General features: G+C 40.6%; 1 protein-coding gene and 1 pseudogene across 2 annotated transcripts; one reads left to right on the forward strand and one right to left on the reverse strand.

Moving 5' to 3' along the window:
• Nucleotides 1-29,135: 29,135 nt before the first annotated feature.
• Nucleotides 29,136-158,226, reverse strand: spon1a (spondin 1a). Its single transcript, XM_079465927.1, has 16 exons — nucleotides 157,789-158,226; nucleotides 156,833-156,939; nucleotides 129,980-130,113; nucleotides 123,153-123,226; nucleotides 122,714-122,836; nucleotides 120,762-120,910; nucleotides 54,733-54,797; nucleotides 43,940-44,141; nucleotides 37,844-37,984; nucleotides 37,337-37,412; nucleotides 36,786-36,968; nucleotides 34,629-34,799; nucleotides 34,061-34,228; nucleotides 33,609-33,773; nucleotides 33,174-33,448; nucleotides 29,136-32,726 (listed from the first exon to the last, which is right to left on the reverse strand). Exons 1-16 carry the CDS (start codon nucleotides 158,024-158,026, stop codon nucleotides 32,559-32,561), a joined length of 2,439 nt encoding a protein of 812 aa, XP_079322053.1. The 5' UTR covers nucleotides 158,027-158,226; the 3' UTR covers nucleotides 29,136-32,558.
• Nucleotides 158,227-160,337: 2,111 nt separating this feature from the next.
• On the forward strand, nucleotides 160,338-182,975 carry LOC306899231 (putative nuclease HARBI1; annotated as a pseudogene). The gene is made up of 2 exons: nucleotides 160,338-161,309; nucleotides 182,719-182,975. The product of its transcript is annotated as a putative nuclease HARBI1 (transcript).
• The last annotated feature ends 105,383 nt before the right edge of the window (nucleotides 182,976-288,358 follow it).

Raw genomic sequence — 288,358 nt, forward strand, 5'->3', positions numbered from 1 at the left:
GACCATGCGCCTGGGACAACGACCGTTTTGTCTGTCGTTAAACTAGCAAAAGTGGATTCAGACACCCTGAGTGGCCCTTCCCCAAGCACTTCAGACCATGCTCTTTTAGTTAGTTAATATATATATAATATGGCCCCTAGTGTTTTGCTGCTTGTAAATACCTTCCACTTAGTGTGAGTGCGTTGTACACACGTGTGTGATTTCAGAATCTTCACTTTTCAGCTAGCCTACCTGCTGCTGGTAAGCCTCTGCCAGTTTTTTTTCCTGTTACGTACCTCTGTACACGTTTTGCAGTGCCACAAAATATGAACCATCAAGTACATATTGCTACAGTTTGAAAACACAACTGAAGTCCATTGGAAGCGCTTAAGATAAGAACTGTATTGGCCCTGAAAAAATGGTTACAAAGTATATACTTGCAATTTGTTATTAAACACATGCTATTTTGTCAGAAGGTCTGAACAAATTTAAATTGAATAAAATCTATTATGTAAACATTTAGCAATCTCGCTTGTCCTTTCTTTTCATCTTTTCAGCCGGGCATGCCACCACCTTACCCAAAGCCTGTCATCAGCAGACTACCAGTTGGGCGCTGAGGCATGTGTAGCTTTCACTCCCATCAGTGGGGTGGTGCCTCTCGAGTGTTGTAGGTTACTGCACCTGTTAACATCACTGCTCTTTCTTTGGGGCGGTTGTTCACACATCTGCCTGTGTGTGAGTGAGGTGGCAGTGCTGCTGGCTATGACAACTTGTTACAACAACAACCATTGCAACTCTAATGAATGTCTTTACATCAAACTGATACCATTAGCTTCGAAATATTGCCCAGTACCCAAAATCTGTTCATGCAGCCCTGCTTCATACGAGTGGGATTACTCTTTGGACCAATAAAATACAACATAATGTCTTAATAGCAGTTTGTCTCTCTTCTCACAAAGACAGTTTTACACGATTTCTTTGAACACAAAAATGTAACTCTGTTTATTGGAACAATATTTAAATAAGTTTTGGTGTCATAACCTAATTTATTAAGGTTACACAGCAACATTACAACATTAGGTCCATATGTCTATTTTATTATTTACTTTATGCCAGTAAAAATTTTAAAATAATATAACACAGTTATAATATGGCATTGCATCACATCATACACATCACATTTTTGCTTGCCACTCGAACAATCAAATACAACTGCAACCTACGGCACACCTTAGCGAGAAAAGACAAAGCCAGTCATAAAGTGAAGTCTGTTACAGAGGACTGGAGTCAAGAAAGCCTAAGCTAGTCCTTTTAGAGACACGAGTTACTGAGACGGGACTCATTGCAGAGAACGGGGCTATTTCTCAAAATGCTTTCTTCAGCGGTCTTACGCCCAGATGTATTGTTGATATCAAGGATGCTTCAAATATACAGACTTGCGTGTACCGAACCTGCTCGACGTCCCAGAAGTCATTGAAGCACATCCATCCGTTTTAAAATACTGTGTAAGATAAACAAGAGAAAACCTGTTAAACCAAATCTCTCTCACACACAATTATGCATAATGTTATATTTATTTAATTATTTGTTTGCTTGTATATTTAAGCAGTTATTGTAGAAGCATTACTACGTGAGACAAAATCTCTGACAATGTTTTATTGAAATATTCATTCATCACATTGAGTGTCATATATATAACAATGCTGCAAAAAGTGAAATAATAGAAAACTAAAATTATGTAACACAAAATTCATTGATTCATTCATTTTCTTCCGCTTATCCGGGGCCGGGTCGCGGGAGCAGCAGTCTAAGCAGAGATGCCCAGACATCCCACACCCTAGACACTTCCTCTAGCTCTTCCGGGGGGAAACCGAGGCCTTCCCAGGCCAGCCGGGAGACATAGTCCCTCCAGCGTGTCCTAGGTCTTCCCCGGGGTCTCCTCCCGGTTGGACGGGCCCGGAACACCTCCTGGGGAAGGCGTCCAGTAGGCATCCGGAACAGATGCCCAAGCCACTTCAGCTGACCCCTCTCGATGTGGAGCAGCAGCGGCTCTACTACGAGCTCCTCCCGGGTGACCGAGCTTCTCAACCTATCTCTAAGGGATCGCCCAGCCACCCTGCGGAGGAAGCTCATTTCGGCCGCCTGTATCCGGGATCTTGTTCTTTCGGTCATGACCCAAAGCTCATGACCATAGGTGAGAGTAGGAACGTTGATTGACCGGTAAATCGAGAGCTTTGCCTTGCGGCTGAGCTCTTTCTTCACCACGACAGACCGGTACATCGACCGCATTACAGAAGCTGCACCGATCCGTCTGTCAAACTCCCGTTCCATCCTTCCCTCACTCGTGAACAAGACCCCAAGATACTTAAACTCCTCCACTTGAGGCAGGAACTCTCCACCAACCTGAAGTGGGCAAACCACCCTTTTCCGACTGAGGACCATGGCCTCGGATTTGGAGGTACTGATTTTCATTCCAGCCGCTTCGCACTCAGCTGTAAACCGTCCCAGTGCATGCTGAAGGTCCTGGTTTGAAGGGGCCAACACGACAACATCATCCGCAAAGAGCAGAGACGAGATCTTGTGGTCCCCAAACCTGACACCCTCCGGCCCCTGGCTGCGCCAAGAAATTCTGTCCATAAAAATTACAAACAGAACCGGTGACAAAGGGCAGCCCTGCTGGAGTCCTACATGCACTGGGAACAAGTCCGACTTACTGCTGGCAATGCGAACAAGCTCCTGCTTCGGTCGTACAGGGACCTGACAGCCCTTAGCAAAGAACCCCGGACCCCATACTCCCGAAGCACCCTCCACAGGACGCCGCGAGGGACACAGTCAAATGCCTTCTCCAAATCCACAAAACACACGTGGATTGGTTGAGCAAACTCCCATGAACCCTCCAGCACCCTGTAGAGGGTGTAGAGCTGGTCCAGCGTTCCACGGCCCGGACGAAAACCACACTGTTCCTCCTGAATCCGAGGTTCTACTATCGGCCGTATTCTCCTTTACAGTACTCTGGCATAGACTTTCCCAGGGAGGCTGAGAAGTGTGATCCCCCTGTAGTTGGAACACACCCTCCGGTCCACCTTCTTAAAAAGAGGGACCACCACCCCGGTTTGCCATCCCAGAGGCACTGTCCCCGACCGCCACGCGATGCTGCAGAGGCGTGTCAGCCAAGACAGCCCCACAACATCCAGATACTTGAGGTACTCAGGGCGAATCTCATCCACCCCCGGTGCCTTGCCACCGAGGAGTTTGTTGACTACCTGTAAACAGCGTTGGTAGGGCACGGTTTCCCTCTCCTGAGGCACCGGACGGTTTGCCAGAATCTCTTCGAGGCCAGTCGATAGTCCTTCTCCATGGCCTCACCAAACTCCTCCCAGGCCCGAGGTTTTGCCTCCACAACCACCCGGGCAGCAGTCCGCTTGGCCTGCCGGTACAAGTCAGCTGCCTCAGGAGTACCACAAAGTCGATCATCGACCTGCGGCCTAGGGTGTCCTGGTGCCACGTGCACTGATGGACACCCTTATGCTTCTAACTGAACATGTTCCCACCCTTGGGATTGAAATAGCACTTAAAGTGCATATTGCAGATTACTTTTTTGCTAAAAATGAATACATACTGTAACCTTGTATAACAATACCATATGAAAAGTTAATGCCGGATTTACATTTTTTTCTAATTGCCTAGACATTAGAATTGAACCTTGAGGCCCACTTAGTGAAACCATTCACTCACATACCTAATCTTTAGACCAAGTCAGAAGTCAAAACTACAAGCACATAGCGTTCTCTTGACTCCGTTTTCTAATGTAAACCACAATTTTTCTAAACTCTAAACACAGTTTCTTATTTTTTATAATTAGATTTTACAAAGAGGAAGAGAAGCAAAACACGGACGAGGGATAAGACAGGGAAGAGAACGTCTCGGGTTCCTTGGCTGTAACCCTGTTCCCTGAAAAAACGGGAATGAGATCCTGCTTTTCAAACACTAAGGAAGAACATTCTATGTTTGACCGGTTGTGAAGCATGTGTGTCAAACACGCCAAGAATTGGCTTTAAATAACCTCGGCAGGTGACTTGGTGAATTATCCCTGCACCTGCAGGATATAAATATACGTGACGGTGATGTGTCTTCAGGTTCTAACTTTGTCTGAAAGGACGTCCAGCATGCCTACAGTGCGGCATTGAGGCGCAGCATCTCGTTCACGCTTTTTTAGGGAACAGGGTTACAGCCAAGTAACCCGAGACTTTCCCTATTAAAAGCTCATTTGACGCTGCATTTCAAACGCTGATGTTTCAAAGAATATCAAACGCCCCCCAAGGTTGTGTGGTGTGTGTGCAAGCCGAGAGAAGGCCTCAGACGAGACTGTGGGATGTAGACTCCAGGACATGTGAGTCTGGAGTAGCATGGACATCCAGACTATGAAATCTGACAAATGTGTGCAGAGGTGTAAACCCGGATTTAATAACAAAGAAAAAAATAAAAGAACAACAATGGGGGTAAATGTAACAAAAACACGAACTAGAAACAAAACACTTCCCACAAGGGGGGCCAAAATAAACTAATTACAGACACGACACAACGTCATACAAACTAGACTGGCAGGTGTGTGAAATGAGAAACAGGCGGGAAGCTAACGAGGAAATGAGAGGGGCACGACCAGAGATGAGACCAGAGAGGACGCATATTATGTCCTGATCGACAATAATATGTTTCTCTCCACACAAAACATGTGGCCCTGTCATGATTTTGCCACTAGGCTAGGAAAACAACGCATGACAGGTACCGGCTGGGAGGCCGGCTGAGATACCGGCTGGAAGGCCAGCTGAGTCACCGGTTGGAAGGCTGCCTGGGCAGGACTGGACGCCTGCTGGATCGCCAACTGGAACGCTGGCTGGGGAACCGGCTGGGCTGGGTTCTGCACCTCCCTTCGTTGCCTCTTTTTCTTCACCAGAGCCACCCACCTGGAGGAAGGAAGTGAAGGGCGTGGCTGGCTCTGAGTTGGAGGCCTCCAAAGAGGACCCCCAGGACTATCTCCTCCCTCGCTTGCCCTGAAGGCTGGCTGGTGGTGGAGAGGTAGCATGGACCGAGGCTGACGGTACGGCGGTGGTCACGACCCCGAGCTCCAGGGTGTGACCCTCAGGGATGGCGGCCAACAAAGATGGGTTATCCGGATGGACTGAGAGGTTTGGTCTTGGCTGGTTCGTTCTGTCACGGAAACGAGCCCAGATGCAGGCAGCAGTGGATGTAAACACGGATTTAATAACAAATACAAAACAAAAGACTGTGGGTCTAAATGGTAACAAAAACACAAACTAGAAACAAAATACTTCCCACAAGGGGGGCAAAAATTTTCTAATTACAGACACGACACAACGTCATACAAACTGGACTGGCTTGGCAACAGCCAGGGCAAGACAAGGGAGGTACATCAACAAAAGGAACACAGGATCTTGAAACATCCAAACAAGGTATCTAGAATCTAGGAACAATCTTACGACAACGAACCAGCACAGGACAATAGACATGAGGGCTTTAAATAGTGAGACTAACAAAGGAGATAGCAATGTGCAGGTGTGTGAAATGAGAAACAGGCGGGAAGATAATGAGTAAACGAGAGGGGTGAGGCCAGAGACTAGACCGGAGAGAATGCATATTATGTGCTGATCAACAAAAATATGTTTCTCTCCACACAAAACACTTTGTGTCAAGAGTTGAATCATGGCCCTGTCATGATTCTGCCATTAGGCTAGGAAAACAAGGCATGAGCAGGCAGAACCATGACAGCTGCAATTGTTGAATGAGCTCTGACTCCTAGAGATGAAGCCTGACCACGCGCCTCATAGACCAGTGCCAAAGCCTCCCTCACTCAATGAGACATCATTTGCTTGGTGGCAGCCACCCCCGGTTGCGGTTCCCATAGCATATGAAAAGCTGCTCAGATATACGTCACTGGCTGCATGGTGGAGAACATAACTTTAGGCAGATAACTCGGGTAAGGATGGAGAATAGCTTTGACCATCCCAGGGGCAAAGATTTATCAGGATGGCAAGGTTAAGAGTGCCTGCAAATCTCTGATTCTCTTAAGAGAAGTGATTGCCATTAGAAAAAACATCGAAAGGGTCAGAAGCCTGACAGGCGCTGAGTCCATAGGTGCGAAAGGATCCGAAAACCTTTTTTATAGTTGGCCAATGGGGAGCTATCAATAAGAGGCGAGACTCCCGGGAGCAGAGCTATCGGTTTATCCAGTTCGGAGAGGAACCTCTCACAAGGAGGCAGACACCTGCGCTCTGAATTAGACATGACTTATTTGTTTTTTATCTCATCTAAATATATTTATATTAGGCTAAGTTACTGCTTAGATACATTATATATCTATGTAGTCTTCTTTGGTTAAATTCTTTGGTTATACTCTTTAGTTAAACTCATTGATTAAACTATTAAGTTAAACGCTTCGGTTACACTCTTTAATTTAACTAAATGCAAGACACACATGCACACACAAAGCGGTCCTCGTAGACAAAGAAACCAGAAGACAAGTCACATAGAATTTGAAACGCAGCATCGAGAGTAACTTTTGATAAGGAACAGAGAAGAACGATTACAAATGAGATCGGGGCCACTTTGCTTGATCGTGTTGTCAGCCGCGATTTGAGTTTCAGGGATGCTGGGCAGAGGGTCCAGCCTAACTTATGTCACTACATTGTAGCCACTATCATCCAGACATTTTCAATAAACCTACAATTTATACAGTAACATGCTACTCTGCGTACAGCACTACATACACTTTTCATTCCATACTGAAATAAACCTTGCACACTAACCTGTCATGATTCTGCTGCATCATGTCATGTTTCTCTTGGTGTGGTGGCGGGATCATGACAGAGCCTCATGTTTGATGTGGAGAGAGGCAATTATTATGGTCTTACAGACACTCTCTCTGGTCTCGTCTTTGTTCCCATCCTCTCGTTACCCTCGTTATTGATTAATGCCCTACACCTGTTTCCCTCTTGATTTGCTCCCTTATTTAATGCCCTTGTGTCTTCTGTCTTGTGCTGGTTCATTGTGGTTTGTGTGGTGAGTTCCTGTGTTATGTTAGTTTAGTCATGTGTAGTTTATGTTAAAGAGTTAATTAAAGTTTTGTTTCAGTGTAGTTAGTCTTAGTCCTGTCATGTTATGTATCCATGTTTTGTTATGTTATCCCCACGTGGGTCTTTGTTTTATTATTTATTATTTTATCTGTTAACCCCTTACCCGCTGTCTGCACCTGGGTCCTCCGTCCGTGTCTCACCACCCGAGAACCATGACAGAATGAACCAGCCATAATCGGACCCAGCAGAAAGAGGGATCAATGCGGCAGCGGTCGAGGCCGCCGGGTTCCCTTCCAGGGTTAGAGGCTGCCGGACTCCCTTCCAGGGTCGAGAACGCCGGACTCCCTCCTGAGTCGGGACCGCCGGACTCCCTACCAGGGTTGAGACTGCCGGATTCCCGCTCGGGACCGAGACCGCCGGACTGCCTTCCAGGGTTGAGACCGCCAGTCTTCCCTCCAGGGTCGAAGCCGCCGGAATCCTGTGGCCGCCAAAGATCCCCAGCTGGGCGTTCCAGGTCGGTGCAGCTGGGCATTCCCGGTCGGTGCAGGTGCATGCCGCCATTCCAGCCCGGTGCACGCGGCCATTCCCGCCCCGGCTATCCCAGTCCGTGTGTCTGCCGGCTATCCCAGTCCGTGTGTCTGCCGGCTATCCCAGTCCGGGTCTGCCGGCTGTTCAGCTGGCAATCCAGTCCGTGTAATGCCGGTTATCGTGTCTGCCTGTCTTTGGACTTTTGTTTGGACTTGTGTGCCCCTTCCCTTGGACTCTTGTGCTTCCCTGTTTTGTTTTACTTTATTATCATGTTGCTCTGTTTTGTTAGTGTCACAGTCTGTCTTGTCTTGTTTGTGCCTTGAGGAGCATCAGGTTGCTGCTCCTTGAGGAGAGGCTTCTGTCATGATTCTGCTGCATCATGTCATGTTTCTCTTGGTGTGGTGGCGGGATCATGACAGAGCCTCATGTTTGATGTGGAGAGAGGCAATTATTATGGTCTTACAGACACTCTCTCCGTTCCCATCCTCTCGTTACCCTCGTTATTGATTGCCCTACACCTGTTTCCCTCTTGATTTGCTCCCTTATTTAATGCCCTTGTGTCTTCTGTCTTGTGCTGGTTCATTGTGGTTTGTGTGGTGAGTTCCTGTGTTATGTTAGTTTAGTCATGTGTAGTTTATGTCAAAGAGTTAATTTAAGTTTTGTTTTTTTTATTGTAGTTAGTCTTAGTCCTGTCATGTTATGTATCCATGTTATGTTATCCCCACGTGGGTCTTTGTTTTATTATTTATTAAATTATCTGTTAACCCCTTACCCACTGTGTGCACCTGGGTCCTCTGTCCGTGTGTCACCACCCGAGAACCATGACACTAACCAGTCCCTTTGTGATATTGCAGGATTGATAAATGACCCCTCACTGGAGGAAGAAGGCACATCTTCACAGCAGAGCAGGAAAAACACATAGTGAATATGCTAATAGCAAACGACAGCATACGTTAACGACAACTGCAAGAACACATCATCACTGACAACACAACATTTTGTAACATAAATAGGGTGGGTTTATCCACACTCAGCAATCTCCTGAAACGCAGTCAGATTCACATGAAGTAGCTCTTCAGCATGGCATTTTAACTAAATTCTGACAGAGTGAAACAGCTTTGCTATGAATACATACAAGTAAGCTCTATGTACTTATTGACTTCTCAATGTGTGTTCATACTTTCTTACAAGGTTTTGTCTTGTCTGCCTCAGAGCCAGCGTCAACGTCCCTGAACAGTGTGGTGGAAACATCACAATGTCTGCAGCCATTAATAACAATGGTGTCCTTCATCATCATGCCATTCTTGGTCCTCACAATACTGCCCACATTCTGACTTTTCTTGATACTCTGCATCTATATGACCAAAGGAATGGAGGAGAACAGTCAAGGGTTGTTTTCATCTGGAAGAATGTAGAAAGTTTCTACCAGACTCTTCTAGTCTGCAACTGGTTCAATGACCATCCACGGTTGTTGATGCTTAACCTGCCACCATATTCCCCATTTTCAGACCCGATAGATGAGTTATTTTCAGTGTGGCGTTGGAAGGTATACGATCGCAAACTCTACCAACGCATTACCCTTCTCCAAGCGATAGAGGAGGCCTGTGGTGAACTAGATGAGGGGGCATTTTCTGTGTGTGTTTGGTAGTATTTTGTGTAGAGTTTTGAGATATGGAGCCATAGTTTCACAAATTGTGTTTAAAAATATATATTACTAATGTAAAAAATGAAGTGAATAATGTCATAAAGGCACTGTAAAAATGAAGAATTAGAAGTGATGCAACTAATCTGCATTCACATTATACATTTATTTGGCAGACATTTATATCCAAAGCAACTTAAGCTCTACGTTTTATTAGTAGGCACGTGTGCTCCCTGCATGGGATCTCAGAAAAGCATTGTTAGCATCATGTTACATCTGTCATGCTACAGGAACTATATAACTACACTTAATTACAGTAACTCCTTAAAAATTACATCAGATTCTGCTGTATACTGTTGAATGAGCCAGAGAGATGTTTTGTTGCTCGACGTGTGTGCATGTTTTGCCAGTGAGTACTAGTAAACCCATTAGGTGGCCTTGAACAGTAAAAGCAGCGATTAACTTGGGTAAATGGATCATTTCCACACTGAGTGTTCCTCTGTTTGAATGCCTCATCTCTTAACCGGCTCATGTTCATCCCGAGGGAGCTTAAGTACACTGCCTGCACAGAAAAACTGAATGGAATTACAGATAAAAGACAATAGAAAGGCACCTTCATTTCATCTCATGAATCTTTAATCTGTGAATGGCTGGTAAGAACCAGCAAATGTGTTGCGATTGGGCCCCTTTTATCCCCACATACAGGGTAAAATGAGTTACAGTCACACAATATTGATTCAAATACTTTAGATAAATTAATATGATTGTAATAATGTTAAAGTAAATGCTTGTTTATTACTTTAGCAGAGTTTGTTGATAAATAAAATAATTCATTTTTTATTTCATTATACTGTCATTAAAATAAGTAATATCACAATATATAAGAAATGAAACAAAATTATTTTAAAAAAGTCAAGATTTTGAATCCATTGGAGGACTCATAATAACTAAATATTGATTTTAAAGTACACTTGTGTAAAGTACACAAATAGTGCTATATAGCATTAAAAGTAACCATATCTTGGTGCTTCAGTGGTTCTTCAGATGGCATTAACAAGAACATCATCTCAAAATAAATTTGATATATGTTTCGCGATTATCTTGTGCTGCTTAATCTACAACATTTTGAAAAACATAAAATATTAAATCAAATTGCGCCAAATTAGTTTTGCGCTTCTGCCCGCAATCGTGTCCATGATCAAGATCCACATACATACAGGGAAAAGTGCATGTTTTTTTGTAAAATGCTACATCACTTTCTTGTGCCACGTAGTGGTTTACAGGTACATAATATCAAAGGAGCCTTTTTCCCCATGGAGCTTTTAGCTACATTGTACCCTATTTATCTTTGCATCTGGTTGTTGTCTTTAGAGTATTATCCAGATCTCTGCTAAACAGAATTATTCTTAGGCATGTCATGTGTCCCACGTCTGTGGCAAAAAGTGTTCAGATGTTCCTTCACAGGAAAGATGCAACACAGTTGATGTTTTTAAACTTACAGAAAATCAGACGATGCCTGATAGTCCTGATAACAGCAAAGTAGGTGTCTCAGAATCATGTCCTGAGTATTTTATCACAGTGCTCCATTTACAATGGTGGCTGAATTTCAGAACCATTAACAACAAAATGTCCTAAAATGTGTTTTTGGTCCATTACTTCCTAAATAAAACCAGTTCTAACTATTCAAACTCCTCTTTGGTGATCGCTGTTTTTCTCCAGCTAAAAATTATTTGAACTAAGGTGAGAGAAGGCATGTTTCTGGATCAACATTCTTGAAAAACAAGACTCTGAACCTTTAAGGCTAGCCTAGTGATGTTGCTGGATATGAAACAACAGTCTTACCATCTTATCAACCTTTAAAGTGTATGGCTAAGATGACACTTTTACTCTTTCAAAAGGAGAGTAATAGAGACTTATTGGAGATGTCATTTGTGTTTCATTTAAGGATAATCGTTGTTTAATACATAAGATTGCGGTGTTCAATAACACAACAATTGTAAATGGTGTTTTCAAATCATGTTCTACTAGTTTGCAATATCCGAATAGTTTGCCATACAGCAGGGGCTGAACATGTTGTTCCAAATGTTGGAAACCATCCATAATTGGATTTTACGATCATTTCAGTGCTTAGAATCACACATTCATTGAACGAATATACGCAAAGTTTGTATGCTTCTTTTTCAGATGTAACATAAATCCCAAATGATCTTGGAATTCTTTACAGCTGAAGAGTTTTAGATCTCTCCACTTTACAGACACTTTATACAGTATGATCGTTCTTGTGGATTTTTCCACGTTTTATAATAAACACTGAATATGAAGAGAAATAAACCAATTTGTTAAAGAATAATTTCTGTAATCATGTCACGATATAATGTCATTCATAACAAAATGTGTGGACAATGCACTCTGACATCTGTTCTTCATTATAGCCAGACTAATATGTTCTGGTCTCTCGACAAGCAGTAGACTAGGAAAGCATGTTAGATAGCTGAGATGCTGGCAAATTCAGATAAGCATGAGGGAGTTAACTGATTGGATGTTAGCTATGCTGAGAGCCCCCCCCACCACTCCATTACTACTCCGTACAGCTCTGCAGGAATAGACTGAGGGTCACCTCCTCTTCTGTGTGGGATTTCAACTTCCCGCTCAGAGAACACATGCACACACACCAAGAAACAGATCAGTGAACACATAAACCCTTGTCACAGTTTGAGGGAAGCTGTTGCCAAAGAAACACACAAGGATGTGAGCCCCAGGCAAGTACGGTCACTCATGCAGTGCAACAATGCAGCCAAAGCCTAAAAACTGTGCGGATGCTTGCACTCCTGCAGTTTACTGAGCCAGAAATAGACTTCACAGACTCCTGATATGTGTGGGGAATTGTGCTTTCGTTTCCTGAGAGCAATTTCACCTTACAGCTAATTTTGGAATTGGTCTGATCTTCTGCATGAAATTAGTTCATTAATATTCCCTGAACACAATGACACCAGTAGCGCTGTCAAACTGTCAAAGGTATCGCATTTCTTATTTTACTCTAATAAACAGATTGGATATATTTTCCCCGCCTCTGTGTTACACACATGAGCTGCCAGGGCTGGATAGTGTTGTCATGGTGACGTGGGGCTTGATGAATGGCAGCGAAGCCATGAGCTCTTCTTTTTTAATTGGGTTATTGTGAGTCTGTCTCTCTTCGGCTTCATTCCACATCAGCACAGATTCATTATCGAATGATGAAGCATGTTCTTCTCTCAGCCAACAATTTTATGAAGGAATAAAAGCATCGAGAACAGCTGTGTCCTAAAAGCTTTTAGATGCGTATGTGTGAGAGGTCACACATTTATAACTAGCTCAATGGCTGTCCTACTATTTTAACCGTGGTTTCATTCCTATGGTCATTTTAGATTCATTTCACATCAGGATTCATTTTTTCCAAAACAGGGATTAAATTGGTGAAATAATGTTTTTTTTCATTGATTCGGTTCGCTTTCATGTGCATGTCAACATTTAAAAAAGAACAACATTTGGAAATTTAAACCAAGTGAGAGAAAAATGTCTTGTCATTGGTCAGAACGCACCTGCTTCAGGGTTTTTGGCAGGGTCAGGATGCATTGAAACAGCTGTGCAAGCTTAATGTAATATAATTTTATGATTTTGAGCACTGTGCTAGTCCACTGAACGATTTAAGTCTGTCTCGAGACGCATGCGGTAATCACTTTCCAAACCTCTGTATTTTTTGGAAAGTTGCTATGAAATATCTTTGTCCAACTTACTTCCAAAACACATTCTTCTGCTTTTCACCGAACGAACATCAGTACCCATCATATACAAACTGCTGCGTGAAAAAAACGCTCCAAACAAGCCAGGTGTGAAAATGTTTAACATTATTTACCCATCTTCAAGCCATCCTAGGTGTATGTGACTTTCTTCAGATGAACACGACTATGAAGACTTGTCAAGAGACCAATAAGAGTCAATGTGCCATTCATAATACATTTCAGCATTTATGTTATGCATTTACATTAATATATATGTATTTCCGCATTTTTACAAATTCATGCTGTTTCAGACCTTAGGCTTTTAAAGATGTCTAATCATTTAATTTATATATTAAAGAGCACCTGTCAATGTCCAAATCCTTTATGAAGGGCAAGACAAGCTTATAAAAAAAAAACTCAGAACTTGGACAAGCAAATGTGCCTATGCTCAGACCCCAACGTCAAAGACCATTTTTATAAATATGAACGTTGCCATTTTTGCATAGACGCACAGACTATGATCAGATCCATGCATGCTTTTTAAATGAAGCCCAAGAAGTGTGCCAGCTTGTAAATAGTAAAGATAATCCGCAATAATATAATACATGTAGTTAATTCAGAGCAATTCTTTGCTTTTAATAATTAAGGACTACACAGATAAATTGATGACCAATTAATTAATATCATCACTGTACAGACCATGTTAGTGATTCACAAAAACACAATACAAATGCTAAACCAACCGGTAACTGAGCTGGGGAACTGAAAGTAATAACACTACTACTTAACTATATTTTCGTGCCATTTTAATGAATACATGCCCTGACAACCAAAGGAGCTGAGACAAAATAATGCAATAATAGAGATGTGAAAATTCCACTCTGAAATATTGTTGAGTAGCATGATTAATTGTTGTGAGCCTGTTCACTTTGACAGTTTCTATTTAATTTTCATGTAAATATTAAGACATCCCGGAGTGGGTCAGAGTAAATTCAGTTGAAGTGGTCTGGGCATTTGGTTAGGATGTCACCTGAACACATCCCAAATGTGAATAATCTCTGAGCTCGAGAAATTCTAAAGGGGTTATATTTCTCATCTGGCTTGGAAACACCCCAGAAAGAGCTGCAGAATCTCCAGCCAGCATTAGCAGAACATGATGGATGGATGCTGTGAATACTGTGTACATGGTGGGTCACTTCTCGCCACCGTTTGCATACTGTTTTGCACTGTTTTGCCTAGCCGGGGGGGCTGCTAGAATTTGGTAGTCTTATTTAATTAACACTGCATATAGGAATTTATTGTGTGTCTGATATTTGACCTGTGTTTTGAATTCCATAACCTTTTATGTTTTACTTAGTCATTTTTTCTTGTACAGCTGCTTTGTAACAATGAAAATTGTAAAAAGCGCTATATAAATAAAGCTGACTTGACTTGACTTGACTTCAACCCATTGCTGGGTTCAAATAACCCAGAGAATGTTTATATTTGACTCAACGGTGGGTTTAAACAGCCCAGCAATGAAATTGGTGACGTTTGGTTTTCTCCAATTTTGTTCAAACCAATTATTCAAATTTGTGTATTATGTAGAGCACCATGTGGCAGAGCCTTTTATCTGCATAAACAGTTTTATCATAATTTAGCAGGCTGGGATTTTAATTTGCAAACACACTCTTTTTTGTTAATTGTGTAATGAGTGCACTTTTTTCATAGACCATTTATTCCTTAATGAAGATAAGTAACTTCCTGCTATTGGCAAATTTTTAAACTTGCAGCTTTTAACCTTGTAAGTCTGACCACAATGACTTTAGGCATTTGTTTACTATACAAGATCATTGATCATGTAATCAATAGCAATTCTATCTCTTATTAGTATATAAATGTTTTATGCTAAATTGAGACATAGTATCTGTCAGGACTGGTAGTGAGCATGGACAGAGGATCCAGGTGCAGACAGCGGGTAAGGGGTTAACTTCTTAACTGTTAAAAACGTGTTTTTAACCCACAGTCTGACAGTGTATCATTGTTTAATCAGTAAAAGAGCATGACCACAAAAGGAATCTGTGTCACGTAACAAACTGTAGTCCTTATATAAGTTCTTTTTAAAAATATATCTAGTTTTACCCTAAACATTTAGGGATTTTTTGAGACATTTTGAGATGGATTTTTTGGGGTTCAATGGAGATGGCCTTCTCAACAGGCAAACTATATTGTTTTTCTACCGCGCAAGTTTCACACATTTTATTTTACAGTTTGTGCACTTATCTTTATGTGTACTCACCCAACAAATAAAGGTAACTTAGGGCTTGATTTAGTGGTAGGTTCAGTTGGTTGGTAGTTTTACTACCTAGTAATTACATGGTAATGTAGTAGGTACAGTGGCCTACATTGTACATAAAACAGGACGGTAAAATACAGTGATACTGTCATGTTTCTGCTCCACCATGTCTTGCTTTTCTTGACCTAGTGGCAGAATCATAACAGAACCTCATGTTTTGTGTAAAGAGAGACATGTCATGCACTCTCTCTGGTCTCGTCTTTGTCCCCGCCCCCTTGTTTCCTCATTATAGCTTGTTAATGAGCCATGCCCTGCTCCTGTTCCCCTCCTAATTTGATCCATTTATAATGCCCCTGTGTTTTCTGTCCTGTGCTGGTTCATGGTGTTTAGTGTGTTCTTGTGCCATGTCAGTCTAGGCTTGTGTAGTTATTTGTGTAGTTAGTTAACTTAAACTAAGTTAATTTTAGTTTAAGTGTAGTTAGTCTTAGTCCTGTCCTGTTACGTTACCCCCACGTGGGTTTTTGTTTTGTATTTATAATTAAAAGTTTTGTGTAAAGAAAAAACTAATATTATCCAAGATTTGGGACAAAAAAAAGCTTGGGTGAAATTTTGAGGGCTAAAGACATTTGTATGTACTTTGTAAAATGTTTGTACATACGGAAAATACAGTGTAGATGATAAACCACTGACTATATAGACTAGATACTGATTTTGCAGAAAAACAAAATCATTATGGAGCATTTATCAGCATTATGTGGGCATCGTGGTTAATGTGTTGTGCTGCTAGGTTTATTGTGTTTAGAAATTAGATGTGGGTGATCTATGCAAATAAAATGTTAAAGGAGGTTGACTGAAACAGAAGTGGTGGATGAAGCCTCGCAGTGGCATAGTGTGAGATTATATAGTGAATGAAAAACTGGAATGAAAAGAATGTAGACTCTAATGTTCCCTAAAGTGAAATTAAATGTGATTTTCTGTTGAGTGCTGAAATTAAAAGAACAAGTAGATGAGAGACTGAGTGGAGAAAAGTTGTAATGGAAAGCGGTGGCAATCATCTCTCCATCTAAAGTGGAGCAAGATGGAATGCTGTCTCGACAATGTCCAGAGAAAATTTAATGTTCAGAAATTGTGTACAACAAAAACAAAAGTACAAACAAAATACAACAAAAACAATAATAAGGTGATGCCCAATATGTTTAGATGCATAGATAAACAAGCACTACATGCCTCTAGGTGGGAGTTTCGTTTGTATATCAGTTAGAGGTGGGATGGTTCTCTGTTTCTAAACATTGTGAGCTGGCTGTGTAGGCAGCATTTTAAAGCATCTAATTGACCGTTTTAATGTAAATTTGAACAGTACATTTGAACATACTTTCTTATGACTATACTTTTCAGAAATGATAACCCGAAATCACTGCAATCTGTGAGATTGGGTGCAATGCAGTGGACGAAGTAGAGAAAATGTCAATACAAAACTATAAAAGGCAATACATTCATAGTAAATTGACTACATTTGTATGTATTATTTAAAAACATTGTTTGGGTCTTTTTTTGGGTCGCAAACTCATAAAAATTATAAGGTGTAGATATGTATATTTGTTTCATGTCTGTGACTAAAAAACTATGGATATCAATTAGGATGTTGTTTATATAACCAACAATATGCAGTCTTTATTGTTTCAAATAAATTGTTTCAAAATTCACAAGTGAATACAGTATATATCACTATTAAACACGCAACATATTTTTCAGCACCAAAGTGCAAAAGAACAGCGTTGAAATAGATGTCAACATAGCTGTTTGTACATACTGGGGAACAGTAAGCTTGCAGCCAGAAGAAGGATTTATGAAGGCAATAAGGGGAACTGACCCTGGAGTCTATCTGTGTATTCTGTGTCTTCATGTACTAGTTTAGTAATAGGGACACTGTAAGGTGTCCTTCGTTTGAAATGTTAAAGGAAACCTAGTGTATACAGGGACGTGCACAGGAATATTGAGGGGCAGTTGCTCTGACCTGAAAAAAGGGCACCACCACATCCCCCCCCAAAAAAACCTCACAGGCTATATGAAGGACTGAGAATAACAGGGTCTTTATAAAAAAATTATAAAAAAAGTAAAACACTGAAATACAGCACTCAACCACCTTAACTTCTACTAATAATAACACAGAAAAACACGACTTGAGTCATAAAAATCCCTACATCAATATCCCCATCAAAATGCCTCCTTGAATTGTCTCTCCCTCTCCTGAATCCACCTCTTTTCAGTGGGCATCTTGGCTTCAAACAATACCCAAAATAGTGATAGGATTTTGGCATTTAACCATTTTGAATAAAATAATGAATGTGATGCATTACTTCCATCATTCATTCTTCTTGCTAAAACGAAACCTGAGAAACTAACTATCAGCAGACATGAAGCTTAGTTTGCCTAATGCCTACCTAACAAAATAAATAGCCTAGGCTGCTTGTCTGCAGCTATCTGTCTTATTATTTAGGCTAAAAGTGGCAAACTCAGCCTGGATTTATTCATTTCATAAACCTTGCGATGATCGTTGTTTTTTATATATCACAAACTCACCTTTTCTGACAACGTTAGCTCTACTGCTTTTTTATATAAAGTTGTGCACTTTTGTCCATTCCGGATTAAATGAGGTCTGACGTTTCAGCAAGTTACCGTTATAATGTGACGAAGCCAGCACGTGTACTCCACTTCCACGTCGTGGAGGCTTGTTTACGTTTTTAACCAATGATATACCAGGTATTTATTTGACACCTCTTTCAGCCAATCATTTGTTTGACCAGAGATCTTACGGCGTTAGACGCTATGCTGCTGCATCCCAATAATTTTTCTAAAGCGGGTTTTGTTTAGGCCGCTTCAGCACAACTCCAAAAAGGAGGTCAAATGAGTGTCCGGTTTGAGGCTGCCCCGGACGCCGGACAGGGGGCTTAAAATCCGGACGTATGGCCACCCTAGACAACGTTGAGTCGTATCACCTGACAACTGCGACAATCTCCTTCTAGGGCCGCTCATGCTGGCTCAGCTCTGGCGCTGCACCCATGTAAACAGAGTTTGCCCTTCCCATTCTGACTTTCACTTTCGTTGCCCGAATATGGAAGTGAATTTTCACATTTTTTTTATCTAGACCTTTGTGAAATTCTGCATCCATTTTATGATTTATTTATTTTCCACCTCGGAAGGGCAACGTGAGTCGAGAAGGGCATATGGGCAGTTGCCCAGGCAACCTGAGCAACCCCCTGTGCACGTCCCTGAGTGTATAGAGAGATGGCTTAATGCGTAATTTGTCATTAGAAACACATCAATATCAATATCACATCATATTTTCAATTCAATAAAAAAAAACTAAATGTAATACTCATTTTAACCTAAGGAGGCCACCATGTTATTTTTCGATGACGTAAAATGGTTGCACGCACAAGCTAGGCAGCCAAACGAAACACAGACACACTAATCAGTTCTTCAGTAAATATAAGGTTCTGTAGGATAATATATATATATATATATATATATATATATATATATATATGCTGAAATACGAAAGAAAGAAAATAAAGATGCTATTTGGTGTATTTACAAACATTTTAATATGGTTTGTCAGTAACAATACAAACATGCATATTAATAACCAAAATAATTTGTCATTTATTATATACACAATGTTTTTGCCATTATACAATGCATTTTATCCAGATTTTGACTTTGATCAGTAGCCTAACGTTATTGTCTTCTCTCCCTAGGTCATTAGCTGACGGGGCTAATATTCACGTGTGCTCTAATATACAATTTTTCATTTGGGTTGTGAGAGATGTGGTTAACTGGACCGCAGTAGGAAGAATTTTCCACCAGGAAGGAGTTATGAAGCAGAATGAGCGGGAAAGTGATTTAATGCCCATATGAGAAGGCAATACAAGGCGCCGCTCGTTTGTTGAATTCAGGGTTCTTGATGGGGTGTAGGAGTGTAGTACGGTGTGAAGGTATGCCGGTGCAGATCCAGTGTAGGCAAGCATCAGTGACGTGAATCTGATACAGGCTTCAACTGGTAGCCAGCGGAGAGAGATGAAAAGGGGTGTCACATGTGCCCTTTTGGGCTGAAGTGTTTTGATAGCCTTCGCAGGAAGACCTGAAAAGAGAGCATTGCAGTAGTCCAACCTTGAGATTACCAGGGCCTGGACAAGAAGTTGTGGCGCATGCTCCGTGAGATAGGGTCTAACCTTTCGAATGTTGAACAAGGCATTTTGACAGGATCGCGTTGTCTTTGCAATGTGATAATTGAAGGACAGCTGCTCATCAAATATGACTCCCAGGTTCTTGGCTGATTCGGAGGGAGTGATTGTGGAATTGTCAAGTTGGATGGTGAGATCGTGCTGCACCATGGGGTGTGCCGGAAACACGAGTAGTTTTGTCTTGGCCGGGTTCAGCTGAAGGTGATTCTCTTTCATCCAAGCTGAGATGTCATCTATGCAGGCTGTTATGCGAGCTGCTTCAGCGATATTGTCTGGGTGAAACGGGATGTAGATCTGGTGGTCGTTAGCATAATACTAGATATTAGTATCACGTTAGTGATACTAGAAGCTGTGTGCCCGTATGATGAGTCCTAAGGATGTCAGGTAGATGGAAAAAGGCAGCGGTCCAAGCACCGATCCCTGAGGGACCCCTGTGATCATGAGGTGAGAAGTGGACAGCAAGCCCCTCCATGACACCCTGAAGGATCTGAGGTAGGATTGGAACCAGACTGCTTGTCAGTATAAATATTTTTCCAAAGTTCATGAATACTGTGACAGTTACACTGTTTTTTATTTCACAATTATAAAGTCAATGCCATTGTTAATATATTCAGATATACACTGACCTAAAGGATTATTAGGAACACCATACTAATACTGTGTTTGACCCCCTTTCGCCTTCAGAACTGCATTAATTCTACGTGGCATTGATTCAACAAGGTGCTGAAAGCATTCTTTAGAAACAATGCTCAGGTAGGCTGTGGCATTTAAACGATGCCCAACTGGCACTAACAGGCCTAAAGTGTGCCAAGAAAACATCCCCCAAACCATGACACCACCAGCCTGCACAGTGTTAATTCAAACACGGCTTCTGGGCGACGGGCATTTCAAAAATGTCTTCCGGTAGACAGAGTTTCACCTCACTGTGGCGGAATCGGTTTGTTGTATCACTGCACTTGCACTTTCTTTCATATTAGTGTATTTTATTCATAGCATACATTATTACTTATCACTGTCGTTGCTAACTTATCCTGATATTGCAATAACCATCTCCTGGTTATTTACTTGAAGATCTTAAACCAAAACACTCAGCGCCGTTAGCATAGCACAAGCATGCTAGCAGGCTTTCTGTTTACACTGCTAAATATCATCTCGCCTTCTAGTTGTCTTGTGTGCTAACGGTTTCTCTCTTAAGCGTATATACTAAGAATCATCGAGCAGCCTTGGTAAATTGGAATTACTCTTCAAACCCGGTGAGTTATGGCTTCTTCTCTTATTATTGTCACTTGCACCTCATGTCAAATGTTTAGCTTAGCCTTGAGATACATAGCAGATTATCATCTCTAAATAGCTGGTTGTCTAAGTGGTGCCTGCAGAATGATATAGTTTTTATAAATAACTGGAAGAGTTTTGAGGGCAGACCTGACCTGTTGAAAAGTGATGGTCTCCACCCCTCCTGGGCTGGAGCTTTTCCACTGTCTAGAAATATGGCACATAGTCTTAATGCTAAAACTTGACTCACTGGGGCCCAGGTCAGGGAGCAGACAGAATGGCTTAACCAACGGTCTGCTTGCCGTCTCACGTTGCAGAACACACTAAATACACAACATGCGATAATACTTTCTCCCAAACATCATAAAATAGAGACTGTGTCTGTCCCCCGGATTAGCAAACATAAAATAATACGTAAACCTCTCAAAGGTAATTTAATTAACGTTAAACTAACTAAACATGAACATAATACAGATAATCAACTGTTTCGACTCAGATTTCTAAATATTAGATCTCTCTCTAATAAAGCACTTTTTGTTAACGATATGATAACAGATCATAAAATAGACATGCTCTTTCTAACAGAAACATGGCTAAAGCCAGATGATTATATTGCTTTAAATGAGTCTGTCCCCCAAGATTATTATTATAAACACGAGCCTCGCCTAAAAGGCAGAGGGGGAGGTGTTGCTGCACTTTACCGTAACTCTTTTAGCATTTCTCAGAAGTCTAATCCTAAATACAATTCTTTTGAAGTCATGGTACTTGATGCATCAATACCTAATACTAAGGACAAAACATCTTTAAAATTTATTCTGGCTATTGTATATAGGCCTCCAGGGCACCACACAGATTTTATTAAAGAATTTGGTGGGTTCTTATCAGAACTAGTACTGGCTGCAGACAGAGTCCTTGTTGTTGGTGACTTTAACATTCATGTAGATAATGATACAGATGCTTTAGGAATGGCTTTTAAAGACACTCTTAACTCCATGAGCGTTAGTCAACATGTGTCGGGACCTACTCACCTTCGTAATCATACTTTAGATTTGATATTGTATTACGGTATAAACGTGGGCGATGTAAAAATCCTTCAGCAGAGCGAAGACATTTCGGATCATTATCTGGTATCATGCTTGCTTCACTACCCAATGGTGGCAAATCAAACTCCAAGTTACAAATATTGTAGAACATTAACTTCGACTACAAAAGATGCGTTTCTTGATAATTTGCCTGAATTGTCTCAAATCTCTAGCATGAGTAATAACGTTGAAGATCTTGACTTTACCATTGAAAATATTAATGCCACCTTCTCGGAAACGCTAGACATAGTTGCTCCTCTGCGCTTAAAGAAGATTAAAAATGACAGACCGACACCGTGGAAAAATGAACTCACTCAGGTTCTAAAGAAAGCGGCACGAAAAATGGAGCGCAACTTTAGGAAAACTAAATTAGAGGTATTTCGTATTGCCTGGAAGGATAGTATTAAAAAATACAGGAAAGCCCTAAAAACGTCGAGATCTGCCTACCTTTCATCACTAATAGAAGAAAACCAGCATAACCCTAGGTTTTTATTTGATACAGTGGCTAAATTAACCAAAAATAAATTGTCAGCGACTTCTGATTCTGTATACCAGCATAGCAGTGATGATTTTATGAACTATTTCACAAATAAAATCCAAGATATTAGAGAAAAAATTATAACTATGCAACCAGAAGTGAATCCCGCTGAACAAACGACTAACTACAGCGACTCTAAGGAGAAATTACGTTTATTTTCTACTATAGATCACGATGAACTCTCTAAAATCATTAGATCATCTAAATCAACTTCATGCATGTTAGACCCTATACCTACAAATCTACTGAAAGAGATGCTCCCAGAAATTATAGATCCTCTACTTAGCATTATTACATTTACATCTATTCATTTGGCAGACGCTTTTATCCAAAGCGACTTACAAGTAGTTTTTTACAGTGACACATTACTGCAGAGCAATCAGGGGTAAGGTGCCTTGCTCAAGGGCACTTCAATCATGACCTGCTGGTACTGAGATTTGAACCTGCAACCTTCTGATCACAAGCCCAACGTTCTAACCATCAGGCCACAACTGACCCTTATTATTAACTCATCTCTGACATTAGGACATATGCCTAAAGCATATAAGGTGGCTGTTATAAGGCCCCTTGTCAAAAAACCCTTATCTAAAGTTCTGGAAAAAGTAGTCTCAATTCAAATATGCTCCTTCCTCCAAAGGAATGAGATTAATGAAGATTTCCAGTCTGGATTTAGAGCACATCACAGTACAGAGACTGCTCTGATTAGAGTTACAAATGATCTGCTTATGGCGTCTGACCGAGGTTGTATCTCCTTATTGGTGCTGCTAGATCTTAGTGCTGCATTCGACACCATTGACCACAGCATGCTCCTACATAGACTCGAAAATGATGTCGGTATTAAGGAAATATCTTTGAAATGGCTTAGATCTTATTTATGCGACCGTTTTCAATATGTAGCAATAAACAATGAGGTATCAAGTAAATCGCAAGTCCAGTACGGTGTACCACAGGGCTCAGTCTTAGGGCCTATGCTCTTCGCATTATACATGCTACCTCTAGGAGATATAATAAAGCGACACGGAGTAAGCTTTCACTGTTTTGCTGATGATACGCAACTTTATATTTCCTCGAAGCCTCATGAAACACAGCAATTCCATCGAATAGTGGAATGCATAGTCGATATAACAAAGTGGATGAGTAGCTATTTTTTATTACTGAACTCGGACAAAACTGAAGTGTTACTTATCGGACCGAAAACCGCCTAACGTAACAACCAAGAATACTGCTTAACTATTGATGGATGTTCCATAAAACCCTCATCTTCAGCAAAGAATCTTGGCTTTATATTCGATAGTACTCTGTCGTTTGAGAACCAGGTCGCCAACACCTGTAAAATTGCATGAGAGAACTCCTCACATATTACAGTCCATCACGTGCACTACGCTCTCAGGTGTCAGGTCAGTTGGTAATACCTAGAATTTCAAAATCAAGTGCAGGCGGCAGATCCTTTTCCTATCTAGCGCCTACACTTTGGAACAGTCTTCCCTGCCCTGTCCGGGAGGCAGACACACTCTGTCAGTTTAAATCTAGACAAAAGATGCATATTTTTAATCTTGCATACACTACACCATCATAATATATATATATATTTCAAAGATCTAGGCTGCACTAGTTAGATCAACCGGAACCAGGAACACTTCCAATAACAACTGATGCATTTGTTGCATCAAAGAGTGCAGAACAGTACTCTACTCTCAGCCAGTCTTGTCTCATTTTTCCAAGGTTACCGGAGAGGGCAGGGCGCAATCCATTCCCAGACCTGACAAATGCTGGACTAAGGACTCTACAAAACTTCAGCCGCTACTAGATTATTAATGATAATTTTAAATCTAACTTTTTTTATTTTTTGCCTTGTTGTGCAAGCACTGTCAAGCTTGTGCAGAGGCAGCAGTTTTTGCCAGAGGGGAACTGGAATCCCCTGGTAAGGCCCGGTTTCCCTCTGAGGTTTTTTTCTCCTCCAATGGAGTTTTGGGTTCCTCGCCACCTTTGCATACTGTTTTGTTCTGTTTGCCTGGTCGGGGGGCTGCTAGAATTTGATAGTCTTATTTAATTAACACTGCATATAGGAATTTATTGTGTGTCTGATATTTGACCTGTGTTTTGACTTCCTTAACCTTTAGTGTTTTACTTATAGTCAATTTTTTCTTGTACAGCTGCTTTGTAACAATGAAAATTGTAAAAAGCACTGTATAAATAAAGCTGACTTGACTTAACAAGGCATGATGGATCCATGTTCTCATTCTGTTTATGCCAAATTCTGACTCTACCCTCTGAATGTCTCAACAGAGATCGAGACTCATTTTTCCAGTCTTCAACTGTCCAATTTTGGTGAGCTCGTGCAAATTGGCCTATATGTAGTCGAGATAAGTGGTACCCGGTGGGGTCTTCTGCTGTTGTAGCCCATCTGCCTCAAAGTTGTGTGTGTTGTGGCTTCACAAATGCTTTGCTGCATACCTCGGTTGTAACAAGTGGATATTTCAGACAAAGTTGCTGTTGATCAGTTTGAATCAGTCGGCCCATTCTCCTCTGACCTCTAGCATCAACAAGGCATTTTCGCCCACAGGACTGCCGCATACTGGATGTTTTTCCCTTTTCACACCATTCTTTGTAAACCCTAGTGAAAATTTGAAAATCCCAGTAACTGAGCAGATTGTGAAATACTCAGACCGGCCCGTCAGGCACCAACAACCATGCCACGCTCAAAATTGCTTAAATCACCTTTCTATCCCTTTCTATCTGAGTTCAGGAGATTGTCTTGACCGGGACCACACCTCTAAATGCATTGATAATACATTCCAAATAATCCTTTAGGTGAGTGTACATTGCAGTACACTAAAGTCAGTGGGGAGTTACCCTGGTGTCCTGGCCAAATTCCTCTGCTTGGTCATATCAAGCCTTCTAATGACTGTGTCACTGTACTTTCTTCTGTCTACCAGTAGATAGTCTCACACCCACAGACCAAATTGGCTGCATGTCTGATGCATGCAGCACACTTAACAGGAAACACTTCAGCAGATTGCACGTTCCTCTAATTTGTTAAATTCTGCAGGATTTCTGGGAGATGTGCGTTATGCGTACTTTAAGACTAATATGGATCATTCGGGTGAGTCTGACACACTAGTGTTGGTATAGGAGAGCCACATGCTATCTGTAAAATCTAGGAGTTTAAAATATTACTAATAGGAAAAATTGCTAGGTATTAACTCTTAAATATTTGGATAAGCTTTGTTTCTTGAAAACATGGACATTCTGATCAACGATATCAGACTGTCAGTGTCACGAATGTTGAGGGGAAGAACCCAGATTCAGGCAGCATTTGCAGACAAAATACTTTTATTAAAACTAACAACAAAAACCCCACAACGGGATAAACTTAACTCAGGCAGTATAAACAGCATAAACAAAGACTTCCCTAGTTGGGGAAAAACAAAGAAGCAGGATAAACAAAATAATAAAACACAACTAACCGGTAACATTAACAGAAACAAGATAATCAAAATGACTCCAAGACAGGGTAACACACCAACGGGGATACCCTGGTATACAGTATGTCATGACTGACAATAATATGTTTCTCTCCACATAAAACACGTGGCTCTGTCATGATTCTGCCACTAGGCTAGAAAATCAAGACAAAAGGAGGCAGAACCATGACAGTCAGTTTACTGCAGTTCGGTGGTTTAAAATGATCTTGTGTGATGAGGCATGCATGCATTAGCGACCACCTACCAGTGCTCATTTCAATGTTTACTGGAGGTTGACAGTGTTTATTCTCCCAGTGTCTACAAGGATGTGTGTGTTTTGTGTAGTATGTGTATTGGATAAATGCAATCAGAGGAAGATTATTCACACTCCCAGAAGGGCTGAATACTGTATAATTCAGCTGCTGAAAGATATGAGAGGCATCCGTTTCATCAGCATGCACTGCTTTATAAAAACATGATTTTGTTTGTTAAAGAGAAAGAGACGACCGAGTGATAAGCAAGAATCAATTGCTGAGGACTTTAGACCTATATACAATGCCTGCATCTGAAAGCTATAAAATGCTATAAAAGACAGGAAGGCATCATGGCACGTCCAGAACCAATATTTCCAATATGTAAATTCTGTCATCATTTACTTACCCTCGGGTTGTTTCAAACCGGAATAATTGTCTTTGTTCTGATGAACAATTGAATGTTAGCAATTTTCAGTTCTGGGACATCATCCACTAGCATAGTAGAAAACAACCATTGTATAATTTTGTTCTGTTGAACACAAAATTTGATAATTTGAAGAATAAAGTAAAACAAACAGTTCTGGGGCACCCTTGAATACTTTAATTTGTCCTACTATGGTGGTCAATGATGTTCCAAATCTGAAACTTGCTAACGTTCTTCAAAATATCTTTCTCTGTGTATATCAAAACAAATTAATTGTTTGAAACAACTTGGGGTGAGTAAATTATGACAAAGTTATTTTTGGGTGATCTATCCCTTTAATACCTTCACGCGATTTGGAGAAGAGATTGGGCAGCACCAGGGCATAGCTTATTTACATTGTGAAATGTCAGCAGATTATGAAATCTGTGATTATGAGTGGATCCATGCTGTCAACATGACACGCGGCGGAGAGAGAATCAAACCTTTATGAGCAAGTGAGTGCAGTAGACAACTCAAAATCGGGCTCATTTCCCAAACTTGCCAATGTTGGTTTAAGTGTTTCTTTAAAGCTATTTCTATGGATGTTTGACGCTGACTGTATGTCAACAGCCATCGCTATGACACTATCTAATGAAGCCCCCACTAAGGCATAAATAGGTTACCATAGCAACAGCAATGTGTAATGTTTCAACCGGAACACTGAATTATTCACCCAAATGTTCCTTAAACATTCAGTATTTAAACCGTAGGGAACTATTGTGTATATTACTCAGTATATGTCTTTTATGTGAAGCATACAGAACATGTTTTATTGGTTTTCACTTTGCTGGAGCAGGGCGCAGTATGAGGTCAGGCAACAGAATTTGTTGAAGACTGCAGCTTATGAGGGCTAAGACCATCACTATCGTTCCTATGGCAACCGCATTCAAAAGACAATTTGCAGACTCTCACAGGTTTCTGATAATCAGGTGAGTAATAAAGATTGAAAATGTGAGCTGCATTCATGGTTTTGAATTTTGGTTATTACCAATTTTTCTGGTCAAGTAGTATTTTGTTATATTCTGGTAATAGTAGTATTTGTCTACCATGTCTTTTTTTAAGATTTGGATACACGAGTTTCCTATTCCCATCTGGATTAATGTTTTAAAAAAAATTTCCTGTTACCTGCCAGAAAATAAAGTGACCAGGCTGTCAAGCTCCAAGGACGAGCAAGACAGAAACAAGAGCTCCATTCTACCTTGTTTTAATTGCCTTTTTAAGTATATTCATTTGTACCCGAACCAGGAAATGTCACAGCTTCCCTCCCCTACGTTTTTAAGTGGGTGTGCAAGATAATGAGCATCTGGGGTAGAACGAATTTCCTGTGAACATATATACAGTACATTCAAATTCATTAGTTGCTGGAAAAAAAGTTTAGATGAATTTCAGATGCTTTAACTGGATGCTGGCAGTGCTGCCATACAAGATTTTAGATCATCTACTAATCTGCCAGCCCTATATCAAATATGTATCCTCGACACATCTCTTAAGATGAAAGACTACTGCATACACCTGAATAAAAGACGAGACTATTTGTGACGTAGATCCATGAGAAAATATGAACACTAAATCTAAATGTCACGAGGACTGAGCTAAATGCAAAACTGTTAAATCATTATGTTCAACGTATATTGGATGGTAAAAACAATAATGCAGATGAATACATATGATAACTTTAGCACTTAAGTTCTTTCTCATCCCACTTCTATTCCTGACTTGTTAATGTGGATGTGCGACGTCAGCCAGCTCTAAATTGTCTTTCACACATTTCGCAAGTTTGAGGCCTTTCCTCACTTGTTCTGTGAAACTGTGATACACATTCACTGCAGTATTTTAAACAAGGCTGTGAAAAGAAGTGTTTAAATGAATAGAACGGCTTAAATGTAACCATGCAAATATTGCACCCGACATCTGAGTAGCAGTGCGTACAGGACATAAAGCTATAATAAAAATTTTATATGCGTATGTAGTATGCTGGATCTGAAAGCTATAACTGGAAAGTTGATCATACTGGAGGTAGTTATGATCATAAAACATACAGAGCATCCTTAGGCAAAGAAACCGATTCCTACCTTTCAAATACTTACAAACAGCAAACTTGTTCTAATACCGCCACCTGGTGGTTGAACACAAGGAGCACAGTTGCTTGATCGCATATACAGTAGGAATTAGTTTGATATGTTTTTTATGTTCATAACACTGTAAAATTATGGTTTGTTTTTGTTGGTTCAACTAAACAAAACAAGTTACCTGGTTGCCTTAAAAATGACATCAGAACTAATATTATATAAGGTTTTACAATATGGTAACACTTAATTTCACGGTGCTTGTTACACATTACATGAATTAATGAATTATTATACGTAACTAACCCTAAACCAAACCAAACCCTAAACCTATAGTAAGTACATAGTTGTCACAAGATTGCATGTGCACACATAATGCCACGATTTTATCAAACAAATACCACGAAACCCACAAAGCACATGTAGTAGCTTCATGTTAAAAAATTGAAGACAAATAACCAGGCCATTAGTTAGGCACTTTGTCACATTTCATTTTATTGTAAAGGTGAAATTTTCAAAAAATATGAATAATGTCAGTTGAAAACAGGGACGAGAGATCACTACAAAACACCTACGCAAGACTTTGGCAAGAAGAATAAAAACAAAATCTCAGGAAAAACTTAGGAAAGCCTCTCACATTAAAAAAGAAAATCCACCTAACTAAAAATATTCCCATTTAAATGTGTTACGGTAGGGTATAAAGTCATTACAGATATGTGAGTCCTAGTCAGCATTTGTTTCATTCATGAGACATATAAAAGTCTGGAATGGATGGTTATATGTGCTTTTAGTCTTAGTAATATTACACAGAAAACGTTACTTATGTGAACTGGCTTACAGCATTTTCATTAGTCAAGAATACATTTTCTCACAACTAGTCAACAGAAATCTTGCAAATATAAATTCAAAGTACAGTTGGTCTGCATACATGACAATACTACTGGGCAAAGAACATGTTCAAATCAAACACATGACCTGCTTTTTGGGGCTCGATTTACAAAAACAGTAAATGGTATGGCACAGGCGAAATCCTGTAATCTGTTTATTTGTTTGTTTCTTCTTAAAAAAAAACTTAAAATAGTTAATGCTACAGTTGACCCCTAATGAGTGTCTTGGCACTTAAAAATGTATCAATGTATTACATAACTAAATATCAAACCCAGTGGCATTTACTTTATTAAGCATTAAACATTTAAACAGTGATGAAGTTGTTAAAACAATGCGACAAAAGCATTCCAACATTATTTGGTTAGGGTTAGTGGACAACATGTCTTAAGCAGGGGTGTCACAATTTAAGGGTATTGACAATGAACATGAAATGAATTGACATTATTACACACACAGATTATTAGTATGTGATATTAATGATATTGTAAATGTCAGCCCCTGTATCTGACACCCATTACTATGGGTGTCTATTTCGTATGAACTCATATGAACTATTTCATATGTAAACGTGATATGTGATAGAATTGATGTGAATTATTTAGGCTACGGTTGTCGTATAGTAAAAATCTGATATTGTGTGACAGCCTATGCTAAAGGGTAAAGTATAGTCCGCGCCCTGCCCGCATCCGCGTCCCACCCGCTTGGTGTAATTTTTGTCATCAGGAGGGTCCGCAGTTGTCCACACACCCCTTCCGTGTGCAGCCGATTTTTTGATGAGTATGCTCAAGATGCTGTGCTAATGCGTTTGTGCGTGAGATGGACGCTGTAAGTCAAGTATACCCGGCTCTTAATGCAGTGGTCGGGAACCTGTAGCTATTTTTAAAAATCATGTGGCTCGCCAGGTGTACCCTTCACCAACATTCGATCGTTAAAAACATGAAAATACAGTATGTATGAATATTTCAGGTTGTCCAGGTCAATACACGAATGCAGTGCAATGAGCAAGCGTCACGACACTTATCAATGGCAAACAACATTTCTATCGTAACCTCTCGCACCCGCAGCCCAGATGAAGCTACCCAGAGCGCGAGGACTTTAGAAGAGCGAGCGTCATGCTTTTACTGATAGTTACGGATCTCTATGGCGTATGATACAGAACTTGTTGCCTCGCTATAATCACATGTAAAAAGTTTTAAAGCAGATGGAAACAAACTGCGACGCATCAGTACTGAATGTATGCGCTGTGTTTTAACTCCTCATATCCTTGTGAGCAGTCTTTCTCGCATATGAAGTCCATACATACAGCTGTCAAGGTTGACAGAATGTAAGAGACTTTACCACGAACGAATGGAACAACAAAGCAATTAGCAAGACGCTAGTTATGTCTCTGTTACGCTATGAAGTTTTGCGCGGGTTTGCGCAGACCGGTCGGCTTATGACAAGTGCCGCGAGAGCAGAGCTCCATGTGCTTTTGAAACTCATCTGATGTCAGACATTCAGCAGTCTGCAGCATTTAAAAAAGTCCAATGTACCTATTGCAAAGTCAGTAGACACATGTGCAGTATTTTATGAGTATCAGTACTATAGGAATGTGTACTTTTTTAATTGTTATGTGTTGGATATAATGAAGTTTAATTGGATGGAGGCCTAACGTGAACCTGTAAGTTGTTTATAAGAAATGGAAATCATTTTTTGGAGCCTCAGATGTATGCACTGTTTCCTTTGTTGCAATGGCTCTTCTGCAAAAAAGGATTAACCAAAACTGTAAAAATGCCTCTTTGGTTAAAAAAGGTGGTCTAATGTGATGAACTGCACCTGTCACAACTACAGTCATTACAAAAACGGTAGAAAAGGTTATATTGTGGGCTTATTATTTGCTTAAAAATGCCACTTGCTTTGATATTTATCATTTATTGCAGCGGTGTCCAATCCTGCTTCGGAAGGGCCACTGACCTGCAAAGTTTAGCCTCAACCAAAATTATACACACCTGAACGACTATATCAAGATTTACAGACTAGAAACATACAGGCAGGTGTGTTGAGGCAAGTTGTAGCTAAACTCTTCGTGACAGCGGCCATCCAGGACAGCGTTTGGACACCCCAATGAAGTTGGATATTTCACATTATGTCCTAAATGATAATTTGGGTTTAACAGAAGGAGGAAAGTCATGTACACTTAGGTTGCCATGAGTTTAAACGATTTCCCAAAATTATTTTGGGTGACTTTTTCATTGGGGTGTCCAAATGTCTGGTATTGTAAAGGAACTGAGTGACACTAAGCATAAAAAATGAATGTTCCTTATTAAAATGATAAGGACATTTCAAAATTAGATTAGATTTCAGTTTAGATGTAATTTTGAAAGCAATTGTGTAATATAGTCTACTGAAAATACCCCAGTTGTGGTAATTGTAACATTGAAATGCACTTGAATAAATTATTTGAATGGATGTAAAACATCTCTTCTGATCAATTTGATTCCAGATCACAATGGTACTGATCACCGGGTACTTGTCAGAGGTTCCTCTAGCCTGTGTATGTATCAATAGGGAAAAACATCTTTCTGAGCGCTAACATTTATTTCAGAGTGACTTGACAATTTTACTTCAAAAGTCATTACTGTGTGGTATGTTGTGCGTATGAGTGTTTTCGTGAGAACGAAGACGGTGTTTGGATCACAGAGTATAAAAGGAGAAATGTGTCTGTCAGAAGACGCCGTGGTCATCCTCGTGAAAAATCCATCTTCAAAAGAACTTCTCTCTTCAAAGCTCCTCAAAGGGCTGTTACTCTCAAGTATTAATGCATATTAATCTCAATTTGTACAGTGCGTTGCTCTCAGCACCCTTTCTGCTTTCTCATTTTGTTTACAGGCGAGGCAGGGCCTGGGTCACTATAAATGCTAGAAAATAAAAACGAACCGACTAGCTGCTGCAGCTGGACAACCCCATACAGAGTGTACCACAGTTTGTCCACAATCTGGATGGCGTCCCGTCCCACATGGCTGTGCTGCACAGCTCTAGCAGGGATGAACATTGCAGGCCCGTATCTCTTTTCGGTCCATGCAGCTGGTAAGTTGTATATTCTTGAATCTCTTCTTGGCTGTCATCAGACGCTCCTGGATCCCACCACCACACAGCTTGGTGCAGTCAGTCCAGCTAGACCATGACTTCATTTTACATCCTTCAAAAGCATATATACACAGAATACAACTGTCGTCAGTGCGAGACAGATCAGTAAATATGTAATAATATTGCAGTGCATTTACAAGTTCAATGCAATTCGTTGTCAAAAAGATAAAATCGTTGCCTCCATTTGTAACGTTATGATGCATATGAAGTTTGGGTTCAAAATGACATAACTCAAAAAAGAATTTGAGTTATTATGGCTTAAACCAAAACAAACCAACTGCAGTTTGATTGGATTTTTGATAGTTATCTCATTGTGGAACCAAATGTTTCATAAAGTATATACCTGCATATGTAGCTGTGATGTAAAGATGCACATATCACAAAAATCGAACAGTGATTTTTCATTGTTGATTTCCTAATAAACAGCGTCAATCTTATCGTCTAATTGGCTTTGATTTATACAAAAATATCGGTCTCTGCATTGATCAGAAATGTGACATCACATGTTCACCTGCAAGCTCATCCGTGCTCTCCTCCCTCCCCTGTTTGTTCCTCTTCTTCTTGCGCTCTTCTTTGCGTCTCCTTCTCTCTTCGCTGTTGGCGCCACCTTGGCTACACTTCTTGATCTTGCACCTATTTCTCTGTACAGTCTCGGGGCATGACTCGCCTCCAAACTGAGGCTCCAGCAAGATCTGACGGCTGCGAATCATGTGACCCTTTCCACAGGCCTTATTGCACTCTGACCACTCAGACCACTCTGACATCATACAGTCCATTGCTAGAGAATAGAGAATATTTAAGCTGAGGAATGTGACAGGAAGTGTTGAAATACTATAAAACATGAACGATGCTATGCAGTCAAATCTATAATGTGGGTTCATGTGCTTAAATGAACAGAGACCAGGCTGGATGAAGGTAATGGAGACCGGTTAACTCACGACACTCTGGCAGCATGCATTTCTCCATCTGTTCCAGGTCCTCGTTGCATTCTCCTAGCTCTGCAGATGATTTCAGAATGCGCTGACGTGCCCGTGTGCCTTTACCACACGTCACACTGCAGTCGCTCCAGTCCGTCCACGGTGAGAGTAAACATGGGATTGTATCTTCACAAACAACATAACATCAATATTCTAGTAAAGAATACAGTTTTCAAAACTTAATGATCCATAAAACATGGTTTATTTTTTATATCTTTAATTAAATGATATATTTTGCCATTTAGCAGATACTTTTAACCAAACAAAGTAAGTAGAGCAAAACAGTGATATATTCTAATAAGGCAAAAACTCTTTTATAGAAAATTGAGAATTGTTAGAGAAATATGTGCTGGAAGAGGAAACAGGAATGTATAAATATGTTAAAGGAGGTTAACGTGTGAGTTTGCACTTACGGCATTCTGGCATCATACACTTCTCAACCTCCACCATTTCGGCCCCACAGATGGAGCCGTCAGATGGGGGCATTTTTACCATGCGTTCCCGTTGTTTCATGCCAAGCCCACAGGTGGCACTACAGGCATCCCATTCGCCCCATTCAGTTACCAAGCAACTGCTTGGAGCTGCAAACATAAACAATTGAATACTATTAATAGTGTGATTGACGGACATTCAAAAGTAACCATGTATTCTGATTCAATGCTTATTCTACGAATAAATTAGAACTATGATAGAACAGATTCTAACAGGGTGGCACCATCCTAGCATGCAACAGGGCATAACATGCAGTAGCTTTACATTCTCCATAAGTCGCTAATTGATCATTGCTAGTGGATTTTGCGAAATGACATTAACAGATATGCTGTGGACTTGGAAACCTGGCAAAAAAGTAGAACATTTTCCATTTAACAGCAATTCCTTAAATCTGAGAGCAATGCTGATAAATCACTGAATTTGTAAGAGTAAAAATGTGTTAAACAAAAACATAATAATACAATCTGCTGTGTCCAACAAAATACCCACAGCAGTCGTCATTGACAGTGCAGGGCTCCGACTCTTCAGTGGAATGTGTACAAGCAAAGCCGTCATCAGGAAACTGTTTGACATAGCGCTCCCTAGATCGCACCCCTGCGCCACACGACACGCTGCAGGCCGACCACATTATCCATTCAGACATCATGCATGTGGACGCATCTGTGGAAATCAAAGTTGACCTAATTATTCATATTCTTGTTCACAAATCTCAGGCAATCACTGACCATGCAGGAAAATGTTTGGTCACATTCTAAGGACGATTTAACTACGTAAAGACCGGTTATGCAGAGAGGATTGGGGAAATTATGTCATGCAAGCTCAAAGTCTTCTGGATGGTCCAACATGATCTAAATGACCTACACGAGGTCCTATAAGCTTCTGTAATTGACCATCAGTTTGGAACAGGGGAAGGACCAGCTAAATACAATCTTAAGGCAATTTGTACCTGCGGTGTCCAATTCGTACAATTTAATTTGCACATTTTGGTACATTCTGCTTCTACCCCAGTAATGTTACATTACAGATAGGGCTTTATTCTTGCTTTTCTTAAAATCATGTTTTCTACGGTTCACACTGCTTAAGATTGACGTCCAAAACACAGATGCCGATCAAAGTAGGTTTTATTTTAGAGTCCATTTTGCACAGGTTAATGTGACACTATTATTTACTTATTAAAATAAGTGAATATATAAAAAATGTCAACAATCTTTGCTCTACCATTGTGAAAGATATATTCAGGATGTGTCCAAGCCGTCCGGAAGCTTTTTCACTAACCGCAAGGGACAATATACTGCGTTATCATAAATTACTAATATTACCTCATCGGTTATATGGCCAAGATGAATCTTTTACAGAGCACTTAAATCCTAGACTTTCTCCCCTCTCAAATTACAGACATATGTTCTGCTTGATAAACCGTAGCTTATCAAATCATTAATAAAAACCACGAGCAAACACGTCATCCACGAGGCCAACTCTATATCATCCCAGTCACATGATAATCAATCGATAATGGCTGTTCACGGTTCATTAAACACTAAGGGAAGCCCACCCACTACTATGTGCTTTGTCTTAGACATTAGAACGGTTTTATTCACAATATTCAAGGATGACATATTACTAAGCCAGGAGCTGGATTCACAAAACATTCTTAAGAAGAACTGCCATATGTTTTTCTTAAATTTGAATAAAATAAAAGAAACATTCATACAAACTTCCTATAATTTATCTTGAGAACAATCTTACATTTTGTCTTAAGAACAGTTTCCCCACCAGTTTCAATAGCGGTCAGTCTGGGTCTTAATTCTAGACTGTTTGGTCACTTAGATCGGATATATATCTGATTTGTTAAAACAAATCTACATTCGACCACATGCATCTCAGCTAAACGGATATAAATCAAATCTTCTATTCGTACATCTGTTTTGGATGAGTGAAGCGCTGAGGTATGTGTCTTCAACAGCCAGATGCATTTTACACTTGTTTCGTCTGTGTTGCTTCTCAGACCTCCTCCTGAAGTGGTTTCCATCTCGAAAACATTTGGTAGAGCATTTACACCAGGGGCCTTATTTATTATATGTTCTGTAGAAACTGTCCTAAGTGTGATTTTACGATCATTTCTTAAAGTGTGTACGTGTGATTCATAGAACTAAAGTAGACACAGAAAACGTGTGTATGCCTCTCCTTCAGATGTGAAATCTATACATCACAAATTATCTTGAAATTGCGAGCAGCTGAACAGTTTATAATCTCCGTCTTTCAATGGTGTCTAATGAATGTCATTGGCATATAAGGAGCACCTTTCACCGCTCAAACCCTTTACAAGCAGCAAGAATGGCTTATGATTCCAAAAAGCTGCAGCACTCGTAGCAGACATATGCACTTTTGCTTGTCCAAGCGCTTTTCTGTTTTCATAAATATGAATGTTGCCGTGGATCTTTGCATACGCACACTCAAATTTGAGCGTACCACCCTTTATAAATGAGGCCCCTGGTCTTTCTTTGTGATCAGAGAAAACGCATGAAGTGAACAGGAGTAAATAAGCCCATAGATTCCATGCTATGAAAAAAATCAAGTCCCTGTGAGCTTCAAAGCCCCACATGATTTGTGTTTATTGAAGGGCTGATTTGGGAGTGTGATTCTGACCTTCATCACTGCAGCCGGGCCCCATGCATGGCTCAAAGTCCTGTGTGTGTGGACACGGTACGCTGAGATCCAGCTGGGCCTTCAGCATCCTCTGCCTCATCCTCTTGCCCTTCTCGCATGTTGAGGAGCTGCATGCCGACCACGGAGACCAGTTTGAGTAGATGCAAGTCTCTGGAGTATCATCTGAGAGCAAAGACATGCATCAATGCTGTTTTCAGCTAATAACAACATTTTAGTCTGTGAACATTATGGTAGCTCATAACAGTGTATAGAAAGTGCCCTGAAGTATAAGATTAACCCATGGGGACACATTAACTGTAGAATAATTGCAACATTTAAATAGAGCAACACTTAATTTTGGTTAAAATACAGCACGTGTTTGGCAGGAACATGTGTCCCAGCATGACTTAATTTGACCAAATGTGCAGTTGTGAAAACATTATTAAAGACATCATACACACTTAAGACTTCTGCAAGAAACAACTGGGTGGATTGGAGGATTTGGGATACCGTAAAATCTTCCTCTGATGACAAGATAAATAGATGCAAACCTTCTTCTTTCTCCTCCTGGGCAATGTCAGCAACAATGTCATCCACATTATCAGGCACAATATTGCACTGCTCACCCTATAGACAAAGAAAAACAACTTACAGTACAGTAACAACTCAATATTTCAATTCGAGTTTAAATGACGTCCCTCTTTCATTCCTATTATACTGCACATGGATGGGATTCCATCCGCTAATGCTATCTGACTGAAAAAAGAAAATGGTAAAAATGAAGATACTTTTCCTCATATCCCATCTAATTTCCGTACAGTCTCATTCAAACTAACGTCCCTGCAATAGAGGACGCATGACTTTCAGTTCTAGGGCACTGTTGTGACATGCTGGCTTCATTAATATGCACACTCTGTTGATGCAGAGTTATTTTAGCTCTCACTTGTTGTTTTTTATGACATAAATAATCCAAAGTTGTTTGGCACAGTAATAAAAGCTCAAGTGTAAGAGCATCTTCTTTGAAATTGAATTATTTTAGAAGAAAAAGAGGAACAGACCTTGCGAGCAATTCTTTCCACGACAATCCTCGCCACGGGAATAATGGCACCGCCCTCTGGGTCGTAGAAGGGGCTCTGAGGGTTGTCTAAACTTGTAAGGGGCCGGATCTTTTCCTGGGGATCTGCAGGCTTGTTGGGGGCCTGTGGCGAATAAAATAAGTAATGGTGTTAATGAACATCAACCTTTTCTTCAAGTCTGAAATCTTTTAAGATGTTCACTAAGTTATTTCACCTTTAACAAGTATTTAACAAAAATGTCATTGTAAAAAATAAGTGCTGCATGTATAATAATGCTGTTTGAAAAGCAATACATACAAGCTGTAACAAATAATAACACTACAAATCAAATGAAAAGTTTATCAAAAAATGTTTTTCACCATCCGGTAATTCAGCACTGTATACTTTCAAGCTCCATAATGTCCATGGTATCATGACTTTCAGTTAGTTTTTTATCAAGTTTCCTTTATATTTAAAACAATTAGGGCTGCCAAAATCAGGAAAAATCCTCCCCTTGACCTCTGAAGTAAAGACCCGATTGTCTTGATGGTTAGACCGTCTTGATTTTCTTTTGTGTGGGGTGTGCTACAAGTGTGACGGAATCCATTCGGGAGAACGGCGGGCCTCACTGATCTCAAAATGTAAATAGGCCTGTCATTTATATAGAATAATATAAAATGAAATGTTTTATATTTGGCTGAACTACTCTACAAAGATGGTAAATCCCTAAAGGGGAAAAATATACTGACATTTTAATTGAGGTTGAATAATTAATACGCTAGTAGACAATTTTGTTTATTTTAGCACATTCTATGTAGCTTTTCCTCATTCTTACTGTTTAAATTACATTCTACAACAACAAGACTATAAAACCCTCCACAGCGTCTTAAAATTGAAAACCATTAAAATTACGTACACAGTCTCAAACCCCAATAGAGGGCCAAATAATCAGAAATGTGAGGTTATAATTGGACCAGTCAAAGTAATGTTCTGGGTTCAGGACAACATTACAATAAAGTTGACAGAGCAGAACAGAGAAACTTGTGCTGGACGCTCCTTTAAGGCAGTGGTTCTCAACCAGGGGGCGCAGAGGTGCTGCATGTGTGGTGCAACGGTTTCCCGAAACCCCAACCTTTGGATCTCGATCGCGAATGCACAGAGGAACGCAACTTCAAACTGAGCAATGTTCCGTCTGAAGTTGCATTTGTGAGCGGCCACGCAGACTCATTGTAGGTCCTGCGCAGTGCAATTTTAGGCTACACACAAAAGCTTAATATCTACAAAGTAGGCAAACGTCCACTCAGGAAGCAGCAGCAATTACCTCTACATCATCTAAAGAACAGGTAGATCGTATACAGTGCTTTGTGTAAATGAGTACAAAAGTTACATTTTAAACAATATCTCAATGAACACAAAGAAAATCCAAAATGTTGACAAGACAAGTTTTATATGAAATCTGTTTAATTTATACTGTAACATGAAAGTAATGTTAATTATATAACTTAAATACAATTTATTCAGTTTTACTCAAATTGGGGTGATTCAAAAGAGAGGAAACCCCACAACAAAAACTACTACATCTAGTATTTTCTATGGCCACCAGGATATTTAATGACAGCACCAAGTCTTCTAGGCATGGAATGAACAAGTTGGCAACATTCTGTAACATCTATCTTTTTCCACTCTTCAAGAATGACCTCTTTTGGAGACTGGATGCTGGATGGAGATTGATGCTCAATTTGTCAAGTCAATTCAAGTCAGCGTTATTTATATAGCACTTTTGACAATTTTCATTGTTACAAAGCACATGTACAAGACAATATTGACTTTAAGCAAAACATATAAGGCTATGCAAGTCAAAACACAGGTCAAATATCAGACAGACTATAAATTCCTATATGCAGTGGTAATTAAATAAAACTGTAAAATTCTAGCAGCCCCCCCGGCCAGACAAACAGTGTAAAACAGTATGCAAACGGTGGCGAGGAACCCAAAACTCCATTGGAGGAGAAAAAAACCTCAGAGGGAAACCAGGCCTAACCAGGGGATTCCAGTTCCCCTCCGCAAAGCTCTTCTCTGTTACACTATCCTTCCATGCTGTACGAAATACCTCAAATTTAGTTTTCTTAAAGTTGCGCTACATTTTCCGTGCCGCTTTCTTTAGAGCCTGAGTTTGTACATTATACCACAGTGTGGGGCTGTCATTTTTAATCTTCTTTAAGCGCAAAGGAGCAACTATGTCTAGCGTTTCCGAGAGGGTGGCGTTAAATTTTTTTTATGTTAAAATCAAGATCTTCGACGTTATTACTCATGCTAGATATTTGAGAGAATTCAGGCAATTAATCAAGAAACACACCTTTTTGTAGTCAAAGTTATTGTTCTACCATATTTGTAACTAGGAGCTTGATTTGCAGCCACAGTGAAGCAAGCATGATACCAGATAATGATCCGAAATGTCTTCGCTCGGCTGAAGGATTATTAAATCTAAAGTCTGTTTACGAAAGTGTGTTGTTTCTTACACATGTTGTCTAACGACCATGGAGTCAAAAGTGTCTTTAAAAGCCATTCCTAAAGCATCTGTATCGTCATCTACATGGATGTTAAACTCACCAACAACAAGGACTCTGTCTTTGGCCAGTACTGGTTCTGATAAGAACCCACCAAATTCTTTAATAAATCTGTGTGGTGCCCTGGAGGCCTATATACAATAGCCAGAATACATTTGAAAGTTGTTTTATCCTTAGTATTAGGTGTTGATACATGAAGTACCATGACTTCAAAAGAATTGTATTTAGGATTAGACTTCTGAGAAATGCTAAAAGAGTTACGGTAAAGTGCAGCAACACCTCCCCCTCTGCCTTTTAGGCGAGGCTCGTGTGTATAATAGTAATCTTGGGGGACACACTCATTTAAAGCAATATAATCATCTGGCTTTAGCCATGTTTCTGTCAGACAGAGCATGTCTATTTTATGATCTGTTATCATATCGTTAACAAAAAGTGCTTTATTAGAGAGAGATCTAATATTTAGCAATCCGAGTCGATTTTCTGTATTTTGTTCATGTTTAATTAGTTTAACGTTAATTAAATTACCTTTGAGAGGTTTACGCATTATTTTATGTTTGCTAATCCGGGGGACAGACACAGTCTCTATTTTATGATGTTTGGGAGAAGGGATTATCGCGGCGTGAGAGGGCAAGCAGACCGTTGGTTATGCCATTCTGTCTGCCTCCTGACCTGGGCCCCAGTGAGTCAAGTTGTAGCATTTAGACTATGTGCCATATTTCTAAACAGAAGAAAAGCTTCAGCCCAGGAGGGGTGGAGACCATCACTTTTCAACAGGTCATGTCTGCCCTCTAAACTCTTCCAGTTATTTATAAAAACTATATCATTCTGCAGGCACCACTCAGACAACCAGCCATTTAGATATGATAATCTGCTATGTATCTCATCACCACGGTAAGCAGGGAGGGGGCCAGAGAATATTACAGTGTCTGACATCGTGCTTGCGAGCTCACACACCTCTTTAATATTATCTTTTGTGATCTCCAAATGACGGAGTCGAACATCATTTGTGCCGATGTGAATAACAATCTTACCGAATTTACGATTAGCCTTAGCCAGAGCATTTAAATTTGACTTGATGTCAGGCGCTCTGGCTCCCGGTAAACGTTTGACTATGGTGGCTGGTGTCTCTATGTTAACGTTCCGAACAATAGAATCACCGATAACTAGGGCACTTTCAGCAGGTTTCTCAGTCGGTGTGTCACTGAGTGGGGCAAACCTGTTCGAGACTGTTGTCGGAACGGTTGAGTGGTGTTTTGATCTGCGACTACGCCGCCTCACAGTCACAAAGTTTCCCATCTGCGGGGGATCTTCAACCGGAACCGAGCTGTGCGAGGCTTACGTTGCTCGCATCCAAAGTGTTTTCTATGGTCCTTACACTCTTACTATCCTCAGATAAATATTGGATGCGAGACTCTTCTCTGTCAGCCTAGCTATTTCCCTGCATTTATCACATGTAAAGCCCTCGCAACTTGTCTCTTCAGAATTCCCCATAGGTGTTCGATTGGGTTCAGATCAGGAGACATATACAGCCACTGAATCACTTTAACCCTGTTCTTCTTACACTCACATCCAACAGTGGCCTTAGATGTGAGTTTAGGATCATTGTCATGTTGGAAAAGTGCACGACGACCACGGGCACAGTGTGATGGTAGCATCTTCTCTTTTCAGTACACCCTTTCATAGTCAACTGTCTGCTGGACACCTGTGTAATGAATAATTAGACTCACCTGTGGTTGAATTATTGTTAAATTCACGTCTTCCAGTTCACTACTCACTAGATGGGTTAAATAAAGAGGTAACATTTCGGTTATGGGTCACCATTACAGACAAAAAGGTCACTTTCATTATTATTTTTTTTCATTTTGAGATATTGTTTAAAATGTTACTTTTTAAAGGGGGTGTACTCATTTACGCTGATCACTGTAGGTATGTTTGTCTTTCAGACTGTAATTTCAGAATAAGTGCAGGTCTTTCTCCCCCGACAAATTCAGAGTGCGTGTTTAGGAAGTGGCATGTATTTCTGAACTTGGACGGCGGTTTAAAGCGTTTTTTTTTCGACAGGCAAATTACACCACACCGAATCTGTATTATAAACTGCAAATTTTCTATCGCTCATATTAAAATCACCATTCTTGTGATCTGGCAGATTAAACCTTCTGGAATAATGTCCAAAACATTTAAAACAAATTGTTTTAATGAAAAAAGCTAATGGTCCACACTGGTATTTTAATTATAAAATTAAACCACTCATTTCTGTGATGGTTTCTTTTGTTTTTATCAGCAGGGTTGTTACTTTTATAATCGGATCTATTGAGATCAATCTGTCATATACAGGTATTGTTTGCTTCTTTATTTATAGTTTGCATATAAATATATATTATAAAACACATTTTACACATTGTTTTATCTATCCTCAAATGTACAGTATGGGCGGGCGCCAGTTCTGTAAATGGGTTTACAGGGGGGCGCGACCATGAAAAGGTTGAGAACCAGTGCTTTAAGGTAGGCTATTACTAGATTTCCTCTGTAACTTTACAAAACCAAACTATGTTCCATTGTTTCATCCACAGGGTGGCATCAGCTCACCGGAGGAGATTACATTAACAGTAAAAAGTTAAACAGTAGTTCAATAATTCCACTGACATGAAAATGAGTAAATTATGTCAGAAATGTATTTTGTTTAGCGACTTAATTCTTTAAACTTATTCTGAGGCATAAAGCATAAACCTTCTTGCCTTTTTATAGGGTGATGACTCTTTAACATTCTTGCAAGAAGCATGTGTTATATCATGTGAAATTAATTGAATAAGCCATTAAAACCTGATAAAAAAAAGAGATTGGTTAGTTATTTCTTCACAACTGTTACATGCCAACTCATGCTCTTATGTGTTGTGATGCACTCATAACTGTGTGACTTTTTAAACACTATTTTTTAAGATATACATCTACCCTTTAGACCTCCATTGCAGGTAGTGTACACACAAAAAACTACAATTATTTCAATAACGGATAAGGTTTTCTATGAAAATCAACCACCTCACCTTCAGGGATCACCTTGATATTATTTTCAGTATTACTTTCTACTGAAATGATGGCACCTCATGCAGACTAAACATACACCGGCAGATGGCAGACTCAAGCTGCAGCGTGAATGTGTTGTCTCTGTGGACCACTGCCAAATTGCTCTTTATTTATTTATTTTCAAATAAATTTGTAAGTTTACTCATTTTAAATAGAGACTTGAGGGAGGAATGCCTGCCAAGTCACACACACACACAAGTCCAGCTCACTAAAGTCACACCTTTGAATCCATCCATCAACGTTTCACTTTCCTATCCAGTCAATTTTGGTTTATTAAACCTGTCACTGATATTGACAGGGAATGTTTAGTGGAGTCCAAACAACATTGAGTGTCTAGGATTTTTAATGGTAAGGAATGCAGAAGATTTAAAACATTTTGGTTGAAGTTATATAAAATGGCAATATTCAAAAGTTTTGGTTACTCAAAATCAAATTTCTTACGAGTGCTAACCTCATAAGTGACCCCGCTGTCTGTCCCCGCGTCCCAGGGGATGAGGTCCTGGATCACCTTCTGTACCCAACCACATTCTCTGGTGCAGAGATCCTCTGAGGACAGACCTACATTCCAGTCAGGACTAGGACCCAGCATGGTCAGAAAAGACATCAGGTGACGTGTGCGGTCCACTGAGAACTCGGCCGAGGGAGCCGCTCTTCTGCAGGACGGAGACAAAACACAAAATCAGATTTACATACATAATGCCACATTAGGAGACATGGCTCAGATACAGTATGAGTGAGAAAAACAGGACAGATGGGTAACTTTCCAAAAAGATGTCAAACACACCCTGTTATTAAAAGAAATGGAAAATTGTGCTTAAAGAACAATAACTAATAGTAACAATAACTATTATTTGTTTTCATTATGATATTATTTTCATTTTATTAACGCACATAGTAATTTAATTGCAAAAGTATTGTGATACATTTTTTATATGGTAGAGCAGTGGTGCTCAAAGGGTTCAGAAACCACTTGACCTGAAAATAGATAAATTACATTACTACAAACCAGAGCGAATTACACGGCGAGTGATTTAAAAATCTGAACAAGGTGTTTTTGATGTTTGGATAATAATTGCTCTTGACCCAATGACACTGCATTGCGCTGCTCGTGTGTGCAGTGTAGAAAGTGTGTTTGAAAACTTCAAAACTGACCTGCTGAACTGTATGAGGACAATTGCCCTGTGACAAATGTAAATGTATTAATAATGACAGATGCGATAAGAATTGGTATTTGTAACCTTTCAGTTGTGGATGGTTTTATTTAAAATATTTAACATTAACACAGAAATCATTTGCATATGTTTCCATTGGTGGCATTGGGGAGCATAAAGCATGCAGAGAAGCAGAGCCAGAAGAGAGAGACAGTGCATGGGTGTCCAGCAGGAGACTAAGGACAATACATCTTTTTGATGTTTTGTGATCGATGGGGCAGACTCAGCCGCCTCTTTTATGTTTGTGAGATTGTATCCGTGTTGTGAACTCAATAAAGCCTGTCACAGTCCAGCCTACCCCGACCTCTTACTTCCTTGCTATTGAACGTGTTACAGTGGTGCCGTAGTCCGGGATGGAAGTAGGAGGGCCACCGCTACTATGCAATCTCCCTCCCCGACGCCATTTGCAGACATTATTTCATCAATTGCAGCCCTTCACCAGGCGCAACATCAGACCTTGCTGCAGCTGAGGAACGACCATAAGGGACGGTTCCAGACAATCCTCCAAGCCCAGCAAGAGGATGGACTGGGAAAGCAGCGCGCCGCAGTCCCCACCTCACCACCCACCCACCTGTTGCTGAGCAAGATGGGCCAAGAGGACGATCCCGAAGCCTTCCTGGACCTGTTTGAACGAGCGACTGGCCACAGGACCAGTGTTCCATGCGCCTGGTTCCTCTACTGGTGGTGGAGTCACAGGTGGCTGCCCAGCAACTGCCCACCCAGAGCCGATCTGAGGAAGGCAATCCTTCAGAGGGTCTATCGGAGCCATGAAGAGCATCGCTAGCACTTCTGGTCGCTGGGCTTGGGTGAAATCGTGACTTCTGCCGCAAATGGGTGAGAGAAGCGACGTCGACGAAATCATCAACCGATATTTCTTGTCTATGCCACAAACTGCTGTGAGACTGGTCTTAACAGTTATCCTTATTTTTTATTCACACAACACTCTTACTGGTAATTTGCGGGTCATTTTGCAACTTCTATTAAATTGGGAGTACTGATTTACCGGAAAGGTCCTGTTCATACATGAAGATTAACAGATTGTTATGAAATATCCAAAAATCACTTGCACAGTCAGTAAGATATATTTTATGCTTGTTGTTTACTTACAAATATTCCCAAGAATGTGCAAATCTAAATAATGGCCTGTCCCTTGTATTTGTCGAATATACCAAGCTAATTTCTTACAATGACATACAATAAAATTCATTCATTACCTCGTCCGTGAACATGATGGGCAATCTCCATACGACTCTGGATGGTGAAAACAACTTCGCCTTTTGTTGATGTTTGGAAAGTGCACCATATATCGGTCCAAATTTACATATTGTGGCTTTAACTGTAATTTTCTGCCAATTTACCAGTAAAGACTGTATGTATGAAAGGGGCTACTACGTTTATAATTTTTCAATAACCCTATAATTTTATTAAAATATACTTTAAATTGTATTGATTTTGTGAAATTAATATATTTTGGTGAGATTGAACCAGACAGTGAGGTGATCAATCACCAATATAAGACAGCATGAGCAGGTTGAGGTGAGAAAAAGACAGCAGGCTTGCAGAACTAGGTGTAACATTTACCAAAGAGAGTGTAACTTTGCAAAAAGAAAAGATGGTGGATTGGTATTAACGAACCCAATAGGTGGCTTGTGCTCCTTATTCTGAAAGTGGAATCCTTTCATTCTCACTGCTCTCATATTCTATAATTATAATACCTCTTATCTGTAATTACACCACTAAACCGCTCTCTCCATTACTAATGCAAAAGACAGCAATCAGAGAAACAGTCACTGTTTGTCTGAGGGAAACTAGTTATTTCAAACACAAACCATTAGAGATTGTCTCTACATAAATACATGTTACTACAATAGTTTTTAATATATTTACACATAGAAATAGTCACGGTTAGTTTGAAACTAGTTATGTCCACCAGACATGTATGAAGCTCAATCAGTTTTGAAACGTTACCTCCGTGCCAAGCAATGGCACCTGGATAAATTGCTTTGGTGTCAGAGCTGGATCAAAGCTTGTATTCAGCGATGTAAATGTTAAATTATATTTCATTTTAGTCATCCCCATAATTTTAATTTCATTTTAGTTTTAGTCGACGAAATATGAAAAACAATTTAGTTGACTAAATCTACATTACATTAGTTTACTAAAATCTGAATGGTTTAAGTCATTAACTTGGTTTAAAGAAATGTAAACAAAAAGGTTTTGACATAATTTACTTTACTTTAGAATGAAATTAAACCGTTCAGTAACTGCTGGATATTAATTGTTGCAACACAGAGAATATTAGACCATGAACGCATGTAACAGTTCATTCAATCAAATTTTGACTTAAATTATTTGTTCATCTGTTTTTGTTGCGTCCAAGTTGCGGATTCGAGTTTCCATCTCTGATGTACACAAGAGGATTTCCCTTCTTAATATATACAAAAAAGCGAGCGGGGCGTGCAAAATATAGTCGGAGAGGGTTTTTATCCAAAGGCCGGAGAGATTGCTCTCTCTCTCCCACTCACACCACGAGTCTAGGGCATGCACAAATCCACCCAGAATTCACCTGTGCCTTCAACAATTAAAAATAATGTCAGCCTACACTTAAAAAATGGAGCTGCGTGTTGTCTTTGTTAACATTAGGCACAGAAAGGAGACTAGAGCAGCCAACCACACTGCCTGTGGAATTTGGCATATCAGGTGCTGTCCAACCACACAGCAATGTCGGCCCTGCGACAGAATAGAAGTGAAGCATTTTTTACACATCAGTCACACAACAAACCCCCAACACCACCACGCAGGCAGTGTCCCAGGCGTAAGGCTTCGGTTGAAAACGGCCGGTTTAAAGCATGCAGAGGAATTTAAAATTTGCGACTTTGAGCGGTGAAGCAGGGGGAGCGAACACCCACGTCAGCGGGGAGCAGAAATTGTCACCGCTCAGCTCCGCTCACATGCTCTGATAAGAGTATATCATCTCTTATTTTGTTGCTTTATATTTTGTTGGTCTTCCAGAAACTGAATAGACATTTTTTTATCCCCACAATTTTTAATCTTTTCACTACCAGCCAGGCGTATTATTTCCGTTGAAGCTACAGTTAACCCTTTAGAACCTGAAGCAAAAATAGCCTGTTAAAACACTTTTTTGTCAAATTCTAACACAATGTGCAAGGAATATATTTTTCAGAAAACAAATCTTTAAATAAATTAAGTTCATTGAACATGACTGTGTGTTGTGAGTTTGTAAACAGAATTTAAATTAACAAAAATAAAAAGTTCCCCTGTGGTGGTATTAACTGCCAGGCTCCACCCGAACTCCAGCATCCTTCAGAACTTTCAAAACACAGCTCAAAAAATACCTGTTCCGCATTTATTTAGACTAACCAATAACTGTCTATATCTTGTGTCTAAAACAATTCTTGTTGTTCATTCTCTCCCTTGCTTTCTCCAGCTTTAACCCTACTTATATCATGGCCTTGTTTATATACAAGGAGAAGGCAGTGCCAGAGAGTCCGAAGGCGACGTACACAGTAACAGGTGGCACTATATAGACGAATGATAAAGGTGTTTACCAAGCTCACGGTGACATCAGAAGAGTTTGGGCTTGAGAGACGATCTATAAAAGATTGAGGTGAGATGATTTCATCAGATGCTGAATCCTTGGAACGGTCTCACCGGTGTTAGATGCCTACTGGGTTGCCTAGAGCATCATATTGATATTTGCAGGCTTTATTTCATACAAGTATATTAATTGTAACCTTGCTAATTCTTGTTAATAAAACCTGTAGTTATAAAACTACAAGTAAGTCTGTTGACTGACATCTTTGAAGTACATTTACATTTAGGCATTTGGCAGATGCTTTTATACAAAGCGACTTACAATGCATTATCCTATACATTTGTATCTAAGTATGTGCAATCCCCTGGAATCTAACCCACGACCTTGGCGATGTTAACACCATGCTCTTACCACTGAGCTACAGTGTCTACACTGAGAATAAATAAGAAATCATCTGTAGTACATGTATAAAAGTATTTTCAAGTGTCAATCATGTACATAGTTTCATTCATGAGCCTTTTTTACCCCAGTTCTCCAGGTGTATTGTTTGGCACTATTCACTCAAATGTTGTGGTGTCTGAAGCAGTTCCTGTCTAATTGCAAGCACAGGCCCACATCACACACGTTTCATTGTCAAAAATCATCCCAGTCGTCTCTTCTGTTGTGCATCTTCTCTTTGCCATGTTTTGTTTGCTAATTTTATTTGCTTGATTAAAAACTCTCTAACCTCCCTCTCCACGAAAACAGCAGCTCCGTAACTACCTGTTCATATTCGCCCCTGCCGCTCTCCACAAAAACAGCAGCGATTAGCACACAGAACCCAAGACATTGTCATAATACATTTACATTTAGTCATTTAGCAGACGCTTTTATCCAAAGCGACTTACAACGAATTCAGGGAGCAATAAGCGATATGTCATAAAAGAACATTAGTACATTAGGTCCTAATACAAAGTTACTAGTTTCAACAAAAGCTAGACCACTACCTGTTGAGAGAAGAGAGAGGGTTAGTCGTAGAAGTAGTTTTTTGAAGGTTATAAGATATGTGGTTGACCCGACCGAATTAGGAAGAATGTTCCACCAGGAAGGAGTTGTGAAGAAGAATGAGCAGGAAAGTGATTTAATGCCCTTATAAGAAGGCGCCGCTCGTTTTACGAATGCAGGGTTCTTGATGGGGTGTAGGAGGGTGTGAAAGTATGCCGGTGCAGATCCAGTGATAGTCCAGTAGGTAAGCATCAGTGACTTGAATCTGATACGGGCTTCATCCGGTAGCCAGTGGAGAGAGATGAAAAGGGGCACATACGCCCTTTTGGGCTGTTGGAAGATGAGGAGTGCTGCTGGGTTTTGAACCAGCTGAAGTGGTTTGATAGCCTTTGCAGGAAGACCAGTAAGGAAAGAATCGCAGTAGTCCAACCTTGAGGCATATCGGCAGGGTCGTGTTGTCTTTGCAATGTGATCATTGAAGGACAGCTGCTCATCAAATATGACTTTGAGGGTCCTGGCTGATTCGGAGGGAGTGATTGTGGAATTGCCAAGTTGGATGGTGAGATCGTGCTGCACCGTGGGGTGTGCCGGAAACACAGGTAGTTCTGTCTTGCCCGGGTTCAGCTGGAGGTGATGCTCTTTCATCCAAGTTAAGATGTCATCTAGGCAGGTGCTACAGTGGTATCGTCTGGGTGAAACAATATGTAGATCTGGGTGTCGTCAGCATAACAGGGATAAGAGAAGCCGTGTGCCCGTATGATGGGTCCAAAGGATGTCATGTAGATGGATGGACAATATAGGTTAAAACACATATTGACTTCATTTAGGGGCAATTTGAATAGTTTTGATAGCAGGTAAAATGAATACCGCTTGGTAGAATGTGTCAGCGACGACACATTCAGTTTAGTAGGGTTAACAGTAATCATTCTCTCTGTAGGGATTTTGTCTCCACCCTTATACACATACATACATCTAAAGTGGAGTTTTGGAGCTTTCCACCGTTGCCACTGGCCTACTCACTGGGAGACCACAAACATAACCTCACACATAATTATAAAAATTCCCACATAAAATACAAATAAAAAATGAGTTGGCACAAAATGACGTTTCTTAACCTAAAGGAACCAGAAACACTTACATAAAATCTCACTTTATATTTACACAAAAACAAAACACGCAAACATAAAGTAAACTGACAATGTCACATTAACATTGACAGAATTCCACACTATTATTTTTGTCCGCAGGTATCTGTAACCCGCCTCCAATCCCCCAACGCAACCCACCCCCCACCGATCCATTGCCTGACAGTTATATCTCTCTTTTGTGTTGGTCCAATGTGGCTGTCAGAGATAAAGTTAACCCCCCGAGAATCCGTGCCAGGCTCCGGCAGTGGCCTGAACCACCGGGCATGAATTACAGTGTCAAATATTCAAACATGTTCCTAGAGTGAGTGTTGGTTGCTCTTCGTCATTGAACTACGATTTGAAACTGACAAAATTATAATTGAACAATCCACACATTTTAACATACATACTCATTTAGATGCAGTACATTCTAATGTAACTACTTACTCCATGCTATGCCTTTGAAATAATTAATACCGATGTTAAAATAGCACTGCCTGCATGACATGTAACTTAAGCTGACAAAAACAGATGCACACATATGCTTTATGACAACGCTGCTGCATGCATTACATGTCAATATTAGTTAACAACAGGAAAGGAAAGTCTGAAAGGAAAGTCATATCTCTATTGTTCTCCTATAGGGTAACTGAAAGCCTAACACATTAAAACACACACACACATCAAAATATAAAAAACACAGCTAATTAGAGAGATTGCTTGCATTGGCAACCCATTATTTTACTGTCTGCCTGGCAGTGCACTGCTGATCAACTCAAGTCAAGCCTTTCAAGGCTTCTGGAAACTGCCAACAGCAGAGTATAACATCAGCTATTGAGGAGCAGACCAGCAGAGAAGATGAGAGGAAAAATAAATGTAGAACATCTATCCTCTCTCAGACAGAAACCACAGTTACAGAGTAAAATGATAGCATCTGTTTTATTCTTCAGTGGCTGGAAAGACATTAATAGCTCTGGTATCAAGCACTTCTGGCTTCATTCGGAGAACTTCATGACACTCTGAGATCATTTAGAAGCAATTTCCCATCTACTCTCAAGTCCTAATGCGACCAAATATACTCGCTGAGCTGAACACAACATAATAAAGTTAAAAGTCTCTGTGGTTACAGAATTCTGTGCACATTGACCAATTTAGATCACATAAATGTTAAATGAGGGTAAAGTAGAGAACTTTAGGCACAAAGTCGTATTGTATTGCAGGCTGTTATCTGGTATTCATGGAGAAATACATGATATACTTAACTTTGCTAAAGAAAGGATATATTGAATATTTTTTGACAGCATTGAGTTTAAATGTAGAGGACATGTTTGCTGAAGTCTCCCACTTCTCAGAAAACGAAAATATTCAGTAAATGTCTAAGTAGTTTCAGAAGAGAGCTCAATGGCCCCGACCAAAATCAATCATTTTAGAGCTCTATACTTGATCTGTATGTCACCAACTGTCTCATTTTATTTGATATTTTGATATTAAGGTCCTACTGTGGTTTATGGAGTGTCCGACAAAAAGGTGTTAAAACACTTTCATTTTCGAATAATAGTCAGTTACTATTACCTAACTTCTTGACCGAATCTCAAATGATTCGTTTTACGATTCATCTGTCTAATCCCCTCCTTTCTGTCATCCCAATCTGATCTGATTGGTCAGATGGTCTAGTCTGCTATGATTGGTCTACCGCATACAGTGTCGCAAATGGAACGTAGGCGGGCATTATACGAGTGACGCAAATCTGACGTGGAATAGAAATAAGAATGACAGAGGACTCTTTCCTGTGATTCAGAGTCTACTCTTTTTCCCCCAAGTATAACTTTGTTATTCGTTCACTTTCCGTTTTACAACTTGAAAGACACACAGCAACATTACACACGGAATGAAAGATAATTTTAAGGACATTGCAATAGTTACTCTTTCATATTAGTTCATTTTTGTGATAAGATGAGAGAAAAGGCCCATGATTTTACTGACAGGCAGATTTAATAGTTCAACATGAAGTTTTAAAATGTAGGTGCCGCAAGGTTGCTATTAACCTTGATGGAATAAACACCTCTGGCAAACACATCACTCGGCGGCACTCTTCATTTTCATCAAACTGTAGTTTGATATTTGTGAGTGTATTTAATCACAAATGTACAAACAATGTTTCAAACAACCTTTTTTTACTAACATTGTGTTAAAAAATCCTGAAAGCAAATTCATAAAGTCTCATTAATCTGCTAGCAGATACTGTATGTAAGGAAAGCTTATTATGAATGCTGCACAGTGATGCAGTGAAAAGTCAACAACGTAGTGAGTCTAATCTCAATATTTTGTCAGTTTGCTCGTTTCCAACATCTGGAAATTCACTCCTCTGTCTCAGGATACCATGCAACCCCCATCACTTATCAATCAAAAATACATTGTGTTGTCATCTAACGCCCTCCAGGTTAACTGGGAAACTTCTTAGCAAAGCTTTACACGCTGCTGTGATCTATCGCTGAAGATGGCACTCCACTTGTAATGCTAGGCGACTTCAACATCCACCTACACAAACTGCAAGCAGCCGATTGCTTAGCTCTCATCTCCTCGTTTGACCTTCCCAGGGCCAACACCCCTCCCACCCACAGATGAGGACAATAGCTAGATCTTGTTCTGACTCGTAACTGGACCCCTAATAATCTAGTTACTCCCCTGCATGTCTCTGACCATTTCATTATAAAGTTCACTGTAACAATCTCTGTAATATCACCTCCCACCCCAACCCTGTTTCTTTCCGTTCAAATGGCAGGCAAGGACTAAATCGTTATCATCTGTCCTTATGCTGCTTGATCTCTCTGCTGCATTTGACACTGTGAACCACCAGATCCTGCTGTCCACTCTCTCCAAACTGGGCATCTCTGGAACTGCACTCAACTGGTTTGACTCTTATTTCACATCCAGATCATTTAAGTTATCCTGGAGAGGCGAGACATCCGGATCTTGCCAGCTGAGAACTGGAGTTCCTCAGGGATCAGTTCTTGCCCCCCAACTCTTTTCTATACACACCACCTCCCTGGGTCCAATTATTAAGTCACATGGGTTCTCATACCATTTTTATGCAGATTATACGCAGCTTTATTTATCTTTTCAGCAAGATGAGCCCATCATCTCTGCCATGTCTCTCCCTGCCTTCTGTTCATCTTTTCTTGGATGAAAGAGCATAACCTATACCTTAACCTCGCCAAGACAGAACTCAGGGTTATACCGGCCCAGCCATCAAATGAACACAACTTTACGGTTCAGCACAGATCCACAACTATTACACCCACCAAGTCTGCGATGAACCTGGGGTTGATGTTCAATGACCGGCTAAAATTCACTTCTCACATTCCAGTAACCACTCGAACTTGCAGGTATGTGCTCTTCAACATCAGGAAAATCAGGTAATTCCTGTTGGAGCATGCCTCTCAGCTGCTGGTCCAAGCTCTGGTCATATCAAGATTGGATGACTGCAATTCTCTATTGGCCGGCCTTCCAACCAAATGATCCAGAATACAGCTGCACGTATAGTTTTCAATCTGCCTTAAAGAACCCATGTAACATCCCTCCTGATTTCACTTCATTGCCAGCTGCCATACGCATTATGTTTAAATAGCTGGCCTTCAGAACAATAACGACAAATTCACCCCTTTACCTTAACTCACTGCTCCAGGTCTACATCCCCTCATGTCATCGACGGTCTGAAAATGAGCAATGTCTGGTTTTCCATTACAGCGAGGAACCAAATAGCTTGCAAAAACCTTTACTCATTCAGTTCCCCTGTGCTGGAATGAACTGCCAGCCTCCACCCGAACAACAGCAACGTTCAAAAAACAGCTCCGCATTTGTTTGACTGACCAATAATTGTCTTTGTCTTGTTGTTCATTCTTCCCCTTGCTTACTCCAGCTTTAATCCTCCTAGTAGCATGGCCTTGTAAACTAACGGTACTGTTTAGCGTGTTGACAAAATGTTTATTTGCTGTCCTACTTGTAAATTGCTTTGGATAAAAGCGTCTGCCAAATGAATGAATGTGTTGTAAATGTACTTTAATAGTTACTGGTGCAACCAAACTATTTGGTTACAAACATTCTCCAAAATCTCTTCGTGTTCAGCAGAACAACAAACCATATACAAATTTGGACCAACTTGAGGGTATGACATAATTAAAACTTTTGGGTGAACTATCCCTTTAAGTCAGAGTCAGAGAACACAGACCCACAGTTTTTATACTTTATACTCTTCATAAAACTTTAGCAATGGATTGTCTGTTTACGTATTGAGATGACATATGCTGAAGCAACAAAAATAAGTTTACACCAAGACGCACGCACGCAAGCTATAACAGTTACTTACACATTGAGAGGTTGCCAGGCCGGCCACTGGGCTTTCATTTTTATCACGGTCAACACCTCATCACCCTGTGTGACAAAACACAGAAAATACGTTTTAACAAAATACATTTACAAACATTTTACATTTATGAAACTGATAGTTTAGATTTTGAAATTCATATTGAATGAATCATAAGCTATAGCTAAATTTACACACATATGTTACCATACAATCTATTTAAAATTGCTCTACAGATTTGCAACTGTAAATTGTCATTCCGTTAAGTTTGTTTAGGGGTCAAATCAGTTTATTGCTTTAACAGGCTTTCAAAAGGGGGGGAAACCGCCCCCATCAGATAGTGGGCAGAACTTCATACAACAACGTTTGTATTCTTTTCTTAATCTTTATCTCATGTCATCACTTTTTTCTCTTGACAGAAAGTGATGAATGAAACTTATTTTGCCTTGCTGCTGATGGAGTGATCGCATCAGAGTCTCATAAAAGCTGTATAAATATTTCATGTATTTCAATATTTCATATTTTCAATGGCTCACGGCACACAGACCAGACAGATCTTTTCCATTCAAATCACATCAGGAGTTCATAGGAAGGGTATCGGTGTCACAAAACTCAGAGTGTTTTACTTCTCTGGGTTAAAGGGCACCATTCTGTATAATACAGTATGACAATATCTTTTTTTAGTTTGACATGTGGCAAAGCCAAGCTCTGTCACACAACAGGGCTCAGAGTAAAACAAATGTATTTATTTGTTTGTTCAGAAATGAAAATGCAAACTAGATTAAATTTCTTTCTCACGAAAATACCAGTGTTCAAGACACCAACATAATAGTGTAGTTTTGTGTTAATACAATCCTGCAAATTGAGTTTGAAGACCAGAATCCAAACTCACAACTCAAATCTTCTGATTAATTTGTTATTGTGTGGAATCACGCAGCCTTTTTGCTTTAACTATGGACAGACAAATTACTTCTTACTGGAAACCTGTTGCATGGTGACTGGTTAGGACATATTGTCAGGTTTAATGACAACACAAAGCACAATACAATCAAGGGCTTGAGAGACACTTATTTCTCTCTGCACAGATTCATTATGGAAGCAATTTATGATATCTCTGTGAGCTGGTGGCTGCTGGCGTGGATGTAAACTCTGATGGTTTGAACGTGATGCCGACACTGTTGTCCAGAATACCCAGATATGATACACAAGATAATTCGCCAGCTTCTGGCTTTCCCTCAAATACATAAAATAAATGCAGGACTCAAGCATTGGGTAAATCCTTGGTGTGAAATAAGCCACATATTACATTCAGTGCATTGTCTACATACTGTAGTGGGAGGTAATCCCACAATGGAATGCATTTTTATTAGATTCCACAACCCTTACTTGCTGTTAAGACATTGAGAAAAACAGGACAAGCTAGTGGAAAATCGCACCAACTCAACTTTTATTTATATAGCCCTTTGAACAATTTTCATTGTTACTATAAGCAATACATTCAAGTTCTAAAAGGTATCAGGAGAAAAAAGTGAGTAGATCCACTCTAGTACAAGACAAACAAAAGATACAGTGCAAACAACTCACAAGAGGCAGAAGGACACAAGCACACACACAACGAGCATACACACTCAGCCAACACACACAGCCACACACAGACACACACACACACACACACAAAGATCCAGGTGAGATTTTAAACTTTATTGCTCGAGCCAACAAAGTAGTGAGATTCCCAGAGGGTCCACTTACGAATGAACATCTGACTCCAACATTTATTCAAAACTTACAAGGGGTTTTATTCATGATGTCACCTAATTTTATTAACCAATCTGTCTCTTTTCTACCACCTTCATGTCAAGGTCGTCATGAGCTGTTTTCCCTTCTTCACCTCCTTCTCTCGTGTTTAACTGTGACAAAACTGTGGCCTTGCTCAATGTAGATCATAGTTATAGTAACAGGCGGAACATGTCCAGATTTGGTAATACTGTAGGGTTGGGGCCGAAAAAAGTGCCCAGATTTCATAAACACACCAGACATCAAAAACACAGCAGTGCAGGGTGCTTTTCTGAATCTCATAAAAAAGTGTTTAAAACGAAGAGCAATACATAGTGAATAATGATCAAAAACAGACATATCATGAAATTACTCCATAACACACAAACGGATAGGATGAATGGATAGATGGATGGTTGGTTGGCTGGATAGTTGGTGGGTTTATTGGTGGATGAAATGGTTGGTTGGTGTTTTAAGGCATCTTTCCAGCGGGGTTTGGCAAACGAACTGAAAGCAGAATTGCCTCTTCCACAGTTGCGAGCACTCAGATGCTCGGCTGTCTCTCTGCCTGTCGCATGAGACAACAGGTTCTGAGTGCCAGAGAAAAAAGCATCAAACTCTTGAGTTATTATAAAATGCCATCTGTCAGTAGGCAAGCAATATACAAAAGACACTGAGCATATCCACACTAATCACTTGTTCCAAAGCAACAAGAAAAGAGAAAACAAGGGCCTGGTTTCTTATGGTCCACTATGAAATCTTGTAAATTGTATTATTCTATTGAGGGCTACAAAGTGTTCTTGGCAGCTTCAAGTTCTTAACAGATTCAAAATGTCCTTGGCAGCTTTAATTGCACCTGCCTTTTGCATAAATCCACCATATTGACATTATGCTTTGACCTGCGTTTGTGTCTTATTAAATTGTCTACAAGTATACTATTCTTTTTTTCTATTTAAAGTTGATGGGTTTCGGTTTCTAATTCAATTGTAAAAAGAAGATGAGAAAGAATATGAGATGCTTCACTCCTGCATTTCAGATGTTTCTCATGAGAAAAAGACCTGGAAACAACACATCTGTCTTCATTTTATGTTAGGATCTTAGCATATTTGTATATATATATATATTTGCATTTAAGTCTGCATTCAAATTTAAATGTGAAGTTCCTGTATGACACTTTTTCTTTCAATTTGAAAACAATATATTTCTAGCTATACTGTAAACCACTATTAATTAAATAATTCTATACTCCTTATTTATTGCAATCATTTGTATCCATTTTTTACATATATTAGGCCTAGATATTCCGTAAATTCCAGTGAACCAGAAGTTTGGTATTGTGGTATTTCTGAAATATCAATTGAGGAAAAATAGTGGTTGTGGCTTGTGTTTACCACTGTAAATTGATTGGATGTATAAAAACAGGCATTTCATTATGAAATGACATACTGACAGTGGAAGAGGAGTTACTGGATGTTCTGCCATCATTAAAACCACTAGCCCCTTGTGGACAGAAGTGCATTTTCAGATTTTGATTTAAGATTGAGGGCAAATTAATAAAAAATACCCACAAAGATTAATTATTTATATTGAACACTGCAATATTGGATAAACAATAATAAAAAAATGCATGTGGACATCAGGCTATTTAAAGTAAAAAAAACTGAGAACTCCTTCAAATCTCCTGAACTGTGAAAGAGCAACTTTTATTAACCGTTGGTTAATTCACCATTTAAATTGTATTACATCTTAAGATTTGTGTATAACATCATTACTTCAACTTATTAACTTACCCTACAGTGTTTCTTATAGTACAAACATCTTTCAAATGCACTGATAATTACATTTTTGTTCTGATAATTCGCTAGCATTACTAGCGTTTACCAGTTTTACTTAAATACAGAGCCCAGGCTCCGAGAACGCAAACAGCCCAGGTAATGAACTTCACTCCAGCACCAGCACACCAACGTCGAAAGGCACGAGCCAGGACTGGAGCGATGACTTCTCCACTAGTGCCGCCTCAGTTCTTCGAGATCGCCACCAAGAACCGATACGCTCATCTGAGCCTCAATTATGGTTATACTCATGGTGTAATGAACAGATACTGCTCTTTTTAAATAATTGGGAGCGTCCTCGGCAGTGTGAGAGCAGATACTTCAGCTTTCCTGTAGCTCAGTGGTAAGAGCATTGCGTTAACAACGATGATTGCAGATACCCATGTAAAATGTATAGGATAATGCTATGTAAGTAGCTTTGGATAAAAGCATCTGCCAAATGCCTAAATGTAAATGTGGCTGGCATGGTTTGTTAAAATATGGCCAACACTGGAAGTGAGGGCGTGGCATGAAAGTCCAGCCTTGAATTCCGGAGAAGGCTCCCTCTGGTGGGTGGCTGGTTGACTAGCAGCCTTAGTCAATACAGATAGTATGTCCGGCTAAAATCGGCTAGGCCAGATCACCTACAGAATTCTTTTACATTTAGAACAGTGGCTACCCTAATAAATAACCAGACATCACCTGGTCAGCATATTCCAGCTCACCTTAGAAGTAATGACTTTATGTTACTTTTCACAGAGAATGTTAAAAACATTAGAGAAAAAATAGAAAATGCTACACCTTTAAGTCTGTCCTATGAACCAACATCAGCTATCCTCCCCTCTAGAACAGCTGAAGATTTTCTCACCCATATAGGCCAAGAAGAGTTCAACACCCTTATCTAAACCGACAACATGTTTATTAGACCCCATACCCACTAAACTATTAAAATAGTCATTACCGGTTGCAGTAGATCCCATTCTTAATATTATTAACTCCTCACTATCTCTAGGTCGCGTTCCTAATCCATTTAAGATAGCCGTTATTAAGTCTATTATAAAGAAACCGCACTTGGACCTACGCAGATGATACTATCATCTAGACCGGACAAAAAATAAGTTCAGGACATTAAACATTGGATGACTAGCAATTTTCTTCTGCTCAATTCTGATAAGTGTCATGGGATACGTGGAAAGAACCCAATTGCAGGCAGCGTAACATACACAAAAACTTTTATTTAAACAAAAACACCCAAGATGGGAAACCTTAACTAAGGCAGTATAACAAACAAAAAACTTCCCGCGAGGGGACAAGAACAAAAGAGACGGGATAACTTTAAACTACTTACGAAAACCAAAACAAGACATGATAAATAATAAACATCCAGACACGGGTAAGGTAATGCACAAGACAGGTAGCACAAATAACAAGGCTTGACGTACAATGCATGTTCAATACAAACAATATCATGGCTTTCTCACTCTAGACACGTGGGTCTGTCATGATCCAGCCACCAGACTGAGAAAAGCATGACTAGAAGAGGCAGAATCATGACGGATGAGATAGATATATTACTTATCAGACCAAATACCTTCAAGCTAAATATTACAGACTACAACTTGCAAATAGAAGTTTGTTACCTCAGAAAGTATAGTTAAAGACCTTGGCCTTACATTGGACAGCCACATTAGAAAACCACATCTCAAATGCCACAAAATTAGCCTTCTTCCACCTTAGAAACATTGCCAATCATCACAATATTCTGTGTATTTCTGAAGCAGAAAAAGTAGTTTGTGCATGTATGACTTCAAGACTTGATTATTGTAATGCACTACTTAGTGGTTTTCCTGCATCATCATTAAATAAATTACAGCTAGTTCAAAATGCAGCTGCTAGACTTCTTACGAGGTCTAGAACATTTGGCCACAAATTTGGATGACATTTTATCATCCTTAAACTGGCTACCCATTAAGTACCGTTTCGACTGTAAAGTAAAGCATTACGGTTTATCTTATCTAACAGAGCTTCTATCAAGCTACAACATATCACGCTCTTTATGAACACAAAACTCTGGACTTCTGATAGTACCTAGAATTGTCATGATTCTCGTGGTGAGACACGGAGAGAGGACCCAGGTGCAGACAGCGGGTAAGGGGTTAACATATTTTAATAATAAATAATAAAACATAGACCCACGTGGGGGTAACAGAACAAAACAAGGATACAATAACATGACAGGACAGGACTAAAACTAACTACACTTAAACAAGACTTAAATTAACTTTTGACATGAACTACAAATAACTAAACTGACAAGACATGAACTCACCAACCAAATCACAATGAACCAGCACAAGACAGAAGACACAAGGGCATTAAGTAAGGGAGCAAATCAAGAGGGAAACAGGTGTAGGGCATTAATCAATAACGAGGGTAACGAGAGGATGGGAACAAAGACGAGACCAGAGAGAGTGTCTCTAAGACCATAATAATTGCCTCTCTCCACATTAAACATGAGGTTCTGTCATGATCCTGCCACTACACTAAGAGAAACATGACATGATGCAGCAGAATCATGACAGAAGCCTCTCCTCAAGGAGCAGCAACCTGATGCTCCTCAAGGCACAAACAAGACAAGACAGACTGTGACACTAACAAAACAGAGCAACATGATAATAAAATAAAACAGGGAAGCACAAGAGTCCAAGGGAAGGGGCACACAAGTCCAAACAAGGGGGAAGTCCAAACAAAAGTCCAAAGACAGGCAGACACGATAACCGGCATTACACGGACTGGATTGCCAGCTGAACAGCCAGCAGACCCGGACTGGGGTAGCCGGCAGACACATGGACTGGGATAGCCGGCAGACACACGGACTGGGATAGCCGGCAGACACACGGACTGGGATAGCCGGCAGACACACGGACTGGGATAGCCGGCAGACACACGGACTGGGATAGCCGGGGCGGGAATGGCCGCGTGCACCGGGCTGGAATGGCCGCATGCACCTGCACCGACCGGGAATGCCCGGCTGCACCGACCTGGAACGCCCGGCTGCACCGACCTGGAACGCTCAGCTGCACCGACCTGGAACGCCCGGCTGGGGATCTTTGGCGGCCACAGGATTCCGGCGGCTTCGACCCTGGAGGGAAGACTGGCGGTCTCAACCCTGGAAGGCAGTCCGGCGGTCTCGGCTCCGAGCGGGAATCCGGCAGTCTCAACCCTGGTAGGGAGTCCAGCGGCCCCGACTCAGGAGGGAGTCCGGCGTTTTCGACCCTGGAAGGGAGTCCGGCAGCCTCTAACCCTGGAAGGGAACCCGGCGGCTTCGACCGCTGCCGCATTGATCCCTCTGTCTGCTGGGTCCGATTATGGCTGGTTCATTCTGTCATGATTCTCGTGGTGAGACACGGAGAGAGGACCCAGGTGCAGACAGCGGGTAAGGGGTTAACATATTTTAATAATAAATAATAAAACATAGACCCACGTGGGGGTAACAGAACAAAACAGGGATACAATAACATGACAGGACAGGACTAAAACTAACTACACTTAAACAAGACTTAAATTAACTTTTGACATGAACTACAAATAACTAAACTGACAAGACATAAACTCACCAACCAAATCACAATGAACCAGCACAAGACAGAAGACACAAGGGCATTAAGTAAGGGAGCAAATCAAGAGGGAAACAGGTGTAGGGCATTAATCAATAACGAGGGTAACGAGAGGATGGGAACAAAGACGAGACCAGAGAGTGTGTCTGTAAGACCATAATAATTGCCTCTCTCCACGTTAAACATGAGGTTCTGTCATGATCCTGCCACTACACTAAGAGAAACATGACATGATGCAGCAGAATCATGACAGAATATCTAAATCCGTCAAAGGGGTAGAGCTTCCTAATATGTAGCACCTTAACTTTTTTTAATAGCCTTCCTGATACTATTCGAGGGTCAGACACACTCTCCCAATTTAAATCTAGATTAAAGACACATATTTTCAGTAAAACATATCTATGATGCATACCTGTATTATCTCTTGTTTATAAGTAAATGAACAGCAGATTCCTCCCCTACCTTGAGATACACATCCATGGGTAACCACAGATTGCTGGCTCAAAAGGACCATATCGTGTCATCCACCTGTGAGAGCCTGCGGACTGATTGGGACACCCATCCCGAGGAAACTACTGATTACACCAGCTCCAGGTGATTGTCATGTGCCATACTCATACTCATGCGTGAATCTTTGGACTTCATGTGCCATCCTCCAGTAAAATCCTGTGAATTAACTGATCATTCCAGCTCCGGTATTGAATGTATTGAAGGATAAATTGATTTAGGAAATGATCATTATTATTATTTTAATTACAATTAAATTATTGTATTATTGCTTAGTAATAACCAAACCTAAATAATTACATGTTAATAGAGCTGTCCACCACTGTCATCAATATCAAACAATAAACTTTTCTTATTTTTAATTTTGTTGTATTTAAAATTGTATTCGAAAGAACTGTGGTATCTGTAATATTCTGGTAGATCTACATGGAATATTTTACCACTATAGATAGGTAAATCTGGTACCGATTATGCAATCCGAGGCTTTGGAAAGTGAGAGAATACTATACTATATGGAGTTTTTATGGATATTCTTCCAAATATTTGTGCTACACTACAACACAAAGTGAAAATGAGTCAAGGCATATAAGTGCTATGTACAGACACTATAGCACTATGTCACTATGTATTTTGGGGTAAAAAAGGATCCTTAAGGATATACGCAAACAATGAGCTATGCCAAGAAGCGTGGAAGTGTGGAACGAATATTTCTCTCATAGTGATGCTGCGGGTGTAGGTTTCACCTTTTGCCCTGTCAGGGCACCATGAAGAAACGGAGAGAAGTCTTGCCTTTACTATACCAAGCACTACAATGCACATTTTAACCTCATTTGAGAGCATCTGCAGGCCAGGCCTGGGTAATTTTCAAATCCATTTGATTTAATTTAGGGAACACATGATTCATCTCTTCACAGAAGAGAGGGAAAGAGAGTCTCATCATCATGTTCACTCATGCTGGATGAAGAAATGGATTAGAAATCCTCTTTTAGAGACACGGCCACAAAGGGATTCCAGCTAGATTGCAGATAATGTGGAGGTACTCTGAATGGAAATTGTATTACATTTCTAGATGAAATTGGTTATACTTCTAAGTATCCTGAGACGTGAACCAGCTGGTCTAGCAAAATTACATTGAAAGTACAAGCATTTAATATTTTTTAATTTGAATCAAAGTTAACAATGATGTCAAAGCGTAATATTATCTGTAGAAATATAAATCATATTTGTTAAAAATAAAAGTTGTAAACAATATTGAGTCCCTTAAATAAGCAACATGCGAAAAATTAAAAGGGCCAAAGAATATAAAATAGTCATTGTTTGTGATGACCATGAGCTCACCTGTCTCGTCTCTTGTCACGTGTCGAGTGAAATTCTTGAGAGCGCTCCAGAAAGTGCAGAAACAATTTATACATAGACAGTGCTATTTACATACAGTGCATCCAGAAAGTTCTCACAGCGCTTCACTTTATCCACTTTATTTTGTCATGTTACAGACTTATTCCAAAATGGATTCAATTAATTATTTTCCTCAAAATCTACAAACAATACCCCATAATTACAATGTGAAAGAAGTTTGTTTGAAATAAATATTAAACACCATATGTACACATTATGCACTATGTACACACCATAATATAATAAAATGTAAAGAAATGTGAAGCCAAGAAACCTGACTGAACTGGCGGCGTTTTGTATGGAGGAATGGGCCAAAATACCTCCTGCCAGACTTCAGGGACTTGTCTGTGGCTATAGGAGGTGTCTACAGGCTGTTATTGCAGCAAAAGGAGGGTCTACTAAATATTAATGGAATTATTTCTTTGGGGTAACCACATTTATGCACATGCCAATTTTTGTTTAAATGCACATAAACAATTTCTGTTGGACCAATAAAAATGATTTCACTACTGAGATGTTTCTGTTTCCATCAGATATAACATATGTTAAAATGAAGTTGCGGCTTCAAAAGCTCAGCAAGTGACAAACTGATGCAGGGATTTTCCTAAGGGGTGCTAAAACTTTTACATACCATTGTACGTCAAAAGTTTGTTCCAGTCTTGCCATTTGTATACCTGTCAAGTTGAGTATCCTAGTCCAGTTATCCTAGTTATTGTTCTGTCAAGTGTGGTTTTAGTAAGTCTTGTCCGTGTGGTGTTCTTTGCCTTGTGTCTGCCATTTGTCTTGTTATTTTGCCCCCTCGTGGTTTTTGTTTTGTCTTTTATTAATTAAAGTATATTGTTATCAAAGTTATCTGACTCTGCTCCTCCGGACAACCCAACTTTTATCTCAGTCTTTTCAGGCAACACTCGCATTTTCCCCTTTCATGAACAACTTTTGCTACACAATAAAAACACCTGTTGGTTACCTGGTTTAATTGATTTGAACAATCAAAAAAGATGCAAAACATAGGTATTTCGAGTTTGTGATATTGAATCCCTATGGAGAAAATGACTTGCTGCCTATCATCTGCACTTCCCTTAGTGCTGTGACGTCACATGCAAACAACCTCTTGCCATGAGATTGTGTTGAAATGTGAGTGTCTGTCGCAGTGTTTCTCTTAAAAATAAATGAGGAAACAAGTATTAATTTATTTATTTTAAAGAGATACGGCAATGAGTAATAGTACATTAACATTCCTGCATTGTGTAAGCTACAACTCTGTGGCTCAGCAGTGGGTGAATATGTGCTGTATTCTTTTAATTGTATGAGGGATGAACATGTATCTCTTAGGAAACAGCTTTATACTCCGTTCATTTTAATCCTTAATAAAACCTTTGATGAAGAGTTCAAACCAAACCCTGCCTCTAATTGGAAGCTCCTTGCGAGAAGTTTTAGAAAGACTGCATAATATGCATATATTCATATTATGAATATATATTCATAATATGACAGTGTCATAACAGTGTCATAAATTAAGTGTCATAAATTAAGACATAAAAATTCCATAAGAGGAAGGTTGTTGTGTTTTAATAATTCATTAGAAAAATGTTATCATGCATTAGCACTTTTTGGCAAGAATGGCACTGTAGCGCATGCTGGAGAACTGGTAACAAATATATTTTCTGTGATAGTAAAGGGTGAACCCTTCCTGATGTCAGCCATTTAAACCTCTCAGGTTTATTGTGTGTTTTACACAGAAGGCATCTTAAATAATTTACAAGCTGTAGGAGAAGACATTAAGTTAACCCATTCCTTGGCATGAGCACTTTAGGACTCAGACGAAGCAGTTTGAAGGTACGCATAACCAACAACACAGCATCATCCAAACACCTCCTTGTCTCTGGGGAGGATGAAGCATTTAGCTCACAGAGGATCTAAATGCACTCTGGGAGCCAACAAAAAGTATAATGACAGGCATGTATGGGAGAAAAGAAGATCTTAGACAGCTGTCAGTCTCAGGGGAGGTGGAATTGTGAAAAAGACGACAGAATGGCTGTCGAGTAATCCTTCACATCTATAATAAACAGTATCCTGGCTGGTAATGTTTGTGTTGCAGGACATCAGAATTAAATTCTGAAACATTTAAGACTGTCAAATTTCCACAGTTTTGCAGAATGTCAACTGTTCCCCAGAGATCCCTGACAAGGGTATAAAGTTGCCAAGTATCTGGCATTTTGCCTAAACAAAAGAAACCACACTGTATTTACAGTACTTCATTCATGTGTGATGTGTAAACCTTCTCTTGTCTTCCATTGTTACAATATTAAATTTACAAAACAGGCTTTTACATTTATGTATTTGGTGGATGCTTAGGATAGGCTGGTTTTTGATAAGCACCCACATTAAACACCACAACACATTTAGGTGAAAGTTTCAGGCATATAGTTTGAAAGTGATGTTCAGCATTGTTTATACGGTTGGAGGTAAATACTTCTGGCATTCCTCACATGTATTTTAAAGATTTATTACAATAGGAAACGGAAGCTGATTCACATTCGTCCACCATCAAAACCATACAAGCAGCCTATAAAACATTTTTAAGTAATATATTTGAGTCCATCAAAAGAAATAGGATGTTCCAATAACATAATGCAGCATCTTGAAAAAAATACATATCATCCTGCTTATATCAGTTAGGACTAGAAGCATAAAGGTTTTGAAATCTATCACAGGGATGGCAGCAGCTCTGTTTTTTGCATGCTGATCTCAGGACATGACATGGATAATATGCTAATTCAGTTCATGTTAGCTTAACGTGACTCCATTGTTACTCAGAAAGCGGGATACATCTGACAGTTGCCGGGGCTGATTTGTGAAGGTGGTTTGTGTTTTGACTGTTTAAGCATCCGCCTGTACGGTGTGCTGGCAGAGAAAGAAAAACAAATGGATGGATGGTGGATGAGTCCTTCAGTTTTCTGTGCCACTGTTGCTTATTCATTAAATGTTTCCAAACTTGTTTGTGTTTTCAATATTCCGTTTTTGTATGTATGCCAAGTCCAAAATGAACACCACCACCATATGTGAGTAAAAAATAGCTTTGGAGACTATAAACAAAACAGATCTCGCCAGCTGGCCTGTAGCGTTTTTTAGAATTGCAACATAATGCATTATTTAAATCAAATAGTAAATAAGATGTCATGCAAAGTTTACCAACTTGCATGTGTTCTTCTATATATTTATTAATTATTTGTTTATTATTAATATGTCTCTCACGCAAATAAAAACACTACACATCAGGGAGTGTCTTCGCGCATCCGGATGTGTCAAACCGTAAGTGTCATCAATCTTGAATATCCTGTTTGAGTTCATTTTTTTAGAAAGAACTGATTCGCTTATAAGTTAAAGAGACACTTCATCTCCAAATTTAAATTCTGCCATCATATATGTATTTGCTAATCTTCATATCATTCTGAGGAACACAAAAGAGGTTTGGACCTGAGGGAAAGTATGTGAAGAAATGAGTCTATAGACGGTTTGTGGCCCAAACTAAACTTCAGGTAGACATTCGCAAATAATTCATAACGTTTGAGTAATTTCATTTAATTAAATTATAATATACAATAAAATATGAACATAGATATAAAATAAATTGTTATATTATAAGACCGGGACAACAAAGATAAAACAAAGACTGGGAGTTAACTGCGGGCCAGACGTGTGCATCCAAGTCCAAAGTATGAAGAATTCATTCTTGGCTGTTTTTGTTTGTGAAGAAAAGAGATGTTGTTTGTAGTTTCTTTCAAAGTAATTATCATTATCTTACAAATCATTGGTTCATTATTAACCTTTTACATCACCAGATGGCTGTCTTTACATTGCTAAGTTTTGGTTTGTTACAGAGGGTCAACTAAGGACTAAAATTGCATCCTGCCTCTAACCCCATTATAAACATGAGAGCTGATTGAAAGGCCGTCTCCCATCTTTGTGTTCCGCACTGAGATGGTTACGGGCTTTTATTTATCTTATTTTTATTAATACAGTATATTTTGACACAGTGGTGAACATTTACTAATTCCAAAATGTTGACTTCAAATATTTCTCTTTTAATATTCAATAATCTACTAAATTAGCTTGGAAACGTTATTATCAGTACTATACAGTATACTAATGTAAGAAATTAAATTAATGTATCAAAAAAATTAGACTAGCAACATTGCTCTAACCCCACTAAGGTGCAAAACACAGTGGAACATTTTCTCATTATCAGCATTTGTTTTAATAAAGAGACGTGAATTAACTCATTTCTTAGCAACTTTGTTATTATGGCTAATGAACAGCAACCGCAGGATTTATTGGCCTAATAGCACAATATACCTCACATCATTGATCAGTTTGTCATGCTATAAACAGCAATAGTTGACATTGTGCATTTAAGGCTTTGATTCTTTCATAACATAATGAACACATTGCTGCAAAGCTGCTTCAGAGAACTGATATTGATTTCCACACCGACTTTGAGTACAAGTGCAATAAAATGTATTTCAGGTTTCCTGGGCAGCTTGCCAATAGCAAAGAACAAACACAAATAAGATCTCTTTAAAGTCTGTTGTTTTCCTAGACTATGATAAGATTAGATGGACAGAAAGTTAATTTACAATTATTCCTTTAGCAGATGTTTTCATCCAAAATGTATATTTACATTTACATTTAGTCATTTAGCAGACGCTTTTATCCAAAGCGACTTACAGATGAGGAAACATTGAAAGCAATTATAACAACATAGGCAACAAAATACATAAGTCCATCAAACTAGTCCATTAAATCCTAGCACAGTATAAAAAGCTAAGAATAGTGAGGTTAGTAATTTTTATTTTTATTTTTTAAAGAAGGAAAGGGAAGAGAATTAGGAAAAATCAATCAGCGACGTGTTGACGGAAGAGATGCGTTTTTAGGCGTTTTTTAAAGATGGCAACCGAGTCTGCTGATCTTGTAGCAGCTGGTAGATCATTCCACCAATGTGGAACAGATCCAGAGAAGGTACGGGAGAGTGACTTTTTTCCTTTTTGGGATGGTACCACTAGTCGTTGTTCCTTTGCAGACCGCAGTGATCTGGCAGGAACATAGATCTGCATTAGCAAGTGGAGATACGATGGTTCAGATCCGGTGTTGGTCTTGTAGGCCAGGAGCAAAGCTTTGAACTTTATGCGGGCGGCAACAGGGAGCCAGTGTAACCTGATGAAGAGCGGAGTTACATGCGCTCTCTTCGGTTCATTGAAGACCACTCTTGCTGCCGCATTCTGGATCATCTGAAGAGGTTTGATTGTGCAAGCAGGAAGTCCAGCCAGAAGCGCATTGCAATAATCCAGTTTGGACAGGACAAGAGCCTGGACTAGGACTTGCGTAGAGTGCTCCGATAGGAAAGGTCTAATTTTCCTAATGTTGTAGAGGGTGAATCTACAGGACCGGGTGGTGCTGGCAACATGACTTGTGAGGTTAAGCCGATCATCGATTACCACTCCCAGGTTTCTGGCTGTGCTGGACGGTGTGATCGTTGATGAGCCTAGTTGAATGGCAAGGTTGTGGTGAATCTTTGGTTTGGCCGGGATCACAAGCAGTTCCGTTTTTGCAAGGTTTAGCTGCAGGTGATGATCCTTCATCCAAAGCGAGATGTCACTCAGGCATGCCGCGATGCGAGCAGCGACCGTCGGATCGTCCGGTTGAAATGACAAGTAGAGTTGTGTGTCGTCGGCATAGCAGTGATAGGAGAAGCCATGCTTCTGAATGACCGAGCCGAGGGATGTCATGTAAATGGAGAAGAGTAGCGGTCCAAGCACTGAGCCCTGTGGCACCCCCGTGTTGAGCTTGTGGGACGCGGAGACCTCATCTCTCCAGGATACTCTGAATGACCTACCCGAGAGGTAGGACTCAAACCATTGCAACGCCATTCCAGAGACACCCATAGCACTGAGAGAAGCCAGGAGGATGTGATGATTGTATATAACTTTACGAATTAATAAAGCCTCAGAGTTTAAATAAAATAGAAGTAAAATTAAAGTTTGAATAAATACAAGTTTCTAATATCTAAAAATTTCAAATTTCTAAAAGCGTCTGCCAAATGAATAAATGTAAATGTAAATGTGATACAGGCTCCAGCTATGCGCTGTGTTGTGTATGTTGAGAACCAAATAATTTGTCCAAACACATGACAATGTTCTGACAAATTTGATATGCTTGCAAAGTAGAAGTAAAATTTAATTGTTTCTTCTCTTTAAAATAAACTATTCCCTATTATAGGTCAAAAAATTGTCGATATATAGGCTTAGATCCATTTTCAAGTCAGTGTCGTTACCTTTGCCATCTCTCCGAGTGTGCCCAGTTTCACAATTTTTCTACGAACGGTTCATAAGGATACTACCATAGTCTACCATTAGTTAAGAAGTAGAATAAGTAGGGGCTTCTTGCATTCCAATTAATATCAATCAAGCTCTTAACACATAAGTTTTGTTTTCGTAAATAAACTCTTGAATGTGTCTACATGTGATGTGCAACATTTAAAAAAGTACAGAATCGAATTGTATCTTGTCCTATTTCGCTGCCACGGCTGGTGTAGATAAAAACTCTAAATAACAATGTAAATCTACAGTACCTATGTGTTGTGACAGTGCAAATTGAATATGTAGACACAGTGTTACATTTCAGAACCATTCACTTGCATCCCATAAACAGTTCATTCGTAATCCTACATTTAGACTCTTTCTAGCAAAGGGCCACTCGCTGTCATGAATAATTAAGTGAAATGTTGTATTATTGCATAAGAATACACTGTGTCATGAATAATCAAAACATTGATGTGTCACCACAGCACTATTATACAAGTTTATATTACACAAGTCAGAAATAAAGTGTACATGTCTCAGAACAGGCACGGCTGATGGCAGTATTTGGCAGTATTTCTCAAAGTGCAAATAATTATCCCCATTCAGGCTATCCAATCACTAGATTCAAACACACTTTAAGAGTCTCTCTTTTTCCTCAATAAACATCACATAATAATAATGACCCGTAGACGCAAAGAGGCATGTGTGTGGTTATCTGGGAGGTGTAATGATTAAGTAATCAGTTTGTGTGCACTGTGCGTGTGTGTTTAGCAGAATCTGCCTTGGGTCATGCAACTCTTGAAAGATATTGCCCATAATTGCATAATGCTTTTCTCTGTTCATGCTAGGGGTTTCTAATGTTTTAGAGTAAAGCTGGCTAGGCCACACGCTGTTACACAATGTTTTACTTCTTTCTGGTGACCAATTAAGTGCCATCTGGCCTGAACTTGTGCCGGCAATTGGTCCCCAATCTGTCCTGTTTACATTTCAGTCAGAGGGTGGATGGTAGTTGGCCAGCAGAGGGGCAGTTTGCAGCCAACTTGAGTTTTTTTTCTGGCTTTGTGCTGAGAAAGAAACCAACACTGTTGGCAATATAGAGAACCAAATATGACAACCCTGATGATGCTGTATGACAGTGAAGTAGAAATGTTTTAAATCGTGTCATCCAAGCTGCAGTATTTTATGAGATCTCACCACACTCTCAATTACTAAATTATGTGAGGAATTATTGTACTATTACATCATTTGTAAGTTATTAAACGCCTGTCACGTGTGTCAAAAGTAACATCATGTTTATGAATGAAGCTGCATGCCACCACTGAAACATCTGTATTGTCATACTGTATAGTGTGTTGTGTGTTTTCTTTTTTGTGATTCTTCAGTTTTTAAAAGGTTGGGGCCAACATGGACACATTGCCAACTACTGCCCTGGCATTCATAGTACAGTGCAGTAGCGAACCGTGACGTTTGAGCCTTGGCCCTCTGCGCATCATCACACCCCCCCAATTCACACTTACGACAGTACAGTAAGGTATTTTACCTTACTGTGCTTTCCTATGGAAGTGAGAATACATCATTATACCATCACACTTACTACACGATACATTTACATTGCTACTCCAGACTTAAAATGCAACAAGCTGAACACAGCAGGACAGTTATCACCAAAATAACACGCAATACAAATACAAACCATTATTACACATGTGCATCATGATCGGCGTGTCGCGTGTATGTGCTATTCGACAGAATAATGCACCACATGACAAAACACTGCATCCCAGATCTTAAAACCAAAACAGACAAACGTACACAATGCCAGTTGAAAAAGCAACTCATGAGATTGAGAATTGAGGCACAGCGGCCTTATAAATCATAACTTACAATTTGATGATAACATTACTTGACGACAAAGTCTTCCTCCTGTTGTTTTGAACAACGTTTATACGCTTTTCTCTTTTTTCGAGACTTGATAACAAAGTTCATCCACATGCTATTTTGAATGACGTTTTCTGCATTTCTTTTTCTTTTGCAGTCTGGCTTCTTTTGCTTTTATGAGACTGTTGGTGAACAACCCCCCAGATGGCGGAAAGGTAGCAAAAACAAATCGCGCCCATTTAGAAAAATGGTATGATTGGTCAGTTTTACTGTCACTCAAAATTTATTTCTCTCCCATTGATTTACGGTATGCTACTAGAAAACGCCCCAACCCTGTGTAAGCAAACGTTCGACTTCTTGCAGCATGCGCAGGCTGCACAGACAGTGTATGACATTGCAGAACTGCGACTGTTCCGTGATCTTGAATTACTCTTGTGAAACTTGGAAATCTCTCATGGATAGAGTCCGCATCGATCCAGGAAGTCAAATATACATATCTGATACTTTTTTTGAAAAAGTATTGAAATAGGTTTTTAAATATAATTTTTTACGATAGTTTAGGTCATCAAAGAGGGCCTGAGGGTTTGCTACTGGTACAGTGTGTTTAGATGTTTTTGCGGATTTGTGTAAATGCAAATCGTTTTGACAACATGGTCGTGTGCACATGAAGCTTTTTAAAAACTCAAAGATAAAGGTTTCATGGTGTAAACATAGCCTTAGACACACTGTAAAAAATAACTCATACTTTTCTGCCAGTACTTTGTCCGTTCATTTGACTGACATTCCCATTAATGCTAAAATATAATTCAATGCATTGCAAAATTTTAAATACAATAGGTAGCAATTCCATCATATTAATATGGTACATTGTGCCCTATTTAGTTTACAGTGGAATCAACCTAATGGTATTTGGTTAAAATCAGGTCTGTCAAATGATTTATCACGGAAACACAATTTGTGTTTACATGATGTATGTCTGTGTACTGTGCATATAATTGTTTTATTTATAAGCACATACAGTACATGCATCTATTTAATAAATATACAAAATAAAATGAATAAAAATCTATATAATTTCAATTATTGTCAAATATAAATACATAACATCTAAATATAGAGTATATATTTTTATTTAGTTTTTACCAGCATATTTCTTTATTTCTTAGCTGAAAAAAAATGCTAAGAGTTATGGCTATTTTTCTATTGAAAATAAATAAACTAACGGTCAAAAGTTCAAGAACACTTGAATGAATTCTCTAAAAAGGTTTTAATCTGAAGGTGTATGCTCAAATTAGTTTCGTAGACAAATATATAATTGTATAAAAATAAGCTTTTAAAAAAATATATGAATTAAAATGTCTTTCAAATGGATGCCTTTGAAATGAAAGATGAGAAGTTTTTTTACTGAGATTTCATTGTCAAAACATATTTCTCATAGTTCGCATTGTGATATTACACAGTTTTGAGGAGTTTACTTTTTTTCTAAAATGTGGAAAAATGTGAATAAGTGAGTGGGTTTTCTTAACCTTTTGACCACTAGTGTAGCCTATACAGTGGGGCAAAAAGTATTTAGTCAGCCACCAATTGTGCAAGTTCTCCCACTTAAAAAGATGAGAGAGGCCTGTAGTTTTCATCATAGGTACACTTCAACTATGAGAGACAGAATGAGGAACAAAATCACATTGTCTGATTTATAAAGAATTTATTTGCAAAGTATGGTGGAAAATAAGTATTTGGTCTCCTACAAAAAAGCAAGATTTCTGGCTCTCACAGACCTGTAACTTCTTCTTTAAGAGGCTCCTCTGTCCTCCACTCGTTACCTGTATTAATGGCACCTGTTTGAACGTGTTATCACCTGTCCACAACCTCAAACAGTCAGACTCCAAACTCCACTATGGCCAAGACCAAAGAGCTGTCAAAGGACACCAGAAACAAAATTGTAGACCTGCACCAGGCTGGGAAGACTGAATCTGAATAGGTAAGCAGCTTGGTGTGAAGAAATCAACTGTGGGAGCAATTATTAGCAAATTGAAGACATACAACACCACTGATAATCTCCCTCGATCTGGGGATCCACACAAAATCTCATCCCGTGGGTTCAAAATGATCACAAGAACGGTGAGCAAAAATTCCAGAACCACACAGGGGACCTAGTGAATGACCTGCAGAGAGCTGGCACCAAAGTAACAAAGGCTACCATCAGTAACACACTACGCCGACAGGGACTCAAATCCTGCACTGCCAGATGAAGTTTGCTAGAGAGCATTTGGATGATCCAAAAGAGGATTGGGAGAATGTCATATGGTCAGATGAAACCAAAATAGAACTTTTAGGTAAAAACTCAACTTGTCGTGTTTGGAGGAGAAAGAATGCTGAGTTGTATCCAAAGAACACCATACCTACTGTGAAGCATGGAGGTGGAAACATCATGCTTTGGGGATGTTTTTCTGCAAAGGGACCAGGACGACTGATTCGTGTAAAGGAAAGAATGAATGGGGCCATGAATCGTGAGATTTTGAGTAAAAACCTCCTTCCATCTACAAGGGCATTGAAGATGAAACGTAGCTGGGGCTTTCAGCAAGACAATGATCCCAAACACACCGCCTGGGCAACGAAGTAGTGGTTTTTCAATTAGCATTTCAAGGTCCTGGAATGGCCTAGCCAGTATCCAGATCTCAACCCCATGGAAACCCTTTGGAGGGAGTTGAACAGCCGTGTTGCCCAGCGACAGCCCCAAAACATCACTCCTCTAGAGGAGATCTGCATGGAGGAATGGGCCAAACTACCAGCAACAGTGTGTAAAAACCTTGTGGAGACTTACAGAAAACGTTTGACCTCTGTCATTGCAAACAAAGGGTATATAACAAAGTATTGAGATTAACTTTTGTTATTGACCAAATACTTATTTTCCACCATAATTTGCAAATCAATTCTTTAAAAAACAGACAATGTGAATTTCTGGATTTTGTTCCTCATTCTGTCTCTAATAGTTGAAGTGTACCTATTATGAAAATTACAGGCCTCGCTCATCTTCTTAAGTGGGAGAACTTGCACAATTGGTGGCTGACTAAATACTTTTTTTGCCCCACTGTAAATGTCTGAGGCTGTAAAAAAATTAAATCACACTATTTAATAGTGCCGATGGTGTAGTGGGTAAAACACGTGACTAGACATTTTTGACACAACACTATAGCGTTGCAGGTATGAATCCACCTTTAGCTTGTACATTTTCACATCACATATGAGATCATACAGGCATTTATTTTCAACAGAATGAAGAAACTATAAAAGAAATGCCTAACAGGTGTATTTTATTTAATCTGTGTCGTCAGCAAGTCGTTTCCCGTCGTGGTTTTCATCAACGTAGTTGGGGGGGAAGGAACTGCGCTCGCCTGCAGATTTCGGCCAGAGTTTTAAGGTAACTTGCTAAAATGCATATGATGAAAACCACGATGGGAAAACTACTATTACAAAGTAATAAACGTACACAAAATACCATGTACAGGTCATGAATTATAAAAACATTAAACATCACCCCGTTCTGCTAACATTACTCCACCTTCTTACATGTGTGTCTTGTTCAGGAGGAAAGGAGGCAAAATGTGACCCTGACACACATTTTCGAGTGGACCGGTGTTCTGTTACACGCTTTGGCATGATACTGGGTTGAATTATATGTCCATAACTGTTACAATGACACATTTAGCATGAATTAATTACCTGCACATCTATCCACATGAAATGAAATTATGTTCTCACCAGAATTTATTAAATGAAGATAATATCATAGTTAATGAAGCCCAATCCAGCTATAGATGGAATAGAAAGTAATGAGATATGTGACATACATGTAGATTTCAAATGAAAAAAAAAAAAAAAGAGTATAAAAAGTACTTGTCCTTTACACAATATACCTCTTTGGAAAGGGTTTCAATAACATTAAATTAACAAGAATATGGTCAGCTCCAGACATATTTATTAACTAAACATATTTGTTTACAACACTGATTTTTAGTACACGTAAAATTGTAGTTTGCCAAAAATATGCATTTCATCAGTCTTGGCCAAAGTCCCTTTGGAAACACTGAAGAAAGCATTTCTAAATTGACTTAATTTATGAGAATAGAGTAGGAATGTTTTCAACTGACCTATCGTTGTCTCTGTGGGCTCAAGCACAAGAGAGCAGTCACTCGGAGTCAGGATTTAATGCTTCCCTCATCTCCTCACTATATCCGTCTGTGAGTCAGTGTCTGTTAGTAAGGTCATTGAAGTAAAGAAGTTTTAAAGCCTGCACTTACCTAAATAATTACTTCCAAGGACGCCTATGAATATTAAAAGTTTATTACGTTTAATAAGTGGATGTGGGAGGGCTAATGCACATTTTAATTTGCTCTTGACACATTAAATGGAGACAATACGGGCTGAAACCTCGAGCCTCTCTCTGGAGACTCTCAGAGCAGGGCTCCCTTGTCTGGAAAGAATTGGCCTGTCGTGTCGGAAAGCTGAGCAGATCAAGCATGAAATTGGTTTGAACCAGAGTGAAACTAAAAATGAACTGTGGTTTAAATATTGTCACTGTGGTCATACTTTCTGGTCTGAGAACAATGGATTATGTTTTTTGTATGTTTTTTTTCTTTTACGTTAGGGTTAGGTCCCTGTTAGTATGGTTACATTCCATTTGTGTGTGTATTATGTGTTGTGTATTGTTTGGCTCCTTTGTCTCTGCGGTTTTGTTTAACCTATCCAGTTCATAGGTTTCGTCTTCGGTGTAGTGTATGGATCATTGAGAGGAATACCATAACCCCCCCCCACTCCCTTTTGTTCTGGTTCCTTGATTGCCATCATCAAAGGGCGAACCCTTTTGCTTCTCCGTGGGGTATTTACTACTCCTAAGCTTCAAAGCAAGCAAAAGGAGATATGAGAAGACTCTGTTTGCATCAGTAGTTTGTCCAGAGTCCCTTATCAATATTTTCAGCTAAGTTTTATGAGAAGACCCCCATCACCTTCCACAGACAAAGACAAGTTACTTTCCCTCCAAAGGTGCCACCGTTTGATTGGGTCAGTCACGGCTATAGGGCGTGACCTCCTCACAACTTAAATAATAGATCACTTCTTTCTTAGCTCTCCCTTCCTTGTTTTTCACCTTTGGACCTGCCTCGACCTGAAACCAGTTCTTGGAGTCTCTTCGGAGATTGCCTTCATCCCCATCGGGGGGGTGGGAGCAGGAACAATGGACTGCGGCCTACCACTGAGCCACGAGGCCAGAACTTTTCCATCGAGATCGCATCCTGTAACCAGTTGCAACCTTGCCATCCCTCCAAACGCTACGTATACAAATACAGCACAGAGCTCGCAAGTATTCCGTCCTATTCATAGAATAGCTGCGTTAAGTTTGTGCCTCTGTTAAAGATGTTTTATTGGTGTTCAGATGCTACTCTCCATGCTACTCTCACAATCTATTCTTCTCACATTTCTATCTCTCCTCTCTCCATATGTGTATTCATGTTGTGCGTTTGTTTGTATTTTCGATCGTTAAGTGTACCATTTAGATATAGTTTAGATATAGATATAAACAACCATATATTCATCTGCGATGGGTTTCTGTGATCAATGCTCACAACGCAAAGTCAATTCAACCGTGTTAGATCCAGGCTACCTCTGCTCCAGCCTCTGTTTAGTGAAGTAACGTAACTTATGGCCATGAGATAACGTAAAGTGTATTAATAATAATTGATGCATTCGCTGGACGAATGAATACCAATATTGTTATACTGTACATTACTAATCAGAGACTGTAAAATATGTATATTTAATAACGATTATTATACATATTGTACATTGAGCTAAACTAATTCCTTGACTGTACTGATGTTTAAATAACTCAGTTCATTAATTTGATCTAGACAGATCTGGTGGAGAATTTATTTGGTGAGCTAAGCTCGTCATTATTTTAACATGCAGCTAAAACCGCTACATCGGTTCCACCTGCATAAAAGCGGCCAGTTTCCGCTGAATGGCGTCAGTCTGCCTTCTTAGCCAGCAGGTGGCTGTCCATGTGGCAATCTGTGTCAGTTTAGGACTTTAGTTTATGTTGACTTTGTAATACGTTTACTCGTTTCTTCTCTCATTGTTCGGATGAGTTTGAGTACCATGAGTACTCTCGAATGTGGTCCTTTGATATTAAACCCTTTTGTGATGCGTCTGAGAAAAGGAATTGGTAAGAGTTTATTTTGTACTAATTTAGTTTTCATTTTTAATACTTGTTGTTAAATAATGTTAAATTATGTCTTCATTCCCCTTGTTTTTTCACTCCACTTGGTTTTAATACAGGGATATGTGATACAATATGTGATAAAGGAAACCTTTAAGTAGCTATTTTTAAACATTTTAAACTTACTTTCTTATAAACTTAAATATTTTTTTTACTATATTCTAACTATGTTTCATCATATTTTTCACTGACGAAAAATAGTCTACAAATACAAACTAAATTGTTGTACTTACATTTGTAGGTAATGTCAAAATCCCGCAACATATTAGCTTCAAAATGAGTCCAGATGAGTCCAGATTCAAAATGAGCCCAGATCACGTGATCACAAACGGAAATCACTCCCTTGAAGTGACCATGGCATGTACCCTTTGCGAAGGGATTCAGGTGTACACTTTCATTTGGACACCCCTACAAATAGCGTCCTCTTCGCGAAGGGCCCTTCAAGTGGGCCTAAATGCGGTTTGGAAAATGCCCAAGGTGTGTCTATCTTAAAAGTGATGCATTGCATTATTTCTTTATAGATCTTCAGTTTGGGGCAACCACGTGAAGTCTCTCTTGAAATCTTAAAATATTTTTTTAAGACAGATTTTCCATAGCCAGGTAACTGTTACTGCTGATAGACTAAAATGTTCAAAAGTCTGGTGTCTCTATCAACAAGATTCTAGGAAAAACTGAAATAGCTATAAAAATTCCCAGAGAGTTTATATTTCAAGTTTGGACTGCACATGTCACATTTATAACTCTAGATTTGCCCTGTTTCAACTGAAAATAACTTGCCCCTAAAACTACATAAAATATGTCAGTGCTATTGTTTTGTCTAAATATTTACATAGGTAATGTTTTTCCTAAAGCATTTTTATAAAAGCTATACAAATACCCTTATAAAATTTAGGCATAGTCCTGGCATAAGACTTGTTAAACCGGGCCATAGTGAATCAATGTGATGATGTATTGTGTGCTCGTGCTGCATTATATTTGAGGGTAAACTAAAATTAATTTTAACACTTTATATACAAGTATATTTAAGATTAGTTATAGTATATTACGCAAACAAAATGTTAAGCAGACTGTATTACAATTTTACTGGGTATAACAGAATTGCATTTCTGTATTCTGCTTGAAGGAAGTGTCACGATCGTGGTAGTGGAAGAACCCAATTGCAAGGCAGCGGAGATGAAGGGGTTAACGGATAGACTTTAATAATAAAACAGGAACAAAACAAACACCCTCGATGGGGAAAACACTATTAAACAAGATACCAACTGAAAACTAAACAAGACTAGCAAACACTCAATAGAATTATCAGGAAACATGAACACTCCAACAGGGCAGGATACATGAATACGTACAACCAACGAGCACAAGACAATAGACAAGAGGGTATTATATAGGGAGACTAACAAAGGGGATAACGATGGGCAGGTGTGGGTAATGCGACACAGGAGGAGAGCTATACTAGAACCGAGAGGGGCAGGGCCAAATGACGAGACAGGAGAGAACACATACTATGTCCTGATTGACCATAATATGTTCCTCTCCACATAAAACACGTGGGTCTGTCATGATTCTGCCCCTAGACCAGAAAATCAAGACAAAAGCAGGCAGAATCATGACAGGAAGGGTCTGTGTTAGCACCATAGCTTGACCCACACCTCTCATGATGCAGCTCTAGCCAGGACAAGATCATGATTTGAAATTAACTTTGGGCAAATTTTGGTGGGAGCTTTATTATTTTTAAATTTAAGACAATACATGCTTGGGTTGTTACATGTGTTGAACTGGTGCGTGTGTGAATGTATTAAGACAGCTATAGAGTGGTGTCATGACAGAAGTGAATGTGTGAATGTGTTGATACAAGCTCATCTGACACACTGATGCCGTAGATCGAGCTCTGGTTAATTATGTGGACACATCAGAGCCGAAAGTGATAACACATTGCGTTACTGCACGCCACCCTACAGCTTCCTGTCACTGCTGCAGCCTAAAACTCACGGCACCATGGAGCTACAAATATACTTCTGTTAACATCACTGTACATACGGTGACTTGTGAAATCGAAATGACAGTAAACTTCTTCAGATTTAACCAGCATCATCCATGTCAAACCTCAAAATTTTATTTTTAGATTGTGACGGCTTCAAGGTACAGAACGAAATGTATTATTTTGCTTAATAACCTACAGATACACTGAAGGCACTGTTACAAAATCTACAGTAGCACTGTATGACTATTTCCATAAGCTGTCTCATGAGACATCTTTGACGATGTCAGCATATCTCCTTTTGCAACATCTCATATTATGAGCAAGTAAAAGCTGAATGTTTAATCCTCAGTAGATGGAGGATATAAATCAATGGACCAATACGATTACCCTGGGGCTGACATAAGCATAACACCACTGTCTGGTGGTAACCTTAATTGTAGAAGATGTAAACAAAACCATACTATAATTAAACACTGTGTTTTCACAGGTAATATTGTGGCATTACCCTGTTGAAAAAAACAGCATATGTTGGTTAAGTAGGTTTCGAAGCATGGCAGATGGTTTGTGCTGGTTTAAGCTGGTCGTGTGCTGGTTTAAGATGGTCATGAGCTGGTTTAGGAACAGCTTAAACCAGCGCATAACCATCTTAAACCCGCACAAACCCGCTACCGTGCTTCAAAACCTACCCAACCAGCATACAGTATGCTCTTTTTTTCTACAGGGATTATATGGTTAGAAACATGTTTGTGCATGTTATTAACATTTTACCAAAATTGAGCTCCATTCAAGATTTGAGCAGTAAATGTGAAACCTGTATGGTGTTTTGTCTGTCATTAGAGGAGTCACGTCACAGGCAGTAAGTGCCTTAGAACAATAAAAAAAGTAATGTAGCCTAATGTAGTAAGACGAGTAAGATGACCAGTGATATATAGAAGACCAAATTCTGTCAAGATTATAGACTATTTTTTGTCCACATATTGATTCATTTTCAGTTTTCCACCCTTTTAATCAGTCATTATTTTTTTTCTGTTCCTCGTTTTTCTAGTGTTTATGTTGAAGAACCTACCGTAACTCTGGTGTTTCTTGTGAGTTCTTGTCTGAGTATGTGGATTTCTGATTTACTTTACAAAAAAATCTGAAGAACAATCTGAAGGTGCTTTTAGATTTGTTGTGAGGAACATTCTTTTGATTTGGACTTTTCTGAACCTTTAGCATTTCCTAACTGGCCTGGGTTTCCACCTTCTCCTGTGTTTAGCTCTCTCTCAGTCTGACCTGAGCTTCACTTCTGACAATCGTCCTCCTTAAACCATTATAAAGAAAAAAAAAATAGCTTAGATGCCAGGCTAAAGTCTCTATCTCAATATCATTTTGAGATGATGAGCATCAAATAAAGATTTAATAATTTCATCATCATTCAACTCGTTGACGTGGCCTTACTTGATATTAAACATACACAGAATGTTCTTTGAATTATGTAAGGTGATTTTATGTAGAATCCCTTACTTTAGCTGGGTCTGAAACCAAAACCAATACGTTATGTGTGCTGTGTTTATAAAAAAAACGTCTAAACAATTCTGTTTTCAGATATTTGTGTATGATGATATGTAAGGACATATTGAAGGAAATAATAAATTAAGGAATTGTAAATTGCATCACAACAGCCATACATTGGCAATGCAATCAAATTAGTTTTAAAGGTATAGTTCACCTAAAAATAAATATCCGGTCATCATTTATTTACAGTGTCATTCAAAATCTGTAATTACTTTTTTTTCTGTGGACAACAGGATATATTTTGAAAAATTGGTTTTGTATTCATGAAACGAAGGCCAACTTTTTTGTCTTGCAGAAGACAGAAAATCATACATTAATAGGCAACAAATTTTTGCTTCAGAAACACTATATAGCAACACGTTAGTGAATCTTGTCAGATTCTGAAAGGGAGCTCACTCCCGAAACAAACTAATTTCCCCTCAGTTTTAGAAGTCTTTTTGAGTAGTAGCCCAATTAACGTTCAATACCACCTCGCAAAATCTTTTAATCCTTTTGTTTTCCCTCAAAAAATGCCAATCCTAGCAGAAGCATCCAGTCTTGCGTCATTGTTAATTCATGCCTTTATCTTATTATTCATGAAATCCAACAGGGATCCTGTATAATTTGTCCTAGGTCCAGCTTTCTCTCATGTCACCACATGCCAAACAAAACAACAGGTGTGACATTTTCTTCCAGATGCCTTTGCTGTGTCCTTCTTCTTTTGCTTGATGCTTTTGAGGAAGAACGCTCGACTCATGTTAGCATTGATCACTTAGCTGTCTGCCTTTTAAATATTCATTAAATTACAAGTTCACCTAAAATGTTAAATTTGGTCATAATTGATTTGCCCTTATGTTGTTCACAACATGTATGACATATTTTTGTTATTCGGACAAAATGGGAAAACATGATTTTAATCTTTACTCTTTCAATTTCGACAGAGAGAATGAGAATAGATGTTATTGATCTCTGAAGGTGACATAAGCACTTCATTAAAAAAAGTACCACAAAATGAGTCGAAATGACTCTAAAGCCACGTTTAATTGTGTGAGAGTAATAGACCAAATTTGCTGAAGCTTACCCTCTGCCACAGGCCTTCAATCTCATTCCCATTGCAGAATGATTTCAGTCAGGCTGTTACTTGGCCATTTTGAGACGATCTGCCTCAGCCAGACTATGTTTGCTTGGCCAATTAAATAAAGTGTTAACTCTATTTGCTTCATTTTGTATTTGCAGTCATTTATTTGTCAGTTGGCCACCTTGGTGTGTTTTATGTCATAGAATAAAGCGTGGAAATTCATATTTGAGTTGATGACAAAACCCATTGACTTTGGGAGGATGAAACCGGAAGCGCTAAAATGATTAATAATTTCCGGGATTTGAATCCAAAAATAAAAAGGCAAGTTTGCCCCAATTAGTTAATTCTGAAAGATTTGACAATGCTTGCAAATTTCAGATTTAACATATTTCACACATAAAAGCTTCAGATGATCATAGTTCACTCCAGTTTAAGGACATCAAAATATGTGAAAGGCAGAGGCAAAAACATTGACATAGGTAATTCTAAAAAACTTTATGCTTTATGAACCAAACCCAAACAATCCAAACCTTACGCCCCATGTGAAACATGGTAACACTGTGATGCATCCTTAAAGCACACCGCACCTCTCTAGACTTTTTAAAGTTTGTTTAGCGAACCTTACATTCAGCACAGAATATCACTTTGACTTAAACAGCAGACACTGAACACCCAAGATTTGATATTTCAAATACCATTTTTTTTTGTAAATTGACCCTTCGCAAGCAGTTTGATTGACAAGGGATCTGACCAATCATAACGCCGATATTATGTGCCCCCCCCCGTGACTGAACGCCAGGTTGTACGACAATCCAGTCCAACAAACCTTGCGTAGTAGAGTTTTGGTGATTAATATGAAAGAAATATACGCTTTTTAATGATTGTAATAGTCAGAGAGATATAAAGCCAGCTAATGGATGTTCACGCTATAACTTTTAAAAACATTGTAAATGAAGGAGAATAGCGGAGTTCACATCACAACTATACCAATACAGATACAGATGTATGAGCAAGCTGGCAAGAAATGCTTTGTGTCCCTGTGATGTGATGAGCGCGCCTTCAGAGAGCAGCATTTGCAGTGATATTTTAAAGGAAAGAGTTTTAAGCAACGAAGTGGTAAAGCAACAGCTGTTCTGTGTTTGTTGTATTTAATGCAAATAAAGATTAAGACACTGACCGACTGTTATTCATTTCTGTACTGAACTAATAGGCGAAAGTAAAATAGGCAAAGGCCCTTCCTTGAACCGCCACCTTAACGTGGTGGAGGGGTTTGAGTACCCGAGTGACCCTAGGAGCTAAGGCAAACAGGTCCTAGGCGACGGGTCAGACTAAGAGTGGTTCAAAAACCCTTTATGATGTTCAAAATAACAAGGACCGTGACGTCGCCCGGTATGGCGCAACCGGGGCACCACCCTTTCCCCACGGGGTCCGGCCGGGCTCAGCCCGAAGGAGCGACGTGGGGCCGCCTTCCCGTGGGCTCACCACGTGCGAGAGGGACCATAGGGGGTCGGTGCTCCGGTGCCTGTCGAGGCGGGAATCCCCGAACCCGGTGGTGGAACCCGGAAGTAAGGGAAACCGTCAAGCTGAAGAAGGAGTCTTATCGGGCCTGGTTGGCTTGTGGGACTCCTGAGGCAGCTGACAGGTACCGGCAGGCCAAGCGGACTGCTGCCCGGATGGTAGTGGAGGCAAAAACTCGGGCCTGGGAGGAGTTTGGTGAGGCCATGGAGAAGGACTATCGACTGGCCTCGAAGAGATTCTGGCAAACCGTCCGGCGCCTCAGGAGAGGGAAACAGTGCCCTACCAACGCTGTTTACAGTGGAGGTGGGAGGCTGTTGACCTCAACTGGGGATGTCGTCGGACGGTGGAAGGAGTACTTCGAGGATCTCCTCAATCCCACCGTCACGTCCTCCATTGAGGAAGCAGAGGTTGAGGGCTCAGAGGTGGACTCGTCCATCACCCAAGCCGAAGTCACTGAGGTAGTCAAGAAACTCCTCAGTGGCAAGGCACCGGGGGTGGATGAGATTCGCCCTGAGTACCTCAAGTCTCTGGATGTTGTGGGGCTGTCTTGGCTGACACGCCTCTGCAGCATCGCGTGGCGGTCGAGGACAGTGCCTCTGGGATGGCAGACCGGGGTGGTGGTCCCTCTTTTTAAGAAGGGGGACAGGAGGGTGTGTTCCAACTACAGGGGGATCACACTTCTCAGCCTTCCCGGGAAAGTCTATGCCAGGGTACTGGAGAGGAGAATACGGCCGATAGTAAAACCTTGGATTCAGGAGGAACAGTGTGGTTTTCGTCCAGGCCGTGGAACGCTGGACCAGCTCTACACCCTCTACAGGGTGCTGGAGGGTTCATGGGAGTTTGCTCAACCAATCCACATGTGTTTTGTGGATTTGGAGAAGGCATTTGACTGTGTCCCTCGTGGCATCGTGTGGAGGGTGCTTCGGGAGTATGGGGTCTGTGGTCCTTTACTAAGGGCTGTCAGGTCCCTGTACGGCCGAAGCAGGAGCTTGGTTCGCATTGCCAGCAGTAAGTCGGACTTGTTCCCAGTGCGTGTCGGACTCCGGCAGGGCTGCCCTTTGTCACCGGTTCTGTTCGTAATTTTTATGGACAGAATTTCTAGGCGCAGCCAGGGGCCGGAGGGTGTCAGGTTTGGGGACCACACGATCTCGTCTCTGCTATTTGCGGATGATGTTGTCATGTTGGCCCCTTCAAACCAGGACCTCCAGCATGCACTGGGACGGTTTACAGCAGAGTGTGAAGCGGCTGGAATAAAAATCAGTACCTCCAAATCCGAGGCCATGGTCCTCAGTCGGAAAAGGGTGGCTTGCCCACTTCAGGTTGGTGGAGAGTTCCTTCCTCAAGTGGAGGAGTTTAAGTATCTCGGGGTCTTGTTCACGAGTGAGGGAAGGATGGAACGGGAGATTGACAGACGGATCGGCGCAGCTTCTGCAGTAATGCGGTCGATGTACCGGTCCGTCGTGGTGAAGAAAGAGCTGAGCCGCAAGGCGAAGCTATCAATTTACCGGTCAATCTACGTTCCTACTCTCACCTATGGTCATGAGTTTTGGGTCATGACCGAAAGGACAAGATCCCGGATACAGGCGGCTGAAATGAGCTTCCTCCGCAGGGTGGCTGGGCCATCCCTTAGAGATAGGGTGAGAAGCTCGGTCACCCGGGAGGAATTCGGAGTAGAGCCGCTGCTCCTCCACATCGAGAGGGGTCAGCTGAGGTGGCTTGGGCATCTGTTACGGATGCCTACTGGACACCTTCCCCGGAAGGTTCTCCGGGCCCGTCCGACCGGGAGGAGACCCCGGGGAAGACCTAGGACACGCTGGTGGGACTATGTCTCCCGGCTGGCCTGGGAAGGCCTCGGTGTCCCCCCGGAAGAGCTGGAGGAAGTGTCTAGGGTGAGGGATGTCTGGGCATCTCTGCTTAGACTTGCTGCCCCCGCGACCCGGCCCCGGATAAGCGGAAGAAAATGAATGAATGAATAATAGGCGAAAGTTTAATTCATGGCCGCCTTCCGACCAAAACTCTCCCCGAAATTACTCTCTCTCTAAAATGGTCATAACTATTCAATTCGGAGTAAATATAAACACTTAATACACCATTTGTGTGACAGTAGTAGCCAACTGCATTGTGCGAATGTAGAATTAACACAACGTTATCGTCTGCTGGTGTGGACACAAATATAGGTATAATCATTGTTAAAGTTATCACAAATCCTGAATGTATCCCTCAAATGTATATTGCAGTCCTTTCTTCATTTACATTTAGTCATTTAGCAGAAGCTTTGATCCAAAGCGACTTACAGAGAGTCCAGGGAAAAATAAAGCGATATCTCATACAGGAGCAATAGGTGCTAATACCAAGTTATTAGTTTCAGCAAAAGCTAGAACAATACCTGTTGAGAGAATTATTGTATTCTCATTTGTCTGAAACTTTGTTCTTCAGCGTCTGAAATCAGCGAAATTCTTCACTATTTCCCCAGGGAGTCCACACATTTATAATGGGAGCGCGTGGCTGAAATCGAAAGCTTGTCGGACATAGCAATAGGAACGAATGGGGGGGCGGGGTTTAGTGAAAGGTCAATTGTGTCCCATGCACACACAAATAATTCAGGGTATTCACTTGAGTTTTTAAACGCAGTTATCACTCCTGAAATGTTACAGTGTGTATGTGGCCAGTGATTCTATATACTGTTTGTTGTTTTGGAATGATGGGAAATCCTGGTTGTGTGTGATCCTCAGTCGTTTAGTGTATGAATCTAAGTTTTTATTTATATGGCATGTACAGTCTTGGCCAACAGTTTTGGCAATGACATCAATTTTGTGTTTTGCAAAGTTTGCTGCTTCTGTATTTGTAGATTCTTTTTCCACATGTTTCTATGGTATACTGAAAAACAACGATCGGCATATTTTACGTTTTAAAGGTGTTGATGGCAAAAACAAAATTAATGCAAAGAGTCAGTATTTACAGTGTTCTCTATATGGGAATGAATGTTCATAGTGTTCATGTTCTTTCATAATACATTAACAATACTGTATTATGATAATTTTAACAATGTGAAAGGTCATGTATTGTTCATTTAGAAATGAACATTATACACTACTTCAAATACATTTATTTATCTTGGTTATTAATATTTAAATCTCTTAATGTTAGCAGACCGAACCTCAAAGTAAATGTTACTAGGCTACATGCAAATCTCACACAAATCTAGATGCTTTTACAAAGGATTTGATTAAATTTGGTTATATGAATATGTATATAATTCTATGAATACATTTTGAAAGAGCAACATAAACATTTAAGTCTGTAATGTTCTACTAAAGACACAAAAAGGTGTAAAGCAAGAAGATTATTGTGCTTCCAGACATCATTGTTCTAACATATTTGATAATAGCAAGACAACTCATGCTGAATTTTAAACCCGTCTTAAATCTCCATTGGCTGGGTTTGAACCCTATAGCCCAAGTGTGTCGTGTCCATGAATATTATTTAGAGTAACAGAGGGTTTTGGGAATAGACAAAATGTCCATTCCCCTGGCATTCACCAGGATCTGGCACATAACATAAAATAACATCTGTTTCGACTTCTAGAACAGTGTTAGAACAAGCGATGTTTGTCAATACTGACTAGAGAGAAGATGTCTTTTTTAATAGATCATAAAATTATCAAACCTTTGAAAAGACTTCCAGTGTTCCCAAGAACCGACAAATAAAAAAATATACAGTTTATACAGTGTATATGCAAAAAGTATATGCCCACTCATTCACCGAAGGATAAAAAAGTATTGATGCAACATCAATCCAGTTTGTAACACACCGGCAGAAAGACGATGCCAAACACAGAGTAAACTGAACTGGTGATCTAAAAGAGGTGAACTGGCGAACACACAACATGTCACAATCCACAGGTAGGGTAACACATGAAAGTCCACAGGTAAGTGAATACAGGTAACATTCACAGGTGAGTAAAAACAAATAACATCCAGAGGTAAGCGCCATCCACAAGTTAATATCAGAAAGGGTCGGCACTAGCAAACACAAAACACAACTTTACAACCCACATCTAAACCTGACAGTAAACAAGACAAAACACAGGGTTTAAATGGGGCATTTTCAAAACGGAAGTGAGCATCCCTATGCCCTACTCCCGTCGAAGGGCTGAACCCTTGAAGTTAACTCTTTGAAGGGTGTATGGCATTACTGTCTCTCGTGTATGCGTTTGGAACTCCCTTCACAAAGGGAATGAGTGGCCAAATGTGAGCTTGACAATGCCGCATGTGCACTCTGAATCCAGCGCTAGTTTGTTGAAAATAAACAACATTTTTAATACTTGTTGTTAAATACCTTGTTTTTTCACTCCACTTGGTATTAATACAGGGAATATGTGATCAAGGAAACCTAAAAGTGGCTATTTGTCAACATATTAATACTAATATATTAAACACAAACTCTCCTATAAACTAAGTTTTTTGCATAAATGCCGTTTGGAAAATGTCCATGGTGTCGGGGGAATGAGGATCAGATGCGTGTGAAATCATGGTGTGAACGGGTGCAGAGGATCATGGGGAGTGTGTCCGGGAAATGAAAGGTCCGGGAGCAGGTGAAACTGGAAGAAAGCGCAGATGCTGGGCTTGGCTTTCAGATGAGAGGGGATGGTACACAGTGATTTTAAGCAAGTATTACTACTCGTTTCAGTATGTAGTATATAGTATTCAGTATAGAGTCATCATTAGCATCATTACACAGCATATACAGGCTGCTTTATTGGTCTGAGTGGTTGATCTTCTAAATCTTTTAAATCTCTCCAGCAACAAAGAGTCAAAGTCAGGGTAAACGCAATTCCAAGAATGGTTTACAAATGTAAGACATGTATTGCTTAAACACTTTACAAAGACTGTGATCTAGGTAGTACTGATTTGTGGAGTCACAGTGGACCATTAAACAGTTTTTGGACAGTCCTGAAATCATGTCTTGATGAGGCACTAGAGCCACTGAGCATGAATGGCCTCTCCCCTAACACTAGAACGCATTAGCATCAGTGGTTTGCCGGCTCGATCACAAAGTTCTTAGTTTTAGGTTTTATCAGCTGGCAATTTTCTATGCACATCCATGTGGAAACCCAGCTATAAAGTCATTTATTTGTGGAATACTATTTCTACTTAAACCCTACTAAAGGAAGAATTACATACATTCTAGTAGTGTCCATTAAAATGCAATTATGAACCACAATATTTATATTACAAAACAAAAAAATGTCTTTGGCATTAATGGGTGTTCTATTGGTTCTCATCTGCATATATTCTATTTTTTTTCAACAGGGCAACCAACATAATGTAAAAAATATCCTGTGAAACAATAACCTTTAGATCCTAGTTTGACTAAGGCCATGTCAATGACTTGCAATAAATCATATAGAAATAAATGGTTAAAATCTAATGCTTGTCACTCAAAATAACTAGATTTTAGCCTAGTTTTCACACACTGGCTAAACTTCGGAGTGCAAGTTACACTGATTATTGACCAATAGTTAAATATAACAGTTAACAATGAACATTAGTGCAATTTTATCAAGCACCTGTTGCACTTATAGATTGCTGGCAGTGTCTCTAGTCTGACTTTCACAAGGCTGGCCAGGAGTTCTCATCTCTTATCATCTAAAACAAATATGAACATTGTAATACAAGTTATCTCTCCCTTTCTCCCTCATGTATTGATTCACCACACAAACTAACGTTTGTGAAGTTGGCTAGTTAGATACAATTTTGTATGCCAATGATCTCCTTACAGTTATGTTAATGATAACAAATACGGTCGTTTTATTAAAGACCACGCAGTGATTGTAAAAGTGTGGAGGGTATTATCAGCAGAAAGTATAATACACCGGATAACAGAGTGCACAATTGTGTCCCCAGGACCCAGAGTATAGTGTAGCATGAGCCTCGTCGGGATCAGTTTCTGTAACACCCGCTGCAGCTGCAGTGTCACCCGAAACAGCAGTAGCTTCAGGGGCAGACTTATGAAAACAATGAACTAGTGCTCTTCGTTTGTTTTATATCACCCGGTTGCACCAATGGTCCAAATGTCAGTGCTTCTCACTTGCCTGACACAAAACGATCCGCAATTTTTAAGTGGGTATACAATCTTTTCTAGTGGGTATACCGCATATCACATTTCGCATATCACATAGACTACACCGCTGCATTTAATAACACATTTTATGTTTATGATGTGACAAACTCAAGTTCAACACATTTTTTAATGTACTTTACCTAGACTATTTTTTATAAAAAACAATGAATTCATGTAGCATAAACAGAAAACAGCTGTCAGTTTTCGAGCTGCTCAGTTGAACTAATTTCTTGTCAAGAAAGAAGTTTAATCCAAACAAGACCGATGATGTACATTCTCATAATCAGACACACTGGCCAATGCCTCATTTGCTTTGCCATCTCTAACACCATTTCAATTCCAAAACAATTACTCCATCCTCTAATAACTGTCATAACATGGCAAGCCTGAGTAGGCTAACAAGCTTTTTCTGGCGGATTGCATGACCGTCTCTGGGCTACTGAGGCACAAATAAAAGCCCATGTTGCGTTTGACAAGTCAGTCGACAAGTCAGGCCAAAGATTAAATGATAGTGGACGAAAACATACCCGAAAAACACAACCGCATTTATTAGATATATTTTGTAGTGAAATGCTCCATAATTGCAATTCATTCCACCGTCACTGGCAGGTGCATGTGTACAAGAGCACATAACAAACTATGTGAATAAAAATCAGGCATGTCAAATTACTGAAATGGCTCCATACTACAGCCAAAGGCATGGCCATTAGGAGTGCATGAATGGTTAAGTGGGCCCAATTATTGTGGCCTGCCTTAAGGAACTGCAGCAGGCACCCATCGGCTCCTGCTGAAAGCCTGCAGCATAACCCAAGAGAACAGCCACAGTGAAGCCCCTCAGGCCATGATGTGATGCTTTATACAGCTGTGTAAAAGAAGAAGTGTTGTCCTCATGAGATTTGCCAGGGATGTTTTGCTAGTGCTAACACGGTACATTTGCATTTGACAAATAAATGTATCAATAAAAACTGCATGGTATTATTTACTGTAAGCTCATCCTTGCAAGTTTGTTTAAAGAAAATAAAATCATAACATTATGAGAAATAAACTTTTAGTATTTGAGAATAATGTCATCATAGGCCATTTATGCAAATAATATACAGCTGCCTTTTCAGTCTTTCTGATTTTAAAATGTAATATTTCTAGTTAAAACACACAAGCGGATGAAGGTCTTCCGGATTCTTAAAAAATATCAAGGAGGTGTAATTGATTAGGGTTTGAGCTGAACTCTCCACCAGATCCTCTTCCCAGCTTGGGCATCAGTGGAACAACGCTCTGCTGGTTCAACTGATATATCACAAGCAGACCATTCAAAGTATTCTGGAATGCCAGCAAGTCCCTGAGCGAATGCACCAACACTCTGAGACCAAAAACCGCCATGCTATGTCCAGAACACACACCGTGTTAAGAGCTCCGTAATGGTACACAGCCAAGCCGCTCTGTCATGGGCCACGGCCAAGTTTGACCCGCTACGGACAACACTCACATCTGCCCTGCCATGATATACGTTCATACATGCTCCACCCATGCCATTTGGTTATCCAGGACCATGGTCATCCACCTTTGTAATGTCCCTTTGTCCTGTTCCCCTGCCCCACAGTCTAGGCCCACTGTTATATTTTATTTATTGCTGTGTTTTGAAATGAGCATTATGTTGACTTGAATGCATTGAATGTTTGAACTGAGACATCCAGTTTGTTGTTCATATAAGGAATTTGGCACGGAAGAGGGATTTGTCCAGTAACTGCTTTTAGTAATGTTTATGCGCTTTATGTAAAACGCAGCATCAGAATGAGAAAGCTCTGTGCTGGCATTGGCATCTGCCACTATTCTCTCCCCGTAGCTCACAATCCCAGCTGAACACTCTGAAGTCAATCATTGTGCTAAAAAGATCATTAGTGCTAATTAGCATGCAAATACCTTCCTTTATTTACCCCATTAATATGTGGATGCATGCTTCTTCTCAGTGGAGTACTGCATGTACATGGATTATATATTACATTGGGTAATTTGCTGAAATGATACAGATTTCCTACAAGAAAACTTTAGCAAGTGTCTTAGCTTTTTCCATCTCCAGAGTTGCCGTACTGGCATATAATAGGCACTGCAAAAGTTGAGTCTTGGATTCCACAATTCGGTCCGATTATGGTTTCTTCTCTGAGCCCAGGGCACTAGAGATGTCCCATCACACAATGCTGTTACAGTATCAACAGTTCACTGGGGAGACCCTGCATTCCCAAAGTTATAATCAACTCGGTTTCTTCTCTGTGGTAAAAAAGCTAGGTAAGGGATACTCCATGGCTAGCTGTGCATTCAAAGATTTTAAGCCTCCGAAAAGTGAATGAAAATCTGATAATGCACAGCTAGCCATGGATTATTCCGATTATACAGTGGTCATTTGCCAAGTCAAAGCTGTTATTGATGTTTATAGTGTAAGTTTTGATCAGAGAGGTGAAAGTGGCAGTTATTTTCGTAAATTGTAGTTCATTTCAAACATTAATGAAACTGATTGGAACTACTTGTGCATTAAAAGGTTTTAATGCACGACTTCCAGCTAATCAGAATCGAGTATTCAAACAGACTATGGTTTAATGCTACAGTATACAACTGTTTTGCTAATCTGTTTTTATCTACAATAAAGAATTAATAGAATAAAATTTGCGCACACCTAAACTGGCAGTGTAACGGTACACATATTAGTACAGTACAGTGTGTCATGAATCACAGAGGGAGAGAACCCAAGTGCAGGCAGACACGGGATGACGGGGTTAACAGAGATTTATTCTACAATAAACACAAAACAAAAACCCACAAGGGGGTAAAACAAGACAAGATAAGAAATACTCAGGACACGGACTAACTAAACTGAGAAAACAAACACTAAGGACAAGACTAGACTAACTCACCAAGACAAGAACTACAGACAGGATGCATGGATAATCAATATACGGGTTTCAGACGAGGACCGCATACAAGGTACAATAAACAATGAACGAGCACAGGACAATAAACACGAGGATGTTTTATAGGGGAACAAACACAGGAGATAACAATGGGCAGGTGCGGGTACTGAAACACTCAGGGAAGGTTAACGAGACAAAAGGGCGGGAAACACTGACGAGACACGAGAAAGCACATGGCAAGTTAGAATCAAAACAAAGCCATGTCTTTCTCACACAAAACCTAAGGCTATGCCATGACTCCGCTGCAAGACCAAGAATAAACATGACATGATGGCGGAATCATGACAACAGTGTCTTTAACAAAAATTAACAGTAGGCTTGGTTTACGAGCAGAACTTCAAATTTGAGTTCCCACAAAAAAACTGATGGATCACAAGTTTGTTTCGTTTCCGAGTCACACTTTGAGCGCTTTACACACAGAGCACACTTATAGAGCCCTATGAAATCACAGAAATCAAGTGTATCTGATCCTTTGTCAAACACGGAGTGAAACTCAAAGGTGTTTGCTATGACCTGTCAATATTAAAGTCTGGTTTACTTGAAAAAAATAAAACATACCCTATGAAAGAAAAGCATCATTGTTATTTACTTTGGTAAACTGTAGTCAACCTAGAAGAAAAAACATATAGTACAAAACGCAAAAAATAATGAAGTAAGGAAACTCCTCTCAATTGCATTGAGCTCTGTCAAAGCGCAGATGTGCTAACCTGGCCAAATAAAACGATATACTCAAGACTTTTCGAAGTATTAGTTATAAAGCACACTTCTGTCTTTGACTTTTTGCATTGTACACATCTTTTTCCTGCAGCTCATGCTTTTTTATTCCAAAATTAAGACACTGACAAAGGTTCACCATCCACAGCAAACATACCTACTGTACATATTAATTCATGAAATTTATAAATGACTGCTCATAATCAATAAGCTGCTTCTCTCCCATTCCATAACATACTAACATACTCTGTAGGGACAAAATAACATGCAATGACATTGCCTGGCAATGTCAGGAGTAAATTAAGTCTACACTGACAGTTTTTAATGCACATCCTCCTAAATTAACACTAGAACCACCAGAGTTTGCTCTAGACCTAAAAACATTACCCATGCACATTAATATTGCTTTGATATTGTTTAAAACGTATTATGTCACTGTTTTATGTGACTATCATCACAAAGCAATGTCTAGAGACATGAAATTAAAAAAAATTGTCATCGACTATGTTTTTCAAAGAAAATCATATACGTATAAATGTCCCGCTTTTTAATCTGGTTTTATCTAAACAATGTTTAACAAGAGGGGAGTTGTAAATAACAAAATTTTTGTAAAAGTCAATGACTTGGATGTTTTATTGAAAATCTTTTATGCACATTTGAAAACATCCACTGGCAAATTTTACACCCTGGCGGTTCTAGTGTTAATTGAGAAGCACATCTGGTACAGTAATAATAAATCCTTGGTGAAGATCTTAAATCGGACGGTTAGGTGATGGTCAAATCAAATGGTTTCCCACTTTACGGTGCTAAGTTACAGAAGAATGCCTTCATTCTCTCTAGAAGGATTTCAAATTGATTGGGTAACTGTGGTCATCGACTGTGCCTGGAACAACTCTGTGGACAGCATGTGTGCTTGTAAGGTCTGATGCACTCATTTATCTGCGCCACAACAAAAAGAGTGGATATTAGCTCTCAATAGAGGTTGACCTCTTTTGAGAAATGTCTCTCCATTTCTCACCTCCTTTCATGATTAGTCCATTGTTCGTTAAGAGGCCATCCATTGTTTTGCTTCATAGTATTGTTTTCATATTTGGTGCTGTGCCACCATTTATCAAATGAACCCCATTAAAGCACCAAGCTTTAATGGATATCATAGAGGACCACCTCTTTTTAAACCATGTGGTCAACACTGGTATGGTGTCCCTGCTCCTTATTTTTATAGTAGGAATGGCACAGAATAATAGAGCTAAAGAGAAAGTCCTAAAGAATTTTAGAAGGAAAACAACGTATGAAAATACTACTTAAATACCAATAAATAAGCTCAAATGGATTCCCATCACACAGCCTGAAGTCTATTAATGGAATGTGAAAAAGTTTAGTATTCTGGCAGTAATGGTGAACCACACATGGTGGTATTTCCGGAGAATGTCCCTTTTACAGTCGCTAGTCCATGATATAATTCACACAGTTCTTGTTCACTCATCTAATCGCAGTCTAGGCCATATGGTAGAGAATGGCTCTAGGGATCGCAGTTCACTGGCTTTTAGAAATTACTTCTGCAGTGCCAGTGAAGCAGTGTAATTCATGATGGATGTCTCCTGCTGCTAAATAAAGTAGCTGGGCCTTGATTTACACATCAAACAAAATCATTATCAGCTAATAGTAATATAAAAAATACTGTGGAAAAAAACCGACCATTATGTTGCTCAACATGTCGTTTTTTTAAAGCCTCTCTGAACAAACAGAACATGCAATGCTATGAGGTAGTTTGGGCTCTTCCCGTATCTGTAATTTTTTATTACACATTTACACAAAGATAATTAATGCAAAATACACATTGTTAAATGGAAAACATTCATATCTTCTGATTCTTAGAAATTGTATTGTTCATCCCATATTTTTCTTTAATTAACAAAAATTCAACCCAATTTGATATAATGTTGTAGAGCAAAGTTGACCCATTGCTCTATAACATAATATCATATTGGGATGATTTTTTGTAATTTATGTAATAACTTGTGTAATAACTAGTAAGGGATAATCTACGGCTAGACTGACGTTAAAGGATTTAAGTGCACTATGTGGAGGCCGTGAGAGTGCATTCAAATGCTTGAATGCAAGGCTAGCTGTGGTTTTCCTTCTTATACTATGATCATTTGCCAACTTAAAACTGTAATTGATGTTTACAGTGACATTTTTGACCAGACAGATGAAAATGATTTGTGTAAGTCAATTTCAAATGTTGATCAAACTGACTGAAACTCAGAATAAATCAGAATAAAGTATTCAAACAGACCGAGGTATCATTTTAAATATGAAACGAAATAAGTAAATTATCAGAGGAGAAGAATAAATGAATATTTTTTGAGTCAGTAAATTATATATTCTTTTTCTTTTAATGATCAACTTTAACCTCTTACAGTGGTTAAACCCCCTCTCATCTCCAATAGTATGTTACAGACCATCTAAAAAAAGCTACAAAAGTTCACAGATAAAAATACGCTTTTTTGTACAAAATAAGGACATTTCAAGAGATCAGGCTGATATCTGTTGGTTTAGAAATTCTTGAATCAAAGGCTTTGCTTTATTTGAACCTAACCAGCCATGACAGGCGACACTATGTATTTTTAAATTCACTTGTTTTTTTGTAGCGTTACTGCTGAAAACACACTTCCTGGAAACAACTTGTCTTACTGGTTTCACTGATTGGGCTGGACGTGCGAGTAAACGTGCTTCACCTCTCCCCTCTACTACAACACGGAATCAGGTTGTTGTATCACTTAACTTGCACTTCTTTCATATTAGTGTATTTTATTCATAGCATACATTGTTAATTATCACTGTCGTTGCTAACTTATCCTGATATCTCAATAACCTCTCCTGGTTATTTACTTGAAAATCTTAAACCAAAACACTCAGCGCCGTTAGCATAGCACAAGCGTGCTAGCGGGCTTTCTGTTTACACCAGTGGCGGCCGGCCAATAGAGGGCGCCGCCCCCCTTAAGCCACAAAAAAAAAAAATTAAAACAATTAAAACAAAAATAGTAATAATAATGAGAAAAACATCAGTATGTCAATATTTGTGTGTTTTAAATATGGAATGCACCCAGTAATACATGTAAAATATGATACAAAATCATATTTGCAACCTTTCCTCTGCCTGTCTGACCGCTTCATCAGCTCTGGGGCGATAGAGAAAGCGCCCCAAGGAGGCGGGTCTATGTAGCAGTTAAGCCAATTGCTAATTTAAGATATGAATGTATGACATAAAATTTAGCCAATCAGCGTTCTTAAATAGAATCCAAGAAGGGCGATCATTTTATCGCCCCAAGCCCTGATAAAATAAGGACTGGGCTCTAGGGGCGCCATTTTTACTAAACGGCAATGGCGAGCGCGGACGTTACTCCTCCAAGACCCAACCCTAACTCGGTGAAATCTCTCCTCCAAGATCCGTTTGAGAGGAGAACTTTGTCGGAGAAAGTTCGGGTGAAAGAGCTGGGCCCAGATCAACCTGACCTCTCAATCAAACAGCAGGCTAGCGAAAAAGGGAAGCAGTATATGCGCGGCTTCTCCCGTAGCTTCAAACACACACACACACACGTTTCTTTGTATATAGTTGACCTTAGCATAAAAATCATTCAGTTATATATGGTACTCTAAAAAATGTTAATAGTGTGTTTGCTAATATTACTGTATATATGTTTTGTATCAATTAATTGTTGCAGTTCTGGAGCACATTAACAATTAGTTACATTTAGTTTGATCATAAAATACTTTATGCTATTCTTCCAGTCAAAGGTTTGAGTTCAGCCACTTGATATCCATTTCTATATTATACATCCTTTATACAGTGTAAGAATTCCTATAAACTTTATAATAATTTAATGTTATTGTCCACTTTCCACTCTGTTCTGACAGCATGCATATTGTGTTGCCTATTTACTACCAATGGCACCAACAGCCTTTCCAAAAGATGTTACTTATATGTAGAAATAGTCAATTGTTTACAAGTTCAGTTTAAATGCAAATAAAAGGCTTGTGTTTGTGCATCATGATGTTTATGTTTTTGTGTACGAATGCCTCAACTTTTTAATATTGGCATTAAATAATTACTGACTATTTCACTGAGCACTGCTGTCCTGCAGTTTGTGTTAAATTTTATTGCGATGGTTACGGAAACAAAAAAGTATGGCACAGCCCCACCGAGAATATTTTTCACCAGCCGCCACTGGTTTACACTGCTAAATATCATCTCGCCTTCTAGCTGTCTTGTGTGCTAACGGTTTCTCTTTAAAGCGTATATGCTAAGAATCACCGAGCAGCCTTGGTAAGTTGGAATTACTCTTCAAACCCGGTGAGTTATGGCTTCTTCTCTTATTATTGTCACTTGCACCTCATGTCATATGTTTAGCTTAGCCTTCTCTGTCAGCGGCGAGGGTTTTACATGCGATAAATGCAGGGAAATAGCTAGGCTGACAGAGAAGATCTCAGAATTAGAGTCTCGCATCCAATCTTTATCTGAGGATAGTAAGAATGTAAGGAGCTTAGAAAACACTTTGGATGCGAGCAATAATAGCGCGCACAGTTCGGTTCCGGTTGAACAACCCCCGCAGCTGGGAAGCTTTGTGACTGTGAGACGGTGTAGTCGCAGGTCAAAACATCACTCAACCGTTCCGACTACAGTCTCGAACAGGTTTGCCCCGCTTAGTGACGCACCGACTGAGAAACCTGCTGAAAGTGCCCTAGTTATCGGTGATTCTATTGTTCGGAACGTTAACATAGAGGCACCAGCCACCATAGTCAAATGTTTACCGGGAGCCAGAGTGCCTGACATCAAGTCAAATTTAAATGTGCTGGCTAAGGCTAATCGTAAATTCAGTAAGATTGTTATTCACTTCGGCACAAATGATGTTCGACTCCGTCAATCGGAGATCACTAGAGATAATATTAAAGAGGTGTGTGAGCTCGCAAGCACGATGGCAGAAACTGTAATATTCTCTGGCCCCCTCCCCACTTATCGTGGTGATGAGATACATAGCAGAGTATCATCACTAAATGGCTGGTTGTCTGAGTGGTGCCTGCAGAATGATATTGTTTTTATAAATAACTGGAAGAGTTTTGAGGGCAGACCTGACCTGTTGAAAAGAGATGGTCTCCACCCCTCCTGGGCTGGAGCTTCTCTACTCTCTAGAAATATGGCACATAGTCTTAATGCTAAAACTTGACTCACTGGGGCCCAGGTCAGGGAGCAGACTGAATGGCTTAACCAACGGTCTGCTTGCCGTCTCACGTTGCAGAACACACATAATACACTACATGCGATAATACTTTCTCCCAAACATCATAAAATAGAGACTGTGTCTGTCCCCCGGATTAGTAAACATAAAATAAAGCGTAAACCTCTCAAAGGTAATTTAATTAACGTTAAACTAACTAAACATGAACATAATACAGATAATCAACTGTTACGACTCGGATTGCTAAATATTAGATCTCTCTCTAATAAAGCACTTTTTGTTAACGATATGATAACAGATCATAAAATAGACATGCTCTGTCTAACAGAAACATGGCTAAAGCCAGATGACTATATTGCGTTAAATGAGTCTGTCCCCCAAGATTATTATTATTATAAACACGAGCCTCGCCTAAAAGGCAGAGGGGGAGGTGTTGCTGCACTTTACCGTAACTCTTTTAGCATTTCTCAGAAGTCTAATCCTAAATATAATTCTTTTGAAGTCATGGTACTTGATGCATCAATACCTAATATTAAGGACAAAACATCTTTAAAATTTATTCTGGCTATTGTATATAGGCCTCCAGGGCACCACACAGATTTTATTAAAGATTTTGGTGGGTTCTTATCAGAACTAGTACTGTCTGCAGACAGAGTCCTTGTTGCTGGTGACTTTAACATTCATGTAGATAATGATAACGATGCTTTAGGAATGGCTTTTAAAGACACTCTTAACTCCATGGGCGTTAGTCAACATGTGTCAGGACCTACTCACCTTCGTAATCATACTTTAGATTTAATTTTGTCTTACGGTATAAACGTGGTTGATGTTAAAATCCTTCAGCAGAGCGAAGACATTTCAGATCATTATCTGGTATCATGCTTGCTTCAATACCCAATGGTGGCAAATCAAACTCCAAGTTACAAATATTGTAGAACAATAACTTCGACTACAAAAGGTGCGTTTCTTGATAATTTGTCTGAATTGTCTCAAATCTCTAGCATGAGTAATAACGTTGAAGATCTTGACTTTACTATTGAAAATATTAATGCCACCTTCTCGGAAACGCTAGACATAGTTGCTCCCTTGCGCTTAAAGAAGATTAAAAATGACAGACCGACACCGTGGAAAAATGAACACACTCAGGCTCTAAAGAAAGCGGCACGAAAAATGGAGCGCAACTTTAAAAAGACTAAATTAGAGGTATTTCGTACTGCCTGGAAGGATAGTACAAAAAAATACAGGAAAGCCCTAAAAACGTCTCGATCCGCCTACATTTCATCACTAATAGAAGAAAACCAGCATAACCCTAGGTTTTTATTTGATACAGTGGCTAAATTAACCAAAAATAAATCGTCAGCGACTTCTGATGCTGTATACCAGCATAGCAGTGATGATTTTATGAACTATTTCACAAATAAAATCCAAGATATTCGAGAGAAAATTATAACTATGCAACCAGATGCGAAACCCGCTGAACAAACAACTTACTACAGCACCCCTAAGGAGAAATTACGTTTATTTTCTACTATAGATCACGATGAACTATCGAAAATCATTAGATCATCTAAATCGACTACATGCATGCTAGACCCTATACCTACAAATCTTCTGAAAGAGATGCTCCCAGAAATTATAGATCCTCTACTTAGCATTATTAACTCATCTCTGACATTAGGACATGTGCCTAAAGCATATAAGGTGGCTGTTATAAGGCCCCTTGTCAAAAAACCCCATCTGGACCCTGGAGAACTAGTTAACTATAGACCTATTTCGAATCTACCTTTCTTATCTAAAGTTCTGGAAAAAGTAGTCTCAACTCAAATATGTTCCTTCCTCCAAAGGAATGAGATTAATGAAGATTTCCAGTCTGGATTTAGAGCACATTACAGTACAGAGACTGCTCTGATTAGAGTTACAAATGATCTGTTTATGGCGTCCGACCGAGGTTGTATCTCCTTATTGGTGCTGCTAGATCTTAGTGCTGCATTCGACACCATTGACCACAGCATGCTCCTACATAGACTTGAAAATGATGTCGGTATTAAGGAAATAGCTTTGAAATGGCTTAGATCTTATTTATGCGACCGTTTCCAATATGTAAAAATAAACAATGAGGTATCACGCAAATCGCAAGTCCAGTACGGTGTACCACAGGGCTCAGTACTAGGGCCTATGCTCTTCGCATTATACATGTTACCCCTAGGAGATATAATAAAGCGACACGGAATAAGCTTTCACTGCTATGCTGATGATACGCAACTTTATATTTCCTCGAAGCCTCACGAAACACAGCAATTCCATCGAATAGTGGAATGCATTGTCGATATAAAAAAGTGGATGAGTAGCAATTTTTTATTACTGAACTCGGACAAAACTGAAGTGTTACTTATCGGACCGAAAACCGCCCTACGTAACAACCAAGAATACTGCTTAACTATTGATGGATGTTCCATAAAACCCTCATCTTCAGCTAAGAATCTTGGCTTTATATTCGATAGTACTCTGTCATTTGAGAACCAGGTCGCCAAAACCTGTAAGATTGCGTTTTTCCATCTTAAAAATATATCTAAATTACGTCATATGCTGTCATCATCAGATGCGGAGAAGCTTATACATGCCTTTATGACATCAAGACTAGATTACTGTAATGCACTATTAGGTGGTTGCCCTGCAGGCCTATTACAAAAACTCCAACTGGTCCAAAATGCGGCAGCTCGAGTTCTTACACGTACAAAAAAGTATGAGCATATTAGCCCGGTTCTGTCAACCTTGCACTGGTTACCTATAAAGCATCGCATAAATTTTAAAATCTTGCTTATTACCTATAAAGCCTTGCATGGTTTAGCTCCTCACTACTTGAGAGAACTTCTTACGTATTATAGTCCATCACGTGCACTACGCTCTCAGGCGTCAGGTCAGTTGGTAATACCTAGAATTTCAAAATCAAGTGCAGGCGGCAGATCCTTTTCCTATCTAGCGCCTAAACTTTGGAACAGTCTTCCCTGCAATGTCCGGGAGGCGGACACACTCTGTCAGTTTAAATCTAGACTAAAGACGCATCTTTTTAATCTTGCATACACTAGATTATCATAATATATGTATTTCAAAGATCTAGGCTGCACTAGTTAGATCAGCCGGAACCAGGGACACTTCCAATAACAACTGATGCATTTGTTGCATCAAAGAGTGCAGAACAGTACTCTACTCTCAGCCAGTCTTGTCTCATTGTTCCAAGGTTACAAGAGCGGAGCGGGCAGGGCGCAATCCATTCCTAGACCTGACAAATGCTGGACGAAGGAAGTGACGTCCCTACAAAACTTCAGCCACTATTAGATTATTAATGATAATTTTAAATCTAATTTTTTTTTTATTTTCGCCTTGTTGTGCAAGCACTGTTGAGCTTGTGCAGAGGCTGCAGTTTTTGCCAGAGGGGAACTGGAATCCCCTGGTTAGGCCTGGTTTCCCTCCGAGGTTTTTTTTCTCCTCCAATGGAGTTTTGGGTTCCTCGCCACCGTTTGCATACTGTTTTGCACTGTTTTGCCTGGCCGGGGGGGCTGCTAGAATTTGATAGTCTTATTTAATTAACTCTGCATATAGTAATTTATTGTGTGTCTGATATTTGACCTGTGTTTTGAATTCCATAACCTTTTATGTTTTACTTATAGTCATTTTTTCTTGTACAGCTGCTTTGTAACAATGAAAATTGTAAAAAGCGCTATATAAATAAAGCTGACTTGACTTGACTTGCTGCCTAGCCATATCACATACCAAACTCCAAACAAAACAAAACAAATAAAAGCCATAAAAGGATGCTGCATTACAGTATTTTCTGTTAAAATGACCCCCACTGGCGCAAATGTTCTTCGACTCCTTGCAGTCACTGCCTTCATAATCTCCCCAGGCAAATGGAATGCCAGTGGGTCACGGAAAGCTACAGCTTTCCTTTCTTCAGCCTAAGCAGCATTTTTCCTCTGATAAGCCCCCCATCCCCAGCTACAGCGAGCAGTCATGTCAAGCAATCAGGTTTCTTCAGCTGACCAGACTTAGCACAGCTAAAATGTTCAAAATTATTTTTCTGCACATACAATAACTGCTTTTGGTTAAATTTGTCTTTGGCTTGTTTGAAGTTATAAAGCCGAAAGCAGACTTTATTAACAGAACTAGTAGCATGTGTTTGAAAGGTGTTTTATGTGTTTCACAAATAAATAAATAAATCACTTTTATTTTTGGTTGCATTTAATTGACTTTCATGGCCATCTTCTTCTGATAGTTCCTTCGTGTTGAATTAAGCTTTTATCCAATTCACTAGAGTTTACTAGTATTGTCACTTTTTCTTACAAATACCTGAGATTGAATAAACTATAAAATGCTTTCATAGCCAACATGATAAAAAGCACGGAAGGCTGGCATGATATTGGGCAAAGAAATGCCTGCTAGAAAATAGAATCACATGCTTTAGGTGACTGATTTCAGATGCTCACATTATTGGATATTGTTCTTGGATTCTGTCTAATCTGTGATGCCTTCTGTATAGTTTTATTGTCGGAGTGGTGGCATGCGTTAAAAATCACAGTCTCACTACAAACAAATATTAAGAAGATTAAAACAACTAATATGTTTGCACTCATAGTTAAGTGGCCTGTAAGTAGGACAGTAGCATTTCTGTTGGCCAGAGTCCTGGCTTGTGGTCCTTTCCTTATTTCTTTTCTTTATTCCTCTCCTCTATTCTATTTTTTAATCTTTTATAAACAAAGTTTGGGAGGAGTATGTGCACACAACTAATCAGGCTGGCTTTCCATGACCAATCTCACAATCAGATAACTAACCCAGCTGGCTTCCTATAACCATCTTTTAGCCCGGGAGAAAACCTCTACAAATAGACAAGACACATCACCCGCATTCTCTCCTTATTTTTTTGCAGCATCCCTCATCCACCTCAACCCTTCACCATCAGTTTTTCTTAGTGCAGTATAACAGGGGGTACGACCTTTCAAGAGAAAAGGCAAACTCAGCGACCCTGTAAATCAAATGCATATTATACTTTATAAAATCTGACAGAGTGGAGGGCTCATTTACATACATAAAACCGGCCAGGTATGGACCATCGCAGTAAATAGATTTATGAAGAGAATCACATGAATAAAGATGAGCCAGAACACATGATTCAAGTTTATAGTGAACGTAAAGATGGGAAACAGAGCAACACACATAAAGAGCGTCAGAAGAAGTGAAGATTTGTGAGTGTGTGTTTGAGTTGGCTGTGTTGCTCCAGAAATAGCTGGACATCTTTTTCTCAGCATGAACGTGAAGCCCATGATCAAAAGTCATTAAACACATGCAAATTCAGTTTCTGGTAACACTTCAGTAAAGGGGCAATTCTCACTTTTAACGAGCTGTTATTAGCATGTCTATTGTTTGCATATTGGCTTTTTATTAGTACTTATAAAGCACTTATTATGCATGACCATACTTTACATCCCTAATCCTACCCAATACCTAAACCTAACAACTACCGTACTAACTATTAATAAGCAACAAATTAAAAGTTAATTGGGGTAAAAGTCATAGTTAATGGTTTATTAATAGCGAGAATTGCCCCTATACTGAAGTGTGACCCAGTCATTTATTAAGCATATCAGAATTGCATCCTTGGCGGTTTTTAAGTTCCCTACTCGCTTCTCTAAAAGTGTGCGTGTGTGTTGGCGGGTGGGTGTATCTTTGCCTTTGGCTGCATGTCACTGTGAGCTATTAGCCAGCTGTGATCATAAACACAGCATCAATGCCTTTTCCTCTTGTTCAGAAAAGTGCTGGAGAACTCTTTTCTTATAGCAGGTGTGTAGAAACGTCGCTCAAGTATCTCAAAATTGTGGTGAACAGAACGTGAGATGTGTGAATATGGAATACAGTAAATAAAGATATACAAATAAATATTATTTTTATAATTTTGTATTTCATAACTCATTAAGCGTAAAATGCAAGAATACCTTACTTTAGATAAAACAAATACAATCATGTTATTAATCATGGTATATAACACTTATATTGTATACAGTATAGTGTATATTCAATGTGTATATTCCATATATATACAGTATATATTCCATGTAGTAACACATGTGAGTGTCATTTCTTTTCACTACACCATTGTCCAAACAACGCATGTTTAATATAATTTAACATGTATAGAAAATTTGTTCGAAAAACTTACAACTTAAATATATTATTAAACATGTATAGAAAATGTGTCAATGTGTGTAGTGCTCAACTACTGAGAATGACTACAAAATATTACTACAAGACAGAATCAACAAAATGCTAATAACTGGTAAAATTGTAGTCGATGTGGGCTTTAATATAATTTTGAACAGAATAGCTATGAAGCTAACCTTGCAGGCCAGCCTGGAAGTTCAGGAGAAGGTTCCACACAGCGCCATTCTTTTAGAGTGATGTGCCATTTCTTATAAAGTAATAAATGTTTTCAGTCATACAGCCCATCCATTGCTATTGTATGGCTTTAACAATGAAGAGATCAGATGGTTCAAACACCAAAAACAAGGAATCGCAATCTTGCCTTCGCAGTACAGCATGCTATATCACTTTCTCCTTTTCCGTTTTATTTTCAATGACAGACTTTATTGTGATTTACTTTATAGTGTCTAAAAGTGTTGTATAGGGAAAGACAAACAGTTCAGCTCCAAGCTACAGTACAACAGTCTGGACTAAAATATTCAACAGTGCCCTTCAAAAATAATAAGCACATGACCTCAGCATTTTCAGCTCACATTAACCTTCATATTAGTTAAGCCTGCTGGTCAAAAGGAAACACTAATTCAGCAAAATATATTCTTAATATTTAACTTAAAAATAACGTTTTTTATTTACATGGAGCTGCTAAACATGGTCAATGATATGTTTTGTTTTATAAGAGCCTTCTCTAAAAATAGCTTTCAGATCCACCCTGATGAAGTCACTTACCATTTGCAGCCTTCACAGCGTCTCATACTTTCATAAATACCTACTCACACAATCCTAATTTCACACTGTATTTTTAAAACCTACTTGCCTACGCTTATTATTGCAGGATGTCAAATCATAATAACAGTTATGCCTGCCAAGAACACGTAGCTGCTCTTTTTGAAAACCCACTTTTTCCTAAAAGGGAAACAGCTCTGCCCAGCGTCTATTGCTGCCTTGACAAGCTTCCAGAAATATGCCAGTGGACAGAAATTAAACAATCATCTCCACATTTTGCAGGATGGTGTTTCTCGAACAATGCAGCAGCCTGAGGCAGCATAAAGCTCGAAGGGCCAACCAGCACAGGGATGTGCTGAATTCATAGAAAGTGAATACGTTGGGTAGAAAATAGGAAGTAAAAAAAAGGAATTTAGATTATTCGAAATCCTAATAGCTTAAAACTGTTTGTGAACAGGCATTAGAGAATGAATTCCCTGCAACTCCTTCAGCTGCCTTTTAGGCTTTGGCACAAATGCCAGGAAAGAAGTCACGAATATGCGCACGGATAACAACCTCCCAGTAGTACAGCAGAGAATTGTCATCAACAAAGATACAGTAAATGTATCAATTTACTGTATCTGACTGTTAATCTGAGGTCTGATCTCTTCTATGCATTTTATGTCGGTATGAAGGCACAACCCATTATCCTCTGAAGATTCTAAGGTAATAACCAGAACAAGGGCAGAAACTACATTGAATCTACACTTATTTACCAAATGCTTACTTAGCTAGTGAAGTTTAGTACTTTTTTCTAAACATTCTTTGGTATGCTGCTTCTTCTGCCCTAAATGGTTTCTTAAGTCTGTTACACTCCTAGATCATTTAGATGCTTTGTGCCTTTGTGGCTTCTTTGTGTTAGGAAATGTATTTTCTGAATTTGTATCTTGCAAGCAGGGACACGGAGCAGAGCAAGTGCACATTATACAGATCGAATTTATCAGCGGATACTCGAAAAATGCCATCTCTCCAGTCTGTTGCGTTCAGGGTTGAAGTATGACATTGTAGAGAGGCCACTCAAACACAGACACAATTGATAGATGAGACATGGAGAGTACATGCCCATCTGGATATCCATCTTCTTTCTAAGACTCTTTTGGCCTTGAGAGACTCTTTCGGAATATTGAAGTCTCTATTGGCAAAGGATTTTTTTCCTGACAAAGCCATCATGCTAGGCACAATACACAGCCTTTAGAATATCTGTGGAAGATGCAGCTGGAAGAAATCCCGGGTGATACAAACCTGTGAAAGTTTACTCAAAACTGAGGTGTTGAGTAGACTTGTACTACGTAAAATATGTATCAGACAGTGGACTGTGCCATCTGTTTCAGACTATACAAGTGTTTTGTCATTATCAACAAAGGAAGCGTATTTTTTTAATTATAAAGTCTGGTTTGCCTCAAGTAATAATGAGGGGAAAGAAGCATGTCTTTGAGAACAAGATGTAATTTATTAAGATCTCTTTGATGACATGATTTGAAGCGTAGAGGGAAGGAACAGCATTTCATCCATTATACAAGATCTGGACAGTCGATTATCTGACAGACTCTTCACAGGGGTTCTCTCACAAGAACGACAAAGAGATTACAAGATGAAAAACTCGCAGCTTGTCTGGCCACCCAGGCATGGAAGCTACTTAATGGGCTGTATTTGTACTCCGAATCGCTTTCTGTTATATATTATACACAGACACGCAACCACATGCAACTCAATGAAGAATCATTCTGGTAAAATCTGCGTCCAGCAATATTACACATAAAACAGTAACAACAATAAAGCTGTAGCTGTGCCCCAAATGACATACTAAACACCATGTAGTGTATACATTTGAGAAGAGTAGTATCGTCCCAAATGGAATACTTAACGGTTTTATACTAACCGGAAGTATATCGGTTTCCCATTAAACTGTAATGATGTGGATAGGGCCTAAGTGCACCAGTGCCCCTGGGAGATGTTATGTCAAAGGAATTAGACATCCAGACAAAAGACAATCCCTTTTCCTCACCGGTAGCTAACTATGGGGACTCAGTCGGAGCGCACTACTTGTATGGAGAAAAAACAAATGATACGATAAAGGGTCAGAAGGCAGAGCATGCGTCAACACGTCTCTGATTGATTTATCCTAATTCTTTCTCCCTTTCCTTCTTAAAAAAATAATAATAATTACTAACCTCACTATTCTTAGCTTTGTATACTGTGCTAGGCTTTAATGGACTAGTTTGATGCACTTATGTATTTTGTTGCCTATGTTGTTATAATTGCTTCCAATGTTTCCTCATCTGTAAGTCGCTTTGGATAAAAGCGTCTGCCAAATGACTAAATGTACATGTAAATGAACCAGACAATGTTTATAGAAATTGGCTTTTGTTGCATATAATTTGACCTTTCTGATGATAACGGAGCCAGACTCCTATGAGTTTCACTTGGAGTGGCACCTTCTCTGGAGTTAACGCTATAATGAGCCAAGCTGGAGTTGTGATAATGTTCACCATATTGTGAACATTGGGTTAATCTAGGGTGACCACCTTTTAATGCAATGGGTAAGAAGAGAGCAGTAAATTCGGTCCTAAAGAGCCTATTTATCACTTAGCTGTAGATCGGGTGGCAATACGGTCCGCTTGCGGAAAAAAACACAAATTTGTAAAAGGTGTTACTTTGAAACTGTGTTTAAAGGTTGTGGTTAGCATATTAAAATAAAAAAATGTTTACAAAAAATGAAGTGCTTTATTTAACAAAACATTTTGATAGTTGTCCATAAATAGTCTGTGAAACGCCCACAAGTTAATATTCATCGATTGCGAAATCATGGCAAACACAAAGAGGAAATAAAAAAAAACGTAACTTCACTCAATGTGAAGTAGAAGTTATCGTTGGCGAGGTGGAAAAGAGGAGAAAAATGTTGTTTGGAGGGCACAGTGTGGGGGTTACTAATATCAAAAAGGCACTTGAGTGGCAAAAGGTTGCAGACGCCGTAAATGCTGTAGCCTCACAACCTCGGACGAAATAAAAAAGAAATGGTCGGACATCAAAGTCAAGGCAAAAAAGCGTCTAGCGCTCCATCGCCAGAGTGTGTCTGCCACGGGTGGGGGAAATGGGAAACAGTTCAGTGCAAATGTAATTTCTATCAGCTTTCTGAATGGTTGAGACATACGTACATACGTACATAATACCATGATTCCGTAGCTGATGAAGACATTTTTACAATGAAAACAACTTTCCCCAGTGGACAATTAATACATCTATCTGTGGGCTGTCTATCTATTTATCTATCTGCTCCGCCAGACGGACACATTGACGAGAATATCAGTTTTGTACATGATTTCGTTCTGTTTACCATTTTATTTATGATGATGAATTGCATAACATGCCAAGATTATTGCAGAACATATTTCACTTTTCTTTTCGCAAATATGTGTTAATTTGCATTTCTGTTGTAATTTTCGTTTGATTTTGTTTTTTTTACACTGCAGATCGATCAAAAGGGTGTTCGTGTAGGCTGTTAATTGTAAGACTTGCTTTGTGAAGTCTTCATGTTATTTATGAGAGGCAGTATTGCCATTTCTTTTACACAACGGTCTACAGTTTCACACACTTTCATGTTTCTTCCATCTGCCGACGGTGTCGCCATTTTTCGTACCACCCGTTTTTGTGCGTACGCCTGGGTCAGAGCTTGCGTGAAGGAATGCACATTTTCACGTCGAGTTTGCTTTTTATAAATACCAATTACTGCGTAGAGAGCGGCGTATGCCTTCTTTTGTGCATACGCAAAGTTTATAAATGAGGCCCCTGGTTATTTACTTGAAGATCTTAAATCAAAATTGATAGTTATCTCAAAGTCATTAGTCAAGATATCTTTATTTAGCATAGCATTAGTGTGCTAGCTTGCTTTCTGTTTACACTGTTGAATATCATCTTGTCTTCTAGTTGTCTGGTGTGCTAACTGTTTCTCTTTAAATTGTATATACTACGATTCATGGAGCAACCTTGGTCAATTGGAATTACTCCTCCACCCCGTGAGTTATGGCTTCTCCTCTTATCATTGTTACTTGCAACTCATGTCAAATGTTTAGCTTCTCTGTCAGCGGCGAGGGCTTTTTTGACAGAGAAGATCTCAGAATTAGAGTCTTGCATCCAATCTTTATCTGAGGATAGTAAGAGTGTAAGGACCATAAAAACACGAGCAATGTTAGCGTGCACAGCTCGGATCCGGTTGAAGATCCCAGCAGATGGGAAATTTTGTGACTGTGAGACGGCGTAGTCGCAGGTCAAAACACCACTCAACCGTTCTGAACAGGTTTGCCCCACTCAGTGATGAACCAATTGTGTCCCCCCGGATTAGCAAACATAAAATAATGCGTAAACCTCTAAAAGGTAATTTAATTAACGTTAAACTCATTAAACATGAACAAAATGCAGATAGTCAACTGTTACGACTTGGATTGCTAAATATTAGATCTCTCTCTAATAAAGCACTTTTTGTCAATGATATGATAACAGATCAAAAAACAGACATGCCCTGTCTGAAAGAAACATGGCTAAAGCCAGATGATTATATTACTTTAAATGAGTGTGTCCCCCAAGATTATTACAATAAACATGAGCCTCGCCTAAAATACCAGAGGGGGAGGTGTTGCTGCACTTTACCTCTTTAAGCATTTCCCAGAAGTCTAACCCTAAATACAATTCCTTTGAAGTCATGGTACTTCATTTATCAACACCTAATACTAAGGATAAAACAACTTTAAAATTTATTCTGGCTATTGTATATAGGCCTCCAGGGCACCACACAGATTTTATTAAAGAATTTGGTGGGTTCTTATCAGAACTAGTACTGGCCGCAAACAGAGTCCTTGTTGTTGGTGACTTGAACATCCATGTAGATGATGATACAGATGCTTTAGGAATGGCTTTTAAAGACACTCTTAACTCCATGGGCGTTAGACAACATGTGTCAGGACCCACTCACCTTCGTAATCATACTTTAGATTTAATACTGTTTAACGGTATAAATGTGGATGACGTAAAAATCCTTCAGCAGAGCGAAGACATTTCGGATCATTATCTGGTATCATGCTTGCTTCACTGGCCTATGGCTGCAAATCAAACTCCTTGTTACACAAATGGTAGAACAATCAATTCAACTACCAAAGGTGTGTTTCTTGATAATCTGGCTGAATTGTCTCACGTCTCTAGCATGAGTAATAACGTTGAAGATCTTGACTTTACCATTAAAAATGTTAACGCCACCTTCTGGGAAAAGCTAGACACAGTTGCTCCTCTGCCCGACACCGTGGAATAATGAACACACTCAGGCTCTAAAGAAAGCGGCACGAAAAATGGAGCGCAACTTTAAGAAAACTAAATTAGAGGTATTTCGAACAGCATGGAAATACATAAAACTTAGAAAGGTTGATTATTTTCTATCATAGATCACATAGATCAGATAGATTTAGATGATCATTAGATCATCTAAATCAACTACATGCATGCTAGGCCCTTTACATACAAATCTACTGAAAGAGATGCTCCCAGATATTATAGATCCTCTTCTAAGCATTATTAAATAATCTCTGACACTAGGACATGTGCAAAAAAAAAACATCTCGACCCTGGAGAACTAGTTTACTACAGACCTGTTTCGAATCTACCTTTCACATCTAAAGTTCTGGAAAAAGTAGCCTCAACTCAATTATGTTCCTTCCTCCAAAGGAATGACGTCAATGAAGATTTCCAGTCTGGATTTAGAGCACATCACAGTACAGAGAATGCTTTGATCAGTGTAACAAATGATCTGCTTTTGGCGTCTGACCGAGGTTGAATTTCCTTATTGGTGCTGCTAGGTCTTAGTGCTACATTCGACACCATTGACCACAGCACACTCCTACATAGACTCGAACATTATGTCGGCATTAAAGGACTACTGTATATTATTTATGCGACTGTTTTCAACTCAGAAAAAACAGAAGTGTTGTTGGACGGAAAACCGCCATACGTAACAACCAAGAATTTGTCATATAGACAACAATAGACGTATTTGTTGCATCAAAGAGTGCAGAACAGTACTCTACTCTAAGCCACTCTTGTCTCGTTGTTCCAAGGTTACCAGAGCAGGCAGGACGCAGTCCATGCCCAGACCTGACAAAAGCTGTAATGATAGAGCTGGATGAAGGACGCAGCAACTGTTAATGTCAAAACATTGATGACAATCTTAAATCTACATTTCTGTTTATTTTGCCTTGTTATGCAAACTGTTGAGCTTGTGCAGAGGCTGCAGCTTTTGCCAGAGGGTAATTGCCACCGTTTGCATACTGTTTTGCACTGTTTGCCTGGCCAGAATTTTTTTGTTTTATTTAATTAACACTGCATATAGAGATTTAAAGTTTGACCTGTGTTTGGACTTGCATAACTTTATATGTTTTGCTTATGGTCAAAATAGTTTTATAACAATGAAAATTGTAAAAAGGGCTATACAAATAAAGTTGACTTGACTTGAATCGTGTAGACTTTATATTGATCCTCTATTTTGTTCCTTAACAAAATTACTTTTATTTGGTTTTGTGAAAACTGACTTTGCAATGTATCAGCTTAACTTTGAACAGTTGCTGATGTAGTCATATTAATGGATAATCCTTTAATGGAAAATACTGCTACAGTTGCGAGTTGACATAATCTTTAAAAAAAACTTGTTTAACACTTCAGTACACATCAACCATGATACTTCGTTTGCATTAGAGGATGAAGGTCTGCTGTGACAGAGCTAGAGAATGAAATGCTATTGTAAGGTGTTACAATTATAATATTAAAAATAATATTGTTCTTATTAATATTAATATCCTTATGGAGAAGCTTCAGAAGCTGAGTGTCGGCAACCGAACAAACTGCTGTGGAGGTTGAAGAACCCCATTATAAACCAGCTACAAAATATATCAGGAATAATGTTATCAATCTTTTATTCTCCTGCATTTTATGTAAATAAAGCCCAATGAATAAATTACACTTACACGTTCACGTACATGTTGTACATTTTGAGGTGTGGGGTACACTAAAAGAACACCACAGTAACAGAAAAAAGGTATTGTGCTAAAGTTGTGCCTGTGTGGGCTTTTCATTCAAAACTTACTATATAGCGAGAAGACACAAACTATCCATCCTCTTGTACTGTTTTACTTTTTAGGGTTAAACATCAAGGGTCGTTTAATATTGTCATCTTAATGAACGCCCTGTCGGACAAGCCCTTGGGGAGTGTCCAAGTCTACTGATTAGGGTATATTGTGTCAAAGCTTAAAAAAAATAACTGTTATTCCTATGCAGAGTTCTAAAAACAACAGGGAGGAAAACAGCTGAGAGAGAATCGTACTCTTCCTCATCAAACGTGAGAAAAGAAACCTCCAGCTGAGCGCTGACTGAATGCTGTTTCATGTCAAATCTGTCACTGTGTCACACATCAAGACGTTCTTTCCGTCTATTACTCAAGGCGTTTTTTTGTCATAAAGCAAAAACATTTCTCTCAAACAACTCGGGTTGTTATGATTTATTTCTCTGATGTCTAGTCCTAAAGCTGCAGTTTCTCTACTGGCAGTCTAAGGCCACGTTCACACGATGAAAAACGGAAAAGTATTTATTTTGCGTTTTTGAAAAGTGTCACTTACACACGACAACGTTATCAAAACAAAGCGTATGTATTACGCATGCCACACCAGTAGTTGGCGAATTCACTTTGTAAAGAAAAAATACCAGAGTCCCTGACGATTGATTGACGGTCTATTTGAAAGGGGAACTTCCGTCACTAAAGTGACCATACAATACAAAGTGCTGCATTTCTCCTCATTCATAGTGAAGAGAAGCATGCACACATATACAAACAAACAAGATGGCGAAAAGTTTAGACATTCAAAAGTTATCCTTCTATTTAAGCTTGTTAACAACCCCTTGTCGCTGTGAATGAGTGTTAAGTTTTTGCTGTAGATAAATAATTTTTCTCCGCTGGTGGTTATAGCACTGGTGTAGTAAATCTACCCTTTGCTGGAGAAGCGTTAACAAACTATTGTGCAGCACAATAAAACCCCCATGTAATCTGCCATTGTTGTATTTGTTTCTTCTTCTTCGTTGTGTTTGGGTGCACACGCGCATACCACACCCCTACATCCCTTATACGCATGCGCACAATGTCGTTTTCTCATTCTTGCATACTTCAGGGTTTACACAGAAATGAGAATGCCGTGGTTCTCAAAAACTTGCACTTTGAAACCCTTTTTCAAAAGTATCAGTCCCCTAAAATCGCATAAATTGTTTTGTGTAAACGGCTCCTAATGCTAGTGTTCTCTATAAATCAACTAAATTAATCCACAACATCCGAGCATGGAAACAATGAAGTGAACACAAATAAAAAAGACAATCTAACGAAAGGAAAAGGACACTTTGTCTCTAAGAAAATGAATCACATCTGTATTTCTCAAACCAACTCCAGAACAACATCTTAGATCATGCATGTTTTGTTTAAGTGGGGGTCTGGGACATGCAGTTGAGTTAATGTGTGTGTCAGAACGATGGCTGTTAAATTCATAGTTGTTAAATTAATTGTGTTCATTCTTTGTAGAGTTTGCATTTAAGGGAGTCCATTTATGAAACATCTATTTTTGAGATAATCTTGCTAATATTGTATAGTTCCTTTTTTAGCTATTTGTTGGAATCCTTTTTTTAAGTATCTGTCAAGACATTGGCCAAAGAATGAATGCGGGAAACTGAATGTCCAGTGTCCATCCACACTGGCACAGCAGAGCTGACTGGCATTGCTGTCATCTTTATCACAGGTGGCACCTCATTTCTGCAGATGTGATGAGAGAACAACAGTTGTTCAGTGAGGAAATGGACAATTTCACAATCTATGAAGGCTGAGGCCGTGGTGTTACTCGAGCCTGTAGTTTGGAGGGTAGACAGCATCAGTTCTCCCTCCCGTTTCAGGCAGCATCTCCATGGACTGTACACGGACAGTCTCATGAATACCACACATGAAAATATCAATATCTTGTCAAAATCACATGAGCCAAATAGGGCTTGCATGACTACTCAATTGAGTTCAGATTTAGTCAACTAATCATGCAGAAAAATAGTCGTTGGGAAAACTTTTGTAAAAAAACCTCATTGTGGTATCTGTACTTACTAAAGTGTAGAACTTAAGTCGACTAATAAATTATTACTTAGAAATGGATCCAATGCTTTTCATGCATTCTGACTTCTTTACAGTTTTAAACGAGCTGGCTTCTCATGCTTGATATGGTCAACTTGGCCAAAAACGAGTTTGACGTATGATGTTGTATTTCTGTCGATACACTCTCCAAAGGTTCATATTTTTATGGAATCCACTTCGATTCTTAGTTCTGGAATTAAACAAATTGATTCCAAGAAACCATACCTTGCTGGTTTGTCTAAAATTTCAGAAGACAACTAAATATGTCAGAAAATATGTCAGATCTTTTCCTGCAAAAATATGTATTAATAGTGTACACCGTGTGTATTTTTTTGTGATCTTTTTAAGGTTTCAATAGATATGATAATGTGTAAATTTTAGCTTTATTTTTCTTCACATTTTTATACTGGCACTTTGCTTTGCTGCTGCTCATTCTTGTCTTCTCATAGTTTCAAATGCAAATATATTACTTATAGCCCAGACACCCTTGTCAAAATAGACTTGTTTACACACCGAAATGATCAGCCACTGAAGTGGAAAAGCAAATCAACCAGGCAGTTACGACGCTTAATTTAAATCTGATGCTGTCTCTCATAACCAGTCAGCAATAGGGGCTAAAAACAAATGATGGGGGAGGAGAGAGAGTGAGCAAGCGTTCACAATTTTGAGGGCACAGCAACGAACGCAGGCATTTGTTTCTTTTGGGTGGGAATGTTTGATTTGTTGGGGAACCAATTTGGAATATCAACATTTGTTTTACAGCACCAGTTAGTAGAGATTAAACAGGATATCCATGAGCATCTGTCTGTTCCACCTTACTTAAAGTTATGCCCTATTTCAGATTTACTTTACAGATAGTCTTGACAAACAGACAGCTTTGTGCTGTCTATTCAATTCAACATTAGTGTTTATTAGACTAACTATGATAAATATATTATTGACAATTTTATTGTCATGAAAAATACTTAATGATATATATATAGTATTTATGATGTAATCTCAAACGGTCCATTATGTCCTGTATGTCCAGCCATCTGCATGAGCACAAGCACAATATGCACCCAATGTTATAAAAGAGCACTTCCCAAAGAAAGAGGCCACAGCAGATATGCAAACACGCATCACTAACATATGGCCATGTGGCACTCTAGTAGGGAATTACATGGGTGAGAACACAAGCAATCTCACTCTCATTGCCGCCCAGAAGCCGGGACTCTTCAGAAATAATAGAAGCATAAAGGTTTTGAAGAAAAAATTAGTGTTATCTGAGCTCAGTTAGATGGAGCCATCGAAACGGGTAGGTTTTATTTTCCATTTACTTCCTCACTGATGCCGACGACGAACTGAAAAACATTTCAGCACCCAGTGACAACTGGCATAACATAACATATTTCAATGAGCGGCTGCGCAGGAAATAGACAAGAAGGAATGCTTATTTATCGCCATTGTTCTTTGTCAACAACAATATGAAGAGGACAGCAAGCCAGACAGAAGGATGGACGGATGTGAACACAGATATAACACTGTTTCCCGACACATTCTGAGACACAAAATATTTATTTAGTTTTGCACTGTGGTGAGGAAGGCGGGACGAGAGCCGTGACGCGGGGCCGGTGGCGTGAGTGATAAGTGCAAGCAGCTGTGCGCGCACCGGTCCCGCATCTTATCACGGAGGAGATTGGGAGCTTAAATGGATGTTCGGCAGGACTGTTGACGAGAGAGGACCGGGCCCGAAACTGTGTTTAGTTTGTGTGTGTTTTATGGCCGGCAGTCTACCGTGAGGTGGCTGTCGGTCAGTTACTTCAGTGTTTGTTTATTTAATTAAAGTTTTCGTGTTCAAATGTTCGCCGGTTCCAGCCTCCTTCCTTCCCATCTAACGAACTTTGCTACATGCACCCCTTACACAAAAACACAGACACAATTGACACTGCTTAATCAAAGACTTCCATGCATTTGCAAAAGAACATTTCTTGCTTCAAGGCTTAAATTCCTCTGTCAGGATCAAGTGAAGGATCAGTTATAAACAACCAAAATATGTCAAACCTAAAGTTGCCAACCTATAATCCTGTTATGATGTTTTTTTTAAGTTTTATTTAATTGGCACTGCGTATAGGAATTTATAATCTGTTTAATATTTGTGCGTGTTTGTGTTTGAGAGAGTGTCTGCGAGTGCAGTAGCGTGTTGTGTGGAGTGTTTTGTGTGTGTCTATGTCAGTCTTCTGTTTTCACCTGATTTGATGATTTGCTTATAGTCAACATGTTTTCTTGTACAGCTGCTTTGTTACAATGAAAAAGTGTAAAAAGCGCCATATAAATAAAGTTGACTTGACTTTTTACAGAGCAATAACTCAACTTCTTAGTGAATAGACAATGCTTCGGTTCAATGAGAGGTAATCCATAAAGAACAATGCTATTAAAATCCACTTGAAAGATTCATAAAAAACGACAGTGATTGAATGGAAGTAAACAGCAGAATTAGACATCTCAGACAGATGGTGCTTCCATTCTGCTGGAGAGAAAGAAAGATGTCACATTGTGAGAGATCCCACCCGCCATCTCTCCACATTTATATCACTAACTCTGGGCTCCAACCAACTGCTTTGTTTGATGGAGGTGTTAACAGCACATATTGATTCCTCGATGTATGTACTGCTATTATCAGAGCAATAGCTTTGCACTTCATCACAGAATGCCATGTTTGCTTACTCTGAACACTTACACCTCACTTACTGATCTCAGTTGACAGAGCTTAGTGCAGTCAAAGTATTCTTGAAGGCTTCAATTCAAAGTCAACTTGAAATTGTATATACTGCAGAGCACTCAAGGTTTGCAATATCATATGAACATTTTCTGTGTTGTTTTTTAACAGTGAAAGGTTTTTTTTAGATTGAAAAAATAATTCACTCTTCGCCTTGTGCGAGTTCGGTTCTATTCATGTCTTTGCATTGACTTCGTATGTAAATTACTTGCGCATATCGCTTAATTCACGTTTGGTGTGAACACAGCACCAGTGTGTATTTACTGTGTATGTCCAAAGGCATCTTTAGGTTTTTCATGTCAGAAACAGGTCAATATTCTAAAATGTCTTTATTTTAAGCAGTTTGCATGGGTTTGGAGCAGTGTTGCCAAATTGGGCTTCTTTTGAACGGGTTAGACCGGAGAATAACGTTAACGTTTCAAAACGTAATAAACACATTATTCCTTAACACAGCCCTTATTGGTTCAGTTTAACCAATCAGGTCTAGGATAGGGAGACCTCACATGTCAATCAATCTACAGTTGAGATCATGTGATGGCTCGTGAGAGACTGGGTTTTGGTGCGATAAAGGACCAGATTTTCTATATTGACGCGATCGCAATGACAAAGTGGCCTAAATATACAGTAAGTTGCACGGAAGGGAGAGTTACGGAAGCCGTAAAGTGCCAAACAAAACAACAAATCGCAAAACAAACAACAAATCTAAAAAGCCAAAAAACTAATCCTGAATCACAATAACAAATCTGAAAATGCAACACCAAATCTGAAAACACATCAACAAACCATAAAGCACAACAACAATTCCGGAAACAAAATAACAAGTTAGAAAACACAACGACAAATCGGTCAAACCGGAAAAGGAAGGTCTTTTGTATGACCGGGTAAGTTACGGCTGATTGGACGGAACCCCTGCCAATCAAGATAAACAGGAAGTACAGTTCTGTAGCTAGCGTTACAGAATAATAAGAAAGAAGTAGCTGGCGGCAGTGTACACAAATAAAGAATGTACTGTCCTTATTGTGGGTTCAAATTTTGTGTTTTGCGTCTGCTCTGATAGCATTTCTGACATCGCATAATAGGGAATCGTTTTTTCGTCTGAATAAACCTGCTTTCTTCACGTGTCTTTAAAGAGAGCGCAAGCTGAACTTAATATCATGATATGTTAAAAGCATATCTAGAATAACGCCATATGAATGTCCTTCTTGAAAGTAGTGCTGAACAAACTCCATTTCTTTCTTTGAAAACACACACCTGACTGTTTATCCTGATTGACAGGGGTTCCGTCCAATCAGCCGTAACTACCCCAAATGACAACTAACTGGCAACGTTGTTTGTACTGAGTGTGCTAGGAAGTCTTATGGCAAGTCTGTATTACTATTTGTTCATGCTTTTTTTAGCAGATGACTTTGTCACTATTATATTCCTATATTGCACTATATTGATTGAAAAAGGCATTGTTATTCAGACAGAACTGTTCAATCATCACCCTCATCCTCTTATCTTTTATCCTTTCTTTGTCAATTCTCAGCTGATCTTCCACTATGAAAATGCATTATGCTTATCGAGAACCAAACTTCTAAGCTTTTCACAGATCTCCAACAGCATGTGAATGCTTCGTCGCACAAAGAGAATAGACCCAACCTCATCAAATGCAAAGGGCTTCGGTCTATTTTCGATGTCCCTCACAATACATCGCGAGCAGCATGTAATTAAAATGCTCCGGTGGAGGACTAATGTAATGATCAACCTGATCCATTTCAACTCTATATGAGCATTGTGGTGCCACAGACACAGCTTCTAATTTCTATGATTATACTTATCAAAGTTCTCCAAGGACAAAGGAGGATAATACCCACCAAGCATTCAAGTGAATTATGATTAAACCATTATGTGTTTGCAGCTGCAGGTTTGCAAGTTGAGTTTATGGTGTATGAGGTTGCATAAGATATTATTTCTAGATCCAGAAAGCAACACAGACGGTTTTACTTGCCAGTAATACTTGGCAAACCCATGAGCAAAATCTACTGGGAATACGCCTAACAAGACCGGAGGGATAGATTTAAATATCACTTTAAAACGACTGATGATTTTTAACGAACAGCTCTTTACTCTAAAACTTTCCTAAACTCTAAACTTGACTTACCCTGGATGAGCCAATTTGATTGTTAATAAGCATGATTAGCTATATGCTTAGTCAACTCTGGATTAGATTGATTAACTGAGGATAAATTTAATTAAGTCTGCAAGAGCTCGCATATGAAATAATCTCCTTGATCATTTGGTGACTGAACAAACTAGTAGCACAACCCCCTTACCTTCTGACGGATCTCCTCCTCCGTCTTGAGCGGTGATCCCAGTTCAGCGACTTGTTTAACCCCGTCACTGGCATAACCTCCATACTCCCACAATACATAGCTCTTCGAATGAGATGCTCCAATAAGGGCTGACCAGTGGTTAGCTCTCCCTGTAAAGATATAACATTATTTAATTGTTAGTTGCCATGTAAAAAACTAGTTTATGAAAACAATTACATGTGTCTTGAGTAGGACTGGGTATCGCTTGAATTTGATTCCAATTCTGCTTATCGACTCTGATTCGGAGCGATTTCCAGTTTTTCAAAGTTGTAAAACATTTAGATATCAACCTGAATTATTGACAATATAATTGTACAGTAAGTTATATTCTGCAGATTTCAGAATATCGCAAAGTGTTTATTATTAACAACCCGACACAAAGAAAAGGGCTCTGTTTTTACTATGAACTTTTCATATTTTGATTCCAGAATTGGAATTGATTTTGGATTCCAACCCTTGTAATGAGCAAGATGAGTAAGGGATAATTGTACAGTAAATGATTATGGCAGATTTCAGAATACTGCATGGAGCTCTGTTTTTACGCTGAACGTTCATTTCACTTCGTGCAATAAAAGGTAAACTTGCCATTGTCAATCATTGTCATTTCGTAGGTGTGATAAGAAGCACAAAACAGAGACAATGTTACAGAAACCTTCCCGTACCTTGTGCAACTCCAACAGATGTGATATTAAATGGTTTCCACCTCCCACAAAATTGGGCTGTCCCACAAGAGCAGGCTAAAAAAAACACTGGAATACAGTAGCTTTACTCTGGGCTTTTTTGAGTGTGTGTCCTCAATTTGTCCCTTACTACAGTCCTTCAATGGCACGTTTCAACTTCAACACAAACTGCATTGAAGAGAGAACATGTTGTATTGTATTAGGGTGATATATTATACCCAATCTATGACAGATAGTCTCTCTCAGAAACTAGTGAAAAGGTGAGCTCAAATGACACTTCCTACTGTTATGAAATAATTTCATATTCCCCTTTCAATTTCAAAATGTCCTACTTTAACATTAAAATCACCTTGCGGACTATCTATACCCTAAGGTATTAGATTCCTGATCTGCTGGTCACTCTGGGCCTTTAAAGCCCCTCAATCTAAATTCTCCTCACCAATTTAAGCTATTCCAAAGCCATGACAGAGTGTTCACACTATCTCCGGATGGAGAACCGCTTACCGCATCCTCTTTCTACGGTTAATCCTTTCAATGCGTCAGACCTGTATCAAATCTCACTGATGCGCTCTGATGTTTATTTTCGTATTCCCTGCCAATAACAGCATCTCTCACTTTTTCCCCTCTCTGTGCATCAACAATTTGCAAACACCTTAGATATTTGTTGTACGAGAGTAAATAAAAAAAATATATAATAATAATAATAATGCAGTGACAGTGTAAATATTTTTAAAAGGAAGTACAGTACATATTCCAAATATGCACAGGAATGTGATTGTGATATTACACACGTTCATCATACATCCCTTGTGTTTATCTGTACAAGCATGTCTGTTTTCCAGCGTGCCTTTCACTTAAGCCCATAAATTAGGGCACCACTCTTTCTTTATCAGGTTCGTCTAGATCCCAGAGTAAATTCTAATCAGAGTATTGATCTGAGCTGCAGACGCTCAAGTGCAGAGTGCCTCTAATCCCCAGGCTTAATTTACTCCCAATGAGACACTCTCAAGGTTATCCTCACCAACCACAAAAGACAAGAGCAAAGGAGAGACACTGGGAGAAGAGATGAGGACATTGTTGCATACTTACGGAGAACATATTGTGAGTTGAGTGAAACAATAGACTATTGTAATGAGATTTAATGCAAATTTGAAATGGCTTTTAGCAGTCAAGGCACATTTAACTGTCACACGAGTAAGCATTTCAACACATTCTTAATGGGGACTGTCTTACTTGGGTAGTCTTTTGGGTGCAACTTCTCTGACCAGTTCCCGTAGAAAGTAACTCTGTATTTGGCAGTTCCACAGGCACAGCAGTCAAGCAGAGGCTTTTCTGTAGATTCTCCATACAGTGGTTCTGGAGGACAAGAGAGCATGGCTAGAATATTTACAGCAAAATGCACTATACGCATGCACATATGGCTTTTGATCAGTTTCAAGGCACCATCCAGTGTGAAGCAACTTGGGAGGTAAATTTAAGAATGTGTCATTAACCAATGAGGACCATCATTTGTGCTGTTGTACACTGGTATTTTTAGAAAGGCTAACAGTCATGGCTACGTATAATGCAACCAAGGCACAGAACAGAAATATGAGGAAAAAGACAGATAGAGATAGCTTCTTGAAGAAGAGCAAGTACCAGTAGATCTAGCTGGAAGTAATGAAAGACTCACCTTTCTCACACATCCGCTTTGTGAGGAAACCTTCATCCTGAAATGAGATGATCTTTCTCTGAACAATGCTAGACCTGCAGAAATAGAGAGATGAAGTAAGTAAGGAGAAGAGAAGGATGCAGTGAAATAGGCTATTGTCAGAAATCAGGTCTTTGAACAGGCAGCAATCATGAACCCGTGGAGTGATTCTACGTGCCAGTTGAATAGCTGCATGCTATTAAAGAGAACTGCACCACAGGATTTCAAAGACAGCAGATGTGAAGCGTATATTTATGTCTTTGCTTGAACCAAGGATATGCATCACAAAATACAAGAATCAAAGTCATAAGTTTCTAACTACTTGTAAGATGGAATATTGGCCATCTTAACATTGATATACGTTATTGTTTTTATGGTAGGCCAATGTTGTGTTTCAGATGCTGGATCAACTTCACCAGAACAATTATGGCTGGTCAACCAGCAAAACAAAGTAAATTCTACTGGTAAATGTAAGTACTTTGTTGATCCACCAAATGATCACCAGACCATTATAAACCAGCCTAAATTCTTTCTGGGCAGATCCGGGGCTTCACATATAACACTTTATGTAGATTTAATCAAGTAAGTATACACAGAGTCAAACGCAGCCGTAGGGTATGCTCATCTTAACACTATGTTTATTTTTTATAAATCTCAATATGTGCATGGAAAATAGTGGCAACATCAGGACATGTACCGTATATCAGGGGCCGGTTGCATACACTACTTTGACTGAAGTTAAAGTTAGTCTTGAAGAAAAAAATTCGATGACTAACTTTTAAGACTAGTCAAAGTAATTTACATTAAAGGGTAGATTGGTCAAATTGAAATCTGAAAGAATTGCTAGTCAGTGAGAAAGCGGCTAAATTTATTCCCCAGGTCCTGGTCACTTCAGCATTATTGCTCTGGTTGGTTTAAAAATGGTTTAAATACACGAGAATAGACAGAATACATGAAATGTAAGGCAAGAGAGAGACTTCGGTCAGACAGTTGTAATTAAAAATGGATAAGTGACTGAAAACCATTCTCTTCGCTCTCTCAATGGAGGCAGTCGCATTTTCTCTTGCTCCCGTCCTCCCCTTTACTTTCCTGCTGACCTTGTGTCTCGTCTCGTATCATCTTTTGAGAGATTTTCTCTGCACTGCTCTACAACTGAAATTATGGATCTGATCAAATGGTCTCTAAACGCTATTGACACGATCTTCTCGACGAGAAGCTTGGGTTCGGGGGAACCTGCCTGCCCTGACGGAACGTTTGCAGCTGGCTACACGATGGACGCCTGGGAGAGATGGCGGATCGTGTGTCTGGCTCCTCTTTCCGTGGAGGACATTGAAGATGTCTACCTATTCGGAACCATGATAACAGGTATTATGCTGATTGGATTAGGCTGTGCCGTTTGTTATCGAGAAATTAAGAAAACTGTAACAGCTCTCAAAAGTCTCACAAGGCTGCCCGTTATGATGGAAGTCGTGGGAAGAGCGGTCGGCTCTGGAAATGAGACTATTAACCGCAATATGGATTCTATCACGGAGAAGCTCACGACTTTGCAAAGGAAAATTGATACTCTTGGAGACCATTTTGGACAAAGAGAGTAGCCGTCTAAATGGAATGCGGTTGCTCGCCCAAAGACCAAACATTCAATCTCTTTCGACTCCCCCGTATCAGCCTTGGCCAAGGCTGCTGCTGAAATTCAACCCTGAGTAGAGCAGTACGGAGAGACGCTCTTGTCCCTCCCTAATTTCTACTGAAACACCTGCATAGACTCTTACACACAGACTTTTCCACACAGACACAAACATAGGCCGCACTCGAGGGCGGCCACTCACACCCAGATCCAATGCCTTCGTCGCTTTGACCCGCCAGCCTGACAAGTGGGTCTGCATGCGGCGCCATCATGGCAGCAGAATCAGATGCTGCTTGTCGTAACTGGATTACCTATCCCTGTTGCAAGTCTTGTCTTTGGTGTATTGTGTACATGTTTTTCTCCCCACCTTCCCCATGTTATGCTTTATCTTCTTCTTAAAATACATCTCGTTGCACTGTACTTGTATGTGTGTAATGACAATAAATTGAATCAAAAATCAAAATCAAAACAATCAAAACAAACAAAATAAAGCTTAAGGAAAGAGTGTAAACAGGCTGCACCAGCTAGCCTGTTCACATGGTGCCATCCGAGATACAGTGCTTGTGGCAATCAAGGAGGTCTTTAAACAGCCTGGAAGAATCTTATGGTAAAAAAGCCTATCCTCCTTGCACAATGAGGAAGAGAGAGCTCTCATCTAAAGAAAAGGATTGTCAATAGAATACTGAGAGCTGGAGCCAGTCCAGGTGGTCCACATCCAAATGACAAGGAATATTTATGAGCCAGCCAGTTTGAATCAACCACACTGGAATGGTCATTAAACTGTGAGAAATAAAAAGCGCTGACTGTTGAATAAAGTGAATGAAAGTCATGAAATGACTATATGATTAAAATGCTTTTTGTTTAACTAACAAAGCAAACGCTAACCACAACAGCTGGGCCACACATCACATTATAATCCTCAAGTGTTGGGAGCAATTTGATCATAAATCTTTTTGGGAGCAGTGGTGGTTTGGTTGTGAACTATATATTTTTGCACCAATATTTTCGATTCAAATTTCTCTTCATGAAGAACAAGAACATTGCAAATTAGTTTATGTCTCTGATGCGAAGAGGTTAGTCAATCATTACAGAGTTTGTTCTAAGTCTTTGAGGAACAAACAGCCTGTTTCATTCTAAAGATAAGAAAGAGGGTTGAAGATGGTGAAATATTGTTACTTGAAGAAAAAGTGCCTTATTTATGAAATGAGCCTCAAAAAACTTTGTACGGTCATTTCAACACAAAACTTGACATTTATCAATCCTGACGCAAGAATAGTACAATCAAATCTCACGTCAGGTTTCAGCTTGTGTACGCAAGTTTGGCAATTTGCGTGAAGGTTTGTGTTTTATCAGTTAGATTTCCGATCTGGAAGGAATAATAAGAAATGAAAAGACACCTCCGTGTTTCATTCTTGTTAAATAACGATTGTTTTCCACATTTAATCAACATCATAAACAAATATTGTATGAATCACACGTGAACCCTTGCGAAAAAGGATGTCTGTTCTCGAATAAAAGGAGATCGGAAGGAGTGGAATAACTCAGAGTCATACTTTGTTATTTTACTTTAATTGAACAGGGTCGTGGTCTTAGTCGATCCTCCATCAACCACATTACCGTTCATGATGTGTGGACTTAACTGACAGCCTTTCAATATTTCCTGTGCTCTTATCTATTTAATTTTATAACATTTGTTGTGGTATACACAAATCTCTATTGGCTGGCCTCTGACACCTATATGACCTAATCTGCATGGTAAAATAGGGTTTTTGTTTGTCCTCGAAACACACACATTTATTTCAAGGCAACCGTGGCTTGAACCTAAACAGGTTCAAACCACACATAAATAAACAAATATGCAAATATGTCTGAAATGCTTATATTTTCATGAAAATGAAACCAGAAGTTAAATTGACCTCAATCACTTCAGTTTTATTCTATCCACCAGCTGCTGAACCCCAGATATTGTAGGATATCGAGGGAGGTGCCTGGTTATGTTCCTACCCCTGCAGCATTCTTCATCTTTAGGACACTTTTCGAGGACATGTCCCCCACCAATATTTAGTTGAAACCAACATGTTTCCCAACCAACACAATTCACCATCGGGAACGTTCAGGAACGTTCAGTCAGAAGGGAACTGAGTGATCCTAATGGGTCACAGCCAATGCACAGAAGGCACACAAAGACCCAGATACCCACCCACACCCTATTTTATGTAAAGGTACTGACGATACCACTCCAATTGTCCGTACTCTAATTCAATCTCACCCCAATTTCACATATCTGAAGGAGAGCGTCTTTGACAGAAAGCCTCCTCACTATCCAGGGCTGGCCAGGCAATCAGCTGCGGTAATGGTTATTTAACATCCAATTTAAATTCTATCAATGAGATGTTATTAAGGGCAGACTCACTTTCCTGCTTTTACGCAGCAGATGCTAATCGCCTCTCTCTGTGTGTGTGTATGTGTGTGTGTGATCTTCTCATGCCAGTGCTCAAGGGCTAAAATGCAAATTCAAGAGCCCACATCAACGTAGAGTACCACCCCCAATAAGAGCTGTGCCAGGATGAGACCCTATGCAGGTTACACATACGCCGTGAACCTGGAAACGAGAAAACGTGCGGCATAATATTATTGTAATTATTTAACCTTGTGGCTGTTGAACTGGATTATTCGTCTTGGCTTTTATCAAAACTGCTTGTAGCTTGAGGTCAGTAATGAGCCCTGGAAAACATCTACGTCCATTTCATTCAGTGCTTCACAAAGGCCAAGTCTTTGAAGTGCAGCTTCGACAGAAATTGCTTTTATTTATGTTGGTTGTGTACCCGTGTAACCCTAGTCACATCCATATAAATTAAATCTCACTCATTCTTTGCTAGGTAGGAAAATTCCCAATTTGCATGTCTTCGCTGTGATTTTTCATTCGTTTCACAGCAAGTCTATTAAATTGAAAGGACATCACTGGATGTTTCTCCTCGCATTTGATATGTTTCTTCTGGGGTTTCAGAAGCTGAGAAAGTAAATTCTGCCTTCAAAAGTTTTCAATTACAATTCGGTCACAAAATACACTTAATAACAAGATAATGACACAACAATCTGGTTCAAAGTGTGTAATAATTCGGAGTAATACCATTGTTGGAAACCATAAAGGAAATGAAAAACATGCAAAGATATGTACAATGAGGACGTCATGTTAAAAGTTTCCATTATTATGATTTCTTATGAAACTATATATAAAGTTACAAAGCCAATTTTTTGAACTCTACCATATCATTTTTCAATGTAATATTATATCAGACAAACATCAAATAAATCAGAATCAAGTGTTACAGAGAGCTTTGTGAACTTTTGATATATATTGCGTTCACCTGCAAGGCGGTTTATAGCAAGTAGGAAAAACTTTTTGATTTCACGGAATGTTTCTGCTCCCAACATCCCTTCAAGTTTCACTCACAGCGAAGAGTTTGTTAACTGCCCGGCAGATCACCACTCATTACCCACGCACCCCCTCTTCAGCCCTGTTTCCCATCCATGCCTCAAGCATATCACCGACAACGCTCATCCTGGTTTGATGCTTCCAAGTCGAAGAGTTGTTGCATTGCACCGCGGTTCATGTCTTTTGTATCTCTGTAGCACGCACATATTTAATTTCCAGAGGTCCAATTTGAGCTGGAGTTCTATAGAGAATGCGACGTTGATGTCACGCCGTGTTATATGCTGGGTGTCGCGGCCATAATTCTAGGTGGTAGTGGCTCTTTTCTGCTAGTGAGTTCAGTTCAATGTTATTCTGTTTGACTAAGAAGACATAAACATGGTGGTTCTGTTGTGCTGTGTTATAAACTGCAACAGCAAGTCGCGCAGTCATTTAGGATATGAACTAGGGAACAGAATAAGATTTTTTTGTTTTTCGACTTGTAAACAACACAAAGGAAATTACATCAAGGATCATGTATCAATCGCTAGTAAACAACCTGCGAAGATGGCAGTGCCGCCCCAGCATGCAACGTTGTGACGTCGATTTACAAGCTCTTTTACAAGCTGCAAGTCCTATGAATTTATAAGACTTACAAAAGTGTTCCAATGTAAAAAAACAAGTTCATGGCAGGGTTCAGTTGTAATATATTTCTGTTCTGTCTTGTTCCTAACTACATACCTGTACCCTGTCATTAGCATCCCCCAGAGATGATCTAATGCTGTATGGATTGACTAAGAGTGCCCACGCACTTCAACGGATTACAATATCTATTTGATTGACTAAGTATTAATAAAGGCAAAGTAAGAATCTGTCTGAAAAGGATGTAAAGAGGAAAGAAATTTTAACATGGGACAATTTAGAACATGTTTAAAGAATGTATAAAAAGGTTTGGGGAGGTGTGGAATAAAGGGAACACTCATACAGTCTGCGTTCATGAGTTCAGAAACAGCTAAAGGCAACACCGTTGAATGGAAAATAATTCAAGAGTCTTTAGATGGTGGGGTCAATGTTAGGATCATAAAGGGACTAACCATACGATTTGGTTAATAATCAATCTATGATTTTTCTGGGTTAATTTTCACAAATAGATTGGGTGCGTCCCTTTTTACGCCTTACAGAAAAGACATATGAAATTCACAAGTGCAAAATCACGTGCAACTTGTGTTTTGGAACATTTTGGTGCTAACCCCATGTAAATCCTATGGGATAATATGCAAAAGCCCATGGGATGACATGTACGATGTGTTGTGATATGTCTACACATTTGATCGAATGTTCTTCACGTCACCACATGTTGCACTTCATCTCATCCTACTGTATGTGTTTCACGTGGGATATACACTTTTTTTTTCCAAAAACACATAGTTCACGTGGATTTTGTGCACATTTTAAACACACGTTGTACAAATGTGATCGCATGTAAAACAAATATCACAGCATTTGTTTGTTGAATTTTGTTGTGACCCTTTAACCAAGTTTAACCAGTAAACCAGTCTGTAATTCTAAATTGAATTAATAAACCCAAAAAATGTGCAAGGATGGATGGAGGGATAGTCATATACAGTATACTGTATATATTTCCAGACATTCATTTTTACATTTACAGGTGGTGCGTATTACCCCAAATTCTCTTTCAAATGCAAAACTGCATCCGACCACTCAGATCCTTACTCTTCCTTATTTTACCCCTGTAATAAAGGAATGCCTTACTTCAGTAGTACACAGCCACTGCCTGAGGGAGGTGCTGTCCAGAACACCTGTATTCTGCTCCTCCTACGGGGGGTGCTTTCTGTCACTGCTGGGGGGCAGTTTGTCATAAACTGTGTGTCTTCCTCATCAATGATCTGCAGGGCACACAAACACACTCGGTAAACACAAATTTGTCATTTTTCCTGAGCATATAATCAGTAGTGCACTGCAAGATGTGTGTTTCTGCTTCTATTCACATCAAACACAGTGTTTCCCACAGGATTTTGTGAGACTGGATAATGCCACGTACTAATTTGCATATTTGTGACATAATAACACAGTGTTTGCATTCGACTGCTGTTGGCACCTCAGTTCAGTTTTTGCTTCTGCTCCGAACTGTCACACACTGTAATACAACTACATGCCCAAGAAAGCTGTCCCCATTTACATATTTTTTACTGCGATAATCCTGATTTATAACCATGTCATCGTCTGACAAATTCACGATGCATCTACATTCTGTTCTGGTAGTTGCAATGTGTCCTGCTGGTCCAAACCACAAAAAAGCTGAACTCCGAGTGTCTTTGATATTCTGATCTTTAAATATACTGTACCTTAGGGCCCTCCTTCAATGTAAATATAAGGGATGTTTATGATCTATTCTATCATCCACCAGGTGACAATCGTAAGCACAATTCCTTTGAAAAGCATAACTCACAAATAACTGTGATATGGTATTATAAATTGTTGTTGAGGGCCACTCGGAAGGTGATTTGTAATAGTGAAGCGTGTTGCTGTGTGTGAACTTGAACCTATAGATGCTACTCATGTCAAAACTAGTGTTCGTGTAGTTCAACTGGTAGAGCATTGCATTTACAGCACCACAAACGTTTGTGGTTTCGACTGTCAGGAAACACATATACTGAGAAAATGTATACTAAGTTGCATTGGATAAAAGTGTCTTGCAAAAGCGTAAATGTAATGGCAATACCCACAACTCTCTAGGAAACCTCAATCTAGACATTGTGTTAACTGAACATTTATGACCCAGTAAATGTCATACATTTTATTATGGAAATTTTGCAACTCCGTTAGTAACAAATAATGATCAGTTGAGAACAACCTCTGCCTTAACCCACAACCCGTAAAAACAAGTGAAGCGATGGATAAGATCTGACAGGGAGCTCAGTGTACTGAAGACAGTAAAACCCAGACAGTGCCCTGCAATAAAGCACCAGGATCAACATTTATTTCCAATGACCATACTTAAATAACATTCTTCATTGTAGACTTATTACTTTACATGTTAACACAACTACAAGTTGAGCTGCATTCACAAACAACAAATACAAAACTTTCAAGAAAAAGCTCCATGGTGTAAAGTAAAATGAGATATTCAGGCAAATGTTAAGCCTTTTTTCCAAATTCACTCTATATTAAAATGTTGGAAATTGCTGTTAACTTTATGTATTGGCTCCTGACAGGGAATTTCAGATATTCATTAATTTAAGAGAGTATTGATTGCAAACTTAAGCCTCAGGGAGAATCTGCCTCTTTCCAGACAAACAGATGTTTTGATATTGCAAGTTTGTTTCTGAAGTTTCATTGGAAGTCACAGGTTGAGACTAGTTTCACTGGAACAAAATTCGATTTTTGTGAAACGTGCATCTAATGCAAAAACAGATTTGCAAGCTGACAGCTAAGTTGAATGATTGTCAGTATGAAAATGTAATGAAACCAGAACATAATACATACCCAGCCAGTTGTTTATAATACACATGTCAGAGCCGGGACTTGAACTCGGGTCTCTGGCATAAAAGCCAGACACTCAATACTTGAGCCACTGAAGATGGTGAAGCCAATAGTAAGACGCACTCAGAGGCAGATGAGATGCAGGATTAGGTTTAATAAAAGTACAAGCAACTCAATTCCCAGCTAGAGCAAACAATTATAAAGTAATCCTCAACACAACCAGTCCAGAGCTTTTCACAAAAATTTCAAAAGGTTTCCAAAAACATTCAGCACAAACTCCAGAAGAGGAAAAGTCCACTAAAATAAAACAGGAATAGTCCACAGGCTAGAGGAAATTAAATATATCTGTGCTAGAGGTGACTTGCTTGAGTAACCGGCTGAGAACTACCAAAAACCAAGCAAAGAGGCTAAGAGACAGGGACACTTAAATACATACATTTTGAACGAGAAACATGTGAACCTGATAACACTAATTACAATTTGAATTAGCATGACGTTATTTCACCATGAGGACCTCTAGAGGCCAAAACAAGCAAAACACTGACAGGACCCCTCCTCTAGGAACAGCTCCTGACGTTCCTTCCAGGACGATCGGGTTTATGAGCATGGAAGTCCCGAACTAACTTGGGGTCCAAGATATCTCTGGCAGGAACCCAGGAGCGCTCCTCTGGGCCATAGCCTTCCCAGTCCACAAGATACTGAAGTGATCCTCGCACCCGACAGAAATCCAGTACTCGGTGGACTGTGTAAGCTGGTTGGCCTCCAATGATGCGAGGAGGAGGGGGAGGTTCACCTACTGGAGCAAAAGGAGAAGACAACACAGGTTTTAGATGCAGGGTCGAAGGCCTCCATCCTTTTTACCCACAAAGAAAAAAACAGCACCAGCCGGGGAAGTGGACCGACGGATAATCCCTGCTGTGAGGGCTTCCTCAATGTATTTGTCCATAGCTGCACGCTCGGGAGACGATAAGGAGAAGATGCGGCCTCTGGGGGGACAGGTACCTGGAAGCAGCTCAATGGCACAGTCATAAGGACGGTGTGGTGGTAAAGAGGTGGCTTTCTTTTTACTGAAAACTGCCTTGAGGTGGTGGTACTGTGTGGGGATCTGAGATAGGTCTAGGGATTCTTGAGTCCCGAGAGTAGGGTCAGGGGAACTTGGGGTCAAACAGGTGACAGGACAAGTGTTGACCCCAACTGAGGATAGCACCAGTGGACCAGTCAAGATGGGAGTTATGGTGAAGAAGCCAGGGGTGGCCGAGAATCACAGGAAACTCTGGGGATTGTATTAGATGAAAATACAGCTCCTCCTGGTGTTGACAAATAGAGAGGTGAAGAGTGACGGTTAGAAGGGTTACCTTCCCGGGGCCCAGAGGTCTTCCATCCAGTGCGGTAACTGTTAGAGGAGATTCGAGTGAGTCAGTTGGGATCTGGAGATTCCTTGCAAGAGATAAATCCATAAAGTTCCCGGCTGCACCTGAATCCACCAAGGCTTTAAGTTGATGTTTCTGATTTTCCCAAGAAAGTGTGATGGGGAGAATCAATCCTGAATTGGAAGGCGGGGGGATGAGAGTACTTCCCGTTACAGTCCTCCCTTGCCTGTACGGGAACGAGAGTTTCCCGCGAGCTCTGGGCAGGAAGAACGGAAATATCCAGGCAGTCCACAGTATAGGCAACACCGCTCCCTCATGCGGCGGTGATGTTCTGATGGGGAGATCCGAGTACCACCCAATTGCATTGGTTCAGGAAAACCTTGGGACGGAGGTGAATTCTTGGTGGGGTCTAAACTGACATGGGGTGTGAAAACAACCTGGCGACTCAAATTCCTCTCCCTCAGACGATTATCCAGTCAGATCGCCATATCAATGAGGGTCTCGAGATCACAGGTACGCTCTCGTGTTGCAAGGTCATCCTTGAGCGTCTCAGAAAGACCATTCTGGAAGCACACCATGAGAGACTCATCATTCCAACCACTCCCCCCCCGGCTGCAATAGTGCGAAAATGGATGGCATATTCTGCAGCAGTACGACAACCTTGCTGGAGGGACAGCAATCGTTTAGACACCTCACGGCCACTGATGGGATGATCAAAGACCCGTTTGAATTCCTCTTCAAATGCAGAATAACTTGAGCAGAAGGGGCTCTTGGCTTTCCAGACAGCCGTTGCCCAGGCAAGGGCCTTACCCGAAAGAAGAGTGATGACATATGCAATCCTGGCTCTGTCTGAAGGGAAGGACGATGGCTGCAGCTCAAATGTAAGGGAACACTGAGTGAGGATGGTGAACCCAATAGTAAGACGCACTCAGAGGGAGATGAGATGCAGGATTAGGTTTAATAAAAGTACAAGCAACTCAATTCCCAGCTAGAGCAAAAAATTATAAAGTAATCCTCAACACAACCAGTCCAACAGAGCTTTTCACAAAAATTTCAAAAGGTTTCCAAAAACATTCAGCACAAACTCCAGAAGAGGAAAAGTCCACACAAATAAAACAGGAATAGTCCACAAAAAATAAAACAGGAATAGTTCACAGGCTAGAAGAAATTAAATATCTCTGAGCTAGAGATGACTTGCTTGAGTAACCGGCTGAGAACTACCAAAAACCAAGCAAAGAGGCTAAGAGACAGGGACACTTAAATACATAAATTTTGAACGAGAAACATGTGAACCTGATAACACTAATTACAATTTGAATAAGCATGACGTTATTTCACCATGAGGACCTCTAGAGGCCAAAACAAGCAAAACACTGACAACACAGACAAGTATATAATCCAGTTGAATACTGCATATGTTTATCAAATAAAAGGTCATCTAAATTATTTATAGAAAAATATGCTAATTATTAGATATCATCAAATTATATGCAAAAAGTTCAAGGAGTAATGATATATATATATATATATAATTGATGTGTTGTAAATAACTGATGTGTTGTAAATGTGCGTGCATATCAGTTGAAGTTTATATTACAGCAATGCGGCAAATCATCAGAGGTGTAGTTGCTTGGCATATCCAGGGTGACCTCTGGCTTACAGTGTGAGATCTTTAGGATTGCCAGAGTTGTTAATTCTAGCTATGTAAGAAGAGGCTGGTGTGTGCATTTATCTCAAAGACACCTCACAGGAACGCTGTAGTACCTTCAGCTGTGAAAAGCATCAGCTTGACCTTTGATCTTCACTGTCCTGCCCTCCACCAATTGACTGAAAGCAATGTTTGTCAAACGAATCCCAGCCAGACATTCAAAATGTTTTAGAGCAACAGAGCATAATGTCATTGAATTTAGAATGGTGAAGGACTTTACACCATATCAGAACAGTGGTCTTCTATTTCGCACACACAAATATCTGCAGTATTGGAATTGCCCTTCCCCAGATAAAGCAGACATATGAATTGTTGAGAAATATCTATCAACAGAGGCAATTTTTGATTGTTAAATAAGAGCATTCAGCAACTTATTCCACCCTGATAAACAATAGTGGAGATTGATCATTGAACAGGTCAGTTGCACAGTGGACGCTTAAAGGTACAGTAGCGAACAAGTGGGTCAGCGAGTCATCTTTAGGGATGGGTACTGAAACCCGATATTAAACAAGCAAGGGTACTAGTTAATGGTTTGTTAATAGCTAGAATTGTACCTAAAAATACAGTGTGACCATTAAATATTTAAACACTTTTTTGTTAAAGTTGCATAATGAACCATCCCACTTATTTTAATACTGTTCAAGCTAAAGAATGTTTAGTTGGCATTGCAGAAAGCATTTTTGGTTCCTTTTATTTATAAACAATATCTAATATATACGATAAAAATACTGTGTAAGTACCGGTATTTGTAAGTATCAGTATTGGTAAGAGTAGTCTTAATGATACCCATGCCTGATCTTTGTCTAATGTTTGTAGAGAAATAAATTCCAACAATTTGTGATGCAAGAAATCAGCAAACTGATCTGTAGTACTCGGAACAGAGATCATATTTCCATTTAAATCACTACATGAAATGATGAGCCTTTTTACAACTTAGTTATGTTTTAAAGTTAAACGGTTTCTACTTTGCATAAAAACACAACACTGTTGTCATGAAATGGCCTTTCAAAAAAAGCAGGTTTGTTCATAAGCAATTTGTGAACTTTTTACATGGTCCCTTACCCAACATTATTTCATATGTTTAATTCACGATATTTGCTTTTGGATTTATATATATGGCAAACACTGTGACTTTGGCTGCACATTTAGTAAACACTCCTCTATAGGTCGAATTTGGGAAAAGTGACAAACAAGCTATACTTTCTTATTTGCTGGAGGATATGTTGGAAATGACAGTAATACAATGGTAATAATGGCAATTCAAAATCCATTAGAAAACCAATCATGCTTATGACCACTTAATGGATACAAACCACAACTGACCTATAGGCTCAGCGGTGACTAGAGCATGGTTGATCACTCTAATAAGAACAAGCTGCAGAATCTGCATCAAATGTGTGTTTGCTGGAGTGTTGCTTAAAGCAAGTGTTGTTATCAGTCCAATGAAGTCAGTGAGCACTAGGGTCAGCTCATCTCACGGGAGAGCCCAACAAAAACTGCTTTTAGAGCAGTCTCAAAAATGGCTGAGATAGTGCATGCCCACAGATTTTAAATAAGCCCTACTTCAAATAACCCTTGTTGCAAAAGGTTTCTCTGGGGGCGCAGCAAAAGAAAAAAAAACAGGCCTTAGTGGGCCATATCAACCTAGAAGTCTGAGGAGAGAGGGAGATGCTGTAAGTGACTGTCACTCCAGACTCTGAATCTAAGGAAGAGGGTCCAGAGAGGCTGTTTCTGAGGTGGCTAGTTTAATACGTCTGTCTCTCTTGCCAGCCGAGTACAGAAAGAGGCCTGAGTTTCCGAGGTAAGAATGCCTTCACCAACAAAAATATCTGTGCCATTCTACAGAATTGGTGCAAAATCGGAGTTGGAGCTCGGAGCTGAACACATTTGTTTTTTTCAGAACTTATATATCAAAGGTACATATATTTAGTAATTGTACAGTTCATTGTCATATTGTATTTTCATATAGTTTTGGAATATGCTTACCCTCCCCAAGTTTTGTCACTACCAAAACACAACAATAAATAATTTATTAAAAGGGATTATATTTTTATATTAAGATTTTGTTTAATTTTATAAATATATTTGCTTAATCAATAAAGGTTTCAAATTTAACAATATTTCAAGTGTATTTATGAGGTTTGTTGTATTTTGAATCCAGGTTTTCTTAGTAAAAGGCATAAAATGTCTCATACTGATTTCAAAGTAAAGGATTCATTAGATAACATTTATTGCACCAAACACTATCATAACATAACATAATTTACTATACTTTGTTTTTGACAAAACATGCCATATTTCGGTCGTGACACACACATTTTTACTACCCTGATAGCACACATACATCTGGCTTACGTCTATTTGACGTCTGCATTTACTGCAGTGTTACGGTGTGTGGACAGAACCCAAGCGCAGGCAGCGGTTTGAGAAACAAGAAAACTTTATTAAAACAAAGACCCTCGATGGGGAAAACATTAACTAAAACAAGACAAGAATGTAAACCAAAACCTCCCACAAGGGGAACAAAACAACAGGGTAATAAGAATAAGAAATAAACTAGAAGTCCACAAACTAGAGTCCAGGAAACAGGGTAATCCAATACAGACAAGGGTAAATGTGCAAAATCCAAAATCCAAAATGAACCGACAAGAGACAGAGGGAAACTGGGGCTTGATAATGGGGAAACACTAACAAGGGCTGATGACACAGGGAAAGTGGCGGCAGGTGACATGGATAAAACACTAAGGGAAAGCTGACAGGAGGATTGCACGAGGCAGGTGAGGGGACTGAAACACTAAGGGAAAGATGGACCAGGGCTGGAGACAAGACTAACACTAATGGACTGCTAACAGGGAAACAAGGGGGCGGGGCTAAAGGACGTGACACCGGAGAGAGAGCATGGCTTCTCAAACCAAAACAATGCTCTTTCTCCACACAAAACACATGGGACTGACATGATCCTGCCACAAGACTCGAAAACCAAGACAAGGAGAGGCAGGATCATGACACTGCAGTACATAGTTTGCTCATCTGCAGTACTACTCGGAGACATCTGCTGTCAGACGTCATATAGACATCTAGAAGATGTTTATGATTTAGAATGGATGAACAACAGCTCTTTTTCCAAGATGTTTAGCAGATGTTTATACACAGCAGATGTTTCCAGATCTTTAGCAGACGTATCACAGACGTTCAGACGTCTCCGAGACGTATTGCAGATGAGCAAACTATGTATTGCAGATGTCTTGCAGACGTCAAATAGACGGAAGCCAGATGGATTGTGCTATCTGGGTAGTGATTGTAATATTTTGGTAGTATCACAATATTTAATTTGCACAGCTGAATCAGACTTTCAACATTTTATGTTAATGCAATAACTAACTATGTTGCACATAAGCAGCCAGCACATATAGCAGACACACATCTGACAGCGAGTATATGATAGAAAACCTACAGCTCACATGTTATATCACTACTAAAACATACTAAAATGATAATGATTTGCATAACTGTAGTTTTGTTTATTTCCCCAAATAAAGGATTAAGTGTTTATTTTTCTCACAACTGTAACAATTTGTGTCACAGTTTACCCTAGCTCAAAGATGCTAATCAGCACATGGTTAGCAAGAACACTTCTGAACAGATGTACAAACATAAAAACTACATTTTATGGAATAACGCCCCAAAAAGTTTGCTTAATTGCAGAAAAAAGTTTTTGGTAGTGACGTTACTTAGTTACACACAGATTTTCAGACTTTTGAACACATCATTATTTCAAAATGATAAGACAGCTCTCCGCACCATGAAGCTTTTTTTTACCGACACTGTAATAAAATTTTCATCAGAAATGTAGGCCAAAAACCATTCTTTGCCAATGGACTAAAACATACACTGTTTTGGTAGTGACTTGAAAATCCAGGACACCATTTTTTTCACCATACTAATACTGTGTTTGACCCCCTTTCAGTACTGCCTTAAACGTGGCATTGATTCAACAAGGTGAAACCAATTTGAAATTATTCGAGCTTTGTGACATGGTGCATTATCATGGTGTTCATAAAGGGATGGACATGGTCAGAAACAATGCTCAGGTAGGCTGTGGCATTTAAACGATGCCCAATTGGCACTAAGGGGCCTAAAGTGTGCCAAGAAAACATCCCCCACACCATAACACCACCACCAGCCTGCACAGTGGTAACAAGGCATGATGGATCCATGTTCTCATTCTGTTTACGCCAAATTCTGACTCTACCATCTGAATGTCTCAACAGAAATCGAGACTCATCAGACCACTCAACATTTTTCCAGTCTTCAACTGTCCAATTTTGGAGAGCTTGTGCAAATTGTAGCCTCTTTTTCCTATTTGTAGTGGAGTTCAGTGGTACCCAGTGGGGTCTTCTGCTGTTGTAGCCCATCCGCCTCAAGATTGTGCGTGTTGTGGCTTCACAAATGCTTTGCTGCATACCTCGGTTGTAACGAGTGGATATTTCAGTCAAAGTTGCTCTTCTATCAGCTTGAATCAGTCGGCCCATTCTCCTCTGACCTCTAGCATCAACACGGCATTTTCGCCCACAGGACTGCCACATACTGGATGTTTTCCCCTTTTCACACCATTCTTTGTAAACCATAGAAATGGTTGTGCGTGAAAATCCCAGTAGCTGAGCAGATTGTGAAATACTCAGACCGGCCCGTCAGGCACCAACAACCAGGCCACGCTCAAAATTGCTTAAATCACCTTTCTATCCCTTTCTACCTGAGTTCAGGGCCCACTTTTTCAAAAGTAATCCACTAGGATTTTGGATAACGGATTGGATCAAATCTTGAAAATGTGTTTTTCAAAAGAAAAAACGGATCACATAATCGGATTAGATCACGTAATCCAATCTTGGTTTTGATCCGGATCAAACCTTTAGTTTTTTGTAGGAATTGGATCACTTTGATCCAAAATATCTGGATTAAACTGATCCCATCAGAAGGGTGGATTCAGCGTGGATTTCATGCCCAAAATGTAATGAAAACTTAAAAAATGTATCAAATAATACTATATTTGGATCATGCAGTATCTTACAAGATATCCTATTTATTCATAAGGTTTTAATTGTATTTGTTCATCCGTCAGGCTACAGTGATTAAACGTATTCAGCCTTTCAGTATAGGCCTAAAGCAAAGTAGAAAGAGTTTGGCCTCATAAAATAATTATCCAAACCAAAAACAATACATTTTATTCTGTCACTAATTGATATATATATATTCATCACAATCGGAAATATTTTTGTTTTTAGAATATTTATTAGTGATGCATGCAAGGATTACAGAATAACCAAAAAATGCAAAGAATGGCAATCACTGATCTTTGAAATCCAATACAAAACCAAATCAGAAATAGTGTCTAACTATTGTGTCCCTTGTTGCACGTCCTGTTTGCTCGTTCTGGCAGTGTTTGTGTTGGTCTCAGATGAGCGGACTGCAGGAAGAGGATGGGGTGGGGTTTTTCTTGTTTTTAGTTTTTTTTAAATGTGTGTGTTTTCATTTCATTTCAAATAAAAATAAAATTATATTGACCCCACATTGGCTATTCCACTTGTTGCTCTTTACATATCTATAGTTCTACATTGTGATTTCCTATCCTGTTTGAGCACTGGTTATCCAGCACTGGTTATCCAGATTTGGTGATCCTGAAAAGTTCCTATCTGGATCAGATTGATCCAATCCAATGTTGCTTTAAAAAACTGGCTCCAAAAGTAAGATGGATTACGTGATCACGGATCGCAAAAAAAGGATTACTAAATCCGGATCAATTTTATCCGGATTAAACCTTTTGAAAAACCGGGCCCAGGAGATTGTCTTGACCAGGACCACACCCCTAAATGCATTGAAGCAACTGCCATGTGATTGGTTGATTCGATAATTGCATTAATGAGAAATTGAACAGGTGTTCCTAATAATCATTTAGGTGAGTGTAGATGTTACAATGTAAAAAGTTTAAATTTAGGGGTTTGGGTTCGGGACACTCATCTCCCAATTTAAAGTACCCAATAAATGATGATTTTATATATATATATATATATAAAGCTTACTGATGTTATACATATTAATGTGGGTTTCAATAGATAATAGAAGGATCTTAGTAAAAAACTAAGATTTCAATACTTGAATGCTTTTTAAATGTGTTATTCTGGATACTGGGACAGCTGTTTGCATGAATTCTGTAGAATGGCCCATATAGAGAAAGAGTGAGGCAAGAGTGAAAATAATACAAAGAGATGGTTTGCTTAACTTGCTGGAGAATTCAATAATATTGGTAAGACGTCCTTGGACCAACATCAAATAAGCTACTAGCTGCTTAAATTAGCTTAAGTCAAGCTGTTTGACCGGTTGTCCAGCTAATGGACTATGGAGGTATATAATGCATTGAAATAAAATAAAACTACAGTTATGGACTGTTTCAATCATGTCATCAGCTTTTGCAACATGGTAACAGCAAACACCTGTGGGTCGAGTCTCCAGTGTGCTTTGCGTGAGGAGCACATTGGAGCACAAATATAGCTTTTTTGTATCACACCCACAGTGTCTGTCTTTCAGAGACTTTGTTGAATGTGAAGTAGACACCAAGGCTTCTCATTCTGGAAAAGAGCCATAAAGTTTCTGTTCAAAACCTTCAAACACAGAAGCATCGTCATACAACAAGAATCACATTCATCAAAACATCTGTAAAGCAATTCATTTATCTTCACCTTCTCCAGACACTTCATGGGGAAGTGTTTGGAAACAATATTTTGACAGTGTCTTTATCATTTCTGACGTACTGTATGAATATGGTCAGGTGTGATTCCTCTGTTCCCTGAAATGTCTCCCTTCACCGAACCACACAACACATCATCCAGTGAAAGAAACCCAAGGCTGGCACTAATTACTATGGCACAAAATCAATTTCAAGAGCAAATAAAAGCCCCTAAAAGAGAGAGGGTTCTGCCAGCACCACAGAATAATAGGGGCGAAATAATAAATGTGACTGCCCTCCGGGTTGGTTCTGGAGGTTAATGGGGAGGTCGGTGAGTGTGGTCATGAATCACCAGGTCTGGCTAAAGGGACTCTTTCCGTATACCCTTGCAAAAAAATGCCAGCAGTCTGGTGGCAATCCCCTGTTGCTTTGATATGTGAACCTGTAAAGGGATTTTTTGTTATCGCATAATATAGCCAGAATCCAAACGCAGAATTAACTGGCGAGGTGTATGTGTTCTAGAAACTCTTGATCTCTTACACAGCTGTTTTCCATTCAAGTATGTAAGATGAAATATTGATTTGAGATGCAATATTTAATTGGGCATTACTTTATTCCTGAACTCAAACTTACAGCCAATATTTTGTACAACTGGAGACTTAAAATTAGAGGCGATTATGCTTTTGTTGTTGTAGTTGGGCCTTAGAATAGCCTCCCAGCCTATATTAGTCAATGAGCATTTTCCACATGTCAAGACATAATTTTCCTGTGGCTCAACCGCTTAAATGTAAGGATTTCTCCAAGCATTAAACACATCCTTGGAACTAAATAATTACCAATTATTTTATACATAATTATAATAATTGTTATTGCACCATATTGCATTCCAAGGTTTGATCAAATGGTGCATTGATATAATAATAATGAATGATTTACTTTAGATTACAGCCTGCAATTTTCCCTGTAAGTAAAATTATAATATACATGTATTTCACAATACGTACCACATAAATGTGTTTTGCAGCCTGCAGAATACAATAATTTTCCTGGCTAAGGTACAAAACAGCAAAGATAACGAAATGTGTTGCGTATATTGCATGCATGTGAGGCTAATGCGGGAAACATGTTTAAACTAAAAGCACTATAGTACTGTATAAAGCTCTCTAACAATAGCCTACTGCAAAACATAAAAAATGTTAACGTACGTTATACATAACGTCAAATCCTATTTATTTTGTGAGTCCCTTCTGATAAAAGCCAAAAGTGTATCAATGCAGCTTTCATGCAGAATAATCACTAAAACCCTTCAGGTCTCTTTCATGCCTCCTTACTCCGAAACGGACATATAAACACAAAATTACGTCAAAATTCACGTATTAACAACAATACTTGTAAAGGTGATTCGCTCTGTGAACAAAGGGTTTGGAAATAAAACGCATGTGTGCTAAAGTATCGTGCGCTAGCTTAACACAGATATCAGTTTGTAATGTTAATCAAAAAACAAAGCATGGGCCCAAAAACAGTCACTGATATTAAAGGAATTGTGTTCGCAACAAATAAAGGAAGAAAGTAGCTTTAAGAAACATGTTCTTTAAATATGGTAAAGTGTTGAAAGAGAGTTTACATATACAATAAAAATAATAACATCATAAACAATGATTTGTATTAATTCCTACTTTCTCTCAATCTTTCTCTATTGTATTATTGCTCCTGTAAGTCGCTTTGGATAAAAGCGTCTGCTAAATGTCTAAATGTAAATGTAATTTATTTGTGAATTTTTTCTATCCCATTACAAAATGAAGGGCTGGTGCCACCAACTGAATAATTTTGTAGCAGCAGTGCCACCTCTCTCAAATATGTTAGTCTAGAGCCCTGACTGTAGAGATACACAAGTTTGTTACAAAGTGTATCATTATTTAATTGATTTATTTATAAATATAATTTATACATGTTTTTTTATTTATAGTGTTGCTAAATTTCACTGTTTGCTAATGTCCAAATATCAATAAAAGAACAAACAACTGTATTTCTTTATTTTTAATAGTTATTTTTGTATTCCAAGCACAGTGAAATTGTTAACACAGCATGGTGCAGAGAGTTTACAAGGAGTCAGAAGCTAAAGACTCTTAACATTTAAGCTTCTCATTTCAAAACCGATCCAACCTCATGAAACGTGGCCTTGACAAAGTCAAACCACAATAGCTTTTCCACATCATGTAAGACTCAGGCATTAGCTCCAATCTCTCCTGGCTGCAGTGATAAAAGCACAAAAGAGGTAAAAGGTGACTCTCGGTGTGGCAGCTTTGACAGGCGAGTCAGTATGGCAGGGCGCTCTGTCATTAATGGGACAGGCACACAGGTGGGCTCTCTGGGGAAATGAATGAAAAGTGCAGACATGAGAAAAAAGGGAGAAGCTGTGATGTTGGTCTGTGAGGCGCCTGACCTTTCCTTCAGCCTTTTATGGCTCCCATCCCTTAGGGAGTGCAGCTTACGCAGGCATGTTATTACACCAAAAGCAGTCATTTGTGACCCTGTTTCAGTTAATTACATAAAAGATTCAAGCTGAATAAATTTGGTTTGTGACTGCAAGACAACAGCTCTTTTCCAAAAACTGCTTTGCTCTCCTCTATACTGACTTCATACCATACAGGCAGTTTTTTTTGCAAAGCTGTGATTTGAAGATTCGAGTATACAGCCGCGGAGAAAAATAAGAGACGATTCCTAATTTTATTTTCAAATGACGATATCTAGATGTTAAGTGGCCATTCCAGTCCAGATCAAACCTCAGGAGTGACAAAGTCAACCAACAGCAATGTGAAAGACTGACAGCATTGAGCTTTTCTTCTGTTGTATTGCTTCAGAGTGAATAACTTGTTTTCAGTATTTAAGATCTGAAAAAATACAAATAATATTTTATGTTATTTTGACCTGTTTCTCCAGTTTTCATATTCTGCAAATAGAAATAATATTTTTATTTTAAATTTGGGAGAAATGTTGTTCACAGAATGAAACAAAAATTATAATTTTACCTAAACACGTACCAATAAATACTACATTATAAAATCAGAAAACGGTCTCTGAAATGGTCTTAAAATGTTCCCATATTAGTGTCATACTTGAGTATTTAGTACAGTAAATTGTATTAAATGGGCTAGTTGCTCCGCATTGTAAAGAGGATCTGTCACATCGCTGCGATATTAACACCCATTAGGGCTGTGTAAAAAATATCGATTCTTCGATTTTAATCGATTTTCAATTTAACGAAACAATACGATTCTTAATGCGTGTGCTTTAGTTCAAGGATCTACCTGTATTTCGCATATCTTCCTGAAGATGTCGCAACCACTCGTGCTGATACAAATAAAACAAAATTATTCAAATAAAAAGTGGGAGAGGGAGAAAGGATCATGGTAGCCAATGTAATTCCTAACATAATTGTATGGGCTCTACTGTCAATGTGTACGTGTTTTTAACTAATGTAAGAGCGTGAGAGTTTCAGTTACAAGCATATATACTTAAATGTGGATTCCATGCTTGCAGAACTAGCATTTTCATCTACGTAAGGATAACTAATCGATATTGAATCGTATCGAAAATCGAATCGAATCGAAACCATAAAAACAAGAATCGAATCGCCAATTTGGTCGCAAAACCCAGCCCATATTTACAGTAAATGCCTTGAACGTAATTGTGCTTTTAAATTATTGTGGCTTTACTAAAAACTGAATTAAAAAGGCATTTTTTTTGTCATTTCACACTTTAAAGTTCTTTAGGGTGAAACTTATGGGATACATTTCCTTCCAAAAGTATTGCAGGCATATTTAAAAAAAATTAAATAAATAAAGAAATCAGAACTTTAAACACATTTTAAATTATATTGCACAAAATTAATACGTAAAGAAAACGTTGTCCAAGTCACACACAAAATAATGTTTCCCTTGGTTGTTTAATACATCTGAAATTTTGTGTATATATTTTTTTAAAAATTCCCTCGCTTGTTTTTCCATGTTCTGAGCTTGCTTTACAAAATTCTGTAGGCAAAATAAAATGGAACATAAATAATGCAAATATAAAAGTCATTCTACTTCTACTTCCGCTGCATCTTCTCAAAGTAAAAAGCTTCCTGTAGGGGATTCTACATACTTTGAAACAAATGTATAGGATAATGCAATGTAAGTCGCTTTGGATAAAAGTGTCTGCCAAATGCATGAATGTAAATGTAATCAATCAATGTTTGTAAAACAGTTTCAACTTGATCTGTTAGCTTTCTGAAACTTTTTGAATGGACATGCCAATGTGATGGTCATGACACAACGACATCGATGTAATGCACAAATGTAATGCCTTTGTACCATGTCTAAGAAATGTTTCGTTTTTCTTTGTGCGTGCATGCATGTGTGTATTTAAGGTTTAGGAAAAGAAAACTTTATATATAGTAATAACACAGCAAAATATGCTAATAGTAATTTCTTTTAAGATATTTATTTTGTCTGTTTATGCATTATAATAATTCGATTTTAGAGGATCTTGTTACGCACTTAAGCTAGAACTTTGTGTTCAAACAGAAGTATCAGAAAACAAAGGATGTCCTGCCAAAAAACAAACCCTTGTAATTTGTTTTTTTGGCTTCCTTATGTAATCTTCCATCACAGCATTTTACCAGAAGCCCCGGTCTGAAGCATCTGGCTTCCTTTCCTCTACTAAAATCAAATATTCTCTCCCCCTTCTGTCCATTTTCCCTCAATCTACTGCTAAGTGGCAGCTAAACGCTCATGGCCCTTAGTGAGTTCAGCATTTTCATGCAGGTTTAGGTGAGGCGATGAAACTCAGGCAAAAAGACAGGAGCAACGTTTCTCATGCAGCCTAATAACTTTTTAATAATACGTATGATGTCTGATGTACAATAAATGCCTCATTGAGACAAATAAAATCCTATTTAACAAATGTCTAATGGAACTGTTATTTAAAGATTTTGCTATATTAAATAATTTCCTCAATAAAATAATAAGTCCAAGTAAAGGGCTGAATATGCTTCGACAAAATGGAAGAACAAAAAGCTGTTGGCAAAAACAGGTGCTATCACTCAGCCATCACTTAGCTTCACTCAGTCCAACACATAGCCTATGTCAATGTAACTCAAAAAGACCCACTCAAGGGTGTGAGTGTTGACAAACAGTATACTGCTACTTAGCGATTTTCCGTATTTCTTTCTACCCTTGAGCCAAGAACGAAGAACTTCGTACTGTACATTTTGAGAATTGTATCAATCTGGATACTTCGAATTCTGCATTAAACCGAATTTGCTTTTTTTTTCATAATGCAAAGTATATCCGAGTTAAACGACTTCTACAATGAGAAAAAATGGGTGTATTAGTGGAATTTAGAAGGCCACTGGCCACTCGATAGTCAATAATGTACAATCCTCGCACCGAGATATACATCATGCAGAACAACCTGATCTCATGATAATTCATACAGTAAGTATTTTTCGTAAAATGTGGTTCTATAAAATGTATATTTACTTTCATTTGTACAAACAATAAAACGCAAAATACTGATGTATTTACAGAATCTAAACACACAATGAAACGTTAAATATTTATGAACAACTTTACAGACGTACAAATGAATCCTTATGCATATCGTAATAACAGCAATAAAGTTTATTTTATTATTATAATTATTTGTCATAGGCCTATCAATGGCATTATGTTTTGAATTGCATATATTAAAGTGGCACTATGTAGGATCGGTAATTGCTACTGCAGGTGATGTGTGGAGGTATTTTCTTTACGCGAGTTGTGATTTGGCACTGCGCGGATGAGTCTGATATTTTAAGTCGTGGCCTGTGAATGTGCACCGGTCAGAATCTTCACTGTACATAAGTAGCGCATAATAAACACAGATAATATGGCAGATGATATAACATGAAACTAAAAAGAACATAAATAGACCCAAACAGCGCATATGGAGTCTGTGTTAAAGTGTTTTGATATTATTTCGGGTGCTGGGTCATTTCCATACCTGCCGTTTTGGCCGGGAGTCTCCGGTTTTGTTATCTCTCATCGGTTTTAAATCCTTTCAGATCACAGAGTTCGCACCACCAAGGGCGATTTTAGGGTCAGAGCTTTAGGGGTGCTGAGCACCCAATGAGGCACACTGCCACCACCCACCCTCTTTTCACACAAAAACAAAAAATGTGTCTATTGAAAAATAACTTGATCATTTTAACATTGATTGAACTAACTCCAAAATCCAGATTTTTTCTGACACCTTTTTTGGAGACCATTTTTTGCAGAACAGAACTCCTTGCATGGCAATCCCTTTAAAGTAAGAACGTTAGAACAGAGCCGTTTTAACTAACTAAACCTAAAATACTGAATGAGTGGTCGCTAACACATCCAAACAAGGTTTGAGACCTTTTCAGGACACCAGCTTAATTGTGAGAGTTCACACAGACAGCCCCCTGTAATAAACAAAAAAAACCTTAATCACGCAGCTTTTCCTAACCCTTAACTCCATATGCCTCCTTATCAACAGTCATCAGATTGGTTAGATTATATTCAACTTTATTGTCATTGAACAAAGTAACAGGTACTTGGACAACAAAATGTTATTCATCTTCTGTAAATTATTTACAAATGACCATCTCTAACATATCTGGTCGCATGCCAGTCTGAACTTTCATAATCCAATATAAATCATCAATAAATAAAAAAATAAGGTAAAACCAAAAAATCCAAAATATCCAGATAATTTACTGAGGTCTTGAAAATACTTAGAAAGTAACGATATAAAAAAAGAAATAGAGGGAAATCTTAAAAAAAGTCCTTCCCCTGAATCCCCATTTGGCTCTACTTTGGGAGAGTTAATCTATGTCGCCGCACTTTGAGGGTGGCAAACCTGTCAATGACCTTTTGGGGTTCAATTATTTCAAGCAACTCCTTCTCAATAGACATCACAGCTAGGTGCTGGAGTCTGCTTTGGCCTGTCGTCCTCCTGAGCCATGTATGGAGCCGACGCAAGGCACTAAAAGACGGCATAACAGCTTTCAGTGAAGGGAACACGAATCTGAACTGTACCAGCATCACTCTTGCGCTTCAGAAAGAATCACTTCCTCTGACACTCTGGTCCAAACGCCAGGGCACTCATGTTTCCATGACGACTGACCAGAAAAGACGCACGTCACGTCATGTTTACATGACTGCAGACTGTTAAAATGAGTATCAAATGAACGATAAACTTTAACAACAGAGACACAGGTCCGCAGTTTAGTTGTTTTTGTTTCACGCTCTAGCAGTTAATAAACAGAACCGCATGCGTCTTGCGGAAGAACATATTACCGGCGCTACTTCTCTCCGTTTATGACTATGGACGAGTCACCCATGTCCTGTGCTACTCCACAGCGGCGGCGACCCGCTGGACTAAAATAGTCCGAAAATAAACACTTGTTATAGGTGTACCAAGGTGATTCAGGATACTGACTCCAGTACTCACCGATATGGTTTCGCAATCGGAACAACTCTATGTAAAAGGAAAGAAGTGTGAGACAGCTTTGGAGCAACTTAGTTGATTCACAACACAACATAACGGGTTCTCACTCCGCGTGTGTTTCGCGCTGGATGACGGTCGCGCTGAGCGGTGCAGGTACAGAGGAGAAGTAGAAGAAGAGAAGAGGATGACACCATTTGCTAAGCGGGGATGTTTCATTTTCATCCTTAACACATACATTTTAAACAAAATACTACGGAGTATGTTTTGGACATAATTTAACCTTGTAAAAGACGAATTTTTAGAATAACAACATTTCTTACTCCAAGTTTTAGGGGTGCTGAGCTTCTTTTTAGGGGTGCTGAAGCACCCCTAAAAAGGGGCTAGCTATGCTCATGCGCACCACCTTCGAAATGCCTTGCCAATATTAATTCTTGTTTTATAATCACATTCACTTTTACTTTGAAAACTGTCAACAGTTCGCACTTTCTTGTTTTTCACAACTGATGAATCCCCAGATGTCAACGCTGCTTGCCGTTTAAATGTAAAAGTACTAAACGCTGCCATAAATAATACTAAAGTTGTATAAAATCCTACCCAAGACGACCCGACAGGTCAAATTACAAACCATTATTACAAGCTTTCTGTGGTAAATCCGTCAAGGGTAGTGACACAATTTTAACACCGTTCTTTCATGTGCTTGCTCAATAATTGGTTTTAGCTATTTTTCTATTTTTACTCAAAAAACTTACGGACTTCCACTTTCAATAATACTGATTCTGATGTGATTTCTGCTGCCAACTCATTTAGAAGAAACATGACTTGAAACTCTTAAAATGAATATCATTACTGCAATCGTTTAACCATTACTTATCATGTAATCTTTGATTTGTTTGCCATGGGACACAAAGGCGTTTTCTCCAACATGCTCCGACTGACAGTAGAACCATAAAATACACCACAAACACTAAATAATTACAAAAGGAATACATTTTATTGGCCATCCTGAGTAGCCACCGTTAGCAGCAAAACTGGCACTGATGCGCTTGTTACATAAACCAAAAGTTGCCGTCGACGCCATCAAGAAGCTTCCCATCCAGAATGCCAATCACTTGTGGGACACCAGCAACCTTGATGTGGAAGCCTTGATGTGCCTCCATCACGTCGTGCCTGGCAAAAGGCATATGTATGTAATTGGTGGCAAGATGGAGCAGGATGTTTGTCACTGAATGAACGCACCGGCACACTGAGGTCTTTCTCAGTCCATATTCAGCCCCAGACACCTCCAGAAAACTCCCCACGCCAAAAAAACGAAGAGCCGCCATGTAGCAGCTGATTTTCGGGGCTTAGGGGGTAGCTCCGTCGAGTTTGTCTCCACAAAGTTGGGCCAACAATTACAAGAGCTGCACAATTTGCTCCCGTGACAGCCTAAATTTGTGTATATTTTTTTCTTCTGACATGGTTGCCAGGGACATGTTCTATAAAGAAATAGTGCAAATTCACTAATTAACTGGCTCGGCGGATGGCGCCGTCTTTGATTTAAGACAACTATTCGCTGTCTCGCTGACAGTTTGACCAAATTCCCAATAACATTCATTCCCTTTAAAGAGACTCCTAGGCCTTTCCTGTCAAATGGTTTGCCAGCTGAAGTGCCTTGGGATAATAGGCTGTAATTAAAAACGCTAACAACCATCAGTGAATAACAATTTTATTCAAGAAAACACTTAAATAGCCTACACTGAGTGTATTAAACCCGAGTATTTTATTTGTAAAATTAAAACTAAGTTAAAGTCAAAATATAAATTTAATACTAAAAATAATTTATATTAAATTATTATATAAAATTGTATATGTGAAATTAAACTATGATGTAGAAAAGATATTACATAGTGGTATGAATCATCAAAGGCGATAAGGTATAGCTAAGAGCGCTCCAGACCATCCTTACGTAAGTAGGACTTACAGAAGGTATACTTAACTAAGAAGGTTTCGGGAAACACGTATTAACGATAAGGTACAGATTAAGGATATATCTTAAAAAGGTTTCAGGAAATGCAGGCCTGGATATTTTATGTGATATTTTCCTACTTTGTAGATATTAAGCTTTTGTTCGCAGCCTAAAATTGCACTGCGCAGGACCTTCAATGAGTCTGCGTGGCTGCTCATGCTCGCAGTTTCAGACGGAACATAGCCCTCCACCAATTTGAAGACACATTCCTCTGTGCATTCGCAATCGAGTTCCAAAGTTTGGGGTTTTGGGGAACCGTACCGCCCCACATGCAGTACCTCTGAACCTTACAAGTTGAGAACCACTGGGTTATGGGGGTCTATAAATATAAATCGCTTATCGATACAAAAGTACTGATACAAATATATTAATGAGATACAAGCTTTGTCAATTTTTTACGTTTTTGGCAAAAAATACGTACAGTAGCAATTTTTGCGTTGTGATAAGTCCCAATTTAACATTTCAGCATTTACATTTTGTGCTTGTAAACTTACATATAAACAATGAGATCAGGCTGTGCAGAGAAGATAAAAGAGTATGAGTGTACATAAATAAAAAATACATTAATACAATGTGACGAGGCGCCTAGCTTCCAATCAGCGTTGCCATGGAAACGGGCACAATCAGTGCACAAACCTGCCGGTTGTTATTTTTCACTGCAACTGTGTTCGTCTTGTGTCTGCTTTGCCACAGTTGGTGGAGAATGCAGGCATAATGAAACGAAATGAACCAGTAGCAGGAAGACAGCTTACCCACTGTGTATTTCTGTACCATCTAGTGATCCACTCTCTCTCTGGACCTCGGACTGTACGGGATGGAGGAGATTATACGCCGGCTAGCCGACCTTTCAACCAGGCTACAAAAGCTGAATGAGCAGCTCGCCACTAAACAAGACCGGCTGGAACAAGCTCTCGAAGGCCTGGCGGAAGCAGCGGCCACCCGTGCACCACTTCCTGACAGCCAAGCGTCGGCCCACCATCATCTCACCAAGCTCAGTCACCTCGGGGACCTTTGAGGTGATCGCGAGGCGGGAGTGATGGGACGCGTCCAAGTGGGTAAGGATCCTAACGCACCTTCTGATGGGGGAAGCTCAACGTGCATATATCTAAATGCCCTCACAAGATAATACTAACTACCCAGCAGTTTCAAGAATGGACCTACAAAGACTCGGAACCGGTGCGCGCCCAGGCTGCGCAGCTAGTCCGCCTCGCTCACCTCTGGCTGGTCCCGAGAATACCCCAGCATCCCAGGTCACCGAGAAGGTCCTGATTGATCGTCTGCTCTGTGCGCTTCCCCAACGTTTCCGGGGGCCGGTCAGTATGAGAGATCCGAAGACCTACCAGGAAGTGACCTACCGGTGTAGGTCCTCCTCGGAAGAGACTGGCCAGGTTTTGAGCAGCTGCTAGCCCAGGTCGTGAAGCCAGCGGGAGAGAGGAGCCGCCGCCGGCGGCCCAGGATGGCGGGACCACGATCTGGAGATATGCCAGCCTGCGCCTCACCCAACCCCGCACTTTGCCTTTAGCAGCTACTGGTAGTCCCAAAGACCAAGACGTCCACCATTCTAGAGCTGGCCCACTCCTATCCACAAGCCGGACATCTGGATGTGGCGAACACAGTCCAGCTCATTCGTGTCCGATTTCACTGGCCAGGGTCGGAAGGGGACGTCAAACGATTTTGCCAGAGCTGTCCGAGGTGCCAGAAGACGTCACCAAACCGCACTCCCCCCAGCCTTCTCATCCCTTTACCCATCATAGAGGTACCCTTCGAGCGGATTGGGATGGACTTGATAGGGCAGCTGCCAAAGTCCGCCAGTGGCCACGAACACATCCTGATCATAATGGACTACGCCACAAGGTACCCAGAAGCTCTGCCCCTACGAAAAGCCACGGCGAAGGCAATCGTAAAAGAACTCTTCATGTTCTTCAGTCGGGTGGGGATCCCTTCGGAGATCCTGACAGACCAGGGTACTCCGTTTATGTCCTGGCTGATGGCCAACCTCTGCCATCTCCTCAAAGTCAAACAACTGAGGACGTCCATGTGTCATCCCCAAACAGATGGACTCGTTGAGCGATTAAATCAGACCGTCAAAAGGATGCTCCGGTTTAACCCGTTCAAGCTCCTCTTCGGGCGGCAACCCAGGGGGCTCCTGGATGTCGCCCGGGAGTCCTGGGAGCACCAGCCAGCACCCCATAACAGCGTTATTGAGCATGTGCAGCAGATGAGGAAACGCATAGATCGGGTAATGCCCCTCGTGAGGGAGCACCTGGCCGAGGCCCAGCGTGCCCGACAACACTTATATGAAGCGCCGCCCAACCCCGAGTTTCAGCCTGGAAACCTGGTCCCCACGCCGTCCGCCACGTCCGAGTTCCTGGCCTCCTGGAAAGAGCCGTACACCGAGGTGGAGAGGGTAGGGCCGGTCAATTACCGAGTCCGTCAGCAGCTGTAGCACATTAACCTCCTGAAGTGGTGGGTGGCACCTACGGTCCATATGGTCGCCTTCGCCGAAAAGGAACCCCCAGTGGTACAAATGGGAGATCAGCTATTACCCTTCGGCCTACATGGGGCACCCGCAACATTCCAAAGAATGATGGATGTCCTGTTACGACCCCACCAGGATTACGCAGCCGCTTATATAGACAATGTAGTCGTCCACTCGGGGAGTTGGGAGGACCACGTCGACCAGTTATGGAGGGTGCTGCTTGAGCTTGATCTAAAAATTTTCATCCGGGGCTCGCCGAAACACAGTACATGGGTTTCCGGGTCGGCCCTGGCCTGATCCAACCCCAGTGGAAGAAGGTAGAAGCCGTGCAGAACAACAGAGAACAAAGTGGAACCCGGAAAGCTGAGGTGTCATTTCAGAAGCTGAAGGAGGCTTTGTCATCATACCCTGTACTGCACAGTACTTCGGTTGCCCCTTTTCCCTAAAGACTGATGCTTCCAACACGGGCCTGGAAGCGATCCTCTCCCAGACCAAGGAGGGAGAGGTACATCAGCCGGACTTAACTTTTGTTAAGTTCATGTGAGAAGAAAGCATTCTTAAATATTTGGGGGGTAAATGGCAGAGTTTGCAGTTTCGCACTGAGCTTTCGTGCTTCATTTCTTAAAAGAAAAGTTTTCTCATAAATGGAAATTAGGAGCTTAGCTTCTGTTATTTTTGATATATTCGTGTAACTTTTTGGAAAATTGATATCAGATTCTGTGGTGAGCAGGGCGGGATGAGAGTCGTGAGGGAAAGGTGCAAGGCCGGTCACGTGAGTGATAATGAGCATCAGCTGTGCGTGCACCAGTCTCGCATTTCTCACGGAGGAGCTCTGGAAGCATAAGAGAGGACCGACAACAGGGACCTTCGGGAGAGGACCAGGCCTGGACTTTATGTGGTGCTATGTTTGTATGGCCGGCAGTCGACCGTGAGGGCATTTTTAGTTTGTTTTATTGTTTGTTTATTTAATTAAAGATTGTTTTACGTTCGCCGGTTCCGCCTCCTTCCTTCCTTTTATTGAACTCGTTACACATTCATTTTTGTAACATTTCTGAGTTTAGGTTTCAGAGTGAGAGAAATCAACTAACACCACAAATATCAAATATTGATGGCAAGTGAATCTATAAACCGACCACTATTGAAAATCAACAGTTTCGTGAAATGATTTTAGAAAAAAATATTTTGGGATATAAAACACCTGGAATATTTATAAATAAAATATTAAAGTGGAGGTAACATGCTGTGTCATGCATTCTGACTTTATCAAGCTGTTGAACGTGCTGGCTTCTCATGCTTAAGATGGTGACGTAGTATTTATATGCTTGATACATTCCCTCAGCACCTTTTTAAAGTCTTGATCCCTGTTTCGTAACAGGGATCCTATTCCTTTTATTGGGCAATTCTCCCGGAAAAGCAAGGCAAAAAAAGAGCCCACCCACATGCCGAGCGAGACATGCTTATCATCAAGACTGCAGCTCGTTACTCTTGCTATATTGCAGTTTAGGTGTGTCTGTTTGTTCACTGCATTTCAGTGATTGATGTTATATAAATGGCTGGATTTGGAGATCGATTGAAACTGATAGATGATGTGGTCCCAGTGCTAAAAGATGCTTGAGATGAACTGCACATGGTAAGTCAAACTAAGTCATATGTCTGTGTTTTGTTGGCAATCGGCGCGTACGTGCATCATTGTGTGCGCATGCTGTAGTTCCGTCCCACTGCCTGCCTCCGGCAGCTTGTGTTTTTCCGTAAATGACCGTACAGCTGTATTTCTCTTTTATAAATTTGATCAAACTAAATACTCAACATATGCAATTTTCCTGTATAAGTACTCAAGATTAATATGATATTGGCATAAGATTGTTTTATGAGGTCCCAAATCCCCCTCCCCTACATAGAAAGCTAAGCAACTTACACTCGAAGCACAGAAAGTTAGTAAAGATGTCATTAAAATACTCCACGTGACCAAAGTGGTTCAACCTACATTTTATGAAGCAACGAAAATCCGTTTTGTGCTCAATAAAACAAAAATAATGACTTCAATCAACAATTTCCTCCCTTTCTTGTCAGCTGCATGACACACCGGCTCCTGCATTAGATCCACACGCATGCATCTTAATTTGTTTTTCAAAGATGAACAAAGGTCTTGGTTATGGAACAACATGAATAAATGCAGAATTTTCTACATCCCAATTCCATGAAATCCCTTCTGTGTGAAGCAGGGTATGGCCAGGCTGTATCTGTGGAGAGCTCAGATTTATGGTTTATGTGACATTTAATGGGTCTTTTTCTTTCCTTTTCCATTCTCTGACATAGCAAGAGAGCTGGTGCGAAGAGACGGCATATGGTGTTGATGTAAGAGCTTTGCCAGGTGTGGCTGAATCTCAGCTTGGCTCTTTTTCACAGAGACAGTACAGTAGAGATCCCCATCAGGAGGACTACTTTAATAGCCTACAGCATCTGCTCTATATGCATGGAGTCTTCAGTAGGCCTAATCCATTGTTCCAGATGGATTTACAGTAGGCTACCTAACGTTCATGAGATCCTGTCTAAGACAATCATGGAATCTGTAAGGTTTCATACATCAGTGCTGCTCAACTGGTTCTGCATTAGGACTAGATTAGGGCGGTTTCACACTAACACTTTTGGTGCGCACCCGGATTCGTGTTCGGTTATTTTGGGTTATGTGAACGCTGTCTTCCGAACCCTGGTGCTGATATGAACGCAATCGTACAAAATTGTGGAAGTGAACCACTATTAATGACGTATTATTGGGTAAAAATGTGTGCTTGTGTGTGTTTCCATCAATTTTATGAAGAGCGTGACTGAATTGCTCCAAGCAGAGAGCTGTTCTCAGTTTCTGTTCACCTTGAGCGTTCTTAAGAGCATTTGCAGTACATTCACAGACGAAAGTGCCACTATTTACTAAAGCATTGGAAACCGAACGTACGGTTCAAAAACATAATACAAAACTATAAAAGTGATGCGAGCAATGTTATGCATATCATCTCATGTTGACACAAGCGACCTGCAGTTCGGACCCCACAATAATAATATGAACGCAGTCCATTGGGTGCAGGGAAGGGGGAAGGAATCGAACAAGCGTTCGGACCAGGCAATCGAAACTAAATGTGAAGCCGACCTAAAAGTAACAAATGTCCCAGAAGAGGGGAAGTGTTTGGTCTCTTTTTAAAAGCCACTGCACTGTATTTAATTTGTATTTATAAGCATTTTCCCATCATGTCAGCGACCCTTTCAGAACCCTATCAGAACCACTTGATAACACAGATTTATGTTCTTCAAATGTGCTTTGCATCTGCATTTACGCATGACACTGGCTCTTACCTGGAAATTTCCAGCATAATCCCCCTCATGGTCACCGTTCTGTCCCTCCTTTAAAGCAATGAGGGTAAAGCCTCTAAAGTACGCAGGGTTGGTAGCATACAGGGTAACTGGAAATAATCACAATAATAAATCTGTCACATACCCTTTAGGATTGCATTTACATGTACAATACAAACAGTTTCAATAAGACCCATGCCATGCAATAATGATAGTTTACAATCAAACGTTTTTAACAATATTTACTTAACTGATGACCATTTTTTTCCTCAAAATGTGTGCATTTTACCTATCTTTAACATTGACAACTAACACTACATTACACATTTATAAACATATCATTAGTAAAATGACATAAAAATATAGTTAAATATGTAATATATACAGAAGTGTGTCTTTAAAACTTGTGAGCCGCCTAGACAGCATTTTGGGCAACTGTTATACAGTAAATAGACTGGGGATACAAATTCTACTCAAGTGAACCTTTCTTTGGATATGTTTAACGTTTATGTTTTTGTTAAACATAAAAGATTAACAGCACAAACAGCGCATGGTGGAAGGTTGTCATCAGGAAACTTACAGACTTACTGGCACCAATTTAAGATTTTTTTAAATGAAATGCTATATGGTTGCAATTGAATCATTCAAAACAGCACGTCAAAGGTAAATCAAATGAATTGTATTTGACAGCACTACAATTGCAACAAAAAAATTTCCCAACCTTTTATTAACCTGAAAACCAGTATAGGAAAAGCAAGCATTCGTGCAATGCTATTACAGGTCCTTTCACAACTTTTCGTATGACAGTCCACCCTGTGTTTCCCCTGTATTGTGGCCATAAGTCTATAGTCCCCAAATATGCTGTCTAACGTAGACTACGTTATGTAGGCAGTTATAGGTCTGCGCACTCTCCGCGCCACGCTGGTGGTCCTGACAGGACCTGGCAGAGCGTCACGTACCTCGGTAAGTGCTGGCGGGCTGATAGTGCTCCGGATCTCCCTCCACCCGCAGTCTGAAGTCACTGAAGCTCTCCCTCCTACCCCCGGCTCCGTAAGGCTGAGCCCGCGTTATCCAGCTGCAGTAGCCGTCTGACGGAGCCGCTCTGTCCGCGGGTTCCTCCGGCATAGTTCCGCACACGCAGCCGCTGAGAAGCAGCAGGACACCGGCTCTCCAGAGTCCCGATCGCGCTCTCTTCATGCTCCCAAGTGTTTCGATTACAAGTGGGGGTCTAGAGTGTTGAAAACTCAAGTGCAAACTAAACTTCCTTGTAATAGCAGGATTCCATATACGCAGATGCTGATATCCCCTCCTCGCTGTTAGAGTGGCATCCTGAAGAGACGAGAGGGATGAGGAATCTAAAGCAGCAGACTGACTGTAGCCTACCGCTGCTGTCTCACACTGACAGCTGAATGCATTCAGCCACACACATACACCGCAAACAAAGAGCACATGCCCAGAGCAGCCAGCGTTTCTTGGTGCGCACCCCTCCTCTTCCTGTCTCTCGCACACACATTGAACTTTTTTTGTATGAATCTATACTGTGTCCTGTGATCAATTATTCAAGTGAATTGTTCATTAAATTATCAATTACTATTTTGATTATTGTATAGGTTTAAGTAAAACCCCTTGATAAATGTTTTCAGTCAAGTTTGGGACAATTGTAGTCCCACTCAATAGGTTTCGCTATTAATATGTAAAAGCAGGTTTATTACAAGTATTGCAAAAGTGACTTGACAGTACACCTACGTACACCATTGCTCCTTCATTAAAAGAAAGGGATGATAACTCCGTATGGACGCCAATGACATAAAGCAAAAGGACAGGCCAGTACATGGGATTGAATTGCTCATTCCTGAGGATTCAAACATTGTTGGAAATGTATGGAATATTTTCATGCAAAAATCTTGCATATTTTCTCTTTAATACTTGCTGTTCCCTTCCAAGGACATTTCATGAATTCATTTATAATCTGATTCTGTTCCAATGGATTGGTTTAAACGCGTGGTTTAATAAAGTGTGATCAAGCTTTTGTTAAATGGTCTACCTCTGTCAGTTAGGGCATCGTAATCTGTGCATTTGTTTCAAACTGGCTTTTGAAACTTAACAGTAGTTGTATACAGGATGACAAGTACTTTGTGTTGTCTGATGTTCTGCATTGTTATGCTATTTTTGGTATACCTTCATGGATAATGTGTTTAATATTGGTTATTTTTTGAGGAGAGACCCTCGTATGATTGTGAAGTGCTTTGGGTGTACAGCAATACACATTAAAGCGCTATATAAATACCTCATTCGTTCATATTGTTATTTTTGGTTCAAGTAGGCACACAGCCCTTCTCACGGTCTCTCCAGTATCTCCTTGTGTATGTTTTATTCTTTGTTTAAGGGTCCACAATGTTTAAGGGTTTTCCAATGAAAAAACAAACACTATTGTTTTACTTGCATTCTAAGCAGAGTCCATATTGTGACTAAGGGCGTGTTCACATAGGCCATGTTTTGTTTGATTAAAACGAACACTGGTGCGATTGCTCTGTTGATCCGGTTTATTTGTGTAGTGTGAACGCTGGCACCCGAACCCTGGTGCGCACAAAACAATCGGACCGAGACCGTTGAAAAGATGGGTCTCGGTCCACTTTCAAATGAACTCTGGTGCGGTTAGATTGTAATACGAATGCAACACAGACCAAAGGCATCGGACCGAACCAAAAACAGGATGTGATGTCACACGTTTTGTTGTAAATATGCAAAAATAAACTGAATAATTATTTTACCCCGCTAGCACATGCAATGTACGTCTGAATGGAAAACATCTGCTGTGTTAAAACATCTAAAAACTTTAGAAAGAGCAGTTTTACATCCATACTAAATCATAAACATATTACAGAGGTCTTATGTCTATATCATATCTCACAGGAGACGTCTACAATACATATTGCAGATGTCACAGATGTCAATGCAGATGTCAAATTTGCATAAAATACAACATTATGACTTTTAACTATTCTTTCTCTTATAAGGATATGAAGTGGAAACTTCGGTGGTCAGTGCTGATGACGAGCAATAACGTGGACGAACCATGGAAGAACAGGACACCCTAAGGGTTCATGCACACAAGAGAAAAGCAAAGTCTCAGAGTCTAGACCTCCAGACCTTCATACATCATCAGAGGGAAGTGATGATGATGTAAAAAAAAATTCCTAACCTCACTATTCTCCTCCTCCTCCTCAATCCAAGGCTTGCCATCCCCTACAACACCTTGAATACCATGGAGAGCTTGCGACCTCGCACCTCCAATGATGTCGAGGACCACATCTGTGTAATCTCCCCTCTTAAAGATTTCCGTTGCTTTACTATAGTGAACATTGTTCATCAATTTTAGGCCTTGGGTCCAATTGCCTCAATTTAACACAAGCCAAAACTAATCAGTTGGAATAGGTGTGTTTGAAAAGACCAACTACACAGCCATATAAATTAGCCTTTCTCAGAGGATTCACAGAGAGACAGTGAAATGGCAGGTGATGTCCACCGCCACCACCACTTTGCCAGGAGAGTATACCGTCAAAGGGTGTATGTTGAACGTACCAAGCCACTGGAGCAATACACCACTGAGGAGCTGTATGTCCGGTTTCGCTTTGGGAAGGCTGATAGAGAGTACCTTGTGAACCTTCTCAGGCCAAAACTTCAACACAGAACCCAAAGGAGTCACGGTTTGTCTGTGGAAGACCAGATCCTCATTGCTCTCCGATTTTATGCATGTGGGACTTTCTATCAAGTTGTTGGTGACTATATGGGAGTGGTGAAATCAGCTGTGTGTGATGTGGTGAGAGATGTGTCAATCCCATTGGCCAGCCTGGTCAATGAATTTGCTTCTTTTCCAAAGGTCACCAGATTGCTTTTCTTTTGGGGAATATTTCCAATACTATTGCAGCAATCAACTGCACAAATGTGCATATACAAGCACCTGGTGAGAATGAATGGGAGTTTATAAACAGAAAGGGGAGGCACAGCATCAATGTCCAACTTGTGTGTGATGCTGACCTCATCATCACCAACTGCGTTGTCAAGTGGCCTGGGTCTGTCCATGATGCACGCATCCTGAGGGAGAGCGCTCTATATAGAGACCTCCAAACCAACCGACCAGATGGCATAATATTAGGAGACAGTGCCTACCCACTCCTACCATGGCTGATGACTCCTTTTCTAACAGCAAATACACTGGCGCAGACACGCTTCAAACCTGCTCATTGCAGAGCAAGATGTGCAATTGAGCGTTTAAATGGAGTTCTTAAGAGGCGCTTTGCATGCCTTAACTACCTGAGAGCGGAACCACAGAAAGCATGCAACATAACCCTTGCCTGTATTGTCCTGCACAACATCGCTACTAAGCGCAATGTCCCTCTCTGTGCTGACAATGATGCACCTGAGCCCCTTGGAGACCCTATCCAACATCCTGCATTCTGCCAGAACGAGCAAACAGGACGTGCAACAAGGGACGCAATAGTTAGACACTATTTCTGATTTGGATTTGTTTTGGATTCCAAAAATCAGTGATTGCCATTCTTTGCATTTTTTGGTTATTCTGTAATCATTGCATGCATCACTAATAAATATTCTAAAAACAAAAATATTTTCGATTGTGATGAATATATATATCAATTCGTGACAGAATAAAATTTTGACAGGTGTTTGGAGGATTATTTTATGAGGCCAAACTCTTTCTACTTTGCTGTAGGCCTATACTGAAAGGCTGAATACGCTAAAGCCTATCTTGTAAAATATTGCATGATCCAAATATACATTTTTAAAGTTTTCATTACATCTTGGGCATGAAATCCACGCTGAATCCACCCTTCTGATGGGATCAGTTTAATCCAGATTTTTTGGATCCACATCGAAGTGATCCAAAGCCTACAAAAAAGTTCTGAAAAACCCAAACTAAAGGTTTGATCCGGATCAAAACCAAGATTGGATTACGTGATCTAATCCGATTATGTAATCCGTTTTTTCTTTTGAAAAACAAATTTTCAAGATTTGATCCAATCCGTTATCCAAAATCCTAGTGGATTACATTTGAAAAACTAGGCCCTGGGCCCGGTTTTTCAAAAGGTTTAATCCGGATAAAATTGATCCGGATTTAGTAATCCTTTTTTGCGATCCGTGATCACGTAATCCATTTTACTCTTGGAGCCAGTTTTTTAAAGCAACATAGGATTGGATCAATCTGATCCGGATAGGAACTTTTCAGGATCACCAAATCTGGATAACCAGTGCTCAAACAGGATAGGAAATCACAATGTAGAACTATAGATATGTAAAGAGCAACAAGTGGAATAGCCAATGTGGGGTCAATATAAGTTTATTTTTATTTGAAATGAAAACACACACATTTAAAAAAAACTAAAAACAAGAAAAACCCCACCCCATCCTCTTCCTGCAGTCCGCTCATCTGAGACCTACAACACAAACACTGTACATTGAGGATATTTATAACAAGCCTCAAGTATAGATATATTGAATTAAAAAAAGACTTAATGTCAAATACTCCACAATAATTTCAGACTTCCTCATCTGATGTGGAGAGACCAGCTTGTCTGAGAGTAGCCTTTAGGAGGCGGATCTCAAGTCTGGCCTTGGTTTGCTGCAGTTTGGTCAGAGTCAGTTGTTCCTCTGCCAGAACGAGCAAACAGGACGTGCAACAAGGGACACAATAGTTAGACACTATTTCTGATTTGGTTTTGTATTGGATTTCAAAAATCAGTGATTGCCATTCTTTGCATTTTTTTGGTTATTCTGTAATCCTTGCATGCATCACTAATAAATATTCTAAAAACAAAAATATTTTCGATTGTGATGAATATATATATATATCAATTAGTGACAGAATAAAATTTATTGTTTTGGTTTGGATAATTATTTTATGAGGCCAAACTCTTTCTACTTTGCTTTAGGCCTATACTGAAAGGCTGAATACGTTTAATCACTGTAGCCTGACGGATGAACAAATACAATTAAAACCTAATGAATAAATAGGATATCTTGTAAAATACTGCATGATCCAAATATAGTATCATTTGATACATTTTTCAAGTTTTCATTACATTTTGGGCATGAAATCCACGCTGAATCCACCCTTCTGATGGGATCAATTTAATCCAGATATTTTGGATCAAAGTGATCCAAATCCTACAAAAAAGTTCTGAAAAACCCAAACTAAAGGTTTGATCCGGATCAAAACCAAGATTGGATTACGTGATCTAATCCGATTGTGTAATCCGTTTTTTCTTTTGAAAAACACATTTTCAAGATTTGATTCAATCCGTAATCCAAAATCCTAGTGGAATACTTTTGAAATACTGGGCCCTGGTGTCTTCTGTCTTGTGCTGGTTCATTTTGATTCATGTGGGTGAGTTCCTTCACCCTAATGTCTTCCTATAAGTCCTTTCTAGTTAGTCAGTATTCTTGTTTTCCCGTCATGTTTATACCCTTGCGTTGTGTTCTTATGTGCATGTTGACCGGGCAGTAGAGGTTGCTTCTATGAGTATGAGAGATTTACATTTACATTTATTCATTTGGCAGACGCTTTTATCCAAAGCGACTTACAAGTAGTTTTATACAGTGGCACATTACTGCAGAGGGTAAGGTGCCTTGCTCAAGGGTCCTTCTGTCATGACCTGCTGGCACTGAGATTTGAACTGGCAACCTTCTGATCACAAGCCCAACGCTCTAACCATTAGGCCACAGCGAATAGGTAGACATCTTCAATGTCCTCCACGGAAAGAGGAGCCAGACACACGATCCGCCATCTCTCCCAGGCGTCCATCGTGTAGCCAGCTGCGAACGTTCCGTCAGGGCAGGCAGGTTCCCCCGAACCCAAGTTTCTCGTCGAGAAGATCGTGTCAATAGCGTTGAGAGACCATTTGATCAGATCCATAATTTCAGTTGTAGAGCAGTGCAGAGAAAATCTCTCAATAGATGATACGAGACGAGACACAAGATCAGCAGGAAAAAAAAGGGGAGGACGGGAGCGAGAAAAATGCGACTGCCTCCGTTGAGAGAGTGAAGAAAAGAGGATACTGGATCGTCTGTTTCTACCTTACCGAAAATTTTGTATGAAACTCACCTAAAGAAAGACGCCCTTCTGCCTCCGTCATTGAAACTGGTGACGTACTCTTGTGATCCGATTCCTTTACTTGGATGTTTACCAGTCACTGTTTCTAGGGATGACATCACCTGCTCTACTTCGTTCTTTGTGGTTGAATCGGGTATGGCTTTGCTGGGTATGGATCTTATTAATGGCTTACATCTCCGTTTCGAAGGCAATTCTGTGCTGCCCAAGCAGATTTCTACCCCTTTTCTGCGATTGTTTGCTTTGACGCCTTCAGCAGATGTACAACAGGATGGCGCCGCGAATGGCTGCCTCGGTGTGGAGCTCTCCAGTAGTCTTGCTGTTTTTGTTAGTTTGTCCTGTTTTATGTCTGTCAAACACTATCAGTTTTACAAGGAACGAACTGCTGAACATTCGGCAGTGGACACCAACTAATCTGCAACCAGTTTTCGATTTTTCTGACGTTTTGCTGGATATTTTAGTCAGTGCAGTCGCGTCGAGAGGACGCCGGAAGAAACGCAAGCGCGGGAAGCGAGCCGGCGCGCTCGTCAAGCTCAGACAGCGCGGCCTAAGAACGCCGTTGCCAAGCATTCATCTGGCGAATCTCCGCTCTCTACCTAACAAAATGGACGAACTTCGCCTGCTTTCAAGCAAAAACGAGGTTTTTACAAACTCTGCTGCTCTGTGCTTTACGGAAACCTGGCTGAACGAAACCATTCCGGAAAGCGCGTTACATCTGCCGGACTTTCAGCTGTACAGAGCGGATCGCGATACGGAGACAACGGGGAAACGTGCGGTGGTGGGACATGCTTTTACATCAACAGAAGGTGGTGTACGGATGTAACTGTGATAAAGAAGATGTGCTTGCCTGATGTGGAAGCGCTTTTCATTTACTGTAAACCGTTCTACTCGCCGCGGGAGTTTTCATCAGTCATCCTCGTAAGTGTTTACATTCCACCACAAGCACACGTGTGGACTGCGCTGCAACAGCTGGCTGATCTGATCACAGACACAGAACAACAACACCCGGATTCTGTCTTTATCATTCTAGGAGACTTTAATCAGGCAAAACTCACACGTGAGCTGCCTAAATTTAAACAACATATCACATGCCCCACAAGAGACAATAATATTTTAGACCATTGCTACACTACTATAAAAGGTGCATATCGCTCTGTCGCCCGAGCAGCTCTAGGACTCTCTGATCACTGCCTGGTTCATCTGCAACCAACTTACAGACAAAAACTTAAAACTGCTAAGCCAGAAATAAGGACTGTAAAGAGATGGACCAACGACACAGAGCAGGTCTTACAAGCCTGTTTTGAATGCACTGACTGGAGTGTTTTTGAAGCTGCTGCCACCGATCTGGACGAGCTCACAGAAACTGTTACATCATACATCAGTTTCTGTGAGGATTTATGCATCCCTACAAAGACTTATTTATCATTCAACAATGATAAACCATGGTTCACACTAAAACTCAGACAGCTGCGTCAGGCCAAAGAGGATGCCTACAGGAGCGGGGACAGGATCTGGTATAATCAGGCCAGAAACACTCTGACAAAGGAGATTGGGGTGGCTAAAAAGAGCTACGCCAAAAAGCTGGAAAACCAGTTTTCTGCCAACGACCCTGCATCAGTGTGGAAATGCCTGAAAGACATTACCAACTACAAGACACCATCCCCTAGCATCGAGAGCAATAAACAGCTTGTTGAAGATTTAAATCACTTCTATTGTAGATTTGAGACCCTAGACCAGACACTTTACACCCACCCTGACCATCTCTATACACAGCCATCAACACCTCCAGCCATCCCCCTCTCCTCCCACCCTGCACTTCAGATCAGTGAGGATAACGTACGCCAGATCTTTAGAAAACAAAAGAGAAGGAAAGCACCAGGCCCAGACGGTGTTTCACCAGCCTGTCTGAAGACCTGCGCTGACCAGCTGGCCTCCATCTTCTCACTGATCTTCAACAGATCACTGGAGCTGTGCAAAGTCCCTTCGTGCTTTAAACGCTCCATCATCCCAATCCCAAAGAAACCAAAGATCACTGGACTCAATGACTACTGACCTGTGGCTTTAACATCTGTTGCCATGAAGTCATTTGAAAGACTGGTGTTGGCTTATTTGAAGGTCATCACTGACCCTTTGCTGGACCCCCTGCAGTTTGCCTACAGAGCAAACCGGTCTGTGGATGATGCAGTTAACATGGGACTGCATTACACCCTACAACATCTGGACAAACCAGGGACTTATGCGAGGATCTTGTTCGTGGACTTCAGTTCTGCCTTCAATACAATCATCCCATCACTGCTCCAGACCAAACTGACCCAGCTCTCTGTCCCTAGCTTTGTCTGTCAATGGATTACCAGCTTTCTGACAGACAGACAACAGTTAGTCAGAATGGGCAAAATCATGTCAGACAGCCGCGCCATCAGCACTGGTGCCCCACAGGGATGTGTTCTCTCCCCACTGCTCTTCTCCCTGTACACCAACGACTGCACCTCTAAAGACCCCTCCGTCAAGCTCCTGAAGTTTGCAGACGACACTACTGTTATCGGTCTCATCCGGAACGGTGACGAGTCTGCATACAGACAGGAGGTGGAGCAGCTGGCTCTATGGTGCAGGTACAACAACCTGGAGCTGAACACGCTCAAAACAGTGGAGATGATAGTGGACTTTAGGAGAAACCCCCCTGCACTTCCCCCACTCACCATCATGAACAGCACTGTGATTGCAGTAGAGTCATACAGGTTCCTGGGCACCACCATCTCTCAGGATCTGAAGTGGGACGCTCACATCGACTCTATTGTAAAAAAAGCCCAGCAGAGACTTTACTTCCTCCGGCAGCTGAGGAAGTTCAACCTGCCACAGGAGCTGCTCGTACAGTTCTACTCAGCTGTCATCGAATCCATCATCTGCACCTCCATCACCGTCTGGTTCGGCTCAGCCTCCAAAACTGACCTCGGAAGACTACAGCGGATAGTCCGGACTGCAGAGCGAATCATTTGCACTACTCTTCCTACACTTAAAGAACTGTACTCATCCAGAGTGGGTAAAAGGGCTCACAAAATTACCCTGGACCCCTCACACCCAGCACACTCTCTGTTTGAACTCTTACCATCTGGTCGACGCTACAGAGCACCGAGCACTAAAACATCCAGACACAGGAAGAGCTTCTTTCCTCAAGCCATCTACCTCATGAACAGTTAAATGTTCACCTTTTGCAATAAATGTGTGCAATATTTTTGTGCCAGATTTTTCGTATATAGCACCTTAAAATGTGTATATTTTAAACACCTGTAGATATCTCATAGAATCTGTATATACATATCATACACCCTACAGTGCAATAAATGTGTGCAATACTTTCCCTCAGACATTTCACATATATAAACTCATAACTTGTATATTTTAATATGTCACACTGCACTTTCACCTTTGTGTGCTTAACTTTTTATTTTTATTCTGTACTTTCGTTGCCTTTGTTGATTGTTACTTGTCTTGTAACCTTACTTGTGTACTGGAAGCTTCTGTAACCAAGACAAATTCCTCGTGTGTGTAAGCACACCTGGCAAAAAAGCTTGTTCTGATTCTGATTCTGATGTCGGTTGTGCAAAAGGCTTTGTGCACAGAGTTAAAATTTCTTCAGCTGTCGCCCCTGTGCGCCAGAAACTCCGCCGCTTACCTTTTTCGGTTAGAGATGCCGTCACTGAGGAAATCCATCGCCTTCTTGAGTTAGGCGTCATCGAGAGTGTGAATGCTTCGCCGTGGGTCTCTCCTATAGTAGTGGTACAAAAAAAATCAGGTGCCATTCGTATGTGTGTGGATTTGCGAGAACCCAATAAGGCTGTGATTACGGATAGTTACCCTCTACCTCACATTGATGAACTATTGTCTTTGTTACGGGGAGCGAGTATATTTTCCACTATCGATTTGGAGAGTGCCTATTTTCAGTTGCCATTGCATGACGACAGCCGAGATCTGACCGCCTTTATTACTCACGAAGGACTTTTCAGATTTTGCCGTGTACCATATGGCCTCGCTTCAGCACCCTTTCAAAAAATGTTGGGCACAGTTTTACAAGGGGTTCCGAATGTTGCCAATTACCTTGACGATATCATTGTCTGGGGACGTACACAAAACAAACATGACCACACACTCAAAGCTGTTGTTCAACGCTTGCAGGATGCTGGACTGAAATTGAATCAATCGAAGTGTCAGTTCAACAAATCCAGTCTGCGTTTCCTTGGTCATACGGTGAATGCGCAAGGAATTCAACCTGATGAGGATCATCTTTCTGCCATTCTTAATGCACCTGCGCCAACAGATGCAACACAACTCCGCTCTTTCCTCGGTCTACTATCCTGGTATAGTAAGTTCATACCAAATTTTGCCACGTTCATGCAGCCTCTGCAGGCTTGCATCAGACAGGGCTCCGATTTCGCCTGGTTGGAGGAGGCGCAGAAATGCTTTGAGGCTGTTAAAAAATTGCTTGTTCACAGCCCTGCTCTCGCATTATTCGACCCAGATTTGCCTACGGTATTATCTACGGATGCCTATGGCCTGGGAGCTGTTCTTGCTCAGGTTCACGAGGATAAAACAGAGCGCATTGTTGCTTTTGCGTCCCGGACATTGTCATCTACTGAACGCAAGTACTCGAACATTGAAAGTGAAGCACTTGCTTGTGTTTGGGCCGTTGAAAAGTGGCGAATTTACTTGTGGGGTCGTAAATTTCTCCTGCGCACGGATCACCAGGCTTTAACTGTGCTTTTCTCATCCAAAGGAACTGATCGCGCTGGAATGCGTATTGCGCGCTGGGCAGCGCGGTTAATGTGCTTCAACTATGATGTTGTTTATCGGCCTGGAGCTCAAAACAATACGGCTGACTGTCTTTCTCGTCTGCCTTTGCCTGCATCAGCTGACGACAACTTTGATGCTGAACCAGAGTTTGTGGCTTTTCTATCTTCAGAGATGTCAGCTTTGTCGCCTCCTGAGGTTGCTTCTGCCTCCGCAGCATGCTCGGAACTGAGTGCATTGCATGCTCAAATTGCTCGCGGGTGGCCTTCTTCTTCAACTTCTGTGGATACTTTCTTCTACGTCCATACTTTCATCTCCGCAACGAACTAACTGTGCAGCAGGATTAAGCGTTCAGGGGACAGCGCCTTATTGTTCCTGTCGTGCTCTTCGAGTGAGAAGTGTTACACCTGTGACTACATGCGCTATACTATTCTGCTAATTTCTTTGTTTTAAATAAAGTATTCTTTTTGTCCATACGCCTCCTCATTGTAACTTGCTAAGGACATAACACCTTGTTCTTGTTTTACCCCCTCGTGGGTAATTGTTTTGTCATTTGTATTGAAATCTTGTGTTAAAACCCCTTACATGCTGACTGCACCTGGGTCCTCTTGGCCATGCTCACCACCCCATTAATGACAAATATCAGCAAAGAAGGCTGTAAAAATAAATCTGCGTTGTTTCACCTGTCGATCGTTTATTAAAAAAAACTACAATATTTCAACATTTCATTAAAATAAAACAATTTGCAGTTAAAGTGGAATATATTAATTTATGGAATAGTGAATGAGGGTATAGGAGGCGAATACGGAAGTAAAAACAATCGCATATTCCGATCATGGGGACTTTAAGTGCTCCAATTATCATAGTGTATAGTGGCCAGTATTGAAGTTGTTGTTCCATACATGTGCAGTGTTGAGATTTAGATCTCAATCATCGTATAGGATTAGTTTTGGTTCACCGCGCGAACAATCTTTGCCATAAATGAAAGATATGCATGTAGGCCTACGTTTATTTACTATCTGTAAGCAATCATATTATGTGTTAACATAATATTGATTCTTGTAAGTTAAACTTGATCGATATAATATGATAATGAAAGAAAGAAAGTCCTTTTTTACAAAAAATTAGAAAGCAACACATAAGTAAACATTTATTAGTTGAAGGTTAATGTGTTCATATAGTCTTAAAATGCTGCCTGTCTATATTGTATATTTTAATGTAGATGATAGCAGATTTGGTTCTGCTTATTTAAAAAGAAGCAGAGAACCTTTGTTATTGTGCTAAGACGACTGTTGATACTCAACAAGACCAAATTTGTACTCTGAAGGTGCATGTCAAGATCATTGTAGTTAGGTAGGCGGGACGAAAGCCGGGATTCGAGGCCGGTGCGTGATTGATTCCCGGCTCTCGTATCCCAGCTCCCTACCTCACTACAACCATATTAAAATATTATATATACTGTATGAAAGAGTAAATGTTTTATTTGTTTACAGAGTTTGAAGCAAAAAGAAAGGGATTGTGTTAATACGTTATTATGTTGGTTTTATTTTCTAATAATGGCATTTTTACGATGAAAGGTAGGCGGATCTAGACGTTTTTTGGGCTTTCCTGTATTTCTAATACTATCCTTCCATGCTGTACGAAATAACTCTAATTTAGTTTTCTTAAAGTGCGCTCCATTTTCCGTGCCACTTTCTTTAGAGCCTGAGTTTGTTCATTATACCACGGTGTCGGGCTGTCATTTTTAATCTTCTTTATGCGCAACACTGTCTAGCATTTCAGAAAAGGTGGAGTTAAAATGTTCAGTGGTAAAGTCAAGATCTTCAACGTTATTACTCATGCTAGAGATTTGAGAGAATTCAGGCAGATTATCAAGAAACACACCTTTGGTAGTTGAAGTTATTGTTCTACCATATTTGTAACAAGGTGTGAGTGAGGTGAGGTGAGTGAGGTGAGTGGACTGAGGTGAGAGAGGTGAGGTGAGTGGAGTGAGGTGAGTGAGTGAGGTGAGTGAGGTGGTGTGAGTGAGTGAGTGAGGTGAGCGATCGAGCGAGAGAGGTGAGCGACTGAGTGAGGTGGTGTGAGTGAGTGAGGTGAGCGATCGAGCGAGAGAGGTGAGCGACTGAGTGAGGTGTGTGAGGTGAGCGAGTGAGTTAGGTGAGCGAGTGAGTGAGGCGAGCGAGTGAGTTAGGTGAGCGAGTGAGTAAGGTGAGTGAGGTGAGCGAGTGAGTGAGTGAGTGAGAGTGAGTGAGTGGAGTGAGGTGAGTGAGATGAGTGAGGTGAGTGAGGTGAGTGAGGTGAGTGAGTGAGTGAGTGAGGTGAGTGAGTGAGTGAGGTGAGCGAGTGAGGTGAGTGAGTGAGTGAGTGAGTGAGTGAGTGAGTGAGTGAGTAAGTGAGGTGAATTAGGTGAGTGAGGTGAGTGGAGTGAGGTGAGTTGAGGTGAGTTGAGGTGAGCGAGTGAGGTGAGCGAGTGAGTGAGTGAGTGAGTGAGTGAGTGAGTGAGTGAGTGAGTGAGTGAGTGAGTGAGGTGAGCTGAGTGAGTGAGTGAGTGAGTGAGGTGGGTGAGTGAGTGAGAGTGTGAGGTGAGTGTGTGATTCTCATCATCCTCTGATGCACTTTGTCACAAAATGCAGTTTTCAGCTCAGAAAGCTTGTTTCTGACATTCTAACAGCTCAATTAGAGCATTTCAGTAATGAACAGTGTTCTTTGTCAAACCTGAGTTTCTCATCATCCTCTGATGCACTTTCTCACAAAATGCAGTTTTCAGCTCAGAAAGCTTGTTTCTGACATTCTAACAGCTCAATTAGAGCATTTCAGTGATGAACAGTCTTATTTGTCACAACTGAATTTCTCATCATCCACTGAGGCACTTTGTCACAAAATGCAGTTTTCAGCTCAGAAAGATTATTTCTGACATTCTAACACCTCAATTAGAGCATTTCAGTAATGAACAGTGTTCTTTGTCAAAACTGAGTTTCTCATCATCCTCTGATGCACTTTGTCACAAATGCAGTTTTCAGCTCAGAAAGCTTATTTCTGAGATTCTAACAGCTCATTTAGAGCATTTCAGTAATGAACAGTGTTCTTTGTCAAAACTGAGTTTCTCATCATCCTCTGATGCACTTTGTCACAAAATGCAGTTTTCAGCTCAGAAAGCTTGTTTCTGACATTCTAACAGCTCAATTAGAGCATTTCAGTGATGAACAGTGTTCTTTGTCAAAACTGAATTTCTCATCATCCTCTGATGCACTTTGTAACAAAATGTAGTTTTCAGCTCAAAAAGCTTGTTTCTGACATTCTAACAGTAACAGTGAGTGAGGTGAGCGAGTGAGTGAGGTGAGTGAGGTTAGTGAGTGAGGTGAGCGAGTGAGTTGAGTGAGTGAGGTGAGTGAGGTGAGCGAGTGAGTTGAGCGAGTGAGGTGAGCGAGTGAGGTGAGTGAGGTGTGTGAGGTGAGTGAGTGAGTGACTGAGGTGAGCGAGTGAGGTGAGCGAGTGAGTTGAGCGAGTGAGGTGAGCGAGTGAGTTGAGCGAGTGAGGTGAGTGAGTGAGTGAGTGAGTGAGTGAGTAAGTGAGGTGAATTAGGTGAGTGAGTGAGGTGAGTGAGTGGAGTGGAGTGAGGTGAGGGAGGTGAGCTGAGTGAGTGAGAGAGTGAGGTGAGTGAGTGAGGTGGGTGAGTGAGGTGAGTGAGTGAGTGAATGAGGTGGGTGAGTGAGGTGAGTGAGTGAGGTGAGTGAGTGAGTGAGGTGAGCGAGCGAGTGAGGTGAGCAAGTGAGGTGAGTGAGTGAGATGAGCGAGTGAGTGTGGTGAGCGAGTGAGGTGATTGAGGTGAGTGAGTGAGGTGAGTGAGGTGAGCGAGTGAGGTGAGCGAGTGAGTGAGGTGAGTGAGGTGAGTGAGTGGGGTGAGTGATTGAGGCGAGTGAGGTGAGTGAGTGAGGTGAGCGAGTGAGGTGAGCTGAGTGAGAGAGTGAGGTGAGTGAGTGAGTGAGTGAGTGAGGTGAGTGAGTGAATGAGGTGGGTGAGTGAGGTGAGTGAGTGAGTGAGTGAGTGAGGTGAGTGAGTGAGTGAGTGAGTGAGTGAGTGAGGTGAGCGAGTGAGTGAGGTGAGCTGAGTGAGGTGAGTGAGTGAGGTGGGTGAGTGAGGTGAGTGAGGTGAGCGAGTGAGGTGAGCTGAGTGAGAGAGTGGGGTGAGTGAGTGAGGTGAGTGAGTGAATGAGGTGGGTGAGTGAGTGAGGTGAGTGAGGTGAGTGAGTGAGTGAGTGAGGTGAGCGAGCGAGCGAGCGAGCGAGCGAGCGAGCGAGCGAGTGAGTGAGGTGAGGTGAGCTGAGTGAGGTGAGTGAGTGAGGTGGGTGAGTGAGGTGAGTGAGTGAGTGAGTGAGTGAGTGAGGTGGGTGAGTGAGTGAGGTGAGTGAGTGAGTGAGTGAGTGAGTGAGTGAGGTGGGTGAGTGAGTGAGGTGAGTGAGTGAGGTGAGCGAGTGAGGTGAGCGAGTGAGTGAGGTGAGCGAGTGAGGTGAGTGAGTGAGATGAGCGAGTGAGTGAGGTGAGCGAGTGAGTGAGGTGGGCGAGTGAGGTGATTGAGGTGAGTGAGTGAGGTGAGCGAGTGAGGTGAGCGAGTGAGTGAGTGAGTGAGTGAGTGAGTGAGGCGAGTGAGGTGAGTGAGTGAGGTGAGCGAGTGAGGTGAGCGAGTGAGTGAGTGAGTGAGGTGAGCGAGTGAGGTGAGTGAGTAGTTCAGTCTAGTCATTTAGTCCGTGTCCTGTTGTCATTATTATTTATCTAGTCTTGTTTTACTCCCTCGTGGGTTTTTGTTTTGTGTTTATTGTTAAATAAACTTTTGTAAACCCCTTCATCCCCACTTCTGTCTGCACTTGGGTTCTTCCCCTACACCTTTCATAACAGAATGAACGAGCCAGAACTGAACCCAGCAGGCAAGATGGAGGCAAGGCGAGCGACCCAGGCTCATCGCCTCCTCTGTTTACGCCAGGGTCACTCCGATGTATTGGAGTTCGCAGACCGTTTCTTTGAGACGGCAGGGGAGATGGTCCACAATGAGTAGGAACATATGGTCCTAGTAAGTGCAGCAACACCTCCCCCTCTGCCTTTAGGGCGAGGCTCGTGTTTATATATATATAAGCCCTTGTTGATCCACCATAGTCAAATCTCTGTTGATCCGCCAGAGTCAAGTCAAGTCCCTGCTGAACCGCCAGAGCCTCATCACGTCCTAAATGCAGTGTTGATTAAATAAATAAAATTCTAGCATCCCCCCGGCCACGCAAACAGTGCAAGACAGCATGCAAATGGTGGCGAGGAACCCAAACTCCATTGAAGGGGAAACCAGGCCTAACCAGGGGATTCCAGTTCCCCTCTAACAAAGTTATGAACACCAAACAAGGGTGTCATAATTCTGCCTCATCATGTCATGTCTTTCTTGGTCTTGTGGCAGAGTCATGGCAGGGGGGTCATGTTTTGTGTGGAGAGAAACACATTATTGTTGGTTATGACCAGCCGCAGGCGCCCAGTCCTGCCCGGCAGCCGGTCTTCCAGCAAGTGTTCTCTCCTTTGTTTGTTTCCCTATTTAAAGCCCTCCTGCCTATTGTCCTGTGCTTGTTCGTTTGCATATGTACCTTGCTTGTTTCCTTGCCATGTGTTTGCCTCGACTTGCCTTGCCCCTGCTTACCCTTATTGTGTTTGTTTGACGTTGTGTCCTGTTTGCATTTAGTTTATTTTTGCCCCCTCATGGGAGGTGTTTTGTTTTGGATTCTTGTTTTGTTATAGTGTTTCTAGTTCGTGTCTTATTGTTATTATCACCATCGTGGGTCATGGTTTTGTTTAATTAAATCTTTATTTTGCAAAACGCCTTCACTGCTTCCTGAACTTGAAACAAGGGTACCAGTTTCTGTCATATGACAGACAGGTTATCACACAGTTCTGGAAACCCTGAGGGAGTGTTAACAATTAGTTTTTACAGCAGTTGCTTAGAATATAAACATATCATGATGGTGGATTTTAATCTGGAAAATTCTTAACAGCTGTCATGTGGGTAATGTCCAGAAACAGCTTGATTTATTAAGTCCTTACATCTAAAGAAACACCAAGAGACCTCGAACTGCATGGATGCTGAAGTCAAAAAGGAAAAGTGACAGAAAATGCTAAAACACAAAATAATATTGCCTGTGCTTTTGAGAGGTGGTGATGTGGACATGTTTTTTTTCTGATGAACAGTAATGTGATATTTAAACATTTATATTTTCATTTAATCAAAACAAAATTAACAGATATATTACTTGTTCATATGAGATTTTTTGCAAACTTCACCCTTTTAAAAAGGATATATGGCACACCTCTACACCTCATATACTCTGCACAGCTCACATAAACGGAAGTGAGGAGCATCAAACAGGATGTCACTCGCGGCAATGGCACCCTCCAAGGAGATGTCAAGAAAAAGGTGGAATGGTTAAAGTAAAGTTTTTTTTCTCCATATACATGCTGCCCATTGGAAACATTATTAAAAAACATGGAATTAGCTTCCACTGCTATGCAGATGATACTCTGCTATATATCTCATCAAGACCAGATGATTCCTCCCAGCTATGCAAATTGGCAGAGTCCATCGAAAATATAAAACATTAGATGACTTGTAATTTCTTTCTTTTAAATTCTTATAAAACAGAAATATTACTTATCGGACCAAAGACAAGTAAACTGAATAGTTTGGATTATAACCTGCAAATTAAAGGATGTACTGTAACTCCAACAAATACAGTAAAAGATCTAGGCGTTATATTAGACAGCAACCTGTCATTTCGAAATCACATCTCAAATGTAACAAAAACAGCCTTCTTGGTCAGGAGCAGGTTTTCTTAAGTAAACCCAGAGTTTCTTTTGATCTCCTGCCACCTTTTAAAGTCATTAATTGCACACATTTTGATTCCACAGAGACCATCTCAGTGACTTAAATGTCATATGCGCTTATGTAGAGGATCCAGTTTGTGAAGAGGCTGCATTATTTCGTTGGATGTACTTTGATTCAGGAGAGCAATTTAGGAGCCGGGTGGAATATTGCCATTTCCCTGTGCATTCTTCTTTACAGTGAATTAGATATATCAAAACACATCACCCATCCTTATATCAATAACATCAGCCATCGTGGCCGTGTATTATATCAGAGAATATTATTTCCCTTACATTTTCTCACAAATTGTAGTCTTCTATGAAGGATGAGAATTTACTAAATAAAGTGCACGAATAAAGAAATGAATAAATACAGACAAACAGTAAATGCAGAAATGAAGCGATAAAGGTAACAAACAAATAATTTACTCGCGTAGTCATTCCTACCAAAATCTGCTCTGAGTAGGATTTGAACTTGTGATCAGTCAGATTTTGACACAAGAGTCTGATGGCCAACAAGTGTCCGATACGACTTGACATCTTACACTCATCACTAGAGCAGTGTGGATTTTTTTTTTTATTATTTATATTTTATTTCTGTTGTTGTTTTCATTTATTAACTCATCTTCTGATTTGTTTATTGGTAGAGTTATCAGCACTTTAGTTAATCCACTGTATGCAGAGCGGCGAGTGTGCCCCGCTCTCAAGCGCTTTCTGCTGTCAAGTTGCTTTTTTGGTGCCGTTGCCATGGTGAATCGTCAAATCAGAGCTCCATTGATCATGGCTTGTCATAGTTTTGGTGCAAGCGCTTAACTCAAGGTAATCCTACCCAGAGTTGATAGTCAAGTCAAGTGAACTATATTTATATAGCACTTTTTTATGTTACAAAAAGCAGCTGTACATGAAACATATTGACTATAAGCAAAACATTTCAATTAAAAACAAAAATGGTGAAAACACAGAAGACACCCACACTCAAAACACAGACTCACAACTCCACACACACAATTTACACGCGTACTACCACACAGACACACACTCAGTTGCTCACGCACAGTGGTTATCACAGAAAAGCAAATATTCAAGATAAAGGAGCGAGAAACACAGGTCAAATATTAAACATACTATAAATTCCTATATGCAAATTAAGTAAAACTTAAAAGTTCTAATTGTAAAGTGGCCTCCCCGACCAGGAAAACAGTGCAAAACAGTATGCAAACGGTGGCGAGAAACACAATACTTTTCGGGAGAACCCAACCAGGGGATTCCAGTTCCCCTCTGGCAAAAGCTGCAGTCTCTGCAGTGCTTGCATAACTAGGCAAACTAAAAATAAAATTTACTTTGTCATAAGGTCAATTTTAGGTTTAAGATTATCATTAATAAAAGCAGTTGAAATTTTGTAGTGAAGACTTATCACCGCTTCCTTCTTTATGCAGCTCCATCGTCCTTCTTTATCCAGCTCTATATAAAAACACAGCTCACTCCCTCAGTCATTGTCTGGTCTCAACTTAGATTCGGACTCGCACATGTGTTACTTACCTGTAAGAACCTACAGTACCTGCTATTCCACGCTGAATACTCCAGGTCTGTTGTCTTCCACGTCTGTTTCAAGTCCGCCAAGTTCAAGTCTCACATATCCAAGCTGCAGTGTCACGGATCTCTGCCCTGCCTCCACGATCTCCTGTAACACAAGGACAGTAATTCCCATTCAGTCAATTCAGTCCTCAGCATTCATAAGACTGTTTGGTTCCAAAATTTGATAACTCTGTTTGTTAAACATTTTCCAATATCATGTTTTAATTGTGTTTTATTTCGTTAGTTAGCTGTATGTTTTGAGTTATTATGGCTTAAATCAAACCAAACCAATTGCAGTTTGATTTACATTAATTTGAACACAGTAAAGAAACGTGAATATTTGATTGTTTTTTAAACAGAGTTATCTCATTTTGGAACCAAACACTTCATATATTAACTTGCATGTTTTCTTACCGTTGTGTGTCAATAACTATTGTTGAAATACTCCCCCCTCAACTACCTAGTGGGTCTGTTACAGGTTTGAGTAACTAATGCATTACATTCTTTCAATGAAAGTCTATAGGAATGTTGCAACTCTCTCTTTCAGCCGCAGTGCACTCAAACTAAATCAGAGGGCTGTAATTAAGAACTTTAAAGGACTAAAGGACTTTGGATTACATTACGTCACTTACTGTTCTTCTTACACGTACAAAAAAGTATGAGCATATTAGACCGCGTCTGTCAACCTATAAAGCATCGCATTAACTTTAAAATCTTGCTTATTGCCTATAAATCCCTGCATGGTTTAGCTCCTCACTACTTGAGTGAACTTCTCTAGTATTGCAGTCCATCAACCGTGCACTACGTTCTCAGGCGTCCGGTCAGTTGGTAATACCTAGAATTTCAAAATCAAGTGCAGGCGGCAGATCATTTTCCTATCTAGCGCCTAAACTTTGGAACAGTCTTCCCTGCACTGTCCGGGAGGCAGACACACAGTTTAAATCTAGACCAAAGACGCATCTTTTTAATCTTGCATACACTACACTATCATAACATATATATTCCGAAAATTTAGGCTGCACTAGTTAGATCAACCGGAACCATTTGCATTTAAGCATTTGGCAGACGCTTTTATCCAAACAAATACAGCAAGCGATCTAGGCGTTATATTAGACAATTAGCAACCTGAAATCACATCTCAAATGTCACAAAAACAGTCTTTTTCCACCTTTTCGTAACCAAATTACGAAATATTCTAGCTGTTGCTGACGCAGAGAATCTTATTCATACATTTGTGACCTCAAGACTTGACTACTGTAATGCAGTACTTAGTAGTTGTCCTGCATCATCAATAAACAAATTACAGTTAGTTCAGAATGCAGCTGCCAGAGTTCTAACCAGGTCCAGAAAATTCGGTCACATAACTCCAATGTTATCAACCCTTCACTGGCTACCCATTAAGTATCGTATTGACTTTAAAGTTCTCTTATAAAGCCTTAAACGTTTTAGCCCCTACCTACATAACAGAGCTTCTATCACATTACAACCCATCACGCTCTTTAAGATCTCAAAACTCAGGACTTTTGATAACACCTAGAATAACAAAATCCACCAAAGGGGTTTTTTTCCTATACGTAGCACCTAAACTAGATACACTCGCCCAATTTAAATCTAGATTAAAGACACATCTTTTCAGCAAAGCATTTACTTAAATTACTAAATATGCTAAATACATGACTGGGAGACTGCATTCATTAGATATTATTTACTAGAATAATTTAACTTATAATATTAAACACCATGTAGTGTGATTTACCTTTTTTGTGTTTTCCGGTTTCTATTTTCCCCTGTAAATCTGCTTTGGAACAATGCACATTGTAAAATTAAATTGAATTGAATTGAAGTACTGTAGGAAATACATCAGGCGACAGCTTTTACATATCTGTTTCATGGGGTCTTTGTGTTTTTTTGTTCAATAAACATTTGACATTTGCCTTACAAGGCTGTCTAAAATGTTCTCTATAACTTTCACAACCCGCTCAGTGCTTTTTCAGTAACATTTCGAGAGGTCAGACAACATGGGACACCTCTGTGCATTTTTAAAGGAAACATAGACATTTAAAAGGAATCATAAAATATAATACAGTCCAATGAAAAGCTCTTTTGAAGCAAATTTAACATAGGTGAAATCATGTGGGGTTTCGATCTCCATTATCAAAATTTTAAAGTATGCTATAATACCTCAAACATAATGTTTTATCTTGACACACATAGGACTGGTAACAGTTGGCTAGCCCTGCAGCTGTTTACAACAGCTTGCATTATGTTTTCAACAAACAAACCCTTTGACCTTTTATTAAGAGTTAGCCTTCCACTTTGGTTGGGTGACCTTTATCAATGTAGGGGAACGTCTGGGTCCTTAGCATTTCTGTTCAGTTGTTAAGGTAGGGGAATATTTGGGTCCTCAGCATTTCTTTTACATTTTTATGTCAAGCCTGAGGACAATTTCTTACTACTTATGAGATGGTACTACAGTTGTTAAAAAACAGTTATAAAAGACACATAAATAATTGGCATTTATGCATTTGCTATTTCACACTTTGGCCTCCACAGATCATTTTATCAGTATAGGTGTTCCCTGCCACTTAAACCCCAAACCTCTGTACTGAAAAAACAATGCTCCACACTGCCAACTGAGCCACCATCTAGCATTACTTTTAAGGAAAAAACAATAACCTAAAAATTGGTTACTTAATAAACCATATGACAAGGGCACTATCTGACGTTTGGAGTACTGTCAAGTTCACCTGAAGCATTGGGTTCTATCGTGGGAGTTGACAGTCAATGAACCGTTTGCAAAGGGAATTCAAATTTGTGTTGTGTCTTGGCAGCAGAATATATGCTAAATTTATTTTTGAGCTGCTGATTTGCATCTTTAGCGCTATGAAAACACACAGATGGGTACTAGAATCAGGTAAGGGTGCATACTTTGCGCAGGGTTGTCTGTTTTCATCCATATAATATAGGCAATAAATGAGTCTAGAGCATTTCACTGCAAAGACAAATGGAAACCTGAAGGAGCTTGAGAGGAAAAAAATAGGTGAGGCAAGCTTGTAGAATCATACTCAAAAAGACTTGAGGCTGTAACTGCTGCAAGGTGCTTCAGTTGGGTTCTATAAAAATAATGAGTCTGACTCCGGTCAAATTTGATCTGGTCTGCCTCGGGTCCGGTCTTTATTTAAAAAAATGGATATATGCACATGGGTTTAGGTACAAATTAATGAAAATTTGAGAAATTTTAAGTGTGTATGTATTTATTCATACTTGCTAAGTAAATTATGAAGTGTTATGACACAATTTAGCCTTAAAGCTAACCAGGAAAGACTTAAATATGCCCAGTTTGTCAAATATTCATTCTAACAGTTGATTGTACTGTGCTGTTAAGACCCTCAACATTATTATTGTGTCACTGTGGGTTTTCAATCTGAATTACTCAAGGTTTCCAGCTCTCAAACAATACACTTTGCCATAATCGGGAGAAGCAAACAGTGGGCTTGGATTTTCTAAGTACTGTGATACTGTGACCCCTGAGAAAAAGCTAGAAATTGTGTCTGAACAAGAGGGGTCTGCTAAAAGCCCTGTAATTGCACCTTTTTGACAGAGCCTCATGGCTAGAAGGTTCTCTGGCAAAACCAAGCCTTATTCGAGGCTGCAGAAAATCCCATTAATCATTACATAGCTGATACAGACACAATGATGCTGCCAAGCAAGTGAAAAACAGAGAAGCCACACAAGAGGTGCAGAGACAGAGACAATGAAAGCAAAAGCATTTGTGAAGAAGAGAATAAGAAACCAATGAGAAAACAGAAGATGAAAAAGAACGAAAGCAAGAGGAAGAAAGAGAAATATCTTACCGGATTTGCTCTGATTTGCTCATAGCATATGCTGGTCCATAGCATAACACTTTAACACTTTGACACTTTAACTTCGTAACAGATATTGTTTTTTCACCAATATATTATATAGAAACTAATTTGTTGTTGTTTGGATCCACAACCATTTGCAAACATTTCTGCACATAACTTCCTGCCAAAGATAACCAAAAACAACCTAATGCACTCTTATCATTAAAAGTGTTTAAGCCAGACTCATTGTCATAAATGTATCTGTAAGTACAAACACTTAAATTCACATTTACATAAAACAGACAAGCACACAGGTTAATTCACACCCAAAACACAACTCCACACGTACAGAGCACAACATACACACGCACCCAGTATACAAGCACCAGAGTTCCCCTCTGGCAAAAACTGCAGCATCTCTACAAACTCAACAGTGCTTGCACAACCAGGCTAAATAAAAAGAAAATAAACATAGTAAAAAGGTAGATCATTTAATATTATCTTTAAAAATCTAATAGCAGTTTACATTTTTGAAGTGAGGACTTGACAGGACTTGAGGACGCTTCCCTCTTTCAGCTCTACCATCTCAGCTCTTGTCAGGTCACCGCTTCCCTCTCTCAGCTATACCACCAAGTCTGATCATGAACTGCATCCTGCTCGCTGCGGTAGCCTTGGAACAATGAGAAAATACAGCAAGTACATCAGTTGTTATGGAAAGTGTTGCTGGTTCTGGTTGATCTAACTAATGCAGCCTAAACCCACAGAGGATTTGTGTTATGGAAGTCTAGTGTATGCAAGGTTGAAAAGATGCATCTTTTATTTAGATTTAAACTGACAGTTTGTCTGCCTCCCGCACAGTTCAAGGAAGACTGTTCCAAAGTTAAGGCACAAGATAGGAAAATTATCTACCACCTGACCGTCCTGATGGCTACAGAGAGCGAGCGGGAGGGTGAGTGCCAAGAACCTTACCTGTTTTCCGACTGTAATAAAGTTCCATAGAAGGGAAGGAAGGAGGCGGGAACCGGTGAACATTCAAACACTAAAACTTTAATTAAATAAACAATAAACACGCAAGTAACCGGCAGCCACCTCACGGTAGACTGCCGGCCATAAAACATACACAAACTAAACACATGTTCGGGCCCGGTCCTCTGTCGTCAACAGTCCTGCCGATCGTCCTTTTAAGCTCCCAATCTCCTCCGTGATAAGATGCGGGACCGGTGCGCGCACAGCTGCTTGCACTTATCACTCACGCCACCGGCCCCGCGTCACGGCTCTCGTCCCGCCTTCCTCACCACACCGACCTTTTCCAGCATGTGACTGGGTAGGTTCATTTGGGAGAGAGCAGCGGGAGGATGAATGGCAGCGAAACTACTGGGCACAATTAAGGGTCGTCGAAGGGGGGAGAAAAAACAACTTGCTGGTGGTCCCCAAGTCCAAAACCCTGACGATCCTGGGAGCTACTAACACTGACCAACGCATTCCGGGACCGCTTCCACTGGGCCGGACTCGAAGCAGAAGTGAAGAGGTTCTGCCAAAGCTGCCCTACCTGCCAGCAGATGTCGCCCCAGCTTCAGCCCCCCAGCCCTCTCATTTCTCTTTCAGTGATCGAGGTTTCCCTTTCGAGCGTATAGGGGGACCTCCTTCTACCTTACGTACTCTTTGGCATCCAAGAAGTGCCCCCGGCGTCCACCGGCTTCACGCCTTACAAACTCCTCTTTGGCCCACAACCCTGCAAGCTCCTAGATGTCACACAGGATGCCTGGGAACAGCAACCAGCATCCCACCGCAGTGTCATAGAGATGTTGCATGTCCGACAGATGAGGATGCCCCTTGTGAAAGAACATCTCGTTGATGCCCAGCTCGCCCAGCAGAGGTTGTATGACCGGCGGCTCAACCTCGAGAGTTCCAGCCGGGTGACAGAGTGCTAGTCCTGACCCCTACCGTGACGTCAAAGTTCCTAGCCTCCTAGCTATGTATTGATGTTCTTGTTAATATGTCTGTTTAAACATTCACCCAAAGTAGTTTGAATGAATGTGTATAACTCATTTAACCAAGATGATAGGTAGATCATGTTAGGGTTCTATGAGATGCATTTGTGATTTCCTTAATGTTAATGTTTGTTGTGTTTAGGGTAATTCTGTCTATATTAGTTTTATTCAACTCTTAGCCGTTTTCTTAGTGGACATCCAATCAGCTTCCACATGCAAAACATTTATAGAATAGCTGCGTTAAGTGTGTGCCTCTTTGTTAAAGATTATTTTATTGGTGTTTAGGAACCGCTGTAATGCTTTCTCACAGTCTCTCTCTCTCTACCTCATTCTATGTTTGTATTGTGTTTCATGTTGTGTATTGTTTGTATTTGTGATCATTACGTGTACCACGTAGAGTAGTTTAATAAACAACCAAATATTCAATTGTGATGGGTTTTATGTGCTCAATGCTCACAATGCAAAGTCCCTTAAACCATGTTAGATTTATGCAACCTTTGCTCTAAATTTTGTTTGGTAAAGTCACATTACTTATGGCCATGAGATAATGTAAAGTGTATTAATCATTGATGCATTAGCTGGACGAATGAATACCAATATTGTTATACTGAACATTACTAATCAGAGACTGTAAGTGCAGCGAGGAAGGCGGGACGAGAGCCGGGATGCGAGGCCGGTGCATGAGTGTTAACAAGCGTCAGCTGTATATGCACCTGTCTCGTATCACGGAGGAGATTGTGGAGCATATAAGAGGATGAGCAACCGGACCGTCAGTGAGAAAGGACCAGGCCTGGATTTTATGTTGTGGTTTGTGTGTGTTTATTTACGTTTCATTTTATTAATTAAAAGTTAGTTTATGTTCAACGGTTCCCGTCTCCTTCCTTCATTTTATGGATCGTGTTACAGTGGTGCCGAAACCCGGTAGGAAGGAGAGACATGTTGTCGAAGAGTCCTCGCTGCCGAGTGGCCACGCAGTGCCGGAGCGGTGGTTCTGGAGTAGAGGAGACCTTGCCGCCGAGCACCTGGGTCGCGGCGGGATGGCAACCTCCCCAGAGGGAGCGGGACGGGTCGCCACCGTCCACCCGAGGCCGGAGCCTGTCTCGTCAGCCCAAGTGGGAGGAGCAGGGGGCGGAAGTGACGAGAGCGGCCACCGCCTGCCAGAGGCCAGAGCCTGCGACCGTCTGCCCAAGGGGGAGGACTGTCTCCCTACCAGAGGGGCCAACGCCGGCCGCGAGGTCTGGCGCTCAGGGCCACCGCAAGACACCGCGAAGGAGAGTACCCCGGCTAGTTGAGGACCGAGCAGCAGCATGTCTGGGAACCAGACTTTTTCCCTCTCTCCCCTCTCTCATTCCGGTCGCTCGGAGTGCTCCCGTCTCCGTTCTTTCGTCTCGTCGGTGCATACACCCAGGGGATAGTCCGCCGCGGCTTCCCGTCTCCTTCCTTCCTTTTAATGGATCATGTTACAGGAAGATATGTTATTATACATATTTTACTTTGAGCTAAACTAATTCATTGACTGGAAATTAGGTTTTAAATAACTCAGATCATGGATTTGATCTTGATAGATCTGGTTGAGAATTTTACTTGGTCAGCTAAGCTCATCATTATTTTAATATGCAGCTAAAACTGCTACAAATGCAATCTTATATAATGTCTGAATCCCTTTGTTGCTTACGTCAGTCAATGTTCTATTTTCTAAATCCACAAATTAACTTTCTAAAACCACTTTCTTTTTCATCCATTGTCAATAATTCCTCTTATTTTTCAATACCCCAGCTATAATCATATAGGGTCCTTTTAAAGTGATCTAATCAATTCCAGAAGGATACAAGTTTTACTCTACATTTGTCATAGTTAAATAGTACCTGCAATATTTCCAATTAGATAAAGTAAAACACGTTACAAATAGCATCTTATGTTGACTGATTTTAAACTAAAATAACAAATAAAGTACCTCCCAATTTTGGTTTTATGATGCCCCTCAGAGAGACAATAAAAAGCAATTAGTAGATGAATAATATTGCTTTTCACATAACAAGTTTATGGTCAATGATTTTACAACACATAGGGGCGGTTTCCCAGACAGGGCTTAAGCCTAGTCCAAAACTACCTTAAATGTTATAGGTGTCTTAATAAAAAACAATCGCACTGACATCTTATTTTTTTGTCTCAAAATGCCCACCAGTTATGTCCTTTTGTAAAAGTATGTTTTTAACAATTTAAATATCCTCAGAATTGAGTCTCAGAATTAACCTGACCAATAGGCTTATCATATTCTTTTATAAAGACTGCTGCTTGAAGATTGAACATATTAAAAGTGAGGGAACAACACTGAAAATCTATGACTTTCTCTCAGGCAATAGACACAAACAGTTATTAAAGTTTATCAGACAGGTGCTCAATCCATTTCTGAGCGCTCTAGATTACCTGTGACCACAGGGAATATCCATAGTCCCCACCTTGTAAAGAGCCAGAGAGAAGAAAGAGCTGAGAGTGTGCAAACTTTACAAGTCAATACATGTAGCTGTTGCTGGCCCTGTTCTGCCTGATTTAAAATTTAATTAAATTAAATTTTATTTATATAGCACTTTTCACAATGTGCACTGTTCCAAAGCAGCTTTACAGGGGGAAAATAAGAAAAACGTAAAACACAAAAAAGGTAAAATACAGTACAGTACATGATATTTATATAACAAGTTTAATTATTATAGTAAATAATATCTAGTAAATGCAGTCTCCCAGTGATTTATTTTGCATATTTTGCATTAAGTGAATGGCTGAAAAGATGTGCCTTTAAATTGGGTCTGACAACCATTACTAAGTGCATTACAGTAGTCAAGTCTTGAGGTCATCTTGAGGTCTGGGAGGAATCATCTGGTCTTGATGAGATATATAGCAGAGTATCATCTGCATAGCAGTGGAAGCTAATTCCATATTTTTCAAAAAATGTTTCCAATGGGCATGTTTGTATGGAGAATAGCAAGGGTCCTGGAACGGATCCCTGATGTAGTCCATACTTTACTTGCGTTAGATTTGATGATTCCCCATTTAAATGGACAAACTGATGTCTGCCTGATAAGTAAGACATGGCCTAGATTAATTGACGAGTTGATAATGTTATAAATGGGCTCAACTGAAACAGGTAGTAACTCTTTTTTTTATAATTTAGTTGATATGGGGTCTAATAAGAAAGTTGAAGGTTTAGATGTTGCAATAAGTTTAATTAAATCTTCCTATTTTATAGGTGAAAAACACTGTCGCCTTTCTTTTGGGGGTGATGGACGGACTTGGAGGTTTAGTTTTTTTACTATTTTGTTCCGTATGTTTTCGATTTTCTCTGTAAAAAAATCATGAATTCATTGCTACCAAGGTGCGGCGGAAAAACCAGGTCAGGTGATGTCTGTTTATTTGTTAATTAAGCAACTGTACTAAATAAAATCCTTGGATTGTTTTTGTTAGTTTCTATGAGGTTACGGAGGTGCTCAGCCTTTGCTGCTTTTAGTGCCTTTTTATAACAGTTTGCACTCTCTATTCACGCAATTTTAAAGACCTCTAATTGGGTTTGTTTCCATTTGCACTCCAGTTTACGTGTTTCTCTTTTAAGGGCGTGAGTGATGCTATTGTACCATGGTGCTGTATTTTTCTCATTCATCTTTTTTTACTTCATAGGTGCGACAGCTTCTAATGTATTAGAGAAAATAGTGCCTAATTTGCTGGTCATGTTATCAAGCGATTCTGTGTTTATTGGTATGGTTATTATAGGAGTCAGATCTGGCAAGCTCTTTGCGAAACTATTTTTAGTTGTCCAGGTAATTGTTCTACCTTGTCGATAATGAGTTAAACGGCTGATTCCTGCAGTGTGCAGTGTACATGCTATAAGATAGTGATCGGTGACATTGTCGCTTTGAGGTTTAATATCTATATTTGTTAGATCAGCTCAATGAGATATAATCAAGTCTAGTATATGATTAAATCGACGAGTGGGTCTATTGATGGGTTGTGTTACTCGATAAGAGTGTATAAGTTTGATTATTCTACACTGCAACCTCTTTCAGATAATCAGTGTAGGTACCAGGGGGTCTATACACAATTGCAAATGTAAAAGAAAGCTAAGTTTTTTTAGATTATATATTTGGAAGCGAAAACATTAATAACATATAAAACTAAAAATATAAAACACATGCACACTTGCTGCGACATCCGAAACAGCTGATCTGTAGAGAGTGCATGGTAGGAAGTGGAGTAGATTCGGGAATCGATCAGAAAATGGAGTATGAAATGTTTGACGCGGATGAAGGCGGGAATGGGAACGGAATTATGAAATAATGGAGTACAGTAGAAAAGCAAAATAGACAGAAAAGTAGCACATCTGAAACTGATAGTGAAAATGGAACTCGTCTGACAAGAAGAACGAAAGAAGAGTATAATGTAGTGATGAAACTTAAAAACAGATCTTTCAGTATAATTAATCAGCTGAAGTGATAGGACTTGTTGAAAGTGTTGAGAAGTTGAGAGATGGTAGATTGCCAATATATTGTAAGGATAGTAGTCAACAAAAAAAGGCTCTAGGAGTTTACATTTATGTTTAGTGATTTAGCAGACGCTTTTATCCAAAGCGACTTACAAAGAGTTCGGGGAGCAATAAGCGATATGTCATAAAAGAGCAATAGAACGATAGGTGCTAATACAAAGTTACTAGTTTCAAAAAAAGCTAGACCACTACCTGAAAAAAGCTAGACCACTACTGAATTAAGTCGATCATGGGACAACGTGTGATTTGTTCAGTTCAAGAAGAAAAGAAATTGGTTAAATGAGTAATAACAGTTGAAAAGATGAAGAAAGGTTTTACGGGAGCTGCAGTGATTGATGTGAAAAAACTAAAATGTAATAGGAATAACGAAAGGGGAGACAGCTTCTCTGTGATGATTCATTTTGATAAGGAAAAGCTGCCAAGTAAAGTATTTTTTTATGTGCTTTTCAGTAAGGCTCTATGTACCCCCTTTTCTAAGTTGTCATAAATGCCAAAAGTTTGGGCATGTAGCGGCTGTATGCAGAGGCAAATAGAGGTGCGTGAGATGTGCTGGAGAACATGAGTAGTCATCAGAAGTCTGCAGTAAAATAAAAATTGCAAAAAGGTTATAAGATCATGTGTCAGTTTTTACTACTAGTAATTTTTAGCTATCATACTAGCACAGTGGATCGAAGAAGTTCAACCAGAAAGAACTGTGATATGTAGTGATTCAATGGCTGTGCTCACTAGTCTACTAAGTAGTTAATCTGAAACTAGGAAAGACTTAATATTTGAAGTTTTACAAAGTCTGTTTAGAATAAGGTAGTTAAGGATAGTGGTAAATTTCCTCTGGGTACCTGCACATGTGGGTGTGGATGGAATGAAGAAGTAGATTTGCTAGCAAAGAAAGCATTAATTCATCCACAAGTAGAAATTAAGTTAGCTTTAAGTAAAGATGAATTAAAGAGAGTGAAATCATTTGAAGTAAGAAATTGCAAAATGTATGAAATAGTGGGTCTAAAGGAAGACATCTTTTCCAGATTCAGGAGTATTTTGGAAATGAGAGAAACATATATGGAAATAGGAAGGAGGATGTAATTATTTCAAGACTAAGAAATAGTCTTGAATCAGGAAAGTGTGACAAATGTGGAGTATAAGAAACAGTGAGGCATATTATTAATGGGTGTTCTGTATATGAAAGGGAGAGATTCCAATTTATACAAGAATTAGTATTGTTGGGAATTGATAATATTTATTTAAAAGTATTGTTAGGAAACGGGTCAAGGCAATTAAGAGTACATGAAAAACACAGGAATATAGTTAATTCCCCCCGCCCAATTTCTTCCTTCCAAATCTATGTACACTCCACACTACAGATCAGAAGGTGGTGGTAATACACCTATTCGTTGGTTTGCCAGAAAACACCAGAAGAAGAAGCTGCAACATCTAGTGACAACATTAAGCATGGCTAAGGTAATTAATATTTACTCTACTGTCTGATATCCTAAAATCTCTAGTACATTTACTCAATGGAAAAAATAAATGAGAAATAGACTGATATAGTGCTTAATTTGCCATTTATTAAAACACTTAAAAGCAGAGGTAAATCAGCTGTTGTTACTAAGTTTTAACAGTTCTTTAACAATGTAAACATTTAACAATATGTTTAGCAATAAAACCAGTGTAACAGAGAAAATGTGCAATTAAAAGAACCACTGAGTAACAGTATGTTTTACAGTATGTTGACAAAACAGTCTCAGAGATAAGGCAAGAGATTAAATATAGTTAAATAACTATAATGAATCCCTTTAAACGGAACTGAAAAATTATCCCTGTCCTTACTCGTGGACAAAGAAACGTTATGGGTCATCAAGATAGCAAGGTTATCACAAAGTTTACATGTCTTTCCCACAGCACTGAATATTTAGCTGAAGCACCCTGTGGTTTATCTATGCATGTGATCAGATGCAATTTTAGGTCATATTAATACAGAAAAACGCGTACCTCTTTTGCCTGTGTACCGCCTGCTGGAGTTGACGATGAGCTGAGCCCCAAACCTTATCACTTTCATGGTACCAGTGGTCAACAGCCGGCACCTCAGAAGGTCCAGGGGAAAAAAAGGGCGTGTATATCCCAGTACACACTGGAATGGGGTGAGGCCGTTGGAACTCTGGCTAAGGGAGTTTTGGGCATATTCCGCCCAGGGGAGATAGCAGTGCCAGCTGTGCTGGTGAGAATGGCAGTATGACCGCAGATATTGCGGTTTCAAAGGATGAGGGCAGGCTGGGCAGAGGAATCAAATTACAGGCTTTGGAAAATTGATCGACGGCTACTAGGATGCATGTAAAGGTATCAGACAAGGGAAGGTCGGTAACGAAGTCTACCGCTATATGAGACCAAGGTCTTTTGGGGATAGGGAGAGGTAGGAGCTTGCCTTGAGGTAGTCGTCGAGGGGTCTTCGAAATGGCACAAATGGAACAGCCTTTCACAAAACTAGCGACATCCTGGGTCATACTCGACCACCAGTACCGGCTGGCTAAGAGGGTAAGGGTTTGCTGACTACCTGGGTGGCCAGATCCCGGAACAGAATGCACATTATCCATAAGGCGCTCGTGGAGCTCCTCTGGTACAAATATTCATCCAGGGGAACCCCTGGTGGTAGTGACCGATCTCCTGGTCAATCGACCAATGGATCGGGTTAAACATAAAAGGTGGAAGAATAGTTTCATCTTCAATAGGTTTGGGGTCAGAAGCATCTTGTCTGGACAATGCGTCTGCCTTACCATTCTGAGATACGGGCCGGTAGGTTACTTGAAAGTCAAACCGTGTGAAGAACAGGGCCCACCTAGTTACCCATGTCGTAGTTCCGCTCCGAGGGGGATAACTTACGGAAGAAGAATCCACAGGGGTGTAGTCGCCTGCCGTTGAGATAAAACAGCCCCTGCACCAGTGGAGGAGGCATCGACTTCTACCACAAAGGGGAGGTCAGTATCAGGTAAGACTAGGGTAGGAGCATCAGCGAAGGCTTGTTTGAGTCAAAGGCAGCTTCAGCGGTAGGTGACCAGCTCAGGTAGTCTTGGTCTTCTTCCCAGTGTGGCAGGGTAAGAGACACTATGGACACAAGACAGCTGGTGTAAGCAACCCCGGAGGGGAATTTATTAATACAACTAGTGAAAAAGTGTCCACAACGTGCTATTCCGGGGTTTTCGTGCCGTGAAATATCCAGTCCAGTCCGTGCTCGTGCAATGGTGCTCCTCTGGGCTTCAATCGCTTGACTCTGTGGGTAAAAACAGACAGCATTAGTCTCTTGGCGAACGAGCCCAGAGTGGTGTGTTTGTGAGGGTCTTATGCCCGGCAGCTAATCAGCAACAGGTGTAGGCGATCAGCATTAGCTGCCGGGTCGTTTTCCAGGTGACGCTGATCCTGGATCTGTACCCTCCACCACACTAGTCATGGCAGAAAGGGGCGTTGCAATAGAGCTGAATCCAGAAATGAACTGTCGATAAAAATTAGAAAAGCCTAGAAAACGTTGTAGTTCTTTCACCTGTAGGTCTGTGGTACCGACCATCTCCGTACCGCGTCTACCTTACAGGGATCCATAGTAACCTGGTTGTTGGATATTATGTAGCCCAGAAAATGAATGATCCGTACATGACTCACATTTCTCTAACTTCAAGTAGAGGTGATAATGTTGAAGACGTTGCAGAACTGTGCGGACATGCACCTTGTGGTCAGCTAGAGATCGGGAATAGATGAAAATATCATCTAGATATATTACCACAAACCGACCCAGAACATCCCTGAAGATCTCATTCATGATTTTGGAAGACCGCCGGTGCGTTGACCAGGCCAAACGGCATCACTCTGTATTCGTAGTGGCATGTGGGTGTAATGAAGGCGGTTTTCCACTCGTCTCCTTCTCATATTCGATCAAATTATAGGCACTACAGAGGTCTAATTTCGAGAAGAGAGTGGCTCCTCGTAGTTGTTCTAGAGCTGCAGGGATCAACGTAATGGGTAGGTGAAACATTTGGTGTGTTGATCCAGTACTCGGTAATCAATACAAAGTCTAAGTCCTCCATCTTTTTTCCCAACTTTTTTCCCAACGGCTGCATGTAAAGATCACACTGTAGAACGAACCCGCTACAGAAACTCACCTTGATTAAGGAATAAGAAAATTCCACAACAATTTGGCGACGAGGTATGGGATCACAAGGCTGACGGAGAACGGACTAGAGTTGACTGATCATCCTGGACATAGCAAATCCAGCTCTAACCCCATACAGGGATGAGAGAACTTTACTCCGGACTCCAAGCTGACGTGATCCCAAAAGAACTCAGTGCAAGGCACAAAAGTGAAAAACGGTGAGTCAAATATATATATTTTAAAGAGTCTGAAAAGAGAAGTGACTACTCAAAATCGAGATAGATTTTAAAGAGTCTGAAAAGAGAAGTGACTACTCTAAATCGAGATAGATTTTAAAGAGTCGTGACTACTCTAAATCGAGATAGATTTTAAAGAGTCTGAAAAGAGAAGTGACTACTCTAAATCAAGATAGATTTTAAAGAGTCTGAAAGAAAAGGAGAAGTGACTACTCAAAAATTAAAAATGGGACAAGGAAGATCCCATATGGAGATGGATAAACCAACATACAGAGAAATGAGGAAAAGGTGGGGAACGGGAAGTTTACAAGGTCTACACTATTTAATAGAAAAAACTAACTTTCCAGAAAACGGTACATTTAGTACCACAAAATTAGGGAAAATAAGAGAACACATGGGGAAAAAAGACATATTTAAAATGTCTACAAAAGAAAGGGAAAAATATGACGAAGCGTGTAAATGTTTGGAATTATGGGAAAAGGAAGCAAATAGACGTGACCATGTTTTTAAAGAAAAGGCTTTGGAAGAACTTCCACCGCCATGTCATACACCCCCACCGCCGCATGCTCCATTGTACCCTGTTTTGCCTGAGTATATTGATTTAACCCCTCTGTCTTCTTTACCCCCATCTATGACTTGTTACAAACACCAACCGGAGGATGATTGTGTCCCTCCTCACGACATCTGAACCCGATCGAGGCAGCTCCAGTGCCCCCACCAGTGTCTCCACCAGCACCAGTGCCGTCTCCACCACAGCCCATGGTGCGTCAAAAGCAAGAAAGAGCGCGTCCAGCACCGACAGACAAATAACTTTTGACATTTTGCAAAGAATTCTCACCCTCAATGAAAGAATTAGAGAGACTGTTGAAAGTCAAACTGAAACCATCTGACCTAAGAAAGTTACAGGTCAAATGGCCTGTGGAGGATTATAGAAGGGAACATGTCAACTGGTCGCATGCAGACAATGCTGAGTACAGGAGGATTCTGGAAAAATTCTTAGAAGGACTAAAATCTACTTTTCCCAAAGCTATGAATCTGGATAAGATCGCTGCTTGTGTGCAAAAGACTGATGAAAGAGTGGAGGATTTCTTGGCCAGGCTGGAGGAAGTATTTAAAGAACATTCTGGACTTCAACCTGATGCAGATGGACCAGACATTGGTCCGTTCGAAGGACATCTCAGATCCGCTTTTCTGCGGAACCTCAGAGAAGAGCTGAGACGAGAAGTGGAAAAATCCTGCATCGAGCCAGATCGCGCGAGAATGAGCGAGATCATCAGTCACGCTGTGCACGCCGAAAGACAAACGGACAAGAAACAGTTTCAGAAGAAAAACACCCAAGATAAAGAACTCCACATGGCTCTAATGAATATCGGAGTAGAGCATGAAGGAAGAGGAAACGGGAGGAGAAGAGGTCAGTGGCGTGGACGTGCTCAAGGGAGAGGAGGTTTTAAACCCTCTAGTAATTATGATCCAGAGAAGTGTTTCAATTGTGGAAAAACGGGGCACTGGCGAAATGATTTTCCTGAGCCTCTGAGACCACTGAGGTCAAAACAAAAGGGAGATTGAAGTGAGGAGGTGAGGCATCATTCCGAGGGTGGTGAGTATGATTTCCCTTAGCATATGCAATGAAGAAATGCTTTTTCCTACTGTATGCAATGAAGATCTGCTTAGCTCACATTCCATGATGAATGAAACTGCTTTCTGAACTTTGCTAAAATGCACAATGCTTGTGTGCAACAAACCGCTTGAATTTTTGATAGATTCAGGGGCAACAAATAGCCTACTGTGATTCACAAGAAGTGTTTAAATTTGCCAGAGTCTAAACTAGCTGTGTTTTCCCTAAATGCTAGTGGCTCTAATGTAAAATAATTTATGTCAAAAGGGTGCAATGTGAGTTGGGGAGTGTCAAATTTCAACACAGGTTTCTCATGTCTGACTGCTGCCCGATTCATTGGCTGGGCAGAGTCATAATGTGTATGATGACAGATTGAGCATGATAGCAACACGACCCGAGTGCAGCGCTCATACAGCTGTACGATGTAGTTTAAAATTACGTAAATATGATGTAGAAAGTTTTGCCTCACAGAGCCTCATGACGTTGATTACAATGGTGTGGGGAGCTGTGGGTGTTTTGCTGACAAAGATGCGCACGCCATAGAATGGGTTAAAAGGGATGACGTGCAATATTCAAATTTGTTGCATGCCCATCGTGAGAATCATGCCTGTCTGTCAGCAACAAGGGGACTTGAAGTGTTTTCACACACAAAAAAGATTAATGAAGAGTATTGACATACCAGAAATTTTGGGAAAGGTGCCCTTTCAACTGTTGGTAACAGGAAAATATTATGTTGGGTTGATTAGGAACTGTGAGCCTGTTGTGATAACGCCCAAGGGTAATTTTCGTCTACGCAAACAGCAATTCCCCCTCAAAACAGAGGCCTCAAACCATAAGGCCAATATTTAATGAGTTTAAAAAGATTAAAAAATAAAAGCATAGTTGTGCCATGCCCAAATTCACCTGTGCGCACACCTTTGTTTCCAGTTAAAAAGATCAGAGAAAAGGGAGCACCCGTTGAATGGCGGTTCGTACAAGATTTGCAAGCAGTTAATGCCGCAGTACAGCCACGAGCACCAAACGTACCCAACCCGTATACCATTCTCAGCCAAATTCCGCCTGAGACGAAATGGTATACGGTGATTGATTTGTCAAACGCGTTTTTCAGTGTGCCAGTACACCCAGACTCACAATACTGGTTCGCCTTTTTATTTGATGGCAAGCCATATACATTCACACGTCTATGCCAAGGGTACTGCGAATCACCGACCATTTACAACGAGGCACTGCGACAATCGCTGGAGCCATTCCATCTCCCGAAGGGGGTGGCATTGCTTCAGTATGTGGATGACATTCTTTTATGTGCACCCACCAAAGCGCAATGTGAAGAACACACTGTACGACTGCTCACTCATTTGGCACACGAAGGACACAAAGTGAATATCTCCAAAGTCCAGCTGGCAAAACAATTTGTTTGTTTTTTGGGTCACGAAATTACTGACCGTGGCAGACAGCTGTCCGCAAAGCGCGTGTCTGCAATTTCAGACATCGCACGCCCAAAAACAAAGAAGCAACTAATGACATTTATAGGGATGACCTCTTACTGTAGGAATTTCATTTTGAGGTACACAGAGATGGAAAAACATCTCACGGTATTGATTCACGGGAAGCCCATGACTGCAAATGCGCAGATTGAATGGACTGATGCAAGGGTTGAGGCTTTTGGTAATCTCAAGCGAGCTCTGCAATCTGCGCCTGCGCTAGGTATCCCAAACCCAGACAAACCATTCACACAAATGGTAGACGAAAAAGACGGCACAATGCTCTCTGTGCTGCTCCAAAAACACGGAGACCAGCTGCGCCCCGTTGCTTATCTTTCATCCAGATTAGATAGTGTGGCACAAGGTCTCCCACCGTGCCTGCGTGCAGTAGCAGCGGCAGAGAAAGCAGTGCTGGCCTCGAGGGAGTTTGTTGGTTATTCTCCCCTTACTGTGTTTGTTCCCCATGCAGTGGCCATGATTCTGTTAGAACAACGAGTGTCACATTTATCTACAGCGAGGTGGCTGAGATATAATCTGACATTGTTGGAATTGCCAAACATCACGGTAAGGAGATGTAACACACTAAACCCAGCCACGTTGCTGCCACTTCCTGACAATGGTGACCCACACAACTGTGTTGCCACTTTAGAGCAAGTCTGCTCGCCACGTGTTGATCTCAGAGACGAACCTCTGCTAAATGCAGACTTGACTTTCTATGTAGATGGCAGTGCACGAAAAGATGAGGCGGGAAAGAATCACGTGGGGTTTACTGTTGTGTCTGATTTTGAAACCGTACAGTCAGGCCGCCTGCCTGACCATTTCTCTGCTCAAACAGCAGAGCTCATTGCACTCACACGCGCATGCGAATTAGCAAAGAATAAAATGGAGACATTCACACAGATAGTAGAAATGCATTTAGTGTAACTCATGATTTTGGCACACTGTGTAAACACAGAAACTTTGTAAAAGAAGATGGTAAAAACATTCTTAATCACACACAGGTTGCTGATATGCTATCTGCCATTCTTCTCCCATCAGCCATTGTTGTGTGTGACGGTGACACACACACTTTTTATCAGAAACAATTACTACAGGAAGCCGACAAGCTGACCTTGCAGCAAAGCAAGCAACATCGGAGCCACAGACAGATTTTCTCCAGAAATCACTAACAAAACTCTTTCTCTTGCAGAGATGCAAACATTTTGCAGAACCGGATAAGCGTGCACTCTGCAAGGAGTGCTCATTTATATACACAGACAATGTTTGGGGGGGCCCAAATGGCCTCACCTGTTTGCCAAAACATTTTTTCTCTGCTTTTGCGATTTTGACGCATGGCCTAGACCACGCGTCAAAAGGGGGGATGTTACAAGGCAATGTGTTTTTGTGTTTTTGCTCTCAAAATATTTGTGCAGGTCAAAGGAGCAGTAGCAAACGGAGCTTCCAGCCAGGAGACTTCGAAGTAGTCAAAGATTTCAGGAGGAAGTCGTGGGAAAGACACACCTCCCACAGCAAAAAGATGTCCAAGGAGGGGCAACTCCAACCGTATGGCTCTTCGCAATGGTCGTGCTGACTGAAGCGAAAGGAGGGGCACTATTGGTGCTCGCAAAGGGAATCAACTGTTCGAGTCGGGGACGCATCGAACCCCGAGAAATTAGAGATTATAGAATTTTGTTTCTGTGCAACACTATATTCCAAGTTTAATAAAATGGTATGGGGAGGGACAGTGTTACCCTAATTCTGCTAGGTATTGGGGAACAAATATGTATTTGTGTAGAGGTACGTGTACCTCAGTTGATGTTGTGGATAAGGCAACAAAATTTGAAAATGTGGGCCGTTATGTCCCCCAGGGACGGCCAAATAAAAAGGCAAAAGAAAGTGTTTTAAATATGAGGTAACGGGAGGAACTTCCCAATAAGAGTGGGAATAAGCAAGTGATGAGGGTTTAAGCAAGTGATGAAGGTTTAAGCAGGTCAGTATTGGTGTATGAGATTGAGGGGAAAGACACAGGTCAGAAGGTTCAGATATCATTTCAGCCAAGGAATTTTCAGGCCGCAGAGCAGGCAGAAGAAGAGGCACAAGAAGTAGAGGCTAGAACATGGAGAGACCCAGGAGAGACAAACGTAGGTATGAGAAAGGCAATATTGGAGAAAAGAAAGAGGTTGGAGTGAATGACAGTTGTAGGTGGTGTATGCAACTCGAGCAGGCATGGAAAGTTAGTCTTCTGAAATTAGAGGATCGGAAGAGGCTAAAGGGTCAATTACCCTGCAAAGTCACAACCCTGTTGACAGTTGCAAACAGCACCAACAAGGCCGAAGAAAAGACAGAGTGCAGAGAACCAGGTGGTAAGTAAAGTACAGAATTGAACAGTTTGGAAGTAGGGAAGTAGTTTTAAAGAGTAGATTAGTTTAAGACATGCTTACGGCAGAGAAAGGCGGTGTGTGCAAAATGTTCGGGGTCAGTTGTTGTTTCTATATTCCGGATTATGCTGATAATGTCACAGACATTATAAAACACATGAAGAATGCAATCAGGGAACCGGATGATATGACTAACAGTCTGTTGAAATGGTAGAATAGCCAAGGTTGATGGGCGTGGCTGATGCAGGTGGCATTACCCATTCTAGTGGGATTATTATTTCTTATAATTATGTTACCATGTTTAATTTCTCAGTGCTATGGGTGTCTCTGGAATGGCGTTGCAATGGTTTGAGTCCTACCTCTCGGGTAGGTCATTCAGAGTATCCTGGAGAGATGAGGTCTCCGCGTCCCAACAGCTCAACACGGGGGTGCCACAGGGCTCAGTGCTTGGACCGCTACTCTTCTCCATTTACATGACATCCCTCGGCTCGGTCATTCAGAAGCATGGCTTCTCCTATCACTGCTATGCGGACGACACACAACTCTACTTGTCATTTCAACCGGACGATCCGACGGTCGCTGCTCGCATCGCGGCATGCCTTAGTGACATCTCGCTTTGGATGAAGGATCATCACCTGCAGCTAAACCTTGCAAAAACGGAACTGCTTGTGATCCCGGGCAACCCAAAGATTCACCACAACCTTGCCATTCAACTAGGCTCATCAACGATTACACCGTCCAGCACAGCCAGAAACCTGGGAGTGGTAATCGATGATAGGCTTAACCTCACAAGTCATGTTGCCAGCACCACCCGGTCCTGTAGATTCATCCTCTACAACATTAGGAAAATTAGACCTTTCCTATCGGAGCACTCTACGCAAGTCCTAGTCCAGGCTCTTGTCCTGTCCAAACTGGATTATTGCAATGCGCTTCTGGCTGGACTTCCTGCTTGCACAATCAAACCTCTCCAGATGATCCAGAATGCGGCGGCAAGAGTGGTCTTCAATGAACCGAAGAGAGCGCTGGTACTCTCGCTCTTCATCAGGTTACACTGGCTCCCTGTTGCCGCCCGCATAAGGTTCAAGACTTTGCTCCTAGCCTACAAGACCAACACCGGATCTGCACCATCGTATCTCCACTCGCTGATGCAGATCTATGTTCCTGCCAGATCACTGCGGTCTGCAAAGGAACAACGGCTAGTGGTACCATCCCAAAAAGGAAAAAAGTCACTCTCCCGTACCTTCACTGGATCTGTTCCACATTGGTGGAATGATCTACCTGCTGCTACAAGATCAGCAGACTCGGTTGCCATCTTTAAAAAACGCCTAAAAACGCATCTCTTCCGTCAACACGTCGCTGATTGAGTTTTTCCTAATTCTCTTCCCTTTCCTTCTTTATATACATAAAAAAAACAAAATACTAACCTCACTATTCTTAGCTTTCATACTGTGCTAGGCTTTAATGGACTAGTTTGATGCACTTATGTATTTTCGTTGCCTATGTTGTTATAATTGCTTCCAATGTTTCCTCATCTGTAAGTCGCTTTGGATAACAGCGTCTGCTAAATGACTAAATGTAAATGTAATTTACTGTTTTCAAAATTGTTTAAATAAAATACTATTAGGGAGCATGGCTGCAATTGAACAAAGGTTCATGATGCAGACCATCGATCTCACGGAAGGGGAATTTATTGAGTACGATGACAACGGCCTATGAAATCTGTAGGACAAAGGGCAGTGCTCATCTTGCAGGTTGAGGCATAACGATTTTGGTTATCATATATGATAAAAGATGGGAATGTGATGGAAATTTTCATGACGTGGGTTTCTTCATGCTAATCTCTGTAAAAATTGATACAAGACTGTCTATCTTGTTGTTCTTAAATTCCTGAGAAATGTTTTGCTACGTGGCAGACCACTCAGCTCCTTTACCCTTGAGCAAAGACCAAGAGGTTCTGGTGAAGATAAGAGATGGCGACACATCTTCTTTACCAAAGATACGTTCTTGCTCAGGGGATCATATAAAAGCCCTGTAAGTGAGAAGGAGGGCACCTTCTCTCTGCACCATGCTTGTGATGCAGACTGAATGTCAATAAATATAAAATACCTTGCAAGGTAACTCATCCTCTCTGTGTGTTGCATTTGTCTAAAGTGTATCAAACTCACCTTGATTAAGGAATAAGAAAATTCCACAACAGTATCTTCAAACCAGGAATTTCGGATACAAACATCAAAACCAGGGGCCTGTACCATGAATGTAGCTGAACAAACTCAGGGTTGTTGGATTAGTTTTGGGTTGACAAAACCAAACCAACGTGATCAAGCTTTGTTGGTACCATGAAGCAGCTCATGGAGTTTCTTTGTCAACTCAAGCTTTGATCCTGAAGCTAAGATTAGTTTACGCGCGCGTGCACATGAACGAGTGACGTCAGCATGGCTAAACCAATCGCATTATAAATGGATAAAGCGATTTCCACAATATGAACACAAACATGAATTGGACTGATATGTTTCTGCTGTCTACGCAAGAGAGAAGTGTTTCAGACTTCATGCATGTTAGACCCTATACCTACAAATCTACTGAAAGAGATGCTCCCAGAAATTATAGATCCTCTACTTAGCATTATTAACTCATCTCTGACATTAGGACATATGCCTAAAGCATATAAGGTGGCTGTTATAAGGCCCCTTGTCAAAAAACCCCATCTGGACCCTGGGGAACTAGTTAACTACAGACCTATTTCGAATCTACCTTTCTTATCTAAAATTCTGGAAAAAGTAGTCTCAATTCAAATATGCTCCTTCCTCCAAAGGAATGAGATTAATGAAGATTTCCAGTCTGGATTTAGAGCACATCACAGTACAGAGACTGCTCTGATTAGAGTTACAAATTATCTGCTTATGGCGTCCGACCGAGGTTGTATCTCCTTATTGGTGCTGCTAGATCTTAGTGCTGCATTCGACACCATTGACCACAGCATGCTCCTACATAGACTCGAAAATGATGTCGGTATTAAGGAAATAGCTTTGAAATGGCTTAGATCTTATTTATGCAACCGTTTTCAATATGTAGCAATAAACAATGAGGTATAACGCAAATCGAAAGTCCAGTACGGTGTACCACAGGGCTCAGTCTTAGGGCCTATGCTCTTCGCATTATACATGCTACCTCTAGGAGATATAATAAAGCGACACGGAGTATGCTTTCACTGTTATGCTGATGATACGCAACTTTATATTTACTCGAAGCCTCACGAAACACAGCAATTCCATCGTATAGTGAAATGCATAGTCGATATAAAAAAGTGGATGAGTAGCAATTTTTTATTACTGAACTCGGACAAAACTGAAGTCTTACTTATCGGACCGAAAACCGCCCTACGTAACAACCAAGAATACTGCTTAACTATTGATGGATGTTCCATAAAACCCTCATCTTTAGCTAAGAATTTTGGCTTTATATTCAATTGTACTCTGTCATTTGAGAACCAGGTCGCCAACACCTGAAAAATTGCGTTTTTCCAACTTAAAAATATATCTAAACTACGTCATATGCTGTCACCATCAGATGCAGAGAAGCTTATACATGCCTTTATGACATCAAGACTAGATTACTGTAATGCACTATTAGGTGGTTGCCCTGCAGGCCTATTACAAAAACTCCAACTGGTCCAAAATGCGGCAGCTCGAGTTCTTACGCGTACAAAAAAGTATGAGCATATTAGCCCGGTTCTGTCAACCTTGCACTGGTTACCTGTCAAGCATCGCATTAACTTTAAAATCTTGCTTATTACCTATAAAGCCTTGCATGGTTTAGCTCATCACTACTTGAGAGAACTTCTAACGTATTATAGTCCATCACGTGCACTACGCTCTCAGGTGTCAGGTCAGTTGGTAATACCTAGAATTTCAAAATCAAGTGCAGGCGGCAGATCATTTTCCTATCTAGCGCCTAAACTTTGGAACAGTCTTCCCTGCACTGTCCGGGAGGCAGACACACTCTGTCAGTTTAAATCCAGACTAAAGACGCATCTTTTTACTCTTGCATACACTAGACTATCATAATACATATATTTCAAAGATCTAGGCTGCACTAGTTAGATCAACCGGAACCAGGGACACTTCCAATAACAACTGATGCATTTGTTGCATCAAAGAGTGCAGAACAGTACTCTACTCTCAGCCAGTCTTGTCTCATTGTTCCAAGGTTACCAGAGCGGGCAGGACGCAATCCATTCCCAGACCTGACAAATGCTGGACGAAGGACGTGGCGACTCTACAAAACTTCAGTCGCTATTAGATTATTAATGATAATTTTAAATCTAACTTTGTTTTTTATTTTGTCTTGTTGTGCAGCACTGTCGAGCTTGTGCAGAGGCTGCAGTTTTTGCCAGAGGGGAACTGGAATCCCCTGGTTAGGCCTGGTCTCCCTCTGAGGTTTTTTTTCTCCTCCAATGGAGATTTGGGTTCCTCGCCACCGTTTGCATACTATTTTGCACTGTTTGCCTGGCCGGGGGGGCTGCTAGAATTTGATAGTCTTATTCAATTAACACTGCATATAGGAGTTTGTGTGTCTGATATTTGACCTGTGTTTTGACTTCCATAACCTTTTATGTTTTACTTAGTCATTTTTTCTTGTACAGCTGCTTTGTAACAATGAAAATTGTAAAAAGCGCTATATAAATAAAGCTGACTTGATTTGACAGGTGACTCCTGAATGAAATGCAACAGCGTTTCCAACAACCTGTCAATGTTATCGACTGTTTGAATGTATAAACATGAACTCATTTCGTCTGTAAATATGCACATGGTTAGAGGCTGTGTGAAAGAATATAGTCAAAATTGCGATGATTTGTTAAAAGATGTCGCATTAAGTCAGAACTGACAATAGAAACAAAAAATATGTAAATGAAAACGGCTTTATTGTAAATATAATGGCAGACTTGGGGTGTGGCGTTGTTACTAGAGCACAGGCTCAAAAGTTAACTCAGTTGTCACAGCCTCAAGATCTTGCACGAAACACCCTACAGGAAATGCCGTTTTTCACTGATGAAATAGTAGGTGAACAAAGCCAAGTAAGGAAGACAGGCTAGAAAAGCTGAGAAAATAGGTGTCAAGTTTAATAAATACCTCAGAGCATTTAGATTTTGAGTTGGAAGAACCAGAACTTGATGAGGCAGGCTTGAGCATATCTAATGAACTAGCAAAGATACAAAATGATGATGCCACATTTGCAGAATGCTTTATAAGTTTGTAAAGAAACTGTTGTTGGTTTGTTGTGTAGTGAGAAGTTCTCCTTTACAGGCAGTCTAAAGAAGATGGTACACAGTTGGTGGTACCAAAGCTTTATCGCAAAAGTAGTAGAACTTGTTCATTCTGTTCCATAGTCAGGGCATTTAGGGTTCATGAAAACCTTGATGAGACTTTCAAAGAGGTTCTATTGGCCTGGCATGTATAGTGAGGTGAAAGACTATTGTAAAGCTTGTCCTGAATGTCAGCTTTCAGTGGGCAGAACACCCACTGAAGCACCACTTGTGCCAATTCCTGCAGTCAATATACTATTTGAGAGAATAGGAGTGGATGTTGTTGGACCAGTAGAAAGAAGTCAGAAAGGGAACAGATTTATTCTGGTTATTTGTGATTATGCAACCAGGTACCCTGAGGGATATCCCATGAGAGAGGTCACAGCAAACCAGGTTGCAACTGCACTTCTTATTTTTTCTCACATGTGGGTATACCTAAAGAATATATTAACTGATCAGGGCACTCATTTCATGAGTCATACCCTGCAGTAGGTCTACCGGTTACTGGGTATTAAGAGAGTTTGTACTTCTCCCTACCACCCCCAGACTGACGGTTTGGTAGAACGATTTAATCATACCCTGAAGAGCATGCTGAACAAGTTTGTATCTGAGACTGGCAAGGATTGGGATAAATGGTTGCCCTATCTCTTATTTGCTTGCCGTGAAGTTCCCCAATCATCCACTGGATTTTCGCCCAACAGGTTAGAGGTCCACTAGATGTGCTGAAGGACAGTTGGGAAGCCAACGACAATGTGCGTAAGCAGAACATCCTTTTATACATCCTTAAAAATGAAAGAAAGGCTGCAACGAGTTACCACCATGGCCCAGGAGAACCTGCAACATTCGCAGCTTAAGCTAAAAGCCTAGTATGACAAGAAAGCAAGAGCAATAACTTTTCAACCGGGAGAGAAAGTCTTGTTGTTACTTCCAACATCAGACAACAAACTTCTAGCAAAATGACAAGGTCTATTCCAGGTAAAAACGAAATTGTAATTCCATCAAGACAACAACCTTTGCAGATCTTCCAAATTAACATACTGAAAAAGTGGCAATAACTAGCTTCCCAGCCAGAACCTGTCTGCCTGCTGCCTTTGACACTGTCAATCATCACATCCTCCTGGCTTCTCTCAGTGCTATGGGTGTCTCTGGAATGGCGTTGCAATGGTTTGAGTCCTACCTCTCGGGTAGGTCATTCAGAGTATCCTGGAGAGATCAGGTCTCCGCGTCCCAACAGCTCAACACGGGGGTGCCACAGGGCTCAGTGCTTGGACCACTACTCTTCTCCATTTACATGACATCCCTCGGCTCGGTCATTCAGAAGCATGGCTTCTCCTATCACTGCTATGCCGACGACACACAACTCTACTTGTCATTTCAACCGGACGATCCGACGGTCGCTGCTCGCATCGGGGCATGCCTGAGTGACATCTTGCTTTGGATGAAGGATCATCACCTGCAGCTAAACCTTGCAAAAACGGAACTGCTTGTGATCCCGGCCAACCCAAAGATTCACCACAACCTTGCCATTCAACTAGGCTCATCAACGATTACACCGTCCAGCACAGCCAGAAACCGGGGAGTGGTAATCGATGATCGGCTTAACCTCACAAGTCATGTTGCCAGCACCACCCGGTCCTGGAGATTCATCCTCTACAACATTAGGAAAATTAGACCTTTCCTATCGGAGCACTCTACGCAAGTCCTAGTCCAGGCTCTTGTCCTGTCCAAACTGGATTATTGCAATGCACTTCTGGCTGGACTTCCTGCTTGCACAATCAAACCTCTCCAGATGATCCAGAATGCGGCGGCAAGAGTGGTCTTCAATGAACCGAAGAGAGCGCATGTAACTCCGCTCTTCATCAGGTTACACCGGCTCCTGTTGCCGCCCGCATAGAGTTCAAAGCTTTGCTCCTGGCCTACAAGACCAACACCGGATCTGCACCATCGTATCTCCACTCGCTAATGCAGATCTATGTTCCTGCCAGATCACTGCGGTCTGCAAAGGAACAACGACTAGTGGTACCATCCCAAAAAGGAAAAAAGTCACTCTCCTGTACCTTCTCTGGATCTGTTCCACATTGGTGGAACGATCTAACAGCTGCTACAAGATCAGCAGACTCGGTTGCCATCTTTAAAAAACGCCTAAAAACGCATCTCTTCCGTCAACACGTCGCTGATTGATTTTTCCTAATTCTCTTCCCTTTCCTTCTTTAAAAAAAAAAAAAAAAACTTACTAACCTCCCTATTCTTAGCTTTTTATACTGTGCTAGGCTTTAAAGGACTAGTTTGATGCACTTATGTATTTTGTTGCCTATGTTGTTATAATTGCTTCCAATGTTTCCTCATCTGTAAGTCGTTTTGGATAAAAGCGTCTGCTAAATGACTAAATGTAAATGTAGAACCAAAGGCAAATGCTGAAAATGAGCTGCCAGTCCAGGAGGAAGATGAAGGGGAAGAGCATTACTTACCTGTTCATCAGGACTGTAGTTCTTTGGATTTGCAACATCTGAATGTGGAGCAGAGGGGACAACTACTGGAGAGCATCCCTCACCAACTATTCCTGGAGACAACTGGTAAGACAGACCTTGTGCAACATCACATTTACCTTAAAGACAATAAACCAATTCACCAACATGCTTATAGAACACCGGAGAAACTGTTACCCACAATGAAACAGGAGATTGAGACAATGCTGAAACTTCAAGTCATAGAACCGTCATCCAGCGAATGGAATAATCCCATCGTCCTGGTTCAAAAGAATAATGGGACGCTTAGATTCTGCTTGGACTTCAGAAAACTCAATTCAGTGAGTAAATTGCCCAGAGTAGATGACTTAATAGAAAAACTTGGTAGCGCAAAGTTTCTTACAACACTTGACTTATGTAAAGGCTATTGGAAAATACCATTGAGCTGATAGCAAGGAGTTAACGGATGGCAATCGCGATCGGAGGCATAATAAGACCACGGCGACAGGAAATTCTAGTGAAGGTGAATTTATTGTGCGGATAGTGTAGATCCCACAGCCAAACAAACAACCTGACCCTAATCCAGGGCAAGTGATGAGCACATGTACAACTCTGGCAGCCATTTTATAGTCTAGGCCACACCCCAGGATGTACCAATCTACAGGTAAGTTCCTTCCTTACATATGCACTTCTGGTACCATTATGCATATAAAACATCATCGATTCAAATATAAACTCCACAAATTACAATATAGCAATATGTAGCAGGTACGACCGAAGGAGTTAACCAAGAGAAGGGGCGTGGCTGGAGGGTTAAAGGCAGCCGGTAGAAAGGAGTTGGGAGTGTGTCTGTTGCTGGCCGGCAAGAATAGAGGGTGACACACCGACTCTCATGTGGGTGTTGTTGCGTATTAGACGGGTCCTGTGCAACATTCGAGGGGAACATCGAAAAGGTAACCCATCTGATTATGGTGGTGTATAGGATGTTGGTTTTAATAGGATAAAGTTTTAATTTTTTGTATATCGTAGTTTGGTGACGTCGGAAGTAGGCGGATGTGCATGCCGGAATCGGGGAAGTGTTTGTGCGCGACCGTGTGCGAGGGCGCACATGGGCGGGGCTCATTGGACTAGTTATACGGGTATGGAGGGATGTATGATTAAGGAATGTGGGACAAGGTTTTAATATAATTAAAGAAGGGTAAAGAAGGGTATTTCGGCCTAGTAAGGAGGCCCAGGCGGACTAGTGATTTTTTTGTTAGTTTTTTCTTGTTTTCTGTCGAACTCCTCTCACTGTGTGAGTACCACGAGGATGGAAGGTAAAGTGCTGTAGGCAGAGATGAGCCATCTATTAACTGTATGCAGAGTGTTTCACTATGGTGTTCCTTTGAAGTCATGTTATGATTTGCTTGTATTTCTTTTGTTCTTCAATTTGGTTTGCTGTGCTGTGGATGTATGTGAACTAGAGGTCTTCTCGGGTCCACTTAGATCCGAAAACCCGAGGTCCGGCCCGAGACCCGAGCGGGTTCGGGTCTAAAAGATTCATGGGAGCTTCGTACACGGGTTGGGTATATTAGCATCGTATTCAAGAAAAACATACTTCCACCAGGCGACCAGAAGTAGATATTAAAAGACTCGCACATTTCAGTACTACGCGGTTTGGAACACATTGTTGAGACAGAATGTTCGTGCGAGTGGTTGCCATGTCGTCACTTATTTAGATTTGATTCAGCTAAAACTGGCACAACCCATTTAGCCTCAGTTTGCGCAATTTGCCAGAGCAAAACAAGAAGATTAACGTGTTCATTGCCATATCAATTTCATTAATACACGTCGGTTTACATTCAGGTCTAGTCAGGTTTAAAAAATATATACGATGGGTCGGACTCGGGTATAACGTTATCGGGTCTGTCTCGGGTCGGGGCTTTAAAATAAAAATGTTATCGGGTCTGTCTCGGGTAAAAAGTGATTCGGGTCATTTCAGGTCGGGTTAAGATCTTTGGACCCGAGAAGACCTCTAATGTGAACACTCATCTCTGCTGAGGTAATTTGCGGACCATCCTTGTTGTGAGTGCCACCAATAAACTCTGGCAGCTTTTACCTGAACCTGTTCCGTGTAGGAGTATTCATTGAAACAAATACAACATATGAATGAACAAATAGTCCATCACGTGCACTACGCTCTCAGGCGTCAGGTCAGTTGGTAATACCTAGAATTTCAAAATCAAGTGCAGGCGGCAGATCCTTTTCTTATCTAGCGCCTAAACTTTGGAACAGTCTTCCCTGCAATATCCGGGAGGCGGACACACTCTGTCAGTTTAAATCTAGACTAAAGACGCATCTTTTTAATCTTGCATACACTACATTATCATAATATATGTATTTCAAAGATCTAGGCTGCACTAGTTAGATCAACCGGAACCAGGGACACTTCCAATAACAACTGATGCATTTGTTGCATCAAAGAGTGCAGAACAGTACTCTACTCTCAGCCAGTCTTGTCTCATTGTCCCAAGGTTACAAGAGCGGAGCGGGCAGGGCGCAATCCATTCCTAGACCTGACAAATGCTGGACGAAGGACGTGACGTCCCTACAAAACTTCAGCCACTATTAGATTATTAATGATAATTTTAAATCTATTTTATTTTTATTTTGCCTTGTTGTGCAAGCACTGTTGAGCTTGTGCAGAGGCAGCAGTTTTTGCCAGAGGGGAACTGGAATCCCCTGGTTAGGCCTGGTTTCCCTCCGAGGTTTTTTTTCTCCTCCAATGGAGTTTTGGGTTCCTCGCCACCGTTTGCATACTGTTTTGCACTGTTTTGCCTGGCCGGGGGGGCTGCTAGAATTTGGTAGTCTTATTTAATTAACACTGCATATAGGAATTTATTGTGTGTCTGATATTTGACCTGTGTTTTGAATTCCATAACCTTTTGTGTTTTACTTATAGTCAATGTTTTCTTGTACAGCTGCTTTGTAACAATGAAAATTGTAAAAAGCGCTATATAAATAAAGCTGACTTGACTTGACTCAAATATAACCCTTGTTGTACAGTTCCATTGAAACACCCCCCAAGTGACGTCATAAAGCTTAAAACCAGCATGTAATACGGGCATTTGTGTCCTTCACGCAGCTCAACCAAACTAAGGCCTGATGATCAGTCTCTAGGTTAAACTTTCTACCCAACAGGTAATATCTGAAAGAGCCCAAAGCCCATTTTACAGCTAAACATTCTTTCTCCACTGTTGAGTACCTTGTCGCTCTTGGAAGTAGTTTTCTGCCAATGTAGGCGATGGGCTGCAACTCACCAGATTGACCTTGCAGAAGTACAACTCCCAAACCACACTCTGAAGAATCAGTCTGTACTGTAAATGGCTGATCGAAATTTGGACTCTGCAAAACAGGTTCTTTGCACAACACATCTTTCAAATCCTTGAAAGCCCTTTCACACTCTGCAGTCCAATCTTATTGGGTTTATCCTACTTTGTAAGGTTAGTAAGAACGACTGCTCTTGCAGAGAAGTGAGGGATGAAACGTCTATACCATACAACTAGGCCCAGAAAAGAACGTAGCTGCTTCTTTGAAGTTGGTCGCTCAGCATGCTTGATAGCTTCAATCTACTCAACTTGAGGACGAATAACTCCATGACCTAGTTTAAATCCCAGGTAAGTAGTTTCCACTTTGGCTATAGCACAGACGGTGTAGATGCTCCTCCCAGGTCTTATTGTAGATAATCATTTCATCTAGATATGCTGCTGCAAACTCCTCAGTGCCTTGGAGAATCTGGTTCTCATTATCCTTTGAAAGGTAGCAGGTGCTCCATCAAGCCCAAAGGGAAGGACCCGGAAATGGTAGTGTCCAAAAGGAGTTTTAAAAGCTGTGCAGTGTGAAAACCTCACTCCCCGACCAACAAAGACAGAAGATAGACACTGTGGTGTTTAGCCACCTCGTTAAAGCGCAGGTCTCCCATCTGGATAGTTGTAGGTTCGAGGCCCGGGCGGGGCGGATAGAACCGGTGACACTAAATTATAATACCCTCACTGTTGTCTTAAAAATATAAAAATTGGGTTTACAAGACACCTGTGCCCAGGGGCCCCTGAATTCTTAATCCGGGTCTGCCCAAGAGAAAAACCTTTTGTTTTAAATTGCCAGTCACTTTCCCGTAGCTCAGTGGTAAGAGCATTGCGTCAACAACGCAAGGTTGTGGGTTTGATTCCAGGGGATTGCAGATACCTATGTAAAATGTATAGGATAATGCTATGTAAGTCGCTTTGGATAAAAGCGTCTGCAAATGACTAAATGTAAATGTAAATTTGTTGCATATCAGTGACTTAAAATTCTGTGATTGCAAATATCGTCAGTTTCCGGTTGTAGTTAGCTGACTACTCCTATTTGTTTAATATGCAGATATCCACAGTTAGTTAATGTGTAATTAAGATATAATAATAATAATAATAATAATGTCAAATTATTATTATGTTAATGCATCATTTTCAGGATCGAATGGAAGAACACAGATAATGCCACAAAGTACACAGTGAGCACTTCAGATGATGATTATTTCCCCTCCATCTGTCTTAGGTTTGTCTGCAGAAGTCATGTTGTTAGCCTTATGATAAAAAATGCATTACAACACTAAGTATCTGTGTTAGTCCATAATTTAGAACAATTATATTACTGAATTAAGTCAACGTATGTAATCTGATCCCGATTGTGATTTTCAAGCAGAGTTTGATTAACTTGTTAGGAGTAAGAGCCACATTGCAGGACTTGAGAGTACAGGGGCTGGGTTGAAGATATATGCTGTTTAATAACTGTTTGTGGCGGACACCAGTGATTATCGACTGTTTTGGCTGCCAGGCTCAAGTAAAGAAAGTACATAAAAGTTTTGCTTTCTTCTGACCGCCTATGCTACAAATACATTAGAACATTTTACTTTCAGAACTGGAGGGGGAAATACAGACATTCCAAAAATTCAGAAGCTTAGTTATTGGCATAGAAGAGTCAGTACATCTCACAGCACAAGATGAAGCACACCCATTACCAGAATAAAATGCCTCTATGACTTCTGCAAGCCAAAAGGTCATGTGTGAGGAGGACATAATTGGGCAATGGGCATCGATTGTCTACGAGTCGACGTTGAAACAGCTGGTCACGTTTATGCAGCTGCCTGTGGTGACATGTATTTTGCCACATTTACAAATGTGCCATGCCAAGCTTCGGGACCTTTTAAGTCCAGCTTACTTCAAAAGGAACTGCAACTATCATACAGTGGGTATGTTAAATGTACATATACATACATGCATATTTTATATATAATTTTAATGCTATTGATGTATGTATAAGTAAAAACATTTGTAATAGGTTTAATTCTCATAATCTTATTACACTTTTTCATATTTTCGACGATGGCATTAACGTCGATCTCGTCGTTTATCAGGCTCCGGGTGACCGTATACCTCTGCGGACCTCTCGAACAGTTCCAGGAAAGCCTCAGGGCAGGAGATGGATGGCCAGTAGTGCGGCCGATAGAGTTCCTGTGGATTGCTCCCCTCGGTTAATCCAGTTCCAGAACAACTTACAGTCTTCCTGCTGGGCCTAGACGAGGGCCTGGAACCGTCTTTCCTGTTCTTCCTGGAGGCCCAGCTTGCTTACACATGTAGCCTCTGTCATTCCACAACATTTATTCTCAACATCCGATGCCTTTCCCTGCAATTTACACTGTAATGGTTGTTCTCTGTGAGCCTTACGTTGAAGCGGGTTCTCTCTCAAAAACTCCTGCCAGCCCTTTCACTCTTCCTGCCTTTTCCTTTTCCTGTGGATGCCTGTCATCTTCTTCCCTGTGATGCTTCATACATGATGTTCCAGCTCTAATCTGCGTTTGACACTTCCAGTGAGGATGTACCTGTGTCGTCTTGCAATACATTAACATGTCAATACTAACATATATAAACAATGTGATATACAGGTATTTTGTGACAGCTAATAATGCATATTTGTTTTGTGTTGTAATTATATATAATTCGGTGTGGGTTCCACTGATAAAATTGCACACGAAGGTATATTGCACTTTGTTTGAGAAAAGCTTTTTTGTAAGTCTGCCGAACAAATCAATTGTGTGTATTTAAATACTCTACAGGTGCTGGTCATATAATTAGAATATCATGAAAAAGTTGATTTGACTAATTCCATTCAAAAAGTGAAATTGTATATTATATTCATTCATTAAGCACCGACTGATATATTTCATATGTTTATGACAACTAAGGAAAATCCCAAATTCAGTATCTCAGAAAATTTGAAAATTACTTAAGACCAATACAAAGAAAGGATTTTAAGAAATCTTGGCCAACTGAAAAGTATGAACATTAAAAGTATGAGCAAGTACAGCACTCAATACTAAGTTGAGGCTCCTTTTGCCTGAATTACTGCAGTAATGCGGCATGGCATGGAGTCGATCAGTCTGTGGCACTGCTCAGGTGTTATGAGAGCCCAGGTTGCTCTGATAGTGGCCTTCGGCTCTTCTGCATTGTTGGGTCTGGCATATCACATGTCCCTCTTCACAATACCCCATAGATTTTCTATGGGGTTAAGGTCAGGAGAGTTTGCTGGCCAATTAAGAACAAGGATACCATGGTCCTTAAACCAGGTACTTGTTGCTTTGGCACTGTGTGCAGGTGCCAAGTCCTGTTGGACATGAAATCTGCATCTCCATAAAGTTGGTCAGCAGCAGGAAGCATGAAGTGCTCAAAAACTTCCTGGTATATGCTGCGTTTGTCATGATTCCACTATCATGTCATTTTTATTCTTGGTCTTGCAGCGGAGTCATGGCATAGCCTTAGGTTTTGTGTGAGAAAGACATGGCTTTGTCTAGATATTGACTTGCCGTGTGCTTTCTCGTGTCTCGTCTGTGTTTCCCGCCCTTTTGTCTCGTTAGCCTTCCCATTAGTGTTTCATTACCTACACCTGCCCCTTATTAATTATCCTGTGTTTGTTCCCCTTTAAAACGTCCTCGTATTAATTATCCTGTGTTTGTTCCCCTTTAAAACGTCCTCGTGTTCATTGTCCTGTGTTCGTTCATTGTATGCTCTACCTAGTCTGCATCGTGTTTTGCGTCATGTCGGTGAGGTGAGTCTATTTTTGTCCTAAGTGATTATTTCCTCAGTCTATTTAGTCCATGTCCTGGTTATCAACCTTGACAGCGTTGGCCTTGGACCTCAGAAAACACACTGGACCAACACCAGTACCATCACTGGCTGTGGAAATTTTACACTGGACCTCAAGCAACGTGGATTGTGAGCCTCTCCTTTCTTCCTCCAGACTCTGTGACCCTGATTTCCAAAGGAAACGCTAAAGTTACTTTCATCAGAGAAAAGCAGTCCAGTCCTTTTTGTCTTTAGCCCAGGCAAGACGCTTCTGACGCTGTCTGTTGTTCAAGAGTGGCTTGACACAAGGAATGCGACAGCTGAAACCCATGTCTTGCTTACGTCTGTGCGTAGTGGTTCTTGAAGCACTGACTCCAGCTGCAGTTCACTCTTCGTGAATCTCCCACACATTTCTGAATGGGGTTTCACAATTCTCCCCAGGGTGCGCTTATCCCTATTGCTTGTAGACTTTTTTCTTCCACATCTTTTCCTTCCCTTCGCCTCTCTATTAATGTGCTTGGACACAGAGCTCTGTGAATAGCCAGCCTCTTTTGCAATGACCTTTTGTGTCTAGCCCTCCTTGTGGAAGGTGTCAATGGTCGTTTTTTGGACAACTGTCAAGTCATGTCTTCCCCATGATTGTTTAGCCTACAGGCACCATGTGTCTTCAATATTTAACCTTTTCACAATATTCAGATTTTCTGAGATACTGAATGTGGGATTTTCCTATAATTAAAAGAAATAAACATTTGAAATATATCAGTCTGTGTGTAATGAATGAATATAATATACAAGTTTCACTTTTTGAATGGAATTACTGAAATAAATCAACTTTTTGATGATATTATATGACCAGCACCTGTATATGTCGCACAAAAATATGTAGCCAGTAACATTACTTGTAAATAACAAGTGGGTTCGTTCAAATTAACTTTTTAAACTATGCCTGTATGACTGTTTAAACAAGTTAAACTGTGTAGCATAACGCTACCAAATCAATTGACAAAGAACAATATCAGTCGCAGGCTTCCATTGCATTACATTTCAAGTTGCAAGCTAACTCATAACGATGACATGAAATTTATTTAATTGAAAATGACGGGCGATCTCCATACGCATCTGGATGGTGAAAATAACATGTCCCATAATGTCATTTTGCTTTGCATTTTGTTGTTCTTTCGAAAGTGTACAATCTAGTGTTCCAAATTGATATATTGTGGCTTTAAATGTGTGATTCTCATGTCTACGCGTGCGTGTGTGTCTGTGCCTCCGTCTGTGTGCGCATTTGTGGGTTTGTATGTGTGTGTTAGTATGTGTGCAGATTTTGTGTGGAGTGTTCCCTTTCTGTCGGTCTCTCAACGTTGTATCAAGACTGACAGAGTGGGGTTTGACTTGAGAACCTATCATCTCCGATTATACTTTGAAAAGGCCAAAGAACTTGGCAAATGTGCCCATTTGTTCACATTTTTGTTCTTTGGAACCTGGGGAGGCTTATGCTGAGTGATCTTCGATTCTTGTCCTGGCATCTGTGATTCCCCTGGGCGTTTCAGTAGCTGGTCAGAGGTGTCTTCAAAGAGCATATGTCTAAAAGAGCAAATTCTCCAGCAGCGTGCTCCATCAGGGAACCCAGGTTACATCTGTAACAGAGACTTTTAGTTTACGGGTGTGTTTGAATCAGTGTTTGTGTGTCTGTCTTCTGTTTTCACCTTGTATTGTTTACTTAAATGACTATTTACATTATTTAATTTTGCTTAGTCAATACGTTTCTTGTACAGTTTCTATGTAACAATAAATAGAGTTGACTTGACAGTGACCTAAATAGCAAAATTAGCCTATGCGGCTGTGAGGACTGCTGAGTATAGCCAGGGAAATGCGATGATTTAAACATCTAGAGAGCATCTCTCAACTGCTGCAGCGGACAAAAAGTGTTGTGGCATGAAGGACACAGCGTCTCGTTCCCTTTTCCCCGAAAATTGCGGCAATCAGTGGACAAGGAAAATGCTTGCAGATCCCCTACCCTCTTGATGGACGCGAGCACCAGCAGGAGAGCTGTCTTCATCGTAAGATGAGGAAAAGTGGCCTCTCCTAGGGGCTCGAAAAGGTGCCTCTGAAGGCCGCCAGGACCACACCGAGGTCCCAAGAGGGTACCGAGCACGGACAAGGCGGATTTAGCCTTCTCGCGCCCCTCAGGAACCTAATGATCAGGTCATGCTGCCCTAGAGGCTTACCAGCAACTGGTTCGTGATGAGCGGCGATGGCGGCTACATAGACTTTCAGTGTGGAAGGGGAGAGATTACCGATCAAGCAGTTCTGTGGGCCTTCTCTTCGAGAAGAACACCAGTACGAGAAGAGGCGCCACTTAAAAGCATACAGCCACCTTGTGGTAGGGGCCCTCGTCTGAGTGATTGTCTCCATCACCGTCGGGGGTAAGTCACTCAGGATCTCCTCGTCCCATACATGAGCCAGACATGGAGGTCCCAGAGGTCTGGTCTCTGATACCACAATGTGCCCTTCCCCAGCGAGAGAAGTACCTTCGTCAGGGGAATGGGCCAGGGGGGGAGTTGTCGTCAGGAACATTAGCTCCGAGAACCAAGTACGGTTGAGCCAGTAAGGCGCCACTAGTAACACTTGATGCTCCTCTTCCCTGACCTTGCACAAGACCTGTGCAATGAGGCTCACTTGGGGGAAGGCGTACTTCCGCTTGTCCTGCAGCCAGCTGTGCGCTAGGGCATCCGTGCCGAGCATGTGCTGGCCCTGCATGAGTCCTTAGCCTCCTCAGTGCAAGTAGGACAGCTAACAATCTCAGGCAGTTGATATGCCAGCATGCCCGTTGCACACAGCACCCCAACCCTGCAGTGAGGCATCTGTCGTTACCATGTCTAACCTCGAGACCTGCCCGAGAGGGACCCCTGTCTGCAAAAAGGTCATCGAAGACAAAGGGATTAGGGAAAACCCGCTGGACATCTCAGCCGGGGGACGGGTTAGATCGCTTCCTTCGCCAGAAGGTTGGCAACCTCAGCCCAAAGCACGAGGGCATCCCTGCCACTGACTGAGGTGACGAAACGTGGGTGGAGGTCTGGCGAATTGGATCTCATAGCAGAAACAAATTGAATTCTCTAGCCACTGTGACGGTTTGGGAAGTCAAAGCAAGTATCCATTCTATAACGTGCCTAAGTTAGCCCCTGAACTTGCTAGGATGATTTTTGCAAATTAACTTTATTTTTTTGCCGGACTAATTTAATTTTGCCATTCTTTATTCTTCTTGTCTTTTCCACATTTTCCTCTTTTAATGTACGAATATTCAGTGTGTATGTGTTTGTTTAGTTACATGTTAGTTTTATGTTTGAGTGCACCGTAGTTTTTTAAATATTAAATGTTCACCTGTATTCACATGTGTTTGATTCTGTACTGCTCACGAATACATCACTTCAACTGCACATCTTGTTACCGGCTCTAAGAACCGTGCAAAGAGAATGTCCATTCAAGGTCAAGAGTTAGAATACGACCCACTGCCCATTCGGTGGACGGATGTATTAGAGATGTTGTTATTGATGATTCTGCTGCATCGGATAAATGCTACTGAATACACATAGTTGAGAATATCAACCGTGCGAAATCACCCTTTTGGTTAAAGTTAATTTAGTTTATTTCCCTGAGATGCACTACAATTAAACTATGAAAAAGAACTGATAAGATACACAGTTAGAATCATCGTCTTTTCAAACTCCTAATTAAAGCATATAGAGGACATTGTATAATAGGATGCTATTAAAGATATATTCTCTGCATACTGTGTTAGTAGTTGATAAAATAAAAACATCACAACGTAAGATCTCAATGATAAGCCTATTTTTGCACTTCCTGAATTTCCCTGCCTGAAAATGTCTGTCCAATGATTTGATAACCTTAGCACACATGTGATATTTTTTTAAATTTTGGTTCACTTGCAAAAACACAAAACTCAACATTGCATTTGGTTCGGACCAAAGCAAGTGAACCGACGGTTTCTGATGTGAATACGTCCTTATATTTACTTTTCCTGTGTAATATTATATTGTACCTGTCAAAATGATTTGCAGCACCTGCGCTACCATGTTATTAGGTCGGAACAATCTGGGAATATTAGAACTCGGAATTGGCCAATGAGAATTAAGTATTCCAGAGTGCCATATTATAAAAATAATGAGAGTGATTTGCTGTATATGTACATGTATTGTAGAATGTGTTACATTCATCCACAAAGCCAGGAGGCGATCTTGGGAAATAAACAGCTGAAGAAAAGGAATGAAGTCATTATAATGTCATTTCCTCTCAGCTTAATTATACTTATAGTTTTCTTTGTCCCCCAAACCCAGAAATCAACTGATGTCCATCATCATGAAGGATTTGTACAAAACTGCATTGTGCAGAGGCAATGACAGAGGACAGAGAAAGCTTCCTTAGGAGGCTTGATATACACATGAAAATATTATTCTCTCCACAAATGTAGCTGAACAGTTACACAGTATGTATATTAGTAAGAATGGAAGAGTAACTGCACAAAACATGCAAAAAAACAATTCCACAGAATTACCATCCTCTTTTGTGGTATAAAAACATACATCTATTAAACAAAGTAACAATAACAATTTAACAAATTGTGACTTAAAGGTATAAAAGTTCTAACCCCACAGTTTTTTGGGAAAAAATTAAATGTTGAGTATAAATTCACTATATTTGAGAATAAAGTCCTCGTGTTTCGAGAAAAAAAATTGTTAAATGGCGAGAAAAAGGTAAAAATTAAATAAATAAATAATCCGAGAATAAACTTTTATCCTATATCATGGTCATGTTCATTGCCTAGTACTGAATGAGGACAGGGCAGAATTGGATCACTTAAGCAAGCTGTACTTTAGGCTTTCCTTCAGTAACAAAGAAATACTATCAGCTTTATATAGTAATAGTTACATTAAAAGAGAATTTGCAAGCGGCTGGGTCTCTTTAGAAGAAAAAAAACAGTCTAGTTTGCAAGATGTACTCTCTTTTGTCCAACATGAAATTTACATTTAGTCATTTAGCAGACGCTTTTATCCAAAGCGACTTACAAAGATTTCAGGGAGCATTAAGGGATATGTCATACAAGAGCAATAGCACAATAGGTGCCAATACAAAGTTATTAGTTTCAACAAAAGCTAGACCACTACCTGTTGAGAGAAAGTATTTTTCTGTCAAGTATTCACAGAAGAAGTGTGTTTTAAGTAGTTTTTTGAAGGTTGTGAGAGATGTGGTTGACCGGACCGAGTTAGGAAGAATGTTCCACCAGGAATGAGTTGTGAAGGAGAATGAGCGGGAAAGCGATTTATTGCCCTTATGAGAAGGCAATACTAGGCGCCACTCGTTTTCTGAACGCAGGGTTCTTGATGAGGTGTAGGAGTGTGTGAAAGTATGCCGGTGCAGATCGAGCGATAGTCCTGATGGCAAGCATCAGTGACTTGAATCTGATACAGGCTTCCCCCGGGTAGCCAGTGGAGAGAGATGAAAAGGGGTGTCATATGGCTTTTGGAAGACGAGGCGTGCTGCTGGGTTTTGAATGAGGTGAAGTGGTTTGTAAGCCTTTGCAGGAAGACCAGCAAGGAGAGCATTGCAGTAGTCCAACCTTGAGATTACCAGGGCCTGGACAAGGAGTTGTGCTGCTTGCTCAGTGTGATAAGGTCTAACCTTTCGAATGTTGAATAAGGCATCTCAGCAGGATCGCATTGGCTTTGCAATGTGCTCATTGAAGGACAGCAGTTCATCAATTATGACTCCAAGGTTCCTGGCTGATTCCGAGGGAGTGATTGGGGAATTGACAAGTTGGATGCTGAGATTGTGTTGCACCGTTGGGTGTGCCGGAAACACGAGTAGTTCTGTCTTGGCTGACTTAGCTGAAGGTGATGGTCTTTAATACAAGCTGAGATGTCATCTAGGCAGGCTTTTATGCGAGCTGCTACAGTGGTATCGTCTTTGTGAAACGGGATGGGTGTCAACAGCATAACAGTGATACGAGAAGCTGTTTGCCCGTATGATAGGTCCCAAGTATGTTGTGAAGATGGAAAAAGCAGAGGTCCAAGCACCGATCCCTGAGGGACAACAGTGATCATGTGGTGAGCAGTGGACAGCGAGCCCCTCCATGACACCCTGAAGGATCTGGCAGAGAAGTAGGCTTTGAACCAGTGGAAAGGGGAACCTGAGATTCCTAAAGATGACAAGGTTTCTAGCAGTATCTGGTGATTGACAGTGTCAAGCGCTGCAGATAGGTCTAGCAGAACCAGGACCAGGGATTTAGCATTGGCTAGCCGCAGTGCTGATAAAACTGATAAAAGTGCAGTCTAAGTGGAGTGGTTTGTTTTGAAGCCAGACTGCTTGTCATCCAGTAGTTTGTTCTGGGATAGGTAGGAAGACACCTGACAATCATTTACACTTACATACATTTATTGATTTAGCAGATGCTTTTATCCAAAGCGACTTACAAAGAATTCAGGAAGCAATAAGCGATATGTCATACAATTAGTGGACAAATGGTTATCGCTGGCTTCACCAACGCACGATTCATCTTCTTTAACGTGTTTCAGGTAGCACTTGCTAAACTCCAAATAGCTTTATAATTATGTATACAACACAATCATTTGCCATATACCTACCTACGGAATGCTTTGTTTCTCTATAAATGTATGATTTTTCTATCCTTACAGAACAACTTGATGAGGTTGTAAATACACGGAATTCTCACAAAATCAGAGCACAATCTGGAAATGAGGCAGCATCAGGACGCACAATAGTGATGTACTCTCTTCCAGGATTGCACAATGTTGAAGGTAGATTAAAATCAATTGACAAAAGGGAGAGCAGGAACAGTGCACCCCCCAAGGGTCAGTTCCTTGTGATGATACAGTTTTTGATCTGTGCTTTCTGTTAATAGAAGAAAATGGATGGGATGCTAACAATAATGGACAATAAAGTTCTGCCATGTTTTGTATTAACCTTGTATCATCATTATATTGACACATTAACTCTCACACAGCTGAAGAAATATTTACATTTACATTTATTCATTTGGCAGACGCTTTTATCCAAAGCGACTTACAAGTAGTTTTTTTATACAGTGGCACTGCAGAGCAATCAGGGGTAAGGTGCCTTGCTCAAGGGCCCTTCAGTCATGACCTGCTGGCACTGAGATTAGAACCGGCAACCTTCTGATCACAAGCCCAACGCTCTAACCATTAGGCCACAACTGATTAGTTAAATTTGTAAAAATTAGTACATTTTAAACATTAATAATGACACGAGAAAATCTTGAGACACAAGAAAAAAGACTAATTTAACATTCAATTAGATGTTATTTGATTGAAATCATCTTTATTGTACAAACCGACTTTACCATGAACTGCAAGATGCATTTATCTGTTTGGGAATAATGGGACAGCGTATTAATACAGAAAAACTCTAATAATTTACTAGATTCTATCACATTATTAACAGGGTTTCCTTTCCTTTTAAAGAAAAACTGTTTATTTTCAGCATTATTTAAAAAAAAATTCTCGAAACAGAAGGACTTTATTCTCAACGTATAGTGAGTTTATTCACAACATTTTATTGCTGAAAAATTGCGGGTTTAATCTTGCACTTAAATATAAACATGGGTTTCTTATTTTTTCCCTAATACTCTTCCGTAAAGTTCCCTAAATCACATGAAAAGCGACGTTGACGCTGGTGCAACTTCACGTGGGTGTGAAGTCTGATCCTTGAGCCACACACTCTTCCGCAGAAGGAACAGGGGAAACCAGACACAAGGGGGGTGCCAGCCGCCCTATTGATGCGTCTCTCGGATCGTCGATCTTTGGTGTATTTGAGAAACTGCAGTGGCAGAGGTGACCTGCCAGACTGACCTGTCAAGTGCCAAAGATTCAAGGTTTGTGAAAGACATACCGCGTTGTAAACAGCAACCTTTGTACTGACCTTCAGGTAACGATTTCAAAAACCCTGCTGCGTAGGTGACCAAAAGATGATGAGGCTTTATTTATCCGTGTTTTTTTCAGTGTCAATGGAACAGCATGAGGACATAGTGGAGCCGAGATAGGTGAAGTTGTCCACTGTTTTAAGTGGAACACCATTTATGTGGAAACAGGGTGGTATGGGAGCAGGCGTCTAAGGATGGAGCATGACCTTGGTTTTTTGAGTGTTAACCTGTAGGCCAAAGGATTGGTACAGACTGAATATTGTGTTAAGATCAAACAAAATGTGTCAGTCAAAGATCTAGGCTGGACTAGTTAGATCAACCGGTACCAGGAAAACTTCCAATAACAACTGATGCATTTGTTGCATCAAAGAGTGCAGAACAGTACTCTACTCTCAGTCAGTCTTGTCTCATTGTTCCAAGGTTACTAGAGCGGGCAGGATGCAGTCTAAGGTTACCGGAGCGGGCAGGGCGCAATCTATTCCCAGACCTGACAAATGCTGGACGAAGGACGTGGCGACTCTACAAAACTTCAGTCGCTATTAGATTATTAATGATAATTTTAAATCTAACTTTTTTTATTTTGCCTTGTTGTGCAAGCACTGTCGAGCTTGTGCAGAGGCAGCAGTTTTTGCCAGAGGGGAACTAGAATCCCCTGGTTAGGCCTGGTTTGCCTCTGAGGTTTTTTTTCTCCTCCAATGGAGTTTTGTGTTCCTCGGCACCGTTTGCATACTGTTTTGCACTGTTTGCCTGGCCGGGGGGGCTGCTAGAATTTGATAGTCTTATTTAATTAACACTGCATATAGGAATTTATTGTGTGTCTGATATTTGACCTGTGTTTTGACTTCCATAACCTTTTATGTTTTACTTATAGTCAATGTTTTCTTGTACAGCTGCTTTGTAACAATGAAAATTGTAAAAAGCGCTATATAAATAAAGCTGACTTGACTTGACTTAAGGGCGTGCTGCATAGAGTCCGGGCTGTGAGCTAAAACAGCAGAGTCATCAGCATACTGAAGCTCACAGATTTGGCGGGTCTTCGTCTTTGTGCGTGCCTGGAGTCGACGAATATTGAAGAGGCTACATGTCGAGTCGGTATTCCACATGGACACCATCGTCATGCCCCATAACACGATGGAAGAGGCAGGTAATGGCAGAGAAGAATACATTGAAAAGCACCGAAGCCAAGAAAGTTTACCACGAAAGACTCAGACTGGAGTTTTCCCGCAAGCACTCTGGCTTGCATCCCGTCATGCAGTTGCCGTAGGATGCTGAGAGACTTGGGTGGTACCCCAAGTTTGGAGAGGTTTTTCCAGAGCAGATCCCGGTTGATGGTGTCAAAAGCTTTGCTGAGGTCGATAAAGGCTACATAAAGGTCTTTGTTCTGTTCACGGCTCTTCTCCATCAGCTGCCCCAGGACAAAAAACATGTCTGTGACTGGATCTGGACTTCCAGAAGCCACACTGAGTTTCAGGAAGCACAGCTTTCGAGATGTGCTCCACTAATCTGCTGAGCATGATCTTGGCCAGGACTTTCCCTGCGATGGAGAGGAGAGGTATCCCACGGCTGTTACCGCAGACAGCTCTGTCACCTTTCTGCTTGTATATGACCACGATGTTAGCATCCTTCAAATCCTGTGGGAGGGTCCCATATTCCCAGATGTTTTGGATCAGGAGGTGCAGACGGCGCGTGAGGATGTAACCTCTGTGTTTAAAAACATCTGCAGGGATTCCTTTTATGTTTTACTTATAGTCAATGTTTTCTTGTACAGCTGCTTTGTAACAATGAAAATTGTAAAAAGCGCTATATAAATAAAGCTGACTTGACTTGACTTAAGGGCGTGCTGCATAGAGTCCGGGCTGTGAGCTAAAACAGCAGAGTCATCAGCATACTGAAGCTCACAGATTTGGCGGGTCTTCGTCTTTGTGCGTGCCTGGAGTCGACGAATATTGAAGAGGCTACATGTCGAGTCGGTATTCCACATGGACACCATCGTCATGCCCCATAACACGATGGAAGAGGCAGGTAATGGCAGAGAAGAATACATTGAAAAGCACCGAAGCCAAGAAAGTTTACCACGAAAGACTCAGACTGGAGTTTTCCCGCAAGCACTCTGGCTTGCATCCCGTCATGCAGTTGCCGTAGGATGCTGAGAGACTTGGGTGGTACCCCAAGTTTGGAGAGGTTTTTCCAGAGCAGATCCCGGTTGATGGTGTCAAAAGCTTTGCTGAGGTCGATAAAGGCTACATAAAGGTCTTTGTTCTGTTCACGGCTCTTCTCCATCAGCTGCCCCAGGACAAAAAACATGTCTGTGACTGGATCTGGACTTCCAGAAGCCACACTGAGTTTCAGGAAGCACAGCTTTCGAGATGTGCTCCACTAATCTGCTGAGCATGATCTTGGCCAGGACTTTCCCTGCGATGGAGAGGAGAGGTATCCCACGGCTGTTACCGCAGACAGCTCTGTCACCTTTCTGCTTGTATATGACCACGATGTTAGCATCCTTCAAATCCTGTGGGAGGGTCCCATATTCCCAGATGTTTTGGATCAGGAGGTGCAGACGGCGCGTGAGGATGTAACCTCTGTGTTTAAAAACATCTGCAGGGATTCCGTAGGGTCCAGCGCATTTGTTGTTCTTCAGCCCTGCAATGGCTTGGCGAAGTTCAGAGTAAAGTGGAGGCGTGTTGATGTTGTGTTCTACATCAAGAGTAGGAGCATATGCACTGATGAGGGAGGTGAAGCGTTTCTTTGCCAGAGGAATGCACCATGTCATCAGTCTCTCATTGATGCCGGTGGGGGATTCTGGAATGTATTGCAGCAGTTTAGACTTCACAGCAAAGCCCACTCCATGGTTACGACAAGAGCCTTCGGGGACCCCCTTCCAGAAGAAGGTGTACCCAGCACCAGCCTCAGTCAGGGAGTCTTTTTGTACGTGTAAGAACTCAAGATTATGCATTTTGCACCAGTTGGAGTTTTGTAATAAGCCTGCAGTGCAACCACCTAATAGTGCATTACAGTAATCTAGTCTTGATGTTATAAATTCATGAATTAATTTCTCTGCATCTGATGGTGACAGCATACAGCATAGTTTTTTATTTTTAAGATGGAAAAACGCAATTTTACAGGTGTTAGCGACATGGTTCTCAAATGACACTGTACTATCGAATATATTCTTTTATCATGACGCACAAGGGTTTTATGGAACATCCGTCATTACTTAAGCAGTATTCTTGGTTGTTATGTACAGTGGTTTTCGGTCCAATAACTAACATTGCTTTTTTGTCCGAGTTCAGTAATAAAAAATGGTTACTCATCCAGTTTGTTATATCTATGCATTCTGTTATTCGATGTAATTGCTGTGTTTCATTAGGCTTTGAGGAAATATAAAGTTGTGTATCATCAGCATAACAGTGAAAGTTAACTTTAAGTCGCTTTATTATATCTTCTAAAGGTAGCATTTATAATGGGAAGAGCATAGTCCCTAAAACTGAGCCCTGTGGTACACCGTACTGGACTTGCGATTTGCGTGACACCTCATGTTTTATTGCTTCATATTGAAAACAGTCTAATAAATACGATTTAAACCATTTCAAAGCTATTCCCTTAATGCCGATGTGATTGTTGAGTCTATGTAGGAGTGTGCTGTGGTCAATGGTCCGAGTTCAGTAATAAAAAAATGGTACAACCTCGGTCAGACGCCAAAAGCAGATAATTTGTAACTCTGATCAAAGCAGTCACAGAGACAGTGATGTGCTCTAAATCCAGAATGGAAATCTTCATTGATGTCATTCCTTTGGAGGAAGGAACATAATTGAGTTGAGACTACTTTTTCCAGAACTTCAGATATGAAAGGTAGATTTGATATACTGTAGGTCTGTAGTTAACTAGTTCTCTAGGGTTGAGTTGGGTTTTTTTGACATGGGGCCATATATCAGCCACCTTATATGCTTTAAGCACATGTCCTAGTGTCAGAGATGAGTTAATAATGCTAAGAAGAGGATCTATAAATTCTGGGAGCATCTCTTTCAGTAGATTTGTAGTTATAGGGCAGGGGGTCTCCAAACTTTTTCTGCAAGGGCCGCATAATTCTCCCTGTCTTTAATGGGGAGCCGGGTCGGTTTGTAACAGAAAATTTGTAACAGGATATTAATGCCTCCTAATGGTAGAATAGTTTATTTTGTTATGCACCCTACAGACAAATGATTACTTTTCAAGAGATATAACCTATTTAAAGAGCATTGTTATTACAATCATACGACATGTTTTCATATTTAGTGCTATTCAAAATCAAAACATTTACTTATGCATATTAATTAACCTTTCTCTTTCCCAACCGCTTGGCCATTTAGTTGTCTAAAAGAGTTATTGTAAAGTGCACTAAGGATTATTGCTTGTTGTACATTTTGTATATTCTGGGACGTGAGATGGGAAGCAGATCGTTGGTAATGCCATTCTGTCTGCTTCCTGACCTGGGCTCCAGTGAGTCAAGTTTTAGCATTAAGACTATGTGCCATATTTCTAGACTGGAGAAAAGCACCAGCCCAGGAGGGATGGAGACTGTCGTTTTTCAAAAAGTCAGGTCTGCCCTCAAAACTCTTAAAGTTACTTATAAAAGCTATATCATTCTGCTGGCACCACTCCACAACCAGCCATTTAGTGATGATAATCTGCTATATATCTCATCACCACGATAAGCGGGAAGGGGTCCAGAGAATCCCTTACAAGATTTACCGTGGTTTTACTACAGTTAAAATTGAAAAACCATGGTTACTGTAGTAAAACAATGTTTAATAACAAAATAACCATGGTCTTGAAAACCATGTTTCTGTAAAAACCATAGTTAACGAAGGTTACTGTAGCAAAACCATGGTTTTGCTTTAAGTAATCAATGCATCAAAAAAAAGGTTACGTTTGTGTACATTTTCGTAAGGGATATTACAGTGTCTGACATCGTGCTTGCGAGCTCACAAACCTCTTTAATATTATCTTTTGTTGAGTTGAACATCATTTGTGCCGAAGTGAATAACAATCTTACTGAATTTTCGATTAGCCTTAGCCAGCACATTTAAATTTGAACCAAGCTAACGTTGCTCGCATCCAAAGTGTTTTCTATGGTCCTCAAACTCTTACTATCCGCAGATAAAGATTGGATGCGAGACTCTAATTCTGAGATCTTAGAAGGCTAAGCTAAACATTTTCAAGTAACAATTATAAAAGTAGAAGCCATAACTCACATGGTTTGAAGAGTAATTCCAAATTACCAACATTAGTCGATAAATTGTAGTAGCTTTAGACACTTCAAGAAACAGTTAGCACACCAGACAACTGAAGGCAAGATGATATTCCACAGTATATACAGAAAGCAAGCTAGTGAAGGATTTTTATTGTGGTTTAAACATGCCTTTACATTTAATATGCTTTATGATTTCATTATTGATTACTAACCGTGCACCAGTGTGTGAGTTGAGTTAACCAAGAGTTAAGGGCTGGATTGGGTGTATTATCCACAGGAAATGGTATGTGTGTGTGTAAAGATCAGATTACACACAGAGCCCCATGGAATTTGGTGGGGTGTGGGGTGTTTCCGTGTGATGTGTTGCAGATGGTCCGAAAGCAAAGGAGTGTGAGCTGGTTGGCTGAGGCAGAACAAAGGAGAGAAAGCGGATTGGACAAGTCCCAGGCTTCCCCAACCCCCATCTGTAACCAGAGACACGTCGCGAAAGATTATAAATACCATGTAAAAAATGTTTCTGGGTCGGTCCTTTGTGAAACGTCGGTCCTTTGTGTAAGACTTTGCGTCGGAGGACCCATCCAGCAGCTGTATTGTTTGAGACTTTTGATCAATAAATTTCAAAATTTTCTTAACTGGCCTCTCTCCAATTTTGAACACGCCGAACATGGTTTTAATGTAAATCACTAGCACGCTACTGCTATGCTAACAGCGTTGAGTTAACTATACATTTTGTTCTAAAATCTTCAAGTCAATAACAAGGACAGGGTTATTGAGATATAAGGATAAGTTAGCAAAGACAAAGATAAGTAACGATACTAAAATACACTAATATTAAAACAAAGTGCATGTGCAGTGATGCAGAAAGGAACCGGAACAGCTCATGATCATGATTCTCTTATAGTGGGCAACTTTCTGGACGTGGAATATGGGATGCACTTGTTAAAATTACTTTTGAATCTGATGACTGTGATTGTAGTTAATGTACAGTGATAAATGAGAGTGAAAATAAAAACATTTTGTTTGCAACTGAGAGCTGTTTGGGAAAATTCTTTCTATACTATTTGGTTGCCCAATGTACAAAATACATTTAAAATATTGTATAATTATAACATTAAATAAATCATAATTTGATTATATATTACATAAATTAATTCGTGTATTTTTCACAAATTCTTGCACCCCCAAATATTTATCCATGCAATGTTTGTTTAATTAAATTTTTTAGTGTTAATGTTTAATTATTCGGGACAAGCACACATTCATAATAAAACATACAAAGATGTCGCTGTTGTCCACTAGGTGGCAACAGCGATATAGCGACTCCCTGATTAGACCGATAGAAAGAAGAAGAGCTAGCTGATAAGCATATAATGAGGCTACGGTTCTGTTGTTGTGAGATATAAAGCTGTAACGAGATCTATGGAATGATCGTGAATGTGCTGGCGGAATAAAAGAACCCGACTGAATCACACACTTGTTGTAGTCTTCTTCAAGTGTGTTACAGTAAATTGCAGCATAAAATATGCTAGGCCGAAATGCATAACTTTCTACATCTCATGGTTAAATGTAGACCGTTTTATCTGCCACGGGAATTCACTTCCACCATTATAACGGCAGTTTATATTCCACCGGATGCTGATGCCAAGCTTGCTATGAAAGAACTTCATGCAGCCATCAGTAAACAACAGACTGCTCACCCGGAGGCTGCATTTATTGTTGCGGGAGATTTTAATCACTCAAACTTAAAGACAGTGCTCCCTACATTTCATCAGCATGTTTCCTGCCACACAAGAGGAAACAAAACTTTGGATCATGTCGACACAAACATGGCTGAAGCCTACGCCGCGACACCCCTCCCCCACCTGGGTCAATATGATGACCTTTCTTTGTTCCTCACCCCCAAGTACATTAATCGTGTGAAGACATCAGTGAAGACATCAAGGTGTAGCCTGCGGGGGCAGACTTTTCCCTCCAGAAAAAGGTTTCTACACACAGACTGGAGTCTGTTTGCTTCTCAGGCCACCAGTGGCTCTCACACGGACATCAACAGCTACACCTCCTCTGTATTGGACTACATAAATTCAAAATATTTTTATAGTCCATGCCCACTTTATTATATTCTCTCATATTGTATTCTCTCATATTGTATTCTGTATTTATTCTAACTTCTGGTTAGACCTAAACTACAGTTCGTTACACTGTACTTGTATATGTGTAATGACAATAAAGTTGAATCTAATCTTGAATCTAATCTAATCTATAAAAACAACAGATCTTTTATTATTAATATTCATATTGAGCTACCTGTTGAACCAATAATAATGTATGTCGAACTGTGAAAAATAATGGTATGCAGGTAGATCTCAGGTGGATGACTGTCAAACTTAAAATACTTGGAATAAACATTATTGGATACTTGTTTTGCCTCATGTTTCGTTACTAGATGTTTGACAGTGGTAGGTTGAATGTTGAAAAAAAGAGTCATGTCAAATGTGGATAGGATCTTAGTTGTGGTGTTTTTGTAATCGATGCACAGCTTAGAGAATCGATCTGGGTTAGACCTCACAACACTGCTACAAGATAAACTACACGAAGAGACCCATTTGTCATTCTGGATAGGAGATTCATAAAGAGGAAAGGAGGAAAAAGAGAACGTGAATGAGTAAAAATAAGACAGAGAGGGAGAGAGAGACTCAACCCTGAAAACAGCCTTTGCCACTGTAATTTATCACAGCGAAAGCCTACAGCATGTTCCTCTGAGGTACAACCCAAAGATCCCGGGCAACCCAAAGATTCACCACAACCTTGCCATTCAACTAGGCTCATCAACGATTACACCGTCCAGCACAGCCAGAAACCTGGGAGTGGTAATCGATGATCGGCTTAACCTCACAAGTCATGTTGCCAGCACCACCCGGTCCTGTAGATTCATCCTCTACAACATTAGGAAAATTAGACCATTCCTATCGGAGCACTCTACGCAAGTCCTAGTCCAGGCTCTTGTCCTGTCCAAACTGGATTATTGCAATGCGCTTCTGGCTGGACTTCCTGCTTGCACAATCAAACCTCTCCAGATGATCCAGAATGCGGCGGCAAGAGTGGTCTTCAATGAACCGAAGAGAGCGCATGTAACTCCGCTCTTCATCAGGTTACACTGGCTCCCTGTTGCCGCCCGCATAAAGTTCAAGGCTTTGCTCCTGGCCTACAAGACCAACACCGGATCTGCACCATCGTATCTCCACTCGCTAATGCAGATCTATGTTCCTGCCAGATCACTGCGGTCTGCAAAGGAACAACGACTAGTGGTACCATCCCAAAAAGGAAAAAAGTCACTCTCCCGTACCTTCACTGGATCTGTTCCACATTGGTGGAATGATCTACCAGCTGCTACAAGATCAGCAGACTCGGTTGCCATCTTTAAAAAACACCTAAAAACGCATCTCTTCCGTCAACACGTTGCTGATTGAGTTTTTCCTTATTCTCTTCCCTTTCCTTCTTAAAAAAAAAAAAAAAAAAAAAAAAAAAAAAAACCTTACTAACCTCACTATTCTTAGCTTTTATACTGTGCTAGGCTTTAATGGACTAGTTTGATGCACTTATGTATTTTCGTTGCCTATGTTGTTATAATTGCTTCCAATGTTTCCTCATCTGTAAGTCGCTTTGGATAAAAGCGTCTGCTAAATGACTAAATGTAAATGTAAATGTAAATGTACAAGCAGTCAGGCTGTGTCAACAGACATATTCAATCTCTTTTATAAGACTACTGGTCAGTGATTATAAATCTCCCAGCAAGAGGCAGCTGAGAACTTCTTAAGGTTACATTTGTCACATGAAGGTTTCTGAATCCTAATTTCACAGGAGAGAAAAATGTATTTCTTGGCTTGAACCAAAGCTTGCATTCAATACCAAGCATCAGTAATTTGAAATTACAAAATGGCAGGAGGCAAGGTGGAGGCAGGGCATGGCGAGAGAGAGATATCTCTATTTCACTCCATTAAGTATGTGTGGCATCAAAAAGATTTATGTGTTAATATACTCGGACACGCTGTATCCAGATACAGGCAATAGAACAAGCGAGACCAGAGGGTCTCTGGTAATAACAGCTGAAACCACAGAGCAAAAATGTAGTTATTGGTTAGTTACTTCAACACTATATTTAACTGTTCTTTGTGTGTTATACATAGATTTGGTGATTTTTATAGCTCACTTGTAAACAATTGGATAAACTTTATTTACTTCAATTGGTAATACCTAAAAAAAGACGTTATCTAACTTCCCAGCAAACACAAAACGTTCCCCTAACGTTCCCCTATGGTTCCCATTTGGTTTTTTCGTTGGGAACCACAGGGCACCCTGTAGGTTAGTTTTCCCTTACCAAAAGCTAACGTTCCCGAAACGTTCCCTGCAGGTTAGTTTTTTCTAACCAACAGCGAACGTTACCGGAACGTTCCCTGCAGGTTCGTTTTTTCTAACCAACAGCGAACGTTACCGGAACGTTCCCTGCAGGTTAGTTTTTTCTGACCAACAGCGAACGTTACCGGAACGTTCCCTGCAGGTTCGTTTTTCTAACCAACAGCGAACGTTACCGGAACGTTCCCTTCAGGTTATTTTTTGGGGGTAACAATACAACCAAAAACGTTCTGTACAGGTTCCCTCTAGGTTATTAACTAATGAAAATTAGCAAACAACTGCAAAAAAGTGCTTGCTAACTCTCTTTCAGATTCCAATTGCCATATTGCACACTTCGATTTAAAATCATATTTTTATATTCATAATTTATTGAGAAGTATCCTTAAATGCAAATATTTTCTTAGAAAAACGAAAAAAAAAATTTCAAGTTACATCTTGCTCGCGTGCGGTGCCCGCGAACTCTGAATGCGGGCAGCCTATAGGCAGGTCTGTGGCCACCGCACGCGCACAGAGCGACTGCCTTCTGAGAGGAGCCGGCCGGTCCCGTCAGTTTCCTGAGGTAAAATACTTTTTTAACTTATCAGCATATAAAAAAAGACACCTGTAGTAAGCTTGTAAATTGATTGTAAATTACATTTAAAACTACGAGAAAGGTAAAATAGTCTAAGTTGTAAAACTGAGGCCATGTACGTGTGCGCGCATAGCTGCATATTCCACTCTAATTGAAATCACTGACCGTTTTCCTGAGGTAATTATTTGTACTTAACCGGTCGAATTTTAAGTTTAACGTATAAACTTAAATGTAAATAACGTTATGCTAAAAAATAAAAATAAAATAGTTTACCTAGTGCAGCAAGAATAAGATTGGTTTCACCACTTCAAATTAATCTACTGCCGCTTTAACATGAAACCCACAGAACATTATCATAAAATGGACTCCCTACACCTACATTTCATGTACATGTAACAGTAAGCTATAGCACATGAGTACCGTCTTTCCTTCTTTTTATAGGCTACAGTCACCGGTTCTTTCAGTTAACGTCACGTTGTGCTAATGGGGCAAATTCGCACGGATTAAGATAAAACAATTCGTTTGATTTTTTTAAATCAGTGTTTCCCAATCCTGGTCCTGCAGTGCCCCTTCTTACTTGTTAGTGGGTTTCAATATTCTTCCAATTGCTGGAGCACATATAAATTGAAATGTACATACTCATAAATCATATAAATCTGTGAATTTATTCCATTAAAATAATTATTATTTTTTCCGGAGTCAATTGGAATCTGATTGTATAGTAAGTAAAAAACATAGCAGTTAATCTGCATATCTTGTTTGCCATGTTCCTCATATTTTATGTCATGCAATTTAGTCATGTTTGCTCTTTTTTTTGTGTGTCAACAGCAGCTACCTCTACCCCAAAGGCTCTTTTCGGAGCCCTTTCACAGAGCGTCTTTGGCATATTGTAAGTATATGTTTTTAAATACTTTTTATAAGATGGATCAATGGGTTTAGAAAAGATTTGTAAATGTTTTTAGTAAAACACATTGTACTGCATGTACTTTCATTTGTATAGAACTCTTCATATAATTGCCAAATAATTGTATTGTTTTCCATTTTGTACTGTGGCTTTGAGTAGGAAAAGCCTCTGCCAAATGCCTTGACTGTAAATGAATTGCAGGCATATTAAGGATCAACATCAGTCACTGGAGATAATAGCAATTAATAACTATTTCACATAATAATGATTAATTTCAACTACAGTGTTTAAGATCCGTCTCACTCATTTCCGTTTTCTTTTGTTTTCAGATGATGCTGAAGTGAAGATAGTGCTTCTGTATTTTAAATAATTGTAGCTTTTATATTTGTAGCCTCATTCTACATTTAATAAATAGTCATTATGATATATGTATAAAATTTAATATTACCAGTTTAACGTCTTAAAGTTTTGATTTTCTTTCTATTTGTTTTATTTATATTTTGGTTAAATTTTTTGTAGTTGTGTAGCCTATATATATATATATATATATATATATATATATATATATATTTCTCATGCTACATTTAATATATAGTAATTCTATTATGATTTGAAAATTAAATTTTGCCAATTAGTTTTACGTGTTAAAGGTATTATTATTTTCTTTCTCTTTGTATGTTGTTTAAGGTTGTTTATGCAGTTTAATTTAATAAATTTTGATTTATTGAACCCAGTTTTTGTTCTCTGAGCAACAAACAATCTATAACACGTGATTTTAGACTCATTTCGTTCATCATACCATGGTTAGGAGAACGTTATCGTTACGTTAGGATAACGTTAGGGGAACGTTCCCGTAACGTTACGATAACGTTAGCGCAACGTTAGGGGAACGTTCCCCTAACGTTAGTACAAAGGTAGGGGAACGTTCCTCTAACCTACAGGGAACGTTCTATTAACGTCAAGAAAACTTTCCTGGAAAACCAACAGGGAACGTTAGATTATCTGTTCTGGGAACGTTCTAGGAACCAAAAATTGTTTGCTGGGTTAAAACATTTTGTTTTCCTCACTTACATTGTGGGTGAGTAGTCAGGGCTCCCCATGAGGAAAATGTAATGTTTCATATTTTAAATTTAAAAATGCAAAAAGATTAGAAGGCATTAGGTTAGTATAAAAACAACAGTCAATGTCAAGTCCCCACGAAGATACCAAAATAAGCGTTTGTTTGTGACAATGACAATACATATTGTGGGAGCTCACAAGTGTACAAGAGATGCAAAAAAAATGCATATTCAGAAAATTGCTAATAATAATAATCCACACAGGAGTAGAACCAGAACAAACCAACACAAAACCAAGACAAAGACAGACAAAGAACTAAGGAACAGACAGGCTTAAAAACACAAGGGAAACAATCAGGTAAAACAGAATCAGGTGAGGGACTTCAATAACTAGGTTATTAAGCGAGGGTGAAACCTATCCTTAAGTCTATCATAAACAGAAATCGTTGTTAAACGTACTGATAAATTATTTTTATCGGATCCTTCTATGTTAGCCGTAAGGCTGTTAGCATTACCAGCCTGCATACTGCTTAACTCGCTGTTCTCCTTATAACATCACTAATGCTAATGCTTCGGACGTGTTTTTACCTTTGAGAACGCTCGCACTTCAGTCGGATTTGGAGGAGATTTAAATATCCACGTAGATAGCGCTAACGATGCATTAGCTGTGGCGTTTACAGAACTACTACACTCTTTTGGAGTAATACAACACATTAAAGGACCCACTCATCGATTTAATGATACAATAGACCTGATTTTATCTCACGGAGCCGATCTAACTAATATAGATAGATATTATGTCTCAAAGCGACTATGTCACCGATCACTATCTTATAACAGGTACTTTGAGCACGGCAGGAATCAGCCCTTTAACTCGTTATCAAGAGGGTAGAACAATTACCTCGACTACTAATGATAGTTTCGCAAAGAGCTTGCCAGATCTGACTCCTTTGATAACCATACCAATAAATAAAGAATCGCTCTATGACATGACCAGCAAATTAGGCACTATTTTCTCTAATACATTAGAAGCTGTCGCACCTATGAAGAAAAAAAAGATTAATGAGAAAAAAAATTGCACCATGGTACAATAGCACCACTCACGCCCTTAAAAGAGAAACTGCGCTCGTTAAAATTACAAACGACCTGCTTATTAGATTAGATTAAACTTTATTGTCATTACACATATACAAGTACAGTGTAACGAAATGTAGTTTAGGTCTAACCAGAAGTGCAATTAGCAAGTGCAGGATATACAGTTAGAATAAATACAGAATACAATATTGAGAAAATATTATACAGTTTTGAAAAAATGTTACAGTAGGTATGTTCTGTGTAAATATGACAGTAGGTATGTAATATGAACAATATATACAGATGAATATATACTATGAACATTAACACTATGAACATTAATGTACAGGTGGATATGAGCAGATAATAATTTAGACTAAACAATAGTGCAAGTGATTAAGTGTCCATAGATTATTGACATTAGCTGTTAAAGTTGCAATGCAATAGGTGAGTTAATGCAGTTGTTGAAGTAACAATGCAGTGGATGAGTTAATGCGGTTATTAAAGTTACAGTGCAGTATACGAGTTAATAATAGGTTGCAGTCCAGAAGATGAGTTAATGCAGTTAATTAGGTTACAGTGCAGTAGATTAGTTAATGCAGTTATTGAGGTTACAGTGCAATAGATGAGTAGATGCAGTTAATAGAGTTACAGTGCAGTAGATAAGTTAGTGCAGTTATGAAAGTGGTCCATTAGTGCAAATCAGCATTCAGTTAAATATTTCAGATGTGCAACTGAGCAGTAAAGAGTGCAAATGATGCTGTGCGTGTATAAACAGTCCTGTAGAGCAGATAACATGAAGTACTGGTGTGTACAGTTCAGTCATGCATGCAGCCCTGTAGTGCAATGTAAAAGATGTTATAGCAGCTTGGAGTTAAAGGTATGAGAGGTAGTGGAATCAGTGGGTGGCAGAGTTCAATAATGAAACAGCTCTGGGAAAAAAGCTGTTTCTTAGTCCGCTGGTTCTTGTCCGGAGGCACCGGAAGCGCCTACCGGAAGGCAGGAGAGTAAACAGTCTATGAGCGGGGTGAGAGAAGTCCTTGAGAATGCTGCGAGCTCGAAGCAGACAGTGTTTCTTCTGGATGTCCTCAATGGGAGAAAGTGTAGTCCCTGTGATGCGCTGGGCTGTTTTCACCACCCGCTGCAGTGCCTTGCGCTCAGCAACAGAACAGATCCCGTACCAGACTGTGACACAGTTGGTCAGGATGCTCTCTATCCTGCAGTGATAGAAATTCACCAGGATAGTTGAAGACAGTTGGTTCTTCTTCAGTGTCCTCAGAAAGAAGAGACGCTGGTGAGTCTTCTTGACCAGGCATGAGGGGTTGGTGGGCCAGGACAGGTCCTCCGAAATATGAGTCCCCAGCCATCCCATTAATGTGGATGGGGTCGTGTGTGCCTCCTTTCGCCTTCCTGAAGTCCACGATGATCTCCTTTGTCTTGGAGGTGTTAAAGAGCAGGTTGTTGTCTGAGCACCATGTGGCCAGGTGCCGGACCTCCTCCCTGTATGCAGTCTCATCGTTGTTGCTGATGAGACCAATCACCGTTGTATCGTCTGCAAACTTGATGACGGAGTTAGATCCGTTCACAGGCCTGCAGTCGAGTGTGAAAAGGGAGTAGAGAAAGGGGCTCAGTACGCAGCCCTGTGGTACACCAGTGTTGAGGGTGGTGGTGGTGGAGCAGATGTGGCCAACCTAACCAGCTGAGGCCTGTTTGTCCTTATTTTCCAGATGTGTGAGCACGGAGTGCAGCGCCATGGACACTGCATCATCTGTGCTCCTATTGTTGCGATAGGCAAATTGTTATGGGTCCAGTGTGGGTAGTAGAGAGTCCTTTAGGTGTGCCAGGACCAGCCGCTCAAAGCACTTCATAACAATGGGTGTGAGTGCTACAGGGCGGTAGTCGTTAAGGCACGTCGGGTTCAAATGTTTTGGAATGGGCACAATGGAGGTGGATTTAAGACATGCTGGAACCACTGCTTGGGCGAGGGACAGGTTGAAGATGTCCGTGAAGACCCCAGCGAGCTGCTCCTTACATGCCTTGAGTACACGACCAGGGATGCCATCTGGGCCAGCAGCCTTGCGCACGTTGATCCGGCTTAGTGCAGTGTGAACATCAGTGGAGTTAAGTGTGATGATTGGATGGTCAGCAGAGGGTGTGAGCTTTGTGTTCGATACTGTAGCATTCTTCTAGATCGCTTGGACAATTTTCCGGTATTCAGGGAAAGTCACTACAATGGTTCAGATCTTAATTATCAGACAGACATCAATTTGTCCATTTAAATGGGGAATCATCAAATCTAACGCAAGTAAATTATGGATTACCTCAGGGATCGGTTTTAGGAGCCTTGCTATTCTCCATATACATGCTGCCCCTTGGAAACATTAATCAGAAAACATGGAATTAGCTTCCACTGATATATAGATGATACTCAGCTCTCAAGACCAGATGATTCCTCCCAGCTATCCAAATTGGCAGAGTGCATTAATGATATAAAACATTGGATGACCTGTAATTTCCTTTTAAATTCTAAAAAAACTAAAATATTACTTCATCATACCAAAGAGTTATATTTTGTAGTTATATATCGTCCCCCAGGTCAGCTTGGACATTTCTTGGAGGAGCTGGATGTGCTTCTTTCATCCTTCCCTGAGGATGGTACTCCTCTAGTGGTACTAGGTGACTTCAACATCCACATTGGAAAGCCACAGGCTGCTGACTTCATCAACCTGACCGCATCATTTCTCCTCGAGCAGGTTTCCACATCAGCAACCCACAAGTCTGGAAACCAACTAGATCTGATCTTCACAAGGTACTGCTCCACTCATCACTCTCAGGTCATCCCGCTGCACACGTCTGATCACTTCTTCGTCACCCTCGACCTCACTGCTCCGGACATCGCAGATGTCTTACCGATGGTCACTTTCCGGCGCAACCTGCGGCCCCTCCCTCCTTCCTGTTTTTCCTCTGCTGTTTTCTCTGCACTCCCCCCTCTGATGAGCTCTCTCTTTTGAATACAGACAATGCCACAGACACTGTGTTCCACGCTTTTATCCTGCTTGGACAACCTATGCCCTCTTGCATCTGGACCAGCCCGTGCATCCCCGTTGGCTCCCTGCTTATCGGATGTACTACGTGAGCATCGCGCCAGGCTCCGGTTAGCTGAGAGAAAATGGCGCAAGTCAAAAGACCCTGCTGACCTCTCTCTCTACTTTCTCTGTTGACGTCACCTCTGCAAAAACAGATTACTACCACTTGAGGATCTGCAACTCTCCGGACTCTCGAAACCTTCTCTGCTCTCCTCTGTCCGCCTGCTCCCGCACCTTCATTGGAGTTAACAGCTGCTGATTTTGCATCGTTCTTCGTTAAGAAAACTACCGCCATCAGCAGCCAGTTTTCTTCGCCACCACCTGTCGAACCCGCCCACGTCACTGACACGTGTGTGCTCCCCGCCTTTTCTCCTCTGTCTGAAGCTGATGTTTCCAAGGTCATTGGTTCCAACCACCCTACCACCTGCCCACTGGATCCCATCCCCACCCATCTCCTCTAGGCCATCTCTCCAACGGTTGTGCCTGCTCTGACCCACTTCATCAACTCTTCGCTCACCACTGGGACATTTCCCATAGCGTTCAAAGAGGCCTGCATCACACCACTTCTGAAGAAACCTACCCTCGACCCTACACTGTTAGAAAACTACAGGCCTGTTTCCCTTCTTCCCTTCATTGCCAAAGCCCTGGAGCGAGTTGTGTTCAACCAGCTCTCCTCATTTCTCATGCGAAACAACCTCCTGGACAGCAATCAGTCTGGTTTCAAGACCGTTCATTCCACAGAGACTGCACTGCTCTCAGTCATCGAAGCCCTGAGACTGGCAAAAGCATCATCCATGTCATCTGTGCTCATCCTACTGGATCTGTCTGCTGCTTTTGACACTGTGAATCATCACATCCTCCTGGCTTCTCTCAGTGCTATGGGTGTCTCTGGAATGGCGTTGCAATGGTTTGAGTCCTACCTCTCGGGTAGGTCATTCAGAGTATCCTGGAGAGATGAGGTCTCCGCGTCCAAACCGCTCAACACGGGGGTGCCACAGGGCTTAGTGCTTGGACCGCTACTCTTCTCCATTTACATGACATCCCTCGGCTCGGTCATTCAGAAGCATGGCTTCTCCTATCACTGCTATGCCGACGACACACAACTCTACTTGTCATTTCAACCGGACAATCTAACGGTCTCTGCTCGCATCGCGGCATGCCTGAGTGACATCTCGCTTTGGATGAAGGGTTATCACCTGCAGCTACACTTTGCAAAAACGGAACTGCTTGTGATACCAGCCAACCCAAAGATTCACCACAACCTTGCCATTCAACTAGGCTCATCAACTATTACACCGTCCAGCACAGCCAGAAACCTGGGGGTGGTAATCGATGATCGGCTTAACCTCATGTTGCCAGCACCACCCGTTCCTGTAGATTCATCCTCTACAACATTAAGAACATTAGACCTTTCCTATCGGAGGTAGAGCTTTCTCATATGTAGCACATAAACTCTGAAAAGCCTTCCCGATACTATCCGAGGGTCAGACACACTCTCCCAATTTTAATTTAGATTAAAGAGACATGTTTTCAGCCAAGCATTCACTTAATATAAAATATGCTAAATAAGCCACCAGGAGACTGCATCTATTAGATAGTATTTACTAGAATGATCTTGCTTGTTATATAAACACCATGCACTGTGCTGTGTTTTGCCTTTTTAATGTTTTTCAGTATATATTATTTTCTCCTGCAAAGCTGCTTTGTAACAATGCACATTGTGAAAAGCGCTTTATAAATAAAATTGTATTGAATATGAAATGCAAAAACTTTTAAGCACAATTTCTTTGCTACTCAGACCGCAGATACCGAAGAAATTTTGTCCAGCTCTATCATCACAGCATTTGTCAGGTCTGGTAACCATGGAACAATGAGACAAGTCTGGCTGAGAGTAGAGTACTGTTCTGAACTCATTGAGGCAACAAATCAGTTGTTATTGGAAGTGTCCCTGATACCAGTTGATCTAACTAGTGCAGCCTTAACCTTCGGAATATATATGTTGATAATGTAGTGTATGAAAGATTAAGAAGATGCATCTTTAGTCTAGATTTAGACTGACAGAGTGTGTCTGCCTCCCGGACAGTGCGGGAAGACTGTTCCAAAATGTAGGCGCTAGATTTTAAAAGGATCTGCCGCCTGCACTTGATTTTGAGACCACGCCTGAGAGAGTGGTGCACGTAAAGGACTGTAATATGAGAGAAGTTAACTTAAGTAGTGTGGACCTATACCATGCAGGACTTTATAGGCAATAAGCAAGATTTTAAAGTAAATGCTATGTTTTATAGATAACCAGTGCAAGGTTGACAGAACCGGGCTAATATGCTCATACTCTTTTGTACGTGCAAGAACCAACTTGGAGCAGTTGGAGTTTTTGTAATAGGCCTGCAGGGCAACAACCTAACAGTGCATTACAGTAATCTAGTCTTGATGTCATAAAGGCATGAATTAGATTCTCTGCATCTGATGGTGAGACCTTATGACGTAGTTAAGATATATTTTTAAGGTGGAAAAAACGAATTTTAACAGGTGTTGGCGACCTGGTTCTCGAATGACAGAGTGCTATCGAATGAAACGCCACGATTCTTTGCTGAAGATGAGGGTTTTATGGAACATCCATCAAGAGTAAAGCAGTATTCTTGGTTGTAAGGTGGTTTTCGGTCCAATAAGTAACACTTCAGTTTTGTCCGAGTTCAGTAATAAAGTAAATGTTACTCATTCACTTTTTTATATCGACTATATAGCCCGGGAGGGGTGGAGGTCAGGTCTTCCCTCAAAACTCTCCCAGTTATTTATAAAAACAATATCATTCTGCAGGCACCAATTAGACAACCAGCCATTTAGATATGATAATCTGCTATGTATCTCATCACCACAGTAATCAGAGAGGGGGCAGATAATATAAGTGTGTCTGACATTGTTAGGTATGACACAGGCATGATGCGTGCGTTACTAGCCTAACTAGCTTTTTAGTTTTTATTAGCTTATTTTTAAGTGTTTGTTTTTTGAAAGCAGGTTTGATTTTTATTACTAACATGGTGATCATTGTTTCTTGTTCTTTTCAAATGTTGAAGAATAGTTTGTGTAATGGATTGGGTGCATATAATATTAATAATATAATGGACTAGGATGTAAAGTTTCATTGAAATCCCATGTCAAGTTTCTGACACAATTTAAGAGTACAGACTCATTTTGACAACGTTAGCCCCCATCACTATCTGATTGTTAAGTCTGATACAAAAAAACATTGCTTCCTGGTCAAAATACTCATATCATATGCCAAAGGCAAACTTCAAACTATGCTAACACGTTGATGGCAATGGCGGTTCTAGCTCCCATATCGCCCTGGGCGAAACACCTTTTTTATTGTAATTTTATTAAATGTTTATATATTATTGTCAGGATCTGGGATTATTGAAGACCTTTTGTTTAGCTCATCCCGATTGGATTACTTTTGCTTACTTTTTTGGATATATTCCACAGGCCTGGTTTGGATTACTTAATTTTAGCTGGATTTGAATTTGGAACCTTATTTAATTAAAAAGATTCATTCACCCTTAGTCCTCTTGGGTGCTTCACAGTCTGCTGGGTTATAATTTTCTCTGTGGGAGATAAGTCTTGTACGTCGGAGTTGGAGCCCCGCCGCTGACATATACAATTTTTCCCTAATATGTCAGAAAACAAAAAGCGTGAGATGTTTGTCCCTTCATGCGCTCGGTAGTCCGGTGTACGTGGTTTTCAAGTGATTGTTTTAAAGTTAGCCGCCTGCCCTGTATATTCAATTCCACCTATTTTGGGGTTGTCTGCTAAATATAACTCTTACAGTCTCCTGCCTAATTTTTGTAAAGGCTAAGAACAGCGAATGTGGTGTTAATTTAGACCTTCAATTAGTTACTTAGATTTTAAATCATTTAAGCAGGTTTCCAATAAAACTGCCAAACTAAAAACCAACTACCCAAATACTACTTTTATCAGATCAATCACTAGCTGTAAAGTGTATGTAGGCTACTCCATCTACGAGTCGATGAGTCTGTCCATCATCTGCTGTGAGCTGAGTCAGTGAACACAAACTGTGAGCGGGAAATGGAAACACAGATCTCTAGCAGAGTGATAACAGAATTCTTTTAGCAGGGATGTGAGTCCATTCCACTTCACTCATACGTGCAGTTCACTGTTGCATGCCTGCTGTGCTAGTGTGAGGCATTAACACAGATGTCTCCCAAAGCTTCACTAAATTTGCGGAGCTTAATATGTGCATATTTCTTTTGTCTCGCTCCCTAGAAGATGCCGCCCTGGGCAGCTGCCTATGTCGCCCATACCTAAATCCGCCACTTTATTATGAGCTATAAAACTTACCTCGCTCCTAACCATTATCCACATAACAATATCTCAGATAGCCAGACAGCAATTCATTTTTAAGAATTATAAAAAAATAGATGTCGAAGAGGCTGTGGGCCTTGACACTTGTGTACACCATGAGTTTATGCAGGGCCGTTTCTAGCTGTTTGGGGGCCCCATGCGAGATACTATTTGGGGGCCCCTATTCTTTCAGTTGCTGATGGTCCTGCTGCTTGCTCGTCAGGAGCAGTTGCTGATGGTCCTGCTGCTTGCTCGTCAGGAGCAGTTGCTGATGGTCCTGCTTCTTGCTCGTCAGGAGCAGTTGCTGATGGTCCTGCTGCTTGCTCGTCAGGAGCAGTTGCTGATGGTCCTGCTGCTTGCTCGTCAGGAGCAGTTGCAGGTCCCCCTGGCTCTCGTTGAACTGGACCTCTGAAGTATTTCAAAATTGCTCCTGCAAAAACAAAGCTCCTTAGTTTACCAAGCAATCAGAAGCAAATAGTCATATCATATAACTGCAGCTGTGATGCACTATGCAAAACATTCTTAATCTGTTTTTATATTAAACATTACAATATACAATGTCCCTGTTTAAGCAGATACCAGTTTTTCCTGTGTTTATCTTCACATTATAGTAGTTAATTATTTAAAATGAAGGTAAATGAGTGATGAGCACCATATGATATGACGGGATTATGTTTGCATATATCTTGCAGTGCATTACAAAGTGGACAACTAGCAGCCCTATGCAGTACAGGGACCCGTTTCAATAAGGAGGTTCAAGCAACACTGAGTTAAAATATGAACTCTGAGTTGATTTACTCAGATAACCGCTACTCTGAGTTTTCTGTTTCAGAACAGCTGGTTTCAATCAGTTCAATCCACTCTGAGTAAGTTTACTCGAGGTTACGCGTGTTCACCGCGGCTTTAAAAAGCCATCATCAATTGAGCGAAGATAACACGATTCACCATGGCAACGCCACGTGACAAAAAGCGCTCCGTTTATTTCTCGCCAGTCGAATTGGAGGCACTATATATATATATATATATATATATATATATATATATGTATATATAAACATATATACCTACGATTTTTTGTCATGTAGGTGCAATCCTTCTGCAATAAAAAGAACATGGCAGCAGCTGAGAATAAAATATAAAAACATCATTCAGTCCGATGAGTTTAAATGCTCTTGGTAGTAGGATGCCTGACTGGGAAATGTTTGATATATTTAATAAACTGGCCTTAAAAGTTTTGAGTATATGAGAACCGAGCACTGTGGCTGTAGAAGACAAAAAACTGGCCATGCTTGCCCCTGCTCCAGCTATGTCTAATGGATGCCAGCTAGAGATGCTCTAGCGACAGACGCAATAGGGACTGCGGTCGTTAGGCTCGTGGTTAGAGCGCCCGTCTCTCGTTCTGACCGACGGCAGTTCGAAGCCAGAACAGAACGGGGCGAGTGGGACCTTTTAAATGTGCACCCAATCACATTGGGAAATCCTAAAGGGTATTTGAATTATTAGAGTTGGCAGCAAGAGCACATTTATTTGATCAGCTTATTCAGAAAGACGTTCACCATTCACCTGCAATCTTATGAAACTCCTCTTTGATGGTTCTCACAGGAAACTTAACACACATGTATATAAAGTGCTTGAGAGCGATGCACACTTTTCTTACTCTGCATACAGTTGCCTTGCTAACGTGTTCTGCATCCCCGGTGTTATAAAGAAGGCTTCCATTAGTAAAGAAACGTAAAGCCATACAGAGAATCTGCTCAGATGTAAGAGCGCAGCCACGACGAGTGAGGTTTGTGATGTAAGGATGAAGCAGATTATGAATATATTTAATGGACTGTAAAGAAAAACTGTGCCGCTCAAATAAAGAATCCTCCGGATATGATAAAACATCCAAACGTGGCTTCACCATATTCTCTCCCGACGTAAATGTAACTCTCTCTGAATGAATGCAGCTTCCTCATCTACGGGTTCCTGAATAAACGGACATTTAATGTCTGTGTTACGAACTTGTGCGCGATTAAGGAAAACGAATGAAAAAACAAACGGCGAAGGCAATTTCAACAGCACTCGCGCTTCTAAAAGGGGCGGAGATTGTAACAAACCTCGGGTTAGTGGAATAAAACCTGCTCCTGACCAGGTTAGGTTCACAGAGTAGGTTACTATGGTTACTCACTCTAAGTATAAGATACCTTGATTTCTGAAACAGGCTTGACTTACCCCGCGGTCGCGGGTTTGATATACCTCGCGTTCTGAAACTGAAAACCCAGAGTATCCCGTTTTCTGGGGTTAACTTACTCTGAGTTTGCACTTACCCTGCTTTCTGAAACGGGTCCCTGGACCCTTTAAATGTACAGGTTTGTTAAAATTAGTAAACTACATCGTCACAATATATATTCTCATACATTTGACAAGGCATATTCAGCCAAGTCAGCAGACTTGTCCAGTAACCAAACCACAGTAACTAAAAAATACAATAGAGCAAAGAAGTGGATAATATTTCATAGCACAGTGATCATTTAAAATTCATAGTGCTATATGAATAATCCACTGCTACTCCTGCTGTTGCTACTACTAAAAGTAACAATAATCAGTCAGATAATAAGTGATTTTATTTTTAAAATAGTAGCACAGGTCTATGCTTGAGACACATTTATTTGAACCTTTTTGTAAGGCAAACCCTGGATACAGCTGACTATATTTACAGACAAACAAACAATCATAGCCCGTTAGATGAGGTAGCCCACATTTATCTGAGGCTAGCTAGGCTAGCCAGCATGACAAAAGCAAAGTAACTTGTTCAAAAGTTGGTATTATATCATGTGTCCCCTTCCACCCATATCAAATGCCTTGCCTTTATCCTGTGATTGTTTTCCTTCATCGGGTTTCTTCTTTTTGGGTTTCTCTGCACCAGACGCATAAGTTCGTTTCGATAACATTGTCATTAGCATCTACCGTTATTGTCATCACTTCAGTGGAAGGTGGACGGCTGTCGCTGTCAGACCTGTCGGCAGACCTCACTTACCACGTGACTGCCCAGCCCAAAGGTGATTTTGACCTGATTACACCATGAACACTTATATGCTTTGCAAATTAATGAATGCATGAAATACATGCAAATAAAGACAGGTACTTTAAATTCTCCAAAATATAACAAAAAACGTGGCTGAACTTTTGGGGGCACCCTGGTGGCTGTGGGACCCTATGCAGCCGTATAGTCCACATATAGCAAGAAACAGCTCTGAGTTTATGGGTAAATAGTGCTCCTAAACGCTTGTTGAAATAGTTGAATCACTTGAAACGAGTAGAGGTATGGACCCAGAAACTATATTCCTTATTTCACGTCTTAACAGTTAAATTGTGAGAGATGATCTACTTTAAATAACTTCACACTGCACAATGGTTTGTTCACTGGAGGGCACACAATCAAAACAACAACAATGCCATAGATTGATGACGCTGTGAAGGAGCCTGGAATGATGGGACCTGTTGTCTTCAACTCCACCACTGATGGCCATCAATCAGATGGTAATGAGAAATCATGTTAGCAGATAGGTAAATTAATAAAATTGGATATGATGCCATTGACAGGTGACTGCACAGCCCTGTGTCACGGTTTAGAATTTGCTCATGATTTAGAAGTAGTTCAAAACATTTGAGATAATGCAAGTACTCATCTGATCAAAATATATAACACTGGCCTAGTGGTTTTTGGATATTTTACTGCAAAATTCTTACAAACCGCACCTTTAAAGGCAGAGTATATCATTTGCAAAATGGTAACGTTTGCCTTCTAGCAGTGCAATCATACTATTCCTCCCTCTCGCGAATCACCATCCAAAGCAATGCCTCCTCCAAAACACATCGAGCATGCGCACAGACCAGAAGCTGTTGGATCAGTTCCATCAGTGATATCATGTCACATTTACCGGTGAGAAAACATTACAGTACAAAGTGATTTACATTACAACAATTACAAACATCTCCAGGTACCTGCTCTCTGTCCACCATTGGCCCCCTGCCTGCACATGAGCGCGATGATGACGTATGATGTCTGCGTGAAAAGGGTGCAGAGTGGGATGCAAAATACGCTGACTGAAAATGTACACATGATGTATCATTGCCCTTGGAATGAGGGCAGTAATTGGTCCAGCGTTTTTGACCCTACGCCTTTCACAGATGATATATAATTATAAAAATGCCAATGTTTCGCTTCACTTATTGATTGCTATAAGGATGTTAAGAGACTTCCAACCAGCATGATAAAAACTTTTCTGGACAGGATTGCCTACTCTTGCCTTACTGATACAGATATATCTAAATCTGAATCATATATAAATCTGTTCATATCATATACAGTATACTGTATTAAGTTTGACCTAAAATCATCTTGCTTGTTTCTCTGAAGCTTTCTCCTAAAAACACGGAAAGGAAAGAACAAACTTCAAAGCATCTTTTTTTCAGGCAACTCTCAATGTCATAAAACCTAATGTCCAAACCTAGCCAATATAACAATGAAATCAGACCAGTCACCAACATTTCATGGCATGCTCTTTGTATAGAAAGTCATCGTCTATTAATAAAATTAAACTTTCATCTAAATGTGATTGTTTTAACTACCTCCCACAATTTCTAATCAATGAGTTACATTAAATGAGAACTTGATAACTGCACTACTCTTGAGAATTCAAAAAGAGCATTCAAATTCATCCTGCGTTCAAAGACCTTTTACCCTCCTTCAAGACTAAGTGCCATCTGAGCTTGGCATCAACCCAAATCAGACCTACTTGACTGAGCCCACATACGCACTTGAATATGTTGTATATGCTCAGGAAAGTATTCTGCGCTCACCAGATGAAGATCATAATTAATGGTGCTCATCAAACGAATGGTTAGAGTCTGTTGTTCCCAGCATAAGTGGCTGGTCACTTAGCAGCAAGTTTCTGCAGCATACTGATGAGAATACTGATGAGGACTTTGTTTTAATCTCCTAAATTTCTCTTCAAAAAGAGGCTCAATGCATCAAGCGTTTTACAGACTTCAAATGCATTTTAGAGGACAGGACAAAGTTAAGGTGTGTGGCTGTGTGTTTTCTTAAGTTCTTAATATTTGTAGCATGTCCTCCTTTTAAAAAGTAAATCTATATCACCCTATAGTTACGTTTTAAAGTTAAGAGTGTCTAGCTGAATCGGGGAAAAAACTATATTGTGTTGTGTGTCATTATTAAGTCACCATGAAAATACTTTTTATCATTGTAAACAATCAAAATAGGTCGTTAATAGGTATTGGGTAAAAAATTTCAGTACTCTGTACTATATTCTGTATCCAATGTAGCTCTGTGCTCCCCTGCAACTGGCTCCTACCTGGTCATCACTTTTGCACTGGTCGTCATCACCACTGGCAATTCTTCTGGTCGTGTTGCACCGTGGGGTGTGCCTGAAACACGAATAGTTCTGTCTTGGCCAGGTTCAGCTGGAGGTGATGCGCTTTCATCCAAGCAGAGATGTCATCTAGGCAGGCTGTTATGCAAGCTGCTACAGTGGTATCGTCTGGGTGAAACGAGATGTAGATCTGGGTGTCGTCAGCATATTTTTTTGATGGGTCCTATGGATGTCATGTAAATAGAAAAGAGCAGCGGTCCAAGCACTGATCCCTGAGGGACCCCAGTGATCATGTGGTGAGCAGTGGACCGCGAGCCCCTCCATGACACCTTAAATGATCTGCCGGAGAGGTAGGATTGGAACAAGCAGAGAGGGGAGCCTGAGATTCCTAAGGATAACAGGGTTGCCAGCAGTATCTGGTTATTGATCATGTCCAGATTCTGCCTTGGCTAGCCACAATGCTTCTGTGACTGATAGCAGTGCAGTCTGACTGGAGTGGTTTGTTTTGAAGCCAGACTGCTTGTCCTCCAGTAGATTGTTCCGGGATAGCCCTTTCAAGAGTTTGGAGCGAGTGGAGATACGATGGTGCGGACCCGGTGGTGGTCTTGTAGGCCAGGAGCATAGCTTTGAACTTTATGCGGGCGGCAACGGGGAGCTAGTGTAACCTGATGAAGAGCAGAGTTACATGTGCTCTCTTCGGTTCATTGAAGACCACTCTTGCTGCCGCATTCTGGATCATCTGGAGAGGTTTGATTGTGCAAGCAGGAAGTCCAGCCAGAAGCGCATTGCAATAATCCAGTTTAGACAAGACAAGAGCCTGGACTAGGACTTGCGTAGAGTGCTCTGAAAGGAAAGGTCTAATTTTCCTAATGTTGTAGAGGATGAATCTACAGGACCGGGTGGTGCTGGCAACATGACTTGTGAGGTTCTTGTAACTTGTAAGCCGATCATCGATTACCACCCCCTGGTTTCTGGCTGTGCTGGACGGTGTTTTTTTCTCCTCCAATGGAGTTTTGGGTTCCTCGCCACCGTTTGCATACTGTTTTGCACTGTTTTGCCTGGCCGGGGGGGCTGCTAGAATTTGATAGTCTTATTTAATTAACTCTGCATATAGTAATTTATTGTGTGTCTGATATTTGACCTGTGTTTTGAATTCCATAACCTTTTATGTTTTACTTATAGTCATTTTTTCTTGTACAGCTGCTTTGTAACAATGAAAATTGTAAAAAGCGCTATATAAATAAAGCTGACTTGACTTAATAGTTGATGAGTTGAATGGCAAGGTTGTGGTGAATCTTTGGGTTGGCTGGGATCACAAGCAGTTCTGTTTTTGCAAGGTTCAGCTGCAGGTGATGATCCTTCATCCAAAGCGAGATGTCACTCAGGCATGCTGCGATGCGAGCAGAGACCGTCAGATCGTCCGGTTGAAATGACAAGTAGAGTTGTGTGTCATCTGCATAGCAGTGATAGGAGAAGCCATGCTTCTGAATGACCGAGCCGAGGGATGTCATGTAAATGGAGAAGAGTAGCGGTCCAAGCAATGAGCCCTGTGGGACCCCCGTGTTGAGCTGTTGGAACGCGGAGACCTCATCTCTCCAGGATACTCTGAATGACCTACCTGAGAGGTAGGACTCGAACCATTGCAACTCCATTCCAGAGACACCCATAGCACTGAGAGAAGCCAGGAGGATGTGATGATTCACAGTGTCAAAAGCAGCAGACAGATCCAGTAGGATTAGCACAGATGACATGGATGATGCTTTTGCCAGTCTCAGGGCTTCGATGACTGAACAGTGCAGTTTCTATGCAATGACCGGTCTTGAAACCAGTCTGATTGCCGTCCAGGAGGTTGTTTCGCACGAGACAGGAGGAGAGCTGGTTGAACATAACTCGCTCCAGGGCTTTGGCAATGAAGGGAAGAAGGGAAACAGGCCTGTAGTTTCTAGCATTGTAGGGTCGAGGGTGGGTTTCTTCAGAAGCGATTGTGATGCGGGCCTCTTTGAACGCTGTGGGAAATATCCCAGTGGTGAGCGAAGAGTTGATGATGTGGGTCAGAGCAGGCACAACTGTTGGAGTGATGGCCTGGAGGAGATGGGTGGGGATGGGGTCCATTGGGCAGGTGGTAGGGTGGTTGGAACCAATGACCTTGTAAACATCAGCTTCAGACAGAGGAGAAAAGGCGGGGAGCACACACGTGTCAGGGATGTGGGCGGGTTCGACCGGTGGTGGCGTAGAAAACTGGCTGCTGATGGCAGTAGTTTTCTTTACGAAGAACGATGCAAAATCAGCAGCTGTAAACGCCGATGAAGATGCGGGACGTGCGATAGTCTGGAGAGTTGCAGATCTTCGAGTGGTAGTAATCAGTTTTTGCAGAGGCGTCAACAGAGAAAGTAGAGAGAAGAGATTGGTAGAGAGAGAGGTCAGCAGGGTCTCTTTGACTTACGCCATTTTCTCTCAGCTGACCAGATGCTGGCGCGATGCTCACGCAGTACATCCAATAACCAGGGAGCCGACGGGGATGAACGGGCTGGTCCAGATGCAAGAGGGCATAGGTTGTCCAAGCAGGATGCAAGCGTGGAACACAGAGTGTCTGTGGTAGAGGTCTTCACGGGTCCACTTAGATCCGAAAACCTGAGGTACGGCCCGAGGCCCGAGCAGGTTCGGGTCTAAAAGATTCACGGGAGCTTCGGACACGGGTCGGGTATATTATTAGTGTCTTCGGGTCTCGGGTAATATAAAGTAAAAAATTGTTTTGCTTAATTGACCCGAGGAAGACCTGAACTATCCTGTACAATAACAGCGCGTCGCTTGTGTGTGTGCGTGTAGTTACCAACTCTCCTCCAACCCTCAGACGATCGGTTGAAAGCCACGCAAATCTTCCGAAAGTCGCGGTGATCTGAAATCACCTTAGAATTGAAATCCCGAAGTTTCCAATGCTGCAGGGGTTTGCACTCGATGTAGTTACCATCGCAATTTGCCAGAGCAAAACAAGAGGATCAATGTGTTCATAGCCATATCAATTTCATTAATAAACGTCGGTTTACATTCAGGTCTAGTCGGGTTTAAAAAATATATACGATGGGTCGGACTCGGGTCTAACGTTATCGGGTCTGTCTCGGGTAGGGGCTTTAAAATAAAGACGTTATCGGGTCTGTCTCGGGTTCGGGTAAAAAGTGATTCGGGTCATTTCAGGTCGGGTAAAGATCTTTGGACCCGAGAAGACCTCTAGTCTGTGGCATTGACTGTATTAAAAAGAGAGAGTTCATCAGAGGGGGGAGTGCAGAGAAGACAGCAGAGGAAAAACAGGAGGAAGGGAGGGAGGGGTAGTCGCAGGTTGCGCCGGAAAATGTGACCATCAGTAAGACATCTGTGATGTCCGGAGCAGTGAGGTCGAGGGTGACGAAGAAGTGATCAGACGTGTGCAGCGGGGTGACCTGAGAGTGATGAGTGAAGCAGTACCTTGTGAAGATCACATCTAGATGGTTTCCAGATTTATGGGTTGCTGATGTGGAAACCTGCTCGAGGAGAAATGATGCGGTCAGGTTGTTGAAGTCAGCAGCCTGTGGCTTTCCAATGTGGATGTTGAAATCTCCCAGTACCACCAGGGGAGTACCATCCTCAGGGAAGGATGAAAGAAGCACATCCAGCTCCTCCAAGAAATGTCCAAGCTGACCTGGGGGACGATATATAACTACAAAATGACTTTTAACAGGTTGGGTGATAATAATAGCATGAAACTCGAAGGAGCTGTTGTCACACATGGGTGTTAGCTGTTTGAATTTCCAGTCCTTGGGGATAAGTAGACTGGTGCCTCCACCCCTTCCTGTGATGCGAGGGCTGTGGGAGAAAGTGTGGTTATGGGAGAGGGCAGCGGGAGTGGCAGTGGCAGAGTCCTCTGGTTTGATCCATGTTTCTGTAAGTGCTACAATAGAAAGACCAGAATGTTTAACAAAAGCTGTAATGAAATCAGCTTTGTTCACAGCAGATTGGCAGTTCCACAATCCTATTTGGAAAGTAGAAGGGGCAGTTGCTAGCAGTGATACATTGTGCAGATTATTAGCATTGCGTCGCCTTCAGCATGTGGCAGATGGTTTACGTATTGTAATGACAGAAAGGATTTTAAAACACATATTTAAGAGAAGCAGAAAGGAAATAGGTAGAAGCTTTAAAAATAACAATAAAGGAGTGTAAATGCAAACAAGTGAGTCAAAAAGTGCAAGGGTTAATACACACAAAAAAAGTGCAATACTCAAGTGCCCTGTCGGTGTGTCCCGGCTCGGTGGAGTCCGGCGCAGGTAGAGTTGATGTCTTTACTCTCTTCGGTCTTCACGCGATGAGGGCTACACGCGTCTAATTACTTTAATTCAACAGGCCCCGCCCTCAGATGACACGTGCACACAAAGCAAACCAATTTAAACTAGCCCGAGAACGAACGAACGATACTACACACGGTTTCACCACGTGACAGAGCGGATGTTAATACAAAGTAAATTTCTCAGTTTAACACAGTACTAAAACTAAACAAGACACGATTTAAATACACTTACACAGTTCTGCTTCCGACCCATTCGTCAAGTTCATTGACAGCATGGGGTTTGAGAGGCCAGTATCGAAAAAAGGTTACATATGTGACCAATAAATTTTTTTCTTCTGTTCTGCGACGTCACAAACCCATTTTCAGACAAAATGTGTAAAACAAAGATAAATGTTTAATGTCATATAATATTCTCCTGATTTTAATATCACCACAGGGGGACTGAATTAAATGGAACACTTTTGGAAAAGCTTAGAATTTGCACAGCTGTGTTGCAGGGTTTTGGTGTCTGTCGTGTGGGAAGGAAAAAATTATATGAATGAGTTCATTTTTCTCACATGACACCAGGCCATATGCAATGCTTGCTTTAGGGACCTCTTCCAAATGCTGTTAAAAATTAATTGGGTGTTGAGAACATTGGGATCTTACTTCACGCTTCAAACATATAAAATTAGCATGTCAAAGAAAACATTATCTAGATGTTTCTGCTGCACCTCAAAAGAGTTCATGATAACAGAATATTAATTTATGGATTAATTATCCTTTTCAAATCTTAAAGAGCAAGCAACCAACTTATAAAGAAAAGAGACAGTTAAGGCTGCTGCATTTTCATGACCATCTTCACCAGACAAGTTATTTATCAGAGGGAGTTATAAATCAGTGTTCCCTTGTCTATTACAGGCTTTCAACCTTTCGAATGCTATTCGTGTTGCTTCCTGATGGTTGGATGCATATTGTCTTAAGTAATTATCAAGCAAATGAGATGACATTGATTTGCACTCCCTCTGTGCTTTATCCATATGGGCGGGAGCACAAAGCACATACACTTTGCTGTTTTGTGTTTTATAGCCATATAGTATAAGTATACAAATAGTGTCAATCTAAAAAATATATAATGTACAATTACATGTAATACTAAACGTTGACGTTACAATGGCACAGTGGTTGCCATGAAAAAAATAAATGGCACAGCACTTCAAAAAGGTTGCCGACCCCTGCTCTAGAGTCAGTAAGTCACATGAGATTCAGTTTATTGAAACTATTGATTGAATCATTAAATGGCAACATTGATGAACAACAGTTTAACAGGTACATTGCACCATATACACACACTTTCCCAGACAGCAGAAGCAGCTTACGTGTATGTTATGCTTCACTCACATGTAATCACAGAAAAATAAATGCCGAAGAAAACCAGAAGACTGAATACACTGGAGTAGGAACTAACATGGAGGTACATATTAACTGGTAGGCTAAATCCCACACATTGTCTTGGCAGTCCTAGACCTCAATGAGACCAAACCAAGTGTGTGTGTGGTGCTGACTTTTTTGCAAGGGCCCTGTCCCAAATGTCGCACTTCATGTGGCCTTGCAGTTTCGTGGCCTTAAATTGATGTGCTTTCCAAGTGTATGTGTCCGCAGAGAGTCACATTTTTCTATTTAGCACTCAGACGTGTTCTCATGAGGGCCACCTTTGTGGCCTCGGCAGGGGTGGTGCGTAGGGGTGGCTTCTAGGGGCTTCAGCCCGATAGTTTTTCTCCTCAGGTTAAATTAATTCATACTATGGCTATGGCTATGGCTAATGACTTAACACTGATCTAGTCTGCCTGCATGTTGGTATATTTACAGTAATGTTACATTTATTCACAGTGAATCAAAGCTTTGTGACAAACCCTTGCTCATAGAAAATATATGAAACTGTACTTCTGGAATGAAACTCTAGATGGCATAGTCCTAAAGACTAAACCAATCTGACATAACTTTCTTCCTTAGTTATGATTCCTTCTGTATTAGCAGCCAAGGAGTTAGCTGCTCTACGTTTAAATCTTGGCTAGTGATTGCTGTAACAGTGCAGCGTACTTCAGATAAACAGTGCGTTTCAGAAAGCACCTGGATCTAAGATAAGTGAATTATCTTTTACAGGGGGACAGACACTGCATTGTATACTTGAGCTAAATGAATAAACAGTCTCGTTTTTATGTATAGCAACCTTGGTAAATTGGAATTACTCTTCAGACAACCATAGTCAAATGTTTACCTGGAGCCAGAGCACCTGACATAAAGTCAAATTGAAATGTGCTGGCTAAGGCTAATCGTAAATTCGGTAAGATTGTAATTCACATCAGCTCAAATTATGTTCGACTCCGTCAATTGGAGATCACAAAAGATAATATTAATGAGGTGTGTGAGCTCGCAAGCACAATGTCAGACACTGTAATATTCTCTTGCCCCCCTCCCTGCTTACCGTGTTGATGATACATAGCAGATTATCATAACTAAATGGCTGGTTGTCTGAGTGGTGCCTGCAGAATGATATTGTTTTTATAAATAGACTTTTATAAAGCAGACCTGACCTGTTGAAAAGTGATGGTCTCCACCCCTCCTGGGCTGGTGCTTTTCTCCTGTCTAGAAATATGGCACATAGTCTTAATGCTAAAATTTTACTCACTGGGTCCTAGGTCAGGAACCAGACAGAATGGCATAACCAACGGTCTTCTTACAGTCTCACGTCGCAGAACACACAAAATGCACAACATGCGATAATCCTTTCTCCCAAACATTATAAAAGAGAGACAGTGTCTGTCCCCCGGATTAGCAAATATAACAATCAAGCTCTTAGTTACAAATAATGTAGAACAATAACTTTGACTACAAAAGGTGCGTTTCTTGATAATTTGCCTGATTGTCTCAAATCTCTAGCATGAGTAATAACGAAGATCTTGACTTTACCATTGAAAATGGTAAAGTATTTATCCAACCGTTTTCAATATGTAGAAATAAACAATGAGGTATCAGCAAATCGCAAGTCCAGTGCGGTGTACCACAGAGCTCAGTCTTAGGGCCTATACTCTTTGCATTACACATGCTACTTCTAGGACGGTTATCCTCAATAGACGGACCACGGTCCAGATCCGGACCTTTGTTTCGTTCCATCCGGACCCCGAGACAGCCTAATAAACCATTTAAAACTTTGGCCTATTTTGGTTGGTTAAATTGAGCCGTGCGTCTTCACAACAGAGAATCACATCACACGCGCTCTCAGGAACATTTATGTTATTGATCTTTTGCCGCTATATCCTCTAATATCTAGTGCCAAACGCACTTCTTTTTAAATATCTGCTCTGCACAGGCTGCTTCTCCTCACGCAAACATGTGCTTATTTTAACAACACTAGCAGCGAATATGAAAGCATTTGTATCCGTCAGTCTGTTTGCTATATGTCCCCTACATTTCAACCAGATTTGTGATATTTTATTAACCATAATGTTTTCATCTACATTTAGCAGTAGCCTTATTAGTCAGCATGTAAACATTTGTGACCCTATGAAAACCCAGGCTAACATCTCATAATCTAATTGATTATTATAACAAGCATCAAAGATTAATTTCAAGCATTGATAAGATCATACATTTTATACAGTATATTCAACTGGGCTAAATTGATTAAATATTTATTTATTTTTGCGGCATGCAAATTGTACAGCTATTATGAAATAAAAAATTGGGGAATAATTTTGAAATTACAACATTTTTGGGGGTCTGGATAATTGTGTTTACAAGATGCTATTCAGGCAGTTTGAGCAAGTAATGTAACAGTTTATTTATCGTATAATGTAAAACCAGAGACAAGCAGTCACGTCATTCAAAAGTTCTAAATGTACCAAAGGCAAACAATCTATTTGGATGAGGAACAGATGAAAAAGGGACCTGAATGTCCATAAGTGAAGAGTCACAGCTTTAATCTTTTAGTTAAGTCAAGTCAGCTTTATTTATATAGCGCTTTTGTCAATGTTCATTGTTACAAAGCAGCTGTTCAAGAAAACATTGACTATAAGCAAAACATAAGGTTATGCAAGTCAAAACACAGGTCAAATATCCGACAGACTATAAATTCCTATGTGCAGTGTTAATTAAATAAAACTATTAAATTCTAGCAGCCCCGGTGGCAAGGAACTCAAAACTCCATTGGAAGAGAAAAAACCTCTGGAGCCTCTGCACAAGCCCGACAGTGCTTGCACTGCAAGGCAAAATAAAAAAAAATTAAGATTATCAATAATAAATTTGTAGAGTCGCCACATCCTTTGTCCAGCTCTATCATCACAGCATTTGTCAGGTCTAGGCATGGACTGAGTCCTGCCCACTCTGGTAACCTTGGACTAAGTCCTGCCTGCTCTAGTAACCTTGGAACAATGAGACAAGAGAGTATGGCTGAGAGTAGAGTACTGTTCTGCACTCTTTGATACAACAAATGCATCAGTTGTTATTGGACGTGTTCCTGGTTCCAGTTGATCTAACTAGTGCAGCCTAAACCTTCGGAATATATATATATATATATTATGATAGTGTAGTGTATGCAAGATTAGCCGGGTCCGGGTCGGTTAGCTGCATCCGGTCCAAATCCTATTACTTCGGATGCCAGGTCTATCTAATATTTTTATAATACCCGTTTCTAATAAAATTCAGCACTGTTTGTGTTTTGTAACTTAGTTTCAACTGGTAAGATTAGGTGAAAAAACCCACGAGCAAGCTCAGTCAGGACTCACCATCAGGGCAGGCAGGCAGCTAATGCACAATTGCATGTAATGTTTCTATGGCAACCGGAGCTTAAGCAGTGACAACATGACTAACAATTGACGATTGTGCCAAAAATGCCTCGCCCACACAAAACATGAGGTTCTGTCATGATTCTGCCACTACACCAAGAGAAACATGACATGATGTGGCATTATCATGACAGAAGCCCCTCCTTAAGGAGCAGCATCCTGACATCCCACACATTTAATAATAAATAAGAAAACAAAAACCCACAAGAGGGTAACATAACAAAACAGGGATGTATAATGACAAGACAGGACTAAGACTAAAGGTATCAATAGACATGAACTACAAAATTACTAAACTAGACAAGACTTCAGGGCACAGTAACTCACCACAGAAATTTCACAATGAACCAGCACAGGACAGACAACACAGGGGCATTAAACAAGGGGACAAATCTGTGGGACATGAGGTACCAATGAGGAGATGATAGGGCGGGAACAGAGACGAGAACGTAGAGAGTATATGGCAAGCCATGCCTCTTTCCACACAAAACATGAGGTTCTGTCATGATCCTGCCTCTAGACCGAGAAAATCATGACAGAAGCCCCTCTTTAAGGAGTGGCATCCTGACGCTCATCAAGGCAACAAAACAAGACGGGAATAGACAGTGACACAGCCAAAAACCGGGCAACATGATAAATAAACGGAACACAAGAGTCCAGGGGGAAAGTCTAAACAAGGGCAAAACTGGGGAACACAAGTCCAAACAAGTTCACACAAGGACACGGACTGGATGCCAGACTGACAGGGACTGGATTGCCGGCTGCATTGGACCAGATGGCCGGATGTAGAGCTGGCCGGGATCTGTGGCAGAAACAGGATTCCAGCAGCTTAACCCCTTACCTGCATCTGGGTCCTCTGTCCTTGTGTCTTACCCCGGGTCATGACACAAAAGGGCTAAGTCCAGTGTGTTTTAGAAAATCAGCCAGACACTGCTGAAGTGAACTTAATTACTTAAAGCAAATACACAAGAGAGTCCTGCTCAACTCAGTTATAGGGTATAATGATTTTCTCGGCATGCATTACAGAGCTATTTATCAAAGCACAGAGAGCTGGCATAACAGAACTACTTTGTTACTGTCATCATAGCAGTCGCTCTACAGATTTATGGTAGTGGTCTTCTCTTGCTCTCATTGATCGTGCAGATTTGGGCTGTACTAAAGAATCAATATTAACTTAGTTATTTAGCTCAAGTAGCATGCAAAGCGCCAAGCTAAATATAAGGACCAATACATTAAATTCTACAAATAGTTACTCTTTTTGCATGCATTTAAAAAATAATATTTTTATTGAATGTCCAATAAATGAATGGTTTATAATCTGTATGATCTGAATGCTATCTGTCGTCAGAAATAAATGCAGGATAAAGCCCACTGGCTTGTTTATTGTGAAACATTTTATGTCCATGGAACCATTTTGATGAATTTACCCCCTGTGTGAGATAAATGACAGGTCATCTACTTGTGCTAATGGCTGTCTGGCCTCTAAAAAGCACAAACAGTTTGATTTAAAAATGGATTGAGTGGTCTGGGATAATTGTGTCTTGCTGGGTGGACAAAACAAACTTGAAACAATACTCAGAAAATAAGTTGACATTATATTGTAGAAATCATGTAAAACACTGTTAAATATAAAGTCTTAATGTCTCTGTTTATGTTAAGAGCATACACAAAGGTACCAAGGTACGGAGCAAATTACAAGGAGCACATTCCCTAGATGGATAAAATGACCTAAATATAATAAAAAAGTGATCAACTTAGAAATAAACTGGAATGCTTATGAAATTATTTAAAACCTTGGATGGTGTTGTGGTCTATGGGTATGAAGTTTAATAATGATATATTTAAATTGATTTAAGATAAATGTGTTTTTCTCTCATAGATGTTTTTTTGCAAGTTTTTTACTTTATAAATGTGATACAGTGAATGACAAATTCAGAAATTACCATATATGCTGTCTATCTTGGGATAGAGAAAACATCTGTGAAGTATTTTACATACATAGTTATGGCTTTACTGATTCAACAACCTGCATCTAGACCTACTAGACCTGCAAACATTGACGGAGAAAAAAATCATGAACACTATTAATGAGTTAAAAACCTCTAAAGTAATTTGACTTAATGTATGAATGGGCAGAATGAGCTGCTCCTTGCACAGTGTTGGGACTGTTATTGTGTTTGTAGTGAGGGGAAATCGTTCATATGTTTCTCTTCTTTCCTTTTGCATAGGACAAAGACTGTGTCACACTATGACAAAGCCCAAATGACAAAAGACTTGTGCTCTTTATAAAAAAGTAAGGCACAGGAAGCTGTAAAGATAAAGTCAAAGAGCCAACACTCTTTTGTTAATCACTCCACTCAAACTCCATTCTGGGTATTTCTGTTCCTAATTAGTTAACTTTATTGTAAAGCCTTACCGATATGCACAAAGTAAACTACATCATACTGTTAAAACAACTTTGATACTGAAGGCTAGTTAGTATTTCCCAACTCACTCCTACGCATGTCATATTTCTCAATTAGTATTAAAATTAAGCAAGTAATATCCACATTGCACACATACCTCTAGGGACCCGGTTTGATTCCGCTGCAAGTTAATGTGAATGTTTTCACCATCCTGCCTTTCTCATTCTTTTTATGAGTCAGGATCGTGACAGTCCCTCGTATTTTGTGTGGAAGCAAATGGCCATTGTTTGCTTTTGTTGTGCCATATGCCCTCCTGTCTCTTGTATTGACCCCGCCCCCTCGTTTTCTCATTAATTATCTTGTTATTGTTTCATGCTCCTCACCTGTTCCCCTCATCTTTTGCTCCCTATGTATTGCCCTTGTGTTTGCTGTCTCGTGCAGGTTTGTTTTGCAACTTTGTACAATGTTGTGTTCTGAGGAGCCCTGTGAAGTTTAGTAGGTTTTGTCATGTTTTTGTTAAGTCTGTTTATTGTATTTAGTTTTTCCTATTTTCTGTTTAAATCACTGTCTGCACCTGGATTCTGTCTCCTGCATTCCTGACATTTTGCAAAAGTTAAATTGCACCCTTGTCTGCTGTGCTCTTTTGATACCTCGCACAATCAACATAAGATTATCAAAACATTTTAAATGTTTGCCTGAAGAATGTGAAGAGGTTATCTGCCTTAAATTCTTCTATTCATAAGTAATAAGAGTGGTCAGAAAAGGTCAGTAAGAAAATACATTTTACCGCAACACTCAGAGGTAAGACTAGAGTATGTCGATCTAAATGCGTGCACAGTGTTACCTTGGCAACATCTTTGGCACATTTCAGAGACCTGTTATTACGTTCATTGTAACCAAAGACACATCACAACCTTTTTTGTTGGGGTTGCTGCGGTTTCCTAATTTGGGTTTATTTTCAGTTTTTACTAAGAGTGTAAAATGAATGTTAGAAAATACAAAATATATATTTATGTTTTTTTTATAAATAAGAAATATATATTTATTTATATTTAAATACAAATAGATTGCTCCCTTTATGAAATGCACCAAAGTTGAATTCTTTATTTGCACTTTTCCCATCTAAAAAATCCGTCCTACGGCTGGTCATCTGTGGTCTCTCCCTGAGAGATTCATCTTGTTGAGCGGTCCTCCAGTGAGGGGTTAAGAACCTCTGCTCTATTCCTGTCATCTCTACGTTGAGTCGAGCCTATCCCCACCTGGTTGTCCCGTTGCCACTGCGTTGGTGGGAATGACTCTCTTGGACTAGAACTGTGTGCCAAAAAAACCCTTTGTTCCCTTTCTGTCGGTCTCTTGACGTTGTGTCGAGACTGACTTGACTTGAGAACCTACCATCTCCGATTCTACTTTGAAATGGCCAATGATCTTGGTGAATGGGAAGGCACGTGCCCATTCATTCACCTTTTTGTTCTTCGGAACCTGCAAGGCTTATGCTCTGTGATCTTCGATTCTTCCTACTGGATCTACGACGGAGAGCAGCGGAACTCGACCTGGTGTTTGCGATTCCCCTGGGCGTTAAACGAGCTGGTCGGAGGTGTCTTCAAAGAGCATATTTCTAAAAGAGCAAATTCTCCTGGAGCATGCATATGTCGCCAGGCATGTCTCGCCGCTGTAGTCTTGGGTGCGACTGCACTATCCTCGAGCCAGACAGGCACGATACCTAAGTCACATGTCTGGGTCTCCGGCATGCTGAAGTAGCGTTCGTGGTAATTCCGGTCATGGCACCGTTTGCTTCCTGCACGAAAACGGCTAAAAAGTGGTGATAAGGAAGTACCGGTTGGTGTAACTCCGTTGCAGCATTGCCGCGGACCGCCCAAACCGGTCACGCTCCATGAACCTGTCTCCTATGGGCATCGCCAGACAGTCCCATAGCGGATCCACGCCACGGCGTGCAGAGGTTGAGATTTCGGTTGAAACATCGGGTGGCGATTTCCTAACATCAGACGCTGAGAACTCCCTGCAGCTCCCGGCTATGGCTGGTCGAGCCCAGGATGAGGCCGACGTGGAGATGTCAGCCGTGCTTGCCCAGACCGCCGTGAGCATCAGTTCGTGGCAGGGTTCCTCGTACCTGAACACGGAACACAGGGAACCACGTTCCGCCCCTGTGCCAGTTTCCCGGCAGTGCATGACAAGCGCCCGAAAACCGGGAACACCCCTGTGCCTCTTACTCATCGTCCCAGTCCTGCGTAATCGATAGTTGCTGGTGGGTCGTCTGGCTTTGGGTGAGTGGTGTCACTGATTGGAGGGGTAAGGCTGGATCTTTGGCCGGTTTAACTTTACCATCTCCTACCGGCCGGGCTCTTAAAATGTCAAGCCTGAGGGGGGCTGTCACCTGGAGTCTCGAGCAATGAGTGGCGGAGGCTGGTTGAGAGGTACAAGGGCCGGAAGTACTTGTCACTGGCCTTCAACCCTAGGTGGTAACAACGTCATCCTTACGGTGGTGGATCGCTTCTCCGAGGTGGTCCATTTTGTTCCCTTGCCCAAGATCCCCTCTGCCTGGGAGATATCTCAGTTGTTAGTGGACCACGTCTTCCATCTCTATGGTCTACCGATCAACTTCGTGTCCTATAGGGATCATCAGTTCACCTCCCGGTTCTGGAAAGAGTTCTGCAGACAGATCGGGGCCTCTGTGAGTCTGTCCTCAGGTTTTCTTCCCCAGTCCAACGGGCAGTGTGAGCGAGCCAATCAGGATCTCGAATGGAGACTCTGCTGTCTGACCTCCCACAATCCCAGCTTCTGGAGCCAACAGCTTGCATGGGTCGATGACGCCCATAACTCCTCGCCCTTCTCTTCATCAGCTCGATTCTGCGGTCCCTTCTGTTCTGGCGTTCATCCGGCGTTTCCGTCGCACCTGTAAGGCAAGTTAGTGGGTTCGTGGGATTTTCGCCGATTGCAATTCCAATTGGACGCAAAGTGGTGCGAAGGGATTGTAACCTCTAAAAAGATGCTCCATCGCTTACAAGTTAATGGGCGACCGGGCACTTTTACCCTTACCAAGACTAGAGCCAGAACCTCAAAGAAGACCAAGGCAGCGGCCGATCGTCTGATTGCTGTGCTATGCTGTCTTGGCTTTAGGTCTTGTACTTGAAAATATCTTGTCCTGTGAAGTAATATTTTTAGCAGTTAACCTAGTTCCCTTAGTTTCTCGATAGTCCTTACCTTATTTAGTTCTGGCCTGTTTTCATCTCTCTACTTCTCCATAGGTCCCATTGGTGTTCCGGACTGCACCGCAGGCACTCATCTCACTATGGGGGATCTTCCCTCCTTCGGAGCTGTGGTCTCTCCCCGAGAGATTCGAGTGGTCCTCCAGTGAGGGGTTAATAAACTCTGCTCTCTCCCCATCATCTCTCCAGTGGGTCAAGCCTTTTCCCACTGGTTGCCCCACTGCATCTGTGCTTGGACTATACGATGTGTGTGTGTGTGCAAAATAAAACTCTCTGTTTTCCCTGCAATTTAGTCTTTTCGCCTTGTGTCTCATGTCCCAAAGAAATGTCCTTGAGGCAAAGAAATAGTTTGTGTCAGAATAATCAAAATTATCGGTTTTAATAAATTAAAACATCTTTGTTTAGTAATAAGTTGATCTACTAAGAACTTTTTTTAAATTGAGTAACAACTTATTCAATTGTGAAATGTCATCTTTTTAATTACTCACATTTGTAATTACATTTTAATGTTATGAAAACTAATTATATAGTAATGACATCAGCAGGTAATAACTGTACAATTATAAGCCTTCTGTCTTGGAACACACAGGAGTCAGATGCAGAATATGACAGGTATCTCTTTATTGAGAACAGTGCAGGCTTACTCGCCGTTGCGGGAAAAATCAGACAGTCACAGGGCACGAAAGTCAAAGGATTATTCAGACAGATCACAGCAAAGACAAGGCATCGATAATATCCACCCACCCAAAACAGTCAATAGAGACGGAGCTACCGTCTATAGTTCCGGGACTAGATGGACAAAGTTAATTATAATTCCCATGGCAGGGTAGCAAAACTCAAATGCCGCACAAATCCGAGGCGGAAGCACTCTGGGTAAAACCATGCGTTGATTAGAGAATCCAACCAGGAAGTAGCGTGTAGAATAGTAATCCTCAGAGGCATAAATTATCTGGGAAAATTCCTCCAGGACTTCTCCGGCGAACGGGAAGAGACACTGCCAGGCTCGGTATATTCCGAACCAAAGATTCCTCCGGAATGGACGCACCCATGATTTGTCTAGGGCAGAAAACGTCTCCGGAAGATCCAACCAGTGGCAGAGGATGAAGCAGGAGGAAGCGGTTGCTGGGTAACAGTGGTGAGAAACCCACACCCGGAAGTGTTCTAGATACTGGAGTCAAGACATGACAGAACACGGTTAACACAATTTAACAATACTAGAACTGGATATGCCCGAAGGCAAATAACTGGTAATAAACTACCCGACACAACTAGGAAGGGTCAAAAACTACAAAGGTCTGATAACAGACAAGGGAGAACACACGGTATATAAAGGGAATGAAACAAATGAGGAAAGGGGAAACCAGCCGTGTACAAAAGTGAGGGAGAAGAATGATCAGGTTAGGGGAATTAACCTAACTAATGACTAATGAGGGGAACGAGCGGTAATGGGAAAAAACACGCAGACTCCGAGCACGTGGGAGCCGTCACAACAGCGTCACGTGCTCGACACGACAATGACAGAAGACAACACAAACAACATAGGGAGTGCTAGACCCGAGACCTGACAGTAGCCCGCCCCCCAGTGGCGCCACCAGGCAGAAGTCCGGTAGAAGTCCACGATCAGGGATTGGTCCAGGATTCCCCGGGATGGTACCCAACTTCTCTCCTCTGCGCCATAGCCCTCCCAGTCCACAAGGTACTGAACGCCTCTGCCACGGCGACGGACTTCCAGTAATTTCCTGACCGTATAGACCGGCGAGCCATCCACCAGATGAGGAGGTTACCGGCAGGATTAAGAGGCGAGGAAAACACAGGTTTAACCCTGGACACATGAGATACAGGGTGGAGCCTTTATCTTAGTAGGATCAGCCCGGATATCGCTGGGAGAAATAATATGACAGAGGAATGTAACCGACACCGTGTGGAATTCGCACTTCTCCGCCTTGACATAGAGTTGATTCATGAGCAAGCGATGAAGGACCCGTCTAACGTGTTGGGTGTGAACCTGGAGAGAAGGGGAGAATATCATCCAGGTACACAAAGACAAATTTATTTATCATTGAATAATTGAAAGCCATCTTCCACCCTTCCGTATATGGACCAGATGATAGGCCTTGCGGAGGTCTAACTTAGTAAAGACCTTGGCTCCCTGTAAGAGTTCAAAGGCAGAAGACATGAGAGGTAGGGGGTACCTATTTTTAACAGTAATGTCATTCAAACCTCGATAATCAATACAAGGACGAAGGGAGCCGTCCTTCTTGCCAACAAAGAAGAACCCGGCGCCCGCTTGGGAAGAAGAGGGACGAATAAGACCAGTCGAAAGGGACTCCTGAATGTACTTATCCATGGCCTCTCTCTTGGGACCGGAGAGGGAGTACAGACGACCCTTAGACGGAGAGTTGCCCGGGAGGAGATCTATGGCACAATCGTAGGGGCGGTGCGGAGGAAGAGAGGTGGCTCGGGTCTTGTTGAAAACCTCACCCAGATCGTGGTACTCCACCGGAACTCCCGTCAGATCCGCGGGCTGCACTTGGGGGCGACAAGAAACAGAAACAGGAGGAGAAGCGGGGTCAAGACACGAAACATGACACGACGGACTCCAGGCTAGAAGGGAGCTGGACTGCCAATCCACTTGAGGGTTGTGTTGTACAAGCCAAGGATGACCCAAAACCACTTGGTTCCCAGGGGAATTGAGGATGTACAACACATTGCTCTCGTGGTGGTTGCCCGAAATCAGAAGACTTACACTGGGAGTTACGTGAGTGGTAGAAGGAAGGGGTCTGTCTCCCAACGACCTGGCCTCCAATGGTTCGTCGAGGAGTAAGGCTGGAATTCCCATCTCCCGAGTGGCCTGGGTGCTGATGAAGTTGCCCTCTGCCCCCGAATCCAGAAGAGCTTGAGTCTGGTGTTGAACACCCAGATATCGGACCGTACAGGACAGAATAGTGCGGAGAAGAGAAGAGGTTGAAGCCTTGATCACGCCCACCCGGGATTCTCCGACTCACGGGTGGGCCTTGGCTTTTAACGGGCACTGAATTGCAAAGTGTCCAGGCTTGCCGCAGTAAAGGCACAGGCCTTGGGAAAGACGTGCCTGCTTCTGCTGAGGAGTGAGCTTCAGACGACCCAGCTGCATGGGTTCGGGTGTCACAGAAGGGCTTTCAGTGTGGGCCGTGGGAAGACTCTGAGACTGGAGCTGATGCTGATTCCAGAAAGGGTTGGTGAGACGACGTTGGCGGCGACGTGACACCCGTCTCTCGACCCGGGCTGCAAGAGAGATGAGAGAATCTAGATCCCTAGGTAAGTCAAGAGGTGCTAATTCATCAGCAATGGTATGGTCTAGTCCTTCCAGAAAACGGGCCCGTAGGGCACTCTCATTCCAGTCACATTTAGCTGCGAGAGTCTTGAGACGAATGGTATAGTCTGTAACTGAACACCCCTTCTGGGTAAGGGGGGCCAGTAGAGCCGCCCTGTCGAATAGGTTGATCATCTCCTTTCGGAATACATCAAAGTTAGCACAGCTAGCTGCCTCTGCGACTGCCCAATCCCGAGCGGTTCCCGAAAGCAGGGTGATGACTTGTGCCACCTTGGACTTCTCAGTGTCATACTGGCGGGGTTGTAGAGCAAACACAAGAGCGCATTGTGAAAGAAAGGCCCGACAAGACTGAGGATCTCCACAGTAAACTGGAGGGTTATTGGCATGAGGTTCTGGGTGTGTTGCACGCATTCCTGGGTTTAATTGTAGGAGATCGAAATGAGAGCGCAGCTGCGCCATCTGAGAGTTGAGTTCGCTCACCTCCTGGACTGTGGTATTGAGGAGAGTGTGTTGTTGACCCAACAGTGCTTCCTGCTGTGCTATGGCAGAACGGACGGGGTCTGATCCTGCTGACTCCATCCTTTGGTCAGACCTTTCTGTCATGGAACACACAGGAGTCACATGCAGAATATGACAGGTATCTCTTTATTGAGAGCAGTGCAGGCTTACTCGCCGTTGCAGGAAAAATCAGACAGTCACAGGGCACGAAAGTCAAAGGATTATTCAGACAGATCACAGCAAAGACAAGGCTTCGATAATATCCACCCACCCAAAACAGTCAATAGAGACGGAGCTACCGTCTATAGTCCCGGGACTAGAAGGACAAAGTCAATGATAATTCCCATGGCAGGTTAGCAAAACTCAAATGCTGCACAAATCCGAGGTGGAAGCACTCTGGGCAAGACCATGCGTTGATTAGAGAATCCGACCAGGAAGTAGCGTGTAGAATCTGGGAAAATTCCTCCAGGACTTCTCCGGCGAACGGGAAGAGAAACCGGAACAAAGAAACAAGGATTCCTCCGGAATGGACGCACCCACGATTTGTCAACAAGACTCGACACGACAATGACAAAAGACAATACAAACAACATATGGAGTGCTAGACCCGAGACCTGACACCTTCACCTCTTGAGATCTCTTTAGCCCAACATTTCTACAAGGTCTACATTCAAAAAATACAAACAATTAATCAACAACATTAATACAGTTAATATGTAAAACCATGTATAAATCAATATTGTTGCTTGAGTCAGCTTCCAAATAATTATTGAGCTGTCAATCAAACATTAGTCACTCACCATTAAACTGTGAAACATCATGACTGTGAGTATCCAAAGAATTCATTAGAAGAAAGTCATTAAATAACTGTGGAAATGGAAATGTTGAGATATCTTCTACTAAAGAGAAAAAATAACCTTTGCTTTGATTTCTAACACTATTAGGTTATACTGTATATATAAGTGTCAAAAAGGAACTTTATTGAGGTGCAATATTTTTCCACGGAGCATTTTTAACAATGTATAGTAAAAACACAAAGTGTCAAATCAATCCTAAAGTACTGCTGGAAATAAAACATGTTAATACAATAAATGTTCTGCTATACCATATTTTAAATAATTGAATGTTTTATTAAAAGTGCTGTATTTTCTACTTTCCTCCGAGCAATATTTCGTCATTTCTCTCTTTGATTTAAAATTACAGCCAGATTATCAAAGATTCATGCTATTCTATATTCACACTGAGAACACATTCAATCTCAGAACCCATTTATGAGAGGACTGTTGATCTCATGAATAACACAAATAGTTGACCCTGTCCTCCCGTGACAAAGGAACTGTTAAAAACATATAATCCTCTAAGGAAAAAATCTATTGAATTTTTAACGCTGCTTCAAAACAAAAACCCCTCTTCCAGCTTTTGTGTTTTGAAGGTTTTGGGCACTTGTCTGTTGGTCGGGCACTGAGAGCAGCTGACATTCCAGTTGAACACATTACATTTATGCACTTGGCAGGCACTTTTTTATCCACAGTGATTTTACATTTATGTCTTTTTATGTTTACATTATGTATATTTTTATGTCTAGATTTATGTCTACATTATGTAGAGTATGTGCTAGGAATCGAACCCATGACCTTGGCATTGCTAGCACCATGCTCTACGAGTTTATATTTGCCTGTTTCTTAGCTAATTTTCTTGGTGGTGTAACCCACTGCTTTATTCATAGGTAAATTAAGCACTGAGGAAATTTAATTTAAATGAACAAAATGAGAGAAAGAGGTGGACACAATTTTAACGGGCAGGAAAGAAATAACGGAAGCCTCTGGTCTTAACTTTCCCATATTAAGGTCTTGTAAGAAATGACTCTGAATCTAATTACAAACAACATTTTAACAACATCAAATAGATCTTTAGTAATAAGAAAACAATTATAGCTCAGGAAACAAGACTTCCACAAAATGTGTGAACCGAATACTAATAGTGGTCGTGATGTGAAAGTGTTTAACCCTTGTATGGTGTTTTGTAACTACGATTTTGACCTTAATTTTTTTTTGTACATATTGAAATGGGTCCCATGGACCCAAACAACACAGAAGGTTTGAGATTGTCTTTGCACTGCTTTGCTTTTGGGCTTGCTGTCCATCTTGCAACCTAAAATCAGTAGAACAATATATTATTGGATGACTGGTTGTGTAAACATTGTTCCGTGAGGATTTCCACATTTCCCATGGATACAACAGACGGAGGATAAGTAATATTTCCAGAATTATGATCAGCAGAACTACATTTTATTTACATTCATGCAGATGATTTTTGACTAAAGTGTCATGTAACAATAAATTTTAAAAAGACTGTATATCATCATATATAATATCAAAATGAACTCAGAACCTGTGTATTTATATCCTGCATGAATTCAATAAAATTATCTTTCTCTCCTGAAATCACAGCATTTTACCCACTGAGCCACATGGCACTGTGTAACTGTCTCACCAAGACGCATATCTCTGAAAAGCAGCACCCTTACTATATCATATACAGTTATATCCATATATATTTGGATAAAGGCACAATTTATATTTTTGTTAGGTTTTTACCTAAACCTTTTCAAGCTATAGTGATTCATATGGGCTGAAAGTGCACACTCTCAGGTTTAATTTGCGGGTATTTACATCCAAATTGGAAGAAGGGTTTAGGAATTACAGCACTTGAGAAGCTACCCCCCTTTTCAAGGGACCAAAAGTATTTGGACAATTTAATCAAAACAGTTTTGTGGATAGCTGTGGGCTATTCCTTCTTTATTTCTTCATCAATTAAGCAGGTAAAAGGTCTGAAGTTGATTCTAAGTGTGGTATTTGCATTTTGAATCTATTGCTGTGAACATTCATCATGCGTTCAAAGGAGCTCTACATGCAGGTCAAACAGGCCATCATCAAAAAGAATGCACTGGTGAGCTCAGCAACATAAAAAGGCTTGGATGTCGACGGAAGACAACAGTGGTAGATGATCGCAGGATTCTCTACTTGGTAAAGAAAACCTCATTCACAACTTCCAGCCAAGTAAAGGAGACTCTCCGGGAGGTAGGAATGTCATTGTCAAAGTCTACAATCAAGAGAAGACTCCACGAGAGCAAATACAGAGAGTTCACCACAAGATGCAATCCATTAATAAGCATCAAGAATAGAAAGGCCAGATTAGACTTTGCCAAAAAACACCTAAAAAAGCCAGACCAGTTCTGAAAAGGCATTCTTTGGACGGATGAAACTAAGATTAACCTGTACCAAAATTATGGGAAGAAAAAAGTATGGAGAAGGCTTGGAACAGCTCATGATCCAAAGCATACTACTTCATCTGTAAAACGTGGTGTAGGCAGTTTGATGGCATGGGCATGCATGGCTTCCAGTGGCACGTGATCAATGGTGTTTATTGATGATGTGACAGAAGACATTAAGCCGAATGCAGCAAAATTTATTGGAAGGCGCTTCACGGTACAGATGGACAATGATCCAAAACACACTGCAAAAGACACCCAGGAGATTTTTAAGGACAAGAAGTGGAATATTCTGCAATGGCCGAGTCAATCACCTGATCTCAACCCGATCAAGCTTGCATTTCACTTGCTAAAACTAAAGGCAGAAAGACCCACAATTGAAGACAGCTGCAGTTAAGGCCTGGCAAAGCATCACAAAGCAGGAAACCCAATCTTTGGTGACGTCCATGGGCTCTAGAATTCAGGCAATCATTGCCTGCAAAGTATTCTCAACAAAATATAAAAAATGTAAATTTTATTTACGATTATATTAATTTGTCCAATTAAATTTGAGCCCCTTCCTAAAATGTTTACTTGTTATTTTTGTTCAACCCCTTGAATTAAAGCTGAAAGTCTGCATTTCAAACGCTTCCAGTGGCTGGGTGCGCTATCCGGTTATGTCCGTTGCTCTCTCCCTCATAGATAGAAACTTGCTCGCACTTAGGATTTCAAACGCGCTTCATACTATCCCCAGAAAATCAAACCACGGCAGAGCACAAACGCCAGCATAGAGGCGGAATTACATTTTTTTAAAGTGTAAGCCAGCTCGTGTCCCCGGTAAGATTTCATCGCGATTATAATACTTCTTCCACTTCTACTCCGCGTGTTTCTCTGCGCAGATCCCAGGCTTCGAGAACACGATCAGCCCAAATGAACTTGCGATGACTCAACTTTTCGAGATCCCGACCAGGAACCGCTTTCAGAGGCGTTACACACCACTTGACTATGTCTCCCACCGGTAAGTCAAAACTTTTACCATAGTCTGTGTTCCTCCAACTCAACAGTTTTTAATGTTTCTGCTTCCAACTATATAGAGATCGTATCTATCCCCCGAATAATACTACAGAATAATAATTTTGGCAAAAGTCAAAGAAAAAATCTGATCATGATTAAACCTGAAGACAATGTAATAAACAACCAAAACCAATCAGGCTTTAGACCCCATCACAGTACTGAAACTGCTTATTAATTATCCTTTGTTAGTCTCCCTGTTTAATGCCCTTGTGTTTGCTGTCCTGGTCAAGGTCTTGTTTCGTGACGTACCTGGTCGAGTTCTTGTTTCGTGACGTACCTGGTCGAGTTCTTGTTTCGTGATGTACCTGGTCAAGGTCTTGTTTCGTGACGTACCTGGTCAAGGTCTTGTTTCGTGATATACCTGGTCGAGTTCTTGTTTTGTGACGTACCTGGTCGAGTTGGGGGGTGGGAAGGAACAATGGCCACGAGGCCGGAACTTTTCAGCATTCTGAAACCATTTTAACCTTTCCATCTCTCCAAGCACATACAGACAAACATCTAGCAAGTATCTGTTTCTATTTATTAAATAGCTGCTTTAAGTTTGTTAAAGATGATTTTATTGGTGTTCAGAAATCGCTGTAATGCTTTTTCCCTTCTCACACCTCTCTCTCTCTCTCCCTCTTTCTATGTGCGTTTGTCTTTTATGTATTGTTTGTATTTTTGCAATTGTTATGTTTACCATGTAGAGTAGTTTAATAAACAACCATATATTCACTTGTGATGGGTTTTCTGTGCTCAATGCTCACAATGCAAACTGTGTTTAGATTTATGCTACCTTTGCTCTAAATTATGTTTGGTAAAGTGACGTTACTAATGGCCATGAGATAGCGTAAGGTGTTTTAATCATTGATGCATTCGCTGGACGAATGCATACAATTATTGATATACTGAACATTACTAATCAGAGACTGTAAAATAGGTATATTTAATAACTGTAGCTGCCGTCAAAGGCAACTCATATATTTCAGTTCAACATGGTTCACAGTTAAAATATAAATATATATGAGAGGTTAAAAATAATATGTTTGAAATAAATAATTATATGAAATATAATTTGTTGTTATGTGGACGCGGTATGGGTGCACTCTCTAGGATCAGAGAAATATGTGCTGCGGCTTGCGAGCCATCTTCCTCAAAGTTTACGGAAGATTGTAAGTTATTCATAAGTTTGTTGGTGACGCGTGAATATGAAGTTTACCCTCTCGATTCTATGCGGCAAATGAGGTATATTTTTTCTTTCCTTATCATTTATTTGTGTTACGTAACTGTGTTTGTAAGTTAATTAAGATATTTATTTGACATGGCATAAATGCCATGGCAATGTGGAAATGAGCAATAAGGGGACATGTAAATACATGTTTGAAGACTTTGTCATCGAATAAATGCCCGTTAAAACCCAGAAACGACTTGAGCCTTTATTAAAGCTTGAGGTGAGTAACAATAATGGTTATTATACGTGTTTTATTATACGTGTTGAGCTAAACGAATTACTTGACTGAAACTGATGTTTTAAATAACTCAGTTCATGGATTTGATCTTGATAGATCTGGTGGAGAATCTTATTTGGTGAGCTAAGTGTAGCAGGTTTATTTGTATACTTTCGAATTCCACCAAAATAAATATTTATTTTTGTACTATTGGGAGTTCCGTTTTGGGTTCATTCTGCCTGCGCGTCGGGTTAGCGCAGTGCATGCGTGTGACGTCATCAGACCGGAACTTGTGCCGCGTTAGGCTAGCCTCAGTCAGAGCAATGCTGGATTTGACTGAGGTGAGTTCACGTCAGGTTTCGCCGATAATAAAACGAATATACAAGTTGTTATAATCACTTGTTTGTTGACATATGACCGTGTAAGAGTGTCTATGATGATGAGTGAATTTTGCAGTAGTCTTAATGAACTACGAGCTGTGATATTGTTTTTTATGTTAAATGCAGTTCGGTAGCTGCTACAGCACGCGGTGAGCTAGCTGTTCGGCAGGCCATTAACATTGTATTGACGTGATGCTATTTTTTTAGATGGTAACCTGATGTCACGCAGCACTCATTGCCATATTGTTTATAACCGCAGGTATGTTTTTTTTGTGTTTGTATATTTGTGTCATGACTCTGGGTCTGCTGTGTCCGTTTCCTGCCTGTGAGACTTTGTTTTGTTTCATGTCGAACACGTGGGGAATTGTTTGACAGTTTTCCGCTTGTTCGGTGTCTGCGTCACTCGCCCCGCCCTCGTGTCTCCCTCACTGGTATTCCCTCACGTTTTTGATCACCCTGACACCTGTAGCGAGTTTCGCCAGCGCGTTCCACTCACGGGGCGCGCTGCGCAGCTGTTACTTATTGCGACTGTGATAGGTTTCCTTATTTATTCCCTCGTGTCCTTCTGTTCTTTGTCAGTCCGTTGTATGTTCACAGAGTACTTCTGTAGCTGACTCCTTGTCTTGTCTTGTTTAGCATCTAGCATCTAGCATTTTTCCTGTTCTAGATTTATTTTCTTGTTTTTTCCCCTGCTAGTTTAGTAATCCCCTAGTTCAGTGTTTTTTGTTTTCCTGTTATTTTTATTGTCCTCTGCCCACTAGTTTCCCGCCGGCGCTCCAGTTTTCCCCGCATCTGTTCCTGCCTCTGCCTAACGCCAGATCTGCCACTAGAGCTGCGTCCACAGCCGCCGTCTAGATCCCGGGTTCTCCGGTTGTGACATTCTCTCTGGCTGCAGACGCTTGCGCTCGAGGTCATCAACAGTTTCTCCCTTCGGGGTCATCGGCAGTTTCTCCCTTCGGGGTTATTTTGTGGACTCTCCCTTGGGGGTTATTTGTGTGGAGTGGAGTTTAAATAAACATCTTCACCACCGCACTTGGGTCTCTGTCTGTTCATCCATCATGACAATTTGTTTGAGATGACTCAATGAATATATGTGTAGTTTATATAATGGAATTAATGTATGACTAAAGGGAAATTACAATGTGTTTTTCTATTGGGAATATTTGTGATATTTTCTTATTATTTGTTTTGATCACAAATGTATGTAGTTTTTCTGAGGTTAAATGTGATTAATGTGAATACGCAGAGCAATGCTGTATTTGACTGAGATGTTAACCTGATGTCACGCAGCACTCATTGCCATATTGTTTATAACCGCAGATAATAAACCGCATTGTGACAGCCTGTACCACTGTGTCTACTTGAGAACAACCCAGAACACCACGCAGAAAGACAAGACGGGTTACATAAGCTCATCATTATTTTAACTTGCAGCTAAAACCACTACGTGTCTGTGTGCGCGTGCGTGCGTGCGTGGTTCATCGAGGTCTGCACCGAGGAGAAGAGGCACGGGAAAGACGGTGAGTAAGTAGGTCAAGTACATATTAAGATCACCTGCGTCTCGTTACAGTGATTGGTGAGGAGACCCTTTAAAATGCCAGCAAGATGTAGACAACGCAGGGAGAGACCGGCTAAGAGATATCTGTCCATGTCGGCCCTGGAGGGAAAGAATCCCACAGACGCAGCTACAAGCAAACCTGCGCCTATAAAGTTTATTCTGAGTTATCTAATGTTGAGAAGCGCAGTGGCGCTATGTTTTCTTCTCTGAATTAAAACCGATCTTGTCTCTCAGCCACGCCAACCCCACCTCCTTTCTTCCACCCATCTACGAACTATATTACAGTGTGTAAATATGTAAGTTGTTTATTGTTGTAATTTTATGTTGGTTATATATGCCTATGTTGTAGTTTCTCAACTGCTATATTCATATAGATTTTAATAAATTGTTGTAATTTAAGTAAAGTGAATGATGTAATGCAGTAATTGTGTCTGCTTGTTTTTTATGGCATAATTGTATAAAGGCAACACACTAGTTGGCTATTAAAATGATGGATGTGTAAACAATTAAAATGATTTTGGACTGTTTTGAATGAAAACAGAGTTAATATTAAGTCCAACAACAAAGTTTTTAACCTCAGTTCCTGGTTCAACGTCATCTCCTTGTAACCAATGGGAAGAGTTATGGGCAGAGATCCACGTGGACCTCTTCCCGATATGTAGCGCCACCCCATACTGCAGCCTGCAACCAGGTGTACTTGGCTTGACTTGATGCAGCGCTGCAAGATCCGACAGGCGTATGACATCAAAGTTGCGCGAGAGAATTTGAAGGCATACTTTTGTTGGTATTTCCAATCACTCTCACGTTACTTCGGTGTCATCCACCTGTCGGAACATCAAGTCGAACGAGCCTAATGGCTCCCATGATTGACTGCATCACGCTAACAATTATGTTTGAACGGGAGCTGTCTGCATGTATTCACGCACACAAACTTTTCCATATAATATTATCACATGACTTCTCTCAAAAGGTCTATGCTGCGAGTTACTTAGAAGAAGATGCATGTTTAATTCGCCGCACCACAGCTGACTTGTCAATAATGTTTAATAGTAAGTGTAAATAGTGTTTTTGAGACCATGTTGGTATTCCACGTATTATCTCCCTATGGCAGATGTGGTCTCCGTACATCGAGGCGAGGGGGTAACGCTTCCTAGTGTTCCTTACGGTGCCGGGCGGCTATCTTCTCTCTAGAGTAGGAAGGCCACCGCATGTACGGCCGTTAGTGAGAGCCTCTCGTCATGATTCATGTGAACTGATGCCTTACTACACTACTGGAGTGTTACGATTCACGGTTATGCTGACTTGTGACTCACCCAGGCCAGTCAGTGTCAGTCTGCTGGAAGTCATGACTTGGCTCAGCTCTGTGGCGTTTTGTATAGGGACCCCATTCTGTCATGACTCGTCAAATGTCGAGAGACCAACAGAAAGGGAACGTTGTGTCCGTCATGCCACATTCGCCGTCCTCTGCATCGATCGAGAATGCCTCTCAGGTTCCTCAGCCCAAAAGGTGTGCCAAAGTGGAAGCTAAGAAAATGTCTTGGTTATGTATCTAACCTATCATCTCAGATTCTACTTTGAAAAGGCCAATGAACTTGGCGAATGGGAAGATGGCGTGCCCATTTATTCACCTTTTCAGGCTGAGGAACTTGAGAGACTCTCTAGTTCGCTGCAGCGGGCCGGCACAGCGCTCGTGGCATGATTGACACAACGTCTCATTCCTTCCAACAGGGAACCGAGGTTACATACGTAACCAAGACGTTTTCCTTTCTGTCTGTCTCTCTACGATGTGTGGAGACTGACAGAATGGAGTTCCTGTCAAAAACGCCATGGTGCTGCGCCATGGCACGATTTCCAGTGGAACGACACTGACCGGTCTAGACGAGACACGCATGAGCGTCCTCGCGAATGGTAACCATCCAGTGGTGTAGTAAGACATCAATTTGTTTGACCAAAACGAGAGGTTCTTACTACCGGCAGTACAGGCGGTGGCCTTGCTACTATAGAGACGGGTAGGCCGCCGACACCGTAAGGAATACTGGGAAGCGCTACCACCTCGCCTGCGGGGGGGACGCTACAGAGACCACATCTACCGAAGAGAGATCTTCATCATTAGAGAAAGATCGGGTTCTCCAGTGAAATCCAGGAATCTGTGATAGCGAGGACAAACACGCTTTGGAAGGGAGCCTTGGGTGGTGCCTCCAGGTGATACGTCTGTGGACACAAGTGCACTTGTGCCATGAGAGCATGCTCTACCTGGGATGCCGACATAGCCCGTAGCTGCTCCAGAGTCGAGGGAAGTCATGGCGACCAATCACGTCTGCCCCGAACGCGCCGAAGGGCACGCGGTTCCCCCGTGTTCCGTGTCCAGGTACCAGGAATCCGGCTGTGAACTGCGGGGAAGGCTCACCCCGACACTCACGGCGGTCCAGGCAAGCATGCCTGACATCTCCACGTCAGGCTCGTTCTGGGCTCGACCGGCTGTAGCCGGGAGTTGCAGGGAGTCCTCAGTCAAGAAATCGCCACCCGATGTTGTGGACAAAGTCTCATCCTCTGCCGTGGTGTGGATCCACTATTGGACTGTTTGGCGACTCCCATAGGAGACAGGTTCGGTGAGCATGACAGGGCCTGGGCGGTCCGAGGCAATACTGCGATGGAGTTACGCCCACCGCAACTCCCATATCAACACCGCAGCCGGCTTTTTAGCCGCTGTCAGGCAGGAAGCAAACAGTGTCGTGGCCGTGTCCAACAAACAAGGCCAGCAATGATCGAAATACCATTACCAGGAACGCTACTTCAGCATCCCGGAGTATGTGAGGTAGGTATCGTGCCTGTCTGTCTCGAGGATGGTGAGGTCGCACCCAAGACTACAGCGGCGAGACATGCCTAGCGACATGTGCACGCTGCAGGAGAATTTGCTCTTCTAGAAATATGCTCTTTTCAGACACCTCTGACCAGCTACTGAAACGCCCAGGGGAATCGCAAATGCCAGGACGAGTTCTGCTGCTCTGCTTCGTAGATCCAGTCGGAAGAATCGAAGATCACTCAGCATAAGCTTTGCAAGTTCCGAAGATCAAAAATGTGAATGAATGGGCACGCTATCTTCCCTTTTATAACTGTATGTACGGGGCGTGCCGTCCCATTCGCCAAGTTCATTGGCCTTTTCAAAGTAGAATCGGAGATGATAGGTTCTCAAGTCAAACCCCATTCTGTCAGTCTCGACGCAACGTCGAGAGACCGACAGAAAGGGAACAGGCTTTTAGAACACAGGAATAATCATAGTGTTTCTCATTGTTAATTTGCTTACATTTTATCAGTTTATAATTTATAGACATTTATAGTTCAGGATTTTTTCTTTGGTCCCAAACCTTTGGCCGATAAATGTAACAGCATGTATTCACATCTGTCCATAAGAGCTCTCAGAAGCCTACAGTAGACATGTGTAGTTCTTCTCTGTGGGGTGGCAGGTGTTGCTGGAGGGTTTGAAATGAGGCATGAAGCAATGTATATGTAGAACACAAAAAGAAACGTATTTCTCAGCTGTCTTAAGGCTGATTAGATTTGTATGCAGTTTTTCACCTTATGTACATCATTACCCATTATACAAAACTGGTGCATTGGTCCATATTTCCTAATGTTATAAAATACAACTTAATAATATGAGAAATATAATAAATATGGAATATATCTTGCATATGCCATTTAATGGCAGCTTACATGAACAGAAGATTTGTCATGCAATGTCGTGAACAGGCAAACATCCATATTTTATAAAGCATCACTGTAAAACCTGCTGTTCGGAATGCAGAACTAACCAAGACATGACATTTTGGGAAATGTCATATACTTTTACCCCCAAGCGAAGATATCCACTTGAAGCGCTGACTTGCATTGAAACACAATGAAAGGAGATCTTTACCCTCTTGGTGTTAAAAAAGTGCAGTCTTGCACTTTTAATGTGACTACTGCTTTAAGTCTTCAGCTGTACAGTAAGTTTTAAGTGGTTCACAGATGACACTGCCTCATTGTATCTGTAAAGGGCATAAACTCAGGACCTAAGACTCATGAGTTGGTGGGATTAAAGGACACAGATGTGCTGTTAAACCTGCAACAAGGCTTCAAAGGTCTCATGAATCTTATTGTTACATTATTTTTCTCCTAAGATCCACTTTAAAGTGGGGAAAGTTGTATTTTGTAAAATACAGTTATCATTTCTGTTTGCTTAATAAGACCCCTGATAATACTGATATTATAACATTACACTGTAGGATTATAGATGGTAATATCCCTTGCTTATTGTTGCACTTATCTGATATAAGTCAAGTAAGGAACCAAGCTAACAAGGAGAGTAGGAAGCAAATGCAGAGTGTAGACTAAATATGGAGCAAGATAATGGTACCATCAATAGAGGGAGAGACATTAGAACTTCACTGAGGTCAGCAGGTGGGAAACCTCTTTCCTTGGCATTTCAATTATATATTTTCACATTACAAGGCAATTTTGTTCTTTTGCTCTTTTTGCTTTGGTCAAAACACAGTAGACGGTTTTCCATTAAAGATTTGCACGAAACTTAAAGGGGTCATATGGCGCAAATATTTTTTCTGTGTCTTTGGTGTGTTAAAAGTACCCCATGCATGTATTAGACACGTAAAATTGCTAAAATGTAAGTGTCTGAACAAAAGATTCAATCTATCTAAAAGCGAATGCTCACCCAGAGCTGCCTGAAACGCCTGGTGTAACCACACCCCCACAAATCTACATCAGTTTGTGGAATGATTTGACTAAGACGGTTCAAAGGATTTTTCGCAAGTAAGGTGGGCGTAGCTGTCAGTACAATTGCTTTGGAACCTGATGTTCCAAATATGGTAAGAGGCGTTACATTTCCTACACACACTTGCAGTATTCGACTAATCACTACGCACTGGTTAACTGGCCAATCATAGCACACTTCGCTTTCAGAGTGATGAGCTTTGAACAAATCCATGCGTTTCAGAGAGGCGTGTAAACAAATCATGTAAACACATTGCATTACATCAGGAATTACAAATGCAAAGTGTTTTTTTATCGGTGTAAAAAATATAGCGAAATTACAGTAATTTCATTTCACAATGTCATGTGACTGAAACGTATTTTTAATTATTTATAATGTAAGTCATTCTGTCCAAACCTCTTTCTCTTTAGGTATTATGGTAGGTTGCGAACCAAGTTTAAATGTGCAAACTGCAACCTACTTTGATGAAGTGTGAAGAGAAATAAATGTAGCCCAAGCCAAAAGAATAATCATGTGACCTTTTTTAGTGCGCTACATGATCTGTGAATGCGACAAAAACTGTTTTTTATTAATATCATAGTGACTCTGGGTTATTTACAATTTCAAAATGTGCAGGGTATCAACGTGATATTAGTCATCAGGCAAACAGAATGTACAGGTTATTTAAGGTTAAATGCAAACTTCAATGTTCACAAGGGCAGCTAGAGGTCAGTTAATCCGCATTCTCTGTCAAAAGACCTTTCTTGAGTTTATGCTCTTCAGAGTTAACAATGATAAGGTTGAAATGTCTGGAGGTCATATTGTAATAAACCTGTTTTAGTGGAAGTCTACACAACCTGCATCAGATTTATCTGCAAAACATTTCATTATAAATTAATAACACTATACTGTGAAATTTTCTCTCCATATCCCCCAGGCTGTTCCTTGAGATGCTGTGTATTGTAGTTGTTATAAAATGGTATGTGACATTGTTGCTGTAGATGCATCTTGTGACAGAAAGTAATCTACCCAAAACTATTGATTTGAATATTCAAAGTAAATGTTGAGAGACAAAAAAGAAAAAAGTAATCAGACAAAAAAAGCAAACAGACATAGCAAACATTGAAATGCAATGCTCATGCACTAGAAACCCTGGAAAGTTGCAAATCAAAAAAATATTGACAAAATTCTACACAAGGTTATATGCACAATTAAAAGGGAAAGGGCTGTTTTTTTCTAGTTGACAAAAGTGGAATGTATAACACGTGTGAATAAACTTCCTATATAATTCAAGGATTCAAGGAATTGTTTTATTGAAAACATGTAAAAACGGTGTGAGCTATAAAATCTTACCAATGGTTGCTGATGTAGTATAAACCGTAATTACCTAATATTCTGCACATGCAGATCTCTAGGGCTTTCGCTGTAGATATGTATATAGTAAACGACTTAAAATTGAACAGTTGGAGACCCCATCAAATGCTAGTGAATGAAGAAGCAAGCGGATGATGACCCTTTGCTGCTGAATGTGCATGTGAGCAATGAAGGATACCAAGGTCTATCGCTTTCCACCATGGCTGGAAAACAACACTATCAATTAGAGAGAGAAAATGACCGAGCGAGAGAGAGAGAATGATGGGTAAAGAGAGAGAGAGGTGGTCTGTGTAGTAAAGTTTTCAGACAGGTGAACGGAACTGCTGAGTGCTTCACTTCCATTTAAAAGTGCAGAGATCTGCCATCAGGGATTCAAAGCTGACTATCCCACCAATTAAAGGGTTGAAATTTTACATTGAAAAGATCTGGCCGTGCAGAGAACACAGGTGCTCAAAAATTCCAGGTTGTTTGTGATCGCGTTATAGTATAGTATTTGCGCATTATCAGCCTGTCTCCTCGTTTTTACACATCTCCTGATGTTATTCTCACTGCTCCTCTGCAACAAGAGAGAGTTAAGAAAAACTGCTAACACGTGTTATTTTTATGGTCCTGCGAGCAGCTCTGATATAATGGTTTGTGGCAGCCGCGGCTGGATCTAGATTGAGAGGAACAGGCCCACATACACACACACCATATGCTGCTCATCCAGAGAGTAAAAGGCCATTTGTGTTTGAAGGTTTCTCTTCATTGTGACATCAGGATCTTTTGGGAGATCTCAGATTTGACCTTATGTTCAAAGGAAATTTTCAAATACAAAAATCTATATATTTGCTAATACGGGGCTCATCTAGAATTGAAAGACATTTAAAGATGTTATCTAGTGCAAAGTTTGTTGAGTTCATTTAGACACAGTATGTTTATTTAACATATGGAGCTTTAAACGGCCGAGAAGATAATTTGAATATACCGGGAAAACATCGCAGAATGGACACTGCATCTTTTTTAGCTATCAATAAAAAGGGAATATTTATGTACTCAACATGTTAGAAATTAAAATCTAACACTTAGGAAAGACATGTGATGCTCAGATACGTGTAGATAGTTTCTCTTCATTTTCTTTCCCAGCACAATTTTCTGACAGATGAAAATGACAGAAATCTATATTATTTGTAAAAATCTATATAAATAAATCTATATTATTTGTGTGTGTCAGCTACTTTCTGCTGTCAATATAATATCTTTTAATGTCTGCATCGACAATTCTGCTCTAATTAAAGTGAGATGACAATGTGATGGTAGCGCTTGTAGAGTAGATTTCAAGAAAAATATTACCTACAGCCTTGGCTGTTTTATTATAATTTAGATGGCTATGGTAGTGTCTTGTTTTATTAAAGCACTTGAGCTACTGTAACTCCTTAACTCTTGTATGGTGTTCCCATTTGGGACCCATTTTCTTTTTTTATCAAACGAAAAAAAACGATTCGATTAATTGTTTTTCAAATTATAACTCATTGGCCTTGTCTTATTTTCTGTGAAGAACATATACGTATCAGGACGTATTTCAATTACCACAACACACAGTGTACACCCCCCTACACATTTATGAATGCCAGACAAGGGTAAATCACAATGCAAAACATAATTTTTTCTTGCTATTGTTAGTGACATGCTCTCAGACCTACTTTCCATGAAGTCATTGAATTTACAGATTAGATTTTAACTTGTGATTTTGTTCTCTTTCTCCTTTTTAACCGTATTCCAAGGATCACCATTGCTGTGTACAGACCCAGACTAGATCACCAGGCTCTATGGGCATCTGCTCCGTGCAGAGGTTTTTTAATATGACTCTTGACCCAGCTTTTTCATTATTTAGATTAACTGAAGTGGAAAAAGTGTCACACTTGGGACTGTTCAGGTTCTGCTTTATAATTTGCAGGAGTCTACAGGTTTGGGAGATATCACAGAGGGGTGATCGTCAAACCAAGACGCTTCAGAAGGAAAGTGGGTCATGTGGCTCAATGATCATGCGAAAAAGGTCATTCAACGTGTTGACCAATGGAAAACATTTGTACTAAGCTTGTAGAAGGGATTTGAGTTTTTATGATGTGTACAATAATTGATAGCCTGATCTCACTGGCGCTCTGCACTTTCGCCGGCTGAGCTGATTAAAAACCGCAAAGAGCAGAAATGACCACTCAAACTAATGTATTACAACGCGAGTTTCATGCAGTCCGTTTTATTTTTATAACTGAAGTCAATGGCTGTTTACGTGATGCTTTTTGCTCGCTTTGCGTTTAGTTCCAGTCTATAAGAATATGACATGTAATAAAGATTTGAATGTATTATTTGACATTAATAATCATGCTAACGATATCAAGAGCATTAATAAAATTATAATTAAAAGTAATGTTTGAAATAAAACACAATGTTTATACATGTAATAAGGTCATTCAAATCGCCCTTATAAAGATAAAAAAATGGAACAAAAATGGACAAGTTTTTACAAAAGATTTTTATGATACTCATACAATAGCTAAGATGTGAATATTGGATGTTTTAATTTGTCATGAACGTGGAGGGTGGACGTGGTGGAAGAACCCAAGTGCAGGCAGACACGGATGAAGGGGTTAACAGATATACTTTAATATACGATAAAACGGAAAACAAAAACCCACGAGGGGTAAAACAAGACAGGATAAACAATAGTTACAAACAGGACACGGACTAACTAACCTAGGAACATAAACACTAAGGACAAGACTAAACTAACAAGAAGTAGACACGAAGCAAGACTTAACCAGGCTTTCTGGGAAAACAGCATTCACGTACAAGGTACAAAACACAATGAACGAGCACAGGACAATGAACACGAGGATGCTTTAAATGGAGACAGACAAAGGATAATTAACAAGGGTCAGGTGCGGGTACTGAAACACTCAGGGAAGGTTAACGAGACAAAAGGGCGGGAACACTGACGAGACACGAGAAAGCACATGGCAAGTCAGAATCAAAACAAAGCCATGTCTTTCTCACACAAAACCTAAGGCTATGCCATGACTCCGCTGCAAGACAAAGAATAAACATGACATGATAGCGGAATCATGACATGAGCCCCCCTTAAATGAACACCTCCAGGTGTTCATCAAGGGGTAGACTGACAAGACAAGGCAGACTGGGACAACGACAAGACAAGGCAAAACATTGTAAACAAAATCAGGGGTAAACAAGAGTACATGACAAAGGGGTTGGGGTGACATAATAAAAACAATAAACAAGGTGAGGGGGGAGGGGGGGAGGGGGGAGGGGGAACAACAAAGTTCATGGGGGGAACACATGGGTCCATGGGGGGAACAGTCTCTGTCTGTGACGCTCGAGAGCGCAGTAAATCCACTTCACATGAATGCATTTGACAGTTTTTTTAAGCAACTCTTTTAATAACCTAATATTAATATTATTTTAATTCTTTTTTTTGCACACAGTGCATGACATACAGCGGAGAAAATAAGTATTTGACACATCAGCATTTTTATCAGTAAGGGGATTGCTAAGTGGGCTATTGACAAAAAATTTCCACCAGATGTAGCCATCAAGCCAAATATTGAATTCATACAAAGAAATCAGAACATTAAACTATACAAGTTGAGTCATAACAAATAAAGTGAAATGACACAGGGAATAAGTATTGAACACACTTTATTTAATACTTTGTAGAAAAGCCTTTGTTGGTGATGACAGCTTCTAGACGCCTCTTGTATGGAGAGACCAGTCGTCTGCATTGCTCAGGAGTGATTCTGGCCCATTCTTCCACACAAATGGTCTTTAAGTCTTAAAGGTTCCTTGGGCCTCTTTTATGAACTTTGATCTTCAGTTCTCTCCATAGATTTTCTAAAATCTTTAGAAGAATTTTGTGTCAATAGCCCACTTAGAAATCCCCTTACTGATAAAAATGCTGATGTGTCAAATACTTATTTTCCCCGCTGTACATATTGTGTCAGGACTCGGGTCTAATTCTTGTTTTGTATTACACTCTTCACGTGCACTCACGCACAGCTGCTGCCACTCTATCATTTCACACTCTTGCACACCTGTTTTCTCTTTGCTCAAAAATCTTTCCCTGTTATAGCTGCCTCCATCTTTCTGTTCCTCGCCAGTGTGTTTTGCTGATTATGCTTATCGCCTTGCCCTTGTAGCGTGGTACATCTTGTCATGTTTGATTAGCTGTATACTAACCTTGTCTACTGTCCAGTGTGTGTGTTCATCGGAGCTGGTGATCGCCGGCCAGATCTCCTTGGACTGTTCCTTTGGTTTTTACTCCTGCCTGCCTGTTTTCAAGTTGCTTCGCCCCTCTGTGATAAAGTTTGCACATCGACCGACCCCAGCCTGTCCGACTACCCCCGCATTTACTAATTCCGAGCTTGGCTCGATTGTGACTCTTGATTTGACTTTTTTGCCTTCAATAAACATATAAGTTCCACCTGCTTTTGGGTCACTCAGGTCGTGACATAACACACTGGCCAGAATGGACCTAGCGGACGGGAACAACTCTTCACGCCGCTATCGAATTGCAAGGCGCAATGCTAGGCTGGCATGAGGAGGGACTGGTGGCCACCCAACATACTGTGGATGTACTATCTGCCCAACTTCGAGAGGTGACCGCTCAATTAGATAATCTACGCCTTGCACAGGCGGATACATCTCTACACGGGTCAATTTCTCAGGAGGCTCGTGTCAACAATCCCCCACCGTATGATGGCGAGCCAACCTTATGCCGGGCATTTATTATCCAGTGCGAGGTCGTCTTTTCCCTCCAACTACGCACCTATTCTAATGAGAGGGCCAAGGGATGTGATCTCCCTGATAACCGGACGAGCTCGGCATTGGGGAGCGGTGATGTGGGAGGCACAGTCGGCACACCGCTATGACTTTTCAAACTTTAAAGCCGAGATGATTAAGATTAAGACCGCTCGGTCTTCAGCAAGGAGGCATCACGACTTCTGGCGCAAGCATTCGTTCACGGATTACGCTATTGAGTTCCACACTTTAGCAGCTTCTTGCCACTGGAATGCAGAGGCGCTTTCTCTAGGGTTTAATGGCGGAGGTCAAGGACGAAATTTATGAACGAGATCCTCCTGGTGAACTTGGCGGTCTCATAGATCTCGCCGTTCGCATCGACACCAGGATGGAACTGCGTCAGCGAGTCAAGGCGTCCTCTAGACCCCGCTTGGACTCCCATTCACCTCCGTTTGCAAAGCCCACTTACAACGACGCAGCTGGTTAGATTACGACTTACTGCTAAGGAAAAGCAACGGCATCTCAACGAAAGGATTGTACTCTACTGTGGCGGACTGGGTCATCAGGCTGCTTCCTGAAAGCTGGCACTCGCCGGTAGTAAAGGGGAGTCCTGGTGAGTCCTCATTGATTCGGGTGCGGAAGGGAATTTTGTGGACGAAGCTTGGGCCCAATCAAGTAAGGGGTTTCCAATCGTGCCTCTCAGTCCACCGATCAACGCCTACTCATTGGATGGTAGTTCTCAGGTCTGTCTCACTCATCACCGTCCCGCTTGGGGTCATTACATCAGGGAACCACAAGGAAGAGCTAACGTTCCTCGATTGTGCCATTGACCTCCTCTCAGGCACCTCTCCACCTCGCGGGCGGCTTTTCTCTCTGGCTGCTCCGGAACACGTAGCCACGGAGCAGTACCTCAATGATTCTCTAGCAGCAGGCATCCTTCGTCCATCTCCCTCTCCGGCTGGTGCGGGGTTCTTCTTCGTGAAGAAGAAAGATGGGTCCTTGCCTCCCTGCATAGATTACAGATTCCCCTTCTCTCCAGGTACACATTCAGCAGGTCAGGCGAGTGGTCCAGTGCCTGCTGGAGAATCAACTGTTTGTGAAGGCGAAGAAGTGTCCAGTCACTTTCATTCTTGGGACACATTATCTCACCGACGGGTATGGATCCTGCCAAGGTGAGAGCCATCTCTGACTGGCCGCCACCTACTTCCCGTAAAGCCTTACAACAGTTCCTTTCAATTGAGCGCTACTTTTTTCTGGCTCACCTCAGATTTTGTATTCTTAAGGTTCCAATTGCTTCAAGATAAATGTCTTAATATGGCCCCATATTCAGCAGCACTGGAGTAGGGAAGCACAGCTGTCAATCAAAAGACTCTTCCTTCTTAAACTAATTGGACTTCACTAATGATGCTCCTTCAGTTTTATCTTCAAAACTCAAATAGTTTTTGTAGATAAAAAAGATCTGACTCATAGCATTGCTTTAAAAAAGGAAATAGAAATGTTTTCCCATATGGTACTGAATAATGTCCAAAGATACTGACAGACGTCAAGGTATGCATGGGTACGATAAGTCTGCAATGAAAAACCTCAAACAACAGGGATAGATGATAAAAAGGCTGAGATCTGTTTCTCTATAGCTCTATAGCTGTATGTGAATCGTAATTCTTAAAGTTATTTGCCTACTTGTGCTCTTGCTTCTAGGCTCCTAGATTTTATTATACTCATTCTAATTTTATTGTTCTCAGTTTTATTTGATCTCATTTTTATTTTAGCGCTATTGTTCATGTAAAATCCCAATTTAAATGGCTTTTAATACCGTTTGCAAACTATCTTTTTTGAGGTTATTAGATGTGTTTGCTGAGGCAAGCGTCACTTTTATTATTTCTTAGTTGAAGATTCGAACAAACCCCTAATGTCTTAAATTAAATTGGCCACATTAACTGCAACAGAAATGAAAGATTATCTCTTAAGAAGAGATAAAGTGTTGCTTTGCTTCATTAGATTATCATTCTGCACCTGGTAGATGAAAAAATAAGTAATCAGTCCAATAATTGGAACCATACACCTATCTATAGGGACCAAAATGTCTACGGTTGAGAAAATTTCTTTTCAGAAAAACACATCTCTCCCATTTAATTGAAGGCATTTCTGTGGTGTTTATAGGGTAGATTTACTTTTCCAGTATCACATACTCGCTGATGTCATGTGGTATGTCCATGAAAATTATGGTATAGTATGTCCCTTGAACTTTTCCTAAATACATGTACAAATGTTACAGTTGTGATGCTTAAAAGTAGTAAACTTGTTTTCTTTTTGCACTACTTGAGGTTTTAAAAGCTACAGAGTAAAGATAAATCCAAAGAGAAAGCATATTTTATTTGAAATTTGGGAAAATATTGTTTCTAGTTCACAGAATAATTATACAAAATTTTATATAATTTTATAATTATAATTTTACCAAAACGCATACCTGTAAATAACAAATTCAGAAAAACTGAAAAAAATTGAAATTGGTGTCTTAATTAAAAAATAACATGTTAAGGAGCAGTGTAAGTCAGCATTCTCCTGCCAACCAGTCAATATTGCTAACTTTACTGGTATAAGAGCAGGATTATGTCACCATGCAACTGAAATCTTTTTTCAAAACTTTTTTTAATAAAGTAGTTTATGCTGTATATTGGTACTATGTCAGGTTTGGAGTTCAGTCTTAGCATTTAGGTTTAAAGCATTATATTAAGCAATTTTGGCGATGTGGTTCAAAACTCACTTCACTTTTGAGATCAGATACTGGAAAACTCATATAGTTTAACCACAATCTGATCAGCTTTATAATCCGATAAAGGTTATTATCTACAATAATCAACCGTCCACCACAGTAATAATATATATACCCCTGTCCTTTCTCCATTCTTTCACTTTTTGCTTGAGATATGTTGTTGTTGATTTTCTGTTAAGATCAGTCAATATTTCTTGCAGATATAGTAATAATTTACCTTGACTGTGGGCATATACAGTCATGGCCAAAATTGTTGGCACCCCTGAAATATGTTCAGAAAATCAAGTTTTTCTCACAGAAAAGTATTGCATTAACACATGTTTTGCTATACACATGTTTATTCCCTTTGTGTGTATTGGAACAAAACGAAAACAAGGAGGGAAAAAGATTATTTCACGTAATGTCACAAAAAACTCCAAAAATGACCTGGACAAAATGATTGGCACCCTTAAGTTAATATTTGGTTGCACACCCTTTGGAAAAAATAACTGAAATCAATCGCTTCCTATAACAATCAATAAACTTCTTACACCTCTCACCCGGAATTTTGGACCACTCTTCCTTTGCAAACTGCTCCAGGTCTCTCATATTGGAAGGGCGCCTTTTCCCAACAGCAATTTTAAGATCTCTCCACAGGTGTTCAATGGGATTTAGATCTGGAATCATTGCTGGCCACTTCAGAACTCTCCAGCACTTTGTTGCCATCCATTTCTGGGTGCTTTTTGAAGTATGTTTGGGGTCATTGTCCTGCTGGAAGACCCACGATATCGAACGCAAACCAAGCTTTCTGACACTGGGCCCTACATTGTGACCCAAAAAACTTTGGTAATCCTCAGTTTTCATTATGCCTTGCACACAGTCAAGGCACCCAGTGCCAGAGGCAGCAAAACAACCCCAAAACATCTTTGAACCTCCACCATAATTGGCTGTAGGTACTGTGTTCTTTTCTTTGTAGGCCTCATCCCGTTTTCGGTAAACAGTAGAATGATGTGCTTTACCAAAAAGCTCTATTTTGGTCTTATCTGTCCACAAGACGTTTTTCCAGAAGGATTTTGGCTTACTCAAGTACATTTTGGCAAACTGTAGTCTTGCTTTTTTATGTCTCCGTGTCCGCAGTGGGGTCCTCCGGGGTCTCCTGCTATAGCGTTTAATTTCATTTAAATGTCGACGGATAGTTCGCGCTGACACTGATGCACCCTGAGCCTGCAGGACAGCTTGAATTTCTTTGGAACTTGTTTGGGGCTGCTTATCCACCATCCGGACTATCCTGCATTGCAACCTTTAATCAATTTTTCTCTTCCGTCCTCGTCCAGGGAGATTAGCTACAGTGCCATGGGTTGCAAACTTCTTGATAATGTTGCGCACAGTGGACAAAGGAACATCTAGATCACTGGAAATGGACTTGTAACCTTGAGATTGTTGATATTTTGCCACAATTTTGGTTCTCAAGTCCTCAGACAGTTCTCTTCTTCTCTTTCTGTTGTCCATGCTTAGTGTGGCACACACAGACACACAATGCAAATAATAAGTCAACTTCTCTTCTTTTTATCTGTGATTTTTATATTGCCCACACCTGTTACTTGCCCCATGTGAGTTTAAAGGAGCATCACATGCATTAAACAATCTTATTTATCCACAATTTTGAAAGGTCATTTTTTTAGTTTTGTGGCACATTATGTCAAATTTGCTTTTTTCCCTCCTTTTTTTGGTTTTGTTCCAATACACACAAAGGGTATAAACATGTGTATAGCAAAACAAGTGTTAATCCAATAGTTTTCTGTGAGAAATACTTGATTTGCTCAGACTGATGAGGAATGCGGCATTGAGAGAACCAAACCCATGAGCCATAAGAAAGACAAGACAATCAACAAAACAGCCAGGGTTTGCAGCCAAGAGATGATAAATATATGCACGGTCAGGAAGTTTAGGGATGGTAGTGTGACTATTTTAACGTTGCTGACATTTACCAGATGAAAATTTCAAATTGTATTTAATCGTCATAAATAGTTTGTAAAAGTACAGAAAAGCAACATTTAAAAGGTTCCACATTCTCTAGATATTTGTGTCTGTTTGACAGTTTTTA

The sequence above is a fragment of the Barbatula barbatula genome, assembly GCF_947034865.1.
Source record: "Barbatula barbatula genome assembly, chromosome: 10".
NCBI lineage: Eukaryota > Metazoa > Chordata > Actinopteri > Cypriniformes > Nemacheilidae > Barbatula > Barbatula barbatula.

Bases quoted from the DNA above. Each gene is read 5' to 3' on its own strand.
- spon1a (XM_079465927.1), bottom strand. From the start codon at position 158,026: ATGAAGAGAGCGCGATCGGGACTCTGGAGAGCCGGTGTCCTGCTGCTT. The intron at 130,114-156,832 runs GTAAGAGCCAGT...TGTGCCCTGCAG, and splicing joins ATTATGCTGGAAATTTCCAG to ATCATTGATGAGGAAGACAC. The intron at 122,837-123,152 runs GTGAGTCTTTCA...CTTGTCCTCCAG, and splicing joins AAAGCGGATGTGTGAGAAAG to AACCACTGTATGGAGAATCT.